We start from the raw sequence: 288,358 nt of genomic DNA, 5'->3' as shown, positions 1-288,358 counted from the left end.
TCTTTATATTTGCTATTATACTGCAACAAGCAATCCATCATTGATTGATAATGTTTGTCTTTCATTCTTGAAAAAGACCATGACTCCAGGGAGTGCATGCTAAGAATTAAATGAAAGGGGGAAGAATGTTTATGCGTGCAAAGTGGGGCTCTCCTCCAGAGCCAATTGGTTCTAGTTGCCAGACATGGATCAGCACTACTGGAGACAGGTCTGTGGGCAATGGCTTTTTAAAGCTGAGTCTTTTCCCATGTCACAGTTTGACTGAGGCAAAATCCATTGAGTGATTATGGCTAAGGTAAGAGAAATGAGGAAAAGAGGAAAGGAAAGACCTCTTTCAAAAAAATTGAATTAGTGGGGTAAGAATTTCAGTGTTTCTCAGTGATTCTCAGGTCAAAAAGAAAAGAAGTGAAAAGAACCTTTTTTGGCATAGTCCAAAAAAAAAAAATCTGTCTGGCAGTGTAAGACCCTCAAGGTGTTTATATGAAACAGAAATGGTTGCTGTTTTCCTTCACTCTGAATCAATCAGGGCCCAAAACAATGGTAGATTTAGCCTGATACCAAGTGTTGGCCAATCAAAGAGAACCAGAGGGATTTGAGGAAAGAAGAAAGGAAGGAAAAAAAAGAAAACAAGGAAGGAAGCTATGTATTCCAACTTGCCAGCAGAGGGACTGCTCCTAATATTCTCATTCTCATTCTCATTCTCAAAGAAGACCATGACACCAGGTAATGAAAGTGAATTGGATTTAAGATGCTATGGAAAATCACCAACCTCACTTTCTCTTCCAGGTCACACCCCATCCATCTAAAACCACAGAATCTGTTTCCATGGCCATCCTGGGAACTTTTCCAGTGATATAGTAGTAGCTTGAGCATTTATTTCATTGAAAAGGTGACCCATCTGGGTTGCATCCTGGGAATGAGGAAACTTCAGAGGAAGACTTTTATTCTCTAATAATCTTTGTTTTTCTTATGTGTTTTCCTGTATTAGAAAGCATTCTGATCTTCCTTGTGGGATTGGGATGGATTTGAAAAAAATTTTGGGAATGGTAGATATTTTTATTTTTTATATGTTTTCATTTATTTTGTTTAAAAGAGTCTCTGAATTACTTTAAAAATTAATATTTATCTTTAAAAATTCTTGATTTCTTTATTCTCCTTCTGCCTCTAACATTTAACTACCACATCAAAATGCAAGTTAAATTATATTGAACATATTTCCATATTACCTATGTTGGAAAGGAAAATAGAGAGAAAAAAGTGTAATTTATCCTGATCTCAGAGTTCAGTAGTATTTTTCTCTAGAAGTTCATAGCACTTTCCAACAAGAGTCATTTGGAATTGTCTTCAAGCCTTGTTTTGATTAGAGTAGCTAATTCTTCACAGTGGATTATCATTGCTATATTGCTGTTACTATGTGGAATTCACCTGGTTCTGTTCATTTTGCTTTGCTTACATTTATAGAATTCTTCTAAGATTTTTTTTGAAATTCTTCTTTTTCTCCTCCCTGAAACCACCTCTTTTTAGTTTTAAACCTACAATTTCATTGATATATCCAGTTCCAAGTATCAAAATTTATTACACTGTATTTTCTGGTTTTTAACATGTTATTTTCTTCAGCATTTTTTTGGGGGGAATCTCCTTGACTAAGCTGCTGACTTCTTTTTCATGTTTTTCCTGCATCTCTCTCATTTCTTTTCCCAGTTTTTCTTCTATCTCCCTTACTTGATTTTCAAAATCTTTTTTGAACTGTCATAGCCTGAACCCAAGACTTCCATATTTCTTGGAGTCTTTAGATGCAGAAGCTTGGATTTTCTCATCTTCAGATTGAGTATTTTGATCCTCCTTGGGATCATAGACAAAGTAATTGTCAATAGTTCAGTTCCTTTTTTTTCTGTTTACTCATTTCCCAAGTCTCTGCCTGGTTTTAGGGTGCTTCCTGAACTTTTGAGTTTTATTGAGACACCCCCACAAGGATCTCAGTGTTTGAGGCTCTGACTGCTCTCCTGGTCTGTGAATGACCACAAGTGCACCCTTATTCCATGGAGCTGGGGGGGGGATTCTCTGCTCTATGGGGGGGTCTAGACTGCAATCAGGATCTGAATGTGGTCAGAGCCCCAGAGTCCTGTTCCAGGGACAGAGGACAGACCTTGGAAGTCTCCCTCCACTCCCTTACCTTGGGTTGGCTGAGCACTCAGGGCACAGCTGCCTGGAGGCTCCTGCTGCAGGCTTGCTTCTGTTTCCTGGATCTGGGCTGTTGATGTACACTGAGTGCCATGGCCACACTGAAGGACTGGGCTCCCTGCTCGCTCTGGCAGAAGTCTCTCTGCTGATCTTCCAAGTTGTGCTTGGTGCTCCCTAGGATGCAGGTCAGGAAACTGCTTCTGCTGCTGGGAGCTGGACTCCAAGGTGCCCTGGGGCTATTCTTGGGAGGCTGTGCTGTTCTTCTAATCCAGTGAAATAAAACTTCCCACTATTTTCCAGGTTATCTTGGGCTGGAGAATTGCCTCACTCAATTTTTCTGTGGGTTCTATCTCTGGAAAATTTAGTTAGTCATAATTTTAAGGATTTTGAAATATTTTGGAGAGAGCACCTAAGAAAAGCTTTTCTCTTGCTGCCATCTTGGCTCTGCCCCCTCCAATGTATTTTCTGAAAAGATATCTAGAACAGAATCATTTGAGGCTAAGAGATATGTAGTGATTCATTTATGGGTTATACATGTCTCAATTTGTCTCCTTCAAAATATTTTTTCCTGGAATTGTCACAAGCAATTGAAAGCCACTTTTCCTCAAAATTGTTCCCATGTTTATTGATATTTTAAAAAATTTGTTCAATTTAACTTTCTTTTTTAACCAAAATATACAAAAGAAAATGCATTTTTATTCAAGAATTGAATTGCACAATCCAATTTTGTTCTTTGTGATTTTGGTTATAAATAATTTTATATAGACCAAAACCCACTTTTCATATAAACTAACACTTTGCTTTTTCTCAGTGGCAGCATCCTATTAAAAATAACAACAGAGATCAGATTCTTTCATTTTAAAAAACAGCTATATTGATTTTTTTAAAAAAAATATATGTTTTATTTTAAGATGTGGCCTGATCCAACTTTTCTGGAAAGCAATTTGGAATTATGCCCCAAAGGGAAATAAAAATGTGCATATTCTTTGATCTAGAAATACCACTATTGGGTCTATATCTTGAAGAGATCATGAAAAATGGCAAAAATTTCACATGTACAAAAATTCATAGCAGCTCTGTTTGTGGTGGTAGACAACTGGAAATCAAGAAGTCCATTAATTGGGGAATGGCTGAACAAATTATTGTATATGTATGTGATGGAACACTATTGTTCAATTAGAAATCAGGAGGGATAGAATTTCAGAGAATCCTGGAAAAACTTCATAAACTGATGCTGAGCGAGATGAGAAGAGCCAGAAGAGCATTGCACACTTTAACAACAACATGAAGTGATGATCAACTTTGATGGACATGATCACTCCATCAGTGCAATGATCAGGGACAACTTTAATGGATCCATGATAGAGAATACCAACTGTATCCAGAGAAGAAAAAATGGAGTTTAACAAAGACCAAAGATTAATATCTTCAATTTTTAAAAAGTTGTCTTATGTGTTACATAATTTTGCTATTTCTAATATTTTCTTTCTTCCTTATGGATATGTTTTTTTTCTCTCAACACACTCAATTTTCATCCATGCATATCATGGAAACAAATGTAAAGACTATCAGATTGCCTTCTATTGGGGGAGGGGGAGGGAAAGGAATGAGGGGGAAAAATTGTAAAATTTAAAACCTTAACAAATGATAGAAACTATTATTGTATATAATTGGAAAACAAAATATTTATGTAATAATCAAAAAATAAAAAATAAAGTAAATCTATCCAAATTTACCACAGAAGAAAATGAAATAATTTTTTTCCCCAGAGACATGCAAAAGCAAGTTTCAGCATTTACTTCTGAAAACTTGAGTCCCAAATTTTCTCCTTTCCTCCCAACCTACTACCTTCATCGAGAAAGCAAGTTACTTGGTATAAATGTATAGCCATGAAAATGTATAGCCATGAAAAACATTACTACAATAGTCATGTTGTAAAAATTGACATAATCCTCTCCCCTGGAAAGAAAGAGAAGCCTCAAGAAAAATAAAGTGAAGAGGAAATAAGTATACTTCGGTCTATGTTCAGATACCATCAGTTTTGTCTTTGGGATGAATAGCATTGTTTATCGTAAGTCCGTCAGAGAAATCCCTTCAACATTTTCCCCCCACAGTTGCTACTTCTATCTATATTTCCCTCAATCCTATTCCCCCTATTCTCTCTCTTTTCATCCTGTCTGTCCTCAAAAGTGTGTTGCATCTGACTCCCCCCCATCCTTCCTCTCTTCTGTCACCTGTACTCCACTGCCCCCTTCCCCTGCCTCCCCTTCCCCATTCCTTTACACTCCTATTTTCCTTTAGGGTAAGATAGATTTCTATACCCAGTTGAATACATATGTTATTCCCAATTTGAGTCATTTCTGATGAAGGTAATGCTCACACCCCTTCTCTTTCTCCACCTCCATTCCACTGCAAAGGTTTTTCCTTGCCTTTTTTATGTGAAATAAATAACTCCATTCTAAAACTCTCCCTTTTTTCCCCAGAATGTTCCTTTCTCCCCCCTTAATTTCATCTTTTTAATATCTGATGCTTTCAAATATACCTCCTGGGCCTTATCTATATATGCTCCTTCTAACTGTCCCAATAAATAAGAAGGTTCATATGAGTTATCAGTATTATTTTCCCATGAACAAATAATTCAACACCCATTATGTTACTCATGATTTACCCTCTCTATGTTTCATATGAATCCTGTACTTGAAGATAAAACTTTCTGTTCAGCTCTGAGTCATTTCATCAGGAAAGTTTGAAAGTCCCCTATTTCATTGAATGTCCATCTTTTCCCCTTAAAGAGTATGTTCAGTTTTGCTGCTTAGTTGATTCTTAGTTGTAATCCAAGTTCTTTTGCCTTCCAAAATATTATATTCCAAGTCCTATGAGTCCTTGATGTAGAAGCTGCTAAATCTTGTGTAATACTGACTATAGCTCCATGATATTTGAATTGTTTCTTTCTGGTTGCTTACAATATTTTCTCCTAGACTTGGGAGGTCTGAAATTAGGCTATAATATTTCTGGCAGTTTTCATTTTGGGATCTCTTTCAAGTGGTAATTGGTGGGTTTTTTTTTCAATTTATATTTTGTCCTCTGCTTCTAGGATATCAAGGCATGAAATATCAGGATATTTCATGGAGAAATTTTTGAAAAACAAAATCTAGGTTCCTTTTCTGCTCATGACCTTCAAGTAGTTCAATAACTTTTAAATTATCTTTCCCTCATTTTTTTCTTAGGTTAGTTGTTTTTCCAATGAGATATTTCTCATTTTTCTTCTAGTTTTTCATTCTTTTGGTTTTGTTTTATTATTTGATTTCTCACAAAGCCATCAGCTTACCTTAGCTTCATTCTACATTTTAAGGAATTATTTTCTTCAGAGAACTTTTGTATCTCCTTTTCCATTTGACCAATTCTGCTTTTTAAGGCATTCTTCTCCTCACTGGCTTTTTTGGGCTGTTTTATTCTATTTGACCCAAACTGGTTTTTAGGATGTAATTTTCAGTAGTTTTCGTATCTTCTTCACCAAGATGCTGACTTGGTTTTCATGATTTTCCGGCATCATTCTCATTTCTCCCCTTTCCATTGATCTGACAGATCATATCTTGTTCTTTTAATTGACCAATGTTATCGCCTGTCATGTCTAAACCTGTACCCATTTTGACCTTATTTTGGCATATGGTGAGGGATGAGGATCTATACCTAGCTTTTGCCAAACTATTTTCCAGTTTTTCCCAGTAGTTTTTGTCAAATAGTAAATTCTAATCCCAGAAACTGGAGTCTTTTGTGTTTGCCAAACAGTAGATTATTTTTGGCATTTACTACAGTGACTTTTGTACCTTCTCTGAGCCACTGTTCCATTACTCTATTTCTTAACCAGTACCAGATAGTTTTGATTTTTGTCACTTTATAATATAATTTTAGATCAGCTATAGTTAAGCATTTTTTCCATTAATTCTTTTGATATTCTTGACCATTTGGTGCTCCAGATGAATTTTGTTAGTATTATTTCTAGCTCTATAAACTAGTTTTCTAGTGGTTTGATTGGTATGGCACTGAATAAGTAATTTAATTTGAGTTGATTGTCATTTTTATTATATTAACTCGGCCTAACCATGAGCCATTGTCTTTTTTACAATTGTTTAGCTCTGACTTTGTGTGAAAAACATTTTGCAATTGTGTTCATTTAGTTTGGGTCATAGGATATCTTTAAGCAAAATCTAGATGGTCACTTGCAGAATTGTACTGGTAACTATTGAACAATCAGCTCTTTGGAAAAAAAATACATTAAGAGTATATTGATTTTCACTTTATTTTCCTTGCTTTTTTAATATTGTTAATATAGAAATGTGTACTTCGTGACTTTACAAGCTTAATGGGAATTGCATAGAGATGAAGGGAATGAGAGAATTTGGAATCCAAATTAAAAAGAAAGAATGTGAATAAATAATAAATAAAACAAAATAAAAGTAGTTCCAAACAAAGGAAACTACTAGTTCAAAGGCAAGAATACAATAGATGAAATGCTTTATATGTGAGCTTTAAAATAGTTGTTTTAAAGACATAGATTTTCACCTACTTCAATAGTCATTTAGCAATTATTAAGGACCTTCTATATGCCAGTTCACTGATGTTTGCAGTACAAAGCTTTTCTTCCTGAAAAAAAAACTTTTATATTTTTCTCAATAATTGCAGATATAAATGTGAATGATGAATAATAAATATCACTTTTATCATCAAATATCAAACTTGCTGAGTGGTGTTTCAAGATTTTCATAATAGGACCCCCTGATTTTTTCCAGTCTTCTTACACCTCATATCCTATCACATCCTCATTGCCCCCGGGATGCTGACCACTTTGCCAAAGAAAACATACTATCTTCCAAATATAGCTACTAACCCTTACTGTTCTCCATGTATGGAAACCTATCTTTCCCAGTCACTGCTTCTTCTTTTTTTTTTTTAGGTTTTTGCAAGGCAATGGGATCAAGTGACTTTCCCAAGGCCACACAGCTAGGTAATTATTAAGTGTCTGAGGACGGATTTGAACTCAGGTACTCCCGACTCCAGGGCCAGTGTTCTATCCACTGGGCAACCTAGCCATCCCCTGTCACTGCTTCTTGATATTATTTCCTTCCTTCAAGCCCCAGTTAAAATCTGACCTCTCAGGAAATCTTTTCTGATCTATTTTTATTCTAGTGCTGTGCCACTATTGATTATCTCAAATTTATATTCTATATAGTTTGTACATAGTTGTTTGCATGTTGTCTTCTCCAGTTGACTGTGAAATACTCCAGATAGATAGGAACTTGTCTTTTACTTTTCTTTGTACCCATAGTGTTTAGCACAGTGCCCACCTCATAGTTGATGCTTAATAAAAGTGTATTGACCACTAGGAAATCTATCATTTTAATTTTAAGAAGTGTTTTATAAATACTGTTTCAACCAGGTGTCATTATTATTCCCATTTTACAGATGAGGACACTGTGATCATAAGATTAAATTATGTGATTAGGGTCATACAGACTAGACTTAAACTCACAACCACCTCAATTCAGAATGAAAACTCTTGCTACTGAAGGAAATGTTTCATAATGAAGAAAAGACTTTAAAAATCCCATGGAAAAATTCACAGTTTTTTTGAGGTGCTATAGGGAGTCACTAGTGTTTATCGGGTTGTTTGGCTACAAGGTTGGAAAAATCTCTTCGGCAGCTATGTGAATGATGAGCTGGAGAGATTCACGATAATAAACCTAATTAAGTGGCAACTTCAATATAATTGACAGAAGTTGAGGTCCCAAAGATTTTTTTTTTCTGTATAGCAGAAAAGGGAGAAATGCAGTAGGTCCAATTGGTAAAAGTTGGCAGCTGATTGACTTTCTTTGGTGAGTCAAGTTGAGAAATCCAGGCTAACCCTTAGGTGTAAACTTAATAGATATTCTATAATGCTCTAACCCCATTGATGATTAAGACATCTGGGTGAATTTTTGGGCTTCCTCCTCTTCACCCCCCCCCCCAGTCACTCATGCTATCTATGTTGTGGTGGGAAGGGGTAGTAATAAGGGACCTATCCTATTTCCATGTCTTTCTCTATATCTAGCATATGAGAATGGCCAAGAACAAGTGGAGAATACCCCACTCTATGATTTGAGGAAAATTTTCAGTTTCCACAGCAAGTATGACTTAAAAGAAATCAAACTTATAAAAATATCTAGAACTCCAAGAAGCCATGGATTTAATGGAAAACATCAGCAACAAACTAATAAATTTGTCTCAAATGAAATTCTCTATTCTTTTAAAGTTTGGACATTTGCACTAAATTTTTTACTGTACTTATGGCAGAGACAAAAATAGTTGCCTTCCTTTAATTCTAGCAACAATGTTCTAATGAAGGAATCAGGATTAGATAAAACTGTTGGAGGCAAAATATAATTTTTTTAAGGCATTTTGAAGATCAAGTTTCTACTCAAATGAGTAGAATTAAAAGACAAAAACTCTCATTCCATGCCATCCATAATTCACAGGGTGTTGAAGAATTAACAAGGATGGATGGTACAAATTTAGCATGGACTTAGACTTTATGATCTTGTCAATGGTGCCATTTCATTCTTGGCATTTGAAAGAATAATTTGATAATTGAATCATTCACATGAAATATGTTTGAGGAGGGATAAAAAACACTTTTTGGAAAAACTATTCATGCAACAATTCTATACTTTTTATTGACACTTATGGTTTTCTAAGTTATGTCAGGAGTAGATCATTGAGGTATTTCTTCAATCCTATTCATTCTCTTCTTTGAAGGACTGGATGTAGTGTTCTCGCTGAAAGGTTATTTTTTTTCCTACTTCCACTAGTTTTCTGATCTTGAAAGTAAGGAGAGGGTCAACTTATTTTTTGTAAGGCAGTGGGATTAATTGACTTGTCCAAGGTCACAGAACTAGGTAATCATTATGTTTCTGAGGCCAATTTAAACTCAGGTCCTCCTAACTCCAGGGTCAGTACTCTATCCACTGTGCCACCTAGCTGCCCTGAGGGTCAACTTTTACATTTCAGAAGCATATGTTAGGGGTTCAAAAAGACAGATGCAAGTGGACTTATAGTAAAACAAGTCTGCTGAAGATATGGGTACCATTTAGGCTCACTCTATCCAAATTTATCATGTAATTCAGATCCAGCTGCAGTTACCTACTAATTACCTTTTTTTTTTAATTTTTTTTTTTAGATTTTGCAAGGCAATGGGGTTAAGTGGCTTGCCCAAGGCTACACAGCTAGGTAATTATTAAATGTCTGATTTGAACTCAGGTACTCCTGACTCCAGGGCCAGTGCTCTATCCACTGTGCCACCTAGCTGTCCCGTAATTATCTTTTCTTAATATTACCTGTATAATAGAACTCTCCATACCAACTCTGTAATATTATACTATCATAATACCCCACCATTTTTTTCAAGGACCTTTTATAAATCAATTTATCTTTGAATATGATGTACCCCTAGTCTTTCAGTCTTCATGAAAAGAAAACATGATTTTCACCAGTCCATTGTTGGATATGCAACTAGGAGTCTGGCAAGTGAAAAACCATAAAACAAACAAAACATTTTGCGAAAAAGAAATGGAGGGACATGTTTAATAGGAATAATTCAATACACAGGGCAACTCCTAAGTCAGTGTAAATACATAGCTCTATTAGGATCACTCCCATATAATTACAATGGAAATTTTAACAATAAAATTAAAACATGAAATTGAATCATTCCTGAAAATGTCAAATATAGTGACAATTTTTACCTATTCTAGTCTATACCTGTCTTTTCATCAAACTACTGGAGAGTAGAGGAAGAACCAAAAAAACCTTCTATTTCATTCATCAGAAAGCAAAGAGAAAAAATTGAAAGGGAAAAGAATGAACCCCAGTTACTCCATAATAACTTCATCTTCAATGATATCATCCATATTCTAAAGAAATCAGAAGTCATTTATCATGTTGCATTCCAAACTCTTCCAGTTCTTTACAACAAGAGATATATCTTCTCTCCTTTTCCATAAATGGAGTCAATTTTCAATAAAGTGTCATTTCTTCTCATCACAGGATGAGATTAAGACGTTTTGCTTTATAACTTAGCAAGAAGTTGTACCATCTATCTGCTCACCATGGAGTATTGAATAAAATATTTTCCTTGAGTTCCATTTTTTCTGGATGAAGTGAAAGAAAAGTGATAAGTATTACTTGATCTCTTAGCCCACTCCAAACAATTGAAAAATATATATGTGTTAGATTCTTTTTTATAATATGCCATGAAGAAGACTGAGCATGAAAATCCCCAACAAGGAGAATTTTTCCCCAAAATGAATTTCTTTGTTTCCCTTGATGTTCAGGTGACAGAGAGATCTGAAGAAGATTTATTAAATGATCAAACCTTTGAGAATGTTTCCAGTTTATCTTCAGAAATGTCATCACCATGGAGATTGCATCAGCTTCAGTATTCATATCATAAATCTGTACCCTCTGCATCCTCTGGTGCTCTGGTAGAAGGGCTGAAACAGAGACAGAAAAACCAAAAAATAACCCAACAAACAAACAACTAAGCAAAACAACAACAACAACAACAAAATTGATTTAACTTCACCTTCATCATGCACCTAATTCTGAGTACCCACTTCTCCCCATCCCTGACCTATGCTCAATTTCCTTTTGTGTCTTCTCCCATTAGATTATAAGCTCCTTAATTGGGAAGGTTTTTTTTTCTTATTTATAATGAGGTTAATTGATTACACTGTAAAATCTTTAAGGATGGGGTTTCTTTCTTTCTTCTTTCTTTGTTTCTTCCTTCCTTTCTTCTTTTCTTCTTGTTCTTATTCTCATTCTTCTTCTTCTTCTTCTTTTCTTCTTCTTCTTCTCCTCTCTTTCTCTTCTTTGCTCCCTCCCTCCTTCCTTCCTTCCTTCCTTCCTTCCTTCCTTCCTTCCTTCCTTCCTTCCTTCCTTCCTTTCCTTTTACTTTCTCATTCTTTCTTCTTCCTTTCTTTTTGTACCTTGAGATAGACTTTAACTCCAACTTTTAGAGTATAACTTTTAAGTAAATATTTTCTTTCTACCACCTAAATGAATATATAAAATCATAGATATATATATACATAAAGATAGATTCACTTACCCTAGGTCAGTACTCAATCTCTATTATTTATTCTGCTTTTAAATATCTAAGTTCATGCTTTCCAATCTGAAGTAATGTGTTTGATTTTCTAGTGTTTTTCTTTGGTTTATTTAAATTTTCCTTTCCCTAGTTCAGATGAGTTCAGTACCTAATCCTCACTTTTCCCTCATACTTCAAACATTTTCCCCTAGTTTAACAATACTAATTTGTAATCCACTTTCCATGTCGAGTTGATTTTATTCCAGTTCCTTTCTTATTATTTATACTTTCTTGTATTATCTGGAATCTATTCCTAACAATACAAATTTTTGGTGGAGGCAACAAGGCAAAGCACAGAATGTTCTGGAACCATTTGTTTTTTTGTCTTTTTTCCTTATTGCTTATTGCTATTGATATCATGGTGCCTTGGAATGAACAGATAAATCCCAGTTCTATTATTCATGATCCAGGACCTTTCACATACCTGGTCACTTGATCCTACCTTAGTGAGAGTTAGCAAGAAGCATGGAAAATACTAAAGCCCATCTTGTTCACTATACATTTCTTCTGATCCAATCCAGATAGTGTTCATTTCAAGACCCTTGAATGATTGCCTCCTGCCTCCAAGAGGTTGTCTTCACACTGATTTCCATCTGCCAACCATAAAAAATTCTTAAGCTTTTCTAATTCCTCCCCAAATTCCAGGAGATGAACTGAAAGCACCTTTTTTTAATCCATTAATTTCTCCTTTTGAGCCATGAAAAATAAGTATATATAGTTCTCTTTTTCACCTCTTCTTTCCACATAAATGCCATCCTTTTTCATTATCTTGCCAATTAAAACCTAGATTTATTAATGAGCAACTACTTTCCCCAGCAATATTAATTCACTTTTTCTATTATTTTTTGCTTTTTCAACAACTACACAGAAAACAAACAAAACTTCTACTTCTGAAATTTTTTAGTTTCTTGATGCTGCCTTGACATTCTTGTTGATACTCTAATAATATGCAGAATTTTTTATAAAGAAAATGACCCCACCATAGAAACAAATATATTTTCTATCTATATGGTCATTTCATAGTCTTCCATTTTTTTGACATAATTAAGCTTTCAATTTTTTAATTGGTTATCAGACTGAATATCCAGCTCACCTTTGAGCTCTTTTGAGTGAATGATTCTTTTTTTTACTTTGTATACAGATATCATTTTTGATATGAAGACTTAGTGTTGTAGGACATGTTATCTGGGGACAACAGACAATTGTCCTCTGCTCTTTGAGGCTAGTTTGATGCTCCAATGCTTTTCTATTCTCCCCTGGACTAACAAAATTATTTGTTATTCTTTCAAGGTTTGGAATCTATTATCTTACTTTTATTTATTTATTATTTGGGGAAATTAGGACATTATCTGTCCTTCTCCAGTCCTTCAATTCTTTTCCAATTTCTATATTCCTTTAATTGTCATTGACTGACCCAAAAGTCACAACTGAAAATTCTTTCAGTATCTTAGGAGGGGGAAATCCCTTCATAATAATAATTTTTGTGGATCGATTTATTAATTCTTATTTACTTGAAAATCATATCAGGCTCTTTTCCTTAGTGTCAAGAATAATTACTCAGATTTGTCTTACCTCCTCTGCAGTTTCACTTCAAATTCTTTCATCAATTTGACCAATTCAGTAATTATTCATCATTTATTTATTCCCTCTAGAATAAAGCTCATGCCTCATCCAATTAGTTTTTTTTTAGGTTGAGTTTCTAAGGGAGTAACTTATATTAAATAGTACTGTTGCTTGACTTCCTTTCAGTCTATTCTAATAACACTATATTTGCTCAAACCCAGCACTATGTTTCTAATTAACAGTGAACCAGTAGATACAATTAGCTTTTAGAAAAGGTATTTATTTAGATGATAGAGCAAGAATAGAAGGACCCAAGCAGTCTTTATATAAATACATTTGAATACATTCTTAAATAAATAAACAAATCAGCCATAGGTAGAGCGGACACAGACTTATGTAAAATATAAGTGGATGACACATGTGGCAAAGGCAACTCACAACTCCTCATACTACGAGGACTCCAAGTCTTTCTATCTTTGTAGAGTCCTCATGATGGTTTCTAAGGGATGCTTCTTCTCTGAAGTCTAACTTTTGATTCCCAAAGACCATATATCTTTGCTTCTTTCCTTGGTTGATTATCTCCTTTTGAAGTGTTTGTCTTTGCATTATCTGTCTTTGACTCATGGAGACTTCCTTTCTGTAGGTGGTATTAACTTGTTACCATCCCTTCTCCTCTAGATTAGATGTTATGTTTCCTACCATTGCTAGGCTTCAATCTCATAAACAATTTCCTTCCTTTTTTTAAATCATTTCTTCCACTCCTTCTCTCCAAGTCTTATTCTCCCAACAGTTTATGCTCTCTTATAATAATTTATGATTCAACATGCATTCTTTTATGTAAGAATCTCAAAATAATAAGTAGTTGGTTTAGTTTCTAATAAACACCCACAAGCAAAGATAAACATCTAAGCCTTATACAAACCATGTGCACTTGATTTGGGTAAAAAATATTGAATGTGGGGGGTGGTGATGGTGGTGAGATTACAGGGATAAGTTTCCAACTGAGACTTCTAGATTTTTATTGAATTAATATCAAAGAAATAATTTTTCTTTTTTAATTGTCATTTTTATTTCTCTATATTTCATGATTCATAAAAAATTGCTAAGTTATATTTAAATATTCAGCAGCATCTTTAAACAACTGGCAGTCCAGAATGCCTACTTCAGTCTCTTTACCTCTCTTATCTGCCCTTTGAGGATAAACTCAGGTTTTAGCTTTAGGCTTTGTGAAACAATCCTTATTCCCTCTGGCCCACAACAAGCTTTGGGCAAATGACTGAAAATTCTTCTGACAGAGGCCATGAGATTTGAAAATTTTAAAGTGGAAATTGTTCAAGAGAGCTACAGTGCATCCAGTTGTTGAGGTTAAAAATCATCCTTTCTTCTCTTTAGAGAAGGCTTTCTTCCATTTTTACTGTTTTTTTTTGATCTGATTCTTTTCAACTTGTCAACCTCTTTTATTTCTTCTATATGGGAAGAATTATTCTTGCCTTAAGAAGTAGATTTGGTTATTTCCTTTTGATGTTTGTGTGTGTGTGTGTGTGTGTGTGTGTGTGTGTGTGTGTGTGTGTGTGATAGGTTTCCCTTCTCAATCAGTATAGTGACTACCCAAAGTTCCAGACCCACTTTGATTTGTATGGAAGGCTTGACTTTTTCCATTTGTGTGCTAGGATGGTTCGCCTCTTCTTAAGTAATTCCTCCTAATGGCTTGGGGCTCAGGGGTCCACAAAGTTGCTACCAATCTTGGCATAAATACATGATTGACCTAGTCTATTCAAACTCAGAACTCTTGATTCTAAGCAATGATTATAGGAGTACACAGTCATACCAGACAACTGGTTGTTATTTGAGCTATGTTTAGATTATCTACATATATTATTCTCAGTGATACTAAAAAGTCTTGAAAAGAAGCATGGTATAGTAGATGGAAAACCAATATTTCAGTTTTAGATTTATCTACATTTAACACTAATTGTAGGACCAAGGTCAAGTCACTATGTGTCTCAGTGTCACAATAAACTAAATCTAGAAACTATGACTACAATATAGCTCATTTGGTTTAATTACATTTTTCTAATCAATAGTTAAGAGCTCTCAGGGTAGAGTGGAAGGGAGGGGGGGAAAGAAATTTACACAATAACTATTATATATTTAAAAAGAAGAGTAAGTTGTACATAATGGATTTGCAGTTTTAGGTACAATATGTTTATTATACTATGTTAAGGAAATGCTGGTTTTATTCTATAAATTAAAAATAAAATAAATCAATGGTGAAAAAATAAATTAGATCTGAGTTACACATTCTTGTAGGGAACTCCCAGTTGAGGAAATTCTCTCTCTGTCATTGAAGGTCAGGAACTTCTTTGAAATTTATAATCTTAAAGAGCGAATTAAAACATTGAGAGTGACTTGCCACCAATTATGCATTCAGTAAATATCTTTTATATAGTCTAGATTTATAGCTTCTAGTGCAAAGCTTTGTTCATTTTGCCACCTTGACTTTTAGCAACTTCATCTCACCTTGGTAATCCCCTCTACTCTGCAAAAATTCTACCCACACCTTGAACTGGAGATGTTGGCTTCTGTGCTCTTTTCCTCATTCCATCCTGTTCAAAATTCTTTTAAAAAATTTCTGCCACTCACTCTGACCCCTTGGTTAGAAAATAACGTCAATTTGTTTATCAGTTCATCAGTTTTATTCAATATTTATTTAGCTGCCTGCTCTGTGTTCTTTTATTGGTAATTCTTGACTGCTTTAGTCTGTTGTATGCATTTTAGAAGAAAGATCCCCTTGTATAAAGGTTTAGCCTTAAGTGGTATTTTTTATTCATTCATTTCACTTCCAAATATATTTTTTTGCATAAGACTGAATTCATATGGATTCTCATGCATATATAAGTTATCCCTATTCAAGAGAACATCAAAAATGCAAATAGCAGTGTCCATTTGAATCACATGATCCTTGGTATATCTTCCTATTCTAAAGATACTCTGATTCTTTCTAGATCAGGGATGAACCTGAGGGAGGATCAGGAAAACTATGGGAATCAAAGAAGTAAAAAATCTAAGTTTTTGAATCATTGTGCATACCAGTTTCATTCTCCATATTATTGTGTGATAAAATTTTGCAGGTTTAGATTTCTAAAAACAAATGAGAAGAAGCACTAACAAGTAGGGTAGCTCTGAATGGTATATGTCATATTTATTGTAGATTTCTTAAGGTGATGGAATACCATTGCACCATAGAAAATGATGATAAGGATAGTTACAGAAAAATCTGGGGCTGATTTATATGAACTGATTACAAAGTGAAGTGAGCAGAACCAGGAAAACAATCTATGCAGTGCAAACAACATTATAAAGATAATCATCTTTGAAAGATTTGGCAACTTGTGTCATTAGAATTACCATTCACAATTCCAAATTACATGATGAAAAATGCTATCCACCTCTAGACAGAGAACTAATGTACTCAGAGTGCACAAAGAAGTACATTTTTATTCTCTTCTTTTTCTTGCAATTTTTTTCTAGAATGTGAATAATGTGAAAATTTGTTTTGTATGGAGTCAGAAAGACTCATTTTCCTGAGTTCAAATTTGATCTTAGTCTTGCTGACTGGTCTTAGACACTTACTAGTTGTATGACCTTGGGCAGGTTACTTAACCCTGTATAAATTAACCCTGTTTATCTGTTTCCTCATCTGTACACTGAGCTGGAGAAGAAAATGGAAAAACATTCCAGTATCTTTACCAAGAAAACCCTCAAATGCAATGTTGAAGAGTTGGACAAGATTGAAATAACTAAACAATAATAACACAATCTCCATTTTATAGACAAGCAATGGAGAGTTTGACTAACTTATCAAGGGTTACACAGCAAGTTCTTGTGAAACTCAAACTCTGATATTTTAATTTAAGGCATCAGTGAACACTCCATGTCTTGCTTCAATATACCAATAAATAGCAATGATCATGTAGTCACTCTATCTAAATAGAAAGGTGTGCAAATACTCCCTTTATGCTTGGCTACCCTGTGTGGCTATTGTTCATGTTCTACCATCATTCTATTAAAAATTTTAAATCCATATTATAGAACCCAATATAGATCCAAAGAAAAGTTATGAGAATTCTCCTTCTCCTTCCACAAATCTCTAACCTCTGTTCTTTGTAGAAGTGAGGAATCATGATTGAAGGAAACTGAATGTAGCATCACATTTGGGGATATATAATTAAGTTTGGCAGAATTTGTTTCTGTCTTTCTTCCCATGGTGAACCTTTGTCATGATGAATTGCTTTCTGAGATGCTGTAGGAGAATACAGTAACAAATATAAAAATAACGATAGTATTGAAATTATATTTTAAAATTAAAATAAAGTTATCTATCCTATATAGCATAAGTATATAAAACAGATATAACACATGTATAGATATGTGAATATAATAAACACTCTTACCTATCAAGGTATATTATTGCACTTTGGATGCTGTTGAAAGAGCATTTTGGAATTTTAACTCTAACATTTTAATGACTCTTTCCTAGAAAATTTAACTTTCAAATCAGAATACCTAAAATGGAAATATTTTAACTATAACTGTAGTATCCCAGCAGGAGTAACTTGAGACAAGAACAAGACATTTTGAATTCCACTTGCAAGTAGATTCCAACCAATAATTCTGCACGGCCCCATACAGTATGGTGAAAACGAATGAATGAAAATAATTCTCCTTGGAAGCCATTGAGTTTAATTAGCTCTTTATATGCTCTATAATAATTGGCAGCATTCAAATTGTTGACAGCTTCCTTTTCTGGCTTTTTTCTTCCTTCCCTGCCTTTCTCCAGAGCTTCTTTCAAAAGAAGATCAAAGTCTCCATAGCTGAGTGAATGCTAATGGTGCATGCATTTGTTAGAAAGCTCAAACTCCCTTCAAATCAATTAAAGAGATTTTTTTCCACCAAAACCTGTTGGCTTATAAATGTATTTGATGCTATTAGTGGGACTATCTGTTTTTTTCCCCTTCTTTAAAAGGGGGGGAGAGTGAGGAAGAGGGAGAGGGAGAGGGAGAAGGAGAGGGAGAGGGAGAGGGAGAGAGGGAGAGAGGGAGAGAGAGAGAGAGAGAGAGAGAGAGAGAGAGAGAGAGAGAGAGAGAGAACAGGCACATTCTTTAATGTGGATGGAGTTACCATTGAATCATAGGTTACTTAACCTTGGTGACCCCCCACAAAATGGGGATTTAGAACCTCATCTTGGCCATGGAGTTAATGAGTCTCTTCCTCATGCATATGCACTCATTTTCACATTGTTAAGGATTGAGTTGGAGCCTGGGACTCCCACCACCCAAGATTGGGAAAAGGATGAAAGCTATTTGTTGGGGTGAATGTGGTCCTGGCAGGTGGGAGGTGTTTACCATTACAAATTGGAAAGGCAGAAAGGGAAATGTTCAGTAAAACAAAGATTTTGCCTATATTCTTCATGAAGAAAACATGTTCTATAAATGTATTTTTTTTAAAAACTGGGGAAAAGATTGGTTTGAGGATATTTTTAAAGCCATTTTAAAAACATGTTCACAGAAAAAAAACCTCATAAGTCTTCCAAGTGATGGGTTCATCCTCAAATAAGTTATCAATTAAAGAACTGCCTTTCTGAGACATTTATTGAATTTTTCTCTGCTGTCTCTACACATTAGCTGAATGTGTATTAGCATTTGGATTCCTGGGATTGTTTGGATTTAATATATATATATATATATATATATGTATATGCATATACTCACATTTTTATATCCACACACATACATATAATATTGTGCCCTATCATTTAATTTTCAAATTCACAAACATTTTTCCTAGGGTGGTACAGTGGATAGAGTACTGACCCTGGAATCAGGAGAAATTGGTTTCATATGAATTCTCAGACACTAGCTGTGTGACCCCGGTCAAGTCACTTGACAATGTTTGCCTCAATTTTCTCATCTGTAAAAGAAGTTGAAGAAGAAAATGGAAAACCACTTCAGTATTTGCCAAAAAAGGCCTATATGGTGTTATGGAGTGTCAGATAATAATTGAAATGATTCAGCAACAACAACACACTAGTTGTGATTAAACAAACTATTTGTCCAAAGCCAAAGATAATGCCCATACTTCTTTGTATACAGAGCAGCAGTTGTTGTTTTCATTGTATTGTTAAAGGTAAATCAACCATTTAGGGACCGGTGGAATAGATTTCATCACACTGGACTGATGATGGGAAAACGGCTAATTCTCAGTAAAAACTCAGAGATGAACTATCTGACCCCAGATATATGAATGGCTTGAGGATGGTCCTTCATCCTCAAAGAAGACCAAGACATCAGGCAGGTGATGCCATGACAAGTACATGAATTGGATTTGAGTGAGGGAGTCTTGGCTATGTCACCAGCCTTACTTTCTCCTCTAGAGTCATTTGAATTCAGTGACCAGATAGGAATCAGGACACCTGGAGATGGCCCTGGATGGGAGGCAATCAGGATTAAGTGACTTGCCCAAAGTCACACAGCTAGTAAGAGTCAGGTGTCTGAAGACTGGATTCCAACTCCTATCAACTTAACTTCATAATCAGTGCTCTATCCATATTGCCACCTAGCTGATGAAAGGCTTATATTGGTTGCACAAAGGTTTACACGTTGCTACAGTTTCCACAAGTTACTAAAAGTTCACAAAGGTTGATAGCAAAAACAGGGGAAAGAGGAAAGGGAAAGGGAACAGCCACAGATGTGATTGGGCTTACAATGATTACAATGATTCAGCTTGAAGTTGAAACCATATTAGTAGTTACAAGTCGGGAAAGAAGTGGTCAAATTAAAAAGGGGCAAGATTAGAAAAGTTAGGAGACAGGAGGAATGGGAGAAAGGAAGCTAAGATTAACATAGAGCTGGGGCTATATTGTTAAAGAGACAAAGATGTATGTGTGTGTGTGTGTGTGTGTGAGAGAGAGAGAGAGACAGACAGACAGAGGGAGACAGAGACAGAGACAGAAAAGTAGGGGGAACATATCTGGGAAAAGAATAATCAAAAAGGAAAAAGGGAAAAGAGAAGAAACTTAGAAGAAAGAAGGGAAATTGTAGGAAAATCCCTTCAAACACCTTTCTGGTGGGTGGTTCTTGAGGAATGATTTAGCACCTGGCTACTCCAGGTATTCCCCAATGTTTTTGCCATGCAGGCAGTCCCTGCATATGAGTGGCATTCTTCATACCACATACTAAGGTTTTCCTGCCTAGAGGACATGACCTTTAAGTCTATAGCAGCTTGGGAAATATAAAGAATGTCCTCCACAATACAGAAAAGCCTCAAAAGGTTCCAGTATTCTCTCTATGCCCTGCTTCAGGATGACAGAGTCCTGGTAAGAAAATGATGGCAGGCTAGAAAATACTACTGAAGCAAATAAGTTAAAAAGAAACATGGGTAAAAAAATGCATATGTAATAATCATATCAATCAGCTTTACATGACAAGATGGAAATAGCATGGACAGACTGAGGGTTATAGAAAAAGAAGACTGAAATTTAGGGGATTATAATATCAATTGGAGTCAATATATGAAATAATAACTCCCTGCCAGAGAGAGGGGGAGATGGGGGAAAGAAAAATAAAGCTTGTATCCATATACATGTAAGATATGTAATTATAGGATGTCCTCAAAGACTTAACATAATTTATGAATGTTTTTAAAACATCACATACACATGCACAAATCTATACATATATGAACACTATACACATTACATATAAGCATTTGTGCATACCTTTATTTTTATATAACTCAACTAATCAGGACTTCATTTGGGCTTTTTCTTTTTCTCCTACATCCTTGAAGAAGACCATGACCTCAGGGAGATGAAGCACATGAATTGGGTCTGCCCAAGGGAGGGAGGGCTGTGCTAAGTCACTAGCTTCACTTTCTCTTTAAGAGTTATCTGGTTACAGTGGCCAGATTTGAATCAGAATGACTGGAGCTGGCCCCATGGACTTCATTTATTCCACTAAAGAAGTCACTTAGCTGAGAATGCTTTAGCAACAGAGTTAGATGGGTCTAAACCACCCACACTAAGCCTTAGGAAACATCTTAGAGATGTGTGTCTGTACATGCGTATAAATATACATACATACATACATACATACATACATACATACATACATATGCATATATATAATATACTATAAAATATACAAAAGTTGTTAAAAGACAAGGAATTAATCATTGGTCAGTTACCATTTCTGGACTATTACATCACTGATCACCATGTCACCAATATACTTGCATGGCATGATGGGATCATTCTCTTTGAGAATGAAGTAGAAATGATGATCTATGAATAGCACAAGTTGTCCTTCTAGGGTAACTCCATCTGGGAATGCAGTTTTTCTTACTTTTCTTTCTTTGTTCCTTCTACTTTCTTTCTTCTTTCCTTCCTTTCTCTTTCTTCTCATTTCTTTTTCTTTCTTCCTTCCATTCTTTCTCTCTCTCTGCCTTTATCTTCCCTTCTTTTGCTCCTCCTGCTTCCTTCCTTGCTTCCTTCCATCCTTCCTTCTTTCTCTCCTTCCTTTCCTCCATCCTTCTCTTCTGTCTTTCCCTCTGTTCACATAGTGTATCCTATCCTTAGTTGTGATGCTCTGCCCAAAGCAATGTAAATTTTGATCTCTGAAATTCCAGCAGATATTCTAGGGGTTTAGTTGCTAGATTTTTTTCCCTTAAGGACTATGTCTTAAATCCAAATCACTCTGGCTTTCCTTGATTGATCAATATTAGGTCCCAGACCAAGCCTCATTTGATCTTTGTTTGGGCTCAGATGGCTCAGATGGAATGCAGTTACCATTTTTTTTCCTGTTTTGGTCAGAAATCCTGAGGGTGTTCACTCCCCCAAGTGTGTGTGTGTGTGTGTGTGTGTGTGGTTGTTTTTCTGTTTTTTGGACTAGGCAAAAGAGGCTATTCTTTGCCTCATTTCTTTTTTTTTGGAGTTTCATATTATTTAATTTATAAATATTGTACAAATTTTAATAGCTTCAATTGTATATACAGCCAAAATAAAGACTTGCATTAAAGCTGGTGCCAGGCTGTGATGTGGTACCCCTCCCCCTGGGCATCAGTGATGGTTTGTCATCTTTGCTTTATGCCCAGCTTGTCATCTTAATGATATCATCTATTGGATCAGGGTCTGAGTCCAGAAGCCAGGTCCATGGCCACCCCAGCCCCCCAACTGGGGGCTGATTTAGAGTAATTCTGATAAACCCCCTTTTCTGAAGTCCTGTGGAGACTTCCATCCACAAATGGGGAACAAGAGGGATGTACAGGGCCTAGTAGCGGAGTCTGCCCTGGGGCCACTCCAGGTGGGGGCAAGTCTCTGTGCTTGGACCATCCTCAGGCCCTCCTCAGAAGCCCTTCTCCAGGAGCCAGGCCTTGAGCTGATGGTCGAAGTAGGATCTTTTGGAGGCTGCCAGCCACAGGGTGTGGGGTAACTCTGGTGTTTGGGGGGGACTCTGGGATGCTGGTGGGAGGGATGAGGTATTCCATGAACACATACTCTTCTGTAGACTCCACGACTCCAGGGTAGGCAGGTGGCTCCTGGGTCTGACTCTGCCAGTGGAGCCTGCAGACCCTCAGGCTGGAGCAGAGCATGCACACCAAGGCTGCTGCCATCCTGCTGCCCCCTTTGCCTCATTTCTTATGTAGTCTTATTCATTGAATGGTTCTTGCCTATTTCAAACTGAGATGTGGGAAAGACTTTAGTTTAAAATGCCAAGTTCTCTGCCTGCATCCAAGACCAATGCCAGTTGCCCCGATCTTTATCTCACTACTGGACCTAGATGTCTCTGAAGGAGAGACTGAGATTGTGACTTTGCCCAATCCTTCTTCACTTAAATCCAGTTCACTTGAAAATCATGACATCTTCCTGATGTCAACAATTTACATCTTAAACCAACCTCATAGGATAATCTAACTCATCCAGAAAAGAAGTTTCTCTCTCTCCTGTGGATTTTCTTACTTTATAATACAAGCACTTTTTCTATACTCATCTGTTGGGAGCCAGGGTCTCTAAGCTGTTTGACACAGTCACAGCAAGAAGACTTAAGGCAGTCACACCACCTGATGGAACATTTCCTTCTTCAATATATATAGGAATTCCATGCATACCAATATTTATAGGTCTATTATTGAATGCAATATTTACTCACCCTAATAGTGGAATGACTATAAAGGATTTCAGAAAACTTGCTTGAATAAAACAGATTGTAAACTCTGTCCAAATTTAACAGGACTGCCTCTCCCTGAGGCATACAAAAGGCTTCAACATTATGAAATCTTTGGAAAACCCAACACTGGGAATTCCAAGGAGATGTCAGAATATATACAGGGAATACAGATACAAGATAGGCCAGATAGAATTCCAGGGAAATTAACAGTTTTGCCCCCCTTATTATACACAGGAATATATGAAAAAGATGGTGAGAAAACAGTACAGGTGACCAATATGTGAACTCTAGCAGCCTTCACTTCATGTTCTTCAGTAAGTTTCTCACTGGGGAACTGCCTTGTATAGAGCTTCTGATGCCCCCACAATTCCCACTAACTACATTGCTCCTTGGCAGAGTGGGTTCCTGCTAGAACTGCATCTTTGAGCCTGAGGGTGATGTTCCCTCCCTTACCTGACTTCCAAGAGATAGCAACTAACCCTCCCCTTCTTTGTCTTTCATCAAGCTATAAAAGACCTCCATCACTTTCTGGGATGCTGTGCTATCATTGGTGCTATCATCAACAGCATTTTCCCCCAACATCATTGATAAGGAGTCCATTTTTCCTTCCAAGATCAAGAATCCCTACAAGGCTAAGGTTCTCCCCAAGGTCAAGGATCCTCCAATGACAAGATTTTGTCCATTGCCTTCAGATGTATGTCTATTTGTACAACCACCAATGTAGAGTCTGCCTTGGCAATGCAGATTTTTGACACTTCCATCTTCATCCTCCCACCTTTAATTCAAGGTCCTCATCTAACTTCACTGTTCAGAAAAGAAGAGGTAGAGGAGATGGTGGGTGGGATTTGGTGAAGCTGAACCTAGTCAGTTCAATCTCTTCATAATTCCATGTATTTTTTAGGCCAATCTTGGACTCAATGAATTGAATCAGGGAATTTCAACATTTCTCTGCCATATGCTCCATTTGGAGATGGGAGACAATAATTACGTAGTTGACAATGTCACAGACAGGAAAATCCAGAGCCCCAGATAGCAAGAGAGGAGGTGGTCCTCCAAGATTCTGGCATTGTGCAGGTGTGAGACTTCTAGCTTTGAACTGGGATTGAGAAGAAACTGGTCATGAGGAAGTGGGGAAGAGGCTACCAAGATTATCTTGTGGTCCAGGAACCTGAGACTATCAGTCATGATGGTGCCTTCACAGAAGTGTTCCCTCTTCCCAGAGCTGGTTTGTATTTTAGGGCGACATCTCTACATGAGCCCTAGGAGCTGGAATCTCAAGATTTTCACTCCAAATGCTAGGCATATTGGGAGAAGTTTCCTGGCTCAGTTGACCCCAATATTGTTATTCCTCTTAGACTCTAGTCTCTTATTCCAACCCCTTTCAGAGAGAATTTAGTGTCGCTCAATCCACAACTCTCAGACTCATTTCAATTTTCCAATAGTGGTAAGAAGGACTCTCTATCATCATAATCCAACCTTTGCTAAATAGATAAGGCAGCTTACAGTACATGAAAAAACAGTGAGTCTCCAATTTAAGTCCCTCAACTAAAAAGGAATATAACCATACCTTAGTGTCAGGCTTCTCATTGTGCAATTTGGTTCACTGGATCATCCAATCAACATTGTAACAATATTCTCCTGATGCTCAAGCATTGTCATCTGATTTATTAATTTACCCTGAGAGTCCTGGGGCACTGTCATTCTTAGGACCATCAGGTATTTCCAGTCACTTTACAGCTGACTCCTCTTAAATGTGTTGCATTCCCAATTAGAATGCAAACTCTTTGATCAAGGACTACCTCACTTTTCTAATTATATCCTCCATCCTAATCATAGTGCTTTATATTTACTTAGTCTTTATTAAATGCTTTCTCATTCATCCTTCATTCATATAATTCAATAGCATACAACTTAATAACAGAGTTGTCATATATCATGCCTTGTGATGATGATCAAGGCCTAGGACAAAAGTGACCCTATGCCTTTTGGTCCCTTTATTCTGTTCCAGTGAAGGAATGTGAAGAAAACATACATTACTTGAAGATTTTGATTGAGCTTCATTACAGTTCTCCCAGTTATGTGTATGCGACCTAAGAAATATTAAGTGTACAAATCCCAGGATAGAGAAAATCCTATGTAGATAGTAAACACTTCATGAGCTAAGCAGAGTGCAATCTAAATTCACTCCAGTACATGATCACCCACTCATTCCTCTATATCACTGGAAGAAGCTAAGTTTCTTGGCTACCATCAAATCTTAAGATATATAGAACATAGTCACTAGGGTAGGGGGAGCAGATATGATTGCTTCAGAACATGTTGACTTCTAGCTGCATCTCCTTAAAAGAAACTTATTTTAGCCAACCAACCCCAAATATCCACAATTGTTTCAGACCATGGGTATCCTTGGAAGCCAATACCAAGACAAGTACTTTCCCTCTAAAAGTAATATTCTTCAGGAGGATGGGGAGTGGAGGAAGCATCAGAATGTTGATTAGAACTCTTTTACTTTCAAGGATATTAATTACCAAAAAAAATTGAAGTCTGGCTGAGGAGCAGATTTTTCCCTTTGAGAAATTCCTGTTGAAGCACTTGAGGAAAAAAATCATCTGCAGAAGATAGAACAGCATAAATAACAATGGCATCATGGGGACTTTGTATTATCCTCATGTATCGGCAAACCACATTTAACAGAACAAATATTTTTGCCTGGAGAGAGGTAGGCTCTCCAAACACAGATTAATCCTCTTAATGGATTTTCCTTACCTCAGTGAAAAATGCATTATGGGCTCTTAGGTCACACTCAACACACTGTTCAATTTTTATATGATGTGAGGTTGGCACCAAGATGGTTTTTCTTTCACACTGTGGGTAAAAAAACAATGAGCTGGGAGGTTTGGAGCCAGACTCTTTAATCACTTGCTCAAGACTCGGCTCTCCAATAGAGCTACATTCGTCTAGGCTGTCTTTTTTTTCTTTTCTTTCTTTTCCTTTCTTTTCCTTTTCTTTCTTTTCCCCTTTTTTTGTGGCAGTTACATACAATTTGCTATGGGGGAAAATCAAAATACTTCAGCTGTGTGCAAAATGTTTGTGTGATCAATAAGGCTTCCCTTGTCAGCCACTTCATTAATGGGACAAGTTCTCTGAGTGCTTGTTTCAACAATCTTTTCCTGGCAAAATGGGGGAAGGCTCTTGTCACCCCTTCTCCTTCCTCCCACCCAAACACCCAAGGCAGAAAGGAGAGCATTGTCTTCTGATTGACAGAGCCTATATGACTGGAAATTTTCTTACTTAGAAAGAAGGCTGTGGTTACATTACCTCTGTGGGCCCAGCTACCATATCCCAAGCTGGCCATTATCTGATCCCAGTTAATTATATGCACTGGCGTCTTTGTCCATCCTTGCCTTTGAGGATTCCTCTTCAATGGGCATGCCACATATCCAATGGACAGTTCTTTAGCTGTGAAAGACTTCAATCCCAAGGTCGATCCTTTCTTGTAACTCACTTTTCCCAGACTTACTTGCATGAAAACAGGAAAAGGTGCTCCTGTTCCCATGCCCCATGGAGGAGTGAGTAAAAACTCAAGTCAGCGAGACAAAGAACCCTGCTAACTATTTTCAGAGAACAAATGTAGTGAACTAGTAAGATATAATTCAGGTATAAGCATGGTGAGTAGATCTGCCTGAAGATTTAATATTTTTCAGTCTTTGGAATATGAAGTTGGGTTAAAGATGCTAAATTTAAATATGTATGTTTCTGCATGTATACACATGTACAAATATATTTATGTATAAATAGAAATCTATGTATATTTCTCTTGAAGAAAGGTAAACAAATAAACTTTAAATGACTCAGATCTATAAAAAAACTGAAATAATATCTTAGAAAGAATCTTTTCTATAACTGTACTCTAAGATGAGAATAGGATCTTGGATAGATGAGTCCTTTTCCTCATTTCCCTCCTGACTCAACATTGACTATGTCCAGTTTTTAGTCTACTCTAATCTATATGTTTCAAGGGTAATAATATGTTGCTACCTAGTAATTGATACCCTGGATGTACATGTTGATGCTGTAGTTGATACTGTCTCAATATTAAGTTGGTATAAAAAATTGTGGGTAATTGACCCCCTAACAAATGTCAGAGAATGCCTTTGGTAGGAACTTATATATCATCACTAGAGATAAAGAAGCCACAAACACCTCATGGTACTCAGCTACTGCTGTTGTAGTAAATATTTCATATTAAATATTTATTGAATTTATTATTATTTAATATTATTAAAGAGGTTACAACAAAAGATTGTTTCTATCAGGTTAAATTTATATCAAGAATACAGGACTACTTCAACATCCAGAAAGCAATAAACAAAATGTAGTGTGCTGTGGATAATCCCCTTATCTAGAAGCAGGAAGACTCATCTTCCTGAGCTCAATCTGCTCTCAGATATTTGATAACTGTGTGATCCTCGGCAAATAACTTGACCCCATCTGGCTCAATTTCTCCATCTGCAAAATTAACTGGAGAAAGAAATGGCAAACCACTGCAAGATCTTTGAAAGAAAACCCCAAATGGGATCATGAAGAGTCAGACATGAGTAAAATCAATTGAATAAAATGTTGTGCCATTTTAATAATAAAAACAATAAAAACAAAATCAATTAATCAATATAAAGTTTTTAGCAAAAATTCTTTAAAATCACTAGAAACTACTGGAATAAATGGATAATTTAAATATGAATTTAGCATACAAAGATCAAGAACTATTATTTTTATGGGTTTTTTCAGAAATGCAGTAAAATTGAGCAAAGCAAGATTGTTATTGCTATTTTTTATTGTAATTCTAGAAATGCCAGTATCTCAAAAACATGAGGAAAATAAATTGAGGGAATAAACATTGCTATATGTTTGTTTAGAGAATTTTGCAAGTTCAAATAATATTTTATGAGCCAATAACTTCAGACAAGTAGCAGGATACAAAATAAATTCTCAAATCCTTTCCATACATTGCTAAAATATTGCTATCAAAAAGAGTAAAGAAAATAACATTAAACTTTTTAATACTGTTATAATTTCACAAAGCAATTCACAAATATTACTTCATTTTTATCCTTACAATATCTTAAAACTTACAAGTCAACGAGGTAGTGTTTTCACCATATCACCATTTTGCAACAGACAGAAATTAAATGACTTGATCAGGCTTAAAGAACTCATATCTGAGGCCAGATTTAAACTCATATTCTCCTGACTTTAAGTCCAGTGCTCTCTCTACAGCAACATGAACAACAAGCAGAAGGAAGGATAGAAACCAGAAGGAAGAGATAGTAAGTGAAGCCCCATTAATAATTATATTATATATGAAAAATCTGGGAATTTTCTTACTAAGAAACATAGCATTTATATGAATGGAAATATCGTACATCCTTTACAGACATAAAGGAAGACACATAATAGAAAAATATTACTCAAGATTAATAGGTGTATGTAGTAACATGGTAATATTAGTTGAATTAATTTAAGCTTGTTATGTCATAACACCATCTAAAGATTTCTTAAAGATCCAGCCAAAAATTTACCAAAATTAATTGGAAATCAGAAAATGTTTTAGAATTTTAAAAGACATAAAGCAAAATGGAAGGAAAAGGATAATTGAAGGTAGTTCCAGTGTACACTATTCTATCAAGTAATAATCTTCTAAGCATTCTTGGTGAAAAGACCAAAGATGAATAAAAAGTTTAGCATTTAAACAGAAGACTCAAGTGAAGCATAAAAAAGGTAAATATGAAACAGTAACCATAAAGGACTTACTAAAGTTTGCATTCCTTTATGAAAAGATGATACATGTTATCTCCTAGGAATTTTTTCATTATTAGGGCAGTTAAAATGCATCTACATAGACAGAGGACATGAGAGTGAGTTGATTGTGTTGGGATGATCTCCAAAAAAAAAAAGAGAGTGAAGGAAAAAGTGGGAGAAGGAATAAGAGAGGTATAGAGTGGGGAAAATTTTGTCACAAAGATGGAGATTTGCAGGGAATGGTTTTTATATGGTTGGAGTGGTAAGCAATACCTAAATCTCCATCTCACCTAAATTGGTTCAAAGAGGGAAGAACACACACATACACACACACACACATACACATACACACATACATACATATTCATATTCAGTTCAATATAACAATCTATCGTATCCAATAGAGAAATAGGAAGGAAAAGAGAGATGTGGGGGGGGGGAATGATAAAAAAGGAGACAGATTAAGAGACACAGTGAATAGACTTAAGAATAGACAGGATAAAAAAAGAAAAGGATAAACAGAAGAAAAATAGGATATTGGGAGATATGTGGTAGTGGTTATAACTGTTGACAGGATGAGCTAACCCATAAAACAGAAGCAGATAGCATAATGGATTGGAAACCAGAATTCAATAACATGCTGTGTGCAAGAGTCACATTTAAAAGAGACACAGAGTTAAAATAAAGAGATGGAACAGATGGTTGAAGTAAAAATAAAAAAAGCATATATAGCAAAAATGATCTCTGACAAAGTAAAAGCAAAAATAGATTTTATTAAAAGGTAATCAGGAAAATCACTATTTATGAAAATGTATGGTAGAAAATGAAGTGTCAAAAATAAATTACATCAAATTGGTTTTGTTTTGTTTTGTTTTTGTTTTTGTTTTTGTTTTTAGGTTTTTGCAAGGCAAATGGGGTTACATGGCTTGTCCAAGGCCACACAGCTAGGTAATTATTAAGTGTCTGAGACCAGATTTGAATCCAGGTACTCCTGACTCCAGGGCTGGTGTTGTCTCCACTATGCCACCTAACTGCCCATCAGCAAATTGTTTTGATGAAGGTTTCATTTCCCAAAAAATACAGGAAACTGAATCAAATTTGCAAAAATAAGAGCCATTCCCCAATTGATACATGGCCAAAGGATATTAACAGGAAGTTTTCAAAAGAAGAAAACAAAACTATCTGCATCACTTTTTAAAACATGCTCTCATCCAGCATTTCTGGAGAGCAATTGTGGAATTAAACCCAAAGGGCAACCAAAATGTGCACACCCTTTGATCTAGCAATACCACTACTGGGTCTATACCCTGAAGAGATGATGAAAAAGGGTAAAAATATCACTTGTACAAAAATATGCATAGCAGCTCTGTATGTGGTGGCAAAGAATGAGAAATTAAGTGAATGTTCTTAAATTGGGGAATGGCTTAAAAAACTGTGGTATATGTATGTCATGGAACACTATTGTTCTATTAGAAACCAGGAGGGATGGGAATTCAGGGAAGCCTGTAAGGATTTGCATGAACTGATGCTGAGTGAGATGAGCAAAACCAGAAAAACACTGTACACCCTAACAGCAACATGGGGGCAATGATCAACCTTAATGGACTTGCTCATTCCATCAGTGCAATCATCAGGGACAATTTTGGGCTTTCTGATATGGAGAATATCATTTGTATCCAGAGAAAGAACTGTGGAGTTTGAACAAAGACCAAAGACTATTACCTTCAATTTAGGGAAAAAACCCATTATCTTATTATGTAATTTTGCTATCTCTTATACTTTATTTTTCTTCCTTAAGGATATGATTTCTCTCTCATCACCTTCAACTTAGATTAATGTATACCATAGAACCAATGTAAAGACTAACAGACTGCCTTCTGTAGGGGGTGGGGAGAGGGAAGCAAGAACAGGGGAAAAATTGTAAAACTCAAAATAAATAAAATCATTCTTTAAAAAATGATCTAAATTGCTATTGATTAGAGAAATGTAAATTAAATTAACACTTTGATGTGTACCCCTATCAGAAATTACAAATGTTGAAATGAATGAGGGAAAATGAACATATGAACAAACAGTTGAAGAAGTAGTAAACTGGCCCAACAGTTCTGGAGAGCAGTCTGGAACTTTGCTCAAAGAACTTGGAAACTGTGCATACCCTTTTATCCAGCAATATCAGTACTAGATCTCCACCCCCAAAAGAAATGAAAAGTAAAGGAAAAGAATTATGTGTTCAAAATATTTATAGCAATTCTTTTTTACTTGGTAAAAATAATTGGAATTTGAGGAAATTTGAAAAATTGATGTACGGCTGAACAAATTGTAGCATATGATGGTGATAAAATGCTATTATGGTGTAAGAAATAATAAAAGGTCAGTTTCAGAAAAATCTGGGAAAATTTATATGAACTGATGAATAGTGAAATGAGCAGACCCAGGAGATCATTGGACATAGTAAATAACAGCAATATTATAATGATAATCAACTGTGAAAGATTTTCTATTCTGATTCAGCAGTGAGCCAAGATAAATGTGTTTACTTTCATCCATCTGGACTGGTAGTTTGATATTTTTAATGCATTCCACCTTGATCTTGGAGGAGGCACTAGCAACCAGGAATTCATAAAAGAGAGGATTTATTCTATCATGGTTACAAAGTGAGCTAGAGGTTGAGCTGGAGGCAGAGAACCAAATATACTGGTCATGGATAAAACACTATGCTACAGAGTAGGGATCTAGATAGGAAAGCAGATACAGACTGCTCTCAAAGAGCTTGTTCTATTGGATGAGAATGTTTCAGCTTCTATTTATCTAGAAAGGCTCCATGGCTCTTAGAGAGATGCCAGTTGTAATGTATCATCTTGAATGTCTGCTGATAATGAAATCTCTCACTCTGATTTTGGTCTCATTCACAGGGACAAGAGATATGTTGGTAATAAATTTTCTTTCTGGATCTACAGGAGTTTCGGATTCTGAGTAGGAAGGAGCTACAGTAATTGCAAAGGCAATGTTCAGATGGCATTTCCATAAAAAAAATACTTTCTGGGTTTCAATGGGCTGAGCTAGAAGTATCACTGGCAAAGTGAAGAGCACTGCTCATGGTTGAGATTTCTGGGCTGTCTCCATTGGTTTCTGAAAGTGGTGATCAAAGTGGTGGCTGTGATCTGACTTGTCTCAGTCTCTCAGTCTCTCAGTCTCTCTCTCTGTCTCTTTCTCTGTCTCTCTGTCTCTCTCTGTCTCTCTGTCTCTGTCTCTCTCTCTGTCTCTCTCTCTCTCTCTCTCTCCAGAAAGACTCTTTCAAAACACGTTTTTCTTTAAGCCTTCCATGACACTCATTATCTCTCTCTTTCAATAGAACTTTGTGGTTCAATTTATCTTATTTCAACTAATATTCTCCCCTTTTTAGGTTTTTGCAAAGCAAATGGGGTTAAGTGGCTTGCCTAAGGCCACACAGCTAGGTAATGATTAAGTGTCTGAGGTCAGATTTGAACTCAGGTACTCCTGAGTCCAGGGCCAGTGCTCTATCCACTGTGCCACCTAGCTGCCCCCATCATATCTTTTTTAAAAAATGAGAAGTAAGATTACTTACTAGGCTTTGGATTTGTTGTTGATTTTAGCAGTTAGCAATTATTGTTGTCAAGTCTTTCAGATTTGTCACAAGTGTATTAACTATTTTCTTTCCACTACATAAATTCATTCTAATCCTCTCAGGTTTCTTTGAATTCATTCTTTTTGTTAATTTTCATGTCACATTAATATACCATTATGTTCACACAACTACAATTCATTAGGTCCTTCTCACCCACTTTATTTCCAGGTCTTTGCTACTAGAAATGATTTTTTTATGTCTTTTCCCACTTTCTTTTATCCCTTTGGGTTCTTTGCCCAGTAGTAATATTCCTAGGTCCAAGGATACACCAGTTTAGTGAGTTTTAGGAATAACTGAATTTCTATTCAGAAAATCTGAATGAATTCATTGCTCTATTAGCTGTGCCTTAAACTGCTTTTCTTCCCATAACCCCTTCACAAGTATAATTTTTCCTTTTTCCTTTTTTCATTGAATTGATTGGGGTGCAGTGAAATCTCAGAGATATTTAGATGGATAATGCATTTATGAAATGTCTAATATAAGCTTAACTGTGTACTAAGGTCTAGGAATATAAATACATGTAAGCAAAACAGGGGGGAAGACTTTTCATAAGGCTGGAGATGGCATATAAGAAGTAACATAAAGCAATGGGGTTCTGGAACTGATTCATATCACTCATGAGAGTCAAATGTCAAATTTACAGAAATTTTGTGAGCCAAATCTTAAACATAACAAATACACATTTCAATCAGCTCCTGCATCAATATTGTTATTTGATCCTTTCCAAGACCTTATGTCAATCAAACTAGAGTATATTTTTCAATATATTACTGTCTGTTTTACATATATCTTTAACAATAAATATTTGAAAGTGATTCAACTGTACTTTGTTCTTTTGGTATTAATATAATGTTGTTAAGAAAGTCTGGAGGTCTTATGAAGTTAGACAACTTTCTTAAAATCATCATTTGACATTTTTTAAAATTAGAGGTCATAAGGATCATTTGGATACAATATATGAAATAAGACAAGTAAATCATTTTAAAATTCTTAGAATTTTATTCTATTTATCAGCAATATTAAAAAATCAAGCTGTAGTTAAAGAACTTTAAATTGCTAAAATTGATGTCCTGAGACTGAGATGAGCTTTTCTATAATCAATGAGCTGCTACCACTCTATGGAATGTCTATCCTGCATCTTACATACAATTTTCCCCATCTGCTTCCTCTGACTTGGCAAAGGGATTAGTTTATATTATTATCTTTTTTTGGTCATAGCTTAATTTAGTGATAGATATTCTTGAAGAATTTTCATTACTTTCAGCTGCATTTCATTCTAGATCAACTAACTGGAGAAAAATTAATCAAATGCAACATAAGAACTTTGGAAAATTTAAAGATTGGGACTGGAACACATTAATATCAAGTTGAAGATCTGATTAAGTCTGATAAGTTTAAAGATATTACTTTTGATAAAAGATAAATGTAATCCCTTCTTAGAAATATGTTATTGGAAGATGTAATTCATCACTTGAACTTGTCATTTATTAGACAGGAACAATGATCAAAGCTTTTTAAAAATATTTTGATTTATTAGAATCAGTTGATCTTAGGAAGAACTAATTGCAACCTAGATGAGTGGTAAAAATGCATCATTTAATTGAAATTTTTAAAACGTGACATCAATTTGAACAGTTTTTAGGATTTTGTGGGTAATAATGTAGAATTAGTAGTCTAATCCCTGAAACTATATAAACTAAAAAGCTAAAAAGATATCACAACTAGTAAACAGTAGTGTTAAAACTGAAAGAAATTTCAGCTTAATATGATTTGTGCTGAGGAGAAATAGTCTAATATTAAATCACATATTAGGTGTAATGGCAATTGATTGAAAACAGAGAAGATTGGGATGCACCTTAATTAATCAAATCATAGTTTAATTGAAACCATAGATGACTCTGGATCAAGAGTTCAGTAAAAGTCAATGAAATACATATTTTACATACTATTTTCTAGAGATGAGTAATAACAATACGTAACCATGAATCCAGGATATATTGTTAATTAGGGAAGATCAATTTAGATGTAGATATTCTCTCTCAAAGACTATATAACCTTAAAAGCTATGGTGATATTTCGAGGAAGGAGTTAAAACTCTAAAGGTACTAGGGAACTAGACCACAACAAGTCAGTTAATGTATCTGAGAACTCGGGACTTCCAATGGACAGAATAACTGCAGTATATCTGAATTTGATTTCCTTTAACCAGCCTCTTTGGCTGGCACATGAGTAGATGAGTGAAAAGAGTGCTTGACCTTGAATCAGAAAAATCTGAGTTCAAATTTAGTATCAAACACCTATCATTTATGTAATCATGGGGAATCATTTAATCTCTATTCATGGGGAATCATTTAATCTCTATTTCACTCTGCTCAACAGCAAAATTGACATGATAATAATAATATTTATCTTGTAGAATGAGGATCAAATGGGATAAAAATCTATTCAACATATAGTGTCAGGAAACAATAAATAATTTTTAATTGCATTAAATTACAAAAATTAATTACATTAAAGGCACTTAATAAATGCTCATTTACTTCTTTCTGATCTCTTCTACCTCAGTTGTCTGTGAGTGACTGCTATTGAGAGTAGATAGGTGAAAAAGTATTGGAGAAGTGACAAAAGCCAGTTAATAACAAATACTTATTGAGTGCCGACCATGATCTAAGCCAAGAAACAAAATAATGCAAAATACCTTCTATTTTATTCGTAAGAAGACTTGTACCTGTTTTCTTCTCCAGAGTCATCTGGGTCCAGTGGCCTGCTACTATTAATCAGGATGACTGGAGATGACCCTGGATACAAGGCAAACAGGGTTAAGTGATTTGTCCAAGATCATACAGCTAATGTCACGTGTCTGAGGTTGGATTTGAATTCAGGTCCTCTTGACCTATTGAGATTATGGAAGAAGCTGTATATAAAGTTTCAGGAGATAATTGAGGTCACACATGTGTTTCTCAATTCTCACTACTTGATAGCCATCAAAGTACTGCCTGGAGGAACAGATAACAAAAGAACTAGCAAAAAAAATGGCTTAAGATTGCATCTAATGTCATCAAAAAATTTGAGACTTGTGCTTGATGTGTGCAAAGATACTAATTAGTCCATATTTGGTGAATACACACACACACACACACACACACACACACACACACACACAAACACACACCCCTTTTGTACTTACCTGGAAGGAAATTTCAATAACATATGCTCTCATAAAAGTGAATAAAGATTTGTTTAATTGTGCCATATGCTGTTATTTTTTTTGCTTATCCATGAAATACTTCAGCATGTTTTATTATTTCAGAGATCTACTGATGTTGTGTTGTTAATTTCTATTTTTCTCTTGTTATGCTTATTTGCCTCTGTTCCAAGGATATGTATGCATTTCTTTGATATATACATATATATATATATATTAGTGTATGTCCTACATGTAACTTAGATCAGTAGCTAATGAAACATTCTATTAGATGATGACTTACCTGGTACTACACGTACTGTATATTTGAATGTGAAATATATCTGATGCATATTGACTCTGAATGACTCTCAAGACACTGAAATATACAGGATTCTTAATTTAAATACTGGTGGGTTTTTGTTGTTTTTTGAACATACTATATATTTGAAGATATCAAGTATAGGTGATTTTTAAAAAGAGTTTTGCTGTTAGCATAGGAAAACAGTATAAACAGCCCTCCCAAGATTTCCCCATTTAGTAAATGTTATAAAAAGGAAATTCATTTTGTGTAACCCTTTTTTGACCTATCTTTGTTAAAACCTTCTGGCTCTCCTAATTACTGCTTCCTTTTCTGAATGTACACTAATCATCCCTTTAACATTATGTTTTTGATTTTTTCTGGTTTACTGATATATTTTTTAGATTTTTACTTGTTTTATAAAAAATTAAAATATATGTCAATCTCTATGTATTCCATTCTATTCTATGTGATTTTTCCAAAGGTCATTGTAAGTGACTCAGGTTTTACTAATACTTTCAGTTTTGTACATGCTGATTTAACCTATTGATTCCTCAAGGAATGTTAGGTTGTCTTTTATTATGTTGTTGCTATTTTTCTTTTCAATTATGTATCAACAATTTTCTGTTCTGTAGTTTCCAATCATAAAGTAACGCTTTATGTAAGAAGAAGTAGAATTAAAGTGAAGATTTATGTATTAGCATCTTTCCTTAATTGTTCATTATCATCACTCTATCCATCTCTCTGAGGGAGTCTTAGATCTAAACTGATTCTTTTTTCCATAATGTAGCTAAAAACGAGAGCTACGTTTTTATTTCACATAGCATATCCATTTCATCGTCATTTTATACTATATATTTCTTGCTTTCATCTTTGATACATAAAATTTTAAGATGGTTATTGAGTTTCCAATGTATACAAATTTGTGATTGTGACTGATTCTTCTCCACCAGAATCATTCATTTCTTCTATTGTGACTTCAGAATTTGATCTGAAGAATTTCCCCTTCTTTGTAGGTTGATTTTCTTAGTAGAATTTTGATCCAGGAGACCTAATCCTTTCCCTTAACTATTTGAAATTTATCACCTAAGATTTAGAGTGCACATCAGATGAGGCTTAATTGTATCTTTCTGTCTTCATCATTAGTTCCATAGGTTCAAGAATGGTAGATTTGGAGTTCCAAGAACTGCTTTTGAATTTGACTTCAGACTCTATCAGTGTGACTACATTAAATCAACAAACTTTTCATTGTTTTAGTTTCTCCTTTCATAAAATTGATTTTAATGCTAGTAACAGATTGGTTTTGGTGAAAGACTTTTGAAAGGATTATTGGATACCTTTATTGCTATTGTTTCAAAACCTTGCAACCTTGATCATGTCTTCTATTGTTTATGAAGGTAATTTCTCCTCAAAATTCCCATCATTTGTGGTTAAACAATTAATTCCTCATTGCTGTACATAATAACTTCCCCTCCATGCTTCCAATACCATTTGTGGGAAAAAATTGTCATCAAGTCAAATGTGCCCTCCTTGCTCTTGGCAGAGACACAGAAAACTACAACAGATGTCTGGTTAATTGAATCACCTTATCCTTTGCATTTCATGTTTCCATTCCAAGTTTGTCATATGCTTCTCAAAGTCTTCATCTCTTTCCTCCTGTGAATTGTTGGACATTAGCATGCCCCTACAAGAATATCACTTCTCATTCTTTTTTTAAAAATTGGTTTCCACCTCAAAGCTCTCCATCATATCTCCCTTTTTTGGCTCCTTAATTTCTTGCATATAATCTTCCTAATATGTTGTCCATATATCTTCTTTAATCTGTTCAGTTTCTTTTCTTTTTTTTAAATCAAGTTTCTCTTTACAGAACTGATTTCAGTCATGATATCAATCTCAATATAACCCAGTGATCAAATGAGGTCAAATTCACTTTCTTCTTTTAGGATCTATAGTTGACCCTTTTTTCTTTGTTTCACATGAGGATCTGAGTTTTATTAAATTCCTGTCTTCTTTCCTGTCTTTTTGTCTTTTATGACTATAAGATGATTTTATTGCTATTATTCCTTCTGTGCCACTGTTACTATATTGCATAAAAGATGGTCTTGTAGAACTGTGACTTTTCTTATTTTCCATTTCTTTTCCTAATGAAGGGAATTGGATTTTATTTGTTTTTATTCTAGACAAAAAGAATTAAAGTTGAAAAAATCTTTAAGTGCTATAACTTTCTATCAGATTGGTATCTCCTTGAAAACAGATACTCTCTTATTTTTCTGTTTCTATTCCTTATGCTTAGAATGTTTCTGTTTATATGATTAGCACTTAGTTTTTTATTTGTTCATTCATGTTATTTCTCCCCAAACCCAAATATAAGCTTCTTAAGGTCAAAAATGTTTATTTTGTTTAGCATTAGTCTTCTAGACACTTGCTAAATAAAAGTTGGTTCAATGATTTGTTGATTAAGGGTCATAAGAACCTGAGATATTAGGCATATTTTGTCTATCAGTCTCCTATATTCAGTTGATCTTTTAGAAGTGCAGAATCCTTAGACTTCATGTGAAGGTTATGAGCATGCTGATGCTTCTGATAATAGATCTTGAATACCTTTTATAGTGACACAACTATGGTTTTTATCTCTCTCTCTCTCTCTCTCTCTCTCTCTCTGTTTTTGCAAGGCAATGGGGTTAAATGATTTGCCAAAGATCACACAGCAAGTAACTATCAAGTGTCTGAGGACAGATTTGAACTCAGGTCATCCTCACTCCAAGCAGTGTTTTATCCACTGTGCCACCTAGCTGCCCCAATCTGTCTTCTCTTCAAAATTTTTTATTTTTGTTTAGAGCCCATGTTTACCTGTGTTAGCCATCATATCAGTTATGTTAGTAGTCTACATAGTGCCAAACCATACTATGTATGACTGATGTATCTCCTCAATTGGTCTCTTGAACTCAACTAATCACACCACTACATGATCAAACATGTTCAATGCCACAATAAGCCAGTATGGGCTATTTTATGATAACAACTGGTATATAGATGTGTATATATATATATATATATATATATATATATGTATGTATATATATAAATTATATTTTGAATTGTATTTTGAAATTATTATATTTTAAAAAAAGGAAAGGGAGGAAGGAAGGAAAGAAGAGGAAAGGAAGGAAGGAAGAGGAAAGGAAGGAAGGAAGGAAGGAAGGAAGGAAGGAAGGAAGGAAGGAAGGAAGGAAGGAAGGAAGGAAGAAAAGAAAGAGGACAGGAAGGAATGTTTCAGGTTGTATTCAGTTCTTTAGAGGCAAATAATTTGCTTCTTTCTGGGTCCTTTGGGATAATATTAGATCATTGTATTGTGAGAATACCTAAGTCATTCACAATTTATTATACACTATTGCTATTGTGTGCAATCTTCTCCTGATTCTGTTCACTTTACTTTGTATTAATTCATTTAAGTTTTTCTGAAATCATCCTGCTCATCATTTTTTTTTAGGTTTTTGCAAGGCAAATGGGGTTAAGTGGCTTGCCCAAGGCCACATAGCTAGGTAATTATTAAGTTTCTGAGACCAGATTTGAAGCCAGGTACTCCTGACCCCAAGGCCAGTGCTTTATCCACTATGCCACTTAGCTGTCTGCTCATCATTTCTTACAAAATGAAGATATTCCATCACAATCAGATATCCCAATTCAACAACCAGCTTTTATATTGAGCCAAAAGACTTTCCACAAATTGTCTTATTTAAATCCTTGTAAAAATCCTAAGAGGCAAATGTTATTATCATCATCTGCATTTAACAGATGAGGAAACTGAAACACTTTAAGTGATATTGTCAAGGTCACAAATTAGTAAATACCCAAGACTAGATTGGAAATCAAGTCTTCCTGACTCCAGGTCCAGTGATCTATTCACTGAATCACATAGTTGCTTATTCGAATATTGCCATTCTTTCTCTCCTCAAGACATCCTGACAGTATCATTGGAAATATCCTTTAACTATTACTGGCAGAAATGTTGGAAAAAAATGAACCACTTTCTGAGACCTATCAATCAACCATCAAATATTCATTGAAACCTCATGTGTCAAGCATTACAGTAAGTACCATGGGAATTATAAAAGAGGCAAAGGACAAGGACCATGAGTATTTTAAACATCTATTTGCAAGGATTTGTTTCTTTTTATTCAGAATATCCTGCAGTTCCTCCCTAAAGATACAAATTAAACTTAACATGATACAGAAATGTGTTTTGAATTAATTATACTAATGTGTACATGATTCTTCGAAAAGAACATATAGAGAAAGTAAAGGGAAGGAAGGCAAGGGGAGGGAAAGGAAGGGGAGAATATTAGTTGAAATAAGATAAATTGAAGCACAAAGTTCTTTGAATAGCTTATTAGTAAAGCATGGCTATATTAATAAATAGGATCTCAACTTTTTGAACAAAACTAAGACCTTGAACAAGGGGAACAACTTTCTTTTGTTTTGTTTTTTGGTTTGTTTGTTTTTTGCTTTTGGTAAGGCAATAGGATTAAGTGATTTGCCCAAGATCACACAACTAGATAGATAATTATTAAGTGTCTGAGACTAGATTTGAACTCAGGTCCTCCTGACTCCAGGGCTGGTGCTCTATCTACTGGACCACCTAGTTGCCCTGTGTCAACTCTCTTTTATAGTTTTCAGGAGAACCAGACAAAGAACAGGACTTCCTAGATGGGGATTAAGTTATGATAGGTGAAATAAGAGTGGTGCAGAGCTGAAAAATGTGGACCAATATTATTGGTGGGAAATTGAGAATGAAGGCTAACAATTTCCCTCCCTCAAAGAAATGTATATTTTTTGAGTTCAAGGTTAGAGTGCAAGGTTAGCAAACCAGACACCCTTGAAGGATAGCTTGGTTGTCTAAAGACATTACAAGAGTATGTTTGATGTCCAACTGCATCCCTCAAGGATTATAGATTGCCTTGAGAAGATAAAGAGTGATTAGCAGAACAGAATTGCTGAACTTATCTTATTACAGACCAACTGAATTTCTGAACTAAATTCAGAAACAAAAAACCCATCACTTAGAAATTCATAAGACAGAATCATTAACTGCAAATAGAACCAATATGAATATTTCAGGAGACAAGCAGAAGGAAAGGAAGGGAAGGAATTTTGACTTAGTCCATTAAGAGGAAAAGTCAGGGCAGAGAAAAGAGAAGAAAGAAAATAAAAGAGAAGAGAGGAAAGGAGGGAGGAGAGATGAAAGGAAGAGGAGAGGAGGGAAGGGAGGGGAGGGGAGGGAAGGGGAGGAGAGGAGGGGAGGGGAAGAATGCAGAGAGAGAAGAGGACTTTTCTTTTTTTGAGGTTATGGCAGACATCCACTGTCTTGACAAGTAGCCAACTGGATGCTTGTCTCCCATAGTCCTACAGTTCCAATTCCAAATCACTAAGCCTGGAATTCTAAACTTTAAATTTTTTTTTCTCACATTATCTAGTCAATCTTCCATCCAATAAACATTTACTCCAGGCCTATTGCATTCCAGACACTATATACTGATTACACAAGGTCAGAAATTAAGGAAAGTAAAAGCAAGATTTAAACCCTAAATCCAAAAAATACTGGTTGTGTGACCAAGGGAACCTAACCTCTCAGTGCCTCAGGTAATTTTCTAAAACTAGATTACACACAAGTTGCCAATTTTCATGGAAATCATAGGTCTGAATCTCCTAGTGCTCAAATGAAATAATCAATTAACCAATCAGTGAGTGTTTATGAAGTATCTAATTAATGTGGTAGGCAAAAGTTCTGAGGATTCAAAAAAAGGCAAAAAGAGTCCTTGCCTTCAAGGAACTTTTACACGCATGTGCATGAACACACATGTCTATATACATGTCTATATTGTTATATGTGCACGTGATGCACATGTATATGAATGTGTCTGTGCATAATAAAAGTTGCTGGGCATGTGCATTGCATGTTATATATGACATGATGCATTTTCCACACATGCACATATCCAGAGAGGCATATGCTCCCATGTATGGGCACACATATTTCTATATATACATATGCTTTCTATTCATGCACATAAACATATGTGAATATGTGTGTGAATTCATTTATAAATACATGTAAAATACATTGTTGTGATTGTTGTGATTATTCATCCTTTATTCTAGAAGAGGACCAATGGAATCAAGGTGAGTGATGTCTTGATTTTTAAGTGAATTGGATTTAAGTGAAACAGGACTGAACAAAGTCATCAGTTTTACTCTTTCTTCCAGGGTCATCAAAGTCCAGTGGGAGGACATAGGTCAGGATGACTGGAAATGACCCCAGATGTAGTGGGAGAACATAGGATTTTTTTTTTTTAGTTTTCAAGGCAATGGGGTCAAATGATTTGCCCAAGATCATATAACTAGGTAATTATTAAGTGTCTGAGCTGGATTTGAAATCAAGTCCTCTTGACTCCAAGACCAGTGCTAAATCCACTGTGCCACCCAGCTGCGACAGACCATAGACTTTTTAAGGTAAGATCTTTCCCAAGCCTCAGTTTGATTGAGTGATTTAAGGCTATGTAAGAAATAAGGCAAAAAGTGACCTAGTTTGCTTACTCAAAAAAGAAAGAAATGAATGAATGAATGAATGAAAAGAAATTAATCTGGGAATGGAAGACTTTTGGAGGTTTCTGGACAATCAATGAGAACTAGAATGATTTGGGTTTAAGACATGATCAAGTAGCTCCAATTTAATCCCAATGAATTTTATTTAATCCAGATTTTCCAGAGCTCTATTTCAAGAAATGATAAATGACTCTATATGGACCAGAAAAATTAATTGTCCTTTTTTTAAATGATAAAAAATATAAGTAGGAAGAGAAAAAATCTAATTCTCAAATCCCCAAATAGCTTGTGAGGTTTAAAAAAATCAAAACTTTCCAAAAAAAAATCAAAACTTTATATTCCTTTGGGCAGAGCACCCACATATATGGGTATGATTTCCCTTGTGGACTAAAGGAGGAAGGGAATTAATAAAAGAAAAAAAGGAAAGAAGTAAATAAGGAAGGAATGACAGAATATATGTTATATATCAAAGTATATATGTATGTGCACATATATGTTCATATTATTTCTTTATGATTAATGTTTGTCTCATTACTTCTCAAGTGGATAAAAGGATTTCTTTCATTTTATTTATTTTGTCCAAATTCATTGGATAAAATTATTGGCATGTAAGCATATTTTCTCTAGGCTCATTGAAATCTTATATCAGAAAAGTCCCACAGCAGACAGGTTGACAATAATTTTATGTTCCATATATTCTTCGTGTTCCCATATGGTTTGTATATATTCCTCTAGGTCTCACTATTCTGAAAGAAGTTCATTAAATATATATATATATATATATATATATATATATATGTTGAAAGTTATTTTTATAATTAAATTATTTTGTAAGTCAGAAGGCATCCACTGTCTTGGCAAGTAGCCAACTGGATGCTTGTCTCCCATAGTCCTACAGTTCCAATTCCAAATCACTAAGCCTGGAATTCTAAACTCTTAAAATTTTTTTCTCACATTGTCTAGTCAATCTTTCATCCAATAAACATTTATTCCAGGCCTATTGCATTCCAGACACTGTATTTTATAATTAACTTTTTTTGTAAGTCAGAAGATTTTGGGTTGGTCACATGACAAACAAGAAGGGAAACTAGAAATTCTCTCTTAAAAAAAGGAATTATCTAAAAGAGGTGAAACAATTGGAGATGTTTCTATAGGAAAAGAAGGCCCAAAACTCCAAAAGGTAAGAGATTTATGAATTAATTTTGGCAAAAGTCAAGTATTAAGATATTTTCTCAGTAAGTAGGGAACAAAAACCGACCTCTCAGCTTTTGCTTTGGGTCTGATTCTTTGCTTTCTCATCTGTTGTTATCTTTGGTTGCATTTCTCATGTGCTATTTATATAAACAATTGACCTAGATCTATATAAAACATATATAAACAATATAAACAATAGATATAGATCTACATTGATCAAGAAGATGGGACATGGAAAAGTAAATTCAGCATCATGGACCATCCAGAATAGCATAAATCAAGAAACTTGAATACTTTATTGTTATAAATAGTATGAGAACATTGCTCAGAATTTCACTAAATAAAAGAATCCACACAGTGCCTCCCACATATGTAATTTTTGTTTTATGAAAAATGAATTCATATTGTTTTTAATAAAGTGAAGGAGAAAACTACTTTTGTATTTTTTTAGTTAGAGTTCATAAAAAGGAACTAAAAAATGAAGAATGGTCCCCAAAAGTCACAGAAAGCAAAATCGAGAATCAATGATAAAACCAATCCTCAAAAGTGTGCACATATATCTATGAACACATATGCATATGTATTGCAAATATGCACATATTCACACATGCATACAGTTCTGTGTGTATGTATATGAAGTTGAAACCACAAATGAGAGGAACCAGTGTTTCCAAAATAAAAGTATCACTAAGTATCCATGAGATGTGATGAAAAGAAACTCATAATAGTATGACTTACAGGTCATATTATTGATTTAATAATAAGATGAATACCATAATAATAATAATAATAACAACAACAACAAAATTAAAGGAGGCAGTCCATATGCTAAGAAGACTGAGTCATGTAAGGAAGAAGGAAAATTTAATTATGGTATTATGATGATTTGGTAGGTAGGGTATAGAATAGAATGTCAAACACACTGTCTGCCAGGCTATTTTACATCCATTAATAACACTCTATTGCAGACGGAACCATATTTTTAAATGTTACTAAACAAGTTAAATAAAATGAATAAATATAAAAAATATAATTTTAATAAATGAGTTTCTAAGACAATCTGAAGCCAGTAGGAATCATTCTGTAAAGTTTATTGATTTTTACAGGTACAGTCATAGGTTACCTGAGCAGTATCAAGAAATAGATGGAAAGTCTGAGAAAGCAGAATATAAACCTGGAATTGAGGCATGATGTTGTTGTGATAAAGAACTGACATTACTTATGTAACTATATAGGGGAGTCCCTAATAAATTTAGATTGATTCTTTTAAAAGTATTGTACAGATGATGGAAGCAAGAAATAGAATATTAGGGTCAACATAAAATTATCACATGATGCTGTAAAATTATGTGCTAAAATTCAGAATGAGCTAAGACTGGAAAAGGAAGTAAAAGATACCCCAAACAGTTCTTGTTTATTTTGTTTTCCCTTTACCAAAATTGTGAGGGAAAAAAATGAGAAGCCAAGAAGGGAGAGGAATTTTCCTAAAGATGGGTAAGATGATGATAGCTGACAGTAGGGAAAAAGTAGTGATTTTCAAAAAAAATTTTTTTTCCTCTTCCAAAGAGGATGAACTTTGCACTATCAAAGACAGACAGAAATGACTGACAGAGAGTTGATAACCATGAAAAAGGAGACAAAAAGACAGGATATTGCTGCATTTGCATGAATTCAAATGGTCATACCCTGATGAAGCAGTACTGGCATAATATTGACAAAAATGATAGGTACAATTGTCAAATGTCCATTATCAGAATCACTGATATTTAAAATATCATTGAAAATGAGAGAAGTTCTGTGAGACTGAAGAAGGGCAAATGTCATTCTTCTTTTCAAAGATGGGAAGAAAATAGACTCTTTGAATTTATAGACCAGAGAACTTGACTTCACTCCTTGGGAAAAATTTGAGAATAGATCATTAGAAAGGTATGTGGTAAATACATAGGGAAGTGGTGATCTCCAAGAGCCAGTATGATTTTATCAAGATAGATAATGCCAGACTGAGCTTATTTGACAAGATTACTAAACAGAGGGATGCTGAAGATATTATTTGTATAGATTTTATCAAAGATTTCCATAAAATATCTCATACCAGAGCTGTATAAAAATGAAGAGATTTGGACTAGATAATAATACATTTATTCTAGATGAATTCATAATAGTTTGGATGACCAGACTTAAAGGGCAATTGTTAATGGTTCAATGTCAACATGACAAGAGATTTTTGGTAAAGTATCCTAGGGATATGCATTTGGCCCCAAAATACTTAAGCTTTTCTCAATGACTTAAATGCTTATTAAAATTGCAACAAGTTGGGAGGAATTGCCAACTCATAATAAAATTATAATCCTCTCCCCAAAAGACATTTGTACTGTAACGCATTGGGCTGCATCTAACAAGCTATAATTCAATTGGGATAGATATAAACTCTTGTACTTGGCAACCAAAAATTTCTTTTACAAGGTCAAGATAGAGACTATATGGTTAGATAATAACTTTTCTGAAAAGGACCTGGTGGTTTTAGAGTACTGCAAGATTAATGTGGGGCAGCTATTTGGCATGGAGGATAGAATACTGACCCTGGAGCCCAAAAGACATTTTATTGAGTTCAAATGTAGTCATATGACCTTGGGCAAGTCGCTTAACTCTGTCTCAATTTTCTCATCTATAAAATTAACTAGAGAAGAAAAATCATAAATCATTCCAGTATCATTACTAAGAAAACCCCAAATGGATTATGAAGATTTGGATATGACTGAAAAATGACTGAACAAAAAAAGATTAATGTAGTCAATAGTATGATCTAGAAACAAAAGGTAATATCCTCTGGGGTTGCCTTAAAAGGGGTAAAGCTCCCAAGAATAGAGAAGTGATAATTATGCTGAACTTTGACCTAGTTAAAATTAATCTGAGACATTTTGGGAAGTGCAGTTTGAGAATGCATTTATCAAAATGTTGAGCATACAGTGGAAGGCAACGAGGATACTCAAGATGAGTACATGTCTTAGACTGAAAGGGTAGTATCCATAGCAAAAAGGGAAACATGGAAAATTTTTACTGGTTAAGATGTATGGATAAAAGAAGAATCTATAGAATCTATGCTAATAGTACCTTTATTGAATGCCTTGCATGGCTGCTGTGAAGCTTAAATAAGTTGATAACATAAAAATTTATTTGAGAATCACAAAGTACTAAATAAAAGTTAATTTTCACTATAATGTAAACTATTCCCATAGTGGCTAGCATAGAATTATCAAATCTTGTTTTTGCCAAAAGTAATTTTATAGACCATCTAGCACAGTTTCTCATTTGGGTTAGTGTTTGACTTATAATAAACACTCAATAAATTCTTTCTGATTGATGTTTGTTGAGCAACTGGCTACAGCATCATTGATTGATCATCCAGAGTTTCACGAGTCTTTCTTAGTAGCCTATTCCCTCACTGGAAAAACTCTAATCTCATAGTTACAGCTCCCACATGGCCATTGTTAAATAAGAGCTCAATGATGTGAATGTCACATGAAATTGTGTACGATGTATTGCAGAGAGTACTAACCTTGGAGCAAGGATAACTCAGGTTCAAATCCTGCTTCAGACCAGCTATTTAACTCTTGGTAAGTCCAACCTTGCTGTGTTTCAGTTTCATCAAAAAATGAGGAAAATGGATTTGATGGCTTTAAGATCTCTTCTACCTCTAAACATATGAGAATAGAATCCCTTCTTCTAAAACTTTTTGGGGTGGTTGACTTTTGTTCATTCTTTTATTTGTTTTTACAGTTAAAGTGAATTTTCCCCTTCTTTGGAATAATTTTTTTCTGATTTTCAGTTTTTTCAATGGTATCTGACTTTGTGATTACCTTAGTATTTCCTTGGCAAAGCTACTGGAATGGTTTGCCATTGCCTTACCCAGGTCATTTTTTTTTTGTTGAGGAAACTGAGGTGAGCACGATTATGGGACTTGAACAAGGTCATACAAAGATGAAAGAAGATGAGTCTTCCTGACTCCAGTCATTCTGACTCCATACACTACCTAGTTACTCTTCTAATGTGATGCACAATTAGCTACTCAGAATGAAGCCACCAACCACAAACTATTAACAACCCCATTAGAGTATAACTTGGATATATAGTAGTAGAGAATGGATTTCTGCAAAATTGAAGAAGTGATCCCTAGGCAGACTACAATGGAATGAACAGCTGAGAGTAGTGAGGGTGATTTCAAAATTGAAAAATAGTTTTAAATTTAAGAAATGCCAAGAGCAGTCAGATGTTCCTTCTTCAAAGTGATGAGGCATAGAATAGCTCCATGAGGAACAAGTCTTCAGGCTGTGGTAGTGAGTCACAGCACCACAGATAATGAGAACAATTTTAGAAATGTCTGTCACCTTCTACAGATAATAGCATATAGCCCTAAATCAAAGAAGAAATCTGTCTCTCTATGTGTCTATACAATATCTTTTTCTGCCATTCTAATCTACCTATTATAAGTAACTTTTGTCAACCACCCTCTTAACTCCAGTGTCTGTTAATTATTTCCTATCTATCCTTTATAGAGTTTCAGTTCCCTGGCATGGCATTAGTATTCTGTCCAGGTTTCCTAAGCATATATCAATGAGTTCAGCTCTGTAGACCTTCTGTTTGGGTGGCAATCTAAAACCTCTCCTTTTCTGCTCTTTCCTTGGAGCCTCCCTAACACTAAGCTAACTTGGGCATTGTACCTATTAACCTCATCATGTATGTTTACATCCCTGTTAAGTACACTGCCATGGAAAGTTAACTTATCCACAACATTAAATAATTATCCATTTGCTGTGATTGATGGCATGGTGCTGATTTGGTGTCAATTGTCAGGCCAAAATTAGCATATACAACAGAAAATTAATACATACTTTGTAGCATCTCTGTCCCAGAGGCTGCATCGTGTACAAACATCTATGAACAAAAAGCCGTGCACCTACTCTCCCTCCACTTTAGTCTTGGCTTGCAGATGTTTCATGTAAATAATCTACTATCAATGTGTTAGCTGACCTTGATGCTATTTTCATACTGATTAAAGATGTCTGAAAACAATTGCTGAAAATATCATGCTACAAAGCATGGAAACAAGCACACAGTGCTATTTCACTCCATTGGTTACTTTGTGTTTGTATGTTTTCTCTCCCATAAGATTTTAAGATTCTTGAGGACAGAGATTTTTTTTGCCTCTTTTTTGCATCCTTGGAAATTAGCACAGTGCCTGTAAATAGTATGGGTTTAATAAGTATTGATTGTTTGATTGATTTTCAATTGCAAAAAGTAGTCTTCATGAAAGCCCAAGAATAAAAACTCTTAAAACACATCATAATTTTGTCTGAATTTCTGACCACTAGTTTTTAAAAGCAGCCACAGGTTCAGTCAATCCTTTCTTCTGGAGGCATTTTCATTTACTGTTCCAGGAAATTATTGGTGATTCATGATAATAAGCATATAAATATTAGAATTCTAATTTCCTGAGTTTCCCAGTTGCTAAAGTAGCTACTTTTTTTAAATTGGGGAACATATACACTCTTAACAAGATGGACTGGGAGTGATGGAAAATTGAATCACATGTCTTTTAGATGTATGAATTTGATAATAAAATTTGTTGGGTTTTGATATGTACTATTGAGATAAAGAACAATTAATGAACAAGGTTCCTTTGCCAGCTAAAGGTTCTGTAATTTGTTTTCTTGTTGAGATCTGGGTTGAGAGATTAATTATTTACTAGCTACTAGGGGCAATAGAGTCAGAAAGACCTGAGTTCAAATTCAGCCTCTGATCTTTACTAACCATTTGACTCTGAGCAAGTCATTTAATCGAATTTACCTCAGTTTTCTCATCTGTAAAATGAACTGGAGAAGAAAATAGCAAACTTCTACAGTACTTTTGCATTAAACTCTGAAATGGGGTCATGGAGTGTCAAGTGACTAAAAACATCTAAACAATAACAATATAGACTTCCAAAATGATTACCAATCAGAACTTATTTTTTGGATGGGCTTGTCTATTTTCTCCAATGACTCAGAGATGTACCCAAGTAATTAAGAGAGTAATTAAAAAAGTGAGAGTAATTAAAAGCAACATTGACAGCAGAAAATCATAGTCATAGTTTGAGTTATTTCCAGGCTTTCACTATGAACCTCTCAAGAGCTAAAGCATCTGAAGTGTGAGGAAAATGATAACTAAGAGACCATGTTATAGTGTGTATATAAGACTTAGAGTCAGGAAATTCCATTATAAAACCCTTTTCAAACACAATATTGTCTGTGTGACTCTGGGCAATCACTATCTTTCAGGGATCTGAGAGATAATAATAAAAGTGAACATTGTAATAGCTCTTTAAAATTTACAATGTTTGATGTGTATTTTATCTTATTTGATTCCATGACAATCCAGTGATGAAGATGTATTTTTATCCCCATTTTACAGATGAAGAAATAAAAAGAAGTTAAGTGACCTCTCCTCCCACCCAATAGGAATCTGAGGTAGGATTTGAACTCAAGTTTCTCTGCCTTCAGTCTAATGCTATATGCTGCCCTATTTAGTTACTTGCTGAAAATATCCTGCTAAGTTGCAAAGTAAGTAACATTCTGCACTAATAGACCCATGAAGGATTTGTGACCTGATCCCATGCTGAAGAAATCATGGATCCATAGAAATATCAAAACAAAGAAACAATAATGCCAAATTCATTGGAAGAAAATTGTGGTTGGTGAGAACGAAGCTCCAATGGGATTTAACATAGTTCTACCGGAGTAATCAGATACATATAAGCTGGAAAGATAAAAATGTCAAGAAAAGCATGAGTCACTTGGCTATCCTTTGTTTTTTCCTTCAGAGTTTTGAATGTCTCTTTTTTCATAGAAAATAGTCACAGAAGTCTCCTAAGACAAATAACACAGGACATAGTGAAATAAAACAGAAAATTGAAAATGCTGCAATCATAAAGCAAATAACCAGTCATTGAGCATTCATTAAGCACCTACTCTATACCAATGAAACAATCTCTACTCTCAAAGATATTAGATCCTCTGGACAGCGCTTGGCCTAGATCTAGCATTATATGATTTAGATACCACCACCACCATCATCATCATCCTTTTCCAATGAAAGGAAGAGGCAGTAGAAAGCATACAAACATTTACTGAATAAATACTTAAATAATAGATACCAAGTAACTAAATCCTTTTATGAAAGGGTACTAGCTGTTGGAAGCAGCAGGAATGATTTCCTGTAGCAGATGGCAAAATAGGCCCTTAGGAATCAAACAGAATGCTGGGACTGGCGTTAAGAAGTCTTCAGTTCATGTCCCACCTAAGACATTTATTAGTTGTGTGATCCTGGGTAAATCAGTTGACCTCTGTTGTCTCAATTTTCTTGATTGTTAAATGGCACCTATCTCCCAATTGTTAAATAATAGCACCTCCATTCCAAAATTATTACAAGAATTAACCTACCCAATTTTTTAAAGTTCCTGACCCCATTTTTAGCATATGGTAGTTATTATAGAAATACTAGCTATCATCATCATCATCATCATCATCATCATTATTAGTGTTTGCACTATGTCTTGACAGAGGAGAATGATTCTATGAGATGAGGGTAATGGTAGAGGGTTTGGTTGTTAATTATTATAAAACTAAGGATATAGAGTATTGCATTTGAGGGTTTTTTGTCTGGATCAGATGGAGTGGAGTGGAGTAATAACAAATGACTTTGATAGCATTTTGGGGAACCAGGTTATTAAATGTTTCAAAAGTTAAACTGAATAGATAAGACAATTTGTCAAAGGAAATTAATATATCATCCATTAGTTCCACATACCCCAAGTTTTTTTTGATCAGACTCAGATTGAGTTACTACCCCATGGTCAGCATGTAACATAGTTTATAGGGGCCTATGGCATAGTTTATAGGGGTTAACATAAGACCTCTAACTATCAGTCTCAATTTCCTTTTCTGTAAAATGTTGGACTTGGTGATTTCTTAAGACCTTTCTAGATTTGTTCCTATGGTCCTTTACAATACTTGCAATATGAAATGTGAAACTCTCCATGGAGAGGCTTCATATTCATAACAGATCAAGGTTCACCAGGACAAAGAGAAAAGGGCCACTGCAGTTGACCAAAGCAAAGGTTTTTCCAGTGTGGGGAAATCATATGATGAGTTGCTACTGAGGGAGTTAGAGCTTCTGTTTCTGGACAACTCTGACTTCCCAGCCTCAGATGCTTTTCATTTCATTTAAAGTCTCTATAAAGTGAGCTAAATTGAAAAAAGGATATGATTTTCTAGGTCAATAGTGATTTTAATCTCTTAATTACCTGGAATACACCCCTGAGACATAGGGGAAAATATTCAAACCCCAAAAAGAAAGTAAAGATTACTAATTGGTAACAATTTTGGAGCAAATATTTTGGTGAAGATGGAAAAATACCCCAAGGTTCCCATATCTTTCAAGGGCTTAAAGAGTGGTGAAGTGGAGAGAATCCATTTTCTCATCTAGAAATTCCATAGTTTGATCTAGGTACTCACTCTTTGCTCTAAATTTCAAAGTCAACATCCTTTGAGCTAGAGGTTAAGTAACTAAAGATTTATTAATTAATTCTTTCCAAGCTATTGACTGTGGAATGTTTCCTACATGAAATGCTCTCATCTCTGTGTAGTGGCTTACCTGACTCCTACCTTCCATGGAAAGTCTTTCCTGATTCTTCTTTATTCTCATATTTCCCCTTTGTTGATTATTCCAAAGTTATCCTCTGAGTAGCTTGTTTGTACATTGTTGTTTGAATTTGTCTTCACCATTAAGCTAGCATATTTGTTGTTCAGTCATTTTTAGCCATGAACAACTCTTTGTTTATCCATTTAATATTTTCTTGGCAAAGAGTGGCTTGCCATTTCCTTCTCTAGCTCATTTTACAAACGAGGAAACTGAGAGAACAGGTAAAGTGCCTTAATCAGGACCATACAATTGGTTAGTGTCTGAGGCTGGATTTGAGCTCAGGTTTTCCTGACTCCAGGCCCAGCACTCTATTCACTTCACTGCCCAGCTGGCCCATAGTAGGATCTTAATAAATGCTTGATTGATTTAACAATTGACTATATAAATGAATGATTGTATCTAAAAGTGGGAGTTCTTACTCTGAGAAATTCCATAAACCTGTAACTGTTTCCCTTAATATTTTGATATAATTCATTTTCTTTATGATTCTATATAATTTTTATATATATTTAGCAACACTTCTCTGAGAAAGGGTCCATTAGTGTCATTGTTAAATGGACCTGTAACATAAAATAAGCAAAGAACCCTTCATTTAAGAAATATATAAAAGAATTTTCGATTTCATTGAATGTGGGAATACCTCCTCCCAAATTTGTCTTTGGCTTAGTCGATAACTAATAGTGAGCTCTGAAAGGCAAAGACAGTCTAAGTGCCTTGCCCAAGGTCATACAGTTACTATATGTCTGAGACAGAATTGCCTCCCAGCCTTACTCACTCCAATCCAAGTCCTCTGTCCTTCAATTTAAGTTGCCTCTAATTGTAAAACATGCACATAAGAGATTTTCTTTTTCTTTTTTTAATTTTTCATTTAAGGTAATGGGGTTAAGTGACTTGCCCAACATCACACAGCTAGGTAATTATTAAGTGAGGTCAAATTTGAACTCAGGCCCTTCTGTCTTCAAGATAGGTTCTTTATCCACTGCACCACCTAGTTATCCCTTACATGAGAGATCCTCAACCCTTCTTACTGATAAATTTGTAGTCTCCAAATATCTTTCTCTTCCCCCTTCATTAGTTCTCACTTTTCCATAGCATCTTAAAGTCTTCCAAATTCAGAGGTTCTAACTGTCCTGGAAAAGGAAATGAGTTTGAGGCTGCTAAACAAATAATATTAAGATCCCAGTGAATCCCTCCAATTTCAGTGGCCTATCTAGACATTTGTCCTTATGGTCCCATTCAAAATGCTTGGGATAGAATTATTCAAATTTTTGGAAAGTCTGAAAATGATTAAAGGCCAAATGAATGAAGCTCCTTGTGAAACGAATCTATGAAGCATAGACAAATCCAGTGTTTCATAGATCCCATATGCGTAGTGACCAAAGAAAGTTCCCATTTAGTGCCTTCAAATGGGGTAACAGCATCAAACGTAGAAGGAAAATGAATATGCAAGGAAATATAATTTAATATAGCAAGGTGGATTCAATCCACAAACAAAGAAAATATGTGGCAGTTTCCAAAATTCACTATCTGTTGTAAATTCTAAAATTGTAAGGAACTTAAAAACAAAGGGTTATAATAACATAATAGGAAAATATAGATTAGACATGAAGTTTTATACTCTGAGATTTACCAAAAAAGCCTATAGATACTGAAGACCAGGAACTGAGGGTGATCCAGGCATATTTATCCAAAGACAAAAAATAGGGAAAAATCATTAACCATTCTTAGTGGTCTAAACACAGAAGTTGCACAATATTGCTCCCCAAGATGATTCCACAAAGTTAATCATCATTGTATCTCTTTCTGAATTCTTCTTTTGTCTCTTCATGGGAGGATAGTTTCTTTGTATCCTGAGCATTGTTCTCTTAGATTTGTGATTAATACAGGGGGAGACTTTTGGAGTCTTAATTTATAGCAATGAAAGCAAGGTGATCTGATATGAAGCCTAGTCTCAATCGTTTTCACAGTGTAGTTATGAGAAATTATTCTTGAAGTCTGGAAGGAAAAGGAGTTGGCTTAGATGGCTCACTCCAGAACCCTTTATTAATCTGCACTGTGTGTACTACTGGAAGCCTTTGCCCTGGAAGAGAAGAAGCATTTTTCAGACATGAGTGATTTCCTGTTAAAATGGTGGATCATGGTTCACTTCAGCTTCTTGATGACAGTTCTGCCATAGTTCTTTGCAGGCTTCTTTTCATTTTCCATTCACTTCAAGACTTCTCTCAGGGGCTCATCAGCTTGCCATAATGAGCACATGTCCCTGTCACATTACTCCCTTCTATTCCTTCCCATGCCCTTTCATTTTTTAATGTGTCTATGTTCTCCCCTCACTTAGATGGAAGGAAGGAGACTCATACATATGTCTACTGTAGTGGATTCTGCTGAGGTCTGCACTGCAGTAACCACACGCTTTGTCTGACTGGTAATTTCCCCCTTCTTGTTCCTGACCACAGGGTAAAACAACAACAAACAACAGCAACAACAACCACAAGATTCTGGCCAATGATGTGTTGGACAATGGGCACATGAAGGATGAGGTGGTTGATAAGTCTTCTGGGGAAGACGGGAACATCGCCCCAATCAGCATCTGCACCACATGGCCGTATGGCTTCAATTTGAAACCAGGAACTCAGTGACACTGCCAAAGAACTTAATACATTTGGGCTTAGAATCATACACAGATTAAGATCCCAATCATCTGCCAGAATGGAGCTATGTCTGCACTCTGTCCTTTGTTTTTTGTTATGGGATTGGGAATTTGGACAAATTGAATTTTAAAATAATAGGGCTGGGAAAGGGGCCTCCAGAGATCATCTGGTCTTGTCCTCTGCCTTTAAGCAACGAATGTGTAAAGCATTCAGGAAACATTGTTGACCTTTCTAAATATCTTTAGACATGGAGGCTCTACCATTTTCTTTAGCAAGCCTGTTCAGTGAAATCTCTAGTGTGTTTAGCATGAAGGCATATTCCCCGAGGAATGCTTCAAACCAGTTTTGTATTTAAAATGCATCATGTACAAGATTCCATGTGAGATGCAACCATGAGAAAGATAGGATCTCTGCCCTCAAGAAATTGACAGTCTATTGGGGAGATATAAGACATAACTACTATATAAGACATGTGGTCAGTGGCATCAGAAATTTTGAAGATAGTAATATATAAGAACATGCTTCAAGTAAAGAAGGGAGAAATCATTTTTGAATTTGAAGTCTTTGCATGCAAGGTTCATATGACTTAGAGTTGGAAAGACCTTAGAAGTCATATAGTTCCTGTCCCCCTTTTACAAATTGGATGCCTCAAGTCCAGAAAAGAAAATTTATGCTGCCCCAAATTAGATAGTTTAAAAGTGGTAACCTTAGATTCCAATCTAGATTTTTTTTTGGTTTTGTTTCCAAATTGCCCTTTGCACTTCACATGTCTGGTAGCTGATTTCACCTTGGAAAATGAATAGGATTTGCCCAGGAAGAGATGGGGAGAGTAGGGTGGGAGGAAAAATTAAGGGGAAGATTTCCTGGAAGAAAGAATAACATAAACCAAGTCATGGGGGATAGAGGGTGGGGAAATCAAACAATCAATCAGTAAAAATACATTTATTAAGCGCTATGTAAGGAGGTTGAGTATAATATTTTGGACTTCTATTGAGATGCTTAGAGGACATCCCATTTACAATACCCAAGAGAAAGTTGATAGTTTGGGATTAGAATTTAGGAGAAATAGATATTGATGTGAGAATCATTAACTGAGAGATAGAAATGGAACCCATGGAGACTGTTGATAAGTGATATGGTGGAGTGAAAAAAGAATAGAGAATGTAGGTCAGAATGTTGGAGTCCATCAAATAGTGTGTGAGCCATTCATGAAAATCCTTTTAAGGAGACCAAGAAGAAATAATCACAGATGTAGAAGGAAAATGAAAACATCATCATGTAAATTTAAAGAAGAGAAAATATTCAAGAGAAGGTCATCAACATTAATAAAAGTTGCAAAGATATCAAGAATGAAGGAAATTGATAAAAGAATATTCAATTTTCCAGTTAACAGAATCATAGAAACATTTAGGCTAGAAGTCAGTTTTCAGAGGTTTAGTAGAGAGAGGAGAATTGGATATACCAAATGTAGATAGCATTTTCAAAGCATTCAACTGAGATAAGAGAGGAAAGAGAAAATTGGACAGACAAATCAATTCATGATTTTTTTTTTAAATAGGGAAGAGATATAAACATGTTTGTCAGGAACTAGGAAGGAGTCAGTAGAGAAGGGGGAGAGAGAGAGAGACAGAGAGAGAGAGAGAGAGAGAGAGAGAGAGAGAGAGAGAGAGAGAGAGAGAGAGATTATGATAGGAACAATCTGCTTTAGGAGACTGAAGAAGATAAGAAGGATGAAGAAGGATTATCCTTTGTGACAAGCAAATGCTAAAGAATACTGAGTTAGTTAAATTTGAATAGTGTGGGATATTTTTAACCAAGAAGTTTAACTTAACTAGTATTTTACACCTGCCAAATCTCCTTTAAATACATAAAAAAATTCCCTGACCTGAAGGAATTTATAATCTATCAGGTAGATGAGTAGGTGGAACAACATGTAAGTCATAATAAAATATGGGGATTTCACTGTTTTAGGGAACTTCCAATTGAAAAAAATTCCTCTATTCATGCAGTTGAGCACCTGCCTTGGGACAAACACTTTTAGAAATTTATCTAGAGAGTTAAGATGTTAAGTGTCTTGCTCTGGGTCAGGATGTCTGAGAGACATAAATAGAATTTAACCTTTCCAGATTTCAGGGATGTCTCTTATATAAAATAAATAGAGTAAATATAGTTTACTTGTAATTTGAGGGTATGAAAAAGAATATTAATCATAGGGAAAATCATGGAAGATCTTTTAAAAGGGGGTGGGATGAACTTCAGCTTTGTTTTCTAGAAAGCTCAGAATACTTCCCGGTAAAAGTGAGGAGGGAAAGGAGGTGATGGAATGTCAATATGGAGTAGTATATGGTCCAATTTGGATGGGACATTGAGTGTGTGGAGGGATAATGCCAAGAAGTCTGCCATGATAGTTTGGAATTATAATATAAAAGTCTTTAAATCTTAGGATGAGAAATTTGTATTCTATTCATTTAAACCACCCCAACACACCTGAAAAATTGACTTGGGAAATCCATTTGATATTTGATTATAGATAGGATTTCCATTTGTGTTTGCATCATAGGATTATAAAGCAGCTAAGTGGTACAAAGGTTAAAGCATCAGGCCTGAAGTCAGCCTTAGACACTTATCTAGCTGTGTGACCCTGGGCAAGTCACTTAACCCTATTTGCCTCTGTTTCCTCATCCATAAAATGAACTGAAGAAGGAAAGGGCAAACTACTCTAGTGTCTTTGACAAGAAATCTCAAATAGGGTATCAATAGGACTGAAAACAGCTGAATAACATCAAATAACAATTATAGGTCTGAGATGAAATGACCATTAGAGATTAAGTCCAACCTCATCATTTTTTGTATGAAAAATGATTAGGCATCATATTCAGATACATTTTCTTTTCAAAAAATTGCCCAGATCTCTAAGAATCTCAGGGCATAGAAGAAATAGAAAGAATCTACTAGTTGCCTCCTCAGAGAAAATAAAAACTAAAAACTCCCAGGAACATCAGCCAAAATGTTAGCGCTTCCAGGTCTAAAATCATACAAACAGTAAGTTCTGCAAGCAGCCAAAAAGAAAGAATTCAAGTACTAAGGAGCCACAGTCAGGATCATATACTATTTAGAGTTCTCCCTCTGAAAAATGGAGAGCTTCAAATACAATATTCTGGAAGGTAAAGGCTATAGCCAAGAATAATTTGCCCATAAAAACTGAATATATTTTAAAATATATTTTATTTTCCCCTATAACATGTTAAAGTTTTTTTAAAATGTTTTTTAAGTTTCTTAAGTTCCAAATTCTATCTCTGCCTCCCCTCCCCTTTCTCTGAGATGCTAAACAAATCAGATATAGGAGAAACTGAATATTATCTTAAAGGGGAAAAATAGAACTTTAATAAAATGGAAGCCTTGTAAACAATTCTAATTTGTGATTTATCCATGATCACACAGATAGTATTTGGAAGATTTGGGTTTTGAAGTCAGTTCTCTTGACCCCCAGAATCGGTGTCTGTTTCAATTGCACTAAACCCCTATCTTCAATTTTATATTCTTCCTCCAAGCCTCCTTCCCATAACTCATTATGAGGTGGAGGTGATTATGGATTCTTAGAGGTTTAATGGCAAAGTACAAATTCTATAATATGAAAAAAAGTCTCATTTTCCTTCTACATAATGGCTCTTTCTCATCTTTATTATCAATGGTCAACATCTTAGCTACCTCAAGTAAGCAACCCTTCTTTTCTCTGATTCTCCTAGTTCTTCCTAAATTGCTAAAACAAACAAAAACCCCTCTTTTTATTATTGTTCACTTCCTTCAACAGTTTTAGTTTATTCTGAGTTTTTGCATTTCCAGCTTAAATTGGTTTCTTTGCCATTTCTAAGGATCATCCCCTAGTTATTCCTTCTGAAGCCAAACAGAACAATTCCAATTAGTTTTCCAAGTGAGTGCTCTTCAAATATTTGGAAAGTCATCATGTCATTCTTTCATGCTGTTCCCCCATGTCATGCTTCATCAATCCCAAGTTTTTTCTTCTCGTAACTAAACAGTCTCAGTTCCTTCAAGTGCTCTTTACATGCATAATTTTTGTGCTCCTTTACAGGCATTTGAATTACTTACCTCTTTGCCATTCCTTAACCATATTGTGGCATCCAGAATTGTGTTACATATTCATGATATGGTGTGAGCAACAGAGTGGGGCTATGTCCTCCATGTAGACTAGAGAATACCATTCTTCACTGTAATGATTTGTCATTATGTGAATTCAAAAGGAAAGTGTAAGAACAGAGGGTAAGGGAGAGTTTTTTTGATTAGTAAGAAATTGAAAGCAATGGAAATTCTGTCCTAAAGAATATTTTCCTTTCACTTAATTGCCCTTTTGCTCAAGGAATGGAAAGACACTGTTTTTGTTGGCTGTTATCCTCACCTGAAATGGTCAGGTAAAAGACCTTTAGCATTTTGGATCACTAAGGCACTGTCAGTTTTGCATATTATCAATTTTTTTCTGAATCACTAAAAGATTTTTCCCTTTCCACATTGTCATCTTCATTATCATAATAATTATAATTCTAAGTAATTGTTGAATAACAGCTGATCTAACATTGTGGTGTGAAAGCTAATTTGAAGTAAGAGAATCTTTTTCAAAATTTTGTTTCTTTGCCTTAGTTTCTCATTGGCCTTGGGTACTCAATCTCTCTTTCCTTATCTATTGAATGAGATGGTGGAATTCAGTGCTCTCTAAGATTGTTTCAGCTGTAAATTTATGAACTTATGATGGTACAATCAATGCAAGTAATTTGTCTTTGGGAAACCCAGTTCCAACAATTAAATATTTATATGGATCTTTTCTGTCAGTACAGTTTTTCGGTAAATTTTTGTTATTTTATATTATCATGCTTTATGAATTATTTTATATTATTTTAATAGCTGTATTATGCTTAATAATGTATATTTTTTTAAAATTTGCTTATAATAGGCAACCAGATCAATGAGATCATCCACATATTGATAAATCAGTTATAAGAGGAAGAAGGATTTAACAGTGAAAAACCTATTGTGTGAGTGGTAGCCTTAGGATTTTGGTTGGATGATTTAGGATTAAAAAACATTTCTATTCACTCTTCTCATATTCTGATTATTTAAGACAACTATATTTTATCAGAGTAAATTGTTGAGGGGAAGTTTTATTCCAAAGTTTTTCATAAGTCACCCCAAAGCCATGGCCAGTTTAACCTTTGCAAATGAAATTAAAACAAGGGCATTTTGGGATAATGCCAAGGACACTAGATATGGAGTCCAAGAGTTTAGATTTAAGCCACAGCTCTGTCCTTTAATACCTGCATAATTCAGAAAAAGTGATTTCCCCTCTCTGCATCAATTACCTCACCAATAAAACAGAGATTTTGGATTGAATGATCTCCAAAGTCCTATATTGCATGCTCTTCATATAATGTTATTCCATGTGCTCTGATGTTTCTGTTGCATAACCAACATAAGTGGAATAACATGAAATCGACTATCTCAGCTCATCTAATGTCCTAAATCTCATTGTTTTTCTTGCTCTCTTGAACTTCTCATGTGAATTTTCATCTAGGATTCTAGGACTTGGATGATCTAACAATTTCAGAATATCTCTGGTGAAACCTTCCAGCCATTGAGATGAAGCAGTATTTTTTTTGTTCCATGAAATAAAAAAGTTTTTTATTTTTTTTTCATGAACACAATCAGTGCTGATAGAATAAGAAAGAAAATAGTTGATTTGTTATAGGTGGGGATTTTTGCTTTTGTTTTTGCAAATTAAAACAACCTTCCAATTTCACCTCATTCTCAATAAACTGGCAAAGATGACAAAAGTTGAAAATAGACAATGCTGGGACAGCTGCAGTAAGATGGGCAAGATAATGTAGTATTGGTTCAGGTGTGAATTAGTTCAATTATTCTCAAAAACAATTTGATGCCCAAAATAGTAACCAAAATTTCTAAACACTTTGAATCTGAGATCCCACTTCTTAGGCATATATCCCAAGGGAGTCAATAATAGAAAGGAACATACACCAAAAAGTTCATAGCACCACTTTCTTTTTTGCAAAAACCTACGAATAAAGTGTTTGCCCATCAATTAGGAATGACAAAACAAGTTATGGTACATGAATGCAATAGAATAATATTTTATTGGAATTATGTCCCAAAGAAATTCAAAGAAAAATGGGGAAACCTATATGAAATGATTCAGAGTGAAATAAGTAGTATCAAGAAAATAATACTAACAATACTAACCAAAAAATACAAGGAAATTGTAAATTGTGTAATTCTAAAGACCAAGCTTAATGAAGCAGATTTGAAAATTGCTTATTTGAGGTTTGAAAATTACTTATAACAATTGCTGTCACATTTCTGGAGTTTAACGCCATATACTTTAAAGATGAATAGAGAGTCCTAGGATTGACAGTTCATTGTATAATAGCACAGAACTTCAATTAGAAGTCTGAAGCAAATTGCCTTTGTGAATAAAAATAGCACATATCTGAGACACTTTTTATTTTTTTAGGGGGGAAGATAATGAAACTTGTAATTTCAGGAGTCTAGAGAAATCATAGAATCTTAGATTTAGAGCGAATAGGGGACTTAGAAGTCATTGAGTCTAATCCATTTAATATACAAATGAGAAAACGGAGTTATATAGGAATTTAAGTGATTAAATTTAAAATGATAGGATTAGATTGCTAAGAAGTGTCCAAGGCAGTTCTGCCTCTGAATCCAAGTCTTTCTCTTTTTCCAAGTCTTGCTTTTTATTTTACCACACTACATGGCTATCATCATCTGGTGTGGAAACTCTTTCCCCCCAATGATTTACCTGCAGTTTACTTATAGAGTATGACAGAACATTGAGGAAGAAGTGACTTGCTCATAACATATCTGGTGAGACCTGATCCCATGTTTTCCTTATTCCAAGAAAGACCATTTCTCTACTCTGTGATGATGATGATGATGATGATGATGATGATTTTGATTATGGTGGTAATGATTATGTTGAAGAAGAATGTAATGATGATAGCTCAAATTTAAAGTCTTTTAAATGTTTCAAGGTATTTTACATATACAGAATGTTCCAAATGTCTTTGTGCCATTGAAGTTTTTGAGACCTCTGACTAGACTGACTATTGCAATATTTTGTACAACAAAATCTGATTCTTAAAACAACCTTTTGATGGGATATTATTATTATTAAAATATATTTTACAGATTAGGAAACTGAGGCAGAGTACAGCTAAGTGATTTGCCCAATGTCATATGACTAGCAAATGTGTGAAGTGGAATTTGAACACTCAGATCTTTTTTCCTTGAAGTCTATGTTTTTTAATGCCTTGCTGCTTCCTCAGCACCTGTTTCTATAGCTCCATTTAAAAATTTACAAGTTTGTTGTCTCAACCACACTGGGTAGTAGGTGGGGCATCAGTCACTGTCCCTATTGTTTGGATTTGGAGGTCACTTCTCTAAATCTATAATTTTAAGCTTGACTAATATTTCATAAGTAATCAGAGACTGGATTTTACTTAAGCAACAGTGTGCTGGTACATGTTTAATACTTGTCTTTTGGGGTGGAGGTGGGGCAGTATGAATGATAATTTTATCTCTTTTTACTGATGATATTTTAAGTTTAATCTCCCCTTTTTTTACATTACTTTCTTAAATGTAAAATCAACAAAATACTAAATCAAGTCTGATTTGTAACATTGCATTGTTTCTGCAGTATAAATATTCATATTGACAATTTAACAATTAATCATCCCATGTCTGTATAAGCTGCCTCCAGGATATTGCTGAAATCTTAGCCAGATCTCATCCAAGTAATATTTTCTAATAAACCATGTGGCATCTGATGGTGATAAAACCAATCATTTTTCCAGTGCTTTTAACAATCAGTGAAGATGGCTACCCTTATAGATATGATTCCATTTCTTTAAAAAATGCCCTCAAATACATATGTTTTCTGAGCTAAGCTTGGTTGCCTTCATTGACTGACTGAACTCCATTCTCCTGTGTCCATTCAAGCCTCCATATCACATGTTTTTTATTTGTTCTCTGTGCCTCTGACATGGCTGATGACAAATGGTTTTCTTAGTTGGAGGAGGGAATTGCCAAACTGGTCTGAGGGTGAACTAAAAAGAAAGTACTGACTTGGTCTTATTCCTAAAATCTGCCTAATTAACCAAGGGAATTGTGACTCTTGAGCCTCGAGCCAGAGCCTCTGGGAATATAAAGATCTCATTTTGGCAGCAGGTACCTCCTCCCTAGTCTTGGACACAATCTGGTTTATCATTTTGCTTTGGGGTCTGTTCTCAATCATGGATGTGAAATCCTGTAAAATCCTGGGATGCTATGGAGCTACTTAGGAAGAATGTCCCCCCCCCCCTTTCTTTCTGATTTGAGTTATACAAAGCCATCAACTTTATTTCCATATTTGGAGCATAAGCACATGATGCTCAAATTCATAAGGAAATATTGAAACATGTTGGCTCATTATAGGCGATGAAAAAAAAGTAAATTAAGTTTATGTCTTACAAATATTCAGACTCAAAGCCACATGAAAGGAAGACTGTTGACTTAGCATAAACCCAAACTATATATCATTTGGAGAGGAGAAGGGAGAACAAAATGAACTGATAATCTGCAAATTTTTAATTGACAAAATGCAAGCCCCAATGTGTTTTGTGTTAATTTCAAAAGATTTTGTTCACTAAAGCTTTTGCATATTAGGAAAAATTACTCTTGGCTGTGCTAAAATCAGCATTTGAGGATAATATTCCACTCAAACTTGCAGGACCTTGGCAGTTGCTTAATTACATCAAGTTCTGAAGATAATTTGTATACATCCTAGGATTACAAAGGCAATATCTTCGATATGGATGGGTAGGATTCTGGGCCATTAATCTCTTCTAACTGGTTCCATTATTTGGTCACAGCTTTGAAAAAGAAGCTTCCCATATGCCAATGAGTATGTTAGATTCTTTTGGATACTGTAGAAAGCTCAGGGAAGTTTAATAATTAAAAGGTATATAACACTAACTTTTGCAATATATTTTACAAATCCTCCTTACAACAGCTTCGTGAGATAGATTTTATATAACAGACACACAAACACACATTGCCTATTTTAAGGATGAGGAAACTGAGATAGATATGCAATAAATTATCCAACATCATTCAGGCAGTAAATTTCTATTTTCTATATTATTAATATAAGACAGTCTTAATTTGAATTTAGGTCTTCATAACTCCAGACCCAGGATTCACTCCATCGAGCCAACTAATTGACTAATTGACCAACAGATTGACTAATAAAATAAAAGGAAGAAGTGGATAGGAAAGTTTCTTATGGAACTCTTATCCTTAAGACTTAGCACTAGATGATACCATCACAATCACTCTGCCTCTGGTCATGCATGAGGAAGCTGGGGTTCAAAGAGATCACAGCATCAGATAATTGAGTTAGTGTGGGAAAGAAATTTAGAGACCCAACTATTCTACTCTAACTTCCTCCCTTTACAGATAAGAAAAAGGACCTGTAGAGAGATAAACCTCACAACTTGTCCCAGGTCACACTAATAATTGGAAGGGGCAGGATTCTCTTTCCACCGCACCATGCTGTGAAATCTATTGGAATATGGGAATAATAATGGAAGCAGGAATCGAACTCCAGCACTTTGACTAATAGACAAATGTTGTGTTCTCTGTAACATGTTTCCTCTCCCACATTCCAAAACCATTTCGGACTAATTCCTCAAAAAAGACCCCAAAAGGCCTTCTCTCCCCCCACCCCCCCATATAACTCATTGACCCTGGAAGTCATCACCATTTCTACATTTCCATTATGGTCCCAATTCTATCATACAATAAAATCACTCTACAAGGAAAACTCCAAGCAATTATTAAGTTGTTTTTGACATACATTAGAGCCCTCAGGTCTAATCCAATTCATATTTCCATTTTATGGAGAACTCCCATGGACATTGTGCTTTCATGTAGGTTTCTGGGTTTCCAATAGGAAAGTTATTTTTGTTCTTGCAATAGTCTTGACTGATATTTTCTAAAAACTTTGCATTGTTGTTCATTTAGGAACTGAGAGATCATATGATTACACTCAATTATTTTGGGGATAAGGAAACTGACGTGGGGGAGATTTATCTACATTCTTTTAGACTCAAACCCAGGTCTTCCAACTCAAATCATATTCTGTTAAGCAAAATGACATTTCCAGGAAGGCAACTTCTGCTAAAGAGCAAGAAATGAATATTCTAATACCCCAATAGACCTAGTAATTCACCAGAAGGGCCATTCCCTCCATTCCCTTGCAATCCATGTATGTCTTTGTTGTACACATCAACATATATTCACACAAAATGCACTTAATATCTAAAAAAATCAAAATACTTTTAAGAAAGTATTTTAAATAAATATTTAATTCTATTATTGGCATTTACAAGTAGAAAGCATACAGTATGTTACAATTATCAAATGTGAAAAATATGAATGTTACATAAGTAACAAATGTGAAAAAGTACTTTTCTTACTTTCCTGAAAGTAAGAAAACTATTCAGCATAGGAAAATATCAATATCAAAAACACAGCTTAAGTGTAAAAAAAAAGTTTTTTACACAGTACAAAGGATTTCCAAATGGACGGGGAAAAAAAACAGCTTTTTTTGTTGGATTTCTATTTTAATAAATTCTACAAACACAGGGTATTTGAAAATTTGAGTCCACTAGGAGGCTCCCTTTATATCAATTCTTAAAAAAAGGTCAAGAATGCAGCACTTTTTTTCTTTTTTACAATAAATAATCTTCGAAAAAATGATCATTTGAAAATGCTGTACTGTTGAGAACAGTGCTCCCCAGTCATGGAGATAGATGGCAGTACTCAGGGATGACTTCTACCCAAGTACTCTGGGTAAAAGTCATCTCAGGGAAAGGAGGGATGGAATAAGTACCCACAACAGTTAGCAACAGAACTTGGAAGTCTTGATACAATTTCCTCACCAAATCCTAAAGTGCTGACCAGAAAGAATGAGTTGCTTCTAGCACCACTTCCATGGAGAAGGTCCATGATCCTACACATGCAAACCATCCAATGTATTGCTCTTTAACTATGCAAACATGAGTTACAAAAACTGGACTTTTAAAGGGTGGTTAACACACTACTTATTCCTTCATTTAGGCATCGGAGAACTCTTTTCCATATTTCAAAGAGGAAACTAGATCCTCAGTGTTCTGACGATGCAAAAAAAAAATGAAGCTATTAAAATGGAACCAGCACAAACACTCCACTGTTGAAACACAAATTCATTACCAGAACAGGATTAATTTTAAAATCACACCCAAACAGTGGTCAAGAGGAATAAAACCTTCTTCAAATTCTGCATGCTGAATGTCTAATTCTAAAATGTAGTGCATGCAGAAGAAACCAATTCATCATTCAATTAAAAAAATTAAATCTGTTTCAGCAGCATAATGGTTATTTATTTATTTTTTGAGGTCTCCCTTAATCAGAAGTTAATTATGGCCTATTGTCAAGATATGGACCATCTTATATCTGTAAGCGCAGAATGGTTTGCTTGCATCTGGTATTGCCTTTTTGTCCTGCCAGTACATAAAGTCTACACATACTGCTCTGCTTCCCCATCTTTGGAGGCAGGCTTATTGGTCCGAGCATTGCCTTCTTCACTGGCTGTTGTCTTTTCTGGGAGAGATGCCAAGTCTTTAAAAACATCTACATAATGCCCAAAACCAGGGCCCCAGTTTAACAGATTGTCCCAGTTGAAATTGCCCGCCTGCTGCCCAAGTTTCAGGGGCAATGTGTTCTCAGCAACATTCACCGCTGCTGTTGTCTGTGTGCCCATGGACCCTCCCTCAGCCCGGCGGCCAGGATACCTTCGAGTCTTCAATCTAGCTCCGTAATTATCTTCATCATCTGCATCTGATTCATTGACTTGAGATAATTTGGGCATGCGGGATGTGTAGACCATGGGTTTTTCCCGGTCATATTCCATCTCAGAGCAAGTGAAAGACTCGTGAGAGTCACTATCAGATGAGGATTCTGGAGCCGGAATGCCATCAGCTGGGTTCCTTGTTCTGGATAGGGGTCTCCTACAATCCTCCTCTGAAGAAGACCTGCCATGGTCTGCACTGCAGATGCTTGGATTTCTAGGGCGAGGAGTGTTTAGTCTTTCAACCTCCTCAATTGAGAGTCCCACTGGAGGAGTAGATTCCAGAGGCATCTGTCCAATTGGCTGCTTCAGGCGGCTCCCTGGTCTAGAGCCATGGGTTGCCATGGTCTGGGGACTCTTGCTTCTCCTGCCCAGTCTGGTTGCATAGTTGAAAATACCAGGCTGGCACACATCACCATGCATCTCCAATGGACCTCCTTCCCTTATGGAAAGATGCAGTTCCCTGGCAGGACTATTCCTGTAGAATGTTGAAGATTTAGAAAAAGGAGCTGGGCTGTGACGAGAAAGAGGGTTGGGAGTGGGGCAAGCAGAGTGGCTCAAGGAACTGGTTCTTAGGCCCTGGCTATAGGAAGGCTGGTAAGTCAAACTGCTTGCACCCAAGGGCATGGGAGATTGTCTTGCAAAGCCCAGGGGGCTGTGTCTCTGTATGGAAAACTTGGGGGTATGGCTGCGGAATTGTTTGTAATGCTGAATGATGTCTGCATCTGAAGGGGCAATGCTGCTGGCATTGTCTATGTCATAATGTTCAATCTCCTGCTCAGGGGAAGCCAAGGGAGCACTGGGGATGGTTTCAGTGTTGGGAGGAAGATCTGTCTCATCATAGATCAGATAGGGGTTTTCCCTTTCGATGATATCAGGCTTAGGGTTTCCTTCTGGTTGCTTTCTGACTGTCATATCATCACCGTAAGGAGGGATGTTGTCTGGATCATCGAAAGCTACATTCTCACTTCCTTTTTTCTTCTTCTCCTTGATTTTCTTTTCTTCCTTGGGTGCTTTGGCCTTCTTGCCTCTGCATTGATTGCACAGAATCAGGCTTAACACCAACAGAACGAGAATTGTGGCACAACTGCCCACAATGGCAGGGACAGCCCACAGTGGCAGGGAGATCTCCTCTGGGACCTTGGTCAAGATACACACATGGCCTCCAGCACTGCCAGCCTTGCATGTGCTTCCCTCGGGACACTGGACACCAAGGCATGCCACCACTATCTCACAAGTCCTGCCGGTATGCGACTCTGGGCAGCTACAGGTGAATCCAGAGTATAAGACTGGTTCACAACTGCCTCCATTTTGGCAAGGTTGGGAGGCACAGTCTCCAGGAGGAACACACTTGTAGGCAAACCACTGGTTGATGCACAGTAGATCACCCCAACAGGGATTGCTGGCACAGATATTGGGGCCCCGGCAGCCCAGTTTCACGGATGGATCTGTCTTGGATATAGTCGCCAAGCTGTGCTTCCCAGCAAATGGAAGGCTCTCCCTGCCATAAATCACTGAAGCTATGCAACCATCGAAACCTGCCAAGAGGACAAGAAATTTGTCAGTTAATGAAAACTTCAAGCTAAAATCACCAAGGGACCTGAGGACTCAGAGCTAGAGATGCTTTCTGTTTCACTATCATGAAGAAGAGAAAATGGAGAGGTGCTGCAGTCTCTGCAAAATCACAAGTTCAGAGGGTGAAAAATCAAGGTTCTTTTGATCATGGCAGTACTGGATATATTGAAAACTCATAGAAGTTGACATAGAACATTGAGGATGGAATCATGGTTCCTAGATGTACCACACTGACAAATGCAATGTGGAAACTTGTGGGAGAGAAATGAAAAAATGGCAAAATGTGTGTTATCAAGCTATATTCTGTTGTTGTTGATCAAGGATCCAGTAGGGAGAATCCAACAACATTGATAAGAAGATCTACTTGTGACCTCTCACAGACAGAAGACTGTAGGGAAAGATTGTGGGTCCTCTTCAGAAAGGCAGTGCCTAAATCCCTGGAAGGGAATGGGATGGCAAAAGACTCTTGAGATGGTCATTATAAACTGAACTGCATCATAAGAGAATCCAGTATCAATGATATCTGATGTAACAGCAGAATAAATTCTAGTCAGATAATAATTTTTGAGTGATATTTCTTTTTCAGATTATTTTTTCCCTTTGCAATTTGTTTATGATTTTTTTATGCCTGGACTTTTCCTGTTCCCTTTCTCACCCCTTCCAATTTTGTAACTTCTCAAGCCAAAGCAAAGAAATAAAGAAATAAATTCATTTATGAATACAAGAGTGATGAGTGGGGGGAGTGGAGACATAACTGATTGATTAAACATAAAATTATTTTATCTTGAGTCTCCTTGGGCTCTTGGAATAAACTTAAATAACTCTCCCTTTCTCTATTTCTTTATGAAATCTCTGAATTCATAAAAATATCTCCCACGTTTCATCATTTAATTTAATTGACTTGGTGTGTTGAGTTGAGGAAATGATAAGATAACTAAGTAACAAAAGGACAAGGAAAAGAAACTTCTGGCTGAGTAATCCTACATAGGGTAAAACAAAACATTAAAAAAACAAAGTCCTTCTGAGTTGAGACAAATAAATACAATTTCAACTGTGCGTGAATTGTAACCTATCCAATCCAAGTCTGTCTGAATTTAGTCAAGAGGAAAGTTTAAGCTTCCAAATTAGGTAAGGGAACCTTGGTTAATGGGGTTAATAACATCAGTTTCCTACCAACTGTGCATTCTTAATAGTTTTTAAAGAAATAATTTTTTAAAAGTTTATAGTACCCTAATTCACCATATTGAACTTCACTATGGATCAAGACTTCCTGACCTGAGGTTTGTGAACTTGAAAAAAAGACTGGCATACATTTCATTATAATCGGTTTCCTTTAAATTCCTTTTCATTTTTTATGCATTTAAAATCATAATTTTGGAAAGGGGTTCATGGATTTCACCAAAATATGACCAAATGGGTCCATAGTAGGAAAATAAAAAGTTAAAGCCTACTGTCTTAGATTCTCTCTGTCCTCTTGTATAATAGTACGGAAAACTTCAAATGGATAGACTTTGTCATAAATGACAAAATCATCTGAATTTCCTGACAAAAGCACCTGAATCACTTAAAAGGTCATAACGAAGTCAACTGGATGTCTTGTTTTCAAATGACATCTCTTAAATAAGCATGATGACTTTTTCATTGTAAACAACTGATCTTCCATTTCTGTCACAAAGCATCCTCTAGGACAGGATGAGTTGAGGAAAGACTCTATTTACCTTCTATTACAATTTGGCTTTTCACAAACAGGATTCGTTTCATGAATCAGTCACTGGTTTAAATATTTTCTGGCAAAGTTCTAGAGGCACAGGGATCCTGCTATTAGAATTTTCTCTAGGAAAGAGGCCACAGCTGAGTAGAAGGGCCTCCAAAGATGTCTAAATATTTAAACTGGGTTGCCATTGATAAATGAAAAACATCTTTCTTTGTTATATGGTAAATATTAAAACATCACTTCAGGAAAATTTATACGTGTAATATTTTTAGAATGTTACAGAACATTGGACTTGGAAGGTCTTTAGAGATCATTTAGACCAGTGGTTCCCAGACTTTCTGAGGATGGAGGCTATTTTTTTGATGTTAAAAACTTTCTTGGAATCCATTTTTTCTGTGTACTATGTCTGCTTGCTGAGAAAATACATAATAACAAAAAGCTTCTATGCATTTAGTTTGGATTTTCACGGATCTTTTTCTCATATTATTCCTACTATTACTACCACTGCTTCTACTACTACTACTACTACTACTACTACTACTACTATAACTACTACTTCTAGCTAGCTAGCATTTATGTAGCACATTCTATGTGCTTGCCTTGTGCTAAAAGTTTTACACATATCATCTCATTTGATCTTCACAACAACCTGCAGTAGTAAGTGCTGTTTATAATTGAGAAAACTGAGGAAAACAGTTACTTAGTCAAAGTCACAGAATTGGCTAAGTGTCTAAAGTTGGATTCAAACTCACATTTTTCTGACTCCAGGTTCTAGCTAGGTGCCTTGCTTATAATAAAATCTACATATGTGAAATGAAAGATTGCAAAAAAATATGAGATAGGGAATTTACCTGTGATTTCATTGACATAGATAGCTTCTAAATTAGGAAACTACTTCTATTAATCTATGTCAGCATCTCATCTGCAATTTATAATTTTCAAGCACAATGGCATAAGGAGTGATGGAGAACTCCTTGGGAGTCCATGGGGAGATTTCCAAGGGTCTATGAATTTAGATGGGAAAAAATATTACTTCATTTTTACTGACCTTTGGTTGCTTTTGTAGTTCTATGGTTTATATTTTATGCACCTGAAAAAGGTTCTGAGAATGTAGATGCCCAGAGTCTTCACTAGACTACGAATGACTGACACACAGAAAATCCAAGACGTTCTATCTTAGAGAGATTTTTACAGAACTAAGAGGATAAGTGATCTGCCCAGCATCACCTGTCCTATCTATATTAGAAGTGGGACTTGAATCCAGGTCTTCCTAGATTCAGGGTCTATCTACCAGAGTACTCTAATAATGCATGCCTGTGATAGGTTTAGTATTATCTTTCCCTTAAACCCATCCCTCATCCTAACTCCCCTATTTCTGATGAGAGCATCATCATCCTTCTATAAACTAAGGATTTCAATCTCACAGTATCTTAAATTTTCATTCTCCATCATGTTCCCCAAACTGATCAGTGGCCAAGTTCTATTCACTCTACTCCCATGACATCTCTCATATATATCATCCCTTTCTCTTCACTCATGACGTCACCAAACTTTTTCTTGTTCACATTATCTCTCTGAATATTTCAATAGTCTTCTATAGAAGGGAGATTACTGGGCTAAAAGCTAGATCTGAGTTCCAATATTGACCACTGCCTTTATAGGTGTTTATGTGTGTTTGTGTGTCTCTCATCTCTCTTTCCAACTTTAAAGAATATAACTTCCTTAGGCAAATTGACCTTTTGCTATTTCCCATACATGATATTTTTCTCCTATCACCCTTCTTTTATACTGGCCATCCTATGTATCTGTAATGAATTCACTCCTCATTTCTCTCTCCCAGAGTCCCACTTATCCTGATTTCATTCAAGCACCATCTTATATTCTTAAATATGGAGCCCTTGCAGAACACCCTTATTCCCTAAAGAAGGATCGATATTTTTCCTCCTAAGCTATAACTCACATTCAGCTAATTTGTTTTAACTTGTACACATTTCATGTGAGGGAGGGAGATGGAGACAGAGAGTCAGACAGATAGACAGATGGAGACAGAGACAGCAATGGAGAAAGAAAATTAGAGAGAGAGAGAGAGAGAGGAGAGAGAGACTGACTGGCATCTAGAGGATTTGGACTAGAGTGAAAAACAAGTTAGTTTAAATCCAGATTTTAGTTATTTTATCCTGCTTTGGTTTCCTCAAATGTAAAATTGATAAAAAACTGTGCCTTCAGGGTTGGTATGTTCATCAAATGAGAAAATATTTATAAAGTTCTTTGTAAACCTTAAAGCTATATAAATTCTAGCTCTTATTATTGAACTGAATTAGTTTTTAAATGATCTGCTGCCTTATTTCTCAATTCCTGAACCTCTTACAATAGCTCTGAATGTTGTTCCCTCTGTTAGATTGGGAGGTTCTTGAGGACAGGATCTGTCTTTTGACTCTCTTTGTCCTCTCAGTGTTTGGAGTTTCTGGTTCATGGCAGATAAATAATGTATTGAATATTGACTGATGGAAGCCATAGCTGTTGGAAACTCTCAATTTGATCCAGTCTCTTCGTTTTATGAATGAAAATAAGACCAGTCCTAAAATGACATTAATCTTGGTAGCATAAACGAGTAGAATTTAACTGTCACTTCTAATCCAGACTCTTCACCATTTTTTTTTAGGTTTTTGCAAGGCAAACAGGGTCAAGTGGCTTGCCCAAGGCCCCACAGCTAGGTAATTATTAAGTGTCTGAGACTGGATTTGAACCCAGGTACTCCTGACTCCAGGGCCGGTGCTTTATCCACTACACCACTTAGCTGCCCTAACTTCACCATTTTACCCTAAAATTAGAAACATTATTATTTCTTTTTCTTATGATTCCTTTGATTTAAACATTCAAAGTGATACATAATCAGTTTCAGGTCTTCTTTGCTGTAAATGTTAGACTGCATAATGTAAGACAATACTCAAAATTTTGCAAAAATAATTAAGGATTATGCATTTTTATTGTGGTTCATATTAATATTCCTTTTTATAGAAAATAGAGTGTAAATTTTATTGGAAGTAATTTTCTCTTTTCTGCTTATTTGTCTGTTCCTGTTTATGCTAAATGTGTCTCTTTTAAAAGAAAATACATGATGACTTTTGTACATAATTGAGTCAGTATGCAGTATAATTTTGAAACACATTTTTTGTATTTAAGTATTTCTTTTGTGAGTGTTTAAGGATTAAGATAAGTATTTTAATGCTTTAATCTGGTATTATGACGAAGACAAAAACATATTTTGAGTGTGAGCATAAAAAGACATTGATCCTCTGCCCTAAAAATGGTTGTTGAGGTGAGAGGGGGTTTATTGGAAAAACTTCTGGCTTGGTAATCAGAAAACTACGATTTGAATCTTGCCACTTGGTAACTGTTACTTGTGTGACCTTGGGGATCACAATCTTTTTGGGTCTCAGTTTTTCTCACTTATAAATGGGTTAAATAGTAATCAAGGGGCCTTGGGGTCCTAAAACCATTTTTTAAGATCTTGGACCTCTTTCTTGGACAGAACCATAATGTAATGGTAAATAAATCTCAGTGACTTCATGCTGCCGACTTATTTCCAAAAGGAAGTCATTCAACTCCCTAATGAACCTTAATTTAGATAAATATGAGTGATAGGGGGGTTGAATAGTGCCTGAGGGGATATGAAGGTTTGCAATATACTGTCAGAGGACTTCTTTCATGATTCAACAAAACAAGTAAGCTCATATGAAAATTAACAGCATAACCTTGGGGCTACCTACAGGGGACTGTGGGCCTGGAGAGATTCTATAGATGACAGTGAATCAGAATGAAATGGTAGATTTTGTGTAGATGCATTTGTCTACTGTAATTTTATATATAACTTGCTGTAACTGTACAGTTCTTTTTTTTTTTTAGATTTTTCAAGGCAATGGGGTTAAGTGGCTTGCCCAAGGCCACACGGCTAGGTGTCTGAGTATCTGAGGTTGGATTTGAACCCAGGTACTCCTGACTCCAAGTCCTATGCTCTATTCACTGTGCCACCTAGCCACCCCTGTACAGTTCATTTCTGTTGTAAACATCATTAAAACCGTTTTCCAAGTGTTTTTTTTTAAAGAAAATTAAAGCATAGATTCAGAGTCATCATGGGTGCATAGAGCTGGGGCTGAAGGAACTTGAGAGAATGACTACCATGGTCCCTTTAATTTTACAGATAAGAAAAGTAAGACTGAGGAAGGGTTTTCATTCTTAATTACTCCTAGGGAAGAATTTGAATTCTGGATTTCAGAACTCTAACACATTAGTCATTACACTATGCTATTTTATAAAGACATTTTAGTGTCCAAGAAAAGCAGATTAAATAATGCCCTCAATTTAGCCAGGAGTGGGGTGGTGTTGGGATAAGTTGGGGAGATTATATTGGTTAAAATCATCAGGTATAGAAAGTTTCCTATTTTAGCTAAAGTTTTTTGCTAATTATATGTTAATTTATTTGTTTCTATGGACTGGAAGGTATGCACCCACTCAATTCTGGTCCTTTGGATCAAGCCTACTCTCTTTACTCAGTTACATCTCAGAATAGAAGCCAATATTTATTTGAAAAAAATGAATATTTATTTTATCTATTTAAAAAATTATTCACTACTTTTTAAAGAGGATGGATGATTTCTATTGCAGAGTGTGAGATGCCAAATCGCTTTTGCTATTTTTAAGTTTTCTTTTTCCTTTTGTTTCTTTCTGTCATAGAAAGAATCAATTCTGCTACAAAGGTATGACTACTCTGTTGTCAGTTCTTTTGATTTCACATAGATAATGCAAAACCTTCAAATACTAGTGCTTTATGCTTCAAATTATTTATGGACATTCTCAAAGAAACATGAGATAGGATTGACCCTTCACATGTTGAATTGATCCTTCACATATTAAATCCTCAAGCACATAAATTATAGATACATATTTATTTAAAATTAAATTGCTTATTTAAAATGTTTATTTAAAATTCATTCCAAATTAGGTAAGGAAACTTAAAGAAGGATCAGTATTCTTCCTCATAATGAAGTATTGGAATATTGAAGAACAATAGTAGATTAATAGACTCATCCAGCATAGAACAGTGGAATGAACTAAGAAGAGGAAGTTATTCTATCTATTAATGGTCAGCTTATTTACTCCTAATTCTTTACAGATGAATAATCTAAAGCCGTAGTCAAATGGTTTGCCCAATGTCTAGCAAGACCTGGGTTCAAATGCTTCCTTACACACTTAGTAGCTGTGTGATCCTGCGTAAGTCACTTGACTTCCTCTCTCAATTCCAGTTTCCTCCTCTGTCAAAAGAAAATAATAACTTTTATCTCATAGTATTGTTTATAATATATGTCTATATACCTCTAATCTGTTTAAGGTATTATTCTTTTTTTTATTTTGGCAAAAGTGGGGTTCACTCCTGCCAGGATCTCTGTTTTTATCAAGATGAATATTCACTTCACTGATGAAGATCACAGACTCTTTTCTTCAGCTGTCTTGACTTCATGAACTGTTGTATTCAAAGGCCAACCTTCTGGTAAGAAGGGCATGCCCTTCAAAAAAGATGCTCAGACTTGCTACCGGGTCCACACAAATTCTTTTCAGCTTGAGAGAACTTACATGAGAGCTATCAAAATAGTTTTTAAGAAGTGAGAGTAATGGTTTGTGTTGTTATATTTTCTGATTTTTAGAATTTTAAAAATGACACATTTATTATTAAAAAAAAGTCAACTGTAGGCTCTGATAAAATATTTGGTGCAGGGCTGATGGTCTCAGAGAAGATAAAGTTAATATTGTGTAGAAGTCCTGGTACTTTTTAAGAAGAGACACATCTTGCTATGGATTTTCCCTTCTAATTTATTTAATTATATCTGTTTTTTAAATTCAAATTTACCTAGTTATCAAATTACTACTATTTAAAGTATTCCTTTTGGGGGGAGGTTGGAACATAGATTTAGATTTTGAGGGGACCTTAGCTTCATTTAGCCTAACACCATTTTACATATCAGCAAACTGAGGGAGATGAAGCAATCTGTCTAAAGCCACATTGCTAGTAAAGGACAGTGTTCTCTGCATCTGAGTCCAGCATCATTTCTATTGTATCCCTTGTGCCATTAATTTGGTTAAATAGGTGCTCTTACCTGTATCCATGTTCCGAGGGGCTTGGTTGGGTGGAATGCCACCAAGAGAAATGGTAAGCACATCAATTCCACCAAAATCCTGTGTGGGGTGCAGGATATCCCGACTATATATTCTGTCTATAGACAAAATGGTGGAAGACCCATTTTTTCCCAACAGGAGGGAATGCCAGTGGCCATCAGCAACATAAAGCTCAGGGATATGTCTCTCAACTTTCCCAGAAACTCCAGCATCAGATGTAAAATGAATTTTTCCACTCCTTATCTGTAAAACATATTGGGCACTGGATGAGCTCTGTGTTTAAAAAACAGCATCTATCTTTAACAAATACCCAGAAATAAAGGAAAAAAACAATCATATAAGTCATTAAAGTATTCCACTTGTATTAAGTTTATAGCTCATGGAAGAACTGGAAGATGTTTTTAAAAAATTTTTTCCAATTGATATTTTATCTCATTTTTCCAATTTTATATCATGTTGAAAATCATTCACCTACAGGCATATGTGTATTTTGAAGTTACGTAATTTCCCTCCACCCTCCCTTCCCACCCACTTCCCCTCAGCGGTGAATAGTCTGGTGAATATTATATATGTGTTTCACATGTTAGCATATTAGTCATTTTCTGAATGAGGAATTAGAATTAAGCAAAAAGAAAGAAAACCATGAGAAAGGAAAGAGAAATTTTTAAGAAGTGAATGTAATGTTCATTCAGATTCCATAAGCTTTTTTTTTGGTTTTGTTTTGTTTTTCTTCCTTTGGATGGGAATAGCATCATCCATACACCATCTCCTAGGTTTGTCCTGGCTCTCCGAACTGCTGAGAGTAGCTGCAACCATTAAGGTTGATCAACTCACAATATTGTTGATAACACGGACAATAGAACTGGCAAATTTTGTCTTACTATGCCATGTACCTTCTTGTAATACAATCCTTGTTGTGAATAGCCAAGGTGGATCAAAGAATGTAGGAAAGGGAGTAATATTCATAAAGGTTGGAAAGATGGGTTCGAGTCAAGTTGTGAGGGATTTTAAAAAGCCAAACTGAAGAGTATAGAACTGATGATAGAGGTAATAAGGAATCCCTGGAGGTTATTGAGTAAGGGAGGGACATGGTCACTCTGCACCTAAAGGAAATTGCTTTGGTAGAATTGTGGAAAACGGCCTGAAAATACACAACAAAGATCCCCACAATGAAATATTCAACAAGTGACTGTTCAATCTTTACTTGAAAAATGAGATTCCAAGAGGCTATTATCCAATTTCATGTGCAGCCAGTAATGGGTGGTCCTAAGAGTCAAACTCCAGTATTTTGACCCCCAATCCTAGGCATCTTCCACTATAGCATGCTGTTTCTCTATTTGGGAATTTTAGGCTGACTAAAGCATGCGGTTTATTTATATACTTTGCTGAAATGTGGAAAATTCGATATGCAAATGGTGAATTTTTAATAACAAGTCTGGAAAAGCATTAAGGCGGTCTGAGTTTTCCAATTTCTTGGAGCACTCTATGGAGCTGGTCACACTTTGCCTTTTGGAGGCCTGGATTGCAGGATGGTCCTGCTCCAGTTTCGAGGGCCAGCTCAGGGCTCTGGGCAGGATACAGGAGGAAGGGCAGAGTTCCAAGAACGTAATTCCATCATAACTGCCAGACAGTGTTGATGTCTTGGCACAAAGGTAGAACTCGGGGAACAGCTACTCAAATGACAGGAATGGAAAGATATAGACATATATTTTGCCACTCAGACCTGTCATTATTTTTTTCATGCAACTGAATCATGTGTTAGAATTATAATGTAATTAATAGCTATTTCTTGGGAACAGTGTCCAATAAATCTATGGCATCATTAAAGAAAAAATAAAAACAAAAACTCTCCACTTCTACACTGCAGAGAGCAACAGATTTACATAATCTTCTTCTTTGCCAATAGCATTCAGTGTTCAAGGCCTCAAACAAAACAGCGGCTAAGATTGTATGGTCTGTCCTACTCCATTGCTAAATGAGCAGTCAGTGGAATAGATATGGTACTAGACTTAGAAATAGCATGAACCGGAATTAAATTCTAACTCAGACACTTTCTCTATTTCTTTATCTGCAAAATGTAGATGAAAATAATAGCTACTTCATTGAGTTGTGAGTATCCAATGAGGTAATATATGTAATAATAATAGATATATTTCTAGAGCATTTTTTAAGGTTTCTGCAAGGCAATGGGGTTAAGTGGCTTGCCCAAGGCCACACAGCTAGGTAATTATTAAGTGTCTGAGGCCAGATTTGAACTCAGGTCCTCCTGACTCCAGGGCCGGTGCTCTATCCACTGCTTGACCTAGCTGCCCCGCTCTAGAGCATTTTAAGTCCACATACATTACTTATGCTAAGGACATTGTGGGGGATGAACTCTTATTATCATTTCTATTTCATAACTGAGAAAATTTAGGATGAGAAAAACTAAGTGACTTTCTCAGGATCTCATAGCTAGTGTCTGGGCAACATTTGAATTCAGGTCTTTACTTTCACATTCAACAACAGAGACACAAAATACTTAAAAGAATTTTTGATCCCATATATTTCCTCCGGTGATGCAAGTAGCTAGCATTCATGTCCATCCACCTGATGTGACTTGTTTTTAATGTCCTTTCATAAGACTATGCACTGAATGTTCTGAGGTCTTACTTTGTTTTCTCTGGGTATTATAAGGATATCTGTGGATCGCTTTAGTTGTCTACCTCCTATTCATTATCCCCATCAAGAGACAAATACGATATAATTTTAACTGACCATTTTAATGACATCCTTTATTCCTGTTGTTTGCTTATTCCTTATTTTTTCCCATCTACCATCATTGTTGTATTGATGACAATTCTTCAAAGAAGAATAGAAATTCTTCATCTACTTTCTTTTTCCTATTTGTATAATCTGACTCTTTGGAGTGTCTAGTCATCTCTTTCAGAAGACTCCAATATTCTCAGGTTTGGTAAAACCAATCAGCACAATGTCAGGTCATGATATCCCATTTAAATAACTATGAAATTTTGATTTATTTTGTGTTACTTGGACTTGTGAAGTCATCATTTTACCTACTACTGTATATTGACAAATTTCACTAATTTATGTTCTTAGAGAATTTCCCAGGGAATTAAAAGGCTAAATAATTAATAATTATCCATTATTTTATTCTAGAATTGAGCCCTAGGGACAGAGATCATGAGTTAGAAGCAATGGAGTTAAATAATTTTAAAGGTGGCATAGAAATTATCTTTCACAATTCTGAATTTTTGAGATGAGGAAACTGAGGCTTAAAGAGATAAATTAACTTGTGTATGGTTAAATAGCTAGCTTGGGGCATAAGCAAGAAAAACCCCAAGTCTCCTGATTCCCAGTTTAGTTGTCTCCCCTTCTTCCAAAATAGGTAATTGTCACTAGTATTTTTTTGGCAAGGAATCAGGTAACAAGCATTATGAGGGTGATAAAATTTGTGGCCTTTTGGTTTTGTTTATAAATCATTTTAAATTATTTGCTGTTTGCTCTGCCTGGTAAAGAGATTTATAATCGTCCCCATTTTATATTTAACCTTTCCAAATCAATATAAAAAAGTCTGAGAAGAAACTTCTTTATTTCACTTCTAGAGGGAAAAACTTAGTGAAGTTAAGATTTTGCAGAATTTGGATGGAATTTTTGGAATTTTATTTAGGTCTACTCCTGTCATATAAACCAAATCACATCAGCAATATCACAACCCCTTCCACCCCCGACCCCACACCTTTGTTCATGAATCTTTCAGTGTCCTCACAATCATTTTTCTCAAAGGAGAAATAGAACCCAAAATAACTGGGCTCTTCCTCAGAATTTACAGGATCCATGACCTATAAAAGAGCCTAGGAATATGTTTTCTCTATAAAATTACATTATATGGAAACCAGGTTGGAGTAGCTGAGCAAGGAAGCTAATGGTCTTCTAGACGAAAAGTATTCCTTGTGGGTGACTTAAAAAAAAGTGGAAATTAAAGAAACATTGCAATTCATTGTCCAAAACAAGGCGTTGCCAAATTAGTTACTACCTCTAGCAATATAAGGAAAACAAATGAAATCGTTGCAAGCATTGAATTCTTCGTGAAAAGTAATTTCTATAGAGTATTCTTGTTAGAGATCTGGGTAACTTTTTAGAAAACTTGATTTAATCATAAATTTGAAAAAAATTAAAATGTAAGATCTAACTTTAACTCAATGATAACATGAGGTTTCATTCTAATGAACAAAAAGTGAAAACAAATAATAAATGTGCCTATTTTCCTTCAGCTGAGCAATAAACATATAGTTGAGCATGAAAGAAATATCCCTCCCCTTCATCTTCTTATCCTCCCCCCTCCCTATATCCCCAATTCATAGGTACTCATTCTGGGAAAGGGGGGTGGAGAATATAGCATGGAAAAAAGGGAATATAAACTTATTTTATAAAATAGACAAAGAGAAAACAAAGCACTTATGACAACCTAACAGAAGTCATTTTTCCTCATTTCAAATAACATTTAAAAACTTAGTCTTTCAGACCTTTATTACACTTTGTTACTGAAATGCATGTCTGGGGAATAGAGAAGACAGATGAATTGGACCAGTGCCCAACATTCATCTAAGCTTTAATGGCTTGTAAAAAAAAAGGGGGGGGGGAGAAATTATGAGTAAAATGATTTAAACCATGACATTGCAAATAGTCCCATCAAATAAAGTCCACATTGACTATTTAGTCTTACCTTCACAGTAGTGTAATTGCTGCTCTCCTGGATGTGAATTAAAATCCCATTTTCACTTCTAGTTCTAAATTTCACTTCGAGGCTGTTGACCCCAAAAGGCTCCATAATATCCCCTCGGATGCTCTGTTTTAACAAATAGTCCCACTTTCGACTCTGGCTCATATGGTAGTCCAGTCGTCCTTTGCCCTCCAGAGACAGTGCTGTGTCAGGTGTCATTGCTGAAGGTAGAAGAATGGAAAATGAGGTGAATTTTTCCTTTAGTTGAAAACTCCTAAGAAAGGTCTTGGAGTCCAAACCTTTCATCTTACAGTTAAGGAATCTGCCAAATTGACAGTTTTCGAAAAAGAACAAAACAATAATAGAACTTGATGTCGAATGGCAGTGGAACAAAAAATCTCCGAAAAAACCCCAAACAACTTTTTTTTCCACCTGTAGCTTTGTGTTGATACAAATTCTTGAATTAGTTTCTATGCTTTGTAATGAAAAACACTTTACAAGGGTCATCATTCATTGGTGAGACAGTCATTTAAATAATTCCAGAGATAAATCACTGGCATTTGAAGAGGTAACCACCTGTTGGGAATCAGTAGTGATTAAACTGACCTGCCCCATGATTTATGAACATTTTTGAATGCCCCAGCTTGACATGTGGTTTCATACTTAATGTAGTTTGGTAGCTCTTGATAGATTCCCATCTGTTTAAAGTATGCACAGAGAGATATCTGAGCAAATACTTTCATTCTCCCCACTACCTATATCAGCAGGGATCCTCCAGGTATGTACATTATGTAGTCTCAAAATATCTATATATTGTGAAATAAGGTATCCAAGGAAATAATAGACAATGTTCCTAACAATGATCAAGACATAAATTGGAAGATGAAAATCAGACTCTTGTATAATGGCTGCACTCAAAAAGTGCTTAGGCATGGAAGACTGATTGGGTTTTTTTGTTTTTGTTCTAGCTCATCTTCCCTTTCAAGATAGTTGCATGGTTGTTTTTTGGTATTGTCTGATTTTTTGTGACCCTGTTTGGGATTTTCTTGGCAAAGATATTGGTTTGCCATTTTCTTCTCCAGTTCATTTTATAAATGAGGATATTGATGTAAGTATGGTTAAGGGACTTGCCCAGGGTCACACAGCTAGTAAGTATCTAAGGCAAGATTTGAATTCTAAGCACTACATTCTATCAACTATGCCGTCTACAATATGTTCAATAAATGCCTTCTATTAGGATATTCTATCCTAAATAATTAAGCCTAATCACACCTGTCATAACTCAAGGCACTTGATGACTGTTATTTTATCAAGGGATTTCTCTTTGTTTTTTTGCATGACTTACCAACTTCCCCTCCTGGTGGAATAACTGTGCTGATTTAATCATCAGTGATTAGCGATTTATTATTCATTTATTTTATTTATTTTAGTTTTTGCAAGGCAGATGGGGTTAAGTGGCTTGCCCAAGGCCACACAGTTAGGTAATTATTAAGTGTCTGAGGCAGGATTTGAACCCGGGTACTCCTGACTCCAAGGCCGGTGCTTTATCCACTACACCACCTAGCCGCCCCGATTAGCGATTTAGATGTAACATTAGTCATCTGTGATAGCCCCATCCTCTCTCCCAACTCTAGTAAGTAGCGATGAATGAGGTTTGGGGGTTTGAGAATGCAAAGAAATTATCTTAAATTTAATTAAATGGCTTTGAAAGAATAATCATGATAATATCCTGGACCTGAAAAATAGGTCCACTGCCAAATTACTGAAAAGGCAATTTTTAAAACCATTATCACAATATTTATAAATTAGTAATACATGCCCTTCTGATGACATTATGAATTAAATGCTAATGTTCTCATTTATAGAATTTCCCACCAGACCTGAAATGTAAGCTAAGTACTCAATTTCCTTTTGGAACGCTCAGTTTGAGCAATCTTTCCACCAAAGTCCAGGACAACCTACTATAACTAGTGCCTGAGACTCTGGAAGGGTCCATGATTTGCTCAGGGTCAGAGTTATAGAAAGTGTCAGAGGCTGGATTTCCTCCTCATTTATTCCGGCTCCAGCTCCAGTACTCATTATCCATTATACTCTTCTCATCAGTTTATTCATGAGTCTTAAAAGCACTAATATTTTACTTGCCTAAAAAGATATATGGTTTAAAAACTAATTATTATCCTATAGGAAAAAAAGTCATTTATTGAATTTAACTCTCTAATTAAGTGTATAACCAAAAGTAGAGTCCTGATTATGTCTTAATCTGGTTTGTTATAATTAATCAAAAACTGGGGAAGATATGCAAAGACCTTGCCATACATACATTTCTCACAATATTTCCCGATTAATCCTTCTTTGCATTGGCACTGTTGCCATGACCAGTGGTCTGTGCATATGCCTCCATGTTGGCATGGGCTGTTGGCACAAGCTCCTTCCAGTCTAGGGCACCTAAAATAAAGCGAAAATAGAATCTCAGGACCAAGAGACCAGTCTTGTTTCACCATTTCAACAAAGAAATAAATTCACAGGCAAAATTTCTCCTCAGATTTTACTAAGTAGATTGGGAAGTCACACATATATTCTTCCTTAGAATAAATTCAAAGTGTATTTTAAAATAACATCAAGAAACACTGGAATTTCAAATTAATTCCCAGAAATTTTGTTAGTGCTGTTGATCAGTCATTTTATATGTATTTGATTCTTCATGATCCCATTTGGAGATCATGTCAGAGATACTAGAGTGGTTTGCCATTTGCTTCTCTAGATCATTTTACATTTGAGAAAACTGAGGCAGAGAAAATACAGGAACCAGTGAATGGAAATTGTGGTTTCATGATTACTGATCCTAGGTATATGTAAGAGGGTAATACTAAGTTGGATAATTGCAAAAGACACATTTGATGAAGGGAGTCTTGGACTCTTGTCACAATAGGCAGTTTTCATATGAAGAAAATGAAACAATCTACAGTCATATTAATAATACTCTAAGTCACTATGGATTAGAAAAACACAAATTAAAACAATTCTGAGGTACTACTTTACACCTATAGATCGCCTAATATGACAAAAAAAGGAAAATGATAAATGTTGGAGAAAATGTATGAAAAATTGTAACATTAATGCATTTTTGGTGAAGTTGTGAACTGATCTAACAATTCTGGATAGCATTCCCCTTGATCCAACAATATCATTACTAGATCTGTATCCAAGAGATCACAAAAAAGGTGGAAAGACCTATATTTATAAAAATATTTATAGTAACTCTTTTTGAGGTGGCAAAGAATTGGAAATTGAGGGGATGCTTTTAAATTGGAGAATGGCTGAAAAGGTTGTATGAATATAATGGAATGCTATTGTATTATAAGAAATGATGAGCAGATGCATGTCAGAAAAATGAAGTGGGAAGAACCATAGTAACAGCACTGTGCAATCATCAACTGTGATAGATTTAGTTCATCTCAGCAAAACAGTGATCTAAGACATGTTCAAAAGATTCAAGATAGAAAATATTATATTCATATTCAGAGAAAAATCTATGGAATTTGAATGCAGATCAACGCATAATATTTCCCCCTTTTTTCTTTCTCATAATTTTTCCTTTTTGTTTTGATTCTCCTTTCACTACATGACTAATGTGGAGATATTACAGACATATTGCTTATATCAGATTGCTTGTTGTCTTGGGTAAGGGAAAGAGAAAAGAGGGAGGGAGAAAAATTTGGAGCTCATAATCTAATAACAAAGGAATGCTGAAAACTATCTTTGCAAGTAATTGGGAAAAAATAAAATACTATTAAGTGGAGGGGGATGAAGTATGCCATTACTTACAATAAGTCAGAGATATCATTTATGACTATGGTTGAATATGTGTCCCCAACATACAAATACAATGTTTCTTTTTTGTGTATAATTGAATACAATCATAATTTCTGCAATTTATTTCTCTTTCTAGCAACTAGAAATATAGCTGGCATACCGATCAAGAATCCCATGAGCTGCCAGTGCTTGACTCGGTTCCAGGGGACGTCCATTAATGGCAAACTCCATTATGCAACCAACAAAATCATAGCTTTCCACTTGTCCTCTCCTTTGAAGCACTGGCTCCAGAGACCTGATGCCACCAACCGTAACTCTGTTTGGCTGCACATCAAGAGTCCTAAACAAGGGAAAGAAAATGCAATGGATTCTAAGTGCTCCCTCAGTCAATGGAGACAGAATAAGCAGCTTATGAAAAGAGCGTGTGTGAATTTTTTTTCTATATTGTTTCATTATATTTTATAGTCACTTTGGGTCTGAGTGTGCAACATCCTGACCAAAATGATTCATTAGAGTGTTACAGTTTGCCAATATTTTCTAATTGTGGTTGATGTTTAAATAATAATAATAATAATATAATTTTATGATTATAATAATAGCTAACATTGAAATAGCACTTTAGGGTTTGCAGAGCTCTTAACATATATTGATGTCATTTGGTCAGTCGGTTAGTAGGTCAATAAATACTTATTAAGCAACTTCTATGTTCTAGTCACTATAGAGAGGGATAAGGATACAAAAAAAAGACAAGAGATTGTCACTGCCCTCAAGGAACTCACATTCTGAAAGAGGAAGTAATAAGCAAACAAATACGTAGGGGTAGCAAGGTGACTCAGGAAGGAGCACTGATCCTATCCTAGAGTCAGGAGGACCTGAGTTCAAATCCAACCTCATATACTTGATAATTACTAGTTGTCTGACCTTTGGCATGTCACTTAACCCCATTGCCTTGGAAAAAACAAAAAAAAAACCCCAAACTCCAAAATCAAATGTGTACAATCAAGCTATTCACATACTGATTTGAGCACATCACTCAACCTCCAAAGGCCTGCAGGAATTCTCTGTGTTTAATAGAAATGATTTGCCCAGGGTCACAGAGTCAGTATGGGTCATAGCTAAGACTTGAACCCAGGTCATCCAGGCTCTGATGTCAGCTGTCTAGTCATTAGACTCCAATTGTCATCAGCAAACACAGTTTAATCAATTTTGATCTACAAGGGAGTCTCCAAGGCCATCTTTTACAACCTTCTCATTGTATAGATAAGGAAAGAAAAGTCCAGGGAAGACAAGTAGTGTTAGAAGCAGAATTTGCTCTCAATTATTCTAACACCAAAGTCTGTTCATTTACAGACATTTATAAAGCCTTGACAATGTGCCTGACTCTGGAAATACTAATAAAGGGGAAAAAAGATAATCTTCCAAAGATTCCCATTCCAATGGAGGAGGCAACAGGTAATTAAGTCTACTAGAACAAAATATAGCTTTTGACTGTAGCACACTGTCCACTGCTACAATGAAACCATAAAAAGCAATTGAAATCTTATCCATCCTTAGAGAAATCTCAAAATCTATATCCTTCATGGACCTTTTCCCATTCACCAATTCATTGATCTCACTCTTCTCTAACTTCCTTTTTTTGTTTCTCAATTTTTACATGCTTTCTTTTTCACTGATTACATTAAATATGTTCATAACATTTCTGCTCACAGGAATCATATCTTCCACTGCTACCATTTTCTATAATACTGCCTCTGGCCAAATATGAAGTAGGATGATAAATAAATGTCAAGTGGCTTTTGATGCTAATTGAGGCAACCATTTATATGAAAATTAGAGATTTTCTTCTAACAATATCAAAAACTAAGAAAAAGATAATAAAAATCACCCCACCAGTCATCTGAGACAGCCATTGTACTGACGGTGCAGTAGCCTGGTTCTTGGTCTTCAGAGCAGGAATCTACAGTTAGGGATGCTGCCTACAAAGAAAAGGTAGGAAGAAATTAATTCTCTGATGATTGTCAGGTCATGATGATAGTCAGAGAATCCAGAGATTTGATCACTGTAGAGATACCTGATGTAGATATAAGTGTCTGTATGTGATGTGGATATAACAAGTAGTCATAACTACCTCTCCGTGTTGTAAGTATAACTGGGTAGCTATAATTAGGTGTGACCAAACAAGAACATACTTTCATTCTAACATGACTCAACATAATTGTAAACCCAAAAGCACACAATCTCATTTCTTCTTTAGTGGTGTCTATGGAAATGGAGAGCAGTAGGTTTTTTTAAATTTATTTTTATTAAAGATATTATCTGAGTTTTACAATTTTCCTCCCAATCTTGCTTCCCTCCCCCCCCCCCCCCACGGAAAGCACTCAGTCAGTCTTTACTTTGTTTCCATGTTGTACATTGATCCAAATTGGGTGTGATGAGAGAGAAATCATATCCTTAAGGAAGAGAAGTCTAAGAGGTAACAAGATCAGATAATAAGTTGTCTGTTTTTTCCCTAAATTAAAGGGAATAGTCCTTGCACTTTGTTCAAACTCCACAGCTCCTTATCTGGATACAGATGGCACTCTCCTTTGCAGACAGCCCAAAATTGTTCCCAATTGTTGCACTGATAGAATGAGCAAGTCCTTCAAGGTTGAACATCACTCCCATGTTGCTGTTAGGGTGTACAGTATTTTTCTGGTTCTACTCATCTCACTCAGCATCAGTTCATGCAAATCCCTCCAGGCTTCCCTGAAATCCCATCCCTCCTGGTTTCTAATAGAACAATAGTGTTCCATGACATACATATACCACAGTTTGCTAAGCCATTCCCCAATTGAAGGACATTTATTGGATTTCCAATTCTTTGCCACCACGAACAGGGCTGCTATGAATATTTTTGTACAAGTAATGTTTTTACCCTTTTTCTTCATCTCTTCAGGGTATAGACCCAGTAGTGGTATGAGCAGTAGGTTTTTTAATCTGCTTTTCCATGAAAGTGGAATTATCCTCCCTTTAAAAATTCCTTGAAAGGGCAAAGGAATGTCACTGTAATATCTTATAAAACTTGTGAAACTTTCACTATATTAAGATAGAATAGATAAAAAAGGCATTTATTTGATCACTTTGAATATATGTTACTCATTTTTCCCTAAAAGAACTGAGTCATATTTAAAAAAAAAATCCATTCCCAATTGACAAATGGCCAAAGGATATGCAAAGGCAATTTACAGATCAAAGCAATCCATAGTCATATGAAAAATTGCTCTAAATCATTACTTATTAGAGAAATGCAAATTAAAGTTTCTCTGAGGTACCACCTCATACCTTTCAGACTGGCCAATATTACCAGAAAGAATAATGATCATTGTTGGAAGGGTCGTGGGAAATCTGGGACACTAATACATTGTTGGTGGAGCTGTGAACTCATCCAACCTTTCTGGAGAGAAATTTGGAACTATGCCCAAAGGGCCACAAAAATGTGCATACCCTTTGATCCAGCAATACCACTACTGGGTCTATACCCTGAAGAGATGATGAAAAAGGGTAAAAACACCACTTGTACACAAATATTCATAGCAGCCCTGTTCGTGGTGTCAAAGAATTGGAAATCAAGTAAATGTCCTTCAATTGGGGAATGGCTTAGCAAACTGTGATCTATGTATATTATGGAATACTATTGTTCTATAAGAAACCAGGAGGGATGGGAATTCAGGGAAGCCTGGAGGGATTTGCATGAACTGATGCTGAGTGAGATGAGCAGAACCAGAAAAACTTTGTGCACCCTAATAGCAATGGGGGTGATGCTCAACCATGATGGACTTGATCATTCCATCAGTGCAACAATCAGGGACAATTTTGAGCTGTCTGCAATGGAGAATACCATCTGTATCCATGGAGTTTGAATAAACTCCAAGAATTATTTCCTTCAGTTTAGGGGGAAAAAAACTGATATCTTATTGTCTGATCTTGTTATCTTTTATACTTTATGTTTCTTCCTTAAGGATGTAATTTCTCTCTCATCACACTCAATTTGGATCAATGTACAACATGGAAACAATGTAAAGACTGGCAAATTCCCTTCTGTGGGGGGGGGTAGGGGGGAAGGAAGTAAGATTAGGGGAAAAAGTATACACTCAAAATAAATAAAATCTTTAATTAAAAAAGGTAATTTTATATAGGGAGTTATAATATGAACTACTTATACATATTTCCTTAGTTTAAATCTATTCCATTATTTTTGTAAGTCACATTGACATTTGATTTACTCCAGTTGGATAAACCATTAGTATTTTCTATGTTCAATGAACAGTTAACTGCTTAGAATAGAAAGACATCAGTCCCTGATTTCAAGTTTTCATTCCATTAGTTGTAAAATGTATTTGTATGCTTAATATTTAGCACAGTAGGTCTTTTTTTATTTTTTTATCTTTTAGGTTTTTTTCAAGGCAAATGGGGTTAAGTGGCTTGCCCAAGGCCACACAGTTAGGTAATTATTAAATGTCTGAGACCCAGGTACTCCTGACTCCAAGGCCGGTGTTTTATCCACTATGCCACCTAGCCACCCCAGGTCTTTTATTTTTTAATGAATATTGTTTAACTTAAGTTGTTAAATACTTATTAAATAAATACTTGGCAAACTGAGCTGAATAGGTGGAAAAGTAAAGTTTGGGGGGAATTCAAACTTAGGGTCCAAACAGGTAAGTTATCAAAAGACTAAGAGATTCTCTTTCAGCAGTCTGATTATGTAGTACTTCTGACTTTTCAAACTTTTTTTATATCTATGGGCACCTTTTATTCTCTCAGACCTGTATAACAGGTCTTGAAATGACCTGTCTACTCAGGGTCATAGATCAAGTTGGTGGTGAAACTAGAATCTAGATCTTCTGGCTCTTACAGTTTAGCAAGAGAAGCACTGAAACTGGAGAAAAAGCATCTGTTTTCAAATCCCACCCTTACTATTGTGTGATTTGGGGTGAGCCATAATTCTCATTTTTTCCAGCTGTAATATAAGGAAGGCAGACACAATGACATCTAAAGTATCTTCCAACCCTAGAGCCTATGATCCATGTTTATTATTGTGTCTGTTGGCAATAATCCCTTTTTTCCCCAAGCTGTTTTAGGTGCTTCCCATCTACTTCAGATTTTTAACTCCTGCAGGGCAGGAACTGTGTTTTATCATTTTATGTTCCCTGGGTTTAACAAAATACTAGGCCCAAAGCCGATGCTTAATAAATATATATTGACTTTATTTAGAAACTGGAGAATTGCAAAAGTAGTGTCTCACAAGAAATAAACAGTTTTTCAGATTTCATAAATATCAAATCAATCAATGGTAGACATCCTAATTACTAGCTAAAAGGGATCTTTATGCTTTGAGTCTATGATTTTTTGCAAGACATATTAAAAAGTAAACTCCCATTGAGTCCATGTGATGTATCAGAAGGGTTTTTATCCATGTGTCTACTTTTCCAAAACATAATGTATTTGGTAACATTTGGAGTAAATAGCCATACTTTTATTTCCATGACAAATCACCAGGATCTCATCTATAAGTCCTTTTGATATACTGTACCCTAGTGATTTTCTAAATGGTACCTTAGTGTACTGAAAGACTTAATGTTCTTCCCAAACATGAGTGGCATTTTGTTCTCAATATCAGGATTAGGAGAGAATGATTCATTCTTCAAAATTTTTAAATTGACTCTACTCTTTGATTGATGAAGCACTTTTTTACAAATCTATTTTTGAAATATAAAGTTTAAATCACTTCTCTCTTTAGGAAATAGAGGTAATACCTCTTTTGGGAAAGATCATCATGTTTCCTAAGAACATCATCCTCTAGAGCCTAGAGAACACACTCATGGAGTTAGTTCATAAGGATACATGAAACCATACTTACCAAGAGAAACAAAAGATAAAGTATATCAAAGAAAAAAAAATTTTAAGTTAGATAGAAATAACGAAAGGAAGGAAGGGAGGGAGGAATGGGTGGAGGGAGGAAGGAATGAAGAAAGAAAACAAGAAAGAAAATGAAATATTTTAAAATTTACAGAAGAGAGGTAAATTTAGAAGGAAACAGAAAAGCAGAATGACTTTGGAATTAATGGACTGAATGTATCATATGCTTAAAAAAGCAAGCTATATAAATAAAAACAATACAGAGCTTCAGATATAATCCTTTCTGTCATTTTTTTGGTATAGTAAAGTGTTCATGTTTAATGGTTTTTGTTAAGTTTAGAAAACAAAAAAAGGATATTGTCAAAAGGATAGAAACACACATAGCTAGAAAACCTGGAAAATTACCCTTTTTGATTTTAGGTCTTTGAATAATCATATTTTTTCCCAAATTTAATTTTTTTGTAACATTTTAAAAGCACAATGCGTATACTCCCATCCAATGCAATGGATATTTGAGATCATGTTCTATTTGAATCAAAGTTCTTATAATTTCATTTTTACAGCCAAATATTTCTTCTTCTTAGGCTAGCATTTCTCTACAATTACTTCTTTGAGCTGAGATGTTTCTATTCTGTTACTGCAATATTTCAAACCTGAAAAGTTAATGACTTTACCATTTTCCAACTAAATCCCTCTATGTGGTAAGACATGACAGATGCAAAATCCAGTAGGGGCTTTATTTTCTATGTTTTTTGACAAAATGAAAAAAAAAATAGCATACACCAAAAATACTGAAGACTAGGAAGAATCTTTGCACATTTTGCACTGCCAAACTGCATTTGGCATTAGATGACAAAGAAAAGGGAAGGGTGGGCCCTTGTAAGAAGGTTTTTTTTGATTTTCTCTTCTCCTCCTTCCCTTCCTCCACAAACATACATATTTTGTAGAATCTTGGAAGCCGAGATTTGCAGAGGCCATATAGTTATCCAGTTTGTTCTTTCACCTAATGAATTGACCTCTTCTACAATATCTTTGACAAATTTGTCTACTTGAACATTTCCATCGACATGGAACTGTTGATTCAGAGGCAATCTATTCCATTTTTAAATAGACCTATTTTTTAGAAAGTAAACAGATCAGGAGGGCAGCTAGGTGGCACAGTAGATAGAGCACCAGCCCTGGAGTCAGGAGTACCTGAGTTCAAATGTGGCCTCAGACACTTAATAATTACCTAGATGTGTGGCCTTGGGTAAGCCACTTAACCCCATTGCCTTGCAAAAACTAAAGAAAAAACAAAAAAAGTAAACAGATCAGAGAATTGTAGATTTAGAGTTTGAAGGAATCTTAGAGACCAAATGCTTTCATTAAAATCACACTAAAAGATCTAAGGTATGATTTGAACCCCAGTCTTACTGATTCTAGGTCTAGTGCCTTGTCTGTTTAACTTACTCTTCTATTTTAGATGGAGCTAAAATCAACTGGCATATAATATTAATTCAATGTTTCTCATTCAGATTTGTGAAGGCATATAAAAAAAATGGATGTCTAGAGGAGAGTTTCTACAGTATCTGATGCTGTCTAGCATACCACCCCCCCCAGTTTATTCTCCATGCTAAAAATCTTCCATTTCTTCAATCATTCTTCATTTTGTGTGACTCTCCTACTATGTTGGTTATCCTTTATTTTATCTATGCCTTATTTAAAATTTGATCTCTTAAGTTAAATACAGTATTCTAGATGCAGTTGGATTACTTGAGCCTTTGGAAGGACTCTTGATCCCATTGATCTAAGCACTTGAATTCTATTTCTACTTGTTTTCATTGGCATGAACATATATATATGTAAGCCACTGCATCCCATTGTTGGTTCATGTTGTTTTGGGGATCAAGTGAAATGCTACTTCTTTTTCATTCCAAATGCTGTAAAGAAAAATGAAACATTCCCCATCCTGGATTTTCAATTCACTAACCTTACTCTTCTTTAGAGAAGTTTGCAGGGGGACTTTTCACACAATAAGTCTATGAGGTATTTCTTTTCAAAGAAGGCAATGAGAAGGGTTATCCAAGTCTGCCTCCCTTAAGAAATTCCCCAGAAAAGACTTATAAGGATTCCAGATAAATCAATGATCCATAAAAGGAAAGAAAAATACCAGTAATTTTCTTTATCTAGTCTAGAACCAGGGAAGGGAAGATAGAGAAAGAAGCATTTCTTCAACACTTACTGAACAAAAGTAACTAACTCAGATGCCTGGCTTTGAGGATCAGAAGTCAAGAACAAAGTTGGGAAGAGAATGGGCCTAGGTCAATCTTAGCCCCTCTAATCCATGAATCAATCGATTAAATAAACAACACACATTTATTACTCTGTTCCAACCACTATGCTAAACATTATAAAGTGGAGGCTCCAGGAGGAACTCAACAAATGGAGAAAGGGTGAGACAGCTTTTCAGCGGGATCTCCCATAGTGAATGGACTCTGAGGGTGGTAGATTGTTCCAGAGTAAAGAGGTCACATGTACTGAAGAAGGTTTCAGGATGAGCCAGTAGAGCAAGGAGAAAGTCAGGAGCATACTATGTGAGAAGATGTCTGTGGCCTCACTAGTCAAGGAATTTTGAACAAAACTGAAGACTGCAGTATTTGTAATAAAAGTATCCTAAAGCTAGCAAGGTAATGGTTATGGTTTATTGAAGCTATAGAAGGGAATAGAGCCTGGTCCTCAGCTGATCACTGCACAAGAAGATAGAGATGGAAAAGAGGTTCATGGGCCATCCTGAATCCAGTACAATCACTAATCTCATCAAGTTATAGCAAGGAGTAAAGTCAGCTCCCAACAGATGATCAAAGACAGTAGTTAACCTGGGCCGGGGCGGGGGGGAGATGGGGAGTGTGTTCTAAAATTTTTGAAACCAGCACTATTTCCAAAATTCTAGGACCCCAAGAGAGGATAAAGGAGATTGAGACCAAGCAGAGACTCAGGGTCACCTAAAGCCAGTATGATCTCTATTCAGGACAAGTCAGGATTTGAACTCAGGTCTTCTTGACTATAGGTCCAGTGTTCTAAAAATAGACAAGGCTAGACTTGAAAATTCATGTGAAAAAATTCAAGAGCTATTAGGGGATGATAAGTTTAGTGTGAGTTAATAATGATACAAGATAATTAAAAAAATAGAAGCAAATATAAACTTAATATGAATTAAGGAAGGCATAATGTCAGGAACTGGGGAGATGATCATGCTGCTGTTTTCCCCTAGTGGGACAACACATTGTACTCTACTTTAAGAAGAGTGTGGGAAAATTGGGGTACATCCAGAGGTCTGTGGCCAGAATGTTGACAAATGCTTCTGAGTACTATGTCATGGTAGAATTGTTGAAAACAGCTAGAGGTATTCAGTCCCAATTAAGGAAGACTTTGCTTTTAAGGATATATATTTGTCTTCAAAGATTTGATTGGTCATTCTTAGGAAATTGGGTTTGATTCTGCTTGCACCCAGAAAGTAGAATTAAAAACAGTGGGTAAAGGGACTGGAAAATTATGAAAAAAAAATCCTAACAGAGCGAACTGTCTATATGTGGAATAAACTGCTTATGGAGATAAAAAAGACTAGATGGCCATTTTGTCAGGGATAATATTAAAGGGACATCTGTTCAAGTATGGTTTAGAGTATATAGGCTTTGAGATTCCTTTTACATCTGATATCCTGTTACTCTTGCTAGCTTGAAGGGAAATATTTCTCATAAAGTCACAGACTATAATTTCCCCAAATTGGCAGTATAGTGAATGCACCCAATTTTACTTAATTTAAGGTCTAATTCAAGTTAAACTCTCAGGTCTCACAGAGCTGAGAGGAAATACCTTTCCTTCTTCATACACCACAGCCTTGACTGGAAAAGACCTTGATGTTGGGAAATATTGAAAACAAAACAAAAAGGGGACAGCAGAGAATGAGATGGATAGATTGGGTCATGAAAGTGGCAACCATGAGCTTGGACATACTTTGGGAAATAGTGAAAGATAGAAGGATATGATACACTGTGGTCATGGGGTCACGTGATTGAAAAACCTACGACTGCCTTACCATGCCTGCTCTCCGGGCGATCACAGTATGGAAATGTCCATCAGAAACTTTCTTCATTGTGGTCAGTTTGTATGTACCACTGCCAATGTTATAGGAGAACCTCAGTCGCTCTTCTGCTATTTCCAGGGCCAAGAACTCAGCTCGTTCTCCCGTCTGATTGTCATAGTTATAAAGCAGTAAAGCATGACTTTTGATGGTGGCAAACTTGACATATATATAATTATTGTTGGCGTCCAAGCTGGGAAATTCCATGTATGACAATTCTTCAAATCCATAGCTATTCAATTCACAGTGTTTTCCAAAGACTCCTAAAGTTGAGAAAATACAGATAGTTTGAACACAACTTGAATCTGGGGAAATTGTTTTGTTAAATAAGGCTTGATTCATATAGGTTCATTAGAGCTGATTGTTAAATGTTTAGTGTGAATAATCACATCTCAAAAATCAGCAAATTTTTCAAATCAGCGTTTGATTCATTATTTTGTTGATTGTATAAAGTAATGGGAGAAACAATAATGAAGATTAAATTTAAAAGTGTGTCATATCTACATTTATTTTTGATACAACATTTTTTTTCAAGAGAGCGGGTTGTTAAAAATTTACTAGAACATTCCAACATCCACATGGCTACATGAAGACCCATGATGGAAGAAATCAATCAATACACATTTGCTGAGACTCCTACAGTGTGTCAGATGAATAATTATATTGTAGCAGTCTCTATTTCAATGAGCTTTGAATCTAATGAGGAAGATAATATGGACCCTAATAAAGGGTAGAATGATAAAGGTATTGAAGAAATTTTATTTGATGGTCTCTTAGCATTTTTCTTAATTCGTAAGGCATTCAATTATTTCTACACTTCCTCACTTAGGCCACTGGGTGGCACAGTTTACAGAGGACTGGGCATGGAGTCAAAAAGAGTTGGAGTCAGATCCAATGACCCTGAGCAAGTCACATAACTTCTGAAAGCTCAGTTTCCTCATCTGTAATATAAGAATAATTATGGCTCCTGCTTCCTGGAATTATTTGAGGATAAAATGAGATATTTGTAGAGCACTTTGTCAAAAACAGTTTTATATATAGTCTTATAAAAAGTTTATTTTATTTTATTAATCATGTAACTATAATCATAAATAATTAATATTATATAAACATTAAGATTATGTAATGAATATTGCATACTTTATTGTGACATATATAATATTATTATTATTTTAATGTTCATATTTTGTTTGGTGTGGATTCCCTCTCCCATCCCCTTGATTGCAATCCCTCTACTCTAGAAATTAGATGCATGAGCTACTGCATTTGAATCCTTTGTTCCCATGGGACCAGTATTGTCTTTGGCATCTTTGAACTTACCCAATCTAGGAATGGCAGATTGATAGATACTCCAAGATGGGAAATCTGAGCTTACTAAGATTTGGGGGGAAAGGAGGGGCTCTTATGTTAGTTTTTGTAACCCAGAGATATCTCAAAAGCATGATAAGGCATTGTATCAGCACAATTAATAGCTGTCATATGGATTTCACAATCTTCAATTCACCAGTGATTTTATTTATTTCTATATAAGCCACTATCCTTGCATACATCTTATATCCTCTCACCAATACAAAGCTGTTCTCGAATATTAATAGTATTTGGAGTAGCATCCAGAACTGATCTGGAAAACAACAAAAAAGGAAAGCTATACTCACCAAATGGACAATGACAGTAGTAAGACTCAACTCCACTCTGACAGGAGCCCCCATTGAAGCAAGGATTGCATTCACAATAATTGATAGAAGATTCACACATTTTCCCTGAAAGATAGCAAAAAAAGGAAACAGATTTTTAAAAAAGTAAGAATGGAAATTTTTCTTATATATTTGTGTAATAATCACTTAGAACACATTTATTCCTTATTCCAAAGAAAACTTACTTTATACAAGATATCCTAAAAATCTTAATGCAGCTTTAAGCTATGTTTAAAATTGCCTTAATTATTGAATTTGCCCGTTATTAAGAAAGTCAAGGGCAATTATTTTGTGAGATACATTTTATTTACTATTTTAAAATGTGATCTATTAATTAATTAATTTATGCAATTCCTTGTTTAATTGAATGAGAAATAATTTTGTGTTCTTGGAAGAAATTGTTGACTAAAACTAAATAATTTTCAGAGCTGTGAAGTATGTCATTTTTTTAGACATAGGTTTAATACTTCCATCATGAGTTCTTTTGCTCTGGAAAAGTCTCCAATTCTTTCTTAATTCCATGTCTCTAAGATAGGTGCCTAAAGCATTTATGTCTTCCTTTGGCAGTCTGGTGAAGTCTATGGGTCCTATGCCAAAATAATATTTTTTCAATAATTGAAGGAAACAAAAAAATAACATATAAGAGAAGGTTAGAGAGAGAAAAAAATAATTAAAGGAAATACTAAATAGGACAGTTAGGTGGTTCACTGGATAGATCAACTGACCTTAGAATCAAGAGGACCTGAATTCAAATTCAGTTTCAGCTAGCTATGGAACACTGGGCAAATAATTTAAATCACAAAAGAAGAAAGAAAGAAAGAAAGAAAGAAAGAAAGAAAGAAAGAAAGAAAAAGAAAGAAAGAAAGAAAGAAAGAAAGAAAGAAAAAAGGAAGGAAGGAAGGAAGGAAGGAGGGAAGGAAGGAAGGAGGGAAGGACAGAAGGAAAGGAGGAAAGAAAGAAGAACAGAGGAAAGAAAGAAAGAGAAAGAAAGAAAGAAAGAAAGAAAAAGAAAGAAAGAAAGAAAGGAGAAAGGAAGGAAAGGAGGAAAGAAAGAAAAACAGAGGAAAGAAAGAAAGAAGAAAGGAGGAAAGAAAGAAAAGAGGAAAGAAAGAAAGGTGGAAAGAAAGGTGAAAAGGAATGTGAAAAGGAAGCAAGGAGGGGGGGGATAAGGGAGGGAGAGAGGAAGGAAAATAAATTTCAATTAGAAGTTAGTGAAACTTGAGACAACTCCCCCCCAATCCAAATTCATAGATGAAATCCTAGATTAAACTAGACACAGATCCTAGATTAGATTAGAACTTCTGTTCTTAGACATTAATTTCTGATTGTGGAGTACGTCCTTTCTAATCCATAATGGAAATCATAGATCCTCAATATTTGAGACAAAAACTGATGAAAATCAAGGGCATTTAAATGGTTCAAATGTATTGAATTCTGCTGTGATCTCATCTCCTGCTACATTTCACCTCTCGTCTGGGGAATGTGCTGTGTTCTTTGCCCTGCATTTGTTTTCTAGACACTGAGAATTTTACATTATCCATAATACATTTGAAGATCAGATTCACCTCTATCTGCCAAACTTTTCCCACTTAAATTCCAACAACCTTTCCAGAATCACATAAATTCAGTTCTCAACTTCAAGCAATTAGCAGGGATCCTGTGCTATTCAGTATATCCACTGTCACTACTTCCCTCAATTTCAATTTGTCATTTCATCAAAGGTGGAGCTTGATTTCACTTCAAACACAAGAAAACGCCTATAGTTGTCTTTGGTCAAATTCTTTGGCTTGACTAGTCCCTAGAGCAGTCAGTAAAAATATATCAAACCATACTAAAGACAAAGTAATCAGAAAGGGTCTATCTAACATGGCTGGAGACTTTTCTTGTATTTTCTTGGCATTGTGTGATATCAATGACTATCTCCGTCAGTTGTCTTTTCCTCTCCCTCTGTGATTAATACATCATTTGTTTCACAATTTAGGAGGGTCTGTCCCTGGCCTAACATAAATCCTTTTCTAATATTCTATTTTTAACAGTGGATCCATGAAGTTTTAGAATGATAGACTCATAGAATTTCAGAAGTGACCACTAACCCAGAATAGCATTCATTTTCTTGGAGGCTACAACTTTGTTTCATTTATGCTTTTATTTCTCCCTTTGCTAGAACATGGCATTGGGCATTGTAGGAATTTAAGAAATGCTTGTTGGGGTAATTAAGTGATTAATTAAACAGCATGTTAATTAGTCATTACAAGATTTGATTAGCAATAGCTGTTCTCTCCCTCAAAGATTTTACAACCAGCATGCCAATATAAGATCACATTAATTGAACATATGTGTTTTTATATAAAGCTAAAAAATTACACCCTCTACTCCAGAAATGACTTGGTCTTTTTTCTTTTCTGATCCTTCTATCTAAAGCTATCAGCCAAGTTCTGTGAATCTCTCACTCTATTTCTATTGCTGAAACCTGCTATCATGAGAGATATCATTTTAAGTGTGAGTAAATCACAACTTAGAACACTTCTCTAAATATAGGTCAAATTTGTCTTCCTTTCCTTCTTTCCTCCTTGCCTCCCTCCCTTCCTCCCTCCCTTCCTCCCTCCCTCCCTCCCTCCCTTCCTTCCTTCCTTCCTTCCTTCCTTCCTTCCTTCCTTCCTTCCTTCCTTCCTTCCTTCCTTCTTTCCTTCCTTTCTTTTAACTCTTGTTATTTTGGCTTGCAGGCCAAACAAGTTTGTCACCTGTTTATTTTGTTTGTTTGTTAGTTTTTTTAATAGAGTTTAAAATGGTTTTGGGAATTTGTTTTACATTTTTAAGTGATTCAAAGAAATTAAAAGATTATTAATGATGTATGAAATTCAAATTTCAGTTTCCATAAGTCAACCCTCTCATTCATTTATGTATTTTCCATGACTTTTTTTTTTAACACAGCAGTGACCTAGTTGAGTGGTTGCATCAGACACCAAATGGGAAACTCTCATCACTTTCCATTTAAAACCCAGCACACTACAAATTACAAGGATGAAGTTATAGCTCAACATTGTTTAAAGTACAAGATATATTGCCCTATGCTATCTCAACTTAAAAAAACTTACAATGCTTACTCATCATGTCAAAATAAGGAAATAAGAGATAAAACAAAAGCTTTATTATGATTTTTTTTCCTCAGAGCCAAGAAGGAAATTTTTGTGAAGAAAACACCCTCAACAGCTATTATCAAACATTCACTGCATGGGTTTGGAGATTAGTTTTTAATGGGATTACTCTTTTTTAAATGAATTCAGCCTAAAATTACAAGGCAAAAGAGCATTTATATGTGAAACTTCTGCTGTGATAAAGTTAAAGACAACTAATATTGTTTGAATGAAAAGGAATGTATGCTTTATTATATGCTCCCCATGTTGTCAGAAGTTAAAACAAGAAGCCAGATAACTATTCCAAAACAAATTCTCAAAGGATATATTTCCAAGCTCACACCACAATTTAAGCATCATTTTTTGAACACAGTGCATGTGCAAAAAAATGCATATTTCAGCATCTTTTTAACAGTGCAGTTTAGTAATTTCCATCTAACCTCAATTGGAAGTAATTAATCTTCAATATAATAACATGCTAAATGATATTTTTAAAAGAAATGAATCTAATAGACTTCTACACATGTCTTCCAAGCGATAAATATGCTCAATTAAAATCATATGCTCACAGCTTGTAGCAATCTCTCGCAAAGTTCATATAAAATGATTGAATAGAATTCATACCAAGGATGCAGGGTAGTTCAATATTAGCAAAACTAGAAGTAACTATCAATAACGAAAAACAAAAAAACCATGATGATATCAAGAGATACAGAAAAAGTTTTTTTTAAAAAATATAACATCCATTGTTAATTAAAAAAACCACTAGGATATATAGAAATAAATGGAATCTTTCCCAAAATGATAAGTAATATTTATCTAAATAGCAAGTGCTAACTAAAATGGGATAAACTAGAAGCCTTCCCAATACAAAGAGGATTGAAGCAAGTATGTATGTCCATTACCACCACTATTATTCAATATTACCTTAAAAATACTAGCTATAGCAATAAAACAAGGAAAAGAAATTGAGGGAATCAAAATAGGCATTGAGGAAACAAAACTATGACTCTCTGCAGATGATAGGATGTTCTTCTTAGAGAACCCTAGAGAATCAACTAAAAAACTAGCATTTTTTGAAAAACAACAATGAGCATTTTATAGAGGGCGGGAGAGAATTTAAAAGTCAATTTTTAAGTGAATTCAAATGTTTTAAATGAAATTTAGGAATACTTAATGAAATATAATATTTATATGCCCATGGATTCACATTGGTATTAGGCAGTATCTATTTTGATGAAAGGTTATTTTAGAAGAGAAAATTATGTGCAGATATGTGTATATGTGTGTGTATATCCACATATATAAATGTGTTTACCTGTATATATAGTCATGTATATAGTCATGTATATATGGTCATAGTGTATATACATATATATATATATATACATATATATATATATATATAAAGTTATGACAGTAACATTAAGAAATGAATATTGGTAATGAATTTTAATGATATAGAACACTAAATTTGAACTCCAATTGGGTGAAATACTTTCCCCCAAAATATTCCATTCTTCTTCTTATTACCTCTATATTATAAATTATATATATGGAATTAACATTTTTATTATAAATGGAAAATTTGTGGAAATTTTTTTCCTTTCTTGTTTTATAAGAACCTATATAATATCCTCAATTTTGCTTCTTTGTCCACAAAGCATAAGATAATTACTATCTTGCCCATCATAGGAAACATTTGCAGATCCCTGATATAGAATATAGAGGTTTTGTGCCGGATCCAAGTCAGGAAGACTTGGATCAAAGTCTTACCTCAGCCATAACTGTGACCCTAAACCACTTAAATCCTCAGTGACATCAGGTAATTTCTTTTTTACCAATTTACCAATAACAATGTTTATTATTTTACAGATGAAGCAACTGAAGAACAAAATTGTTAAGTGATTGAAATTAGCAATCTTGGGGGAAAGTAGGAGCTAGTAATACCTTCTTTTTTATTAGTCTTTAAGCTGATAACTCAACTTACCATCTTGTCTCAAATCTTTTATAAAAGGTATTAAACTGTATTTTAAGAATCATTATCATTAGATTATATTCCAGCTTAACTATTTTGTCTCCTGTCCTCAGCTCTTCATTAATACCATTTACTAGTAAAAAAGGAATTCTAGCAGTTCTGTCAAATCACAGAAGAGGATCTTTGATGAGTTATCTCTGGAATTTGGAGAAGGTGGAAAATTTGGCAGGGGAAAATTTTGTAGTGCCCAAGATTTTTGCCTAGGTCAAAAAATGAAGAAGAATCAGGAACAGTTGATTTTTTTTTAACATCAATAAATCATAGCATTATCCTTTGGAAAATAGGAAAGACATGAAATAAATTTTGCTCTCTGTTCATTCAATGAAAGTCAAATTATTTATACTCCTAGATAATATTGGGAAGAACACACCATTGCATTTTTTTGGATTTTTTTCTTTTTTTGGCAAGGCAACAGGGGTTAAATGATTTGCCAAAAGTCACACAGCTAGGTAATTAATAAGTGTCTGAGGCCAGATTTAAACTCAGTACCTCCTGACTCCAGGACCAGTTTCCATCCACTGTACCACCTAGTGGCCCCTGATATCAGGTAATTTCTAAAATTATATATTGCAGATGCACTGCTGTTATGTATCACTGGAAGGAGTTTTCATAAGAGGAAATCCCCATTCAAGAAATCACAGGCCAACCAATCAATAAACATTTATTAAGTATTTATCACATATCAGACACTGTGTCTGGGAATAGAACAAGGCATAAGACAGTTCCTTCCCTCAAATAGTTCAAAGGGTATTGGGACAGATCACAAATAGAGAATGAAATAAAGAAACAAGAAAGAATTACATATTAAGAATCTGAAACTAATATGAATGCTCTTAAATCAACAAAGTATTTTAACCTACTGATGATATGACCCCATAGCTATAAGTCCCATGAGTCCAGTCACTATCCCTTTAGCTTTTCTATCAACAAGACTGTCTGAGTCCCTTTTATTTTCATATAGTTTCAGTATATACTATAGTTCAAAGAGAAAAACTTATTTCAAAATTGACATGTTATTTTAAAAATGTTCAAGTGTTAAATAATACATTAGAAGATCATAGGGAAGTAAACCTGCCCTTTCCAAATGCTAGACTATTCAGTTATCAAAAATGAAATAGTAGAAAAGTCATTTTCCTCTATGGGGTATCTTTCCCATTAGAATGTAAGTTCCTTGAAGGCAGGCAATGACTTTCTTTTTGTTTACATTTGTTTCCCAGCACTGAGTGCTTTGCCTGATACACAAAAAACTTGATATTATTTTTTCATTGATTCCATTCATTCTCTCAATCAGGTCCTATATCTACTGGTTGTTTGAAGGGATGTCCAAAATACCTTGCTAACCAAAACAGTTTCTGAATACATGTGTCTTTTTTAGGATATTTTTTAACTGGGTTTAGACATGCCACCTGGGAGGGGGTAACTTGGCAGAGAGTCATAGAGATGATTAATCCATGATGACTACCCATGTTAACTAGCAAAGACCAGAATATGGGGGGGGGGTGACAATAATGAGAAACAGGCCTGAGAAATGATCATTGAGAGGAAGGAAAGTTTGTAAATCTTTGCAGGAGGTTAGGAGGTTCATTTGGGTAAGGGAAATGCCAAAAAGGCATGAGAACACACTAATGACTCCATTGGTTTTCTTCATATTGTTTCTTTCTGAAGGTCAGGGCTACTTAGGATTCTAGAAGTGGCAATCTTTGATTTTCTTTTTAAATTCCCCCCTCCCCCATAATATTTTCAATTTCCCATTAAGTAGGTAAAAGATATAATTCTTTTATCCAATGTTATATCTTCTCTCCCACATAAAATAACTATCAAAGTTCTTATCTTCTATATTTACATAGAACTTTCTAATTTTTGCAGACCTTTCTAATGTCTTTTGATCTTCATAGCAAGCATGAAAGAATATAAAATACAAAACCCCATATTTTATCATGTTGTCTTCTGCAAAGCAGAAACCTGAAAGAGTAGGTTTTTGCATTGTCCCCAATGTAACTATCTTTGAGGGGTAATGCAGTATAGCTGATAAAGAACTGAACCTAGAGTCAGATAGATCTCAATTCTAAAACCCAATCGTTATGTGACCCAGGACAAGTCACTCAAATTTCTCAGTATTTTAGTCAACTCTCTAAGACTGGGAATCTTAACTTGAGGTTCAGGAGCAGTGGATTTTTGAACATATATGTGAAAATAAAACTTTATATTGGCTAACTTCTAAATAAAATTTAGCCTTCCCTTCAATTATTTATTTGTTTGTTTATTTGTTTAGATTTTTGCAAGGCAAATGGGGTTAAGTGGCCTGCCCAAGGCCACACAGCTAGGCAATTATTAAGTGTGTGAGACCGCATTTGATCCCAGGTACTCCTGACTCCAGGGCCGGTGCTTTATCCACTATTCCACCTAGCTGCCCCCCTTCAATTATTAAATAAAATATTCTGAGAAAGATTCCACAAGCATTATCCAACTGTTTTTACAAAAGAATTTAACTCTATATTGTAGGGAATATTCATCTGAAGTTTACTCTACCAATGAAATCACAGGTAAAGACTTCTCATACTTAAATTATTGCTTGCATGGGTGAGTTAGGCCAACCTCAGTTAAAGCCAATTGTACAAGAAGACAGTTGTGGGCTTATTAAGGTGATCCTGGGCTCCACTAAATGGGGGAGGCCTCCAAGAGAAAAGGGTAGATGCTTTCTTTGACCTATTGGGAGTCTATATTGGGAATATTATGTTCAGTTCAGAGTACCACCATTACTATAAGGGCAGGGAAGGGTATTTATTCAACATGGGAAAAGATCCCTAAAACTAGTTAAAGTTAGAATCTGTTGGGAAAAAAGTAGGATGTTTAGATTAAAGAAGAAGGAAAAAATTCTTTGGGCCATGATAACTCTCTATGCCATACTTGGGGTCATGATAACTCCTTGATTAGAGATATCATTGATGAATCTGGAGAGGTCCACTGGCTAGCTAGCATGTATTTTATGAATGAGCAAACCTTAACAGGCCCTGAAGTTTGGTGACCTCAAATGGACTTCCACAGGGAAGCTGGAAGATGGAGAAGGAAGAAGTACAGTTCCTGAAGTCTCCACTGGCTACCTCCAGGTGATTTGGGGTTCATTTTCCTTGACAGGATGAGCAAGTGGGAAACAGAGTAATGGTGAATGGCCTCCATTCAAGGTGAAGATTATGAACAAAGAAAAAAAGAGGCAAAAGAACTAGAGTATGAATTAGATACTAGAGTATCATAATCTTAAAATGTAAAGAGAACTTCTAGAATATCAAGTCTACACCCTCCCTTCCTTTTACAGAAGAAAAAAATGAATCTTAGTAAGGAAAATGAGATTTACCCAGAGTCACATTAGTAAATGATGAGGAAAGATTGGAGATGAAGTTCTGAACCAATACCAGCAAGATGTGGATGGACCTGAAACCATCAGAAGACTAGACAATAGACTAGGCCAAAATACACCCAAATGGTTGCCAGGAATCCTGTCCATAGTCACTTTATTTCCCATTACCCTTTCCTGGAGCAGTACTCCAGGGACAACATGCTCCCTTTTATCTGTCTGATAATTTTACTTCCCATGATTCAGAGAATGTACGAGGAATAGGAGCAGGAGGGCAAGCCAAGTTGCTCACCCATCCAATCTTGCTGGAATCGTCACTGCTTACAACTAAAATGGGCATTCATTTTTAGTTTTTATTTGTGTGCTTTTGCTATTACAGTGAATCCTGTCTATCAATGTGGATAGGGAGGCCTTTAATCCAAAGGGAAATAAGATTTTACCCAATTTAGACAATGTTAGGGGAAAGCAATAAGAGAAATTGTCTGCATTTTGGATGAACTTGTACCTATCCACCCTTTAGACTGTCCCTAGGAACCTGGGATTGACTTAACAAAGAAAAGAACCTGCAAACAGACTGGGGGTGGGAGGGGCATCAGGATATATCCTGGCAGACTTTTGACACATTGCTCTGTACCTGAACTATAGGAAGTGCCTAATGAATAATATATTTAACTGTCAATCATCTGTCTGTCATCTATCTATCTAACCATCTGTTTATTTTCTATTCATTTGACTATCCCTCTATCTATAGATGGTTTTGACTATCTGTCTCTCTGTCAATCTCTCTCTCTCTCTCTCTCTCTCTCTCTCTCTCTCCATCCCCTCTGTTGATCTTTTATCCATTTGACTATCCCTCTATTTATAGATGAATCTGGCTATTTTTCTTATTTTTCTCTCAGTCTGTTTGTCTATCTGTCTGTCTGTCTATTCATCCATCTGTTTATCTTCTACACATTTGACTAGCCCTCTATCTATACATGGGTCCAACTATTTTTCTATCTGCCTATCTATCTATCTATCTATCTATCTATCTATCTATCTATCCAAATGTCCATCTTCTATCAATCTGTCTATCCATCTGTTTATAGATTGGTTCAGCTGTCTGTTTGTCTAGTGCTCTGCTTTGGGCTCCTAGACTTTCCAGATATAGGAAGACTTCTAAAACACATTTGTTTTACATATCTATATTCCCCCCTTTACCCCTTTACAAACAAATATCTTGTTTCTTTTCAAACTAAAGAATGAATCAGAGCTTTGCTTGTGTGGTACAAATATTCAGACTAAAGAGAGAAAAAGCAAAAGCAGAAATACTCTCAGCCAATTAGTTGTGTCTAAAAATGGAGGTGGTAGGTCAAGCTAAGGCTACATGACTATGTGTTGAGTGTGAGGAGAAGGGGCTTCTATTAGGAGGCAGTTGGACTAGATGCCCACTGAAAGATGGTTTTCACTGTTCAGATATTGTGATCTTATGGACCAAGGTCTAAACATCCTGGAGTTCTAGATTAATGGAATGTGAATTTTCACTGGGAAAAGATGTTTGTGCGAAACTTATAAGTCAAACACTGGTCAGTTGGGAAGGTTCATTTTCTAAGTGCAAATTGAATGCTATTTGTCCATTATACATGGCATGAGAAATAACCCTAACTGCTGATTTTGGAGGTCCAGTGATTTTTTTTAAATCTGACCAGAGGAAAGACAAGCCCAATTTCTCTGTACCCATACACAAAAATCATTAAAGACTCAGTTCAACTGCTTTCTTAGAAATGTCTCCATTTACTTTAATTGCACTGGTGAGTTTGGAGAAGTTTGAAAAAACAACACTCCTCAGGCAGTCTTTTTTTTCCCTTTCTTTCCCCCTATGAGATCTCGCAGCTTGTAGATTAAGAACACATGTATCCTGCTGCAGAGTTCGATGAGCGAGAATGCTGATTGGCCCAAGGAACCCATGTTTGTTTACATTTGGACCTGAAATTAAACATGGTGCCAAGTGACTCATTTTACAAACTTTCTTCCCCTTCAGAGTAATTCACCTTGTTTGAATTACCTCTCCTAGCCAGGGGGTGGATTACTTTTCATTTGAATACACAATATAAAGAGAGGTTAATGTCAACTTTACATGCTTGGGAGCCCCAAGATACCAAACATAATGTCCACCTAATGTAGTTGTTCTTTTTTTCTTTTTTTAATGTAGTCGTGTAGTTTAAAGGAGAGAGAGAAAGAGAGAGAGAGAGAGAGAGAGAGAGAGAGAGAGAGAGAGACTTAGAAAACCAGAATTCAAGTTCCAATTTTATTTTATTTATAGCTGTCACTTATCCTTGCAAAATCTCAATTTTTAAATCTATAAAAAGGGAATGAAAGTTTTAAAAAAGATACTGCCTACCCTAAAAGTATATAAGCTACCATGATTATAAGGTATAGAGGATAGAAAGTGTCTCATTAAATGAAAATAGCTCAAATTGATCATATCACAGAATGCCATATTTGAAAAGATCACTTTTTAGAATTTATGATGGTATTATTATTTTGGTTAATTAGTTAAATTCATAGAGAGGGTCTGAATTGCCCAGGGACTTATTTCTGAATTTTATGGAGAGTCTTATAGAATATGCAACATAATGGAAGGAATGTTGAACTACAGTCAAGAAAATTTGGGTTCAACTTATTAGTTGTACAACCATGAACATGACACCGAATTTTGAGTCTCAGTTTCCTCATCTGTAAAGTGAAGAGGTTTAATTAGATGGCTACTAATGTTCTTCCTAGTTCCAAATCTTCATTCTTATGCTCTACTGTCCAAAAGAGGTGAATACCATCTCCTTGTTTATGAAATTTTGACTCTGCATACTGTATAGCACCAGGCAAATACAAGTGTGTAAAAGATTCAGTCTTCAGTGAATTTGGAAGTATTCATGGATAAAATGATAATGACTACAGTTTGCAACAATGGAAATCTTGAAGGTTAAAAAATGCAAGAGAACAATCAAATGAGAGAGATACACTTTGAAGTGTTTGATACTCTCTCTCTCGAGAAAACATAGTCAGGGTTTCTGTATTGCAAATACCTCAGGGCTTTCATCATACAAAGAAACTGCAAAGGGGATGGAAGAATTTAAAGGGAGGGCAAAAAGAAATACTGTAAGTCATTAGGGATTTTGTATACAAAGTATTTTTTCACTAATTAAAAAGGTGATCATCATTTATATATTTATAAGCATAATATGCATATAAGATCTTTATAGTCAGTAAGTGTCACATGCCATATTTGAACTTAAGAAGTACCTGTAACTACAATGTAGAAGACTCTTGCTGGCTATGTGACCCTGATCAAGGAAGGAAGTAGCTTAAATGCTTTCTGCCTCAGTGTCCTCAATTGTGGATAACAATAACATCTACATCTCAGTTTTGTTGCTTCTTTATCAATAAATATTTATCATCTTTCTAGAAATATCTATTGATCTAACTTTATTGATATACAGATATGGGCATGTCTACATTTATACATACATCTACATATATATTATATATATATATATATTTTTTGTGATGCTAATGAGGCTACTTTGAGGTTAATTTGTCTTTATAAAACTATGTATGAGGAGGTTGTGAACTATCATGTGATGGCAAGTGACAAAGTCTTATCAAAATAATCAACTTCTTCATGATTTTTGTTCTCATGTAAGTCATGGTAATAACAACTGGAAAGTATTTTTTAAATGGCTACACAAATTAATGTAGTATAGGGTTAAAATTTTCTACTGATGAATAAAGATCAGTTATGAAAATTTTAAAAACCACAATAGCAATCACCCAAATTCTAATGCCAATGAATAGCCAAAAAATCTCAATGCTTTCTAGATTTAAAAAGATAAACTGGAAATTATACTGCCTCCTGGACTTTCTAATGACTAACAAATGGAACAGCACCAAATTTGCTTAAGGCTATCAAAATGACTTTAGACAGAGAGACAGTATGACTGTTTTGTGATTTGTGATAACATTGGAAAAGCATTGTCAGGATATTTTCTTGAGGCATCATGGAACAGTAGAAAATACACATGATTTAGAATTAGATGATATAGACCTAAATCCTAATTTTTCCAAATGACCTTGGAAAAATTATTCAATATCCCTGGGATTTAATTTCCTCAACTGTAAAATGAGAAGAGAGGCAGCTAAGTGGCACAGAGAAAAGAGTGCCAGGTCTGAAGTCAGGGAGATTCATCTTCATGAGTTCAAATCTGTTCTCAGACACTTACTAGCTCTGTGACCCTGACCAAATCACTTAACCCTATTTGTCTCAGTTTCCCTATTTGGAAAATGAGCTGCTGAAGGAAATGGGAAACCACTCCAGTACCTTTGCCAAGAAACCTCCAATTAGATGAGGAGTCAGACATAGTTGAATAACAACAGCAAAAAATGAGGATAGCTGAATTAAGTAGGCTCTGAGGTTCCTCCTGTGGCAAGATCTCAGATCTATGAACTAATTTATCTTAACTTGGTTATACTAGAGAAGAAGAAAATTAGACCTATTAACTGATAGCAGGGTCTTAATCAACAGACAACTGGATTACAACAGAGTACGTCCTTTCTGCTTTAATTTGTTCCTCTAGATTGTTTCTATTACATCAGGAAAACCACCTGTTTAAGAACTTCTATGAATTATTAATGCATTGATAAATAAACTGAAGCGTTAATTCTGTGTCATACACCTTGGGAAGAGAGAGTCAGTCAAAGAAGGAAACAATCTCTATTCTCAAAGTCATTACCTTCTAATGGTGATATAGATATTTACTCTAGTAATATGAATTTCAGCCCTTCCAGGCATTTCTGCCTATTCTGTATGATTCTCAGCCATGTTAGTTTGCTAATTGATCATAGAGAATCAATACAAAATTTGGCTTGTCACTGTTTATATCTCTTGACTTTCTTCAATGGAGCATTTTCATTTTCATCAATGAAATGCCTTGCAATTACAAAAATTAATATGCTCAATATTTTACTTCAAATCATCAAAATTTTGCTATAGAAAGATATGGAAAAAATAGAACTTTTTATAAGCATGAGTCACTTTACTATGTTAAGTCTTAAAACATGATGGTGAGGGGCGGCTAGGTGGCACAGTGGATAAAGCAACGGCCCTGGAGTCAGGAATACCTGGGTTCAAATCCGGTCTCAGACACTTAATAATTACCTAGCTGTGCAGCCTTGGGCAAGCCACTTAACCACATTGCCTAGCAAAAACCTAAAAAAAAACATGATGGTGACAGCGATAGAAGGCAAACACTAAAAAATTGAAATGGCAAACATCAATAGAAGTGACCATTTCAAAAGGAATCAAAATGATAGAGATGAAAATATTAGGGCACATTAAATATACCTTATGGACTTTTTCATAAAACAATGAGAATAGTGACATCCTGAAATGACTAGATTTCATTGATGGGTGCAACCCTTGTTGGAAAAGATCTTGGCATCTTCAACATCACCATCAACTGACGGTGTATAACCATTAGAGACCAGTATGCCCATAAAACATTGGAAGAGCAATGTCCCCCAACTCACTGGCCTTGCTCCAGCCCACATTACACAGTCATGAGGCAAAGGTGTAATCTGCACAGAGGAAAGGCCAGCCATTCCAACCTGCTGCCAATCAAAGAGAAAGTGAATTAACTTAGTCGAAGAAGGAAATCAATTCCTTAATTATCCATCCAATTTCTCTGAGCCAGATGTTGGTAGTTCAGGATCTTAAACTGAACTCTGAGAACAGCATATCACTCAAGTCACCAGTTCTGCTTTCCTCTCAGTCCTTGGAGTTATCATCCAGGGAATGAAACTTTGTGGAGATGTAATCTTGGACCTTTTCTCCACAGGTGCTACAGTCCCCACCTCCTCAGCAGCCACAGTGACCGAAGATCCAGAAAAGAAAGCTCTGATCCCCAAATTCCCTGACATTGTTCTATGGTTTGACATTAGAAAAGCCTATAATTTTTTATCAATGGAGGTGCTGATAAAGTGGATGCATAAGGATTTGGTTTGTCCCCTAAACACTTCTGATTTGTAATTATAATCTACTCTATGTGTTGTCCCTTCCTTAGTGCATGTGAGATCCTGGAAAGAAGGAACTATCTTGATTATCTAGTTGTATTCCCAGTGCTTCCCCAATAGAATGTTTTCTACATAATATACAGTAAGCAAATAGTAAGTGCTTAATAAATGTCCATTCATTCATTCCTGAGAATAGCCTTTATATCCTTAGTAAAACAGAGGAGACTGTACCATTGAAGCAACTAATTACAGGGTAGAAATTGGAAGGGAAAAAAGTGGAATCAGAGCGGGAGCAATGACCTGGGAGATTACTGAGTGCTGGAGAGATTGGAGGTCAAGGTAAGAACAATGAATAGACTTCAGAGGAGAGAATTCTAGAGAGAGATGAAATGACAGGAGGTCATTTAAAGGAGTCCTAAATCCCATGACCTGTTGTCTCTAGTACCAAGGAGACTCTGAGAGCTACAATCCTTCAGTGGATTAGTGATCTCATCAATGTGGGTCTTTTTTTCATGGCTGTCAATCAAAGCCCGTCTGTGCCTTTTCATTCTGGGCTCCTCTGTGCTGATGCCTTTCCCTAAGTCTCTTAACATTCTGTGGCCATAAGTGCATGATTGCAGTCTTATGTCTATTCTTTCATGCTTGGCTATACAAACACACCACCCCATTTTCCCATCATGCATCTCCTACATGTCTTTGTTATCACTGCTAATATCTTATATCATCTGCTAATACCACCAACCCACACAAACACAGAAAACTGAGGAATAATGGTCTTAAATTGAAAGCAAGCAACCTTCACCTTCCCCCTCACCCCTGTTCTTGGGGGGGGGGAGGATAAAACTAAGGCTCAATTTTCCTAAAGAATCACAAATTTCCTATAGATATTCATAGCAGCTAAACCACTGCATCTTGACTTCATATAGCATTTACTATTAGATGCTGAGAGAAGAAAGAACTCCTTCCTGCTTTTGTGAGCTTAGCTAAGCCACCTAACTCTTCTGAGCTAGTTTTACTAATCAGGAAGATATGACCCTTTCTAAATCCCAATTTCGGAGTCAATGAGTGGTAATGAGCCTGTGAATTGTAATTTATACATCTTATAATGGATTTCTTGATTATAAATGCATTTGTGTTAGTTCTTATCTCAGTGATCCAATTAGGTGACTCAGTGGATAGATCACAGGACTTGGAATGATGAAGACATGATTCAACACCTAACAAGTGAGTTAATATTTGTATTTATCTTAGCATGATATGTGGTTCATAATAAATATTACATAAAGGTAGCTATTTTTCATATAGAGATTTGCAAAGCACCATATCTACATTGTCTTATCTAATCTTCCCCACAACCCTGGGAAATAGGAATTATTATTTCTATTTTATAGATGAGGAATTGAGGCAGAAATAGTTATGTGACTTGTTCAGGGTCACAGAGCTAGTAAGTATCTGAGGTAGGATTTGATCTCAAGACTTCCTGATTCCAAATTCAACATTTACTCACTTAGCCAGCTCGCTGCCACAATATCTATTTTAATTTTTATTGTAATCCATTAGGACAACCCCTATGGATATAAAAAGGAAATTTATGCTGAAAACAATTATTTAGGAAAATTGAACTAGAATTTTTTTTGCTTGCTTTTCAAATTTAAAATATTGTTCCTATTTTAAAAAATCCGGTATATCATTTGTCAATAAAAGAAAGTCTTGAATTCTTTTACTAGGTCTCTCAGACATAATAAAAGGCATTGTGCTCTCTCTTCACACCATGATATTCACTAACCCAACCATTACATGCCATAAGATTGCATTGAACAACGCCCCAGGAAGACAGACTATATTTAACATTATTTGGCTTTGTAGGCTAATGACCTCAGGAGTTATGAGGCTGTAGAAACTGGGATTAGTCTAGCACCATTTTGGCCACCAAGTCTAATGTGTTGTGGTCTTGTGAAACAAAATCCTCAGATCATTCACTTAATTAGATCTGCTAGTCAATTAACAATAACTGTCAGTGACCTTAGGCTTTAAAGTGTGTGGATAGCATTGGCTCTGTCTTTTGAACTGAGGAAGCCCTTTGCAGGGAACATATGTTAACTAGGGGAGCTATTTGGAAGTAGAGAAAAACAACGAGGGGATCCCATTGCTTTCACATCCATCAATTTGTCTCATTGACATATGTTCCATCTCTGTGACAAGGAGCAGAGAAGCTAAGGGAATTTGAGATCTTAGTTCTCTAGGGATGCTAAAGAAATTGAAACAGCTTAAGATTCAATTGGATGAGCAGCACAGAAATAGCCTTGTAGAGATAAAAGCACACATTCATGTGACTAGTATGGGATGGAGTTATAAGTACTAAATGCTTTGAGAAGGAAACTGAGGCTCAAGAAAGTTGTGATTTGATGGTTAATAAGAGCTCTAATTGTATTCACTTGTAGTTTTCTTTAGGAATGTGTTATTGGAGGTCACCTCCTGTTTTTGCCTCCCTTCCATTTAGGAAGAGTACAAATATTCTCCAATGGTTTTCTATTAGCTATGAAGACACTTAATGGAATGCTAAGCTGGAACCCTGAAAATATAATTATGGAGTGATGCTACCTGTCTGATCTGTAGCTTCTTCTTAGTAGACAAGATGGTAGACATGGAGTCCGATAGATTTGTATTCAAATCTGATCTCAGACATTTATCAACTGTGTAAATCTCTTTTACTTTCTCTGTACTTCCCCTTACTTGTAAAATAAGAAAGGATTGGAATTAATGATCTCTAAAGTCCCTCCCAATTCTAAATTCTATGATCGATCAGCTTTGGATCATCCTATTTCCTGTACTAGAATGACGAGCGAATTCACTAGGGGCAATTTTTGTGATGACATGGGCAAGATTCACCCCAGTTTAAAAGGCACCCAGTGGTCTGGCATTGAAAGAAAATACAAGCCCATCAAAGAACTTAGATGTTAAAATGCATTGCAGATGCATGATAATTTCAAAAATTCCATAGGCACCTTTGAAATTTCTTTTTAATCTCTTCAAATGATTCCTTGTACCACTTGAGACAATATCAACGATTTCCTTTAGCACCTTTAATTCCTGTACAGTGAATTCAAATCTGACCTCAGTCCCTTATTGCCTGTGGGACCTTGGGCAAGTCACTTAACCTTTTTCTCCCTCAGTTTCACCACTTGTCAAAGGGATAGAGCAATGACTACTGCCATTTTTGTTGCTATGTGAAAATCAAGTGATGTGATACTCATGAAGTTATTTGAAAACCTAATTTAAAAATGCAAGTTTTTATTATTTTAAATATTATTATTATTGCAGTAAGGCAGAATATGAAATGTGATCTCTGATGAAAACCAAAACTGATCACCTTGGCACTTTCTTGATTCTGCCTGCATGTATTCACACAGGCTACATTCCTCTCTGTCTTCATCTCTGTCAATTAGTTTCTATCATGGTTTAAATCATAGGCCTGCCTATAGGAAGCATCCCTGACCTCCATTATAAAAAATGTTTGCTCTGTTTTCTTAATTATACTGTATGGATTTATCTATTTAAATACTGTATCTCTCTATTAGAATGTAAACTCTATGAGGTAGGAATTGGCTGTTTTATGTGTTCCTCTCCACCGTTCGATCTTTGACTTGGTACAATGACTATCACTGGTGAAACAAAATAAAAAATATATATTTGCCTTATACTCTCATCTAGATAGTATATCCTTTGTGGGAGTAGCCTTATTGTCCTTTGGGTAAATCTTAAGCAATTCTTAGTATAGTGACCTATGTGTAGCTAGGACAAAGTAGGAAAATGCTTATAGGGAAAAACTCAATATTCAGCAAAACTTCCCCACCTTTACCTCCATCCCCTCCAAGCATTCCCAACAAAATGAAGTGAGTTACTTAGGCAGATTACTATGTAAAGAATGTAGATATCTTTTTATGTCTGGAAAAAAAAAGAAATCCACATTCACTGTCAAATAATGCAAAAGTGATGAACGGCCAAACTGCCCCCTTCTCTGAAATTTCAGGACTTACTTTAGTATAGAGGAAAAATTCTTTATATGGTAATAATCTCCTGGCCCTACTCCTAATACCACACCTAAAACATATCCAGATGTTCAAAAGTGAATGGGAGAGGTTAAGTAAGACTGTGGAAAAACTCTGTTGGGGAAATCCAGTATAGAAATGGGACCTTTATACACTGTTCCTTTTATAAGACAAATCATAATTTTGGAAAACTTAACCCTATGGATGAGACATAAGTAAGTAAAGAATTTTGTGCCATCAAGCCTATGGTTACAATGTACTTTGTTATTATTGCTACCTATTCTGTTGTGGTTAATAACTGACACACAAAGTATATTAAAAAATTATATACCTTTTCTTATTTGGATTAACCACAATCCAGGGGAAAAGTTACTATTATGTTTACAAATGAGAAAATGACTTGGATAGATAAAGAGAATTGTTGAAGGACATAAAGGTGAAGATGATGAGGTCTGTCCTTCATTCTCGAAGAAGACCATAACATCAGGGAAGTGATGCCATGACAAGGACATGGATTGATTTGAGTGAAGGGGACTGTGCCCAGCCTCATTATCTCTTCCAGAGCCATCTGGGTACAGTGGTCAGATATGAATCATGATGACCGGAGATAGCCCTGGATGTGAGGTAATCAGGATTAAGTGAGTTGCCCCAGTCACACAGCTAGTAAATGGCAAGTAGTGTTCGAGACTGTTTCAAACTCCCTCCTGAGTCCAAGGCTACTGCTCTATCCACTGCACCACTTCTGGATCAGAAAGGTAGTAAAAGATAGAAATGGATTTGAACTCATTGCTTACCTCAACATCTTTGCATTTCTCATTAAAATGTTATGCTTTTATATTTTAAATTCTATTCAAGACCTGGAGAGGTCTATTTTGGTTGATATTTTGCTCTCACTCATGCATTTCTGAGTCATGAATTATATGAGGGTCATCTTTTCTCTCATTTAGTGGGTCCTTCTTTAGACCCATAGGATCACCTGCATTCTAGTGAATTCTGAAAAGTTGGAAATTATATTTTTCACAGTTATCAAGTTGCCTAAAAAGTATCATTTCTCTTTCAAAATAGACTACATCACAGCAGGTCAAAACTCAGTTTTGATATGTCAAAGTTGCCCACCAACCATATGAAACCAATCTTTCAGACAAAATATGAATCAACTCTATTTGGAATATTTGATTTTGGACAATTTCCATATCCTAAAAAAAATCCATATAGCACAATTTCTGATTTTGACACTGTCCTTAGAAGATGAGAAATGAGCTAGTAAACAGTGGTCTCATGGGAGTTCCTCTCAATCATTCATTCATTCAATAAATATTTATTGAGATCCTATCATGTATAAAGTCTTCTATAAAATGAATGGTATGTGTTGGGGAAAAAACACATTTAGGAATGAATCACTAGAAGTGCTCTAATGTCTACATCAAGTCTATTGTTTTTTGTAAATATAGTTTTTTGGGGTTTTGGTGGTTTTCCAGTATTGTCCAATTCTTTATGATTCTATTTGAGGTTTCCTTGTCAAAGATAATATAGTGCTTTCTCCATTTCCTTTTTCAGCTCATTCCAGACATGAAGAAACTGAAGAAAACAGGGTATAATGACTTGCCCAAGATCATACAGCTAGAAAGTATCTTTGTTGATTCTTCCTGAAACTTAGATTAGACCAACACCTCACACCCTTTACCAAGATACGATCCAAATGGATACAGGATTTAGACATAAAAAAACAATACTATAAGCAAATTAGAAGATCAAGGACTAGTTTACCTGTCAGATATATGGAAAGGGGAGCAGTTTATGACTAAGGAAGAGATGGAGAACATCACCAAAAACAAACTAGATGATTTTGACTATATTAAATTAAAAAGCTTTTGGACAAACAAAACTACTGTAACCAAGATCAAAAGAAATGTAGTAAATTGGGAAACAATCTTTTCTACTAATGATTCTGACAAAGGACTCATTTCTAAAATATACAGAGAACTGAGTCATATTTTTTTTTTAAAAAAGCCATTCCCCAATTGACAAATGGTCAAAGGATATGCAAAGGCAATTTACAGATGAGGAGATTAAAGCAATCCATAGCCATATGAAAAATCACTCTAAATCATGACTTATTAAAGAAGTGCAATTAAAGCTTCTCTGAGGTACCACCTCACACCTCTCACACTGGCCAATATGACCAGAAAGGATAATGATCATTGTTGGAAGGGTTGTGGGAAATCTGGGACACTATTACACTGTTGGTGGAGCTGTGCACACATCCAACCTTTCTGGAGAGAAATTTGGAACTATGCCCAAAGGGCCACAAAAATGTGCATACGCTTTGATCCAGCAATACCACTACTGGGTCTACACCTTGAAGAGATGATGAAAAAAGGGTAAAAACATCACTTGTACAAAAATATTCATAGCAGCCCTGTTTGTGTTGGCAAAGAATTGGAAATCAAGTAAATGTCCTTCAATTGGGGAATGGCTTAGCAAACTGTGGTATATGTATGTCATGGAACACTATTGTTCTATTAGAAACCAGGAGGGACAGGAATTCAGGGAAGCCTGGAGGGATTTGTATGAACTGATGCTGAGTGAGATGAGCAGAACCAGAAAAACACTGTCCACCCTAACAGCAACATGGGGGTGATGATCAACCTAGATGGACTCGCTCGTTCCATCAGTGCAACAATCAGGGACAATTTTGGGCTGTCTGCAATGGAGAATACCATCTGTATCCAGATAAAGAGCCGTGGAGTTTGAACAAAGTCCAAGGCCTATTTCCTTTAATTTAGGAAAAAAACAGATATCTTCTGGTCTGATCTTGTTATCTCTTATACTTTTTGTTTCTTCCTTATGGATGTGATTTCTCTCTCATCACACTCAATTTGGATCAATGTACAACATGGAAACAAAATAAAGACTGATAGATTGCTTTCTGGGGGGGGGAGTAAGATTGGGAGAAAAATTATAAAACTCAAAGTCTTTAATTAAAAAAAGTTGATTCTTCCTGTTTCCTATCCCTGGTATTCTATCCCCTGAGCCACCCAATTGCTATTATGATTTTAGTATTCAACAAATTAGTCTTCTAAAATAGTAAATTCTAGGTAAAATTCTACTGTTTAAATGTCTGAATTACTTCCTAACCTGAGTCACAGACTACGTGTTACTAACTGGTTATCAATAAGGAAGATTCATGTGATCTCGAATTGCATTGGATGGTTAAAGATGCAGGCTCCTTACTTTACACATGATAAAAAGAGATCCAAGGAAGTAGTGGGTAGGGAGAAGAAGTGAGGTTAAACCCCTATCCTGGAAATCCCATTTCAGAGACCTTTCCCTGTCCATGCTCTGTCTCAAAACCTTTCACTCTCTTCTAACTAGGGAAACTAACTCCTCCTATATTTCTGCAATAGATATTAAAGCTTGGCAGTGGCACAAAGAACTATTTAAAAAAAAGTTGGGAAATATTTATCTTACGTATATCCAGACTATAAAAAGGAGGGTGGGTGAAGCCATGGGAAAAAGTAGACAATTTATATTCTGAGGATATAGCTTTAAATTCCACCTCTTCACTTAATACCTATAAGAGCTTGGGCTAGTCACTTAATTTCTAGTCATCATAGTTCCCTCTCTGCCAAACAAAGATGCTGGAATGGATGCCTTTTAGCTCTAATTCTATTATTTTATGGATTTAACAAATTTGAAATTCATGGATAAAATGCTTCAGATTTCTACACTGGGAGTTCCCTCAGCCAACAAAGTTATAGGGTTAGACAAAAACAAACTACCACAATAGTTCTTTTGACAATATTGAAGGAACACTAGTTGACTGATATAATGTAGCTGAAGTTTGCTCTGTGCAAGGTAAATAAGAATAAATTTATCGACATTCAGGTTGTTCAGGGTCCAAGACTCACTAGGATCCAATAATTTAGCCCATTCTCACTGAAATCAAACCTATGCAGCATTAGTGGTTTTTCAACTTCATGGTATGAGGCATGCACACATGTATAAGTATGAATTATCTATGGGGCTATGGGGTTCAGGAAATTATTTCAAGATGTTGCATCTTATTCACTCTCTTCCTGAGTCAGGACTTCTCCAGCTGAGAATGACTTGAAAGAACAACTTCAATGGTCCTTCAGGAATTCCACTCAAAACAGCACAACAGACATATAAAGAAATTCATAACAATACATTCCTGAGTGTATGAATTAACAACTCTACACCATGTATGCATGTCCCACATCTCTGAATATTGATGGACCATGGCTCGAGAACCGGAAAGAATCAAAGAAGTCAGTCAGCCCCATCCTCTCATTTTACAGATGAGGAAACAGAGGCACAGCAAGATTACACAACTTTCCCAAGGTAACAAGTATCAATGGTCGAAAATCAAGTCCTTGGACTTCAAAATGAATGCTCTTTCTACTGTTTCTCCCTTTCTCCTGATTTTTTTAGCAATGCATCTTAGGATCAGTGCTAACTACAATACTCTTGATTCCATCAGAAAACAAATCTACTTTTTAAGACTACAATGAGTATGTCAAAGTGATTTCTATTCCAATTTCATTCCATTACATATTATTCAATTCAAAAATACATTAATTGCTATGTGATTTTTGGCACTGAAAGCTTAAATGTTGCATTGTTCAATCATTTCATTGTCCTATTCTTTGTGACTGCATCTTGAATTTTTTTCCTTTTTTTTGTTTACTTGTTTTTTGGAAGACAATTGGGGTAAAATGACTTGCCCAGGGACACACAGCTAGTAAGTGTTGAGTCCAGAACCAGTACTCTATCCACTGTAACATCTAGCTTCTCCCTCCCATTTGAGATATTCTTGGCATATATACTGGAATGGTTTGCTGTTTCCTTCTCCAACTTATATTATAGATGAAGAAACTGAAACAAACAGGATTAAGTGACTTACTCAAGGTCATACAACCAGTAAATAAGGTCAGATTCAAATTCATGCTTTCTGATTCCAGGTCTGGTACTATTCACTATTCCACTAATACACACACACACACACACACACACACACACACACACACATATTACATGCATCAAACATAATATGTTTAGGTGTATAGGTAGAATACTGAATACATATATACAATATACAGAAATTATATACCTCATATATAATATGTATAAGTATATAGGTAGAATAGTGAATAGTGCTAAGATGTATGCTTGTCTACTTTTTTCAATGGCTTCATCCACCCTCCTTTTTATAGTCTGGATTTATGTGAGATAACATACATACAGGAATAAATTATATATGAATTTGTATATTCTCTTTATTTCTGAAGAGAAACTGCCGAACTAGCTATAGTTAAGAGTATGAACAGAACTGATTCTCCGCGAAATTCTAAAACTAGAGACATTTTGGTTTGGCAAACTTTTTCTAAAGTTATATCCTGGCTCTGTGGAATGTACCTCTCCACCTTGGATTCCCAGTCCTCTAGGCCTGCCTTCTGAAAGCCCAATTGTCCTAAAGGCCCATCTAAAATATCACTGTCTCCAGGAAAACATACCATATTTCTCCTAGCTAGAAATCATTGCTCCCTCTGGCTCTTTTCTAGCTGTTTATTGATCCCTCTCCTATTTCCTTTCTCATAGAATGTTTCCTATTTTCCTATTTACATATATTCCTGCCTTGCCTACAAGGTTTTTCATAGTCAGCACACCAGATTATTCATTTGTATCTCCACCCCTCCTCATCTCTACCCCTTGAAATTCCTGGTTTCTTTCTCAGTTCATTTCAAGGACTACCTACATGAATCCTGTCATGATTCCCCTTCCTTGTGGGATTACCTGTCATTTATTTTCTATACTTTTTTTAAATAGAAAAATATGTACACTTTTGTGTCAATTCCTGAAAGGAAGGAAATGTGTGATTTTTTTGCCTGTTTTCTGTGAATAGAACCATAGAATATAACTTTTAATTTTTTAAAATTATATAAAACATAAAAAATGCTTCAAAATTTTAAAATATTATATAAATGTCAGCCATTATCATCATTGTGACTGATGTTCTAATAGCAAATAATGTGTGGTTAACAATATGACTGTTGAGTCTAATTGAAGCTGGTACCCCCAATCTCTCCTTTCTTCGCTTTTGTTTCTGCTTCTGAACAGGTTGTCACCATAGTTAATGTAGACCTGGCACAAGGATCCTTGGTACCTCCAAAGGATCAACAGGAAATGATATGGCTAAAAAGGGACAAGTGAAGAAGTTTCAATAGCATCTGCTTGCTATTGTCCTTCAAGGACACATGGACCCTGAGTCTTTCCTTTGGATCTGAAACTGTCTTCCTCTATAGATGAGGACTCTTCTATTAGCATGCCATCTCCTGAACAGGGACTGCCTTGTCCTCCTATTTTTTCCCTAGGATTTTGCAGCTAGTAAATAAAATTAATAATAATTTTGTTTTTTTCTTTCACAATTCACTCATTATTTCATTCTGTTTCTCACCTCCTTGGTGACACCTGAGTTATTCAATGATATCTCTGCTCTTTACCTGTATCCACCCCCCTATATCTGATTTCAGGAAAGGGTATTAAAAAACTCAATTCACACTAGGTGGCAAATCGATAAAGCTTTATGTGGTATTTTCCTAGAGGTACTAACATTTTACTAAGATCAATAATAAACCTTTAAGTGTAAAATTTCTAGAACTAGTGAACCAATATAGAAACCACAGGGGAAGAGAGGGCAGGGAAAAGGCATTCTACTAATACCACAAGATGGTTATTTCCTTCAGCTATTTGTAAAGCTCATCTGGGCCTTAATCAGTCTTAAATTTTGACCTTGTGTTTTTTCCTTCTCCATTTCAAAAGCACAATGTCTTCAGGAAACAATCTTCTATTTTCATTTAAAGTAAAATAGCCAAATGTTGTGTTATCATCATGATGAATCGACTACCAATGATAGAGGCCTCATCTGCCAGGTAAATCAAATTTTTATAAACAGCTCAAACGTTTCCACAGAACAACAGTTTATGATTATATTACTTTTGAGGTTTTCGATATCATTTAGGTATGTTGCTTCAAAACTGAAGCAAGGATCTTGTCTTCAATTTCTGATTGTCCATCTATCAGGGATATTTTTCTTTTTAAAAAATATGGCAGTATTCTCATGATATAGAGTCAGTAGACCAAATCTGTCTGCTATCTATTTTTGAATAGCCAGAGAGCTAAGAATATACCTTTCTCTATATATATATAGAGAGATAGCTATATAGATATATTGACAATTCAGATAGAATAAAAGTATTTTAAAATGGAAAAATTCATTCTTATCTCACTGGCTGTATAAGAAGTAGAAGAATGAAGAGGGCCATGGTTTAACACTTGTTTAAATATAATGGCCTAGAGTAATGTCATAGTATCAAAACATGAAAACCTTGAATTTTCTTCTTATGGGAAATTCATATGTAGTTCTATAGAACTCTAAAATCCCTGTGTAAGAATTTTATCCTCCAATGAAAATGAAAATCCAATGGTGATTTAAGAGACTCAGTTAATAATTGGGGCAGATAGGTGATGCAATGGATAGAGCACCAAATCTGGAATCAAGAGGACCTGATTCTGTCTCAGGCACTTACTAGATGTGTGATCCTGGCCAAGTTACTTAACCCTATTTGCCTCAGTTTCCTCATCTGTCAAATGAGCTGGAGAAGGAAATGACAATCCACTCCAATATCCTTACCAAGAAAACCCCAAAGGGAATTATGAAGAGTCAGTCATTACTAGAACAATTCAAAAACACCAACAAAGTTAATCAGTTGAACCTTAGACCCAGAAGGATCTTAGAAGTCATCTAGTTCAACTCCTGTATTTGAGAAATGATGGAACTGAGACTCAGAACCTTTAGTGACTTTTTTTTTATTTTTGCAAGGCAATGGGGTTAAGTGACTTGCCCAAGGCCACACACACAGCTAGGCAATTATTAAGTGTCTGAGACCGGATTTGAACTCAGGTCCTCCTCACTCCAGGGTCAGTGCTCTATCCACTGTGCCAGCTAGCTGTACCTTAAGTGACTTTTAACATAGTGAATGGGCATGAGAGGCACAATATGAACTCAGGATTATAGTAGTCATAGTCTAAAGACTACTTCCCACTGTTTTTCTATCATGACAAAGTTATTTTAAAATATAAATATGCTTAGTGAGCAGATCTAAATGAATAATGAATAAAATCTCAATTTTCAAATATGGCAATGCCATAATTCTCTTTCTTGTAATATCATTGAGCCAGTATTTCTTTGTACACAATACACCTACATACACATGCACATATAGGTGGTATGTTGAATTGGACTTACTGCTGAATTGTCAGTGAGTAAAGTACACTGTGAAACAAACATTTTATTAAGAAAGGTGAGTTGTAGTCATCATCATTATCGGGGCAAATATACTTAAGGCAGCTAATTGATCCAGTGGATTCAATGCTGAACTTGAAATCAGGAAGACTTGAAGCTGAGTCTTACTTCAAACACTAGCTAGCTATGTGACCTGATCAAGTCACATTAACACTCTCACCTTTTCTCATCTGTATTATTGGAGTCATAATTTTACCAAACTTATAGAATTTTTGTGAAGATCAACTAATAATAATACACATAAAGTACTTCTCAAATGTCAAAACACAATAATAATAATATTAAATGTTTTATTTTTATTAAATCTTGCCTTCCACTAATGGTCTTTCTACATTGGCAAGATATTTTTATCATAAGGTCCAGAGAGTTTGATAGCTTCTATATCAACACATAGAAAAGCATTAAAAACCTGCTAGACTCTGTGCATGCAAAGAGAATCTTCTCAGAATGCATTCTCTGTGTTCTCTCCACTGTAGACCTGTACCTGAGGGGGAACATGATGGTCTTTCTAGTAATTCACCCTATAACATTAGTATAAAGATTTCTGAATTCTCAGACCAATTCAGAAAAAGAAAATTTTCCCCTTACCTGTAAATCCAGCTTTGCAGACACAGTTGAAACTCCCAGGGAAATTCTGGCAAATGGCCCCATTCTTGCATGGGTTGGGTAGACATTCATTGATATCTCTCTCACAAGCACGTCCAGTGAATCCTTCTGGGCAACTGCAAGAGAAGCCTCCCACTAGGTTGTGGCAGGTGCCACCATTGTGGCAGGGGGAAGGTAGGCATTCATCAATGTCCGTCTCACACCAACTCCCAGTGTATCCTGGCAGACACTTACAAAAGAAAGGCTGGAGTGGTTCATTGGTCACAATGATGACTGGAAGACTTTCATGACTCTTCATGGTAGGACTGACTGCCAGCCTCCTTAGGCAACTCCCTCCATTCTGACAAGGGCCATGGACACATGGATCATGGTCAACAGATTCTACCCTGACTCCACTTTGCCGGAGAAGAATTTCCTTGATGCTTTCAAAGAAGGTGGCCACACCACTTGGATTCACATACTGGTTGGTATTTCTCTTCACAGCAGCCAATAGGAAGGTCCTATTGTTCTCCTCATAGGCACCATACAGTTGAACAGCAGTCCCAAGACCTGTCAACTGGGAACTAGCAATGCGTAGGAAATGGAGGTAGTGATTGGTCAGAAAATCTCTCACAGTTGGCACACTTAGACGTAGGAGGATGCTGTTATCCACAGTGGCATTGGTAAAACCAGCAAAGAAGACCCGGATATTACTGCTGACTGCACTGTGCAATCCATCATTGCTCAGGACTGTCAGGTCAAAGGTGCCATCTGTGGACCTGGCTTGGGAATTCAGGTCACAAGTACCACTGGGAATACTAAAGAGACTCGTCACTCCAGAAGTAAGGGAACAATGAAAACTATCCAACACATCTGGATCTTGAGGCTTCACACTGCCTAAAATCCCACCTGGAAATAAGTTATTGAAATAATGAACAAAGATCTCAACAGTTCTTGGTTCAGATGGATTGTCATTCTGGTCTATGACTTGGATATGGACAGTCCCCGTGGAAGACATCTGAGGAATGCCAGAGTCTCTGGTGATCACCGATAGATAGAAGTCACCAATTTGTTCTCTGTCAATCTCTCTGGTTGTAGTCAGAACTCCTGCAGTGCTAAGACTAAAATAGCTGGTGGCTGGTCCTGTGCTAAGCAAATAATATGTAAAGGGACCTTGATTTGGAGGGAGATCCGGGTCTGTGGACTGAAGGGTCATCACCAGGGTTCCTGCACGCTTGTTTTCCATAACCTCACCCTCCCTGATGGATAACGTGGGTCCATTGTCATTGATATCTTCTAGTGTTACTAATAAGGAGGCACTCCCTGTAGCTGAGGGTGTCCCTAGATCCACAGCTAAGACAGTCAGATTATAGACAGGAAGGGTTTCTCTATCGAGCTCTGTAGTCACAGTAATCTGACCTGTCTGGGGGTTAATGGAAAAGGCACCATTTTCATTCCCTGATCCAATAAAATAGGAAAATCTGCTCCAACTGGGCACAGAGTCTGAGTCGAAGGCACTTACAAAGGTCACATGTGTTCCTATCGGCACACCTTCACTGATCTGTACATTATAGATCTCCAAGCTAAAAACAGGTGGGTCATTGGCATCAAGGATGGTGATATTCACAGTTACTTCATCTACATCTGCACCACGGATACTCCCAGAATTTTTGGCCAGGACTTTCAAAGAAATTCTCTCTTCTTTTTCTCGATCCAGAATTCCAGAAACATAAATCTGTCCAGTCCTTGAATTAATTTGGAACCCTTTCTTTCTACTAGTACCAAAAATCAGGTAGTGGACTTCCCCATCAGCTCCCATATCACGATCACTAGCAAATACTTCTCCCACAATAGTCCCTTTGGATGCTGCCTCAGAGATTTCAAAATAATAGAGTTTTGAAACAAAGCGTGGCACATACTCATTGGTTCCTTCCAACTGGATGTTCACAGTAGCGAAACTGTATCGCTCTTCATCAGGGACATTGAAAGCCTTAACGGTAAGATGGTAGCTCTGCTTGGTTTCATAATCCAAGAAACCCTGAGTAGTGATGATTCCAGAATTGGGGTCAATGACAAAGAGGTCACTATCTGAAGACTGCAAAGAGTATGCGATCACAGCATTACTGCCAGAATCAGCATCTGTTGCATTGAGGCGAATAACTGTTGTCCCACTGGGGGCATTTTCCAATACGGTGGGAGAATACTCCTCTGGGATGAACACTGGAGAGTTGTCATTCACGTCAAGGACATGAATGATGACACTGCAATAACTGGTCCGTGCCATCCACCCTCCATCTGTGGCACTAACTGTCATTTCATGTTTCTGATGTAGCTCATAATCAAGGGCTTTGGCCAGGATCAATGCACCTGTTGAAGCATTAATTGCAAAAAGACCGTGTTCATTTCCTGAAGAAATATGGTAAGTGATTAGACCATTCATTGCTGCATCTCGATCCCGAGCAGATACAGTTCTGATGACGGAGCCAACACTTTGGCTTTCTGGGACTGTTGCACTCATATGGTTTTGGGAGAATTCTGGGCTGTGATAGTTTTCCTCAGTAACAACAACTTGAACTGTGGCTTGAGATGAAAGTGGAGGGTTTCCTTTGTCCCTGGCAGTGACTGTCATCAAAAAGTTTTGGTTTAAATCAGACATCAGAGAAGAGGCCACAGAAACCCACCCTGTACTACTGTCCAACTTGAATTTTTTCACAGGGCTTTCATTTGAAATGAAATATTCAACTTCAGAATTTACCCCAAAGTCTTTATCATCTACTGCAGTGACTTTGATGAGTTTGGTCCCAACTCTTACATTTTTGGTAACAGGAGTGAAATATTTACTATGAAGAAATCGAGGTGCATTATCATTACTATCCACAATATTGATAGTCACAGTTGTTTCACTTAGCAAAGAAGGACTTCCTCTGTCTGATGAAGTCACAATAAAACTATGTCTATTAATATTTATATTACTGGAACCAGTGACATTTTGATATTTTAAGGACTGCTTATTAAAAATTTCTCCTGTGGTGGCATTAATCCTGAAAAATTCAGATTGAGATTTAATGAAATAGAAAACTTGGCCATTGGACCCTTCGTCAGGGTCTGTTGCAGATACTTGAGCCACCTTGGCACCAATTTCAGTGAGCTCAGGACAATCCAGGTAGTAGGATGGCTTCTTGAAACGTGGGGCATTGTCATTGACATCTGTCACAAAGATAGCAACATCTGTACTGACTGTCCATCCAGAGTCATGTGCAGAAACCCTGATCCTGTAACGATCAGTATCTTCCCGGTTGAGAGGACGACTGATGATGATGTCTCCTGTGCTAGGGTTGATGGTAAAAGGAAGACTTGTATCCATTATAGAGTACCTGCTAACAGCATTCACACCAATGTCTTCATCTGAAGTTGTGACTCGAGTTACTGTATATCCAAGGGGGGCATTTTCAGGCACAGGGGCAGTAAAAATTTGAGAGAATCTTGGGGCATTATCATTTTCATCCAAGATATTAATGAAGACTGTAACAGTGGTGCTTTGAGCTGGAGTCCCTTTGTCTGAACACCTCACTGTGAGTACATACTGGGATACTTTTTCCCTATCTAAAGACCTGATACTTCTAATTTCTCCAGTGCTGTGATGGATACTGAAACTGCTTTCAGTATTACCATTGACTATACTGTACTCTAGCTGCCCATTGGGTCCACTGTCTTTATCTATTGCAGAGACAGTAAGGATTGTGCGAGGGGAAAGATTTTCTAATATTTCTGCCATAAATGGGTCCTTCTTGAACACTGGTGGATTATCATTGACATCTAGCACTGCTATAGCCAGTTTCTCATATGAAGAGAAAGGAGGAAAACCTGCATCCCTGGCTTCTATCCACACCACATATTTCTGCACAGATTCAAAATCCAGCTGTTGACTGATGGAGACTTGTCCAGTCAATTGGTCAATGTGAAATGCACCTCCAAGATTGCCACTCGCAATAAAATAGGACAAAGGTTCCCCTCTGAAGGAAGATCCAGTAATGGTGGTAACAAGAGTGCCAACTGGTTGACTTTCGGGAAACAGAAATGTTTGTTGTTTAGCACGAATTTTGGGGAAATCACCCTTACTCCCAAATCGGACAGTCACTGTTGTTGAATCCATTTTTGGAGATAAGCCACCATCTTTCACATGTACAAAAAATGTCATTTCTGATACTGTATTTAGGAGTTCTGCTGCCATAATTGCACCACGCAAGGGGTCGATGTGAAATTTTTCAGAGTTTCTGCCAGTAAGGGAATAATGGAGTTCAGAATTGGGCCCAGTGTCAGGATCAGTGACAGTGACAGAAAAGACAAATGAACCTACAAAAGAGAGACTAGAGTCATTATTGATGATATACAAATTGAACATTTTTAGGGCTAAATGTTATTGAGAGAGTAAAATATTGTATTGCCTCCTTGAATTTAACCCTGCCCTTTATAATGAGGAAGGGTAACTGATCTTTTCTCTGTCTAGTTATTATCCTGGGCTCCAGCAACTACAATATATCTTAATGTAGAGAAAATATATTAAGTCTGCCCATGTTCTCTCATTAGATGCTTTCAAAGTTATGTCCCTATTTTCTAAAAGGTCACTTTGGCTTTAATATGTATAAAACCTGATCCTATACAGGATGGTAGATGACTCTTTGAAAGATGGGGGGGCAGCAATGGGAGATCCTTGGGAATCAAAGCTTCTAGGTGACTATCTTAGACCACTTAGTAGTCCACAGAATAAGACCCAAATAAAAAAAAAATTGCTCTCTTGCAAAGGGATTTGGGTAATTTTGAAAGTCAATATGTTTTCATATATACAATCTTGCTGAATTAAAATAAACTACAATGTTGATGCAGTATCATCCATTTTCTAATTTGATTGGCCATATCATTGGATTACCTGAAGAAGTAGGTGATGGGATGTGAGTGACATAGGGATGATGTTGGAATCTTGGTGGGTTATCATTGACATCTGTTATAGTGACTGAAACACTGGTGGAACTAGAAAGGGGTTTGGGGAATCCACCATCGCTGGAGACTACTATCAATGTATAGTTTTCTTTTGTCTCTCTGTCCAACAATGCACTGGTGATGATCTGTCCTGTAGATGGATTGATTGTGAATTGGGAATTTCCACCAATGAGTCTATAGCTGAAGAACAAGGGGAGAAAAAAAAGCACATTTGTCTCATAATTTTTCAACAACAAAGACCCTGTGAAGTTCAGAAGATTTGGGTTAAAGTCCTGCCTCCAACAAATAACTGATCTTCAACAAGTCACTTTCCTGTTCAGGAACTTTCAGAGACAACAATTTTCAGCTGAGTTGCTGATCTGATCAATGGAGGGAATTTCTTTAATGAGTCTCCCCACCATCTCAATCCCTGTTGAAGAAATCATAGATAAGGATCAAACACTAATTTTAGCATAGTTCTTAAATGGATATAAGAAATGGAAACTAATAGATGGGTTATAAGTGGTTCAACACATAAGGAATTACATGTAAGTAAAGCAATGATTATTAGAAAAAATTCTAAACAGAGATGATACATTGAAAATCTTTATTCAATGAGAACTCTGATGTCATGAGTCAGGATTTCATCTGAGTCACATAGTGCTCTAAACTGGACAATGTTTCAAAGTGAGTTTATGACATATTTAATAAAATTAGACTAAATGTATATATTCATATATATACCCATATATCCATAAATTAATGATTACCCTAAATATATGATTTGAAATTGATTTCAAGCATATACTTCTTTTCTTTTCTTTTGGTTTTTGCAAGGCAATGGGGTTAAGTGACTTGCCCAAGGTCACACAGCTAGGTAATTATTAAGTGTCTGAGCCTGGACTTGAATTCAGGTACTTTTGACTCCAGCACTGGTACACTAGCTAGCACTAAAACATATTTCTTAAATGAAAATAAAATATTTTGGGGGTAATGAAAAAAAGAGCTGACTTCAAACCAGGAAGATCTGAGTTCTAGTGCCACTTCTGAGATCTTAGTTCACATATACTAACTTTGTAACGCTTCAGCAAAGATTATGATTTATACAAAAGGTGGAAACCTTATTGGTGAAGTGAATTTCTTTATCTATAGAAATCTCCATATCAGTGTAATCAAATGTCAGTTCCTATCTCTAACACCAGGTAGATAATTCTAGAGAAAATGCATTAGAGTCTCAGCTTTTAATGACAAAAAAGTCAGTCCAATATTGACTAACTAGGGAATGTAAGGTTTATACACATACACAGATGCATTACTTATTATTAGTTCAACATTTTTCAGCCTTCTATTGACTTCTTATCTTCATGAAAGCTCAACTATCTTCATAAATATTTTCATATTATGTAGATTACTTAATTAAAATTGTATCTAAAGTGGAAAATTTTCTCTAGAGGGGTGATTCTTCTTGCTCGCCATTTAGGAAAAAAAATCACTATTCTAAACAGACAGGTAAGTTCATAGAGCATAGCAAAAAAACCTTCAGAAAGAATAAAGGGGGGGAGCAGCTAGGTGGCACAATGGATAGAGCACTGGCCCTGGAGTCAGGAGGACCTGAATTCAAATCTGACCTCGGGCACTTAATAATTACCTAGCTGTGTGACCTTGGACAAGTCACTTAACCCCATTGCCTTAAAAAAATGAAATTATAAAAAATGAAAGAATAAAGGTAGAAACCACTGGTCTTTAAGATACAAGAAATAGCTGTAAGGACATCTTAAAATACACAGATGTCCAGGTATCATTCCCCTGAAATATTTTTTGTTTTCTTTCTAGTACATGCTTCATGACTTTTCACAGACTGTAAATTTTCTTGGTTGTTATTCACATATATTTTAGTCTGAATCCAAGAAGAGATGGTAAGACCAATCAATTATCAAGGATTTATAAAACAACTACTATGCATCAAGAATTGTGTTACTTGCTGGTTGCAGAAATGCATTTTCTACTCAAAACTTCAAAGAGGAATGCAAATTCTAGTCCTTCTAACAATTATTTTTGTTAGTGATTTGTCTATAAGATGGGCCATATATTACTTTTACCATAACTCATAAACCAAGAAGACAATAAACCACCCCCTTCACTCTGCACTGAATGTGGGAGTGCCCACACTGATGAGATAACAAATACAGAAGAGAATGAACATTTTGCCAGTGATGTGTTAGTCCCTTGATCCCTCTCCCCTTGTGGTGATCAAGGCTGTAGGAAAGCAGATATGACCCTGATGGGATTTTGACTCTGTGTACACTATCACAATACAGTGTGATATACATTTGAAAACTGTCCAATAACTGTCCAAGGAGAGAGAAAAAATGAAATATTGCAATGTAACTTTCATCACAGCCTCTAATGACAACAAGATCAAGGTCTAATCAGAGCTTATGAGCCATAAATAGCACAGCAGCCTGCTCTGTTTACAAATGAATCTGAGGGAAAGAAGAAATGAAGCCAAGCCAAAGCTAGTCAGGGTCATTTTGAGCTATTTTAAAATTAAAATAGTGATAAGCATGACACAGCCCAGAGCTGGTTTAGAGGTTTAATGACTCACTGGATAAATGAAGATGCACTCTTTCAAGGTCCATTAATCTCCCATAAAAACCCCTATTATCAAAAAAACATTATCAGCTAATTATTTTCAAGAAACCAAATATATTAACCACTCCACACACATTTTTATATGAAACTATTGTGGTAGATTAGAGGGCCCTCCAAAGGAAAGGTCCCAGCCCTCACTAGACCTGTAATAGCTGCATGGGAATGTCACATTCTATCCCCAGAAACCACATGCTGGTACCTGCCCTGCATTGATGGTGTGCCACTGATATTGGAGGAAAAGAAACCAATTAGAGAGCCAAGAGATGCTCGCACCTCCAGACCATCACCAATCATCCTTTTTCCTATTGGATCAGACCATGGGGAGGAATATTTCTGGAAATGGCAAGTGAAAAGGATGCCTTGCACAACCCTCCCCTAACATAATAAACATAATAGTACAAGTCATATCATCATGTTTATGATGATGTGGTCATCTTCAATTATGGTGGACTAAGGAACACGATTGGGAGAGTGTTCCCCGATTTTCCTTCTTTATTAGCTATTAAATTTCTGGAGGGCAAGCATTTCTAATGTCTTCTACATGCTACTAGCCATCTTTTTCCACTATTGCAAAACACTCAATAGTGCTATTTATTTTCAGTATGAGACTTTGAAACTTAAATGAATCTTTCCAAAGGTAGATTCAAGGAGTGAGTTGGTGAGATTTGAGAAACTTTATTATTATCCATTTAAATAAATGTTAAATATGGATGGATTCCAAGGCATTGCAGTTTCCAGAACCCCAGGCAATTTATTTTACCTTTAACATAGTTAGAAATAAGAACTGTAGCATCAGGTGTGGTAGCATATGTCTATAATCCCTGCCACTGGGAAGGTTGAAGCTATAGGATCTCCTGGGGGGGTGGGGGGGTGGAGATCTGAGCTACAGTGGACTAAGCCAATCAGGTGTCCACATTAAATTCTTATATGGTGAGTTCCTGTGAAAAGCAGGGTCAGCAAGTTACCTAAAAAAGAGCCAATTGGCCCAGGTTGGAAACAGAATAAGTCAAACTTTCCATGCCAAAGTGGAACCAGGTGTATGAGTGGCTCCTGGGCTTCCAGCCTGGAGGAAAAAGACCCAGAGAAAAGGAAAAAAAAAGAAGGGAAGAGAAGAGAAGGGAAGGATGAGGGTAGGGAAAGGGAAGGAAAGAAAGAAATAGTGAAGGAAAGGATAGAGAGAAGGGAAGAAAATAGGAAAGAGAAAGGAAATGAAGGGAAGGATTGAGTTATGGTGGATTTAAGAAAACTGTAATGCATTACAAATAAGAATTATGTGGAAGGCACTGAGTAAATTATATCATCAATGAAGCATGTTCAAAAATGATAGACTGGTTGTCACCAAAGGATAACATGATAGATAATATATGGACTACACTAATACACTTTTGATATCAAGAGAGAAAGCCCCCCCTCACCATATTGATTGAATTACCTATGACATAATTCTGGGTGGATATGGACAAGAGTCTCATGGATAGGCACATACAAATGACTGTAAAAATATTTCCATTAATGAGATTTCAGATCCACTGGAGTCTTAAATTGCAATTCTGTCATGCTATTTAGTATTTTCTCCAATACTTGTGAATTCCAAAATTTCATATCCTTTAGAGGACAAAAAAGTGGAAGAACTGAGAAAGACCTTTTGACTACGTCATGCTGGGTTGTTTTCTGTAGAACTGAATTAAGCAACATTAATAACTAATGTAAGGCCATCTTGAATTCCCTGAAGAATTCATCAACCCACAATGGGGTAATGCAGAAGCTGCCACTACCACTTACTGTCTTCATTATGTCTATTTAGGAAAAGGTTTCCTTCAATAATTAGAATTTATTTAATAAAACCAAACAAAGCAAAATACAGAAAGGAATAATATTTTTGGTAAACAAAATCAAGCTGCTATTATTTGATTGGCTTCAGGAGAAAGTCTATCCTTTCATTTTGGCTTTTTCAATTTTGTTGTATAACTCATCTCTGGGATGTTGCCATGGAGACTGGTGGGGTAGGAATGCTACTGGCATTACTCAGTCTTTCAAATTTTCAGGGCTTTTGACCTTGAGGGAATTCCTTTTGTTGAGAAGTTATGTAACTAAGATGGGGGGAAAAAATCAGACTTAGAAGCAGGGCAGAGAAGGAAGACTGTAAGCCCTCTGGTCCCCCCCCAGGATTTTCTTGCTAGCTCAGCAGGAGATGGGAGGGAATAGAAACTGACTTTCCAGCAGAAAAACAGAGAAAACAAATGGAACCAAGAACTCATGACCCGTTGACTCCTGAATGGAGGTAGAGATTGTTGGACCAGCAAGAGTGGGCTAGAGCGATGAGTAGACCATTTGATAGGGAGGGAGGGCTGGTAAGATCATTGGAATCTCCTCTACAGAACCTGTCTTCTTACATTCTTGGATAAAATCTCCACTTTACCTGTCTGCTCACTTTTAGCCCTGCTTCCTCTCTCATAGGTGGAAAGAAAGGGAAAGGAAAGAGATCAAACCCCTCTTGGCTGAATATACCATTTCACCCCATCTTATTTGAAAAGATTATTCATGTATTTAAACTGTTTGAAATTGCTATTTAAGTCCATTAGATATGACCAGTTATAAATATTTTAGTCCCAGTCTAAAACTGTGCAATTTAAAATTGCAAGATGGAAAGCTAATCCAGAAGTGAGAGGAGATTTTCCTCAGCTCACGATGAGGTGGGCATGAAGCTTGAGTAGGTGAATTCCTGCAATTTAATACACTCTAAGTCCATTTATACCCCCAGACAGCTTTATGAACCTGGAGAACTATTTAACAAGTAAAAAAAAGCTAGTAGCAGTAAGAGATGGAGGCTGATGTGTTTATTCAGGTAACTCTCTTGCAGACATCACCCCAGCCAATCTCCTGCCTGGCTTCAGTATGTCTCGATAAATTCAAATGTAAAATTTAAATCTTAAGTAATCCAGGAAGCTGAGAAACCACAAGTCCTGAACCACATCAGACCCTCCAACACAGAAAGGAGTCTGAGCACCCTGTTATAGCCCAGTACCTCCATGCCCAGGGATATTATTTCCATGCTTAACAAACTTGGACTATTCCAGTATAATCGACTCAAATTGCTCATCATCAGTTAATAAGTGAAAACTGATTACTTGCTTATACTATATTGGGGTGGACCATATGTTCTTAAATTATATAACATCATTGCATGAAATATGGCAAACATTTGTACTAGAGGATGGCTAATAACCTAAATAAGCTGTATTCGATTATTGAATCTGGAGTTAGAAAGACCAGGGTTCAAATCCTACCCATACCTTCCAAAAATAAGTCTTTGTCCCAGATTGAATGTAAACTACTTGAAGACAAGGACAATTTTATTTTTTGCCTTTTTATACTTCTCATCTAGAACAGTATCTTATGCATAGTAAATATTTCATAAATGATTAATTGATTCTATGTGCATGTGCATGTGCATGTGTAAATCACAACTATTTTGAGCATCAGTTTTAAAATCCTTAAAAGGGAGAGAATATCTGCAGTTCCATCTCATATCATTGTTGTGAGGTTACAATAAGGTAAGATATATATAAACTAGTTTGGAGCCTTTAGAGTGATTTATTGGAATAGTGGAATTTTGTGACTAATAGTTATAAGGGGAAAACTATGATAAAGGTATACCAGTCACTGCACATAAAAACTAGCTCATACAAATGAAATAAAGGATGCAAAAGTCTTTGCAAACATAACAGCACTATGTAAATATCATCTATTAATATTATTATTACTCATTATTATTAGACTCATCTCATTCATCTAATCTAGTTTGATTGAGATTAAATAAAAATTATCCAGGACTGGGTTTTCATACTGCTATTATTCTTTTATTCTCCAAACATTTACACAGAAGGATATTTGGGAGGATCAATGATTACTTTTTTTGTATTTGAATAAACATATTGAGATGGGAGTACATCTATCATTTCATTGAAAACATTTTTAGGACTCTTCTAGTATCAGACAGGATGATGGGATGATATTCATATCCTGCTCCTCACATGGTTTTAATTTCTTCTGTTAGGTCTTTCTATTTTGAAAGATTTACATTCAACATTGAGGATTTGGCATGGTAATGCCTATTAAAATAGTCCTCTAATTTTTTTTATGGATTATTTTGATGGCTGGGTCATTGTGAACATGAATTCAATCAGTAGTAATGGTTCTATTCAAGTACAGTTTATTACTAGGAATTTTTTAGGTTTGTATCTATAATATAGGGGTTTCTTATAAGTTTATGAAAGATATTTATATATGATTCTAGCCCTTAGACTATATTTTGTTATGTATTCAGTTAGTGCTAAATGTGTTTTTTAAGTCTATGGTAATATATTGCATAGTTTCCATCATTCCCTTGAATATCTGAATTGATCATTATAATTGAACTCCTTAAGAATAACCTTTTTGTGAGGATGATAATTATGATCTATGACTGGAGAAATGTCCCTTGGTCCAACCCTTTCTGTATTATGAGTCCTAACTGCTTCAGAAAGGCTGCAGCCTCATTTAATATGCTAATCATTGTTGCAATTATTGTCACAATTTTAGTTGACATTTAAAGCACTTTAATAAGAACATTGGAGAGTTTTTAAAAATATCTTACTTCTTCTTCCTCTGATGGTTTTGTGCGGGGTAACCTACATGCCTTGAATGTTCTCCTTTCTCACTGCAATCTCTTAGAATTCTTTATTTTCTTCAAGTCTCAGTTCCGATATCACCTCTTATGGACAACCTTTCCTGAACCCTAGATATGGTCCTTATATTTTTCCACATGCTATAAATAGGGTAACTGGGGGGGGGTACAGTGTATAGAACGCTGGACTTGGAGTTAGAAGACTCAGAGTTCAAATTCAGCTAAAGACACTTATGATCCAGAGAAGAATTAAGATTTGATGATACTGCTAAGTGGATTAGGAGAGGAAGGGCATGCTAGATGTCTTCAAATACTGAGAAGAACTTTAAGGTAAAAAAGATTAGACTTTTTCTGCCTTACCCAAAAAAGGCAGAATATGCAAAATGGCTGAAATTTGCTTCTGGTCAGGAGAGTCAGATTGAAATTTGAAGTCTGTCAGTAATAAATATTTATGAAGTGTTTACTAAGTGGCTGACATTATATTAAATGTTGGAGGCTACAAAGACATACACCTATCAATTATTTATGGAAGTGACAGGAGCCACTACAGGAGATAGCAGGTTTCCCTCACTGGAGGACTTCAAGCAAAGGCTGGATGGAGATTCATCAGATTCTTTTGAGAGGAATCTTGTTCAGGTATGAGCTAGTCTTTTTTTTTTAATTTTTTAGTTTTTTTGCAAGGCAAATGGGGTTAAATGGCTTGCCCAAGGCCACACAGTTAGCTAATTATTTTTTGTCTGAGGCCGCATTTGAACTCAGGTACTTCTGACTCCAGGGCCGGTGCTCTGTCCACTGCACCACCTAGCTGCCCTAGGTATGAGCTAGTCTTGATGACTTCTGAGATGCCTTCCAAATTAGACATACTATGATTCACCAAGAAACACTGATCAAGGTCCATGATGCTCTGTTTCAAAGATTCTGTGTGACCTGAACTTTTATTCTAATGAGGATAAGACCCTTATTTATACAGAAATAAAAAGAAATTGGTGCTAAATAACAGGAACCAGTTCAAACTTGAGAACTACTGTTAAATTTTCTGTGTAACTATTTATACTTATAAATCAGCAAACATTAAAAATCAAGTCTTACCTTATTGTTTTGTTGATTTTCTCAATTGAAAAAAGTGATGGAAAATGTTAATAAAAAAGGTTAAATTTAAAAGGAAGTTTTGTGCAGTTTTCTGCCAGAGAGTTGTTTGTTAAAAATATACCAGAACACCCCTAGCGATAGATGACCACAGAGACCATTAAATGACCAACGGAAAAGCATCCTACCTGATGACTGCATTTGTCGAGGCATCTGCATCTGATGCATTAACAAGTAGCACATCTGACCCAGTTGGGGCATCCTCTGAAACGGTGGCAAAGTATGTCTTATGGGCAAAGGTAGGGACATTATCATTGACATCATCAACTATGACATTCACGGTGCCAGTGCCAGTGAGGGCAGGAGACCCTGAAGGAAAAATCAAAACAAACCAATAAAGGCAAGTCTTAATTCTGAGACAGTATGATTGATAATTCTAAAGAGCTGATTTGAAAGGATGGGTAGTTCATATTGTCACATAAGAAATTGATTCTTTCCCATAGAGGACATTTCCTCTCCCATTTCAGCACTGTATTTCCACCACGTCTGGAATGCATTCAGCCTTTCTTTGCTCCTTTTAGAATCCCTAGTTCTGCTCAAGGCCCAGGTAAAATACCACTTCCCAGATATAGGCCTTCCTGATTCTTCCAGTTATTAGGGTTTCATTCCTGATCCCCCCCCAAATTTTATTTCAAATTATTTTGTATATTGCTTATATTTGCTTGACTTCACAAATTATTCCTCCCAAAAGAATGGTAAATTTTTCAAGGACTGGAACAATTTCATTTATTTCTTCTTTCTTCCTCAGTCCTAACATAGTGTTTGACATAGGTCATACATGAATTAAATGATTACTGAATTTCAATATTTCAAATGTTTCAGTATTTCTCTGAACATTAAAGTACAGATGAACCAAACTTTATAGGATGATCTGGAACTTAGGAGAATTAAGTTAAATAAAGTCAATAAACAGTTATTAACCATCTATAATAAGAGTAGAATCATCATTTATTAAACCTATGCTCCTTTTAACCAAAGCACAGTTTCCTCATATATGTATTCCAAATTTGATATGTCAGTTCATATGTTTAGATGCATTTATAGGTATGGTTATAGGTATTAGAATAGATATGAGAGGAAGTGTTGTAGAGAGAGAGCTGGCATCAGTATTAGGAAAGTATGGATTCAAATACCACAGATGCCATATATATCCATATCTATAGAGTTGTTATTCAGTTATTTTCAGTCATAACTGAATTTTGTGACTCTATTTGGGGTTTTCTTGGCAAGCAATACTGGAATGATTTGTCATATCCTTCTCTAGCTCATTTTACAGATGAGGAAACTGAGGCAAACAGGTCCAAGTGATTTGCCCAGGGTCACCCAGCTAATATTTATCTGAGGCCTGATATAAACCCACAAAAATAAGTCTTTCTGACTCCAGGCCCACAGTTCTATCTACTGCACCTCTATATGGATAACTGTGTGCATGGTGCTAGGATGTTCATGCGTGTCTGCAAAATTCCATATTTCCTAATGAAGAGTTTCCTTTACCTCTGAAGTCACAATTTGGCTGTTTACTGAGAGTAGGTGAAAAAAAGGGGAACAAATAAACAAGAAACAAAAATTTCCAATGTACTTTGAGCTAAGGACTGAAAGATATAACATGTTATAGTTTTTCTCTCTCTCTTTTTTCTCTGTCTCTGCTTCACTCTCTCTGTGTCTCTCCTCTCATTTCTCTCTTTGTGTGTATCTGTGTCAGTCTCTCTCATTCTCAATATAATCAGAAGACACCAAGTGTCAGTAAAAGGATCAGGTGCTTCAGTTGAGATCAACAATTACTATAATTTTAAGTTGAAATAAAAACTTTTATCCTGCTATCTCTTTTTTTCTTTTCTCATTTTTTTTAAAATAGCATAACACCAACTTAATACAGCTTGGCCCTTTGAAGTATTTTTATATTCTAATCCTTCATATGCAGAGGCACCACTAGACCCCACAGCTCATTGAGGAGCTTGGAGTGCTAAGACCTTTATTTTTATTTCTTGAGATCTATCCCCCACTGAAGTTTTAACTTCTGTAGGACTCAAACTTTCATCCAGAAATAAACAAGTCAATGCAGGAAAGGTAAGTGTAAAACATAGGTTAGGGATTCCAACAACAGATAGGGGTCAAAGGTGTAGAGACAGTTGGTCATGGTAAACATGAGGCTCTAATTAATCCCAAGTCAATTCTGGTGAATCCCAACATAATTGAGGGCAGTGTTCAGCTTGGGCGAACCTGATCATGATGGATGACATGGGTGGATGCCTGTTAGGGAAGGCTTATGTAGTTTCATCTGGGATTGATTTACAGGAACCAGATGCAATCAGAAAGAAGGGACAAAAGGCACTGGCATAACTATGTGCAGAGGAAAATTCAACTCACAAGGAGTAGAGGATGTCAAAAGATCAGCAAAGTTTTCCTGACAGCTGTTGAAATGTGAGTGATTGAGTTAACAAAAGAGGAAAGAAGGACAGGAGAGGAAGGGCATTCAAAATTGAGCTATTATAGCATGCATACTGTCCCATATACAATGCACTAAAACTTTTAGGACAGCCTTCATTATCTCCAAAGATCTTCACAACATCTTTTGAGATATCTGCTCTTATGCCCATTTTGCAGATAACAACTCACAACTAGTATTTATAAAATGCCCTAAGGTTTGCAAAATACTTTATGGTATTTCATTTGAGTCTCAGAACAACCCTGGGAGGCTGAGGTTATTATTATTATTATTCTCATTCTGCAATAGATAATTACCCAAGGTCACATAGCCAGTGTCTGAATCAGTATTCAAACTCAGGTCTTCTTGACTTCAAAACCTATCTTCTGTCTACTATGCTCTTAGCTGCCTATAAATAAAAGTACAGTGAGGATGAGAGGTTAAAGGAACTTACCTACCCAGACTCATATAGCTAGTGGATGTCTAATAGAAGACTCAACCCAGATTCTCCTGATTTTCTCTTCTTCTCTGTTCTATCTACTATTTGTGTTGTTTCCAGTGGAATTATGCTATAATTCAATGGTTATTTCTGTTGTATTTCTCGTATTCACTTCAAAGTCTTGTATGAGTGGATAATACTAAAGTCATTTTCCCAGTGAAGACTAAATTTCAGCATCATTTAAACATACTCTAAATATACAAATACAATTCTTTTTTTGCGAGACAATGAGGTTAAGTGACTTACCCAAGATCACACACCTAGGTAATTATTACATGTCTGGCCAAATTTGAACTCAGATCCTCCCAACTCCAGGGCCAGTGCTCTCTTAACTGAACAACTTAGCTACCCTGCAAATACAATTCAATTTAAACTGATATATTTGAAGGTACCAAATAATAGTTGATATAACCCAAGGAAATATTAATTAAAATAATATTGATTTGGGTCTGTGACAGGTATGAGATAGAATCTCTCTAGCAACATAAAGTCAAATCATAAACAGGAGCTGAAAGAAAAAGGACCGACCAGTTTGGAGAATGAAATGTCCATCCAAGATAAATATACCAATGGGAATAATCCAGGAATGCACATATGTTGACTGCCTGGTTAGAACAGCTAGAAGCAGGGGGATTGGCACTACATTCTGGATCTTGGGCATAACTTTTGAGTGATTTATCTTGTGTAATCACTAGACTTTATGCAAAGTTGTAAAATACTTTTATTTAATTTTCCAAAGGTGGACTATTGAATTTAATGCAACCATCCTCAAATCTACACAAAGGCAAATCCTCCAAAGGCAAAGATAGAATCATAAATTTAGATATGGAAGGATTCTTAAAGTCCATTGAGTTCAACCACCTCATTTTACCACAGAGGAAACTGAGACTCAAAAAACATAGGACTACTCTGGGGACCACTCTCCTCCATGCCATAAATTATTCTCTTCCAGCAATATTCATGTGCAACATGAGGACTCTCTGGTCTGTTGTCCTTTCTTAGGCTTTGGTCCTCTGAGACCCCATGCCACACAAGAAAATGTTAAGCAGTAATTACACAAATGTCTCTTCACATGAGTACCCAATAAATCAGTGCATGATGACTACCTGGCAAAGCTTTTAGTGAGGACCTTTGCAGAACCATCAGCACCTCCCACCCCCCATTAAACTGTAATTTCCTTTCTTTGTTCAAAGCCAAGGTTGACCCTAGTGTTTCAGACAGATGTGCAAAGTCCCTCATTAGAAATGCTAATGAGTGAAATTTCTCCCTCATCTACTGAACATGCTGTCATAGAGATGACCCTTGGTATATCAAGCTGACCCCAAATTTTCAGGAGAATAGTTTGACAACTCTTCTGTCAAGTATTAAAGGCAAAAAATAGGGAAGACTGAGTAACTGAGCAAACACAAATTAGATAGATAGATAGATAGATAGATAGATAGATAGATAGATAGATGATAGAAAGAAAGAAAGAAAGAAAGAAAGAAAAGAAAGAAAGAGAAAGAAAGAAAGAAAGAAAGAAAGAAAAGAAAGAGAAAGAAAGAAAGAAAGAAAGAAAGAAAGAAAGAAAGAAAGAAAGAAAGAAAGAAAGAAAGAAAGAAAGAAAGATGACTGGATTAGATGGAAGATAGATCAATGACTAGATACATATAAGATTAGATGGATGATAGATGATAGACATACATATGTTATATTTATACATATATACACAAATGGACATAAACATATATCTATCCATACATGCATTTATATACACAATGTGAATGTGTATGTGTGTGTGTGTGTGTGTGTGTGTGTGTGTGTGTGTGTGTGTGTCTGCATACACAAGCTATGTATGGTCCAAAGATCAGATATGGTCCACCACATTTTTTTGAATGGCCCATTAGAAAAGATTTCTTTTACATTTTAAAATACAGTTTCATCATATTTTAAATGTAAAATACTTTAAAAATGTCACCTGATTTGGTCTTCATAAGTAAATAGTTTGCCAATCCCTGCTTTAAATCTCTATTTCAAAGATCCAGGGCAAGTCCCAGCATGAGACTTAGTTTCCTCTACAAAATAGTGATGGCAATATATTTTACTGAACTGAACCCAGGGTCTTGGGGAAGGAAGGAAAGCATTGTTTATAACAAAGAATCAAATGTGAATTTCTATTGTTATTGGTATTACAATTATTGTCATTCATTTTATTCTTATTTTTTCTATGGAGCACAGATTTAAAGGATACTGGTGTAAGTTGCTTTTCTGATATGTGCTTGTGTGTGTGTGTGTGTGTGTGTGTGTATGTATCTTTGTGTTATAATTAATGTTCTAAAAACATTTACCCAGGCAGATAACATAACTGTTTTTTGTAATTGAATAAAAGTATTAGAATATGAGCACATTTTCTGTAAGATCACTGAAAGCATCTTTGGTACAACTCCCATAGCAAAGCTGAAGGGATAATTTGGACTTGATCTTGTACCCACATGATTTTGATTTATTCTGCTAGGTCTCTATATTTTAAAATCTTTTCATTCTGTATAATTTGGAGAATATAAGTAGTTAGTATGGCGACATCTATTAAAATATTTTTCTTAATTTTTTGTAAATCAGTCTTATAAGTGAGCAATTGTAGGCAATAGTTGTGTCTATGGTATTGGTTCACTTTTTGTACAATTTATTACTTGAATTCTATATTTTTAATCCAAGAATTTGTCATTTGTCAGCACATAAGAGATAGTAAGATTTTGACTTTTAATTCTAGTCTCCAGGTCATGTCTTTCCTGGTCCCTGGTAAGGACCAATGCAATAGCCTAAATTCATGCAACATTATCTTCACCATTTACTTTTGAAATTCACATTGATCACCAAGTTTCAAGTTCTTTGGAATTATTATTGTTTCTTCTGGCAAAAGATCTTTTACCTAAATTACTTCCTCAAATCCTCCATTTCCATTTAGAACAATTCCTGGAGCTTAGCCATTTGTTTGATGCTCCAACATCAACAGGCTAAACTACTGTGGGAAGATAGTTGGGAGTAAATAAACTATTTTCAAATGATTGTTAAAGTTTTTGCAGATTTTTCATCTGTTAAATCTTGCACTCTAAAACTATAGCTCAATCATTCTTCCTTCTCTGTGAAAGTGTTAATATTTCTATAACTGTTCTAATGGGACAGAGAATATCAGAATTTTTTTTTGGTTTGGCTGTTTCATTAAAATCTATCCAAATCATTTAACAACTATTTAAAAGACCAACAGGGTACAATGCAACTATTTCCTCCCCTAATTCAATGCAACCAGTGGACAGAAACTCAATACATTCAGTCTCTGTTTCTCTTTAGTGTAGCTTAAGGATTTTACAGTAGAGTCCAAATGACATTTTGATAACAATGGAGAAAGAATCTTCTTAAATTGCATTTTGCTTGAATCATATAACATGACAACATCTATTTATATATCAAATGAGTAATAGGATGCTTCAGTTCAACTCCTTTAAATTGGAAACCATATTTAGTTCTCTTGAGGAAGCACAACAGCTTTAAATTATTTCCTTGAAAAATGCCATAACTGACATGATAGTATATTTATTACCTATATCAGATTGTTTGCCATTTTAAGCATCAGGGAAAGGAAGGAAAGAGAAAAGTTTGGAACTCAAAATCTTTTGAAAAATCAATGTTGAAAACTGTTTTAAACTGTAATTAGAAAAAAATACTATTAAAAAAAGAAAAAAGGCATATTGCATACTTTGATAATATTGTGTGATAACATTGTTTAAACATAAAGCATTCCCCACTCCCAAAATGGGAAATCAAATATTGTAGGTTTTTCACTGTATTTGTCTATTTTATATATTTGTTAACACAAATATTCCATTGAGTGTGGAACAGAGTAAAATATTTTAAAATTAATAGAGAGAAGAATAAAGTGCCACAGTGCTCTCCAGTGACTTGCTAATACTTGCCAAGTTGATAGTTATTCTTTACACCCCTGAGACTTTCTGGCATCCCCTTTTTGAACCTTGGGAAATTTGTTTTTGGAAATGTTTATGGATTTTTAAAATAATCTATGAATGCTTCTTACAAATAAAGCACATAAAATGTAATTAGCCTATTTTTAAGAGATCACTGGAGTTGCTGTTTTTGTAATTATTCTATTAAGTGGGTGTCTCATAGTCCTATAGAAGTGACCCTGAATTCTTGACAGTTATAGCTTGCATTTTCTGCCAAGTTGGAAAGACTTCAAATGTTGGGGACTGGGAATCGATTCTATGACTCTTGTCCAAGGGTTATCTAGTTAAGTGCAGATGGGCTCACCCCAAGAAATTAATTGACTAAGATAATTGATTTTTTTCAGTTAATGAGACATATTGACTGCTAATTTAGAGTCACCTGTATTGTTGGATGGAATATCCATGAATGGATAAATATAAGTATGAATATGAAAGAAAAAATATAGTGGATAGAGTATTTTTCGTGTTAATTCACTGACATTAGGGAGACAATTGGAAAGCCTAATGGAGGGGCTTGTGATTGACAATATTTAAAAACAAAACCCACCAGCATTATTCCAAGGATATTGAAGAGAGCTGTAACCAACTTCTCATCATGGACCTGGTTTGCTAGCATGATTAGAAGTTGGGAGATTAAACCCAGAGGATCTATACAAAATGTACACACAAACCCACACACATAAAATAAAAGGATTTTGGAGTGGTCACTAGCAGGTGGAGGAAGAGAATGGAATGATAAAACCTTTACATAGTATGAGCTAGTTTGAAAGGGCATGAAAAGGTGAAAAGTAAATGCATTCCCTGGAGTAGGGAGCCATTGACAAGGGGAAAAGATGGAAATAAAGTGTGAAGAATGTCAAGATCCTTCTAGGTGGATCACAGAATGTGAGAAGAATGATTCAATAAGGCTTGACATGCACATTTGAACCACTTTGTAAAGAACTCTAAAAGCTAAAAGGAGGAATTTGTTTGATCCCAAATGCCATAGGGAGCCACTGTAGTTTCTTGAGCAGATCTGCATTTTAGGGAAAAAATCCTTTTACTATCTATGTAATGAATGGATTAGAGGGTGAAGATATTTAAGTCAGGGTGACCAGTTAGTAGCTAATACAATAGTACAGTTGACAGGTCTTGGGGGCTTGCTAAGTTGATTGAAAGGGACAGATGAAAATGATGTTAAAAGGTAAAAAAGGTAAGATTTGTCAACAGATGTTACTATGAGGTTAAAAGTCAAGTTGACAAGAAGGATGATGATAACTGCAACAAAAATAAAGAAGTTTAAAAGAGGGAATAGTTGAGGGAAGGGATAGAAAATATGTCCTGATTTGGCTATGTTGAGTTTGAGATGTTTCTGTATGTTCATGATGCCTAAAAATCAGTTGGTGATGTAAGAAGTCTAAGATATTATGACTGGATATACATCCCTTGACATGATCAGCATAATTAGAATAAATGATTACATGGGAACTGATGAGATCATCAAGTGAGATAGTACAGAATAAAAGAGAAGAGAGCAGAGAATAGAGTTCTGGGGAAAACCCAAATTTAGGAGACATGATTTAAATGAAAGCTGAGAAAAAGGGGGAGGGATTGTCAGACAGACAGAAAAAGAACCTGGATAGTTTTGGATAGCGCACTAGTCTTGGAGTCAGAAGGACCTGAATTCAACTCCAGCCTCAGCCACTTGTGATTCTGGGTAAGTCACATAACCCCATCTACCACCCACAATTAAAAACAAAACCAAAAGAGGAGAGAGTATCCAGGAAGAGAAAGTAACTTTCAGGAGGGTTGGAAAAGGTGATTGGATATGGAAATTAAGAGATTCACAAGTAACTTTGGAGAGAGCAGTCTCAATTGAAAACTGAAGTCAGGATAGAGATTGTAAAGTGTTTAGAAAAGAGAAAAGTCAAGGAGAAAAGGATGAGAAGGGGAGAATATAGGATGATAGATATTGAGAATGGTGGGATTTAAGAATTCCTTTGTTTTTTATAGTATAAAGCAGAAATAAATATATTTATAGAGAGCAGAGAAGCATCAAAAGCTCGAGGGAAACTGAAGATGAGAGAGAATTGAACTAGTAGTAGGGGCATCTGGGGAAGGAGAGGGTATAGGATCAAGGTTGCATGAAGAGAGGCTTGCCTTGGCAAGGAAATGGTCCACCTCTTCATGAGAGAAAGGAATGAATTATTTAGTGGAAAAAATGTGTTGGTGAAAATGAGTTGAGGAGGAGGGTGGAAAAGCAGGGTAAACAAAGCTACTCCCCTGGCCAGATCTCTCATGAAATATTTCCTGTTATCAACATACCTACTATAAATATGAAGGATGGACAGCTGTCTCATGCCTACCAACATTAATCTGCTAAAACTCTTATATACCTAGTTCCTTAATGTTTAGAGTATCTGAAGTTTCATTTACTTTAAAAGAAATCTTACTATAAATTAAAACTCTCCTTATTTTAGTCTCATTCCTAAAAAATCATTGCTTAAACATTTACTTATTGGAGAAAGGGGAGAAAAATGCAATGTTTATTCTTTTCTTATTCATGGGGAATGAGAGTGTGGTAAGTTGTGGTTCTGAAGCAGTGTTTTCATTCATATCTCCACTACTCTAGAGTAGCAATTTATCTATAATATGGAGCCTAAGAGAGAGTTGCCTGGGGCCAAGTAAGAGGTTAAATGAATTACATATGCTCATATGACTAGAATGTGTCAAAAAAGATGTGGTTCTTTAATATTCCAAGGTCAGTCTTCTTAGACACTATGCCAATTTCTTATTTGTCCACAGTCACATGTAAAATATGGGAAATGACTTTTTAAAAATTATAATTCCTTTAAAATCCATATCATATATAGAAAAGAACCATCCCAGACCCTGGAGGAAATGGCATCCACAAAAGATACAGGGGAAAAAACTCTGGGTTGGAAATTCAAAGACCTGGATTTTCATCTTGGCTCTGCCATCCAACTAGCTGTGGGAGCATTTGGCCAAGTCACTAATACCTGAGAGGTATTGCCTAGATGATTTTTCAAATCTCTTCCAGCTACAAAATTATATGATTCCAGAACATCTGCTTCCTTCTGCATTTGAGTTAGTTTGAAATTCTCATTTTAAAAATTCTCTTTTTATTCAATTACTTTTTAAAAAGTTCATTCATCCTTCCAATTCCTTCACACTTAGACACATACACGCATACTCACACATACATATACCACCACCACCACCACCACTACCACCACCACCATCACCAGTAACTAATGCTTGCCATATGGCCTTGTTTTATGAGTCTTACTCTTAAACATCTTAAAATTGTAGTGGTTGAACAGCAAAATTAACTTGCAAACAATGACTTTATAAGGTGTTATATGCTGTTTAAGTAAGAGTTTACCTCATGACTGGAAATTTTTATTATTTCTCAGGAAAAAAAACAACTAGGAAAATATTCCTATTTAACATTAAGTCTCACTTCATAAGTTCATAGATTTAGAGCTCAAAGGGAACTTGGAGACAATTGAGTCCAACTTGCCCTTAATTTTTCAGTCTTTTCAGTCATGTCTGACTCTTCCTGATCACATTTAGAGTTTTCTTGGCAAAAATACTGTAGTGGTTTGCCATTTCCCTCTCAAGCTCATTTTTACTGATGAAGAAATTGAAGCACACTCTGTGAAGTGTCTTGCCCAAGGTCACACAGGTAGGAAGTGTCTGAGGCTGGATTTGAAATCACAAGGCTATCTTTCTAACTCCGAGTCTCGTCTCTACTGCTCCACCTAGCTACTTATTTTACAGATGAGGAAGCAGAAGTCAGAGAAGTGAAATAATTGACTCTGGCATCTGAAGTAGGTATGTCAGAGGTTTGTCTGACATCAAGCTCAATGTCTACAATCAAGTTCAGTGTTGTCACAAGAGGGAATGCTCACAGGAAATTTAAATTTTAAATTTAAAAAAATTAAAAATTAATTAAAAATTAAAAAATTTTAAATTTAAAAACAAGCAACAATATTTCATGTAATTTTCCTGAATAATGCTAATCAATTTTGACAATATTAAATTAGATACCTCAATGCATTGGCTACTCCCTCCAATCTCTAAAATGTGATAAACAGAACTGAATGCAAGTCTTCTGTACCTTTTCATTTAAGGTTGAATTCTACCATACAAAAATAATAGAATATGAAAACTGGAGAATGGCACCGATGGACAGTGACCATTTGACTTTGAAACTCAAGATATCAATATTCCTCTCCCTAATTCAATTTTCTTGAAACATGTTTTTCCTTGGGATGACTGGGCAAAAGGACATATTCTCAAGAGAATTAATTCTCTTTTTGCTTCCCTAAGGAATGTGGCAATTATGAAGTCAATTAGAGTAAAGTAGGCAATAAAACGGAATAAGGATGAGATCAAGAGGCTACTTATTTGGAAATCTCATTTGTAGAGAGAAAGGAAAGAAAATCCAAAGGAAATCAGGGGAATGTGGCTGACCATTTTCCCCCTCAAGTACTCAAAATTAAATCAAGCTTATAAAATGTTTCAGAGGGTCACTGCCTCCTAGCATAATCCCACTGAGCAAATGCCATTAGACACTTGGGACTTCACCAGACCGCCAAAGGGATCACACACACACATACACACACATCACACACACACACACACACACACACACACATAAAACAAACCTGAACCATAATGACCTCCAATGGGACTAGGAGCTCTGTATTGAAGATAAAATGATTAGAAGTTGTCTAAGCACTAATTCCCTTAGAGGTAATGTACAAGGACAGGGCTTGGTGCTTGATAGAATTTTCAGCAAATTCTAGAGGTAGGAAGAAATATTGGACTTGGGGTCTTTTTATTGGATGCCAATTTCAAGAATCACTTTTCTCTCTTCTGATAATAAACATTCAGGAATCCACATTTTCCTCTGAGGATACTGTAGTTGCATTCCATGAATTTTATCATAAATTCTAATATTATCATTATCTTTCATGCAATTATTTATTATTTCTATGATGTGTTCTGTGACCAATTCCTTGAGGTGATTATAATTGTCTCTATTTTGGTTTGCATATTTTTCTCATATTTCCTTTTTTCTTTACTATTTAAATTGTATTCTATATCTAAGTGCTATATAGCAAATATATAAATATTAGGATATTTATTTCATTGATTGTTTTTGTTGTATTTAAATAATATGATTATTACTTCTGAGTCCATTTATTTGATTATGATTTCTTTTGGAACTAGCACATTATCTTTTTTGCATGTATGTAACATGGATTTTAAAAATATGCATGATTCTTAATATTCCCATTTGCAAAAGTCCTTGAGTCAGTCAAATCTAATGTTCTTAACAATATATTTGATATTTTCCTTCTCATTTATCTTTTTCTTTAGAGCTCTATGTTCTAATTCTTACATACCAACAATTTTGTCATTCCTGTAAAAATAAACACCAAGATAGATGTTCCTATCCTAAAGAATTTGGTATCTTTGCATGACCAAATCAGCCTTCCCCTCCTTATTATTGTGTGTACACACATAACAGACCTACAAATTCATAAGAATACATATCTGGAAGCAGGAAAGTCATCAGTGACTATCAAAGCCAACTCCTTCGTTTTTCAGCTGGAGAGGGAAACTAACAATATGACAAAGAGATGGAAAGCAAGAATTTTTGTTGATTTTTCTTATCATGAAATCCTTTAATATTTTGAACATTTTCCTAAGGGAAAATGTTTGCATTTCAACCATCCTAATAATTTTCTTTCTGGATTGCATGAAGGGAGAGTAGCATCCATGGGAAGACTTCATTTTTGTCATCTTCATACTTCTTTGAGCCATGACCACACTATCTCAAGAAAGTGAGACCAACTGCTCCAGGGCCAGCCAACAGAACCACAAATGAACTCCTGTTTCTCTCCATGGATTCCAATTATACAAGGAAACACTAATTAGTAAAAGATTGCAGTAATAAATTGAATATGGTTGATTTCATGTCTGAGTCGGCATTTTTGCTGTTCTTTATATGCAAGCATATATCACCAAAGAAAAAGTCCCACCTCCTTTCCTATAATCACAAAAGACTAAATAATTGAACACAAAACATTCCATGTCCTAATTAGTGGGTTATTGGAATTTCTGCTGCTTTGCATATTCAGTTTCATAGGTACCATGGGGGAAACAATTTCTGGCTTTTTTGTTTTGAGAACACTGCAATCAAAACTTATTAAATCTTTAAAGAAAGGTTACACTTGGTAGAAGACAAAGATTTCTTTCTTTTTAAAATAATAATAGCCAGTAGTTATAAAGCATTTAACGATTTGCAAAATGCTCTATAAATTTTATGGTTTTTGATTCTTACAACCCTGGAATATAGGTGCTATTAAAAACCACTATTTTACAGATGAGGAAAATGAGGTAGATAGGTAATAAGTAATTTGCCTACAGTCACATAGCTAATAAGTGTTAAAGGCAGGATTTGAAAAATAGATCTCCTTAATTTTAGGTTCAGCATTTCCTATTTATAATTTTTTTTGTATTTCATTCAGAGTCACCGAGTTTATTGAGTGGAGAAATAACATGGATAGACTTTTACTCTAGGAAGTTCACCATGATAGTCAAATGAGAGAGGAGCTAGCTTTAGGATAGACTTGAGGAAAAGAGACTATTCAGCAGGATGATGGTGATGTCAAAGGAGAGAAAAGGTGTCGTGAAAATAAAATCAATAGGATTTGGCAACCAATTGAATATGGGGACACAGATAGAATGAGGTAAATTCACAACTAGGTTGTGAATATAGATGACTAGAAGGATGATAATGACCTTCACCATACTGGGAATATGGGAGGACTTGGGAAAAGATGGTGAGTTTAGTTTTGGACATATTAAATTGAATATGTCTGTAACTCACAATATTTTCATGACTCACTTCACATTATTGCCTGGGCACTATTATTCACCTAATTTACTTATCATTATAGACTATTTTTATTTCCCCTCCTTTCTCAGCTTGTTTCAGTTGCCAAGTCTTATTCGCTCTACTCTCAAACTCCTCCTTTAATCTGTCCTGTAGTCTCCAGTCCCACCCACTACAACCACAATCCTTAGTTGGCGGAATCTACACCTAAAACTTAATGTGAAAATCTATTCACTTTGGTCATTCCTGCTTTCCAATCAATCAATCAAACTGATTAGTCAACACTTATTTAGCATTCATCTGCTAGGAACAAAGCTAAAAGCTGAGGATGTAAAGGAAAGTAAAAACAATCATTTCCCACAAGGAGCTCCCATTCTAAAGGAGAAAACAAAATGCAGTGATACAAAGATTGAAAGGGGAAGGCTCTAATAGCCCAGGTGAGTTGAAATAGTCTTCTGTAGAAGAAAACACTTAAATTGAGTGTACAGGGAAACCAGAAAGTCTAAGAGGAAGGAAAGTCCTCTGAGCATGGGGAATGGCCAATGCAAAAATACAAAGATGGAAGATCTAGTTCAATGGCTTGAAAACAACATCTAGACTGAAAAGAATAGATCAGTGTATATGGAGCAAAGAAAAATAGATGAAGGAAGAGGACAAATATGAGTTTTCAATATCAATCTAAGAATTTTATATTTGATCTTGCAGATAATAGGGAACCATTGGAGATTATTGAATAATGAGGCTTCCATGGTCAGAACCAAAATTTAGGAAAATCTGTTTGGCAGCCAATTGAAGACAATATTAGAGAGGGTAAAGACAAAGAAGGATGACCAACCAGGGAACTATTGCTAGAGTCTAGATGAAGGGGACTGAGGGACTGAACTATGGTGGTGTCTGGATGAGAGGAGGCAAGGGGACCACATCAAGATGTTGTGAAGGTGCTTCTTAAATTTCTGAAACTTCAGACCATCTAAGCACTCCCTTAGATTTTTCAACATGTTTCCCAGGATAGGGGCCTTTTTAAATAGGTGTTTCTAAATCAGGGAAAGACTATTTAATAGAATGTCAAAATTGTACTTTATTTGGAAAATAAGGGATATTAGTACTATATGTAAGAAAACTAAGTATCCCATTAACCATGTCATGATGACTGCCTTGCCCTCAGGGGTTGCTTCAATAAGAGGCATTATAACATAGATTACAAATTGTTAGACTTGGTATCAGAATGATCTGAGTTCAAATCCTACCCTGATCCTTTCTATGTGAATATGTAAATTAGCAGCAAATCATTTTATGAGACTCACCTCTGAAATGGGGATTATGATATTGGTGGTACTCGTCCCCATCTCCTGAGGGTATTGTGAAGCTCAAATAGGTTAATTAATATATGTAAAATGTTTTGCATAATTTAAAGTGCTATAGAAATGTCTGCTCTTAGTAAATGTTTGATGAATTGTAATGAGCTGAATTGAATTGCTAACAGATGCTAAACCATAGCTTTGGAAGTAATCTGAAAAGCAAGTGGTTGCCATATCACATTTCCTTCAATGATAGAATCTAGTTCACTATCTCATCCTTGCATGCAAAAGGGATGCAAGGGCTTTCTTTTTTTTTTTCTTTTCTTCCCCAGATATGGCTAAATGGCTAATGTGGAAATTTGTTTTATTTGACTAAGCATGTTTGGTTTGAGGGCATTTTTCCTTCCCCTCTCTCAAGTTTTCTTTTTTTTTAGAGTTAGGATTACATCTAGAAAAAAAGGAAAAAAGAAAGGTCTTTCATTTTTTAATGCAAAGAATGGAAGGAAAGCCCAAAATAGTCACAGACAAGAAGGCTAGATTTGAAAGTTTCAAGTTGACTATATTACTTAGGGCAAAATCCTTTTTTACTGTTTTATTATGAAGTTCTAGTCAATTATGGCCCATATAGGGAAATGTTCATTTGAATTGCTTTTTAAGAAGGGAAGGAAGGAAGGAAGGAAGGAAGGAAGGAAGGAAGGAAGGAAGGAAGGAAGGAAGGAAGGAAGGAAGGAAAGAAAACACTGACTCTGGAGTCCTAGAACCTGGGATTAGATCTTGCCTCTGATGTTTTCTGTGTGTTTTGTGACCTTGGTCAGCTAACAATCTTTCTGGGCCTTTAGTTCCTCATCTATAATATGAGCATGTTGGGTTAGTTGGTCTCTACTAAGATCCTTCCCAGTTTTTGAACTAGTTTCCTCTATGGGTGACTATGACTGCATCCTAGCACCTAGTTCTTGAAGGGTCAAAATTTCCAAATCTGCCCCTGAAAGGGAATAATAGCCACCTATTAAGAATCACAGTGAGCCCTCAGTGATATTAAGAACTAAGATCATAAGCCAGTTCTCCTAGACTTGACACAGGCTCCTCGAAGAGAAAAAAGTAGGTTTGGCTGCTAGTTGATGGAATATTCATTGTCAATCTTTGCGGTCTTTAAAAAAACTTTAAAAATGGAAATGCTGAATCACACCAACAAGAGCTGTTAAAGAAAATCCAAGTCCCCCAAGTATTTCTGCCCTCAGGGAAAGCAATACACCAGGTCCAAGTTTCTTGTGCCAAAGAATGCTGACAGAGCCAAGGGTCAGCTGAAACTTCTCCTCAACTTGTAAAAATTTATAAGTTTCTGGAATGTCATTTTTAGGTTTCCTAATATTAGCATTTCAAATTTAACTAGATTGAAAGGGAAATTAGTTTGTGTTACTTACTATATAAGGGGAAAGATGATAGAAAACTTTTAATATAGCAGACTTAAAATACCTGAGAAATACTCAGAATAATTGGTTTAACTGAAAGAACTGCAGGACCATCCATGTAATAGCAAGAGGTGACACTTTTTAAATGCTGAGCTTCATAATTATGTGTGTGTGTGTGTGTGTGTGTGTGTGTGTGTGTGTGTGTGTATGTGTGTGTGTGTGTGTGTGTGTGTGTGTATTTGTGATAGACGACTATGGCAGTCTAATGAAGCCTATAGACTCTTCTGAGTTGAAGTTAGATTTTAAGGTTTGCAAAGAACTTTAGAAGGACTTTCTCATTTGACATTTGACATTTTGATAACAACTCTTCAAAGACAGATGCTATTATTGTTTCTATTTTACAGGTGAGGAAACTGTGGTAGAAGCAAACTAAATCAAATAGAACCAAAATAGAAGTCATAGCCATTTAACATCATCCAACTATCCCCAGGGACTACATATTGACTTAGAAAACCATATAATAACATTTTCTATGTTTATTGTATTTTTATTTCCTTAAATATTTCACAAATATACTTAAATCTTATTTGGGCTGTATGCTGGAATTTATTAAGTACATGTGATCCACTGGCTATATGCCTGATGCTTCTGGGCTAAGCAATTTGTTCATCATGGTCACTATAGGTAGCATGACAGGGGTGAGATTTGAACTCAGTACTTCAGACTTCAGATTCAGAACTTAATCTACCTCCTGCCCTTTTGTGGATTCATGATTTATTTGCATGATCTAGTTAGAAGAATTCTGGGTTTAGAGATGGAAAATCCTCATTCTATTTATTATGTGATCTTGGGCTGTATGTGGTACAGTAGGTACTACACTAGACCTACAGTCAGGAAGACTTGTCTTCCTAAGTTTAAACAAATCAGACCTTACCCTGGGCAAGTCACTTAATCCTGTTTGTCTCAGTTTCTTTATCTGTAAAATGAACTGGAGAAGAAAATGGCAAACCACTCAAATATCTTTGTTAAGAAAACACTTAAAAAGGGGCATGAATTCTGAAATGACTCAACAACAGCAAAAATTTGTGTCTTCTTCAACTCTTTCTTAAGTCTAGACAATGATCAAACCAATATATCAAATCCAGATTTGTAGCTTTGCTAATTTTTGAGGTGTAAAAGAATGATGTAAAAGAAGAATCTAAAGATAAGTGTATATATGTCATATGTAAATATATATACATATTGAATTATGGGTAGTTAAGAAAATACAACTAGAAGAAGTCAATTATATTAATTAAAATTTTAAACTAAATATTGAAGACATAGGAATCATTCATAAAGAACTCTAGATTTATGATTGTAGATATTCATTATTTTCCATGTAAACAGTTGAGTGCCTTTTTGTTGAAAGTTCATAAAGTATTTTTAAATCTCTAAAGAATGTCCCTCCTAACTTTCTGATGGGCTTTTCTTGTTAAAAATGTGGCATGAGAATCACCTTGTACTCATTTCAAAGGAAAACAACACTTTAATTAATTTTGTTATAGATCATATAAAATAAGTGTTTTAAAACATTAAAAATAATGGCCTTGTTGAGGCCTAACTGATCCCTCTGGAGACAAATTGTAGTTATCAGAAACTATCTACATGAATGTCAGGGAAACATCAACACTTCAGTGCAGCATTCCCTGAAAGTTTGAGCTAGAACAGAAATACTTTTGAAGTTCCACAGAAATGGCTCTGGTTTAACAATTACTTCCCTCTTGATAATGATGCAAACTCTTATTACTACTTAAAGAACAATACTCTGATTATAGCAGCTTTTTTGTGGTGGTAAAATATTTGAAACTAGGGAATTTTTATCAATTGGCGAATGGCTGAACAAGTTGTGGTGTATGATTATATTGGAATACTATTGTACTATGAGAAATAATGAACAGGTTGGTTTTGGAAAAACCCAGGAAGACTTACATGAACAGATATAAAGCAAAGTGAGCAGAACCAGGAAAGCACTGTACACAGGAACTGCAATATTGTATGATAATTAACTGTGAATGACTTAGCTATTCTCAGCAATATCAAGATCCAAGACAATCCTGAAAAATTTTGATGACAAGTGCTATCTAACTCCAGAGGAGTGATGATAGATGAATACAGATCAAAGTATACTATTTTTAAAACTTTTTCTTGTTTTTTTGGTCTGTTTTCTTTTATAATATGACTAATATGGAACTATGTTTTGCATGACTGTACTGGTCTAAACTTTATAAAATTGCTTGGCTTGAAAATGATTTGTCAGGAAAGGGGATAAGAGAATTTAAATCTCAAATTTGTAAAAAAAAGGCTAAAATTATTTTAATGTATCTGGAAAAAATATAAAAGTTTTAAAAAAGAACTATACTCTGAGTTGTAAAATGATTTTATCAGGAAATCAACATTTTTTGTGGCATTGATCTCTTTTCTTTCTGGTGAAGGCTATGAACATTTTCTCAGAAGAATGACTTTAAATGCACAAAATAAAAATGAAACATTACAAAGAAAAACAAAAACATGTAAATACAGTTATCAAAATATGAAAAACATATTCATGGTTGCCAGGATAAGAATACTGTACTTCCATTTCTGCCATTTGGCAATCACAATAACAAATCAGGATAGAAACTTTCAGGACATCTTTTCCAACTGCCTTATTTAGAGGTAAAGAAACTAAGACCACAGCAGTAGCCAACAGATCTGGGATTTGAAAATGGTGTCTTCAGCCAAAGTCTCTATCCTCCAAACAGTTTCTGGTCAGAATATCATTTCCTCAAAATAGATACTGATCAAAAGAGTGCTGTATTTGTTAAAAGTATAATTAATTCAGTTTGATTATCACAAATTTAATAAAAATTGTAAAAGGAATAAATCTCCTATCTGTCTATTATATATGAATAAGCCAGGTAAATCTGGAAGTGCCCTCTGTTCTTATCCACTCACCTGTATCAGTTGCTGTTATCAACAAGATGCATTTCTCCTTTGTTTCTCTGTCAAGACTCTGTATCACTTTGAGTTCCCCACTTGCTGAGAGAACAAAGGCGTTATCTTCATTCCCCCCAATGAGCATGTATGTCAGTTTGCTGTTAGATCCTTGGTCATCATCTCTTGCTACAACCTAGAAGAGCAACAACATGTAAAACAGCTAATAGTGAAGGGAGAAGGAAGGGGGGGAAAGGAAGTAGAGAAGAAAGGAAGGTTATAATAGATAAGGCAGAGTCTGTCCTGAATGATAAAAGTAAAACAAATTATGTACCCAAGGGATTGTAAGAATCAAATGAGATCATGGAGGAAAAGAAAGCATTTTGTAAACTTTAAAGTGTTATCTAAATAACAAATAATAATAAGTACTAATTAAGTAAAATTAAGAGATAATATTATTATCATTATCACTATTATTATTCATTTGTTTATAGTTACCTGTCTAGTGTTGCTCTGAGCCCTCTACTACCCTTTGGCTGAACTCAGATTGTGTACATGAAGCAATATTCCATTTTGCATCTACCAGTACTTTTCAACTTCTGTCTCTCAGGATATTTCACTTTTTCTTAGCTCATCAATGTGATTCTGAAGCCAGCCTTTCATAACATCACCTCCTTAACATCTCCTCTCTCCTCTCACTGAAGGACTGGAGAACAGAAGACCTCTCAATACCTTCCTTTATTGAGAGCAGAAACTGGATTCTCAGAAGACTACATATTGCATCTGTTTCCTGGTTTGTTTGAAACTTCACAGAACTAGGTGCATCGCTTTATTCACTTCCAGGTAATCCCTGGTAGTTCCCTAACAACAGAATTCCCTGGAGGGAAAAAGAGTACATGCATACTCTTTAAAATTTAATCTAAATTATTAATTTTTAAGTCTATACAGTAAATAGTATAATATATTATACAGTAAATAGTATAATAAAGTCCTGATTTGTACATTTCCAGTTTCTGAATTGTAGATGTTTGTGCTGAAAATTTAATAATTAGTTGTTGGTGCTAGTTTTTTTTCCTAATAGAATATACACTTCTTGAAAGTAGTGATTCTTTCATTTCTGACTCTGTATACAAAGTGTTGACCATAGTTTGTTGTATAGAATAACTATTGTATCTGCTAAACTGGATTTTGTTTAGTTTAAATTGAATCTCTTATTTTGATCTGAAGTTCTTATCTGTCATTTTCAGCAACATGCAATTAGAGAAATAGTGTTGTGGATTATTATGTATATATTCTACATATATGTATGTCCACATAGATGTGCATATGCATGTATGTTTGTGTACATAAGCACACAAAATAGAGAGGGAAAAAAGAAAATAATGAGGAATTTTTAAGTAGAGATTTTAAAAGACTAATTTCTTTTATCTCACAAAAGGATTAAAGAACAGTCTCCTAAATGAGAAGAGCTTTCACTTGATTCATTTCCTAACTAGCCAATTCACCCATCCCTAGGCAACCTGGCAACTCCCCCATTCTCAGGAACTCAACATATCAATGCCAAACATATTTCAGACATTTGGTTAGTTTAGTTCACTTTAGCTCAGACCTCCTGAGCTTGAAAACCACCAGCTGCAGCCTCCTCAGTAATTGGGTTTAAAAGCTTTTGCTAAATATGCAGGCACAAATAGACATTGTAAGAAAAAAACATTACCTTAAGATTAAAAGAACAATAATTGCCTCATTTCACTGTACTGACCTGAAGAATTGTCTTTGGCAGGGTACCTAGATTCTCAGGGACATTGATTGAATATGGTGACAGCTCAAATACAGGAACAAAATCATTAATATCTAAGAGAATAATGTCCACTGTGGTGGTGTCCATCCTGGGGCTGCTGCCCCGATCTGCTGACTGAACAGTTAATGAGTATTTTGGTTTCTTCTCTCGATCCAAAGGTTTAGCTACAGAGAGGATCCCTGTCACAGAGTCAATTCTAAATTCCTGGTTTTCATTTCCACTGATGAGGGAATAGCGAACCTGTCCATTGGTTCCTTCATCTCCATCAGCAGCATAGACTTGCACTATGTCTGTCCCAGTCAATATGTTTTCATTAATTTCCACTTTATAAAGAGCCTGTGCGAAAACAGGGTTGTTGTCATTGATATCGAGGATGATGACCGCCACTTCTGTGGATGAAGAGAGAGGCGGTTGTCCTTTGTCGGTTGCTACTACAGTGAGAGTATAGTTGGAAACTTCTTCCCTATCTAGCTCCCCAGTGAGTCTCACTTCTCCATCAATGGTCCCAATACTGAACTTATTTCCCAAAGGATTCAGGAGTGTATATTCAATATAGCTATTGGGACCACTGTCTCGATCCGTTGCTTGAGCTTTGAATACAACAGTATCCGTGGGGGTGTTTTCTGGAACATAAGTCAGTTTGGGGGAAATAAAAGTTGGGGCATTATCATTAACATCCAATAGAATGATAGACACTTGAGCAGTGCTGGTGTAGCTAGAGGCTGAAGGAAGAGGCATATCATGAACCTGAATAACCAGGTTATAGAAGGATTGACTTTCCCGGTCCAAAGTCTGCTTGACTTTTAGAATACCATTGTTGTCAACAGTAAACTGGCCAAGGCTGTCCCCTGAGGTGATGCTGTAAGATAACTGGGAGTTAAACCCTGAAAAGAAAAAGAAAAAAGAAAAAAAGAATTACTTTCCTTCAATGATATTGACCTAGGTTATAATAAATGTTAGTAGTTGCATTCTTGCTAATTTCTAGACCAAGAATAATAAGATTTGATTAGTTGGGTATCTCCACTAAATACATACATAAATAAAAGTAGTTACAAGTTACATTATGCTCTCAAGAGATATGCCTAACAACTCCATATATCACTCTATTTACTCTGGTATTAAAAAACTACTAATAATTCCAGTCAATACATAGAGGAAAAAACCACTCCAGAGTAAAAATACAGTAACTCCAATCTCCTTTAGCTCTATGGCCAGGGAAAAATTATTCTAATACCTATGGTTCTAATTTCATAGACTTGTAATGAGGATCAAAAGGAGTTAATATATATAAAAAGTTTTATATAGATGTCAACTATCCTACAATTCCCTGATCAAACCCTAGCTATTAAGTGAATAACATTAATAGAAGGCATGTAACAACCTCAGTAATTTCAGTCTGATACATTTTTTAGAGATGGGTAATACAATTTTTTGATGTATGGCATTAGTCATGGATGCTTTTACATTTTTTGAGCACATTTAAGAAATGGTCTTTCAGAATGAATTATTCCATTTCAAATAATTTTACAAAGGAAAGGTAGAAGGCTCTGATCTGTTCTTCATTTACATAAGACTGCCCAGATGGGGAAACGTCATCTCTTAATGGAAGTTGATACCGTTAATTTAACTGAATCCTAGAGAGTTTCTTAAAGCAATGAGTTTAGTGACTTGCCCAGGGTCAGAGAGCCAGTGTCATAGGCAAGACTTGAATTCAGATCTCCCTGAAGCTGAAGGCAACTCTCTACCTACTATGCCCTGGCTGCCTCTCTTTATAAATGAAGACTAATTAACACTGATGGCGATACCAACCAGAGCATACCTCATCTAATTATGCCAAAAAAAGGAAGCAATTGGTCAGGTGGAGGGATGGTTAGGGAGGACCAAATGGAGCCCTGAACTTGAAAACAGAAAGACTTGAGCTCAGATACTGTCTCAAGCACATTTTACCTGAGTAACTGGGTCTAGAACTAAGTAAGAGACCTTAAAATGGATTACTCAAGAGAGTTTCCCAGTATTCCTAATGTTCCCAAACAAGCTGCATCACAAATGGATAACTTGGTGACATCTTTATTCACCTGTCCAAGCATGGCTACTACTTGTTGAATGATGTTATCTTAGATGTTTCAAAACTGTGAATCATCCAAGGGTCAATGGAGGCACATGATTATAGAAAGTCATGTGGAGGTAAGAGGGAGAGAGTTCCAAGAATGGAAAAACACATGAGATTATTCTTTTGATAATAAGGGTTTAGAAATGAGAGATAGCATAGCCCAATGGACACTGTACCCTAAAAACTTTCCTAAGTACTGAGGGGGAGTCTTCTCAGTCTTGAACATCTTATTACAATGATAGTCCTCTTCTGTCATTTATGAATCCTTTCAGAAGAAGCCCATGTTCCCTACCTAGATATGATTCTGACAATTTGACAAGATCTCCCTTCTTGTGTGACTTCTCCCAATCCCCCCCCCCATTTACAGCATCTTTTCATGTGACTTCTATCATCAGAATGGAAACTCCTTGAGGTCAGGGCCTCCTTTTTTGCTTGTATTTGAATTTCTGGCACTTAGCACACTTTCTGGGTACATAATCACTTAATAAATGCTTGTGTTCAGACTAGGAAATAAGGGAGATCTTGTTTTAAATTCCTCCATTGCTGAAAAGACCAAGAACCTGAGTCCCTTTTCTCATTTTATACATATTGCACTGACTCTATGGGGCCATTGAGGATCAAATGAAAAAAATAAATTATGAAAGCCATCTTGCAAATCTTTCAAATGCTATAAAAATGTCATCTATTATATTATGGAGGCAAGAGAAGGATTGGACAGGCACCCCTAAGAGAAATAGCAAAACACAAAGAAGCCCATAAAAACAAATCTAATTATATTTTCAAGCTGTTTGTGTTTTGTTGGATGGTCACAACTTGTCCTAAGAATTGATATGTGATGATTGGCTATGAAAGGATGGCCTCTATGACACACATATAAAGGAATTCATTTGGAACCCTCTGATTGATAGTATTATTTCTATTTCACCATTTTACTTCAAAAAGTGTAATAGATTTCTGTTGTGAAAACAAATAATAAAAATGGGAAAAAATTGTCAATATTATTTAAACCAATTGGGGTTGGATTCTAGAGTTAGGAAACCTGGGTTCAAACTCCACTTCTTCTTAAACTTAAATAATATTGGAAAAGTATCCTTTTCCCCCTGGCCCCTAGTCTATCTTTCTGTAAAATGAGTAAGTTGGACTCTTGAGGATGCCATCCAGACCTATATGCTCTTTTTTAAATGTCCAAGATCAAGCAAATGACAAATTGTTATTTATACCATATGTGAAAAAAATGAAGGCATGGTTCAGTCTACTATCATTTATAAAGTGCCCAGTATACACACGGTCCTGTGCTAAGTACTCAACATACAAAAAAAATTAAAATAGTGATAGCAACAACAAAAATCCATCAAGAACAAAACAATTCCTGACCTCAAGAATCTCATAGAAAAATGGGGGAGACAACATGCAAACAACAATGTAAAACCAAACTACAGACAGTATAAATTGGAGATAATTGGTACAGGAAAATTCTTATGATTTATTTATTTATTTTTAATTTTTTTGGAGACAATTGGAGTCAAATGACTTACCCAGGATCAAACTGTCAGTAACTGTCTGAGGCTAGATTTGAACTCAGGCCTCTTCTGATTTCAGATTTAGAACTATTAGAGAACTTAGAATGAATCTAGTCCAACTCCATACAAGTACCAAATTAAGGTTCAACAAAATTAAGAACTGCCCAGTCACATAGAAACAACTAGCAAAAAAAGACCTAAAACTGGGTCTTCTGATGACAAACTGAACTCTTTCCATGAGCTAGACCATACAGAAAGTGACTTAAATGGAATTTCTTGGTTAAGCAGCAAGTCTCCTTGTTGCAGAACATCACTGGCTTGGCCTCCTCTAAGATTGTTCCAGTTCTACCCTTATGATATTAGAGTTCCAAATTACTTAATCTCTGTGTCTCACTTTTCTCATCTGTAAAATGAAAGAATTGGACTCAGCTATTATGATCTTTTCTGTCTCAACTTCATGATCCTATCTATGAATTCAAGATAGTTGTCATTCTCTAGTGGAGACAAACTGTGAATCTATTTAAATTTTACAAGTCATGAACATGACATTACTAAGTGACTCTGGTTGTGAGACTAATATATGGCCTGTGTGGTATTGCATGAATCACCTTTCCTCTAGGATCTTAGTTTTCTTATTTGTAAAATGGGGTTATGGGGCTGAGATTAGATGAGATCCAAGGGATAAATCTAAATGCTAAGACCTCATAGCACTCATGTTAGGAATGTGGTCTCTGTCTCATAGGCCCCCCTAGATTCTTTTGAAGGAAAGTTTAGGAATTAACTGCTCTAAAACGTCTTCCCTGACATCAACTATCTCTGTCTGGAAAATATTTCAGATACAATTAAAAAAATGTTGATGTATAAGTTTTATGTCATCACATAGAGGGTTCAAACTATCTTGTTTTTGCATCCCCATGGCTTGACATAGAGACTTATCCATATGGGGTACTTACTATTTTTATTAGGACTTACATGTTGCTACATTGAATGGATATGATAGCATTTAGCAGATCAAAGAAGAGGGGCACTTTAGAACAAACCAAAGCAGCCATGCATGGAGTCAGAAATTGCTATTTTGCTTAACTTGGGGTTACATTAGGTTAAGAATACAAACACCAAAATAAATGGCAAGGGGGAAAGGAATTCCCTGTGCTTGAATCACAGTTGTTCAAGCAAGCAACTACAGAAGCTGCACTAATTAAGAAAGAGAGTCAGAAAGTCAACCAGTGGAGAATGTTTCATAAAATTCTCCATTTCCATATAAGGAAGAGTCAACAAAGGCATCAAATGAACCCCACTCATCCTGTGACTGTAATTGAATCTCTGCAATTATAGGGACAGGCAGCCATCTCTTTTTTTCTTTTTCCTTTTTCTTTCTTTCATTCTCTGTCTCCCTTCCTTTCATCCTTTTGTTCTTTCTTTTGTCCTTCCTTCCTTCCTTCCTTCCTTCCTTCCTTCCTTCCTTCCTTCCTTCCTTCCTTCCTTCCTTCCTTCCTGTCTGTTTCTGTCTTTCTCTTTGTCTCTATCTCTTTCTGTCTCTGTCTCTCTTTCTCTGTTTCTCCTTTTTTTAAGTTTTTTTTTGCAAGGCAGTGGGGTTAAGTGACTTGCCCAAGGTCACATAGCTAAGGTAATTATTATGTGTCTGAGACTGGATTTGAACTCAGGCCCTCCTGACTCCAGGGCCAGTGCTCTATCCACTGTGCCCCACCTTGCTGCCCCTCTTTCTCTGTTTATCAAAGAAAAAAGAATTATTTTCATTCCTGACAAGTTTGGTTAGTGATTCTGTACAAATGCTATACATCTAGAAAATATATGCTGACATTTTAAAACACAGAATTAGTTATGAACATTTGTGTTATCTTTCAAAATGTGTTGTTCACAACCATTTTTCTCAGCACAGAATACTAAACTCACAAATAGTATAAATGTATTATTGTGAAATTCTATACTTTGTCCATTCATGTTGGAATAAATATTTGATGAGCTTTTATATTCCATCTTATAGCCTCAGAGACAATTTGGTTTTGTACAGTGTCAGTGTACTGAAAATATTCCCATAATATTCCAATAACTTTTATATCACCCATTGATTGAATTTGTCACATTTTGGGAAGGGTTGTATATAAAATTATAAATAACTTGTTTTTTCTAATTTTATTATAATTCACTCTTTAGCAGCTTTTTAGACTTATGGTTTATAATTAATCTTTGTTGCAAATAGTATTGGTATTATTATTATCATCTATCTTTACATAGATAAGGGAAAGTTGAGAGAATGGAATAAGCATTTATTAAAAATCTACTAATTGTCATTCAATTGTGTGAAGCACATTAAAGTTTTAACAATGCTGGGAAAAAAGATGATCATAATCCCCATTTCACAGATCAAGAAACTGAGGCAGACAAAGAACAATCGACTTAACCTCTATCACATGGCTGATATATGACTGAGGTTATATTTGAACTGGATCTTTATGACTTCAAATCAAGTGCCCTATCTAGTGTCCAGGAACTTCAGAGTACTCTAGTCTAAGAGGTAGCTGGTCAAGAAATCTCTCTAAATCTCACTGCTTTGAACTGCGTCTTGCAACTCATTCAATTGTTTGATTTGGACTTGCCAATAAGAAAATGATTTTATCTGTATTATCTGGTGATCTTCATTGATTAAGAAATCCATAAAGTGCAGTCAATTTACTCCCATTATATCTCTGCTGGCTGCAAAAGATGTAGTATGCCTACTATACTTTGCAACTCAAAGAAGGGCCAGATATGCAAAGTATTCTACCATCACAACTCGACTCTTCCATATTCTGAAGTGTGTGTGTGTGTGTGTGTGTGTGTGTGTGTGTGTGTGTGTGTGTGTGTGTGTGTTGACTTCTGTGGTCCTCATATAGTCTAGAAAGCTACTGGTTTTAAGACCCTCTTGATTCAACAGTCCCATGCCCTTGGGTATCAATTCCACCACTGACATTTCCTCTGTGATCATAGGCAAATTATTGAATCTTCATGGGTTTCAGATTCTTCATCTAAAAAAATAGTACAACTTGTCAAATAGAGAACATGCTGACATATAACTGGGTAGTGATTTTCCAGTAAACAATTTAATCAAAATACTTTTTTTCTTATCATTATCTTTGAATAGTAGGAAGAACAGGAACTCTTTTAATAATGCAGGTCATTTGGCAGGAAACTATTTTGACAAAGTATTCAGTACTAAAACAATGAAACAAGGTTACTTGAAATATCAAACAGCCCAAGTTAAAGAAACAGAACATAAACGGTGGTCTACAGTAAGTTGCCCTACCTAGGTGAGGTTTTAGGAAATTCTAACATGTCAAACAAACCTTACATCCTCTACCAATTGCACTCCTAAATTTTAATATTTTAATTCTGAGATAAAATGTATCCCAGTTGAGTGTCTCCATCTATAAATCAATGAGTTTTCTCCAATTCAACCTGAATAAATCATAACTCCCCTCATCCTGATCCTAGTCCTGAAAGCAACCATTCAGAAACTTTAGATAAAATTTGCAAGATCTTCAAGCCAAGGATGAATTACCACTTATTGAGGATAACATCAAGGAAATCCTTGACCAGCACTGTTGGAATAAATGGCCCTGAGGGACCTTCTACCCTAAAGAACTCTTAATTAAGCCCTCACATTTTAAAATATTTCAAAAGCCAATAAAGATATCCTAGTGCATTTAGCTGATTAATTATTCAATATATTGATCTCTCAAATTTTACAATTGTTTTTCCTGGAAAACAGATTATAACTCAAAGCATTTAACAGACAGTTCAGCCTCAGATGGTTGTTTCTTTGATGCTTTGTCCAATCATTTTCTTTTTTCATTTCTGGCAGGCTGTCCTACAGATAATTCTTCTCTTTGAAAAGAGTGCGTCAACCTTCATTCTACTCCTGTTTCTTTTGTTTCTGGACTTTCTACCATATCCCATGTAGCTTCCCTTTCCCACTCTTCAAACTTTACCAAGAACTAAACATACACACACACACATACCCCTATGACAGACACTTTTTAACTATGTCATTTCCCCCAACTAAACCTCCGCAAGGGCAGATACTGCCCCCCCCCCAATATCTGCAGGGCTTAACATAGTTCCTATCACATAGAAAGCATTTAATAAATGTTTGTGTACTGTCCTACTCTCTGTTACTTTCAAACATACTCAATCATGGCTTATACTAAAAACATAACCAGGCAAACTACCAAAGACTTCTTCTTGACCCTACTTGGCTATTGACTCAAGTTAACATCTAATATCTCTCATTCATTTTACCAATAAAATTCTAAAAAGATTCACCTACATTTGTTATCTCCATTTCCTCATCACTCAACCCCTTGAAATTTAATTCTGTAAGAAAACTAATTTCTCGAACTTCTTGTGTGCTAAACCAAATGATTTTTTCCCCGTTCTTATCCCTTGAACTATTTCTGACATCATCAAACACTCTTACTTTCCTTGCTTCCAAGGCACTTATTTCTCCAAGTTCTCCATCTTCTTGTCTTTCTGCTCTTTTTTAGCTTCCTCTGTAGGATCAATATCTATCTCATAGACTCTCTTATCCACCAAGTACATGTATTCCTCCAGGAACTGTCTGAGGCTACTGGCTTTCTTCCTCTACTTCTTTTTTTCATTTAGTGATCTTATCTTCTCACAATGATACAATTATGTTGACATAAATGACTACCAAAGTTCTATACACAACCCATCTGTGTACCCAAACCAAAGTTTTGTATCTCTACATGCACTGTTAAACATTCTTGTCAGAATGTCCTAGTGGTCCTTCAGCCTCACCATGACCTAATAAGCTTATTACTGGCATCTCATACTCACAACCATTTCCATCTCTGTTGATTGAACCTTTCTCTATCTGTACACATAAGTTCATAATTTTACATGACATCATTCACACCCATGGCCTTCTTCACATACAGACATGATTTCTCACCTCTTAGAATAGGTAAGAGACTTGACCAGGATCATTAAGTTTATGTCACTTAAGCTTATGAACTTACATTTTCCTGACTCCAAATCATTCTTGTACATTATGTCACATAATGGAGTGATTTATATAACCATTAATAACCATATTTATTGAACCCTTCTCTATCTGTGCACATAGGTTCTTAAATTTAGATGACATCATTCATATCCATGGCCTTCTCCACACTCACATCAGTTCTCACCTCTTTAGAGTTGGTAAGAGGTTTGACCAGAATCCCAAAGCTTATGAACTTATGTTTTCCTGACTCCAATTCACTCTTCTCCATTATGTCACATGTGGAAGCGATTTATATAGCTATTAATAATATAAGATAAATATGATCTTATTTTATAAGAATAAAATTAATGTTATGAAAATTGTCATCATGAGTATGAGGGACATTTAATATGACAAGAATGGATCTGAGAAATGGGTAATAGAAGCCTATAGGGATTGCCTCACATCATTCTCTCTCCTTTTCTTTCTTTCTCAACCTTACTTCAGGATGTTAAATAGAAGTCTAACCATAACACTTCTCTGCTCAAAAACTTTTTGTGATTTCTTCTGTGGTTCTTCTTCTCTGTTCTTTTCTTCTGGAAAAATTTAAACTTCTCAGTTTCACATTTAAAGTCCTCCAACATCTAAATACAAATTACCTCTTTAGTTTTACTCTTTTCCACACTCCATATTCCAACAAAAATGGGCATATTTGCTCTTCCTGGAACTTGCCATTCCACTGCTCACCACCACACATGAACAAAGAAATACAAACCACTACCTCATATCTTGCTTTTAAAACTCATCTAATCTTTCCCACTTTAAGCTTTTCTAATTCTCTTTGACTTATCTCTTATATCTTCTCATCATTCTTCATCCTTTATTATACTTATTAGGACATAGAATATAGAATATATCCCTCCAGGTGCATGTATACTCCTAAGTAAAAGTCATCTTATTTTTTTGTCTTTGTGTATGTATTTAAGAATTTGAAAGTTTTTCAAAACGATTATCTTTTATATAATTTTGGTATCTCATACTTTATTTTTCTTCCTTAAGGATATAATTTCTTTTTCATCACAGTCAACTAAGACCAATATATAACATGGAAACAATGTAAAGACTGCCTTTTGTGGGGGATGGGGGAAAATTGTAGGGGAAAATTTGTAAAATTCAACATAAATAAAATCTTTCTTTTAAAAAAGAGAATTTGAGAGTTCTTTTTAATACATAATAACATATTAAGACCTGAGTTGCAATCCTCTCAGGTGTTCATTACTTGGATGACTTTGAACAGTCATGTAACCTCTCTCAGCCTCAGTTTCTTTATCTGTAAGATGTGTGTATGTGTGTGTGTGTGTGTGTGTGTGTGTGTGTGTGTGTGTGTATTTGGTGAGCCTCTAAGGTCCAGGATGATAAAGGAGATATTAGAGTCCATTTAGTCTAACCTCTGATTTTCCAGTGGAGAAAACTAAGATTTAAAAAAGCTTGATTTGCCTAAGGGGACATGTCAAAACAGGATTTGAGCCAAGTAAAGAATCATTCTACTTTGCCTCTCTGCCTCCCTCTTAGCAATCTTAAAACATTTAAAACAGTGTCAGATTCTTTGGTTTCCAATTGTTCTACACCCTTGTCTTTGCTTGCTTTCATTAATTATACTGGTTTCTAAATGATATTTCTAACTGACCCTGAGAGGAAACAGCAAAACACAAAAGAGCAAAGATAGATTACAATACTGATATTGCTTAAAGGTCATTCCAACCCCACGTGAGGCAGAGCAATCTAAGTTAGAGCTGATCCTGCATTCTTGAGACTGTCCTGGGGCTCCCTGAAATCTGTTTGCTTCCTTCTGAGGGCTGAATCTCCATTCATTCCTACTGAGGCAGGTGTGACTCCTTTGTGGGAGAAAATTAAGCCCCTTTCTTCTCGACCTGGAAAAAGTCTACATTACTGATCTGTGAAGTCAGATTTCAAAATAAAATTTGAAAAAGTCATCTGTAAAGACCCCAAAAGGGATGAGGTTGTTACAGGCTACACATTTTAGGGAAGGATCTACCAAGATCATCTCATCCAGTTCCTTTTATGTCACAAATGAGAAAACAAAGCATAGATAATTTTATAGATTAATGGACATAGGAGCAACCTCTAAAGTCAGAGAACCAGGGTTCAAATCCTGACCATGCTGCACTTTGAGAGATCCCTTACAGCCTGAGATCTGTGAGTCTATGTGAGTTATATAAAACAACCTAGTTGGTTAATAGCAGCATCAGAGTTTAGACCCAGATATCATCCAAAAAATGAGATGATTGGAATCAGTGGTCTCCCTTCCAGTTCTAAAGGTAGAATAGTATTGTTTTCTAATTCAAAATCCAGAGGTTTCATTATGATTCTAATATTCTGAACAATTCAAAAGTACACAAAATTCCTGTACAATATAAGCTTCTTGAGAGCAGGGTTATTTTTGTTTTTTTTCCTTTGTCCCAAATACCTCCATAGTGTCTGGCACATAGCATATATTAAATAAAGGCATGACAAATTGAATTAATTGGACTGTTAGCATTTGGGTTCCATACCTGAGAAATGATCAGGAAGGTGAACTGTATTAAAAAGTTCTGTTATACTCTTAAGGTCAATTGGCTTCCAATGAAATAATTAGGCATAAATTTGCAAGAATTTTCTATAAGGTTTTCTTTTTTAATATTTCCATTCTAAGAACTTTATTTATCTTTTGCATTTTATTAAAGAACTCCAATTCTTGGCATTTATAGCTATCAGAAATCTACACAAAAGGTCATAATTATAATTTTTACCTTGATGATTGGAACTCCAATAAGTATTTGTGACAAGATTATAGCAAAAGCCAGGAGAAATGCTTTTTTAATGAGGATGAACAAGAAGAAACTATTTCATGAGAACGAATAACAAGTCATAAGTAAAGCTTACTCACCATCATCAGCATCAGTGACATTAAATATAAGAATTGTGGATCCAAGAGGTAGATTCTCCATTAAGGATGTGCTATATGAAGTCAAACTGAAGACTGGTGGATTATCATTCACATCAAGAATATTAAAATAAATGCGGATGGTCATGAATTGTCCGCCACCATCTTCTGCACGGGCTGTGAGGATATAATACTTCCGTGTTTCATAGTCTAAGCTTCTAGTCAAATTAAAGACTCCAGTTACTGGATTCAGAAAAAATATCCCATCTTCATCATCTTCACTCACAGTGTATGTAATTTCTCCATTCACACCAGAATCATCATCTGTAGCTAAAATGGCAGCCACTAGAGAGCCTGAAAGATAATTTAAAAATGTCCCTAAATTAATTCTCTATGGATTATTATTTTTGAAAAGGTAAAATATAAATCTATAATTTCATCTGTGTGGAGAGCTCCATGAGGGTGGAAACCATTAACTCAGATCAGTCATCTGCCAAAATGTATATGCTTAGAGAGTTTCATGATTTACCTGTGACATTAGTTTCTTGCTATTCCCAAACAAGATACTATCTCTCAACTCTGGGGTTTTGTTTCCTTATTCCCTTTGAAATATTCTCTTTCCTCTTCTTTGCTTACTGCCTTACAGAAAGCCTGACCCAGGCCCAGTTAATTGTAGTGCTCTCCCTCCATTAATTATTCTCAATATAACTTCTGCATGTTTGTTTGCTATCTCCCTGACTAAATTGCCTTTTTAGTATCTGGCCTATATTCATCATTTAATAAATGTTTATTGATTGATCTGTGGACACAAATCTGGCATTCAATTCCACAAATGCACTTTTCAAAACTTATTAGGCACCTACTATATTTCAATTGATGTGCTAAGTACTGAGTTTTCAAAGAAAAGGCAAAATGGAAAAGTGCTTGTTCTCTAAAACTTAACACATTGATATGTACTAGAGGTTATATTTGAACTTAAGTCTTCTGGATTTCAAAGACAGCTGGTCCTCTCACTATCTTACCATAATGCCTATTGACAAAATTAAATTGCCAAAATATTGCAAGTGTTTTTTAAGAAGTCCTTACTTCATCTCCAGAAGGGATATGTGTGTTTGTGTGTGTGTGTGTGTGTGTGCCAAGTGTGTGAGTCTAATAGCTGACAGATATACAATCTGTAGATATTTAGTATATTAGTAGAGTGACATAGAGGACAGAGAACCTAGCTTGGGGTAAGGAAGACATGAGTCTGAAGTCAAATCTAGCCTCCAACACTTAATGGTTTTGTCACCCAGGGCAAAGTTATTTAATCTCTGCCTTTCTCATTTTCCTCAAGTATAATTACAGATTCAACTTTTGTGCTTTGTGTATTAGAAAATATGAGATATTTTATATAATAAGCAATTAAATGGTAATTCCAGATCCCACACAATCTTCTTTTGGACAGGGATAGTATTTCATATTTTTTTTCTTTTTATCCCTATTGTCTAAAATAGACCTTATACATTATAGAAATTTAAAAAATTCTTACTAAAATGTATCTTTAAGTATTTAAATATATTTTGAATTCTAAAAATGTGGTAATTCAATATTCAAAAAAGTGGTCATCACCATCATAATTTATGCAAAAATATACCTGAAAAGCCTATCAGAATTTTGAGGCAGGTAATTATATCCATAAAAGATTATTAAGCATCACAAGAGCCAGCAGTAAATATATGGCAAATAATCTGTAGCAAAATTAATTAATTAAAATCTGTTAGTAATAACCACTGGAGCAGTGATGACAAGGATCAAAAAGGATGGTTACAGAAAAATAAGATTCTGTCTATAACTTACCAGGTGTGGTATCTTCTGGAACATCAAAAGAGTACACAGGTCTGGAGAACTTGGGAATATGGTCATTCACATCACTGATGGTGATGTTTATCCTCATATCTGAAGACTGAAGGCCATCATCTGCTCGGACAAGCAAGGAGTACTTGGAACGGCGTTCTCTGTCCAAGCGCTTGGTAGCAATCAGTTCTCCTGACTCAGGATCAATATGGAAGCTGTCATCTGCACCACTAATGATTGCATAGGTGACAAGAGCATTAGCACCCTAGAAGAGATAGGGAAGACACCTAAATTATCCATGACAGAAGAAAAAATAAAAAGATTATTCTTATGACCAAGTCATCAAAGTAATATTTATTCTGTCAGACTTTGACTTAAATATTTTTTTAAATCTTGTTGTTCTTATTTTTCATCCTTTGTTTTTGAAGATGACTAATTTCACCATGGAGTGATATCTTGACTTGTACATGAATTGGACTTAAATGAGGCAGAGCTGGGCCAAGTCCTCACCCTTACTCTTTCTTCCAGAGCCATAGAAACCCAGTGATAGGACCAGAGCTGAAATGATTGGGCATTGCCTAGGATGCAGTAGATAATCTCAGCATCTTCAAAGTCTGACATGCTCTCCACACTCTCCATAGCACCTGCTTTACCCACCTTTGTAGCTGTGGGAAGAAATTATTTTCATCTGCCCATTCTGTTGGAGAAAATCTTCACTTCCCCTTAACTCACAAATGAGATTGAGTTTTATTGATTATTCTCTATCTCATTTAACTCATCAACAGACAAGTTGTAACTGCCATGCATATTATATCTTCTTGGAGTCACAGGTGGATGAAAGTATGTGGTGAAGGTGAACTCCAAAGGTAAATAAACAGTCCACAAAAGGACCCAGTAGAACTCACACCAGAGGTATTATTCTTCCTAGGCATCCCATAGAATCTTATCCTTTGGAAATAATGAATGACAATTCATTGTTTCATCTAGTTAATGAAAAATGTTGAAACCTCTAAACCATGTGTTAATATTTTTAGACATTCAATAAAACTGGCTATGATACACGGTGTGGCTACTACTCTCAACCTGGAGTCAAAAATTAACTTGCAGTTTTACTAAATATCTGCCATGAATCATTAAATGTGATAGATCATGGAGAAACAAATAAATACTTGAGTTGTTCTTGGACAACCAGGATCTCAGAGCTTGTATTTGGTGAGACAAATTCATCAAATAAATTCACAGATAAAAATAAAATATATATTATATATATATATATATTTATAAAAATATAAATAATAAAATAAAATAAAAAGGTTTGGTTTTGTCTTATTTGTGTGGGTTGGGAAAAAGTTCATGAGTTCAGCAAAAGAGAGAGGTTCAAAAGAAGAAAGAGTCCATGGCTGAACCCAGGAATACAACCAGTTGGCCCACATCAAGGAAGGTTGAAAAGGTCCACTTGGTAGGTAGGAAGAAAATCCAATCAAGGTAATGCCATGACAATTCAGAATATACTTAAGCAGAACATGGACCAAGAGGTCAAGAGGAATGAGAAAAGCCCATTGGTTTAGCAAGAGAAATATGATCAATGACTACCTGAGTGGTAATATGGAGTAAATATGAGCCAGATCACAAGAATTGAGAAATAGGAGGTAAGAAGAAGGCCATTTTTCCCCCTGACAGTTTGTCTTTGAAAGGGAGAAAAAGGGCATAATTGTCTACAGTAAAGGCTTTTTTTTTTAAATATGGAAGAGACTTTATATATGTTCATAGAAAGCATGAGAAGAATGAGAGACAAATAGGAGGAAATAATGAAAAATAAAGGAGCAAGTTCCAAGAAGGATGTGCAAGGGGACAAGGTAAAGTATTTAAGAGGTGAGGATTGTCAAAAAGAGAAGCTACCTTATTCTCTGAGAATTGAGCAAAGGTGAAAAACAAGAGAAATAGCAATTCATGAAGACATGGACTGTATATTTGGAAAGTACAAAGTGATTCATTAGGTGGCACAATGGATTATGTGTTGGATTAGGTCAGGAAGACTTGAATATGACGCCAGTTTCGGACAATATATTTAACTCTGTGACTTTGAAGAAATCATTCAACCTTGCTCATCTTCAATTTCCATTTTTATAAAATGGAAGTTATAGTACTCCACAAGACAACTTTGAGTATCCAAAGAGGTATTACAGAAAGAATGCTTTGAAAACCTAGAGCTATACAAATAATTATTATTAGAAGAAAGGGTGCATGGCAAAATGCCCTCAATTTTCTTACAGAGTATAAAGTGAAGCCTTCTCCCAAGGAAGCAGGAGGAAGGGATGGAGCAGTGGCTAGAGGGGAGGTTTGGAAGGTATAGGTTCAAATTATTGACTACAGACAAGTTGCCTAATCTCTTCTAGCCTAAAACAACTTCTTAAAAAAATATAATAAACAGGCTGTAGTTTACAGAGGCAGTTCCTAAAGCTGCAAAATCATAGGCCACTGATGGTTCATATTGCTCTGATTGAACTTTTATTATAGGAGAATGAAAATTCATGGATATAATAATCTATCTTTTTGCCAGATATTTGCCATTTGAGATAAACAGATATCTAGATAGAAAAATAAATAGACAAATATAAGAAATGGGTAGATATCTATATCTCTGTGAACACACACAAGCATGTATGCATACATGTTTGTATGTATTTGCTTTAATGGTTGGGGCCTGGAATAAGTCATTATGCAGGTATGTATATAAAGACATGCATGCATAATACATATATATTTGTATTGTATACAGGTCATATGCATGTATAGATACATTATAAAACATGTGTGTTAACACACATCCTTCAATTCCCTGAACCTGGCTTATAGCTTATAGCTAGATCATTGGGTATGTATGTATGTACATTTATTAATACATATTTATGAATATATATACCATATATATTTATTATATTTTTATACCATCTATACACTAATATACAAAACATACCTACATGTGAATGTCTGTAATTTCAAGGAGTTATAATGTATGAAGGGAAATAAGCCACACACATATGAAAAGATAATGAAAAATATGAATGTAAGTCTCAGTGTCAAATGAGTGGTACAGACAATTTGTTGTACACTAAGGGAAGAATTCAGGGAAAGCAAAGAATCTGAGCAGGATTTCGAAAGTTCGAGAGATAGTCTGTTGGCTTTGGAAGGTGAAAGAAACAAGCATGAACAAAGGCAAGAAGCAAAGCCAATTCAGCTTCCACGAGTGGAAAGGGAGCTTAATTCAGGGTAATAGTAGGGTACTGGAAAAGTAAGTAATAGATTTTTTTTTTTTGAGAACAACAATGGTCTAACAAAATGTCTCATCTGGGGCAGGTGCAGTGTCTTGTATAAAGTATGTATTTCCTCAATGTTAATTGAATGAATAAAATCACTATTACTCTGAGTCTGTTTCCTCATCTATAAAATGAAATGGTTGAACAAGATGATCTCAAAGGTTGCTTCCAAGTCCATCATGCAAAATTCTGGGAGATTTTATCCTGAATGGGGATATTTTATCCTGAATTTTATCCTGAATCATAGTAACGAAGAGATGCTGAAGCTAGGACTGCCAGATGGACAGAGGTATTTTAAGAAGATGAATCTGGCAGCAAGATGGAGGGCCGACAGCTTGGAGTGAAGGGAGGCTGAAAATAAGAGAGAAGAGGGGAGTTCAAAGGCTCCTTTTCTTGTTCTCATATCAGCTGATAAGGGATTAAACTCTATCCAGTACTGCTCACTGATTAAAAGGCCATTAGTGTCTTTTGAAAGCACAGTTTGGATAGAGTGGAAGGCAGATAACAGGGTTCTTACAGCTATTACATCAGCCACTACTGTTACTGATTTCGAGATCAAGGTTAAGTCCAAAGTAGTCCCATTTTCTAGTTTGTTCATTATCTTTATTCTCTTTAAGTAATCCTACCCAGGGTGATTTTAATAGGGTTTTAGAACTGATTGGTAGGTTTTGTTGACCTCCCTAAGTTAAAAATTGAAATCTGAAGGTTTAAAACATGTTTGTTTCAAGATTGCCTGGAGCAGACTATTAATGATCTGGATGTGTTGGGTTTCACAAATGTATTTGCAGTCAGTGGAAAGAGAGACAGAGAGAGACAGACAGAGACAGACAAAAAGAGACAGAAAGACACACAAGTGGAAGAAAGACAAATACAGAATAACAAACAAGCAGACAGATAGAGACAGAGAGACTGAGTTAATTAACAATTATATAAAAAGAAGATTAAATCAAGTAATCTTTGCATTCAAGTTGATTTGATTGGTTATTAGAGAGTGAGTTACACTGAACAGTCCAAGACTGCTCTGACCTCCATGGTTTCATCATTAGGCAGGATTGCTACCAGATCTTGCTCAGGGATTGATAATTACATAAATATTGTCTTTACTGCTGTGATAATCTACTGCCCTCAGGTTCTTGAAATTGGGACTTGTAGGCTGCTTAGGTCAAAGCTCCTTTCCCTGGCCACTCCTCCTTGATCCCTCATCCCTAGTCATGTTTGTCCTCATTCTTCTTCATATCCCTATTGCACTCCTCACAGTTCTTCTCTTATGTCCTTTGAAACCCAAGTTTTGCTGTTAATATGAAGCTGAGCTTCCTATTAGACTTGTGCTATTCATCCAAGGTATTTACACCATATATTCTCTGTATTAAGCATCAACTAGGGATGACATGTAGAAAACCAGTCTCAGATCTGGGAAGAATTGGGTTCAAGTCTCATCTCTGACACTGACTGATTGTGTGACCCTGTCTCTTCTCTGCTCTAGACACCTTCTTAAGACTGTAATTTCTGAAAGAGATGCTCACCTTCATTGGAAGAGGAAGTTTTACTCATCCGGAATTCACAGGGCAAATCTCTACCCCAAAATTTTATATTTATATCCTTGTTTATACTGCTACCCCTAAAACATGTAAACACTTGGCAACAGTAACTACTTTTTATTTTTGTCTTTGTATTGCTAGCACCTAGTCATGCTGGTTATATAGAAGGGTTTTTTTTTTAAATAACTTAAAGGATTGGCTTTAATTGAATTGGCTTTTATAAAAAATTGTTCCAAAACCTTTCCAATATTCAATAGGTTGACCTATGCAGCAGGATGAGGACCTTAAAGGACATTTGAAAATAGAGAGGAGAGAAAAAAGTAGAAAATTCTGCCACTCTGTCCTTCATCAGCTGTGTTTAGCCTCCCGTCCCATGTAGTCCTTGTGTACTCAGGTGTATCTGGGGCACTTTCCTCTAATTTTTTGGTTAAGCAAAAACATTTGATGAGAATTTTAGATTTCTGAACTGATTGCATTTTAAAAAATTATTTATTCCATTTAACAAGATTTTTTCATTTTTGCCTTAATGTTTCCCAGCTATCAAAGCACCAGCCTTAAGGATTGACAGGTATAACTGGTAAGCTCTTGCAAATTATATAAAAAGCAAAGAAAACACAACGAAAAATGATATCTACTAGATGCATTTTTTCAGCCTTGAAAAAAATCTTGCCAATCACCTGACCCCAAAATGAAGAAATTTCAAGATATTCAATAATGAAATCCTATGAGCCAAGGAGGTTGAGGGATATGGTGATAGACTTCTTCCTTCCCTCCCTCCCTCCCTCCTTTCTTCCTTCCTTCCTTCCTTCCTGCCTGCCTGCCTGCCTGCCTGTCTTCCTCTCTTTCACTTCATCTATCTTCTCTTTGTATTTTTCTCTTTCTCTCTTTCACTCTTTGTCTTTTCTTCCTTCCTTCCTTCCTTCCTTCCTTCCTTCCTTCCTTCCTTCCTTCCTTCCTTCCTTCCTTCCTTCTTTTTTTATTCCATTTTTCCATAGGGCAACTAATAAGGCAAACTAAGAAACATTTGGTGGATGGCTGACAAACTTCTGGGCAGGAGCAATGATTTAATTAGCTCTTATGAAAGGTCTCCTTATTTATTTAATATCCCCCAATATACAACATCAGCAATACCGCAAAGAACAAATATCACGTTTCCCCTTGCTGAGCATGGAAATAACGTTGCTAGAAAACATTCTGCTCTCCAGAGGAAACCCAGAGAGACAAAGGCATAGGGGAAGGAATTCTCAAAGTAAATAGCTATAAATTGCAAATGCATTTTACAGCTTTAAGTAACATTTTCAATAACAAGTCCAGCCCTAGGAAATACTGTGCAATCAGCCCATCCCATCCATTAGGGTCTGAATCATTGTGTTTATCCAGAGACTCAAAGAGTCACATGGTTCAGTAAAAGGGGAGGGGGAGAGAGTGAGATGGGGAGGGAATCTCTATCAAACACATGTTTCAAATGATATTTAAATGAAGCTCCATATTTACACTTTGCTAATCTAAAGCTATAATTCCTTTCCTGTAGGGTCCCTCTAGAATGACTTGATGTATTAGCTTCAAAGTCTTAGAAAATCAGCATCAATAGTAAAAGAAAAAAGAAACAAATAAAAAACAAAAACATCATTGACCTGTGGAATGTTGGTTAATGAGCAATAAACTATAGAGCAGCAGTTGTTCAGTCATTTTTCAGTCATGTCAGTCTCTACACGACCCCATTTGGGATTTTCTTGGCAAACATACTATAGTGGTTTGCCATTTCTTTTTCCAGTTCATTTTACAGATGAGGAAACCGAGGCAAAGAGGGTTAAGCAACTTGCTCTGGATCAAACAGCTAGTAAGTGTCTGAAAATAGATTTGAACTCAGGATAATAAGCTTTCTGTACTCCCAGCCCAGGATTTTATCCATTGACTCATGTAATTCAAATGTGGTTTGTAGACTGAAGGACTTTCTTGCTATTACTATTCCCATTTGGCAGGTGAAGAAACTGAGGCTGAGGGAGATCAAGTGATTTGTCCATGGTCAGAAAGCTAGCACGTGTCTAAAGCAGAAACTGAATTAAGTTCTTTCTGACTCCAAACTGAGCTTCCTGATGAAAGTATATTGTTAATTGTTGCTATTTTAGGGCATATTTTTTTCATTTCTATCTTTACATAGCTGATATAGCCTAGCAAACAGTTTGATTGCTATATTGAATTATTATTAATTTAATTTTTTTATTTACTTAAGGCAATGGAGTTAAATGACTTGTCCAGGGTCACACAGCTAGGCAATTATTAAGTGTCTGAGGCTGAATTTGAACTCAGGTACTCCTGGGTCCAGGGCCAGTGCTCTATCTACTGTGCCATCTAGCTGCCCTTGATTATTAATAATTATTAAGATCTCAGCCTTCCAACAAATACTGTCTCCTAGATAACGTCCTTTCCAGATTCCAATCAATGCTCCTAATGTTTCAGTATGTATGAGCATACCCCAGAGAATGCATGGAAATATTTATACAGAATAAAAGAGGAAAGCGATCATTCCCTAGCATTTATCAGGAGATCTAAGCATTGCAGAACAGTTTGCAATTTTCTGGCTCAAACCTCACAAGTCTGGGAAATGGGTGCCATTTTGAACCCCATTTTATAAAGTAGGAAATGAGGGATATGTAAAGCATGAACATTCAAATATTCTCTCCATACTGGCTATTAGAGATGTCAAGAGACTTGCCCAGGTTCACTCATCTAGTATCTGAGGCGAGATTCAAACTCAGATCTTCCTGAAAAAAAATGATTTTCAATAGTTTCTCCTTGAACCTCCATATGGTATCATTCTTAGGTCTTCAAAGGGATGGATTGAAAGAGAAATTGAAAAAAGGGTAAGACTTTTCTCCCTTGAGGCTTTTAATTTGATTAGTCAGGTTAGGTAAATAGATACTTCTATTCACAGAGTCAATAATGCAAGGGATCAGAAATATTCTTCTGCTCCCTTAGAACTCATTTCAAATGTACCTGTAATGAGGATTCTCCCTACCTAAGAACCTTTTGAAGCTTGTGGAGAAATTTTTGGTAGACACATTGCAATAGTGGGCATCATAGTATGATAGGTTGTGATCTGTACTCCTCATTCTGAAGACAATATTCAACTGAGTCTCAAAGAAGTGAAATGAAGCTTGTATTTGGGACAGCTAAGTTCCTTCATGGACTTCTTTTACTTCTAGTGTGATTTTAAAGAAAGCTTTCATGATGGACTGGGAATGAAGCTCCATCTCCAGACCCTGAAGGTTTCATCTAAAGTTAGTTGATTCCAATTTGCTTGTTTGGAGCTGTCCCATGAAGAAGGCTATTTCTCAGTTCAACTCTTCTGTCTTGGTAGTGAATCAAACCTCAGTAATCTCTCCTTGTTCTTTCATTTAAAACTGCATTTTGATTTTTCATGTCAGTAAGATTCTTGGACAAGCTAATATCCCTTTGTGTTAATCAAAGCACTCATTTCCTCCTGGTGGTTGCTCTTGAGATAACCTAGCTCCTCCTTCAGGTCTTCAACCTACCTGACCAGGTTATTAGCCTCCATTCTCAGGTGTAGTCTTCTCAATATCAGACTTGATTCAGAATAATCTGGAGAACAAACTTGGAGCTCCTGATGATGGCAGCAAGCAAGAATCTGATCTTAGAAGACTGTAATAATCTTGAAGAATGGCTATCATACTGGCTGAACCTAGAACATGAGCTCCAAGTTTCCCTCAACCTCTTCAAAGAACACTTTATCCAGAAAGGAAGTCAGCTAATCATTGTGAGGAATATGGGGGGTGCTTGGGTTTCACAAAAATGTGAAGGGAGAATTGTTAGTTTACATTAAAAAGACTGGAATCTGCCTGTATCATTGCCTAAGGGCAGGCACTTGAGATAAGACAAAAGATTTAGCCTCAACTTGATCAAAAACTAAGATTCTATCAGGTCTGTCCCACCTAGTTCTGAGGTAATTTAGGGTCTGTGTCCTCCTTTGCCCATGCTCAAGGAAGTAGCTGTTCTTGTTCATTAGTATAATGAGCAGGTTGGGGGAAACATAAGGGGAGGAATGTATCACTTAGATTTGTGACCCTAGCCAATGATTGGCATGAAGGGGCAGGAACAAAGCTTTTCAAAGTTCATCCAGGATTTGGGACCCCACTCCCTATAAGAGAGATATGCCATTTATTAAGATATCTTAATAAAAAGCTATTTCAATCACTCTGGACTAAGTAGTCATGAGTCATTTATAACATTAAATCTCTCATTGGTCATCTTCTCTTTGCTGGTGAGAAGCCTTTTGGAAGTCATATAGCCCACACTGAAGTTGCTGGGATTATTGTCCCATGTAGCTCTCACTTAACTCTAAACAGAGAAACCGGAATGGACAAACATCCCAGTCCCAGGAGATCCTATTGCTTCTGGATGTACGGAATTCAGTAAGACCTCTGGAGCCAACATTAAGATGGAAGAAGAATTTGATAGTACCTAGTCCTGAAATAACAGGGAACTAGGTAACACAGGGAAAAAGAATGACATATGGAGTCAGGAACACGAGTTCAAATCCAGCCTCAAACATTTATTTACTGTGCAACCTTGAATAAGTCACTTTACTTCTCTCTACTTCAGTTTTCTCAGCTGTAAAATGGGCATCATAATAGCGCCCTCTAACAGATTTGTTGTGAGGATCAAATGAACTAATACTTGAAAGATGCTTGGAAAAACTTATAATATTATGTAAATGCTAATTATTGTTATTAGCTGAGTCCAACCTTCTCATTTTGGAAATAAAGATCCTAAAATTCAGTAAAGAGAAGTAGCTTATGCAGGGCCATTTAGATGGGGGGGGGGAAGAGAAGTAACATTTATTGAGCAATGACTACGATAAGCACTGTACTAAAAGCTTACACATGGAGTAAATAGCAGAGCTGGGACTCCAGCCCAGGTTCTCTGACTCCAAATTCATTGTTCTTTTTATGACATCATTTTGCCATCCATTAGCATTTGTCAACTTAGGCCCTCATTATTAACTTTTATTAATGAAATGAAAACTAGGACATCATGAGATTGTAAGTTCCTTCAGAACAGGGATTGTTTTGTTGCATTTCTTTACATCCCCAATGTTTTGCAAAGTGTCTGGAACAGAGTAGACCCTTAAGGAATGCTTGTTGATTTGACTTGCATAGGGAAAATAAACATTTTATAAAGCTATAAAGCCTGAAGGTACAGTGAGATATAATGAAGGTTCTAATTCATAGCTCTCACATGCACCCAGGCCAAACAGATTCCCATAACATAAAGTTACTAGGCACAATTGTCTTTGTTTTTTTGAAAATACCAGTAAATGTGAAAACAAGTGGAACCAGGCTCACAGTGAACTATGTCATGGCCAGTGATCAAAGAGAAAAGAAATGACTTTATCTTTTTCCATCATAGACTTCTTCCATCTGGATTCAGGAATTAATGGTCTTTGGAAAAATACACCCATCTTTAACCTTAATGAACATGCCCATAAGTGGTTCAGACCATTAATTACATGGGAAGGCAAGAGTCAAGTTTAATGCTACCTCATCAGCATCCATAGCAGTCAACTGCATTATTCTGGATCCATCTCCAATATTCTCTTCTACTGTCAGGTCGAGTGTATCTGTTGGAAATACTGGTGGATTGTCGTTGATATCCTGGAGTGTTATTTCTACCTATAGGAGAATAAATAATGTAATATTTAATATTTATATGAATAGTATACCATGTATTTACAATTTGTAATAATATATTTTCAAACACTCATAACACATTAAATAACATGCATAGACTATGAATGGTCCTGATTTGACAAGAAGCATCCATAATTTGACCATCCAAAGAAGTAAAAACCTTCTAGATCACAAGCAACAGAAGCAACATTGGGTATGGTGCTAATATCGCCAAGGGATCTAATATAGAGGTTAAATAATGTTTCCTTAAAGGACCAACGATGTTAGTCTGGGAAAGTAAAAATTGTGAGAAAATAATGGTTATTTTCAAGTAATTAAAATTCTGGGATGTGGAAGAAGGACTGGGTTTCTTCTGAATAGCCTTCAGTGGCCAGACCTAAGAATAATGGATGGAAATCACAGAGGTAAATTTATTCTTGAAATAAGACTTACTTTCTAACAATGGAAGCTATTTGAAATTTGAATGAACTTTCCCAGGAGGAAATGTATTTCTAAACACTAAAGGTCTTTAAGAAAGGACAAATGGGTCCTTGTGAAGAATGTTGAGAGGATTCTTATTCAGATATGGGTCAATGGATAGACAAACATGTACTACATGTGTTGAATATTGGACTATGAATATAATCATGAGTACCTGATCTCAAAGAGTTCTAAAGGTCTTTTTTTTTTAAATTTCACATAAGTCATAGATATTTGGATAAGGCAATATATGAAAATTGAGCAGACTGAGAGGATTAGGTTAGATGATGCCTGAGAACATCTACTCTGAGACTGTGATACACTAATAAATGCATTCTGACACGTTGCTAGGAATTGATTTAAATGGTCTTTCCAAGTAAGTTCCACTTATCAGCTGTCATTAACATCCTTAGTTTTGACCACAGTGGTGAAACTCTGGGGCTGAAAACCATGCAGCCTTAAAATCTTTTTTTCAAAACAGTCACCCATTGGCAAAAAATTCTGAGGCAAAGAAAAAAATATCATATTTTTAATGGTTGAAAAATAAATCTACATTTCCCCCCCTTAAACAGCATACTTCAACTTTGGAAAACAAAATAAAACATTTTCCTTTCCTCTCTCCATTTTCACTTCCATCTCCAGTGCTTATTTTCAACTCAAGCTAAACAAACATTCCTTTCACATGTAGTGTTTATAGATTTTTACAAATATTAGCAGTTTTGTTTGAGCAATCCAAGCCAGGGTTATTTGCTTGGTGCCCTACCTAAGCAAAATTGTTTAACTCAGAAGATTGCAGAAGTCTGAGTAAATACTGGGAGCCATGTGCTTCCTCTTGGAACTGGGCCCTAAAAATTCAAACCAGAATGGGGAAAAGAAAGAACAAACTGAATTGCTGATAAGCAGCAAAGGCTATCCAAGAAAAAGAAAAAAGGAAAAAAAAACTAGGATGAGCCAAGTTGCTTTTCAACTCAGTTCATGAGACAAAGTTGTCTCATGATCTTGATCAACTTATTTCTCCTCTAGAGACCTCAGTTTCCCCTGGATGGATCTCATCATCTTCTTACACTCTCCAGGAGATATCATCAGATTCTATGAAATCAACTACATTCTCCATTGGAACTCCCAAATTTATATTTTGCAGTCGTCACCTCTTTTATGAGCATCTCTAATTGCTTTTTTGAAATCTCCACTTCAATTTCCCTTAGGCATCACAAAAATATCCAGGAAAGAAATCCTTATCTTTTCCCCTAATCTTGTAAATCATCTTAAGTTTCTAAACCATCATTCTTCTAGTCAATCAGATTCATATTGTCTCCCTCATACTGAATATTTTTAAATTTTTATTTATTTAAGGCAATGGGGTTAAGTGACTTGCCCAAGGTCACAGAGTTAATTATTAAGTGTCTGAGGCTGGATTTGAATTAAGGTCCTCCTGACTCCAGGGCTGGTGCTCTATCTACTGTGGCACCTAGTTGACCCCATCATATTGAATATTTAATTGTTACATTTCATCTCCTTAACCCCTCTTGCATCTGTCAACTTCCCATTACTGATGTTACAACCATTCTCCTCTAGTTTTTCATTGCCTAGAAAATTGTAATAGTTTTCTACCTGAATTTTCTGTATTAAATAAGATTTTATTTTACATAACATTACCCCCACCATTGATACAACTCTCTATTCCTTAATAATAGTTTCATGAGATTTTTTTTTTGTGGGGGAGGTAGTAAGGTAAGGAAGCAAAATTTATCACTTTGAGCTAGCCCTCTGATACTCAAAGTTTCTCAAAACTTACTTGGGTTGGTCCTCGGGAAGCAGAAACACAATTTATTCCAGATCTTTCATAGTTGGTAAGACCTACTCAATCAAGGCTGAACTCCCAAAGGTGGCTTTCTAGAACCCAAGATTCTGACACATTACATCAATTATCTGATCGATCAATCCACAGGAATTTATTAAATACTTACTATATGCTAGACATTGAGTATACAAAGACAACCAGTACTCTTAAGGACATAATATAAAATTTTCATAGTTATATTTTCTAAAAAATCACCAGATTTATTAGTTGTAAAGAATTCTCAGTATTCAAAATGTTCTTAGCATAACATACATTTCTCCAAGGAGGATAGAACTAGTATTGTGCCATTGTTAGGTTTGACCATTTCCAGGCTTGGCAAAGATCAAAGATAGTGTTCATTAGCTTAGGATCTGTTGTTCTCTGTTTGGGATGAGGCTTTCTGCCTTGTGGTTTCCCTCAATGATCAAATTTCAACTTCCCAAAAAGATATTTTGAGTCCTCCCACCCCCTCTTGCTAGACTCTTCCCTCTAAGATTACTTCCTATATATTCTGTATAAATTTTGTATGCACATAATTATTTCAATGTTGTCTCCTCCCATTAGGATGTGAGTTTCTTCATGACAGGAATCATATTTTTTGCCTTTTTCCTAGTAAGCATAGTAAATTTAAAAAAATTCCTGCTGATCAACTGACTTAATAACCCCAGATTACAAGTTCTCCTGTCCCTTTCTCTATATAAAAATCAGAACACACTTGAAGCTCCATGGTGGCCATAAAGGTGCTAATTCCCTAGTTTCTCACATCCATCAAGACATAGGAGGTCAAAGGGCAACCTCTGACCTAAGATCAGATTCATGCCCTGGGCCTATTATATTTCAAGTTATTTAGACTTATTGGATTCTGGTCCTGAATTGCTGAAGATCTGGTTACTCTTACCAAAGTTTCTGACTTCAGAATCTATAGTCTTTAGCAAGTTGTTTATGTTATCTAACTGCTTAATAATCTATATTCATGACTCACAGATCATCAACACTTCTGTTCTGATTTCCTTGCCCATTGCATTATCCCACTATATTCTCTTGGTCCTGACTATATCTTGGCTACTCTTCTATCACAAAAATAGCCAACATTGGGCATTTTGGATTTTGATTTCTGGTTCTAGGGCACATACAGATATTATTTGTTCACACATATAAATATATATATATATATATGTATACATGATGAAAATTTAAATAAGATTTAGACACAGGAAATATGATGCAAAAGAAGGACTGGTTCTATGTTTTCATTCATCTAGGGTCAAATGAATAAGACAACTACCTCTAGCAACAAAGATCTGAGCCTTCTCTCCAATGTTTAGTCTAGGAGACCTGTCTCAATCACTGCAAGTCAAGTGACTTGCCTGGGGTCACACAACAGTATGTGTCAGAGGGAAACCTCAAACTCAAGTGTCCAAGGCTCAAAGGCTACAGGACTATGACTGCTTCTCAATGAGACAACAGCATCCTTAGCTCCAAACTTGTTTTCTTTTAGAATAGATGCATAATGAATCATTGTGGTTTACTTTTAATCTCTGGAATGCTAAAGCAAGACTTTAAGCCCTATTAAAAAATTTAAACCTTATACACTGCCGACCACATGCACTAGTCTTTCCAAAAGCTAAAAGGATAAAAATGTAGAGCCATTCCCATTGCTATTAATCCTACTGTATGTGTTTGTATGCAGCGGCCAGGCACGAAGGTTTTCTGAGAGGAACTTGGGGACTAAGAACGTGATTGACCAACTGGCAAGAAGGCAGATTGCAGAATTCAAAGATGCTTTTCACTCTTTTACAAGGATAGAGATGATCCTAAAAGAACAATGTAATTGGAGACTATTAGAGTTTACTTGGGTAGAACCACATGTATACTGAATTAAAGGTTATGATTAATGGAGGATTTGACGGTAATGATAAAATTGATTTTCAAGAATTTTTGACAATCGACTCAAGGATGGTAATAGTTATAAGGTATGCAGTAGAACTTTGACAAGTGATGAAAAACCTTAGAGAGAAGTTAATAGATAAAGAGGTTGATCACAGAAAAGAAATGAGCAGAGAAACAGATCTATAATGTGATGTTGAAGTGAACTATAATGATAGCAAAGGGAAAATATAGTGTGAAATTTCACTATCAAAAGAATATCCACAAATGACAATTACTTCTTCATTCTTTCATTATTAGACATATCTAGAATATATACTCTAGATATATCTGCACATTTAAACTAAGCTAGAGGACATCAAGGGAAGGAATGCCTAGATTATTTCTTTCTTTCTTCCTCTTTTCCTTCTTTTTTTCCTCCTTCCTTTTTCTTTCTTTCTGAATTGTAATGCTATATTTTACTGCAGATAGTCAAAATATATACTTTAAATCATACTGTTTGCAAAACAAAATGCAAAAATTCTCATAATTTTTTAATATTGCTATCTCTATACCAGAAATTGTCTTCTATTGTCATTTCCTTTTGAAATTTTTAGTCAGCTTTTTAAAAAATTTCTAATGGCATCATTTTCCTCAAATACATTCTGAATTTTATGTTTGCATAAAAACCTCCTCTAAGAATCTAATTAAGTAAAGTGACCTTTTCACTAAATAAACTCCTATATATTCATATGTACATATACAATATTCATACACATATATATGATACATATGTTTATACTGTGTATATGCATACACACATGCTCATCTTTCACAAATTTGGTCTTGGAAAATATTTCTAATTATATGGCACTATTTGGAATTCAAAGGACAAGAAGTGTCAGTAATCCATTAAGAGATATCTTCCAAGGTATCATAAGTATTAAAGTTCAGGTTAAAATTTATAATGGAAAGACTATGACAGGGGACAGCTAGATGGTGCAGATGGATAGACCACCGACCTTAGAGTCAGGAGGACCTGAGTTCAAATCCGACCTCAAACACTTAATAATTACCTAGCTGTGTTGCCTTGGGCAAGTCACTTAACTCCATTGACTTGCAAAAAAAAGACCTAAAAAAAAAGACTATGATAGATTGATGGTGGTCAAGTTGGAACGTTCTGTGAGGCACCTCAATGAACATCACAGCAGGAGAGCAAAGATAAACTCCTGTAGAATGATGCATGAGGGGAGTGGTTAACCATGTCAGCTGGAGAGATCTATAGAGTCAGCACTGCAGATGCTAGTTGGGGAGACCTGCTTGCAGTCCCTTTTCTACCTCCTCCATTCCAGAGCAAGGAGCTGCTTTTGTTACCTGCTTATCCCATCTTCCCCTGTGATATTGTAATGAAGGAGCTATAAAGAAAGAAACAAACAAAATATTTTTATTCTTTCCCAGTGACTAGGCAAAACAGCTGATATTTGGAAGCTCCATTTCCAAATAATTCCTCATTTTCATTTTTATGCTACTTGAATTGTTTTAATGAAACTAGGTCACTACTGACCTTGCTTCTGTATGTCTAAGAATGTGTCAGATGGGATTAAGAAAAAGGAAATCTAGATCCATTGGGGAGTAATCTGGATTCTTCTTTTCCCAGTAAATCAGAGGTAGAGTGATCTAATTAGGGAGAGCCTTTATGAAATTTATAACCATATAATGAAGACTATTCAGACACTAGACATTCCATTGGAACTTGTTATGAGGAAAGGGGATTAGTTAAAAAGCTTATGAGTGTTTGGGGGAAATGAGGTAGAAAGGGAAAGAGTAAGAGGGAAATGAAAGCTTCTTTTGCCAATGGGATCTGATGCAACTGGAACTGGCTGCCACTTTTAACCTTAGGACAGTTTGGCACCAGTTGCTATTTCTTACCGCTGACTTTGACAGGGTGATGAGGGGGAGTTATGGCATGTCTCTGCTTTAGAGCAGTCATGGTTGACTGACTTGCTAACTCAAGTATTCCTCAAGCAATAATAATAATAATAATAATAATAATAATAGTAATATATATAATATATATTACATACATATATATTTTTGACATCCAAAAGTTTTGTCATCCTATTTATGATAATAACAACAGGTCATATTTTTCTAGCACAGAAACATTTATAAATTCCTTTCTCCTCAACTACCCCATCTATCTATCATCCTAGAACTAGTTCTCTTCTCCTGCAACAAACAGCATTATATTAGTTTATTTGTAGGAAGAATCAGTAGCATGTATTTAGATTCAGTACAATGTAGATCACATTTCTTTTTTATATGTCAAATACATACCACTGAAATCCAAACATGAAAGTGAAAGGGATTCCATAGTAATAACCTAGCATTGTCATTTATCACTTATGATTTAAATCATTCCAGTTCCTTACCTCAAATTACTTCATTTGCTATAAAAAAGTGTTATAATTTGTATTTTCCCTTATTTTGTATTCCCCTCCCCTCACTTTCAAAACCACTGGAAATTCTTCTGCCATGGATCTGGATTCACTGTTTCAGCATATCCAATATACTTCATGATGTATCATAACCAGAATCTATTATGGTTTGCAATGACTCATACTTCTGCTATGAAAGGTCTAGAATAAAGAACATTTACATCTTTAAAAATGCCTCATTGGTCAATACACATAATTGGATCTTGGATGTCAGTAGATATGTAAAGGATTTTGAATCTCACATATTCCTATGTAAGGAAGATGATGTCTTATTATCTTTCTATTGATATAAAAATGAGGGTAACCTCAAACTGGAAAAAAATAAAACATTTGGTCGGGGGGGAGGAAATTTTTATGAACCTCTGTACAAAAGTCTGGACAGGATTGGGTAAGAACTGCAATTATCTACCAAAAAAATAAATATTGCAACTTCTCTTTGAGGGTAGGAACTCTTTGGAATAGGCATGTGCATAAGTTAAATAGAGACCTAAGATTTCAATATGCAAAAATGTATGCAGTCCAATTCAAAAAGCACTTATTAAATGCCTATTGTATATCACATATTATACTAGGAAATGAGAGAACAGCCACAGATAAAGCAGTCTTTTCCCTGTAGGAGTTTATGCTCTATTTCCATTTTATCTAACATAAATATGTTTTTATCAACAAAACTTCAGACTTTATTAAGGGCCAGACACTATTCTGTCCTGGGGATGCAAAGAGAGGTAATAGACTATCTGATCTCAGAGGGCTTACATTCTAATATGTTAATAAGCATGTCATTGTCTATTGATATATACCTAGGAGTTTTTGCATTTGCTAAGACAGCAATCTGAAATTTAAATCATGTTCTATTAAAGACAATACCAACATTTTTAGGATCTAGATCCACTATTTTATAAATATTGGAAGAGTGTAATCCTTCTACAAATCACCAGAGAAGATTTTGACAGTTTCCTAGTCATTGAGATGTTAAGTGACTTAATCGGGGTTTTATGAAAAGTAATTTGGAATTTCTATGTATTCAGTGCAGGAAAGGGGAAACTGGTCTGGGTTGGATTTCAAATCAGAGAATCTGAGTTCCGATTCTGCCTCAAGGCAGGGTTTATGTGTATTTTTATAAAATTCACTAAATAATTGTATAGGCAGATTTATTATATAGAGATGATATATTGATTAATCTAAAATGTTGGGAGGTAAAGGTAAGATGTTTCTATTTCATCTTTGGGCTTAATTTCAAAAAAGCATAAATTTAGTCTGGTCAATTTAATAATAGATAGCATTTAAATACTTCAAGGTTTGCAAAGTACCTTACATTTGTTCTACCTTTTTTTTTTGCAAGGTAATGGAGTTAAGTGACTTGCCCAAGGTCACACAGCTAGGTAATTATTAAGTGTCTGAGTCAGAATTTGAACTCAGATCCTCCTGATTCTAGGGTCAGTGCTCTCTTTACTGCTCCACTTAATTGCCCCTACATATGTTGTTTCAGTTTAACAACACTATGAACTTAATACTATTTTTATATGTTCATTTTACAAAGGAGGAAACTGATGCTTAGAGATTCCAAGGGATGTGCCCAGAGTCACATAGCTTATAAAGTATCTGAGACAAGATTTGAACTCTGCTATAAACAGTACTGCACTACTTATTGGGGATACAAAGAAATAATAAAGCCTTTGCCTCCTCAAGTAGTTTACATTTTTCTGGATTAAAAATAAATTAAATGACAAATGTATTTTAACACAGATCACTCATTTAAGTTACATGCATGTAATAGCTATGACAAACTGACTAGGACTCTCAAATAAAGTGAATACTTCATCTTCCTGGCAGCCAGCAACATAAACTCATGGGACTGCAGTGTAGACCAGGAAACAACATATAAGCAACAGGCAAGTTTGGAAAGGAGCCAGTCATTTACAAGGACACTCAGACCTCTTGATAGTCGAATACTTGGGATAGCTATCTGAGTGTGTGGTGACATGAGGGATAGACTTCATGTGCTTACTATGTGGCTCAAAAGTTAGTACCAAATAAGGCCTTTTTTTCATTTTTGAGAGCAGAGACAATCATGTGCAGCCACATCAACTTTTTTCATGAATCAGCACTGTTTAGATATTGTGCAATTGACTATGCTAAAAAAAAGACAGAAAGTTTTCAATTGTAAACTAAGAACAACAATTAGTTAAAATATGCACAGCATGGGGAGATTTATGGAAGTTATGACACTGTACTTAAAAAACTCCTGCCCCTCCCCCCAGTTTTGTATACAAGCCAGCATTTGTCTAAATGTGGTAGACTTGATTTCACATGCATGTCAAAAAGATGCTATAGCATTTTTTTCAGGGTTTTGATGTTCCCTCTTATCTTTCTCATTTGTCCCCCCTCCCTCCTTTCTCTACCCTGTCCTATTCCATTCTCTGCCTCTGTCCCTCCCCCTTCCTTCCTCTGTTTTTGTGTCTGTCTGTATTTCTCTCTTCCATTCTTTGTCCTCTCTCCATCCCTCTCTTACCTTCTTTGCTTATTTCCTTCTTTCCTTTCTGTCTTCTGTTCTCCCTCCCTTCTTTTGTCTTTCTTTCCTTCTTTTCTCTCTTGTGCCCTTTCTCTTACCCCCTTTCTTCCTTGCTTTTTCTCTTTCTTTCCCTCTCTTTCCCTTTCTTCCTCCCTCCCTCCCTCCTCTTTCTTTCTTTCTGACTTTCTTTCTGACTTTCTTTCTGACTTTCTTTCTTTCTTTCTTTCTTTCTTTCTTTCTTTCTTTCTTAATTCCCTCCTTCCTTCCTTCTTTCCTCCTCCCTCCTTCATTCTTTCCTTTTTCCTTCCTTTCTTTTTCTTTCCTCTTTCTTTCCTTCTTCCCTTCCTTCTTTCTTTCTTTTCTCTTTCTTTCCTTCTTCCCTTCCTTCCTTCCTTTCTTCTTTCTTTCCTTCTTTCCTTCTTTCTCTCTCTTTCTTTCTTTCCCTCTTTCTCTTTCTCTCCTTCTTTCCTTCTCTCTCTTTTTCTCTTTCCCTCTTTCTCTCTCCTTTCCTTTTTCTTTCTTCCTTCCTTCCTTCCTTCCTTCCTTCCTTCCTTCCTTCCTTCCTTCCTTCCTTCCTTCCTTTTCTCTATCCATTCTTTCAGCAACAATGACTATAATTCATTTGAGCCAGATGAACCAATTGTATCAAAGGAAAGGAAGTTTTTTCTGATTTTCTTTTCACAGACTGGACACTCTGGTGAATCTGTGGGACCATGAGACAAGAGTCTTAAAGTTTAGGCAGATATGAATGAGTTGTGATCTGCATAGTTAAAGAAGGAATGTCTAAATCAGAGAGATCACAGATTCATTCATGTATTTGAGTATGAACAATTCTCTGAATGATGATGATGATGATGATAGTAATAATGATAAATGACAAAGCTTATTGATTCTATTTCTAGTAGAGTAATCCTTGCATTATATTCATCTCCAATGAATTAAATGACTCAGAAATTAGAAATTTCCCTATTTAGGAGAGAGTGATTCATTACAAATGATGAATAGTCAAACCAACCTGCCATCCACTCTTTCCATTATTATGTCAGCAATGAAAACAGAGCATTGACAGTGAGCTATTTATGTCCAAGAAAGCCAGACTGATTGAGTGGTGGGTTGTCTGCCTGTACAGATACGCTGGTCCACACTCAAAACACACACAAATTAATTCTTTGCTTACCAAGAAGGAGATTAATTATTTTCTGGTTATTATAATGATTTGGTGTCTGATAGAATAATTTGAACAAATGGAAAGAGGTAGAAATCTTAGTTTGTCAATAACCATGGGGATATAAACAGCAAATGTTAACAGAATCCTTGTTAGGCACATCAGAAGGTATATATCTTTCCGATGTAAGTCCTACTATATTTAAATATTTGTGGCTAGGGAGGCAAAAAAACCCTGTTTGTGAGAAAGAAAATAATTAGGGACCAAAATGTATGACCTATCCACCAAATAGAAGGAGTTTGGAAAAGAGATGAATTAAAAATTAAAGCAAGATTTCAGAAAATTCAACACACAATATCAAAATGAACAATTATCTGACTTCTTCAAGACATACACATACATACATATCTTCTTTTACACAGCACATGGGAGAAATGCTTAATCATTTTAGCAGAGAAAATACAGGAAAATACATAAAATTAGATACAGTTCTAGTCTTGAAATGTAACCAGCACTAATGGAAGTTGCAGACCTCCTCCACAAGTGGTAGCTGACCCTGCTGTTCCTATCATTATTTGTTTAAAAAAAAACCCTAAGCTGGAGGAAGCTAAAAACTTCTAATCATCCAAAGCAATGTGCTGACAACAGGTAATTGGAAGATTCTAAAGATGTAAATTTGTAAGACCAGGCAACATGGGCTTTGCCTCAGGGCACTGAAAGTCCAAAGTGTGTATCTCACTGCTTTCACCCTAAGCAGTAGCTACAGTCTTGCAGTTTCAAACAGAAAAAAATACAAGAGAAAAGAAGCCTCGTACTACATATCTATGTGAAGTTGGTACTGTAATTGTATGAGATAGAAGACCAAAGAGAATCAGGGTTCAAAAATGTGTTTGAAGACTTATCAGTGGTCTGACTGGACGAGGAATGATGTAAATGGGAAGGGTAAAGGTTAATAATTTTCTATAACCTAGAAATTTTATTTATCTATTAATTGTGCCATATGTTTGCAAACTGTGATAGACTACCCTGTGATAGATTGACAAAGAAATGAGATATATAAATGTGATGATGTCAGAGTGATAACTCAGATGGAAATACCCTGTACCTATGAGATATCCACTTGTCACCCCACTGGAGGGAAAAGGAACTATTGATCAGCAACCTCATCTTCTGCCATTGTATGTAAAGGAAAAGTGGTTGAAGAGCAGGAGTTTATCATTTCTGTACTGGAAAACAACACCATTTCTTCCTACTCTTCTCAAATACTGATTTGAGGGCAACAAACTTGTTTTATTTTGTTGTTTTCTTTCAGGGAGACCCATTGAACAAGTATAATTCGTTCTGGTTCAGGTCAAATATAGCAATATGTGTATGCTGCCATTCTATACTTGAAACTATGGGGGCTTCCATGTTTAATTGTAGGAGAATAAAGATAAAGGACATTTTGTTCTAAGTACTGAATGAAAAAAAAGGAAAAGTTAAGTGATAATGAATATTACTAAAAGAATGTTGAAGTATGAAAGTGTGAAATGAATAAGGACAAATATACAAATTCTGAACATAACAAGATAAAGATGCAGAATTCACCTGACAAATTTAATTAAAAGTGTTATTTTTAAAACTAATCTTAGAGTCATTCTCTAATTTGGCAGAATTATTCCATATGCCAGTCATTCAAGTTATTTTCTTATATCTTCATGCAATCATTAGATCCACCCACTACATGACCAATTAGAGAATTCTGTTGTTTTCATCTAGGACACTAATGACTATCATGTGATGAGAAGTATAGTCATCATCATTGGCAATTATGATGACCAAAGTAATGACAAACTCACTGTGAACATATTTTCATATACACATATTTTCATGTGAAATGTCTAGATGTTGAAATTACTGCTGAAATCCTTTGGAGTCTATTGCACTGAGAGACTCTAATGCCATCCAGATTTCAAATTTCATTCCATCCCATTGTTCTTTGATAAAAAAATAAAAAAAAGTAATTTGCAATATAGATCTCCTTGATATTCAAGTTCTCTTTCTTCTTCCTTCTTCCTCCTTCTTCTTTCTTCTTCTTTTTCTCTTCCTCCTCCTCCTCCTCCTCTTCTCCTTCTCCTTCTTCTTCCTTCTTCTTCCTCCTTTCTTCTTCCTTCTTCCTCTTCCTCTCCTTCCTTTTCCTCCTCCTCCTCCTTCCTCTCATATATTTCATCATTCAAGGACAACAAAGAATTAAAAGCAGCAAATCCTTCAATTCTACTTCAGTTAATGTGTGTGTGAAGAAATAAACTGAATGATTCCTTTCTTTAGAATACCTTTAGTTAATAAAGTCAGTAAACTGATTCATTTTTATCTAGATGCTTTATAGATATATCTCCAAATGATTTTCTTTAATTACACCAAAAGCAGTTTGTTAACCTATTAAAGCTATGACAGTTAAGAACTTGATGATTTTTTTAAAGCTCAAAGTAAAATGATAAACTCATCAGTCTATTGTCATTTGTCTCTGATAAGTCATGCACAAGAGTAACATTTATGCTCAATCTCCTCATTGCCCTGGGTACCAGAATCCCCAGTTATGGCACTAAAGAAAAACTAAAATTGGGTCCTTCTTATTCCACTTCAGTGTCTTTCAAACACAAGAACTCCTCATTAAGTCAGATTATAATTTTCTTCTTCTTCTTTTTTTTTAGTTTTTCCAAGGCAATGGGGTTAAGTGGCTTGCCCAAGGCCACACAGCTAGGTACTTATTAAGTGTCTGAGGCCGGATTTGAACTCAGGTACTCCTGACTCCAGGGCTGGTGCTCTATCCACTGTGCAACCTAGCCACCCCCAAGTCAGATTATAATTCGCCTGCCCTCTTTCCCATCTTCAGTAAAATATGTAGTGGAATTCTCCAAGGAAATGGAGGAAAAAATGAACATTGGCTCTGCTATTTGATTGCAATTTAGCCATCGATACACTGATATGTAAATTAAAATTAGAACTGCTTATGTACCTATTTTCTCATTTCATAGGGATAGTCACACTTCAAGGATTTATGATTGTCATTGTGAATTATCAATGTACAAATGTAGCTCAGATCCTTTATCCTAGAAAGTGAACTCTAATAGTTGTAGATAGACAGAGAGACAAATATAGTCACAGATGGATGGAGACAGTCAGATAGACAGACATATAGATATAGATATAGATATAGATATAGATATAGATGGATAGAGATGTAGATAAATGAATAAATAGATCGATAAATGAGGATGTTGACAAATATAAACAAATACATACAGAAATAGACATAGGCATAAATATATGTATGTATACATATAGTTATAGATGTAGATGTAAATGCAGATATAAAGAAAGGGAAAGACAGTCGTTGATTATCAATATAAAAATATAAAAATAAAGAGGCCAATAGAGGTATTAGAGGGGGTAATCATTTCACTACTTTTATTTAGACATATGATCTTCTCTCTATATCACACTCATAGTCTTTATAACAAGAGGTTGAGTGTCTCTACCACTGGCATAGCCTCTGAGAAACTATAGTCAAATCTTTGCCATGATGGAATATCAGAGTGATATTAGTGTGAGATAAAATATAGACTAAGGAATATAGATGCTGATGGGAAAATTAAAATGAGAAAAATAGGGAAGGTTTAATCTCTTTAAGAAATTACCCATGAAGACCTGGGTTCAAATTTTACCTCTGACACATACTGGTGATGTGGTTCTAGGCAAGTGTCTTAACTTCTCCTTGCTAGAAGGAAATCTTTGAGATTATCATTTGCAGAAGCGTTCTAGACCTGCATTGATGGAGGATCCTCATGTGAGTTTCTTAACCAATGAAATTATGAGTTCTCTATCCCTAAGAAACCAGATATAGAAATAAATATTTCATGTGGAAATCAATCTCTTATATAGCGATGTACATAATGTTGTGAGGTTATCATTTATGTCAATCCTTCATAAATTTAATGTTAGAAAGAATCTTAGAGGTCAATGAATCCAATTCCCTCTGTATATGGATTTGGAAACTGAAGTACAGGAAGATTAAATTCCTCACCAAAAGACACACAGGCAGAGCTGGGATTTAAAGGTCCTCTAACTCTAAATCTCCTTGCTTTCTCACCCTACAATGATGACATTCATTAGGTCATACTTTCTGTATGAAAATATAAATCTCTCAGTACTCTCTTCCCTACCTTTTTTTGCCATTAATTTTTACTCTTAAAAGGATCTTTAAAAAAAAGAATAGAGGGTTAGATTTCCATTGGTGCAGAAACTTCCTAGTTGAGAAAACTCTCTCTACTAATATTACTAAGCATTTTAAATTCACCTTATAGTCTTTTTTGTAAATTCCTGGTACTTTTAATAACTGTGAGCCCCAATTGTGAAACTGTTCATATAATGTGTGCTTCAGGCCTTCTTATTTCTGTGTCTTTTCCTGTGTGATTTTTAAATTATTTAACATTTTATTCCCCCCAATTGCATGTAAAATAATTTAAATATTCATTTCTTTCTTAATTTTGAGCTCCAAATGTTCTCCTTCCCTTCCTCCTCCCCTACATTGAGAAGACAAGGAATAGGTTAAACATGAATACACCATATCCCTAGAAATTTGAAAGGTCAAGTGTCAGTATATGTCAGAAGCTAGTCTTAAATCCAGATCTTTCTGACTCCAAGACCAGCTAGCACATTAAAATCATAATTATCAGACCACTGTGGGGAAAAGGGAGGAAGCAAACCATGATTTCTTTGTTATTAATTCTAAAAGCCTTAGCAAGAGTAGAAAATAATAAGATCTGAAGGGATAAAATCAAATTCCCAGAATGTTAGCTTATTTAGATATATTCATATATGAATGTGTGTATGTTTATATATACATATATGCTCATATTATATGCATATGTACATGTGTGTAAGCACACATACTTGCACACATTTAAGGAAGGGCAGAAAGGAATAAAGACAATCCAAATTATTAATAATGTTTGTGGTGGCAAAGAAATGGAAACAGAGGGGATGTCTATCAATTGGGGAATAGCTGGACAAATTGTAGTATATGTATGTCATAGAGGGATGGGAATTCAGGGAAGCCTGGAAGGATTTGCATGAACTGATGCTGAGCGAGATGAGCAGAACCAGAAAAAAAATTGTGCACCCTAACAGCAACGGGGGAGATGCTCAACTATGATGGACTTGATCATTCCATCAGTGCAACAATCAGGGACAGTTTTAGACTATCTGCGATGGAGAATACTATCTGTATCCAGAGAAAGAACTGAGGAGTTTGAACAAAGACCAAGGACTTTCTATCTACCATTAAATGTTTTTAAAAATTGTCTTATTATGTAATTCTGCTATATCTCCTACTATATGTTTTTCCTTAAGGATATGATTTCTCTCTCATCACATTCAACTTAGATCAATGCGTACTATGGGAATGACGTAAAGACTAACAAACTTCCTTCTGTGTGGGGGAGAGGGAAACAAGATTGGGGAAAACAAATCATAAATAAATAGATAGAAAAATATACTGTTGAAAGAGCTACTGTTTTGTAAAAGAAAAAGGGGCATGCCACAAATACCAATTTTTGTTGTGTATCAGGATTAACTGCAACATGACATGGTGTAGTTCTCAAAACGGAGTCTAGGGAAACCTAGGTCCTGCAGTGGGTAGAGCACTGGGCTTGGTGTCAGTTAAACTGGAATTCAAATTGTTCTATTAGAAACCAGGAGGGTTGGGAATTCAGGGAAGCCTGGAAGGATTAAAATAAACAAATAAATAAATAAACCCTTTCTAAATAAATAAATAAAGCCTTTCTAAAATTAAAAAAAAATATTCTAGAATGTCCTTGACCTACACTTTGTCAGACATCCTCAAGAATGATGACCATGATGAAGATGATGATAATAAATCACATTTATATGGTGCCTTCTATGCACCAAGCACTTTACAAATATATCGCATTCTTATTCTCAAAATAATCCAGGAAGATAGACACTACTATTGACTTTCAAAAAAGTTAAGTGACTTGCTCAAAGTCACACAGTGTCTACAATTGGATTTGAATTCATGTCTTCCTTACTCAAGGTCTAGTGTTCTAGCCACTATACCACCTATTAAATCTGGATTCAAATCTTGCGTGGGGATTATCAATATCAACTGTGTGGAAAATCTTTTTAATCTCTCATTGACCTTGACACTACTGGAACCTTATTCTGCTCCCTTATTTGGCAGAATTTAAATCCAGAGAATACCCTAAACTTTTAAATCAAAGGTCTAGAAGAGATGAAACAGTAAGTGGGGGCACTGAATGCCAGGGTTTAGAAAAAGATTCTCACTAAGCTTTCTTTTGAAAAGAGTTTGAGTTTGACTTGATTATGCTATGAATTAGGCCATTTGAGAGAAAAATCAGTAAGATTGTCGCTTTACTATCAATTACTAGGAGGGATGCTATAAGTGCAAGAGTGCCCCCTGCTGGATACATCTATGTAGTATTACCCCTAAACCTAGGAGTTGGATGACATGTCCTACAAGAAAAAAAATGCTTTCAAAATTCTGACCAAGTATAGTCCTAGTTTCTCCATTGACTTGTATACTATTTGACTATTCTAATATAATGTAACTGGGGGGTGAGGAGAAGTGATGCTAAGTGTTCCCATTATATCCATTTTAAGAACACAACCTTTTGAGATTCTATATTTTTGAGATGGGTTGAGCTGGAGTTGGGGGAAGACAAGGGAGGACTGCAGCTCAGTAGCTGAATCTCCTGTAGTGAATATATGGAAGGATATGAACAATAGTGAAACAATATGGACAACATATACATAAATTGTGTGATTTAAATCACTGAAGATATCCATCAAGATCAAAGATTTACCCATCCAGCCCCATTCCCACCCCCCCCGAGAATCAGTCCCACATTACCAACTGCCAATTGATTAGTTGAAACAAAATTCAACAGCTTCAAAATTGAAGTCTTAATCATTCTCCAAAAGTCTTTCTCTCTTTCAAGTTTCCCTATTTCTGGCATACCATCCTTCCCAGGGCCATAACCTTACATTCATATTCAGTAAGTTATCAAGCAGTTTCCCTCTAGAATCTCTCCAAAGTCCATTCACACAATTCTGCCTTGATTCAGGCCCAAATTTTCTCTCACCTAAATTATTGCAACTTCCTAATTGCTTTCCTTTCTTCAAGTCTCTCACATTCCAGATCAATTCCTGATCATCCTATGAACTATTGCTGAAGTGATTTTCCTTAAGCATAGATCTATTCCTCTACTCAATCAACGTCAGTGGCTCCCCATTGCCTTTAGTGTAAAGAATATACTTCTGTTTCAGCTGCTAAAACCCTACTTAACTTTGCACTGACCTATCTGACCTTTCAGACACAATGAACATTACTTTCCCCATACTCTCCAAACTTGGCAAACTGACCTTTCCTCTGTTGTTCATACAGGACCTTCAATTTCCCACCTCTTTGCTTTCATATTGAACATACCCCATGTCTAAATTTTTTTTGTTTTTTGTTTTTGTTTTTTTTTCCAAAGCAATGGGGTTAAGTGACTTGCTCAAGATCACACAGCTAGTAAGTATATCAAGTGTCTGAGGGCACATTTGAATTCAGGCCCTCCTGACTCTAGGACTGGTACTCTATCCACTATGTCATCTAGCTGGCCCTTGTACCCAGTGTCTGAAATGCATGTTGGGATTTGATCCCAAACATTCCTTAGTACATGTCTGACCCTCTACCCATTATAACCATAGAAAATGATAAATTTAGATCTGGAAGGGACCTTAGAAACCATGATACTCAAACCTTTCATTTTATATATAGAGAGAAAATAAAGCATTGAGACATTAAGTAACTTGCCCAAGATTACATGGCTAACAAGGATCTGTGGCAGGATTCAAACTCAGGTAGCCATGACTACAAGAACAGGAGTCTAATCATCAAGCCACCTAATCTTAGAAGTTCCAGGTCTTAGAACTTCTCCATACCTCTTTGATAGACCAGTTAACTTTTTTGTATTAGTTTCTATCTCTAAAATGATAAAGTTCAACTCTGATGGTCCCCAAAGTGAAGATGAAAAGAGTCACTTGATATGATGGACTCTATTTTGTGACTAGAGTCCATAACTTGCTATGAGGGACTCTATTTTCTAACTAGAGTCCATTTTTGAACTTAGTCATCTTAAATGAAAGAAAAAAGTTGATTTTCGTTTTTGCAGGGATGGGGAAGGAGTTAGAGATAGCCTTGTGATTCCCTAGTAAAGATGAACAAGTTGTTTTGCTTTGTAGATACAGACTTATGTATATCCTCAGATAAATGTAACTATTGATAATGAAAGAAACTCCAATTAAAAATAGATTATATAATAAGCCACTATCAAAAATAAGTTGTAATCTATTAATGCCCTTAACTAGAGTCATTAAAAACCCACCAGAGTGCTACTGGGTGGTCAACAGAACTGACGTTTGCCTTCCCTGCAGTTGCTGACGGATACTAAAGCATTCCATATTGGCTAGATAGAAGTGTTGATTGACAGAGAATTTCCAGATCACCAGCCCAGAGGATAGATGGATAGACATACAGTTTCCAGCTGGGCTATGAGGAAACCATGACTTGAGAGCCATTAGAAAACAAACTTACTAGGAATCCTAAGACATAGATTTGGGGGTGGAGGGTCATGCCTAAAGGAAATGGATTGGTTGTATTGTTTGTATGGAATAAATGTCATTTATATACATTATAGAAGCTTGAGTCTAGCCAGGGTCCTGTCTATGCTGATCAGCATATAGAACAGAACATTGATTTTGAGCTTGCATTGTGGATTCCATGGCCCTAGGTCCTTAGCCAACTTCCGTACATTCAAATAATTTATAAAGCATGAAGAGGTTCTTGCTTCCAAATAAGAAAAAGAATAAAACCCAGCACTGTGATTTTTTTTGATGATTTAGTATCACAAATTGTCACCTTAAAAATTCTCCAAAATGAATCTCATGTATATTTGCAAGGTCATTCAGGATTCCTTGAAAAATAGAACCAGAGAAAGATAACTTTTCCCAGTGACAACACTGATTATCAAAATCCAGTGAGCCATAAAACCAAGAGAAATAAGGAGTGAGTCATTGTCACAGAGGATATACAGCTCCAAGTTCATATGGACGAGTGATTGCCCTGTGGAGGGTGAAAGCCTCCAGATGCCCCTGCCTGTTGTTGCTTCTGTGATGATTATATCAAGGCCTGGAATATTGCTGAGCCTTCTAAATGAGATGCATCAATCATTCTCAAGCATTCAGTCTAATTGTCCACTTGGGGAAAGACCAAATGGAGAGAGAATGTTTATTGTCCAGACTCTGACACAAAGTTGGATGGAGAGTCCAAAGAACTGATCAATTAGGATATATATCCTGTATGGACAACACAGATGGACAATACAGTGGGCCAAGTTAGTAAGTGGGAGGGTTGGAATTCCAACCCAGATTTCTGTCTCTTGATCTAATGTTCTTTCTGCTAAAACATAAACTCAAGATTTCCCATCTATTTATTATATTATTAAAATAAAAAGTTTTGAGAGGTCAACTTTATCCTCCCAACAATCTTTCTTTCACTAAAAGTGGTATCTACCTTACTCAATCATATACTTTAAACCCAGGTCTTTAAAATAGCATTTTTCACTTCTACTACTACTACCACTACCACTACTTCTATGACTACCACAACTATTTCTTCTTCTTCTTCTTCTTCTTCTTCTTCTTCTTCTTCTTCTTCTTCTTCTTCTTCTTCTTCTACTACTACTACTACTACTACTACTACTACTACTACTACTACTACTACTACTATTACAACTACTACCACTACCAATCAACCTCCTCTTCCTCCACCTCCTACTGATAAGTATAAGTAGTAGTGACAATAATAATAACTAACATTTATTTAAAAAAAACCTTTATGTTTACAAAGTTTTACAGATTTCTCATTAAATTGGAATATTGCCATTTTATTTTGAAGCTCTCCTAATCCGTCACCATCAATATTCCCAAATACATCAAGATGGTGCCATCTGTTGATATGTAATGAAGTGTCTCCTAAAAACAATCAGCTCTCCATTAGATGTGCTATCACAGAGGAATAGTTGCATGGACAAAAGCTAAAGACCCTGAAAAGCAGAGGGAATTATCTGGGGACCAAGGCCAAAGAGAGAGCAGAAGGGTAGATTTGATTAGATATTCAGATTTCTCCTTTGTAGTGAGTTTGGTAGCTTCTGTCTATATTAATCAAACAATAAACATTTATTGAGCACCAAGAAAATGCCAGACAATTACAAAGTGCTGGAGCTGAACAGAATCAAACAACTTACTTTGTTCCATGCAATATGAAAAGTATTATGAATTTTTTTTAAAAAAGCCAAAATAAATACAGGATGGGGCTAGCTACTAATTAAAGAGAGTTAGAAATATTATCTGATCAGGGCACCTAGTAACTAAGAATTCAATATATTTTCAATAGGATTTAATAAAAAAATTATCATAGAGAAGAATATGAACTAGATCTTTTCAGTCAGTCATTTTTTCAGTTGTGATCCCTATTTGGGGGTTTCTTGTCAGAGATACTGCAATGGTTTTCCAATTCCTTCTTCATATCATTTTACAGATGAAAAAACAGACAAATTGGTTAAGTGACTTGACCAGGGTCACACAGTTTGTGTCTGAGGTTAGATTTGAACTCAAGAAGAGGGGTCTTCCTGACTCCCAGACCCATCTGCCATCTGGCTTCAAGTAAATGTGAGAGGCAAGAATTTTGCAGTAAACTACAGCACAGGGGCTAGGGGAACTAGTAGGTAAGTAGCATGTTAAACTTGAAATTCAGGATAAATCAATTCAAATCCTACCTCAGATACTTAGATACTTTTCTATCAATGACTTCCTTCACCATTCTAAGCCTCAGTTTCCTTATCTATATAACAAAGATCATAACAACACCTCCTGCATGAATTGTGTAAGATAAACTGATTCCATTTTTTTCCTTCTGTTTTGTCTCAGATTTATCATTTGTAGAGTGGAGATATTCCACTTTGTTGAGAGATCTCAGAAGATTGCTCTAAGAATTATTCTGGAAAGCATTTTGCAAATCTTAGAGAGCTGTGAAAATATGTTTGTTGCCACCATTGATGGGGTTATTGTTGGTGGTGTTGTGGTGACTCTGGTGGCGGGGTTGGTGACTGGGGTGGTGGTGGTGGTATTTACCAAGAAGAACATATATCTGTAAAAAATAAAGAATGTTCTCTAAGTGAGAGCATAAGATAAATTGGCCAAAGAATCAAATATCTTTCCTCTAAGTTATCAGAGTAAAGTAAGTGTTTCTTAAAAGAAGAGGTGATTCAAGGAAAAGAGAAAGAGGTGAACCTTTGTCTGTTTCAATAAGTTGGAGAGTAGATGAATATGATTTAGAGAAAGAAAGGAGAAAAATTAACATTCAAAAAGAAACAGAGCACTCATCACTTCCTATAAAATAGAGAACTGGACCATCTCAGAAGAAATCAGCTCCTGTAGCTCTGAAGGATGCTCCTGTGGCTCTACAGATGCCATTAGGTCAGAGGTCATTCATTAATGGCCAGAGGAAGAAGACATGAGCAGTGGTGATTGCCCACTCCTCACAGAGGGGCACTGATGAAGCTGACATAAACAATAAATGGGTCTTCTACCTTCCAGGGACTTACATCTGCTGCCTGAGCAAGGTCCTGCTGAGACTTGTCAAACTTGATGAACACTATCCACTCCCAGCAATTCATGGGATGAAAAATGGAGTCATCAGGAAGATCTAGGGTGAGTTGCTAAGGCCAGAGGTGGAGGTTGATTGAAGGGAGGGAAAGGAAGAGAACAGCAGGTTAAGAAGATACCATCTGAGAAGAGAATTTGGATTGCTAGACCATGGTTGGCTGTTGTCCAGAGATGGAGTTCACATTATAAGGGTCAGTATTTTTTGCTTTGCCAGGAGCCTTAAGAACCAGAAGGGAGGATTTTACAAAAGAAAAAGGAGAATGGAAGCCATCCACCAAGATCTGCCAAGCCACATAGAGCAGAGAAGAGCAGATTGGAGCATTATGTTTAAAAGATTAATAGAAGAGAGAATCAGAAAATCACAAGAGACAGTATCTCCTTGAATTACTGTGTCATTTAGGGTAATACAGTAGACTTTCACACTACGTTTGAGTGAGTGTGACTCATTCCACTCCTGGAAGAAATCTAAAATGCATTATTGAAAGGGTGACCTGTGGTCACCCAGAAAAGGAAATTCCGATTACTGGGACCCAACACAGACTCAGCACAAACTGTAGCAAGTCTAGGGGAGGGTCACTAGATGGGGAAGGACTCAAAACCATGACACATCAGGATCATTCAAAAGAATGAGAGATTTACATGCCTAAAATAAGATTCATCCCAAGCTGGGTGGGGAGGGTTCAATTCGATTCAGCAAACATATTAAATAATTACTATGTCCTAACCCATGACGCATCTCTCTTCAAATATGTAAAGGCTATGATGGAGAAGGCAGATTGGACATGTTTTGTTTGGCTTCTGAGGGCAGAATGAGAACAATGGGTGGAAGTTACAGAGAGGCAGGCCTTGGCTCACAGTAAGAAAACACTTCCTAGCCATCAGAGCTGTTCCAAAGTGAAAGGGACTGCTCCGACAAGCAGTGAATCCCTCATTCCCTAGAAGTCAAGAGAAGGTTGAATGGTAACATTTGTTTAGGGAAACTGTGGTCTGGTGGGGGGTTAAATGAGATGGTCTCCAAGATTCCTTTTATGGCTGATGGTCTATAATTCTACTCGGGGATTTGAGAAAGAGGGAGGGTGATGACATGCTTAGTAGTCACTATGGCTCTTCATTAATTGAAAACATTAAATGATTTCATCTTTAGAATTTAGTGTTATGAGAGTCCTTTTCTGACCTTCCTCTGATGTTAGCCACAATTTCAAATTATTTTGCATCTTTTGCAAGCATATTGGTGTCATTGCAGTTGATGGAGGCCTGGAGTCAGAAAGACTACTCTTCCTGAGTTCAAATCTGATCTCAGATAGTTACCCTGGGCAAGTCACTTGACCCTGTTTGCCTCAGTTTCCTCATCTGTACTGTAAAAGGAAAAGGCAGACCACTCTTCTATCTTTATCAAGAAAACCCCAAATGGCATCACTAAGTGTTGGAAATGATTGAAAAAGGCTCAAGAACCACAACATGCATTATACATTTATATGATATGGTCATAACAGAACAATGTCACTATAATTTAATTTGATATTACTAGAAATATCATGAAATAAATTATATTCTATCAAATGTGATATATGATATGCTTCACTGTGATAAATAAGATAATGCAACATCATATGAGATTCCTTACATTCCTACAGTATCCCCCAGGGACTATTTTCTTCCTCTTTGTATCTCCACAACCTAGTTTATTTATATAACACTTTAACATTCATAAAATATTTTATGAATATCACCCCATTAGATCTTTGAAGTAATTCTGGGAAGTAGGCACCATTTTTATTGTCATTTTACAGATGAGTAAACTGCAGTTGATAGAGGTTATAACTGGGGATCACATTTAGGCATTATAAAAGAACCAAGAATAAAGAAGTCTTTTCCAAAGTTAAAATGATTAATGATTCTCAGGACTTTGACCCAGAGGAATATCAGACTTCTCCCTGGTGCTGCTGAGCAGTCTCTCCATTGTGTTCAATATACTCTAGTGCCTTTGGGGCAGCCATATCCTAAGGACTGACTAGTCATACAAGAAGGGCAAAAGCAAGCTGTAGACTTTCCAGGAAAGAGGTGATTAAGGACTGTGACAAATAGCCACACATTGAAAAATCACAAGAGCAGAGAGACAGAGCTACAAAAGACCTTGCAGGCCATCAAGATCATTCCCCTCATTTACAAATGAAGAAACTGAGGCCCAGGGATTACTTGTGGTGACAAAGCTAAATAGTGTCTGATACACACACATTCACTCAAACTTTGCTCAGATGTATACTTATTATACACATGTCTTTACATACGTGCATGTGCATACTTAGTCATGTATCTATAAAGCCATTGCTTCTGAAATGTATGTGTCTTTGTATGATCTCAGTGTGTGTATATACCCACTTATCTAAGTGGATATGCATATATACAGACATATAGATAAGCATGTGTTGGGCATTATGTAAATATGAATATATATGTTAGTGTGTACAAACATGTGTATGTGTGTGTATCCACATATATCAAAACTTTGACTTCATTGGTGTTTGTAATTGGGGATTCTTGGTGTGGAAACTCCCTCTATTCATCTTCCATCACCAGATCATCTTAGAGATTTACTGGAAGACATTAAGAATCTATGACTTGTCTACAATCCCAATGTCAATCATTGGCAGAACTTAATTCCAGCTCCTTCCCACAGGCTCATTAGCTGTATAACCATCAGCAAATTACTTCACATTTCTGAACTTCTGTTTTCTTAACCATCAAAGAGTTGTTTGCAAGTCCTGTAGATCCTAATGTGATTTTTAGATATGAGCTGATGTTTATTGTCATCCTTATCTCCTAAGGTTCATGTCTATCATACCATACTGTCTTGTGGCTAACTAATGCCACCTCTCTTCAAAGTTGTTTCTAAAAAAAAGAAAGACTTCTTTGTGAAGGTAGCAGACCCAGGAGAACATGGTACACATTAACAGTCATATTGTATGATGATCAATTATGAATGATTTGGCTATTCTTGGCAATATAATGATTTAAGATAATGATTCAAAAGACTCATAAAAATGCTATACACATTCATATAAAATGTTCATAAAAATATGAATGGAGATTGAAGTATGTCATTTTTCATCTTTTAAAAAAATTATCTTTTGGTGTTTTGAGGGTTTTTTTGCTCTGTTTTCTTTTGTAACATAACTAATATGGAAATATGTTGTGCAAATTTGGACACGAATAACCTTTATCAAATTGCTTACTATCTTTGGGAGGTGAAGGAGAGGGAGAGGTAGATAATTTGAAACTCAAAATTGTGAAAAATGAGTGTTAAAAACTGTTTTTACATGTAATTAAGAAAAAATAGTATATTATCCAATTTTTTTTGGGGGGGGGGAGAAAAGACTTCTTTAAAGAACAAATGCCTATCATCATTATTATCACCAAGTCTTCCATTTTGCTGCCTTATTTGGATTTACAGAAATTGAGGAAATAATGTATTCCCCTCTTTCTACAAGAATTGGTAGCAAGTAATATTGTCATACAGAACCATGGGCTCTGGTGGGAGTAGTCCTGTGTTTAAATGTCTCATACTACACGAGATGAGTAACCAGGCAGGTCCCATTCACTCCTTTGGATCTCCATTTCTTCATCTCATTAAATGAGTGAGTTGGACTAACTAGAACAACTCTAAGGTCCCCTTAAGTCCTAAGTCTTAACTTCTCAGAAAATTCTATCAGAAATACTTAAAACATTGAAAATTAATATGATCAATCAGTTTTATTTTTGGAAGGAACCATTGAGTGGGTCATGAGTAATGGCCATCTCTAATTCCTTGGGCCTTGTTCCATGTTTCAAATCTGGATGCCACAGCTGGCCTGAAATGTGGATCTCTGTTGAAGAGATGACCAGTTATGGGACCCAGAGATTAACATTTAGTAGGAGTCTGTTTGGATACTTGTGCCTGGAAAGTCCATTAAAATTGAAAGACTCCCAGCAGATTTGGGGAAAGTAGTGATATATGAGGAAAGCAGTTCTCCCTCTTTGTGCTCTGTGGCAGAGATTTTGGTTTCTTCACCAAAACGTCACCTGCTTGGGGATGTGGCCCCAGAATCCCACATTGATTCTGTTACCTCACTTAACATGAATTCAAAGAATGCATTTCAATGGAACATCCTAAGGGTAATATTGGAATGGACTTTCTCAAAAATATATATACTTCAAAAGGGAAGGATCTGGGGAAGAGGGAGACTGATGAAGGAGATTTTGAGATTTTTTCTGTCTGTCTGAATATATGTGTGATTTAATGTGTTTTAACCCTAAAAATTACATTTGAATCCAATTCAATAGGCATTTATTAAATATCTATTATATATTCAGAGGATTACACATTTAGAAAGAATCCCTATCTTCAAGGACCATTTTTTCCTGATGTTTATATATACCAAGTTTTTCCCTTTATTTCAATACACACACACACACACACACACACACACACACACACACACACACAGAAACCCTTTTGGCTCATTTCTAGTGTGTGTAATTATATAATACATAAATATTTATGTGTATATATCAGCACAAAAATGAATCATTGATTTTTTTATGAAGAGAGCAATAACTACTGTTTCTATATCACTCTGAGTTTCTTATATTGACTAGATTGGAATCCTGGCACAGAAAATGTAGCTCCCACTCCAATTTCAACTGCAATTCAAATTATATCAGCTTTCAAAAATATGATTTTCCATTTCTGACATTGCAGTGAGACCTGTGATTTTAGTGGTATAGGGAATTTACAGGTGAAAGAACTCTCTACCAATGAAGGATGGAACCTTCTCTGCAATTGTAATAGAATTGAGGTGTGCCCATAATACTTCCAAATCTGCCCTTAACTAGATTAAAATGTAAATGGGAATTATTCAACAAACTTATTTAAAATATAATTCAAGAGCAGTTATGATGAGCAGTGGATAGAGTACTGGCTCTGGAGTCAGGAAGACTTGAGTTCAAATCCAATCTGAGATGCTTGATACTTACTATGTGACCTTGGTCAAATCATTTAACCTGATTTTTACACACACACACAAACACACACACACACACACACACACATGCACACAAATATCAGGGTGCTCTGTTATATTCACAGGATGAAGATCATAGTTCACTTTCAGCAGGGAAAAGTATAACTCAAAATATAATGCAATTTATAATAATGCTAATTTGAGATTTTTCTCAGTCAATAGGTGGCTGGTGTTTCTATTTCTAAGATGACACCATTGCCTTAGACCACAGAGAACTTATTTTTTAAAGAATTCCTGGAGTCAGAAGCAAGATTTGCACACGGATCTTTTTTTTTTGTTTTTGTTTATGTTGTGTTTTTTGGTTCCCAAACTGGCTCAAAATACCATGTTGCTTCTTTTAAGTAAAAATGCTTTGGATTGGTTTTCCAATGGTAGTGATGAGTATATTCTGAGTTGTCCATATCTTTTATTTCTATTATATGTTAATGTTGTTGTCATACTAGTGACATCAGGATGGAGATGTCTTGACTTCCAAGTGAATTGGATTTAAATAAGGCAAAGCTGGGCAAAGTCACCAGCCTCACTCTCTCCTCCAGTCATTGGAGTCCAGTGGTAAGACAAAAGTCAAGTCAGCCAGGGCCCCAGATACAGTGGAAGACCTAGACCTTTTTAAGCTAAGGTCTTTCCCAAGTCTCAGTTTATCTGATGTAAAACTCATTCAAGACTAGCCAATGTTAGTTAGACTTGTAGTCCTGTAGTGTCTGTTTTCAGAGATTTCTAGGGTTAAATCCTGTGAATATGGCTCTCATTAACTCTCCATGCTAAGTAAGTATAAAAGTATAACTAGGTCCATGAATACCATCAACGATGCCATGAAAACTGTTTTCTCCTTGTCCATTTCACATTTTATCCATAACTTCACCACTCTTTAATGAATTCAGACATAATGGTCATTTAACTAGTTAAGTTAATGTGAAAGCTAATTGAATGTCTGCTTACCCTAAATTGAACCCCTGTAGATATGTTCTATATAGAGTCTCCTGTAGAACATGAATATTTAATTACTTTCTACTTTCTGAAAGTTCACTTAAACTTTTTAACAAAGAGAGAGAATGTTTATGTGGAATCACACACAGACGAGGCCTTGTTGTACCACACACTGGCAGAGAGGATGCTCCAAATACAACAGAACATTCTCTTTGCTGTCTTACTCTTGAAGAATTTTTGAGATTGTACGGTGCCAAGTATAATATTTTCCTTTGTCACTGTGCCAAAATCAAACATCCCCATTGAAATCTAGGAGGGAAGCATTTATCAATAAAGTATAAGTGGACGAGTGCTCCAAAGAGGAATGTTTGGGGCAGTTCGAGTGATTGGAGCAAGCATGGAGAACATGATTACCTCAGAGGGTGCCGCTTCCAGAAATTCTCCTAAGAAAGCCTCAGCAGGAACATGGCAAGGGTCCAATGTTCCCTCAGGGAACGGGGGGTGGTGGTGGAAAAGGGATGAAAATGTTCTTATCTTAACATTTTAGAAGAAACATGTACAACCAAGCATCCTTTTATTTCCCCCTTACGAATTTATTTTTATTTTATTTTGCTCTTGATTGTTTATTTTTGCATCAGGTAAGACTCTTTTACAAGAAAGAGTTAAATTTTTTTCTTACAATAGAAAAAACAATATTGCAGAGCTAACCAGAGAAATATCACAGACTTCTTGGATACTCTCCCAAAATTCTACCAACCAAGCTCATTGGCTCAACTCCCAATCTGACTTTTTGTTTTTGATCCCTTCTCTCTCCTGCCACCTCTACCCTAAAAGGCATTAAAGGTTTCTGATTGGCCTTTCAAGTGATTCAGGTAAGACTCAACTGTGCTATAATAACACAGTCATAGAGGCAAAGGGAAGCTTCTACGTCCCATTACAAGGTCCAGACTATCAGAAATGGACTTCTCACCAGCACCAACTCAAGTTTTTTTGCTTCTATAAAACATTGTTCCTCTCTCCCAGATAAAGTGCCAAATTCTGTCTATAAATACTTAACACTTCATCTTGGCTCCAGAAAGAAGATGAAAAAAATTCTAAAGCAGGCAGAAATACTGAATTGACCATTTAGAGACTACTGTTAAAAAAAGGGACCAGAAAAATAGAGTCATGCTGGCATATTTAGAGAGTTCAACACCTTTACACAGGAAATTTCCTTTTCCTCATTTGTCCATGATGTCTACCTACCTGAGGCAAGATGGACTTTCTTTTTTTCCAAGTGGCAGACCATGGGTGAAATAATTGTTTAAACATGCAAACCTATACCTTGATATATTACAAACATTTGGGTTTTTGCTTGTTTTTTCTTAAGGGTTTTTTTTTTTTTTGCCTTGGCTATTGCCAAGGGTTAAGTGACTTGCCCAAGGTCATACAGTTAGGTAGTTATTAAGTATCTGAGACCAGATTTGAATTCAGGTCCTCTTGACTCCAGAGCTAGTGGTCTAATCACTGCTCCACTTAGCTGACCCTATTACAAACATTTGTTCAAGTTAGTGGGTAAAACTTATTACAATTGATTTCATGATGACCTAAAAAGCTCTCTTCACAAATAATTTGCAAAATTAGTTTATGGCCACTCAAATATGTTAACAAATATATATATATATGTATATATATGTATATATATACATATATATATTTGTAGTTGTATCTATATGTATCTTTATGCATATGATATATATGTACCACACATTAGGGCCTCATTTCTTTCTGTATACTCATATCTTGACCAGCAAATTTGATCATTTCTATATGTGGTCTTGTTTTCTAACACATGTCCATAGGTGTTCTTCCTCCAACAAGTATTTAAGATCCTTTAGGGTAAAGCATTCATCCTCTAATTAGTATCTTTATTGATTTCATTAACAAATTCTTCTAATTCATTCAGAAAAAGAATTTGAAATAGAAACTTGTGGATCTTATCTGTTTTGATACATTTAGGTGTTTTTTGTTTGTTTTTAATTTTTTTTATTTATTTAAAGCAATGGGATTAAGTGACTTGCCCAAGGCCACATGGCTAGGTAATTATTAAGTGTCTGAGGCTAGATTTGTACTCAGGTACTCCTGACTCCAGGGCCAGTGCTCTATCCACTGTGCCCCCTAACTGCCCCAATACATTTGAGTTTAATTAAATTTAAATTTAATTCAATTCCATTGAGCAAACATTTATTAAAGGCCTACTCTCCACCAGGCATTGGGCTAGGAATGAAAGAATATAAGAACAAAAAGAAAACTGTCTTTTTGGAGATTTTACTTTGGCATCCTTTCAGGAAATAAAGAGTGTAGTAGATAGAATTCTACCCTTGGGGCTAGAAAGGCCAGGTTTCAAATTCCATATTAGATACGTCCTAGGGTTCTGTGTGACCCTGGTAAAGTCACTGTCATCATCTAGAAAATGAGGGTTTAGATTCAAGGACCACATTGACCTCTTACAACTCAAAACCTATGGTCTAAGTTTATATTATTTTCTCAACTAAAACTAAATATTCAATGGTTGACTATGGATTTTTTTCCATAATTACAAAACCCAATCAGACCACACTGAAAAATGGTTGCCAGCTCAAACTGTGGTTGACCAGAGTTAAAGAGATGTTAGGTTAATAATAACACTGGGGGCAGCTAGTTGCTGCAGTAGATAGAGCACTAGCCCTGAAGTCAGGAGTACCTGAGTTCAAATCCAGCCTCAGATACTTCATAATTACCTAGTTATGTGGCCTTGGGCAAGCCACTTAACCCCATTTGCCTCACAAAAACTAATACTAATAATAATAGTAGTAGTAGTAATAATAACATTGTTACTTCATTAAAAAGAAATAAATAGATTTATTTCCTCTCTCAGTAGTTTTTACATACATGTACACATATTTATATGTAGAGATAAATGTGCATATAAATGTCTATAACCATATATGCATACACAAAAAACATTCTACAAGAATAAAAAAATGTAGTTGACGGAGAAGTAGGAAGTGATGAACCTATGGATTCTCTGGGGTGAAGAGTTTCTGGTAGAAAAAGTCTGAATTGAGTTCAACAACTCATCTTGAACCCAGAGCCATAGAGAGTAGCCAGGGGAAATGAAAGGTTTAGTTTAGCTTTGATTACACAGTTTTGCTAGGTCAAAGGCAGAACTAGACTCTATCTTTTTAACTTCAAGGATCACCCTCTATCCATAATATAAACCTACTTTCATCTACAAATAATCTCATTATTGAAAAGTTTTAACACAATAGTTCATTTTTGAAGAGGGGATAACATAGGCAAATGATATGAGAATAAATTATAAAATAACTGTTTTCAGTTTCATATAGTTAATAGAATGCTAGACATGAAAACAGAAAGACTTTAATAGAAAGACATAGGAGAAGTCATCTAACTCCCTGAGCCTCAATTTCCTCATCAGGGGAATAGAGGAAGGGGTTAAATGTATAAAACATACCATCTTGCCCCAAAAAGTAGGCATCATGGACAAATGAGGAAAAGGATACTTCCTGTGTGTGTGTGTGTATATATATATATATATATATATATATATATGGTATATAAAAATGGGTTGTTATGAGGATCAAATGATGATAATGGGGAGGCAGGGGAGAAAATTGGGAGTAAATGACTTGCATAGGGTCATACAGTTAGAAAGTGATTGAATCTGAATTTGACCTCAGGTTCTCTTCAGGGTCAGTTATTCTATTCACTATACTGCCTGTAGTAGCATAGCTATCTGTACAATGCAATATTGTAAACTTAAATGGGCCATATAAATCTGAACTGTTGTTGCTGTTGTTATTATTATTATTATATGATTCAATAGACTTATCTAAAAGGAAACAGCTAGCAATATTAATGAATAATTCATAATCTGAGAAATTCTTCAAGCCTTCTAAAAATAAAAAAAGAAATAAGATTTAAAATCTTCCTCATCTGAAAGTTGAAAAATCATTAAATCATGGCAAATTCTTTATTCTATAATTTCAATCTAATTTTAGTTTATTCTCCTTACTCATTCTCCCTGCATCCAACCAAAAAAGAAGAAAAAGGCACTCATCCAACAGAGCGTGAACTAGTTTGTGGATACATGCTGTGGACACCCCTGCTGATGGATCAGCTTTCTCGGATTAAGGAGGTCAAACAATGCAGGCAAAAGCTTTTTATGTCATTTTACATAGTTGGATAATTCCTTTAATATGCTCCTTTCCTTCAGCTGAAATGAGGGGACCAAAGAGCTTAGACCAGACTTTGACACAATAACCAAAGTATATTTATATATGCATGCAAGTTTTGCCTAGCATGATAGATAGCTAGATAGCTGTTTGATAGACATAAATATGTCCATATATCTGTATGTATGTACAACGTGTTACATATGTACATGTATTGTGAATTTAACTTAAGAAACTCCTACTCCTAGGGTGAAAATCAATGTTTTGTGTTTTTTCCTTCGATGTCTGTTCTCGTTCTGTAACATTTGGCACTGTTGTTCACATTTCTCTTTGATACTCTTCTCTTCAGGAGATCACTCCGTTCTGGTTTTCCTCCTACCCCTCTGACTGTTCCTTCTCTTTCCCCTTTGTTGGATCCTCTTCTAGATCATACCTCAAATCATAGATGACTCTCAGAGTTCCCTCCTGGGTTCTCTCCTTTTCTCTCTCTAGATTACTTGTGTGCTGATCTCATCTACTCTTGGGGATATCATCACTGTCTCTATACATCTCAAATCTATCTTTTTCAGCCCCAACCCCTCTGGCGATGTCTAAACCTGAAATGCTCTCTCTCCTCTGCTCTAACCTTAGACTTTCCCAACTTCCTTTAATTCTGCACTGAAATCCCATCTTTTACAGGCAGCCTTTCACAACTTCTTAATTCTAGATCTTTCCCTCTAGCTGATATAAAAATCATTTTGTATATGTTTGTTTGCATGTTGCCTTCCTTGTTTGACTCCTTGAGTTCAGGAACTACCTTTTTATTTTTATTTTTTGTATCCCCTATGCTTAGAATAGTAACTGGCACATAGTAGGTTCTTATTAATATGAAGAGTTTCTTGGAACACCAAGAAATTAAACCACTCTGATTATCCCAGTTAGTAATGTATTAGAGAAACAGCAACATGGTGCCGTGAATAAAGAACTGGGATTTGTCTTCATAAGCTCACATACTCTCTGTGTGACCTTTGGTAAGTCAGTTACCCCTATTTGCCATGGTTTTCTCATCTGGAGAAGGAAATGACAGACCACCCTAGTTCCTTTACCAAGAAAGCCCCAAAATAGGGCATAGAGAGGCAGACAGAATTGAAAAGACAAAACAAAACTATATGAGAAGACAATACTCAAACACTGGTCTTCATGGCTCTAAGACAAACCTTCTATCTAGTAGAAACAATGGAAATAAAGATGGAAAATAGTCTTGATAACTGAAGATATCCGGATTCAAATTCTCCCTATGCTCCTTACTAGCTGTAAGACCACGGTTGAATCACATCATTGCTTCAATTTCCTCAACCGTAAAATGTTGACCATAAAACCTTAATCAAGTGCTTTACTGAATTATTGGGAGGCTGAAGGTTTATTGGATTATTGGGAGATACTGAAGATAAAGTGCTATTGTATTATTTTACCATTCTTATTCACGTCTTTTCATCTTTTTCTGTGGGGTTTATATATAAATGATTGTGACATCTTGCTTTCTCAATGAGGGGAGAGGTAGGATTGGAAGAAGAGAGATAATTTGGAATTCAAAGTTTAAAAAATGAATGTTAAAAAACTTTTTATATAAACTTGGGAAAAACAAAAAAGCATAATTTAAATAAATGATTGAGATAGTTTGCCATCTTACACTTGTTATTTATATTTAATGTTCTCTAGCCTGTTGCACAGAAGGATGACACCACAGTTTTGTTGTTGAGTGAGAGCATTATGAGTGAGAGCTCATGCTCTGTAGGTTTACTGAAAGCATCTTTGGTACAACTCTGGTAGCCACAGGGATGATGGACAGCTCATCCTGTTCCCTAGTGATGCTGATCTCCTACATATAATGCTGCTGCTCCGGTTACTATTTACTTGAATCTAATATTGACTAACCAGTTTCATAATTTTTTTCATTTCTGTTTACTTTAAAAAGTATCATATGATGACTTGCTTTCCTTGGACCACTCACTAGTCAGTCCCCAGAGAATGAGGGTCCTTCTATAAATCCATTTAAATGCAATCCTATAGAGCCAAGGCAGCTAAAAGGTTCAGTGGGTAGAATGATAGACCTGGGGTAAGGAAAGCTCTACTTCTGAGTTCAAATCTGGATTTAGATGCTTATTACCTTGGTGACAAGAGGCAAGTCATTAAATTCTGTCTGCCTCAGTTTCCTCATCTGAAAAATGAGCCAGGGTACAGAATGGCAAACTACTCCAGTTTCTTCACTAGGAAAATCCCAAATGGGATCATAAAGAGTCAGCACTACTGAAATAGAACAACAAAAAAACAAACAAACTATAGAACTGGGAATAAAGCTTCTGCCCTTGCAGTTTTTCCAGAAGAAAAGCTTCATGCCTTCCTAGATTCATTTTGAACTGAGGCAGGCTAAGGAGAATTTTCTAGCAGTTAAATGCCATGGGTCTGATACTCTGAACATTCTTTTGAGAAAATCATAATGACAAGTTATTGAAACCTCCAATGATTTAGCTCCCTTCTCTGGGAATTCTTCATTTAGTGGAGAACAGTTAATATACCCTCAGAACTTGTTAACTTTGCAGAGGCCTCCTCTTTGGCTAAGCACGTTGGGAAGAGGGTGGTTTCATTCCTCAGATATCAAGACTGAAAATCATGGGAGGATTTTCATCCAATTAACTCCATTGGAAAAACAAACAGTGTATTCAAGTTAAGAACATATCATATGGACTATAGTTTGGTATCTTTAGTATGGGGGAGGAGATGTGGAAATCATGCAATTCTGGTTGTCTTATTGCTGTTCTTTCTTTTTTTAAGGGATTCATAGATTTGCAATTGAAGGGGACCTTAGGGAACATTGAGTTTAAGTAACTCTTGTTAGAAAGGAGAAAACTGTGTCATAGTGATGTTATGAGACTTGCCCACAGTCACAGTTAACAAATATAGACTTTGAAATGGCCTTTCCTGGCTCTCAAATCACTGCTCCTCTATCCACTGTGACAAGCTGTGTCCCTTTAACAATTGACTCAGGTAAAATATCTGGAATGAGTCACTTCCAGATGCTTCCTGTTGGTGCTCTCTTGTCAAGCTAGTTCAGTGCCCAGATCCCTTGAATTTTAAAAGACTTGGGTCCTTTGATTGTTTTTTGTTTTTGTCTTGATCCCGTGTCTACCCAATTTTGGCCTCTGGTCAAATTTTCTCCTCTAAAAAGCTTCCTTAACCACTATTTTGTATTCCCAAGACCAAAATTCCTTTTCTCTCTAAACAATAGCATCAACTAACATCTATGTAGCATTTGAAAATCTGCAAAGCATCTCATTTGAGCATTGTAACAACCCTATGAGTTGAGTGCAACAGATCTTATAAGCCCTGTTTTACAAGTAAGGATCTGAGGGTTGAATGAATTGCCCACAGTCACAAAGTTAGTCAATACCGGGGGGGGGGGGGGGGGGAAGATTTGATTTCAGGTCTACTTCATCCAAACTCAACACTCTCCTTAAACAATAATCCTAGTTTTCTCCCTTCCTCCCAAATACCCATTGTCTCCTATTTTTGCTTTTAAATATCAGATAATGCTGCATTCTTTTCTCCTTTCATCAAAATTACTTTTTTTAAAATCAGTTTTCTCTTTTTCCCATTCTACCACTAGGCTGGAATTTTGGTCCCCCATATTTCTCTCTCAAAGATCAAAGAGAACCTACTATCAAACATTTTTTTAAAAAAGTATGAAGAACATTTGCATAGAGCAGTAGCTCATCTGCATTTAATTATAATTCAGCTGCCCATTTCCAGCTGGGCTGGTAACCTATTAGAATCTGGAGGAGTGAGGGTTGCATTTAAAGCCCTTCACGGTCTACTTCCTGTCTCCTCTTCCAGGTTTATCACTGTAACCCCTTCCCTGTACTCTTCATCCTGAACAAACTTGATTATCTACTCTTTCTTATTTATTTTTATTCCCATCTCCCATCTCTTTGTCTTTGTACTAAGACTGAATATATTACCTTCTCACCTCGGCCTCTTGGAGTTACCTCTATTTTTCCCTACCCCTCAAATCATTTAGTGCAGTCTTTCTGCCTGGGTCATACCCAGATGGCCCACACATATATCTTCCTACCATCAGAATGCAACAACCTTGAGGACAAACATGAGTTTTGTCTTTGCATCCCTAGCACCTGACACGCCTTCTGGTACAAGATGATAAGATATTGGACTTAGTGTCATTGAGATAGACAGCCCCTACTTGAGCAAAGTCTATTGACCATCTTAGAGCAAGGGCTCCCAGTTCTAGAGAGATCTAGAGAGCATCAAGAAACTAAGTTGGTCACATATCAAGTCTGATTCAGATCAAAGGCTGGAGTCTGACTTTCAGGCAAGATCTCTATATCAATGCCATATTGCCTCTCTTGGGTACAATTAAGGTCCCTGAAAATATTTATTGAATTGATTCTAATTCCCACTTAATAATTCCAGAACACAAAGAGATTTCCGAGGAGATCTTGCCCATCATACTTCCCTTTGCTTATCTTATTAAGGATACCACTGACTAAAGTGAAAAAGCATATATAAATGGAGATGATATTTTAAATAGATTGTAATAGATTAAGATTTCAGTGATCATAAATAAGTTGTGTTCACCCTCTATACATTAAAATGATTATCTCATTACTATAAAGATAAGTGTCTAGAGACAGAAAACAAGTGAATATTTTTGTTGGTTTGTATTTTACACAGCTCAAATTTATTTGATCCTTCATTTTCTTCCAGAAGAATTATGGTTCACTCACTTCTGGTGGTTTCTCTGTCCCTTTGATCTAGAAATTTATGGTCTGGACAATAGCCTTGTACCATCATTGCTATGGGGAATCTGCCAACCAGCTACAGTTTAGAAGCAAAGACCAAAGGTGGCTTCAAGGATGACAAAGACACAAGCTCCCATTTTAACTCAGATTTAGAGACCCTTGCAAGATTACTGTGAAAACCTGTCACAAGCATAATTATCACACCTAGTTTGCAGATAAGGAAGCAGATAATCCAATTAATGAGGCTATAGTAGTAATCCCAGCTAGAAGTAATGAAGGTAGTATGATGTGGGTGACAGTAGGGAAATAGGATTCACAGAATTTAACAACTGAATTAATATGAGGAATGGAGGGAGTGGGAAGTCACTAAAATTTTGGGACCAAGTGATGGAACAGATTCCCTGAATTAAACAGTTTGCAGGGGCAGCAGGTTCCTGCTGCATATCCTTTGTCTTCCTCCTACTCAGAAAAAATGTCCAAAATGTAGGGGTTTTTTCAGGTTCCTGGTTAATTACTCATTGCCTTTGGGGATAGACTCATCCTTAAATGAAGGAACCAGCATCCCACGTCTGGCAATGGCATCAGCCAGCCATACCATTCTCCCTAGGGAGAAACTATGGAGAAATACCACATGGAAAAAACACTCTGCCTGAAGAGCAGACACCACTGCCAGTACTATCTTTATGAATCTGCCTGTGAATCAAAGGTCATGGAGTGGTATTTAAAATTGCCACTTGGCAGGATGCCATTGGATAGAGCTGAGGTGACATTGTGAATAGAGAAAATAGAGTAAATGAATTAGAATGCCTCAGACATCGAGTAGTGGTGTGACTCTAATTACTTAGTATCTCTCAACCTCAATTTTTCCAACATCGATTTTCCAAGGCTATCTTGATGATCAATTGAGCAATATTTCTAAAGCAGTTGACCAAATTTAAAACATGGAAATTCTAGATGTTATTATTATTATTCTTGTTGTTGTTGTGAATGAATGAAAATAGCATAAGGCACCAAATGTATCATTTAAAGTAGAGTCTTCCATAATCATGGCAGCATTTGTGTATAAGGAGAATGTATTATTCTCTGCTACCCACTCAATTTCTATAAATGAAACCATGTCATTTTTGTTGATGATAAATGCTCCAGATCTCCACAAAAACCAGAAACTCTCCAGGGAGAAAAAGAGTGTGGATGGGGGATCATCATGAAATGAGCACGGTCACTTGGGGACAGTCCAAAGACACAGAAGCAGCATCCTGGCCAACCTCCCTGCAAATTTTTCTTCTGACAAACATGCCAACAACATACAATCTGGTCACATGGACCATGACATTTCAAATGTAAAAATATTATCTTCGCTTTGACAACTCAGCTACTCTGTTGAGTCATTTTAAAATGCTGTTCAACTCTTTGTGAGTCCATGTGAGATTTTCTTGGCAAAGATTTTGGAGTGGTTTGCCATTTCTTTCTACAACTCATTTTACAAATAAGGAAACTAAGACAAACAGGGTGAAATGATTTGCCCATGGTCACACAGCTAATAAAGTGTCTGAGACTGGATTTGATCTCAGGAAGATGAGTCTTTCTGACTCTAGTCCTGGCACTCTATCTACTATGCCACCTTAGAAAATAGCCTAGACACTTAAGAGGTCAGACAGGAGAGAATGTATCCAAGGTGATACTTGAATCCTTGTTTTCCTGACCTGATATGGAGGTCAACTCCCTAACCATTAAGCAACACTGCCTCTCACCAAAATATGATCAGTATAATACATACTGCAAGACTGACATTATGCACCTTGTGTAAGAGTTTCAGGATAAATCATTGTTATTGTTCAGCCATTTCAGTTGTTTGACACTGTGATTCCAATTAGTTTTCTTGGCAAAAATGCTAGAGTGGTCTGACTTTACCTTTTTCAGTTCATTATACATTGGAGGAACTGAAGCCAACAGGGTTAAGTGACTTGCCCAGGGTCACATAGCTAATAAATATCTGAGACCAAATTTGAACTTACAATGAGTCTTCCTGACTCAAAGACCAGTGTTCTATACACTGTACCACCCAGTTACCCCAAAGCACTGAGTTGATAACAATATTTTCTTAGCTGTATCCTCACTCGTTTATCTTATCTGGTATTTTTTAAAGATAATTGTTGTGATTGGCAGTAATGAGTGAGTGTGAACTTATAAGGCTACAGAAAATGGTATATGTTAAAAAAAAAAACAGGAATGTTGCACATACCATCTGCTGATTCAGCAAAGTGAAAGGATTTTTTTTTAACCAATGTTTTCCAGTGGAAATTCATATCTTTAGTTTCTTTAGAGCCCATGACACTTCCAGTCCGGGAACACAAACCCTTTTAGATCATGGCTTTAGAAATGGAAAAGACTTAGACATCTAGTTCACTCCCTTCTTCTGAAGAGGAGGAAAATTAGACATTCATTGAGCTACCCAAGTTCTCTCCTGGTCGGTAACTGGGAAGGAACTCAGAATGGTTGTGGAGACTGGGAGTCATTCTGTAAATGCAGCAGATATTTCTTTACCAGAGTCAAACAGGTAGTAAATGATCTGAGACCAGATTTGAACTCAGAAAGATGAGCTTTCCTGATTCCAGATCTTGCCCTCTATCCACTGCATGACCTAGCTCTCCATTCAAATTAATAGGGGAAGGATTACGAATGGATTTTTGTAAGAGGCAGATCTTGAGATGTACTTGGAAGCTAAGGATAATGCACATAAACTTAAAGTTGGGACAAGAACCCTGTTTGAGGTCAGGAGAGACATGGGTTTGTTTCCTGGTTCCTGGGGTTAGTTGTCCTTCACTGTCAAATGTGTCACTTCACCACAGCATGCCTCAGTTTCTTTTTCTAGAAATGGGGATTAGAAGCAATGAACCATATTCAAGGTTATTATGAACAGAGCACTCTGTAAAGGACCAAGTCCTACAGAAATGGGAGATCCTATTTGCCACGGGAGCAAAACTTTTGCAACTTGGCTGAAATCAAAAGCCAGAAAGGCTTAATTCTCACCAAAATCTTATTTCCTTTGAGTTTCCCCTAAATACATTCTCATAATAGTAACCTTGCCTACCAATCTACCTTGAAAAAAACTTTAGCATTTTATATATTTAAAGAATAAATGACATCACAAGAAACTAATGTTGGAGGATGAAAGGGAATCATCTCATAGCTAGAGCCACGTGAGCCAGGTCACTGTTGTTTTCATGAATGTTGGAGGGAAGGTGGACCCTAAGCTTGGCCGATTTCTTTCATGGAGTTTATTTAACAAGCACTGTCTAGGGACTTTCCAAAAGTCTTAGCAACCATGGAAAGCAGCATCCATAGTGAATAGCGACTCCCCTTGGAGGCAGTCGGTGCCCTTTGCAAAACTGAATTGCAAACAGATCTGTGAGATAAAAGCAATGTTTAACAGGTCGAGTTTTCTTTGTCTAACTCAAACCCCAGCTGCAAAGTAGGAGAAAAAGGGCTGAGCCTTCTTTAGGCAAAGTGTTCAAATCTGTAGAAGGAGGAATTCTCTATGAGCATCCCTCCATGTCTGTGTGGGAAACCCTAAAATTATGGAGGATTTACATAGAAAGTGAATTCACATAGAAAAGAAGTTAAAAAACTTGATTTGAACCCAAGTTCAGACCTGCTTCGATTAAAACCCATTGAGGCAGTTAGCAAAATCACATGTATAGCTATGTGATGCTAAGCAAATCACTTAATCTCAACCTCTCTGGGCTTTAGTTGCTTTTTCTATAAAATGAGGGGATTTGACTCAATGACCTCTTATGTCCCTTTCAGTTCTCTATTTTTGATCCTGGGTACTGTATATTACAGAGTAATCTTTCATTGCATTCATTCATCCTTTCAGATCATACTACCACAGATTTAGAAGGACTTTTGCCAAATCTTTGTCATTGGCAACAGGGAGTTCCTTGTTCTATTGCCAAGTTGCCAAACTGTCTGGATAATGCAAAATCTGTATCTGCACGGAACCAAGAGTTGTCTGGCTATATTCTCTATTAACTTCTCATTTCTCTATCCCAAATTGAATTCTAGGAACATGTAAACACACACAGACACACAAATCCTAGGGACTAAAGGGAAACAGATACCAGAGTTTAGACAGTCCCATTGTCCCTTATTTAACAGCTAAGGAAACTGAGGATTGTAAAGAATGAGTCTCCCATGATAACTCAGGAAGAGTAATAGTATCTGGGTTGGATTCCAGATTTTCTGACTCAAAATCCAGGACTCTTTCAACTAGGTCATGAAATAAGCCACACATACCCACTTTTTCAAGGTAAAATCTTAACTATTATTATACCTTCCTCAGAAGCATTTTTGTTCTAAACCAGATCTGTGCCAAATGGATTTGCTTTGGATTTCGGTTGGGTCTCCTATCAAGGGTAAAATAAAGAAGCCCAGATTTCCTGGGAATACAACAAAGTTAAATTTCATTCCCATAGCAAATCTTCTAAAGGAAATGATAGCACAGGGATTGATAGTATGTGAATTCTCAAGTGAGGAAAATCTCTTCTTATTTAATAATTGAAAAAGTAGGGGGAGAGACAACTAATCAAAACCAGCATTTCCTATTCAAGCACCATGATTCAAGGATCAGAATCTCCCACTCAATTCTCAATGCAGTTCAGGTAGGCAGCAAGGTGGCCCCACAATACATAGAATGCCAGACCTAGAGTCAGGAAGATTCATCTACTGAATCAAATCTGGCCTCAGACACTTATGAACTGCATGATCCTGGGCAAGTCACTTAACCCTGTTTGCCCTGGTTTCCTGGAGAAGGAAATAGCAAACTATTTCAGTATCTTTGCCAAGAAAATCACAAATGAAGTCACCAAGAGTTGGACATGAATGAAAAACAACAAAAATGCAGATCAGCACCTTCTCTCCAGTGTGCAATCTTAGAGAATTGTCTTCAGACTGAAAAGTCAAGTGACTTGCCCAAAGTCATAGCTTTAGTCTGAACCATAAACAGCATTTGAACCCAGGACTTTTTGATTGTGGGGCCAGCTCTCAATGCATTACACAACTGTCTTTCTTAAGGTCTTAGAAGAGTCCTTAACATTCCTAAGTTAAGCCTCTTCTTATATAGATGAGAAACCTAAAACAAAGGAGGGAAATGACTTTCATAAGGTCATACACTAGTATTTGAGGCATGATTTGAACCTAAGTCTTCCTGGCTACAAGTCCATTAATCTATACAGCATGTTGCCTCTGGATAATTTTCATATTCTCACTATTCTTGTAAAAAATTCATCTTGACTTGCCCAAAAGAGTAAAACTCAATGGTCAGACGATCATTTTCATGTGAAAGAATCTTCATTTCTCAAGAACAAGAATCGAAGAAGCCCAATTGGGGAAAAAAAAAAAACCTAGTAGGAGCTTTGCTACTGTTATTCATTTCCACAAAGGTAGGACCACCATGAGGGATCCCTGTGAACATGGAGCCTGGGGCTCTTCTGCCCTTTGAAATCATGCAAATCAAAAACTCTGTGAGAGTCTACTTGCTTTGCTCCTCACTGCAGGGTCTGTCTGACAATCCACTAACTTGAATCCTTTTGGTACAATGAACACAGAAAATGAAATGCACTCTGAGTAGAAGGCCTGCTACTCTCAGGACATTAGGATGTCAATCAAAGGATTCAGAGAAAAGACCTTGAACTCTACCACATCTTTAATAAGAGCCATCAAGGTAAAGTTTGTGATTCAGAAGGCCAACCTTGAACCAGTTTTCAGTTCCCAATTGTGATATTTGGAAAGAAAACACATTCTCTGACCCACTGGACCACTGTAGCTATTAACAATAATACCCATTGTGTAATCAATAGGCATTGCTAATAATCATTCTTTGATATTTCAAAGTTTGCAAAGAATTTGTATGGTCCATTGGTTCAAGTTCTGGTCATGGAACTAGGAAGATGAGTTTAAATTCTATCTCTGATTCTTAATAGATCAAAGTCCTCACTCAAATCACATTGTCTGTGTATCTCAGTTTCCTCTTATGTAAAATGGGAAGTATCTTTCCTTAGAGATCTTTTATGAGACTCATAATGTGTTAAGTTACATACAGACCTCAAAGCCTTATATAGATATCAGTCTTTAATTCTTCTCATTGGGGATTTGATGTTGTTCAAATGGAAAAGGTCCTGGGACAAGTTGTTATGCTATTGTATGTGCTGTTCATATAGAACACCAAAGAATATAATTAATAACATTGGGGAGGGGTAATAGGTAGTTTTTTTGCTTATTTTTTGTTTTGTTTGTTTTGCAATTGAATAAAATTGTTGGGATGGAAAGGAATTTTCTCTATTATTATTTAAAGCATATTTTGGACAACTCCAGTAGCAGGATGATGGGAATTATATATACTTTTATATCAGAATTATATCAGAAATCAGTTCTGATTTCTTCCACTAGACTGGCACTATGACATCTTTTTGTTTCTTGTGGTTTGAGGGCCAAGCATATATAAGATTACATAAATCAGAAAGGGTTTTAGGATTTTCCAAATGTTGTATGTAACATTTTGTTGGCCATAATACTTCAGGTCTAGTGCCATCTACTTGTCAAATTAGAGGATATGCAGGGATCTGAATTTGCAAGAGAAGTATGTGTCATCTATTGTTTACAAAGGATAGAGAGTTGCTGGTATGTAATTCTGGTCTCTAGGTTCTGTCTGATCAATTATGGGCTAAGTGGCAAATTTTGACAACCCAAAATGATATACTGCAGTGTCTGCTGCTTGCTTGAAAAATCTACATTAACCAATAAGCAGGGGTTCTTTCAAATAATTTTTCTGTAATTTCTGGTGGGGAAGACTTATTTTTAATCACTATCATAAACCCTCTATTTCTGTAAATAATTCATCTAAGTCATTTGTTTTATCTGGATGGATGCATACTTCCTTGGCACTTCATTATTATCATTATTAACATTATCATTGTTGCTACTGTTATCTTGTTCTCATCTATTCTAATGGGACTCAGACATATGCTGAGACATTTCTATCTTTCCCAGTTGTTTTTTTTTTACAACCTGCAGGGATGTGTCTTATAGATTCTCCCATTTTCTTCGTAATCAACAGATTATCCAATTCAGGCTCCTTAAGGAGGATCTTTTAAAAAGTATAGCAGTGACCTGCTCCCCAATTGCCACCATAAAATCTATCATTTCCAATAACATATCCAAATGCCTCTGCTATTTGCTTGATTCTCATTTGTTGAGATATTCTTGGCTGAGCTCATACAGTTATCACCCATAGAGGGTCTTTCATTCCATTTTTGGAATTTGGCCATTTCGTAGGCCAACTGTTTTCAGTTGTATTCATCAAATTCAATGTCAGTCTTTACTCTTCCCCAGTATAGAGACATCATATTATTCCAAAAACATCTCTAAGAGTTTATCTTCTCTCATTTCGATGAGTTTGCTCAGATCATGGTAGTTCATAGCAGGGAACCATAGTACTGAGGGGAGGTGAGCATGGTGGAACTCTTGTGGTTGAGAATTTTGAGCATCTGTGTGCTAAGCTGATTGCATGTCTGCACTGCAATAAGCATAAATATGGTGAGCCTGGGAAAAGGAAAAGGTGGCCACCAGGTTGCCTAAGGAGGAGTGGACAAGCTGGATTAAAAACATTATAGCTCATAACTCCCATAATGATCAAATTAGAACTGACTCTTGAATAGTCTTCACATTCCAAAGGTTGGATAAATTAGGGAGATCTATTTTTTTTTAAAAAATGCTAATGTTCTATAGCTACCCAAATGATGATGGATCCTGTATGAAATTTTTATCATCATCATCATTATTTTGGTTATTATTAGTGTAATAGTACATTTGAGCCTATTTTCATCATCACACAAATGAAAATTCCTGATTTAATTCACTGAATCAAGTCAGATTATTAAAGAAATACTAAGCCTTTAAAGAGAGAAAATTTTCAAACTTTGGCATCGTAGATGTGAAGACTACAAATCATCCAGTTTTTCTCATCCATCTCATCTATGCTTTTCCATAAATCTTTCATGGTGGATCTACTTAATCTACTGATATTCCTCTGCTTTATGTGATAAGCAGAACTATTTATCTATTATGTCTCACTCTCACTTAAAGTATTTCTTCAATATTTATTTTTCTCAATTCACTGATTTTTCCTTAATATTTATAAGCACTGTATTTCAGGTAGGGGTGACTCCATGGATACAATGGACTGGATGTAAGGAAGAAGTGAGTTCAAATTCAGCCTCAGAAACTTAAAAGCTGTGTGACCTGGGGCAGTTCACTTAATCCTGCTTGCCTCAGTTTCCTCATCTATCAAGTAACTTGAAGAAAACATCAAACCACTTCAGTATCTTTGCCAAAAAACATCAAGGGGGTCACAAAAAGTCAGAAACAACTGAAAAACAACTGAACAACAAAAAAGAGACATACGCATCAAACTCTTAAGTTTCATCCTCCATACTCTCAGAAATAATGACTATAAAGATTACAGAGAAGTTTGAGGATGATTATGTGAAATGATATGATGTGAAGTGAGAAGAACCAGAAAAACAATATTCAGAGTCAATGTAATTTAAATGGAAAGAACAACAAAACAAAAAAGAAAACTAATTCCATGTAATGATAATGAAACTTGACCCTACAAAAATTATTCCCTGGCTTCTTTGAATAAGGGGAGGTCTATGGGCATAGAAAACTAAATATCATGTCAGAATAGGTTAACAGATTATTTATTGTGCTGAACTATTTTGTTCTCTCTCTTTCTGTCTCTGTGTGTATTTCTATATGACAGTCTCAGTGTGTCTCTCTGTGTGTGTATCTCCCTCAGTCTCTGTACTCTAATTTTCTGTGTCTCTGTGACTTGTTTGTCTATTGTCTGTATGTCTCTTCCTTTCTGTCTCTGTCTCTCTCTGTATGTTTCTGCCTCTCTCTCTCTCTATCTCTCTGTTACTTTCTGTATGTCAGTCTCTATGTATGTGTGTGTCTCTGTCTCTGTCACTCTCTGACTCTGTATCTCTATGTCTGTCTTTTCCTCTCTCTCTCTCTCTCTCTCTCTCTCTCTCTCTCTCTCTGTTATAAAGGATAACACTCTGGGGAGAGAAATAGAAGGACATATTTCAAAATGAAAGTAATATCAATGCTTACAATCTCATCAAAATTTCAGAAAAATCAGATGATTTTTCCACTGAAAAGGTTTCTACTTATCTTGCCTAATAAAACTATTATAGCCCAGTGAGCCCAGGGAAATTTCAGTAAATATACATCCACCTGTGTATAGACTAAAAGTCACTAATCATAAATAGTATGTAAGCAATTTACTGGAGTTAAGGAGGTGAGACAAAAGAAGATGACTGAACCAATTGAACCAAAATACAATATTCTAACCATCATTTCCATACATTTAGCATCTGTGACTTCCTTGTGTAGCCCCAAGCCCCTCTCCTACCAAAGCCCATGACCCTTGCACAACCCAGCAGATGGTCCATAAGAGATGTGATCTCTGGAAATCTCATCACCCTTCTGCCAAACTCGAGTAACTCTAATGACAAATAATCAATAAAATTCACATCCGTGAACTAATATTTCCCTCTAGGCAGAGGATTCAAGCAAAACAGAGTAAAGAGGGACAAAAGAATCTGTCCTGATTTTATCTACAAAATTATGGTTAGGCTGACATGACTTTACCCTAATGATTCCAATTTCGTGGAAGACTCAGAGGAGGAAAAAATAAAGATGTGGTTATAGAAATAACTTTGGCTGGGTGAAGAGTCCAACTGGAATATTTAGGCTAAAAAGTTTTAGGGATTCTAAATCTCATGTGACTAACCCATACTCAAGATCAGCTCTACATAAAAGATTAAACACAGGATATGCTTTCTTCTGTCTTACTGAGCCTTCCCTAAACCTATGACTCAGAGCTTCATGAAGTATAGAAGTAACTGTGTTCTTGAAAATTATATCCATAGAAGACAAGCCCAGTGATAGATTCAAGATCAATGGGTTTCAGGTAGTGACTCAGGGGCAAACTGAAGGACCAGCTTTTCTATATTCAGAGATGCTCACAACCAAGAAGTTGATGACACGATTACGAATGGGCTTTTGGGCTTGGCCATTCAAAAAACTGTTTAGAAAGGTGTAGAGATAGTGCTCTGGGTTAGCATTATATGTTTGGACACTGATGAAATCATTAGACTTTGAAGTGGTGATCAATGAATTATTGAAAATTATCAATTTAAGTCTAAAATTGTAGCCAGGGATGAAATACCACTTAAGTTTACAACTGCAAACATAATTGTCTAATTATTAATTTATTTTAATTGTTCTATATAAAAATAGGATGAAAAATAGAGGAAGAAAAAAGTTAGATTTTTTTATCTGGGCAAGACAATGTTTACCTTAGTTTCCATAACTATGCTCAACTGTAATGACTCCTTCAAGTTGAAATGTCAACTGGAATTTATCACTTTGGCAGCTAAGTGATACTGCAGATAGAGCAATGGACATAATGTCTATAAGACCTGAATTCAAATCCTTTCTCAGACACTTGCCAACTGTATGATCCTTGGTCTGCTTTCCTTTCCTCATTTGTGAAATATGAATAATAATAATATCTACTCTCCAAAGATGTGTATGAGAGTCACTCCCTCTCATCTCTGGCATGGGAGACTTAGCAGAGCAAAGTGTCCAGGAGCAGGGACCACTTCTTAAGGGTGGTCTACAAACCTCTGTGTGTTTGTGTGGACAAGAAGTGAGTTGTTTGTGTGTGTGTGTGTGTGTGTGTGTGTGTGTGTGTGGTATGTATGTATGTGTGCTCATGTGCATCCCCATAAAGAACTTGGCAGACTTTGAAGTTTCCTATGAAGGATAGCTATTATCATGACTCCCTAATGCTACCCAGTTGGAGTCAACTGGGTCTTGGCAATGACCTGTAAGTAAAGAATAAGATCTGTTGCCCAGATATGGACTTGAATTTTTTTGTTGAGGAAAGGGGACTGGGGAAAGGAGGATTATATTCTGGTGCTTTCCAAAAAACTAAGATAACACATGAGATTATACATAAGTCTGAGCCAAATTCCATACCAGTGCTGGGAGGATTTCTCAGAACATCATATTGCTTCTTTGACAATCAAGGTCCAATGTTTGGGGAAGTTAATCTGAACTATCAATGAGAGCATTTACATTTTACAACAGTTGAAATGGGGAAGCAACATAGCTGGCATTTTCTAGTAATAGGACATTTTCAAAACTTTATCCCAAGTAGACCAATATGAAAATTAATTAGGTAATTCAACAAAGATCAGATCCATCTTAACATAAATATAAGCCAGTTAGATATTTTTTAGATATACATGAAAGACAAGCCTCATAAATTTCACTTTTTCACTTAAACTCAACATATAATAATTTAAAATTGAACTTTTATGGTGGAAAAAACTTGAATAATATCATCATTCCAGAGAGCTTGAATAATGTCAGTGTTTTGAGGCAGAATATATTGGATTACTAATGTTGAGGTTTGATTTTTTAAAATTTGGTACAGACTTCTGATTCTGTCAAAATAAGAAACTATCAATATAGGAACTCGTTATTTTTTTGAAGGAAGATCAGCAGCTGGATTTTAATATATTATCCTAAGACCTCCAAATCACTGAGATGGCCTGTTCATAGTTAAGTAGAATATGTAAGAGGCAAGATTTGAATACAGATCTCCTTGATTTCAAAGCTAGCACTGCTCTTATGAATTTCTACATTTTTATATAAATAAATGAAAAAAGAAGATTGTCATCAAACTGGATCCTGGAAAGCAAAATGACAAAACTTTCTTTGATGATTATTTCTAGTTTATCTAGTTTAAGTACATAGTTGCTTGCATATGGTTTCTCCTCATTGGATTAACAGTTCCTTGAGAGAAGGACTAAGGACTAACATTATTTTGTTCATTTTAAAAAAGCCAGTACTTAACTCAGCATCTGGTGGGAAAGAAGAAAGGAAATGACATTTATTAAAGGCCTAATATGTGCCCAACACAGTTCATAGTAGGCACTAAATACATGCTTGTTGATTTGATTTAACCTCAAGGAATAGGTCAAATTAAACCAAGTAGTGGGGAGTGGTTTCCTATTATGAGTAAACATTTGGTAAGGTAAGAACAAACTAGGCAGCATTTGTAGGTCAACACTCTAATCTGGGAATATTCCCTGGTCTTGACCCCGCCAGGGGCAAGTCTATGAGGATCATGATGTTAGAGCAGGAAGGTTGCTCCAATTTTTACAATTCCTAAATTAGAATTCCTGAGGCCAGGAAGGTTAAGAGATTGCCTAAGGTCACTCAGAAAGTAAGTACCTGAAGTTGGATTTGAACCCAGGTTATCTGACCTCAGAAAACAATATTCATTCCAGAGCATCTTCTGGAACAAATGTCTAAACTGAGCTCCAACTCCAGTCCTTTAGCATGTTATTCTTTACCTAGATATCTTATTTAAGCCACAAAATATTCCAACTCCTCTCACAGTATAGGTCTCCTGGTTCTAATAAAAATCTCTGAAATCACTAGTTTCTACTTCTGTGCTTACTATAGTCACTCCCTCTCATCTCTGCCACGGGAGACTTAGCAGAGCAAAGTGTCCAGGAGCAGGGACCACTTCTTAAGGGTGGTCTACAAACCTCTGTGTGTTTGTGTGGACAAGAAGTGAGTTGTGTGTGTTTGTGTGTGTGTGTGTGTGTGTGTGTGTGTGTGTGTGTGTGGTATGTATGCATGTGTGTTCATGTGCATCCCCATAAAGCATATACAAATGAAACCAACCATGCATATTCTTTATCATGCCAGAACATGGGAAACCTTAGAACCAAGGTCAAGGCAAAGGAGTTATCCAATATCTTTTTATAATAACAGCACTTCCCTACCCTGAAGATAGTCATACTCATTCACAACTGTCATTTGTTAAACTCTTTTTTTTTGTTCTTTTTTTTTTTGTTAAGAAAGCCTCCCTGGACCAAAGAATGATAGATCCAAGATGAGAAGAAAACTAAGACTAAATTTAGATTTGAAAGGCTCCCATAAGGTCCTTGAATCCAGTCTCCTCATTTCAGAGATGAAGATGTAAGAGGTTATGTGACTTACTCAGAGTCACAGTTAGTAATTGTCCACTGTAATATTTGAACCTAAGGCTTCCTGATTTCACATTTATTGTTCTTTTACTACACCAGCAATCCACATTTTGTCCAACTCCTTACATTTTATAGATGAAGAAACTGAACCCCAGAGGGGATAAATTAAAGATGAATCCAGAAATGAATGTGAGTGGAGAAAGAGGGAGATGGATTAACAAAAAAAGCTCTCAAATTCCAGCACAATGTATGGCCCACAGTAGACATTTAGAAAAAACCTTAACTTATTGAATGGTCAAGTGCTTCTTTGGAAACAAAAAGAAAAAAGCAAAATAAAAGTCAAAGTAAGTGTCTTTGTTAAGTCAGACATTCCAAATGTATATTCAAGCTCCTCAATAATATACAGAACTCAGTATTTAAATACAATTTAATCGTGAAGTTTTTCCCAAGGTCATCTCAATTGAAAAAAAATTATAAAGAATAACCCCCGGATCCCAAATAGAGGCCAATTAAATAAAATCACCGTATAATCTAGAAGCTGCAAACTCAAGGATGTTTCTGGCCCAACAAATCACATGTAGTCCAGGGATCTCATTCCAGCCCACTGAGAACTGACTGAGATGACCTGCCAAATAGTGTCAGCTCCAGTAACAAGGATTCTCCTCCCAAAACCTCACTCCCCATCTCAGGCCCTCACATCCAATAAAAGTCAGGATTCCAAGAGCCCATCATTCCAATGGTCAGAGTGGGATGTATGATGAACCACCACAGATCAAGGGTCAGACATTCTTCTTCCAAAATCGTGGTCTACATAACCAAGAATGATGAATAGACACCACAGTCATCTTTGTGCTTGGTCTCTGTCCCCAGTTAGATGAAATGGCCCACTGGGGAGTTTGAGGACAGAGAACTTTCAAGGAAATCAGCAGGAGCTCTGTAAACTCATTGGGTTTTCCAATGGATGACAGCCAGGACCCATTTCTGCAAACTTGTAAGTATCCAAGCCTTCCTGGAGGCCAGCACTGTGGACAAAGGTGCTTCTCTAAAGCCTGTTATAGATAGGAACATTTGAACTGAATGAGAAACACAGTAAACAAAAGCAAAAATTACCAGCTCGAAACATTGCCTATACAACACACACTTCCTTCCTCGCCTTTCATAAGACACAAAGACCAAACTGGATTCATTCTGTTTGTACAAGAAACTCAGTCATTGAGCTAGAGAGGAAAAAAGAAATATATATTCAACATAAGTAACAGGATTTTTGAAAGGTCATCTAAGTAAATGAGGCCAAAGCTCTGCCCTTGGAAAAGAGAGGTTCAAATACAAAGAACCCAAATGAGTTCCTCTCCTGTTTCCTTGCCATCTTTCAATTGATGCTTCATGGAAGGAATTGGAGCATGGGGGTTAGGGGGAAGCTTCCAACTTGGAGATCAAAATGAAAAAAAGGATTAAAATTGTCATAACTACCTATATAAGTACCTAATTTGTTTTTACATATTTTTTAAAAAGTACAAATTCTTAGAATTATTTATTAATCTCCTTTGCATTGCTGAGAAGAAAGGGTAGAGTAGAAAGAGGAAAAAATAACAACAAAGGAGATGGAGTTGGGAATTATTCATCATTTTATGAAATGCACATTATTCCAGACGTATCCTCAACTTGATGATGAAAGAAATGCTTTGGATCCACAGCTTCTTAGTTGAAACGCTGTCTAGTAATTGCCATTTATTTTTTTATTTTGTTTTTGAAGGCAATGGAGTTAAGTGACTTGCCTAAGGTCACACAGCTAAGTAATTAAGTGTCTGAGGCCAAATTTGAACTCAGGTTCTCCTTTTCAATCAGTCCTTTTTCATCACATTGGATTTTTCATGACTCCATTTGGAGTTTTCTTGGCAAAGATATTAGAATTTCTTCTCCAAGCCATTTTACAGATGAAAAAACTGAGGCATTTAGGGTAAAGTGCCCAGGGTTGCACAGCTTAGAAGTATCTGAAACCAGATTTGAATTTAAGAAGATAAATCTTTCTGATTCCAGGTCTGGCACTGTGCCATCTAACTATTAGTTAGTCACTCAATCTTCAGTTTCAACATAATGAGAAATAATCACTCTGGATTATTGCCTGGATTATTGCAAGGATCAGAATGGATATGAAGCATTTTGCAAACATGAAAAATACTAATCAACTTGTAGAGGATCACAGGATCACAAATTAAAGTTGTAAGGAACCTTAGAGCTCAATCATAGCAACTTTCTCCTTTTACAGGTCAGGAAACTGAGTCTAAGAGGTTAAATGACTTCTGAAGAGTTGCACAGCTGATAAATATCTAAGGGATTTAACATACCAGCTTTTGCTTATCTACAAATTTGGGGTTCTATTGAACATCCTGTGTTTTTCCAATGACAAATCCAACATTCAAAATATGCATGTCCAATTAGAACAGTCACTTACATAGTGCTTTTAAGTACACAAAATACTCTAAATTCAAAATCTCATTTGGACCTCATGAAAATCTACTGTGGTCATTCTATTTTATGAATGAGGACTTAACATTTCAAGAGGTTGTTCCTTGCTGTTGGCTATGCAGCTAGTAAATATTTGATGTGGGATTTGAATCCCATTGTACATCACTGCCTCTCTAAACAATCAATAGAGTGTCAGTCTTGCCCATCTTAAGGACATAGGCACAGGTTTAGGGAACTCTGCCTTAGAAGCCAGAGCATGTCAAATCATCCATGAAGGGAAAGGGACAAAAAAAGGGAAATTAAACACCTACCAACTGATTCAACCTCAAATAGAAACAGTTGTAAAAGGAGGATTAGAGAACTTGCTCTTTTGTATTTTCAATAGATGCCATTCTACTTCAAACCTGAGGAAAACATTTTTACAAAAATAGATGGTGATGTGAAAAGATGTCAGGTTACCAGATTATAGCTTTCTGGTTATGAAAGTTTCATTTTTGGTAAAATTCAGAAATTTACAAAAGGAGAAAATCTGACTGTATATTGGTCTGTAATAAATTTTTTAATTATTTAATCTATTGGTGTAACCTTCTTCTACAGAAATCCTGAAACACATCCAGTTGAAGGGTTTTCTCACCACCCAGGACTTTGGACTCTTTTCAGTTATTTCAATGGGAAGAATGGCCATGAATCTGCCATTCCAGCCTTTCCTTTAGACAACTACACTTCTTTTGAAAACATCTAGCTCTTATATACTTGCCAGAATTAAAACCAAAACAGAAAGGATATACAGATAGAAGGAAACAAAGAGACATGCAGACAGATTTAGTTATAATATACATAGACAACAGGACAGATAGAGAGGGAGATACAAACAGATATGGATGCAAATATGAATAGATATATAGCTAGGTACATAGATAAAGAGATAATTAAGTAGAGATTGATTAAAAGACTGAATAACTACAAAGAAAAATATCTGATGTTTGTTCATTTTTTCACTTATTAGTTACTTACTGTATACAGAGCACCATGCTAGATAGAAATAGGAGGAAATACAAAGATAAAATAAGAGACTCCCCTTCAAGAGGTCAAGATATGATAGGGATACCCCCCCCAAAAAAAAGCAATTCTAACACCAACTTTGATCACATGATGACTACACAGGAGACTTTCTAAACCAAATGCTTCTAAGTTCACAGTACCTGATCCTGAAAGATTTATTAATTTGTTTCCCCTTGTGAATGAAAATAATTAAGGAAAATCCACAAATTGCTTAAACTATGACTTCAGAAACAGATCCCACAAGAATCTCACACTATAAGAATAAAATCATTTCATTTGTGAAAACCAAACATGAATTTGAAGTGTTTCTGGAAGCCCCTTAGAGACAGATGAAGTAGCCTTTCTCCCGGCTCTCCCTCCCTTGGGCCACTGGTAGTGTGTTTTTGTCCTCACTTTATTTTCTTTCAATGAGGGTAAATACTTTCACACACGAGGCACTTAATTATACCTTAAATATTTCTCCTACCACAGTTTTTGCCCTCATTCAGTGTAAAGGGGACCACTTTCATGAAGCCCCAAAGAGGACCAGCCAGTCGGCTCTGGGACACAAGGCCCACTGTTTCCATTCCATTCAGAGCTTTGTTTTAAATTTCCCCTTGTTTTTTCTCAACAAACCATAGCACGATGCTGCTGCCGGCTCCCCTCCCCAAACCACAGCTGTCAATACTGGGGTGTTTAGTCACTGAATATGCGAGCAGGCCAAAGTCAGTCTTCCCATGAAATCAAGTCAATGGCCAGCCTCTGCAGTGCCTTGTGAACTAAAGAAGGGCGGTAATTTTTCATTCCCTCCATTCTCACGTGTTGTCAATGTTCACTCAGGGCAGAATCCAATACAAAACACGTTAATTCCTCCAATGTGAGTTCACCATGAATGATTTAATTATCGCCGATTAGACATACTCTCCCTCTAAGACCTTCGAAAATAATAAATAATTCAGGGAATCCTAAAAAGTTTGTCACTCAAAAGTATGTGATCTGTCTTAGTAGTTAATCAGGTGGAAGGGGAGAGGGCCTGTTTGTTCTCTTCCCTGGTTCCTCTGGAAGACGACAGAAGAGTTAAAGGCTTCCGCCATCTTTGTGGAGATACCCCTGCCCTGAGTTAGCTCTTCCATTTCTCAACTCCCCGTACTGCCTGCCCAGAGTCCCTGAAAGATGAAAATCTGGCAGTCGCTTGCTAGGTTTTCTCCAAAATCCCAAAGAAGTCAAGTCCCTAGAATCACACACTGACTCTTCCAAAGATTTGCATTTAAAAGATTGCTTCTAGGCCTCAATGCCCAGGCTTTCTGGTGACCATAGAAACATCCCAAACTGTTAGAAACCTTAGAAAATTCAGTCCACTGGACTTCAAACGACTTGATTAAAGTGTCACTAATCAGTGCCCAAAGACATAGGGTCTCAGTGCTCACAGTATCAGTGAATAACCCTCCAATGGCCAATGACTTCGAAGGAGCATGAGTATAAAAAGGAAAAAAGAATGGGAAAAAAAAAGAATCCTTGTCCACAGGGAGTGAAATAAGAGAAGTTCTCTTGCCCTCTCTAAAAGATTAATCTTATACAGATAACAAGGGCCCCACTGAACTATGACTGAAATACAATACGGTGTGGCTGGTTCACTGGGGAAAACAGCCATCCATAGCTTCACTGATCAATCCAGCATATGCCAGACCACTAAGAACAGACATCTGTATAGCAGTTTCAGGTTTGGACAATGTCTTATTTACAACTTGCAAAAATCCTAATAGGCAGATTACCAATATTATCTGTCATCTCCATTTTGTTGATTGGACAACTGAGGCTTAAGAAAGTTAAGGTGATTTGCCCATACTCAAATGACCAGTTAATGACTGCAAAGTTTTTGTATACCACACCATTTTGTCTCTAAGAGAAATAACAGGAACTCAAGTGATCATTTGTTCAGGGCAAATGCTTTTTTAAAGTGCAACATGAATTTGCAGAAAAAAAACAGTGAGTTCATAATCCAGTGATGTGGGTTCAAATTCTAAGTCAAAGATTAATTATCTAAATGATTTGGATGGGGAAGGATCATTTTTCATTTTTAGCACAAAATTAATGATCTTAAGTAAGTATGATTTCAAAAGTAAAGTCCCTTAGGATGTCATCAGCTATGGGCTTAAGCTACAAGTTTCTGGAATAAAAACCCTGACATGCCCACCTGTAGCAACAGACGGGGGAAAGTGTCAAATGACCCCTGTTCTATTCCCATCTGGCTACTTGCCTTAACCAGAGGCAAGAAATCCTATCCAAACAGCATGAGTATTGCAGAAATGACTTCTCCCTTCAAGTCTCTGTGCAACTAGGATATAGTAGTAAATTACATATATGTATATATAATTTATCTCTAAAATCTCATATGAACCAGATAACTAAATGATTTTTTTTTGAAATTAGGCCTTAGAGTTAGGAAAACCTGAGTTCAAGTCCCTTACTCCTATTATGTATGTCATTTACTTTCTGCATAATTCACTTTACATTCTGAGGATTCTAGGCAATTCTCCAGAACTACACCTTTCAAAGAAGGTGCTGACCTGCAGGGACAGAGGGAGTTTTCTCCTTATTCCCTACCCTTAGGCCTACTTCAGGCATTGCCATCCCCATTTTATAGATGAGAAAACTGAAACACAGGGATGAAGTGACTTGCTCAGTGTCCACAGCTGGTAAAAGTCAGAGGTAGAGTTCAGATCCCGGTTTTCCTGAACTAAGGAAAATCAATTAATCAATATACATTTATTAAGCACTTATTATATGATGGATATTGTGCTACAGTGAAGAGACAAAAGTTCTTCAAGGAGCTTATAGTCTAATAAGGCAAATGATATGCAAACAAATACAAAGATTCCTAGAGGGACAGATAGACAGACTGACAGACCGATAAGGTAGATAGATAAATAGATAGATAGATAGATGGATGGATGGATAGATGGACAGATAGACAGGTAAGTAGATAGATAGGTGGAGAGATGGATGAATAGATGGATAGATGGATAAATAGATGGGGGATGAATGGGTGGATAGGTTCATGGATGGATAGATAGATGACGAATGAATAGATATGTAGGTAGGTAGATAGATGAATGCATCAATGAACATAGATGGATAGATGAATGGATAGTTATATCATATAGGATAGGGTAGACAGACAAACAGGATAGACAGTCAGATGATGTGGATAGATATATGAAAAATAGGAAATAAACAATAGAGAGAAACCATTCCAATTAAGCAGGGTTAAGAAAACCTTCCTTTAAAAGGTGGGATTTTAGCTGAGGTTCAAGGCAGCTGGGGAGGGCATGGCAATAGTCACAGCAGAGGAAGGAGACCTTCTAGGCATGACAGAATGGCCAGAAAGAATGGAGGGAGCCAGGATCATCTTGTTTGTGAAACAGTCAGGATTCCAATGTTGCTGGAATAGAATGTTCATTGGGCAGTAAGGTTTGCAGGTGGGCTAGGTTAAGGAGAACACCACCATTAGTCCATGCTGCCTCTGTCAAGGGTGAGGAGACCCTTCTGAAATGACTCTTTGGGAACTCAGTGACTGTAAATATGGCACTCTGCTGGCTTCTCTGATTTCTGAGACAAGGGTGGGCAGAGGGGAGAGATGGAAATGGTGTGTAAATCCTTATGACAGAAAAGAAAATCAGTTCATTTTTTAATTCCTTGTTTGACCAATAGCCAAAAGCCTTCATTTCCTTTCCCATTTGTTTGCTCTTATTTGATCTTGGCATTTATTTATACGTTGCACTTTTATGTTTTGTTCTATTTTGTGCTTCTTCCAAAATTTGGAGAAGGGTTGTGAGCACACTGCACAAAGGAAATACAAAGCCATCCACAAGTAGCAAAATAGGAAAAAAAGAAAGAAAGGAAGGAAGAAATCCTTTTCTGCCTTTCCCAAATCCCAAGCGTGCCCCACACTGCTTGCCTACAAGAAATATCACAATGCTTGTAACAAAGAGAACCAATGAAATCTTGCCTGGAGAAAAGCCCTTTGGTTCTTAAGAGACTCTACCTCTCCAGTGGGAAATTCACAAAGGATGGAGAGCCCCCCTTTTTGCATCAGCCTCTAGCTACTCTGGCAATCCCCAGCTCATGTTGGCAGAAGAAAAAAAAATCTGCTTAACAATGATTTCTTACTGAGTCACTGAAAAAATTACTATGTGTAACTGTGTAAATATACTTTAGAGATGGGGGGTGATGCTAAAATTGTTTAAAGTGCATTCTTCATAACTGGTGATCAAGATGAAAACATACTGGCCATAGGGCTGAAGACTGGAGAAAGACAAAGGATAAATGCAGACACCTGTGAGCAACAGAAATTAAATCTCAGCCTTGTGCTAATCTTCATTAGACAGCTCCTAAGATGGATAGATAAATCCAAATTCCTCTAACAAAAAATTTAAATCTTTTTATCAGTTCAAATTTTCATTTCTTGCCAGCAAATACCAACATCCATCACTAACCCCAGGATTTAATCCAAAATTCTATTCCTATATACCATATTCTACTTATTCTTGCCACCATTTACTGTTCATCCTGGCCTATTCCTTCCCCACCAACCGACCCAAACAAAAATGTTGACTCTAGATTCAAAAGATGTTGGTTAAAGTTTTGCCCTTGAGAGTTGCTTGATTCACTTGGGGAAAATGACTTAACCTCCCTTAGTTTTTGTTTATCTAATTTTAAAAGTGTCTGTGTGTGTGTGTGTGTGTGTGTGTGTGTGTGTGTGTGTCTGTCTGTGTGTCTGTGTGTGTCTGTCTGTCTATGTGTGTCTGTGTGTGTGTGTGTGTGTGTGTGTGTGTGTGTGTGTCTGTCTGTCTGTGTGTGTGTCTGTGTGTATGTGTGTCTGTGTGTGGGGGGGAGGTGGGCTGAGTAGCTTCTGGGGTCCCTTCCAATTCTAAATTTATGATTGAATAATCCTAAACCACTTAACCTCCCTGGGTCTCCTTTTCCCCAAGTAGATCTAAGGGGGGAACAGAGTCCTTTATGACTATGTGTCCCTAAAAACACTAGTCTAGACCTATGATTCTATCACCCAATGGGCTAGTATTTCAGTTTATTAAGCCTAAGCATTTAAGTAGCTTAATTAACACATAGGTTTAACTGTCTCCTATCCACACAAAAAATGGAAGGATATAAAAAGAGGGGGCAAGAAAAAAGGAAGAAAGGAAGGAAGAAAAAGGAAGGAAGAAGGAGGGAAGGAAGGAAGGAAGGAAGGAGGAAGGAAGGGAGGAAGAGAGGAAGTCAGTCAATTTAAGTTTGAATAACATTTTAACTACCCTTACAAACCTCCATTTCAAAGACTATATCATGTTGTCCCTCTACCCTCATGAAAGATATGACAAAACAAATTTTTCTGTTGACTTGTTCTCTATTTTTTCCCTGGCAAGCCGTGGAAGACAGTCAAAAGAGCCAAAGGTGATATTAGAAAAGGAAAATGCTGGCCTCTGATTTGACAGTCAATTTCTTTCTGAAGGGTATGATATAAGGATATCAAAGAGTGAGGCCGAAATGTGAACAAAACCAGATGAGGTTTTAAATTAAAGTCTTTCAATTTTAATCCAACAGAAATTATCTGTGACCTTGAAAGTTAACCGAGCCTAAGGCCTTCGGCCTAGTTCAGAATAAACTGAAGTTTAGTTCAAGTTGTAGGGTGAACTGCCATCATATGCCTGTCTTAGGGGGCAGAGGATGTCTGAAAAACATTTATAACTGGGAATCACAAAAGATAAATCAGCAATGAGTACAAAGTGGCCTTGGCATTGTTTCCTTTCTGAGATTCCTAATGTGAAGGTTTTTGAAACATTTCTCTTTATGTGATCTCAGAAGGCTAGAAATTGAACCCAGCTCTTGAATCAAAGTAGCATCACAAATGGCAATAGTCTAGGTGCAGGCCACTGAGGTGGAAGTTACCATTAATAAGTGCACATGGAAAACGAGCCCTGGCAGACGTCTCATCCCAGACAGAACCAGACTTCTTCTTAATTCTTGAAGTCACTCTTTTTCTCCTTTTAGTTACTCAACAAACTTAATAAATGCTTTTATTTCAAAAATGATTTTAAGATATCTGCAATATAATTACATAGAATTGGAGAATAATGAATTAAACTACAACCAATACTACTACTACAAAGTTTGTGTATTGATTACTGTAGGTAAAAGGGGACTTCTGATTATTCACAAAAAGATGAATAAGTTATTATCTAAGAAAGGAGGGACTAGGTATGCAGTCAAGAGGACCAGAGTTCAAATCCGGCCTCAGACTCTTACTAGTTGTATGGTCCTGGGTAAGTGACTTAACCCTATTTGTCTCAGTTTTCTCATTTGTAAAATGAGCTGGATAAGGACATGGCAAACTACTCCAGTGAGAGAAAATCACAAATGGGGTCACAAAGAATTGCACTCCACTGAAAGACATAATTGATGACAATATATTGTATATAAGTATCAGAGGAAGGACTTCTGAGAGTGGGAAATAAAAAAATGGCACAAATATTGTGATCTTGGCTGACCAGAATGATGGTAGTTCCCTCAATAGGAAAAAGGAAATTCAGAACAAGGGAGGGCTTGAGAGGAGGGGAGTGCTGATGAGCTCCATTTGTGTTTTCTTGATCTTGAGGTGCCTTTGACACATCCACTTAGAGATATCAAGAGGGAAGTTAGATTTGGGGCACTAGAACCTAGGAGACACAGTGGAGTTGAATATCAAGATCTGGGAAAGTACAAAAATAGAAGGAAAAAACAAACAGAACCTTCATCCATGGAAGATATATTCTTCAAGTGGGTTACTCCATGCACTCAGAGAAATAAAGGCAGGATAATTAGGGAAAGGAGAGGATGTGTCTATGGTCATCAGGAAAATGTGCTTTTCCAAAATGATGAGAGGACCTGTGATGTCATTGTTACAAGAGTTCCCAGGTATCAATAGTTTAGCACCTTCTCACTCCAGTACACAATTCAGAGGGATGTCTTGTGTCAAACAAGAAGTTTTCTTAGAAACAAATGTACTAGAGGCAGTTCACATAGGCTCTTGAGAACCCCTTGTCAAATTTTCAGTGGAAGTATTAACACCTGAGAAATCATCTAACATCACAGACAAGGGCTTGATTTATTTTTGTTTGTTTGATTTTTTATAGATTTAAAAGAGTGATAGAGAAAATATATTTTTTTGCAAGAAAATGGGGTTAAGTGGCTTGCCCAAGGCCACACAGCTAGATAATTATTAAATGTCTGAGGCCATATTTGAACTCAGGTACTCCTGACTCCAAGGCTGGCGCTCTATCCACTGTGCCACCTAGTTGCCCCGAGAAAATATTAATAAGGCAAATTAAGTTATAAAGTGTATCCAACATACATCCCTACTTCGCCCCCAAAATCTGATTGTTAAAAATTTATGTAAACACATCCAATGCTTGAATTGATTTATACCTGATTGGAACGTGAATCTTCCTAGCTTCAAGGGCATCTCTCTGCCTCACTGCCCCTTCTTACCAAAATGAACAATTAAAAAAAACACTTTTCTTCCATATTTTCTTTAGCTACAGTCAATTATAGTTCTCACCATGTATTCCTTTTTTTTCTCATCTTCTTAAGCTGTCCACTGTTTTGATCCTATGCTAAAATGAGAAAATTTTGGTTTACAGATGAATGCCTCAAATTAAAAGTCTCAAAATTCTCCTTCTTCCCCCTGGAATGACAACTTAAGTAAATAGGGACTTGGGGGTAGTTTTTTGGTGGGAGGAAGAAATATAGATGAAGCATCTGAAGAAAAGATTTATAATACAGATTAAAATTTATTGCCTGAAACAAGAAATTGAATCACGAATAGAGATAATTTGACCACCACTCAGTAATTCTGAGGACATTTTGAAAATCAAATGGAGCCAGACAAAACCTAGCAGCCTGTAACATAAATAGGACTCAGAAAACAAAAAGGCCAAGCCCAGAATCCTGCATTGGCCTTTGAAAGACTCAAACTCACAAAGTCAGATAAAAAAGGGGAAGGAAAAATGCGATTACTTCTTCTAATCTAAGCTCCACCATGGTCATGCTTTCAAAATAATTTCTAAAGTTGAGTTGTTTTTTTCCCCGCATTTTTCTTTATCTTGATTTTTACACTTTCTGAATCACTGCAAAAAATTAAAGCTGCAGAAAAAGCATAAAAATAGAATCTGTAGCACACATTTCCCACTTGCCTGAGAAACTGTGTCAACGGGAAATCTAAGTACATTTCGAGTAACTAGTAATCTTTGGCTTGAAAGATTTCTGTAACTGGGCTCTGTCTACACACAAACTAGATGTTTTGTTTAATGAGTGTCCAAATGTTGGGAGCCTGGTGGTGGTGGTAAGTGGTGCAGGATGATTAAATTCAACTGAACAACTAGCTATTTGAAAGAATAAGGAAAAAATGTTTTAATTGAACAAGAGTGAGTAATTTGGTTGACTGACCATTTGAAGATTGGGGGGGGTAAGATAACCACTTTTCTCCACTCGTCTCCCTTCTCCTCCTCCTCCTCTTCCTCCTCCTCCTCCTCCTTCAGCATTTGGCAAAAACTATAGAATTATCTCAAGATCAAATCCACAGAATCTCAGTCCCAATGGAGACCACCCAGTCCAATTCAAAGAATCATGAGTTCATACATATTTATAAAATCACATTGATAAACTCTAGAACTAGAAGTCTTACTCCCATCTTGTTACAGATAAGGCAACTGAGTCCCAGGGAGGTTAAGTGATTTGCCTAAGATCACAAGTATCAGAGATAGAGTTTGAACTCAGGATTTCTAAATCTTAAATCAATCCTCTTTACTTGAAAAATGATAAAAAAAAAATTGACCAGTTTATTTGTCCAACAGTAAATGTGGTCATATGATTGTATATGGGGCACAGTAGATAAACCTCAAGTCAGGAAGACTTGAGTTCAGAAACTTATTAGCTGTGTGATCCTGGACAAGTCATCTAATCCTTGTTTACCTCAGTTCTCTTAATTATAAATCATAATAGAACCCACTTCCCAATTGTCCTGAGGATCAACTGAAATAATGATTGTAAAACACTAATCACATTAACTGGCACATAGTAGGTGCTATATAAGCTATCATTATTATTATTATTAATCTCAAAGTTTATAAAACAATAGTAATTTCTAAAGGTTTATAGAACAGTTATTATTTCTTAAGGTTTATGAACCAAGTATTACCTGCCTTGGTGGACAAAGTTCCCATATCAATGAAATCATGGATCCATGGAATCATGATTTAAATGATAACTCACCAAGGCCAGTATTTTCCAAAGATATTGTTGCAGAAAAAGTTGCTGCTCAAAAAGAGCAATCTTTGTTGCAGATGCCTATTTCCATAAATTTCCCAAAGAATAAACATTAATTGTTATATGTAAGGATGATGATGATGATGATGATGATGATGATGATTATAATGTTTCATCTGAAGTTTTAGAGTTTCCTTAGACTCAGAGAATCTATTGTGGTTAGGATTAGGATTTAAGGCCACCTCTAGTTAGTATCAAAAGCACTATTTAATCCTAGGTCTCCTTGGTTGAAGAACATCACCTGCCAAACCTCTCTTTGACTTATGAACATAGAAACATCTCCTCTAATTTGAGATTAAATACCTTATTTTGGTAATCACATTAATAACAGACTCATAATTTTACTTGCATTTTGTCTACATCAAGAAATGATTCCAAGTCTCCTGTTGTTTGTTTTTCATTTCCTTTGTTTTGTTTTTGAAACTCTCTACCTGGCCCATGTCAGAAGTTCACAGATTCCATGAAGATTTTGATTTGTGATGTTTCTATCCTGGACCAGTGTGCTTCTCCTGAGACCCTGCTTTCAGTGATTTCCCTACTGGTACCAGACTTAATGGAGACATCTGATTGGTTTTAGCCCAGGCAATCTCAGGTTTCCCAGGAGCAGGGCTAAAGCCCCATCATCATGCTGGGTCAAAGGTGAAGTTTTAAAATACCAGCAAGACAGAGCCAAATATTTTCATTTCAATTTGCATCATTTGAATGTTACTTCCAGGTAATTTTAAAAGATGAATTTAAGCTACTTGTGATTTCAGAATAAATTCCCCTTTCCCCCCCAAAATAAATCTCCATTAAATTACATAATTATCTAGATTAGATTTAATTGCAAGGACAAATGGATGTATTATTGTTGTTGTTCAGTCATGTCTTTTTCTTCACAACCCTATTTGGAGTTTTTCTTGGCAAAAATACTAGAGTGGTTTGCCATCACCTTCTCTAGTTCTTAAGACAGATGAGAAAACTCAGGCAAGTAAGGTTGAGTAACATGCCCAAAATCCAATAGGTAATAAGTGTCTGATGTTACATTTGAACTCAGGTCTTCCTGACTCCAGGCCTGCCACTTTATCCACTATGCCACCTAGTTGCTCCCATTGATTTACATTAAATTATATAATCATCAATTATGTAATTGACTGTAAGGATGATAAGATTTAGGCCTAATTTAAAAACCTCATTTTACAGATGGAGAAACTGGAGCATAGAGCAAGGAAATGGTCTTGCCTAGCCTCATAAACTTAAATGTAGGAGAAGACAGAAGCAAATTCTGTTACTTTATAGAGTAACCTTTCATTTTTCCATGTCAGTTCCCACACTTCCTGGAGATGTTTTTTGGGGAGAAGGAATAATTTTTCATTAAAAGCCATCCAAATGAAGCACCATTATAAATGCTATCTCATTTGAGTCTCATAACAAAATTGTAAAGTAGGTGCATATATTTTTTCCCAGTTTACAATGAGGAAACTGAGGTAGAGAGTTAAGAGATTTGTGTAGGGTCACATGGCTACTAAGTGTCTGAGGTTGGATTTGAACTCATCTTCCTGATTCAGGCCCAGAGAACTCTCTCTCCACTGTACCATCTACCTGCCCTTTTGGGGAACCATTTCTTATATTAACTACCTGTCCTCCATTAACATTTAATGAAATTTAATCATCTGAATTTGAAACAAAAGACTAACATTTCCTTAAATGGAAAATGAATAAATTTCTAGGAGACATCTGATATCCAGATGACACGGCAGATCAATGTTTCTAGGCATGTAAGCAATTATTGAACCAAAATGTATTCTGAGATATTTGTCTGTCTCCTTTGTATGTTTAACTCCAAAGATGTCCCTGCACCTCTGTATGTCTGAACAGTCTACAAAGGGGAAAGAGCACATGGAAATCTGGTCCATCCTTAACCCTTCTTATATGATGAGAAAGACACAGAGTCTCTCCATAAATCAATGTCTTTGCAAGATACAAAAGAAATCTAATTCAGTGTGTGTTTAATTCAAAATCCTTTATTCGAAATGTCAGACACCTTAATATTATGCAAAAGTATTCCAGATGGCTAGGCATTTGGGACAATTATGGTAAATCTCACAACCTGAGTTTCTGCTTTGCTCTTATCCAGGAACATCAAGTGAACCACAGAGGGGATATTGATTCCTTCTGAGTGAAGGGACATACAAATTATATATACACATATGTGCATATACATACATATTTTTCAGTTTCATCACAGCTTCCATATAAAGTTTCATCTGAATCAAGGAATTGCATAGGTTTATATATGTGCATGCATATATTTGCATAATGAAACTACATGTGTATGTATGTTTGGATGTGTATGTCTCTCTCTCTCTCTCTCTCTCTCTCTCTCTCTCTCTCTCTCTCATATGACTACATAACCAACAGGAGAGTTTCCATCTCAAAATGAATTTTGAACCAATTTTTAAATCTTCATATATTAACTAATAACACACTAAGCTTGTCTCATTACCTCTCCTGTCATCACCCCACATTTCTCTCTGACTTAATCTGACCCCCCAATACCAGTTCCTATCTGAGGGTTTTTCTTTCTGAATGAGTGAAAATTCACCATATCTAACTGAAGAATACATATAATCAGGCAAAGTAAATTCCCACATTAGCCAAGTCCCATGGGTTTACTTACTCTTCATAAGACTTTATATCTCCAAACTTCTAAACAAAGGCTAAACTGAATTTAAGCATGACCCCTATAGATCCCAAGTCTTTTTGGTCAATAGTATCAGTTGGACATAGGACACAGACATATCAATTGTTATATGAACCAGTGTAAACTTCTTCCTAAAAACACAACCTGTGATGGATTTTTCTCTAGATACTTAGCTCCAAGAAGGGTAAGTTGAAGGCTTCTGAAATTACTATCCATTATACTAGTAATAAATTCAGTTATTATGGAAATTAAAAAATGTACTCATGATAAGTCCATGTTCCTTCCTGTCAAGGAAAAGTTTGTGTGATAGTTAAAAATGTGTCAAATACAATCATTAAAGCTTCTTGCATTAGATTGGGAGTTCCTTGAGGAAAGAGAATATTTTTGCTTTTCTTTATATCCCCAGAACTTAGCAGAATGACTGGCACATATTAGGTACTTGATATTATCTTTAAAACAATACACTAGGGGCGGCTAGGTGGCGTAGTGGATAAAGCACTGGTCTTGGAGTCAGGAGTACCTGGGTTCAAATCCAGTCTCAGACACTTAATAATTACCTAGCTGTGTGGCCTTGGGCAAGCCACTTAGCCCAGTTTGCCTTACAAAAACCTAAAAAAAACCCCAATACATTAGGGGGTGGCTAGGTGGTGCAGTGAATAGAGCACCAGCCCTGGAGTCAGGAGTACCCGAGTTCAAATCGGGCCTCAGACATTTAATAATTACCTAGCTGTGTGGCCTTGGGCAAGCCACTTACCCCATTTGCCTTGCAAAATCCTAAAAAAAAATCTTCAAGGAAAAAAAAGTTACACACACACCATGAATATTTACTACATATTTTGATCATTTGTTGATTTCTTGGCAATAATGGCGACTGCATCCAAATGACAATAAGATGTATACATGCTTAGGTGACCCTTAGGGTGGACCTTATTTCCTGACTGCCTTATCTGTGACACAGTCACCAAACAGCTTTCTGAGAAAAACAATATTTCTTTCTAGGTTGTTGCCTAGTGGTAAATGATTTCCAAGGCATCTTTTCAGAAGTATCACCTCCAAAATATTCTTCAGCGTAAAGGACTAAAGAACCATGCCCTGTTGGTCAGAAATCTTGATTGTGAGTTGTTCAGATGGTACGGATTCAAGGTCAATTTTAGGTTATCTATTGAGTAGTCCTGCCAATATGAGTTTACCTGACAGGAGAAGTTAACAGCAAGTGATGGGTTACTGCTACATCTTTGTTGATTCATTTTTTAACTTTGTTTTCTGCAAGGCAAGTGACTTGCCCAAGGTAACACAACTAAGTATTAAGTGTCCAAGACCAGATTTGAAATCAGCTTTGACTCCAGTACCAGTGCTCTATCCGCTTTGCCACCTAGTTGTCCCTTTGTTTTGTTTTTAAGGTATGTGAGAATGCAAACTTGTAAATCTTGTGTTTTAAGCATTTCTTTTAGGGGCAGCTGCGGCAGTGGAGTCAGGAGGAACTGAGTTCAAATGTAGACTCACACCATTAATAATGACTTAATTGTGTGATCTTAGGCAAGTCACAACTCCATTGCCTTGCAAAAAAACCCTCAAAAACATTTCTTTCCTAGTGGAAAAAATAAATAGCAGACTTAGACCTGGTATCTACTTTTTATAATGAATAGCTTTTTCTAGAGGATAGTCAACTAAATCCCTTGGAGGAATTTGCCCTCCTTTCCCTCATAATCTAAATATGAATTATACCTATATGTGCTTTGTAGAGTGTTTATCTGAAACTCCACAGGAGGTCTAGGGAAGAGTTTGAGGACTTGCCCTCCCATATAGAAGGGTAAAATTCTCCCAGTACAGAGACTACTCTGTGAGTTCTGAGCAGGAACCCAAAGTGGAGAGGGTTTCTACTTATTTTGTATTTTTTTATATCTATGTATACAATGCACTCAACAGTAAAATGTTGTTATTCAGTTATGTCTGATTCCATGATCCCATTTGGAGTTTTCTTGGCAAAGATATTGAAGTGTCTTGGCATTTCCTTCTCCATATCATTTTAGAGATGAGAAAACTTAGGCAAACAGGGTAAAATGATTTTCTTAGATTCACAAAGGTAGCATGTATCTGAGACCAGATTTGAACTCAGGTTTTCTTAAATCTAGGCCTGGTGCTCTATCTACTGACCAACAGTAAAATAGGAACTTCTTAAAGTCAAAAACTGTTTCAGTACACAGTAGGTGCTTAATATATACTTGCTGTCTCTAACTAAATGAGAGTAGTAGGGACAATTTAAGGTTAGAGGGAGAAGGAAGAAAGTGAACCATGTTTTCCTGTAAGCAAAAAAGATTTTCTGCCACAAGTCCACTGAGCTATGGTGGATTATAAGGTCTTAATAAAAGGATGTATAACACAGCAACATAAATGAGACAGCTCCTCATTCATATTAATTTGTATTATTTATCTCTGTGTTATCCTTTGGATCTCTACTAGATTATAGATTCCTAGACATGAGAAACCATGTTGTATCTAGCCTCACAGCTCTCCAGACACCTACAAATACATTGTACATATTATCAGTCATCATAGCTTTATATTGTGCTTGAAGGTTTGCAAATCAATTTACAAACACAATTTCATTTGATCCTCACAACAACTTTGTGAGGACCCTCACCGTTTCATGAGTAAGGAAACTGAGGCAGATAGTGGCTAAGTGAATTGCCCAGACAAATATAGCTGGCAAGTATCTGAGGATGAATTCAGGTATTCTTGACTGCAGACCCAACACTCCATCCACTGTAACCAATAGTCTCCTGTATAGATTTAGAACCTTCTATTGACAAATATCTTAAAAAAACACCACAACAGTATATGACCATTCCTATTATATACACCTGGGAAGTGAACACTGTTTGATAGACTTGCTTAATAGATAGCTCACGTTCACCTTGAATCTGTACCATCTGAGCAACTCAAGAGTCTTTACTAAAGGTTGATTGAGTGTTAAATGAGCTTCCCTAAGGGAAAAGGGGGCAGAGGAATGGGAAAAATCCCAGATCTCATACTACAGTAACTCCCTCTCCAGCCCCAAGCCCCTTTGTCTCCTTCTGACCCCAGTAATTTCCTTCATGTGTTAGGGATGTGAGAACAGAGGCTTTTGTTCCACATTTAGAGGCAAGAGGCTTAACATACAAATGTTGTCTAAAAAGAAACACACTGAAATGTAATTCATGAAAAAGGGCAATCTCTGAACTAATTAACAAAACAAGTTCAAAACAAAACAAAACATTTGAACTGGAGTGGTTGGCAGGTGAAAAAAGAATTAATGAATTTTAGTTCCTAGATGAACCCACTTCCATTTATGGATGAAAAAACCCAAAGGTAAAGTGACTTGACCAAGGTTACCCTGTGAGGGACTGAAACTTTAGTCTGTTCAAAAGAAAGGTTGTTAAATCAAAGGGAACAAGGGCAATCATGATTAAAAACCTATTAATTTTATCTTCTTTTACTCAATTATTTACAACTCTAGCCCCAGGACAATAAAATTCCTCTCTGTCCTGCTGACATCTCTTTTTCTTTAATGTGCAGATTTGTTTCCCTCATATTCAACAAAGAATAGCAAGATATGACAGCTACTGCTTTCCAACAAGCAATGCATTAATTAGATTTTCCAGTGGTTCAGAGAATACGTGCATGTTCATCGTTCCCCAACCAAATAATTAAAATCTGGTCATACTGCAATTTGACATCTGAGCAAAGCTGCCCTTTTCCAGTGATATATTTCTGTCCTCTCTTTCATCTTTTCATTTCTTTCCTAAGCATGAGAAGATAGAAAACCTCTAAAGGCTGAATTGATCTAATGTCAGATGTTTAACACATTGGAGAGATTATCTGACAAGAGTAAACTGCCTGTCTGCTCCATTCCACTACCACCAGCCCCTGGAAGAAAATAAGGTCTTACTTAATTTTCTTTTGAAAACTACATAGGGGCACTGGCATTGGCAATAGTGCATTATCAGGAGAGTCCAAGTTCATCCTGCCTCAGACACTCATTAGCTGGGAAATCTTGGTTAACTCACTGAAGTGAGTTAATTAGTTAAGTGGTACAGCACAAATATCTCTTTCTATTGAAATATCTCTTTCTATTGATGTAATAAAGCATAAAACTCCTCAGATGGATCTGTGATCTTTCCCACTTTAGTTCATGTCTCCCATAAATTTGTCACATGGCATCCACCCAAAGTTCTCCTGACATTTCTTTCTTGGGTACATAACAGAGCACAGTTCCACCAGTCTCTCTCACTTTCTGTCTCTCTCTCTTTTTTATATATACATATATGTATACATATATATATGTAGTTTAGATATATATTATATACATACACTTGTATTTATATTTATTAGTATATATATATAGCTATACATATCCATTTATATGTATAGATATATCACTATATAAAATGAACATACACAATGAAAGAAAAAAAGCGAAATTAAAATGGATGTTATTACAATGACTTCTCCCAATCTTTCTTCTTTAAAAATGCTAACATTTAATGGTTACACATAGTATTTCTAGAGCTTAATGGCCTTCTTGAAGACTATTAAATGTAAAATGAAGTCTCTTTCATGAAAAATTGATATTGTTTCTTATTGATTGTCTATTAATTAGGTAGTCCACTCAAGTTATTTAATTGCAAGCAATAGAATGTCTTCAAAGTTTGATACCCATAGCTATTTGATGTCTTCAAATTTGATAATATTTATCTAGCATTGAGTTGTTTTTAAAAACAATAGCCTTGTCAGTAGCTTTAATTAAATTACACTAGGGTATTTTACAAACCACATCAATTTCTCTGTCTTCCTATGCTAAGTTTTTCTTTTCTGGCTAATTTTGCCCTTCATCAACTGATTAGACATGTTTAAATGCTGAGCCCACATGATACTAAGAACTGAAAGCTCAGATTACTAAATAGGGGGCAGGGGACAATGTTTTCTGTCCATCCTCAATAATGCCCTTGTGCCCTAGAAAACAACCTTTCAAAGCTCAGTACTGTTCCGAATCAACAGAAAATCTCCTGCAACTATTCCCAAAACAGTAGCTGTTGATGTGCCCAGGGGCTGTTGTTTATTTTTCTATGATCATAGCCTTCTGGACCACCCAAGAAGTGGGCAACCCAAAGAAAACTGACTCATTCTTCAACAAGGAGGTCTGGTGGACAGCATTACTTAAAATCCAAACATTTTAATAGATGTTTGATGCTGCTGCTGTTGATTAATAGGGTGAATAGGGATGGAATGCATGTGTGCAAAAAGAATGCTCTCCTTTCTAGGATCCTCAACTCCTTGACCCAGATCCCCAGGGCTTTTAGAAATAAAGAAACTACCCTGTTTGCTCAAAGGAACAAAACAGCCAAGACAAGATATTTCTCTTTGTAACTAACTCTTAAACTTCTAGTATTTCTCTGTACTAGAAACCTGTTACATATATATTTGCTGCCCTTCTCTTAACACAAAAGAAAAATTTTTAAATCTGCTCACTAAATGCTTGGCATTCATATGATACTTTTAATTTTTTTTAAATTCAACTATTAAAAATAAACAAACAGATTAAGAATAAAATAGAATTCTGCTAAAAAACTAAAATTTATTTAAAATTATGTACATTTTAAAACAAAATCTTTGATATAAGATGTGAAAATAGATAAAAGGGGAATCCAATGATTTCTTTCATATTTCAGACTCACTTCATTTAAATAGAAATTATTTAATCTTGGAAGTGGGTTTAAATCCTTTCTGTATTACATAATATACCCTTTGGCAAGTCATTAAAAAATCAAAATGAAATAATGTACATTTTTTAAAAAGTTAAGTGTAATTAAGAAGTCAGAAAATTGGAGGGAAATTGGAGGAAAATTGGGGGAGCTTCATTATTTAAGACCTGAAAAGAAGAAAATTTAAAATTGTACTTTCAGAGTAATTAATAAGATGGTGGGGCATAGGGAGAGAATAATGTGCTTGGCTTCCTCAGACCCGGTTTTTATGTTGTACTATCTATATGAATTTGGACGTGCTCTTAACCTCTGAGCCTCAATTTTTAATTCAATTAAATGGGAATAATACTATTTCTACAATCTGCATTTGGGTTAGTCACTTAACTTTTGTCTGTTTTTGGTTCCTTATTATGAGGACAATGATAGCAGTGATGTCCCATGGTTATTGGGAAGACCAAATAAGATAAAATTTTCATATCACATTGCAAATATCAAAGTACTATATATATATGTATATATATATTTTAGATACTAATAGTATTATTATGATGATTTCAAGTATAGAGGACAGCTAGTACAAAATCATGGAAATAGAAGATGAGATATTGCATGCAAGGACAACAAGAACACCAGGTTGGCTAGAATCCAGAGAGTGATTCGGCTTTGTGTCTATTGGAGGGACCACGAAAACTGTCATACATCACCCATCTGGGGTCTACTCATGGCTGTATGTGATCAGAGTCCTGCCTTTGTCTCCAGCGAAAATTTACTTTGAAGAAGCCCTAAGAACACCTGCATTCCTTTAATAGCTGAACTTAGCATCTGGTTAGCAAGCATCTTTAGTTAAAATCAGAATTTTTCAAAGGGAAGGTTTCAGCCTAATAGCTTCTCAGTATCTCAGTGGTCTCTGTCAATAAGGGACCAATATTACTGTGCATCTTCTTGATGCACTTTAAAAAAGTCTTGAACAGAACTGCTTGCCATGGAGAGTTTTGTGCTGAAATGATTAGGTATAGCTCTGGCTCCAGTTCCCTCATCTGTTTGTATTTTTGTTTATTCTATTGTTTTTGCAAGGCAATGGGGTTAAATGACTTGCCCAAGGCCACACAGCTAGGTAATTATTGTGTCTGAGGCTAGATTTGAATTCAGGTCCTCCTGACTCCAGGGCCAGTGCTCTATCCACTGAGCCACCTAGCTGCCCCTTTCTCATCTATTTATGGAACATATTGAACTAAATTAACTCAAAGGTCTCTTTATAGTAAATCTATGATACAATATGAACTGGATTTTTACTCTGTTCTTATGCTCTTATATTCTTAAAAATTGGTTTAAAAAGTAATAAGTTAAAAAAATAAAATGCTTCTTAAAAACAAAAAAAGAACGACCTTCTTGGAGTGCTAAGTCTCTCCTTTTCTAGGCAGCAGAGATTCTTCATACAAATATAAACACAATGACTGAACAAAAGTGCTGAGAATAATAAACAATAATAGACACCTTTATCAGACTCAGCCATCTGGGTTGAGTTTGACCCAAGTTTTTTGGCAAGCTAACTACAGTCCCTCCTCTCTGATACAGGCTTGCCCCAGCAAAGAAAATTTGCACTCCTACTTCCTTAGTTTTCCAGCAATTCAGAGGTCAAGGGGCATTCTAAATCTGTCATTGCTTAGACCTGAAATAATAAGGCATCATCGCTTATGTTTAATTAATTATGACCTTGGTAGGATAAATTCATCTTTCCCCCTCATGCTGTATTTCCAAGCCATAAAATGTGATGGGATAGTAAAATCACAGGCTGTTTCTTCTCATTTGGACATCTGAATGAATGGATATTTTAGCCTTCTAAAGAGACAAATTAATGGAGTGTCTTTAAAATATAATCTTCAGCTAACTGATTTGTGGCAATTAAAACACTACCCAATAGCTACCAGGGAGGAAGACAGGGAAGCGACAGCTGAACCAGGATAAGCACCTACAAAATGACCTTTCAGAGTGATAAATTAATTTCCTAGCAACTTGTCATTGCATGGATCTGCCCTTTTTATTTTCTCCCTAAGGAAATTTGATTTAAAATCCAAAAGTAAAAGTAAACAATTAACAATAAATTATATGTTTACAATATGCACATCTCTCTTATATGATATGTATCTTGGGTATATATATATATATATATACACACATATATATATATGTCTATGTATATGAGATATAATATAAAATGTATTATAGCCATATTCAGTGAATGCCAGGCTAGAGATGATTGAATTTTCAATTCTCTGTCCTACACTGGCTGTGCGACCCTTGAAAAATAACTTCTCTCTGTTCTAGATATCTATCAAAGACTATAAGGTGCATAAAATTAGTAAAAGGAGTTTCCTTGTTGAGAACTTCCTTATGGCAATTGAATCATAAATTCAACCCCTATTCCTTCTAATAATATTTGGGGAACTATTCAAATGGATTTTTCAAAATTTATAGTTGTCATGAATTAGAAGTTGAGATGACTGGAAGCATGATGATTAAAAACTGAAGACTTCAAATCTTTAAGAGGGTAAAATGATGCTAAATAAAGGATCTGCTCTCAATCTCCTTTTTTTTCTTTTCCTTTTTTCTTTCCCCTTTTCTTTCCTGGTTCCAAAGTTGTCCTCCCAATTTCTCTTCACCCATTAAAAATTCCCCCCCATCCATTAAACCTAAGCTTTTAAAACCTAAAACTGAAGCCCAAGGAGCAAGTTCTCCACAAAACGTTTCCTGATCCACTTGGTCTCTAACAATCTTCCTTCTCTAATTTCACATAGCACATTATTTTACAACCAACATGCTTATTGGATAGAGACTATTACAATTAATTGTGCTTGTGTTTTTGCTTTCTATTAGACTGGAATGAGACCACCCTCCTTGAGACCAGAGACCATGCCAAAGCTACAATTTGTACCCCCAGCGCCCAGTAGAGTATTCTGAGTTTAGGAGTTGCTAAATAAGTGCAGTGCTGAATATGGGACTCAGTTCTGTTAGCAATGGAGGACATCCAAATGACCACCTTTTCCCTGTGACTTTAAAGTAACTCATCTTATTAATCAAAGAACATTGATGCATCTGCCATGCTTAAGTTAACTGGAGAGTGAGCTTATTGGTTTTTGAGTCATTTCAGACATGCCCCCTTGTGGAGTTTTCTTGACAGAGATATTAGAGCGGTTTGTTAATTTTTACAGATGAGGAAACTGAGACAAATAGGGCTTTCACAGGGTCACACAGTTAGTATATGTCTGAGGTCAGATTTGAACTCAGATCTTCCTAAACTGAAGGATAGGTCAATAACTGTTCTCATGGATAGGGGAAAAAACATCTTAACAGTATGTGTTATACAACAATGGGACAGACTGTCTTAAAAGGTGATGAATTTCTTATCACTGAAAGTATTCAAACAAAAGCTGCATAATCTATTGGCAAAGATTCTTTTCAGTAATGTTGTCATTAGGCAGTCTCTCAAACTAATGAGGGGGCCCACCAATTGAGGAATGGCAGAATAAATTATATTATGTGAATGTAATGGAATATTATTGTACCATAAAAAAATTATGAAAGAGACAAAAGACTTGTATGCAGTGATGTAGAATGAAGTGAACAGTAGATGCAAAATGAAGGAAGCAATGCCAGAAGAATAATTCATACTAGGACTATATCATTGTCAAAAAATGAAAGAAATGACTAACCTGGACTCTAGAGGATCCGTGATTAAATGTTCAATCACTGTCTATCAGAGAAGCAAGGGACTTGGTATGACTCCTATGCTTCCAAACATTAACTAATGTGGATCTATGCTTATTTGTCACTTTTTTAAGAAGTAGGAAGATATGAGAAGAGGATTAGTAGTTGAGGCTTTAAAAAAGGAAGAAATAAAGACAAGCTGTCATTTAAAACAGAGGAAAAAATGAGATTCATTAACAGACAAAAAGGACACAACTTTGATAACAAAAGACCACTTTGAAACTGTGTTGAATTTATTATATATATGTATATATATATATATATATATATATATATTTAATGAAAGCTGTATGATATAGATGTTTGTACTTCAGATTTTTTTTTAAAGTCTCTAAGGTCCCCTCCTAGTCTGAGGTTCTCTTCTTTTTTCTCTTTTGTCAGCCTGCTATTTTATTGGTCTAAGGAACTTTCAATATGGAAACTCTAATTCCCTACATTGATAAGGGTCAGTTACTCATCCATAAATTATAGTCCTAAACAGTACCTGTGACTAGTCCATAGACAAATTCTCTTTCCACCATACCATAATGACGCCCTGAATCTGTAATATATATCTTTGGTAATTTTAAAACTAACTGAGGACTAAACCCTTCTCTTGAAGATTATTTCCTGAAGAACAAATGAAGATATGCCTTTTCTCCTTTCTAATGATAATAGCAGAGGCAGCCAAGTGGCACAATGGATAGAATGCCAGGCCTGGTGTCAGGAAAATTCATTTTTTTTTTTTTTAGTTCAAATCTGGCCTCAGACACTTACTAACTGTGCTACTCTGGACAAGTCACATAACACTGCTTAGCTCAATTTTTTCATTTGAACAATGAACTGGAGAAGGAAATGGTGAACCACCCCAGAATCTCTGCCAAGAAAACCCTCAACAGGTCACAAAGAATCAGACATGATTGAAAAAATGACTGAACAAAGACAAAAATATCTAAAACATTTCCTTGTTTTCTTTTTTCTTTTTTCTTTTCTATTCTTTTCAAATCTCACAAGACAGTAATTGCTTCAACTTTCCCTACAAAGTACAGATCTCTTAAGACCCTGGACTGAGACAATTAACATACAACAACATATTCTCCCCACATCTGAGAATTTTCCCTTTATGTGTGAAGATAAAATACTCACAAAAGCCCCTATGGTCATATTTATCCTGTGCGGTTCTGTCTTTCTGTTGATAACATATTAATATATTCATAATGAAAACCCCTGTAGTAATGTTTGTCCTGCATAATATTATAGTCCTGTTTATAATATATTCATACTAAAAATAATAGCCACATATTCAACTTTTTTAAAAAGCTCTTCAACAGGGAGTGAAGAAAGTCTTTTCCAAAATAAAGACTTTTTCATAATAGCAAAATGTGTGATGTTAACCCTATAAATAAGGTACAAATTAAATAATACCCAAGTAGTTCTCAGAAAGCTGAACAGTGAGAAAAGGGGTGCTATATTCCATTGGTATGATATTCCATACCTTCTGATGCTTTCTAACCTCCATTTGCAGGAGATCTGCTCATTTTTCAATTAAGGTAACCTTTCTGAAATACTTGTGGGGAGACACAGAAAGGGGAGGAGTTCAGAATTAAAATGCTAATGCCCTGGAAGATCTCTAAATAGCACATGGAAATGGGGGAAGGAGGTTTTCCACCTTCATACATGTGAGGGGAAGGGGTTACATACATAGATTTGGCACCTGATTTAGTTTCAGATACAGCTGCCATTTTGGTTTGTGGGAGGAGGAGATGATGGGATGGACTATAATAAACTATTTTTAAATAAAACTTTTTTCGAGTGACTTTAACCTTATTTAAAATGACTTTCATGTGTAGAAGCTTTTAGGTAAGAGATTCTCAAGAAATAAAGCATATGTTATTCCAGACTCTGGTTTTGCTCACAAATAAAGAATGTTAGATAATATAAGACAATGTGTGTTTGGTGGTGAAGGTATGGGAAGATATTAAAGCCACAGCATAGAAAAAATAACAATTTCACAATATGTTTTGAAATCAATATATAACAGAGTGAAAATACTCTTAAATTAGTATCATATCATTAGGACCAAAGTTCATATCCCAGTTCCACATCTAACTACCTCTGCGACCTTGGGCAAGCTTTTGTACATTTGACTCAGTTTCCTCTCTTGTTAAAAGAGAAGTGAGACCTCAGATCACCTCTGAAGCCCTTTCCAGATAAAGATATTTGATACTTCAGATGAATCATCCTAATGAGGAATATCTAAGAATTGATGTTCCTCGACAAAATGTTGAACCACATATTGAACCACAGAATGATGTACGCATCCATAAAATACTGATTTCTTCAGCACTTTAGAAATCACAGAGCACTTGACTTCAATTAACCCATTTGAGCTTCACAACAATGCTATGAAGCATTTATAACAGATCTTATTGTCCTTGTTTTACAGATGAGGAAACTGATTGGAAACATTAAGTGGCTTGTCTGAATTGGCACAGCTAAGTGGTAGACATGGATTTGAACAGAGAATTGCTTCCTATCTTAAGTCTAAGAAGTTATTATTAACTTCTATATTCTATATACAGTTAGAAAAAAATAAACAGGAAGACAGACATAGATGAGTACATAGGTAGGTAGATGGATGGATGGATGGATATATGGAAACTACTGTGCATTAATTTTAAAAAGTCAAGAGCAATTTACTGATTAGTATGCACATTTGAATCATATATTATACAAATATATGAATATTGAATTATACAGAAACATTAAGAACAGGGAAAAGCTCCTGGTTCTATTTAAATCAATGAAAATAATTACATCTTAATAGCTAAAAGTTAGTTGATTTACCCAGTGCTTTATGATCTTAATCATAACTGATGTACAACAATGCTAGGAGGTCAGTATTAGAGATCTTAGCCCTGATAAAGAAACTGAAAAAATCAGAGAGTCCATGACCTGTCCATAGTCCCCTAGTCTGTGAGTATCAGAAATGGGATTCAAACCCAACAGATCCCAAGCAAAAATTAGGGTCTCTTATCTCTCACATTTTTGTCCCACCAAAAAAGTCCCTTCTAATTCCTAGAGAAACATTAGGTCAAAGTAAATTCACAAATTGGACGTTTTGAATGTGTTTGGATTTATAGTATTTATTATACAAGAATGAGCCAGAAGATTTCTAATGTCTTCTTGTTGTATTAAAAAAAAGCTCTTCTCCCTCAAAAGCTGAGACATGAGAACAAAGTTCTCAAATGATAATCTGATTGTCTGGTGCTCTTATGAGGTCACCCATCTCTAAGAAACTCCAAAGTAGCTGATCATGATTCTTTCCTTCTCAAAATTCTGTCCTCTTACGCATTCTTGGGCAGAGTCCTTCAGGCAATGAGAAAGAGGCAGCTTGGCAGTTTTCAAAAATACATAGAATGAAGGACTTGAAATCTGGAGGCATGACCCATAGAAAATTAACTCTTCTTTTGAACAAAGTTCAAGGACTATTCCCTTTAATTTAGAAAAAAATAACAGATATCTTATTGTCTGTTCTTGTTGTCTCTTATGCTTTTTGTTTCTTCCTTAAGGATATGATTTCTCTCTCATCACATTCAATTTGGATCAATGTACAACATGGAAACAAAGTAAAGACTGACAGATTGCTTTCTGTGGGGGGTGAGGCGGGAGGGAAGTAAGATTGGGGAAAAATTGTAAAACTCAAATAAAATTTTTAATAAAAAATTTAACTTCTTTAGCATAGGTTTTTCATCTGTAAAATGGGTATAATTATAGCACTTGCCTCAGAGTTGTTATGAGGATCTAATGAGATTAGCAAAGTGCTACATAAATATGTTTATTATTATTATAGTAATAATAGTACTAATGCCTCATATTGTTATTTTTAATACAACAAATAAGTTACGTGATCTTTGGCAAGTTCACTTCCCCTCTCAAAGGTTCAGTTTCTCCATCTGTTCAACAAGAGTTGATCTCTGAAATGTCTTTAGCTCTAACAGTGTATGAATGGTTCTCAGTTCCTCTGAATTTGCCCATCTGGTTTGTAGCACAGGTTTCAGAGGCATTATTTTCAGGAGCTCATTATTGAAGCCACATTCCAGGTTCCCTATATGAGCTGTTCCACTAACGAAAGCCCATAACTTCTGTTATATTCCCTTAACTACTTCCTCTTCCGGAGACTACTGACACCCAGAAGTTATTGCTCCCTCCTGGTATTTTGTAGTTCACTTCACATCACATCACATTTCAGGGTTATTGCCCATAATGTGATTTAAGAAATAAAATAATTATCTGATAATTTTTCCAACACTTTGTTCATACTATTGTCCATTCAAACATTTACAAGATCCCTGCTCTATGCAGGAATCTACAGTAAATGAACTTTCATGGATGAGAATGCTGAAAAGCCTTTCAAATAAAGATTATGCCATTCATTACTCTTATACCCCATCCCCCATGTTGTCTGGCACATAATAGACACTTAAAAATGCATGTTGATTATTTTCTTCCTTCTAATCTCTTTTTGCTTTTCCTTTTCATTATCTTTCCTTCCTTCCCTTTCCCTTTTCTTTATCTCTCTTTATCTTTTTTTTTCTTTCTAATTTTTACACCTTTCTTCAGTCAGGTTCTCTGAGGACATATAATGACATTGTTGGTAAATTATTCTCTTCAAGAATTGCCAGTGGACAAGAAGAAATTAGGTGACTTGACCAAGATCAACAAGCAATACATTTCAAAGGTAAATTTTGATTTCAGTGCTTCCTGGCTCCAAGGCTAACCCTTTATCCACATACTATACTCACTCTTTCTGATTTCACTGATGGGGATAAAAATGAATTCACTGAGACCAATGTCTTTGACTAGGAAGTACAGCATTTTTAAAATGTATTGCCATTTAAAACAATCATGAAGAGTGGCAGTGATGCCCTGATGGATAACTCCTCTGAGAGTTACTCTCCTGATCCTTTCCCTTCTTCTCCCTCACCTCAAAAAAAAAAAAACCTAGGGAAAATAAGAAATAAGGCAAAGAATTTTTAACTTATCACACACTGTGCTCCCTGAGATCAAATACCAGGGTGAGATAACCATCCCATAAGTTTCAACTTTGCATAAAAATATATAAAGTAAACACTGAGAAGTGTATAATGACCCTGGAGGGAAATCATCCCCATCTATCACTAGCTCTAAGATTACAACAGATTCTGTTTCAAGGGAAGGCTCCTGGCCAATCAAAACAGGCAGCTACTGTCATATTATTCCAGAAAAGTCCTCCCTTGACTAATTAGTTCATTTCACCAAATTCAGAGGAAATCAATGCGTTTGTCATGGGACCCAGAAGGAAGAGAATTGTTTGACTTTGGCATACGGAGCTGATCCAGGCTCTCAGTACCAAAACATGAAGGATCCTTGGGATTTAAGTACTTATCTGAAGTGATGAAATTACTGAATCAAAGAACTAGGCACCAAGTCTAATCCAAACACAACGGAGAGGGTCTAAATTCGAAATCATCGCTGGTCAATCAACACTGGAGGCATTGAAGGTAGGTTGGTTATTGTATCAGGGGATAAAGGGTTGAATTCTACTTTTGATACCTTTTACCTCTGTGTCCTTGAGTAAATCACTTCCTTTCTCTGAATGCTAGTTTCCTTGCCCTTTATGTGTAAGCATTGAAGTGAGTGACCTCATGATTCCTTCCAGATCTAAATTTATGACCCAACGAATGGTCTGAATTTCTAGGGAACCCTAAAAGGGGAGCTCTTAACACTGAAATAATACTTTTCTCTACTCTACTGGTTGGTCAGTTGTTTCAATCATGACTGACTCTTTGTGACCTCACCTGGGGTTTTCCTGGCAAACACAATGAAGTGATTTGCCATTTCCTTCTCCAGCTCATTTTACAGATGAGGAAACTGAGGCAAAATGAGTAAAGTGACTTGCCCAGGGTCATGCAGCTGGCAAGCATCTGAGCCCAGATTTGAGCTCATGAAGATGGTCATCCTACCTCTAAGCCTGGTGATTTAGTCATGTCATCACCTAGATACCTCCCATGCATATACGGTAGTACCAAATTTGTAGTCCTACTTTGTAAATCAATCAGTCACTGTCTAAAGTCCTAGGGTTAGAAGAAGGTGCAAAAGACAGCCCCTGCCTGCCCTCAAGGAGCTTATAATCAAAGGGAAAAGCAATCTAATGTAGAATATGACATCTTAGTGATGTGATGTTCTCCAATGGAATGTCACGCTGATCCCAGCCTTATTTTAAAAGTTATCACTCCAAATGACTTCTTTGGGATATTCATCTCAATCACTCATTGGTGGCTTCTACTCAGTGGTCTATTCCTTAAAATGGAATGAGTACTCAAGTTAAAAATTAAGAGTTTAGCCTACATTTCAGGTTTGCAAAGTGTTTTATATGCATTATCTCATTTGACTTCTATGACAAACTTGTTAGAAAAGTATTCTGATCTTTTAAGGATTTGTAATTTTGTTGGGTGAGGTACTCTCAGTGTGAACATTCCCTCCAGGTAGGTAATACAAATATCAGGGACAAGGATACAGGACTGGATATTTCACTGCTATAGGGAACAAAGTGGAAACTTTCTACCAAGGAAGGGGAGCTATTTCTCTGCAAATTATACTTTTACAGACTTTTCGGGAGGATAAATAACCCCACCCATTGTCACACAGGGTCTTTTTGGGTTCAAGGTTAACTGTCCATCCACTACTTTTTTCCACTATTGCCTTTCTTGGCCAAAGATTATCACCATTTTATCCATAGGAAGGCTCAGACTTTTCTATCTTTTCCAAAGCTATGTAACTAATAAGCAGAGAGAGAATAGGAAGGCTGAGACTTTTCTATCTTTTCCAAAGCTACATAATTAATAAGAAGCAGAGAGCGGATTCAATCTGAGGGCTTGGAGCTCTTATTCCAACATTTTTTCTATTATATAACATGAAGAAATTTTATAACAATTTAATATTGAAAGTGAAGGGGGGGAAGAATGAGATACAACAAGATTTCCTATTCTAAAATGCATTTAAAAGCATTTTCCCTGCCATATCTTGATTATTCACCAAAAAGTTTTCTTTTCTATACATTCTATAAATCCTCTCTTCTTCTACTTTCCATTTGGTCCCAGAATAGATTGAATTCAGAAATAGTTCAAAGTTGGGCATCGAAGGGTGTGTTTGAGAGAATCAGAAAATAAATGCAACTATATGTCTGCATGTTTGAGTTCACCTGTGTCTCTCAGGACACATTCTAAAGGAAAATATAAGGGAGCAGTGTGGTTCAGTGGAATGAAGCCTGGCATGGGAAGTCAAAAGACCAAGTTCAAATTACACTACTGGCACTTGCCAGCTACATGAACTTGGGGAATTTCTTAACCACCTGGTCCTCAGCACCCTCCTCTGTAATGTGGGGATGTTAAGCTAGATTGTCTCTAGCTAGAGTTTTGTGACCCTAGAACTTGGTACAGGATGGTCTGCCTTTTAATTTTCATCAGCATGATAGCTAAAAAAAGTAACTATCCTAATACAGAATCAAAGTCAGAACAACTCTTCATGTCTAGGATTCTTCTTTTTTTTAGGTTTGTTTTTTTTTTCAAGGCAATGGGGTTAAGTGACTTGCCCAAAGCCACACGACTAGGTAATTATTAAATGTCTAAGGCTGCATTTGAACTCAGGTACTCCTGACTCCAGGGCCAGTGCTCTATCCACTACACCACCTGGCCACCCCTATGTTTAGGACTCTTTTGTTTTTTTAGTTTTTGCTAGGCAATGGGGTTAAGTGGCTTGCCCAAGGCCACATAGGTAATTATTAAGTGTCTGAGGCTGGATTTGAACTCAGGTACTCCTGACTCCAGGGCCAGTGCTCTATCCACTGCACCACCTAGCTGCCCCCTGTTTAGGACTCTTTAAGAAAACCATTCTTCAATGTTCCATTCTAATTCTTTGTAAATCTTCATTTCCACTTTTAGAGTGAAGAGTCTGGCCCAATAGTATGAATGCTTGACTATGCCTGTCTATCTGTCTTGGATTCATAAACACAGAGAGGAAAAAGATTACAGCTATGGAGTTCTCAGCAACTCAGACAATCAAGACTTGGTTCCAGTGATGATAAGAAAATGCTTTTATCACCTGACCTTGGGAAAGTCACTTAGCCTGAATGGACCTCAATTTCCCCATCTGTAAAATGAGGTGGTGAAAATAGTTAACCTTTCTAGCTTCAAATCTATGATCCTATAACCTTTGGATGCAGTGAAGAATGACCCCTTACTTATGTTTAATAAAAAGCCTAAAATGATAGATTGACATATATGGTATGTTTAAAAATACCCAGATCCAATTACCTTTCTTTGCCTCAGCTATCTGGGTCAAGAGCCCCCTAGACCCCAGCTGCTCAAACTTTTATTCAGTGGATAGAGCCCCAGGTCAGAAGTTAGGAAGAGCAGAGTTCATATCTAATCTCAGATACTTAGTAGATAAGTGACTATAGGCAAGTTACTTAACCTCTGTTTGTCCCAGTTTCCCCTCTGTAAAATGGGCATAGTAATAGCAACTACCTTGTAGCATTGGTTTGAAGATTAAATGAGATAATATTTGTAAAGCCCTCAGTACCAGGCATGCTACATATTAACCACTACATCAGTGACAGCTCTTATTTTCCTGTTACATAGAAATATTGAGAGAACATTGTCTGATACAATAAGATGCTCATTCTTTGTTAAGTTCTATCTTCCTCTCTTCTCTCTAGCCATGCCCTAGAATGGATACTTGTCCTGCAGCTGCCCAGATGTTGGCAGATCTTGACCCTCTTGGTAAAGAAGGTACCTCTCTGTTTCATTCCCAGAAAATTCCACTGAGTTTCAGACATTTTTCTTCAAGCTTCTGTACATCTTTCAAGTTTTGACTCTTCCACATTGTACCCTTACCTCAACCCATTTCTCAGAGTCCAGTTCATATATTTTAATCATATCTACTAGCTATTTAGCCCCAACTTTCAGTGAACATGGGTTTCTTCATCTCTTGTCCTGTGCTCTAACAACTAATTTTCTTATGATTATATGACCTGGATCCATAATGCTCATAGTTCTAGGGATCCATATTGATTCCATGAACTTTTGCCAAAGCCAGAAGCAGCCTCTGTGTCTACCTCTGATTGTAAAGTTTAATGTGAGGTTGGACTGTTTTAGGCAAATTGGGTCAGATTTTAGATGACTGTGGTCTACAGTGCAGAACTGTTGCTGCCTTCTCAGCTAAACCACCAGCCTATGCCTAATAAAGTAAAGGAAGTAAGTCTATTGGGTGGATGGGGATGATGAAGTGTCTCCCAAATGCTGAACTCAGAAGACTAGCCAAATGGTACATGAACAGGAGCAAAGTTGCTCGTACTGGGGAGTTCTCTAATCCTAAAGAAATTGTCCATTGCCCCTGGTTTGAAACTAAAAAGAGAAGAATTGGAAAGGAAAAGGAAAATGTGAAAATTTTCACTTTGTAGAAGTAGTCTAATGTCACTCCCCTGGAGCAAAAAGGGATTAAGTTTGAGATGTGATGTTTCTGCAACTAGAGAAGAAGCCTTTGTAGAAGCTTAACCAGGATGGGAGGAAAGGGAATTAAGGAAGGAGAATTGGAATGAGGGGATGGAAGAGAAAGAGTGGAGGAAAGAAAAGAAGGGGAAGAACAGAGGAGAGCTAGGAGGAGATCAGGAGGGAAAAGAGAAAAGGAGGGAGGAAGAAAGAGAAGAGAATGGAGGAGGGGAAAGTAGGGAGAGGGGAAGAAAACAATAACAGGGAGATAGGATGAAGAAGGGAAAGAAGGGAAGGGGAGGATGAGGGAGAGGAAAGGGAGAAAGGAAGGATAAGAGAATGGAGAAGAGGAGGGGAGAGTAGGGGGAGGGAAAGAGCAAGAGAGGAGAGGGGAAATGCAAAGGGGAGAGGAAAGAGAAGAATACATGAGGAAGTGAAGTGGAGGGAGAGGGATGAGAAAATGAACAGGAGGAACAAGGAAGGGGTAAAAAGATACGGGGAAAGGAAGGTGGAAAAAATGGAGAAGGAATGGGAGGAAATGAAGGGACAGAGAAGGGAAGGGCAGGGTAAGAGTATAGAATGGGTGGACCCCATGACTTTATGCAGTCTTCTGCTTCCAATGACAAAGTATGTAGAAGGAGAAAGAATGTAGCTGAAATGAGCTCACTGGCTTGCCATGGAATGTGATGTGCCTGGGTTCTTGTTTAGGACTCTGTTGCCTCATAGTCCCTTGAAGGCTACTTTATCAAAAGCATAGGAGCAAAGATTGCAAATGAGGAAGACTTTTTTAATCCAGATCTTGACAACTGGCGATAATTTATAACTTATTCCTTAAGAATCACAGTAAATTAATTATGTTTGTGCTGACAAAAAAAGAGAGGATTTTACTGTATATACTCAGAAGATGCGACCAATAATAATATGAAATTCTAGCTCCCAGCAACTGCTTTCAATATTCTGGGGGCAGAAACACATTTGCTTTTGATTTTAGGAGTGGTTTCTGCTCAGTAACTTAAACTTGGTTTACAATTTCAGCACTTTGGTTCACAGAAGTTATTTTAACCCTTACAATTTTTAAGAGAACTGAATAAGATCACTCTATTAAATCCAATCAATTCTCAAAATGCAAATGAACAGCATTGAAAGCTCCTCCAAACTCTATGTGATACCTTTAACCTTCAGGTGAACAAGTCTCTAACCCCAACCATTAAGAAAACGTCTGTGCCATTGTCTTTTTTTTTTCAAATATTTGACCAGTGTGAGTCATTAGGTGGTAATGAGACATTTTTCAGAATGAATATATATATGTATATATATATATATATATATATATATATTACAATAAAAAACTCATCTTTTAACGATAGTCATGCCATTCCAATTGCCCTACAATGTGCTCATGCTCTCTAATGTTTGGCTTACCCAGTGGCAAAAAGGCACCTTATAAGTGGTTTCACACATTTTAGCAAATCCATTTTCAGTTTGGGATGGATGGCCTAATTTCTTACATAGTAAAAATAATTCTGTTTACAAACTAGTCCAAAGTTTTCCATCCTGAGAAACCAGCCAAGTGGGGCAAAAAGGTCTTAAGTAAAAAGAAATCATCATTCCAGCCAACAACACATTAAACTGAGCAGTTCTCTAACTTAGCCTTGCATCCTTAAGAAACAAAAGACAAGAACTGGTGACTTAGAAACCAAATAAGAGAAGACATAGTCTGAGAAGGAAACTTGGCCTGGAGACTAGCTTCCAAAGTTAAACCAGGAGGCTGGAAAAAACCTTGCTCTCACAATCCTTGAGTATGCAGCAATGTCAGAGTACCACAGATAGATCTGGCTCACTCAGCTAAAACTACAGGCAGGGCGAAGTCCTTGAGAGGAGGAAAGTTAAAAAAAATGAAGACTTAAAAATGAAAAGGCTACCCACAAAACAATGCAAGCATGGGCCCCAGGATCATTAGCTCAGGGGTCTCTGGTCCTCTGCCAAGAATCACAAACCACACTGATAGTAGACGTTTTTGGCTGGTTGACAGAACCTTCCACTGAAGAATTGGGGGAAAGAATACTTCCAAAATAGCAAACGAGGAAAAAAAAGTTTCAGCTTGAGTCTGGTTTAGACTTTTCTGCATTTTGCTATTTAAGATAATGGTACGTGCATAATTGTTTTTACAAAATACAATAAAAAGTGACCTCTTAGTCACAATAGCCACTTCACAAATCTCACAACACACACACACACACACACACACACACAATTCTTGTTAAGAGTATTTTCTAGATGACCTATATCACCTTCAATTAAAAACACACAAATTCTAATTATAAAAATACCAATGAGGAGAGATCATTTGGAAGATAGTGGACTAAATCATTTCTAGTGGACATCAAACATATTATGGTTGTGGCCAAAAATAATGAAACAATACTTCTTAGCTGCCATCACATGGAACAATATAGACACAATACTGATGTGTTTCAAGAGGCAAACATATTATTTTTGTTCATTGATGAAACATTCCACATCACATTCCATGTTCTTCCATGAGAAAGAATAAGATGACTAAGATTCTCAGGACAGTGAAAACATATGAAGGTATCTCTGGAAACATCTCAACCAACTATAGTTCTATTGGTAACACAACTGTAGAATCCTAATCTTGCCTGCCCAAGTGGACTGCCATGTTACATAATGACATTTCCCTCAATAAAACTGCATCAGCTGATGGACAGTAAGCCGTAAGAGCCTTCCCTGTTTCAAAAGGGAAGTTTTCTGACTGACAATGAATACACCAGTCAAAAATGTGGACTTTATTCATTTGTACCAGGAGTTCTTAACCTGGGGACTCTCTGTGAAATGTGCATGTCTGTACATGGATATATTTACATGCATGTGTATGCCTATTTAAAAGTTTCACATACACATGTGTGCATATTCATGGGTATGTATCTATACACACGTGTAATGTTTATATATAATTAATGTGTTTAAATGCATTGTTGTTGTTGATTGTCCTTTGTTCTTGAAGTAAATAAACCATGATGACAGGGGGTGATGCTATGTCATGAAGGTGAATTGGATTTAAGTAAGGGGATGTTTGCTCAGTTACCACCCTCCAGATAACTGCAGATGGCTCTCAATGTGATGCTATCAGGGTTAAGTGACTTGTCCAGGATCTAAACCCTAGTAAGTGTCAAATGTCTGAGGTCAGATTTGAATTCAGGTCCTCCTGATTCCAAGGTTGGTGGCTCTATCCACTGGACCACCCAGCTGTCCCTACATACATATGCATTTAAACACATTAATCTGAGAAGGCATCCAGGAGTTTCAAAACACCACTTTTGGGGAAAAGATCATGGTCTCATGTTCCAAATGCTGAACATAAATTAGTGCTCTGACTTGATGTGAATAATATTAAGTCCTCAAGAGCTTTTTCCATTTCTTTCAGTGCACCATTGTCAAGTTCGAAAGAACCTTGGCTTACAACCTAGGATATTTAGGTCATAGAAAAATTCAAGATTTTAGAATCTGTATTTTTCATTGACCCTTTGCCTCTATGTTTACACCCTTCTGAAATTGCCAATCAATTGGTAGAAATTTGGTATTCTAAGAATAATTTAAATATAGTTTGATACTTAAGTTAGGAAAAGAAGTGAAATAAATAAGAAAGTTTTCTTTGACAGGATTGTTTCTCTTTAAGAATCTCAAACTTTCCATTCCAAAGAAGCTTTGAGATCATCTGGTCCAAGTCTTTACCTGAACAGAACAACACACCATGCCCCCCGCCCCCCACAAATTCTCCACCAAGTCCTAGCTGAAGATCTCAGTTTGACCAAGATTAAAACTTGTCAAGCAACTACTACTCAGAAAACAGTAAAAACCAATCACAAAGCATGCATGCTTTGGTACATGTCTGCTGGGCTCTCTAGAAACTCCAAGGAAGTATAATTAAGGCATGTGGTTATAGGAAAAAAAAGACATAAGCAAGTGATAGATGTAGAGAACCAACATATGAACAGAAATATTACCTCAGCTCTCTGGGTTCTAGGGAAGACAGTTGATTTTTCAATGGCATAAACATCCACCATGTAGAGGTGTGCTCCCTGCTCTCGATCCAGTATAGCGGCAGTCTGGATAATGCCTGTGTGGCGTCCAATTGTAAAGAGACGTCCGGCAGCTTTGTCCTGACACCGCACTGCAACTATATAATACTCCACTGGAGCTTCAGCTCCTCTAGGACTGGCTGCTTCAATGGAGATGACATTGGTACCAATGGGCTCCCCTTCCTTTAAAATAGTTATATATTTGGGTTGAGTGAAAACAGGCCCATCAAGTCCCTGAAGAATGATTGTCATTTCAGTGGTTGACTTCCTTCTCTCAGGCCCAAGGTCTGTGGCTGAAATAATGAGGCTGTAAATCAGTTGAGAAGGCACCAGGGCCGAGGACACCCTTAGGTCTCCACTATACCGATCCACCATAAAAGTCTCTGTGTCTCCATTGATTATCTCATACTCCACTTCTCCATTGGCCCCTTCATCTGGGTCAGCAGCAATGATTGTTGTAAGGATGGAGCCAATCACCACTGAAGGGTCTGCAGCTAGAGCATTTTGGGATATAAACATGGGGACATTGTCATTGAGATCTGTGACCAAAATTGTCACATTTTTCAAAGCAAATCGCCGAGTTTCTATGGGCACGGCCTGATCACTGGCTTTTACAGTTAATTCAAAGAGATTAGCAAATTCCCGATCAATTTCAGCATTGGTATATATGGTCCCTTTGACTTCATCGATGCCAAAATGGTTCCCTCTTGGCATCTGCTGAATGATGGCATAGGTTAATTGCCCATTGATATCAGCATCAGGATCATGAGCAGTGACAGAAAGAACAGAACTGCCGATAGGAAGGTTCTCAGTGATAGATTTAAAAATGTCTCCAGGAGGGAAGGTAGGAGGATTGTCATTGAAATCCCGAACGTGGATGACCACTGACATTGTAGATGATCGAGGGGGTCTCCCATGATCTTTTGCTGTGATGTTCAACTTGTACAAAGGCTGTGTTTCAAAATCCAGCTTTTTGGCAAGAAAAATACCCCCCGTATTTGGACTGATGCTGAAGGTGCCATGGTTGTTAGTCCCAGTGATGCTATAATGAATATCAGCGTTGTCCCCTGAGTCTGAGTCTGTGGCTGTAACAGAGGTTACCAGCTCACCAATCCTCATGTTTTCCAGAACATCCACAAACAGGATAGACTTGGGAAAAGAAGGTGTGTTGTCATTCTCATCCAAAATATCAATGCTTAAGGTGCAAGTTGAATTGAGGGAGACTGTGCCAGAATCCACTGCTTGGATTAGAAGGGAGTAAGAAGCTGTGGCTTCATGATCCAATTGGCCAGCCAGTGTCACTTGGCCGGTGGCACCATCTATTTCAAACATCTTCTCCTCATTTCCCTTGACCACAGAATAGTGAATCAGTCCATTACTGCCTTCATCTACATCAGAGGCAGATACACGTAAAACCTGGGTCAGGTTAGCAGCCAGTTCTGATATGGTGGCTTGGTAAAAGTCTTTTAAAAATTTTGGAGCATTATCATTGATATCCTTCATGTATACCTGTACTGTTGCCTGATCCTTGAGAGGTTTGGGGAGGCCCTGATCAGATGCTATCACCGTGAAGCTAAACACAGCAGCTCCTCTCTGCCTCATGAGGGACTCCCTGTCAAACTGGTGAGTACTGGTGATTTCCCCATTGATGGCATTCAATTCAAAATCGGGCTGCATAGTCTCAAATGAATACCTCACCTCCCCATTTGGCCCAAAGTCTTTATCAATTGCATTGATCATCCCCACAAAGGAGCCACCTCTCTGCTCCTCTTCAAAGTAAAATACATAGTTAGTGCTATTGAAGAGTGGCCTGTTATCATTGACATCTTCCAGAATAACAGTCACATTCACAGTAGCACTAAGAGGTTCCACAGCTCGGTCAGAGGCGACCACCAGTAAGACATACCTATCTTGGAGCTCTCTGTCCAGTTCACTTTTGATATACAACTGTCCATCGGGGAAAATCCCAAATGCATTTCCTGTATTTCCCTCTGCAATGCTGTAGGCAATTTCACCATTGGCTCCTGAGTCCTGGTCAGAAGCTTGGACCTTGAAGAACAGGGAGTTCACAGGTTGTGCCTCAGAAAGGGTCACCTCATAAGAGAGCTGGTCAAACACTGGAGGATTGTCATTGACATCATGGACAGAGATGGTTAAAATGAAGCTAGAGGACAGCTGGGGGACCCCCCTATCCGAGGCCAGGATCTCTACCTGGTAGGAACCAGCGTGCACATCCAAAGGTCGGAGCAAACTGATGTTGCCATTCCTTTCATCGATGGCGAACAGGTTCTTGGGATTTTGTTTCAGGCTGTAGAGTACCATGCCATTGACCCCTTCATCAGGGTCCAAGGCTTTGGCCTGAAATATGCTATGCCCCGCCTGCCAGTTCTCAACCACATTGACCCATTCCACCGCTTGAAGAAAATGGGGGGCATTGTCATTTAAGTCTTTGACTGTGATGTTCACCGTGGTCTCTCCTGTCACCATACCCCCACTGGCTACCACTTTCAGCTGATAAAATGATTGCTCCTCCCGGTCAATGATGCTGGCTGTGGTCAGGTGCCCCGTGACCTGGTGGATAGCAAAGACCCCTTTCTGGTCTCCAGTGGTAATCACATAGGTGATGTTGGTGTTCAGATCCATGGTGGATGCAGAAACACTGCCCACCTGGTAGCCCAAGGCCACGTTCTCAAAGACCACAAAGCTATAGGTGCCCTGACTAAAGACAGGGGGATTGTCTTGAGTGTCCAACACAGTGATGGTCACAATGGCCTGGTTGGGGGACTGCAGGTGCCCCCCATCTGTAGCCACAACCTGTAGCTGATAAGCTGTCTTCTCCTCCCTGTCCAAGGCCATCCTTGTGGAAATCACCCCAGTGTGGCTATGGATCTGGAAGCGAGATGTATCTCCAGCTGATATGCTATACTTCACGGTCCCGTTGGGGCCTGAGTCTGGGTCACTGGCAGACACAGTGGTGATATAGCTGCCAGCTGGCTCGTTTTCCTGGATGTGAGCAAAGTATTGGACTGGATAAAACACAGGACTGTTATCATTCACGTCCGAGAGACTCACATTGACCCGGGTCACAGAAGACTGGGGAGGAGAGCCGAGATCGACTGCCAGGACCAGCAGGGAGTAGAAAGCTTGCTCTTCTCGATCTAAAGAGGAAATGGTGCTCAGCCTGCCAGACACGGGATCCAGGCGGAAGGACCTCTGCTCGGTCTCAGTCTCCTGGAAGGAGAATCGGACAGTCCCGTTGTCCCCCAGGTCCCCATCCGAGGCCTCTAGGACCAGCAGGTCCGTCCCCGCGGGGGCATTCTCAGCCACAGTCACCTCGTAGCCGGCTTCCCGGCTGAACACGGGTTTTTCGTCATTCACGTCCAGGACAGTCACTATCAACTGAGCGTAGGATACCTTGGGGTGGACCCCCTGGTCCCTGGCGCTAATGTTCAAGACCACCTGGGAAGCCCGCTCCCTGTCCAGGCCCCCAGCGGCGGCAGTGGTCACCAGCCCGCTGTGTTCACTGATGTGGAACCAGTCCAGTTCGTTGCCGGAAACGATGCTGTAGCGCAGGTTGGCATTGAGCCCCGAGTCGCCGTCGGTGGCAGACACCCCGCTCACGTAGCTGCCGGGGGGCGCCTCTTCGCTCAGGTTCACCCGATAGACCAGCCGGGAGAAGACGGGAGGGTGGTCGTTGATGTCGTTCACGAAGATCACCAGGCTGGCCACCGAGGAGCGGGCCACGGTCCCGGGGGGCGCCCCGTGGTTGTCCGACACGGAGACGGTCAGGTTGTAGGACGGGATGCGCTCTCGGTCCAGGGCGCTGGCCACCTTGATGAGGCTCAGGTTGGGCACCTTGCTCCGCTGCACCTCGAAGTGGCGCTGCTCGTTGCCCCCCAGGATCTGCACCGAGATGTTGCCGTTGGCCGCGGGGGAGTCGGCGTCGGTGACGGTCAGCAGGGCCACCACAGTGCCCACCTGCGCGTTCTCATCCACCGAGGCGAAGCGCGACGTGGCCGGGAAGTAGCGGAACTTGACCACGGGGTCGTTGTCGTTCACGTCCAGCAGCTGGATGAGCGCCTCGGCCCGGCCCGTGAGCGCCGGCACGCCCCGGTCGTGGGCCTGCAGGGTCAGCGAGTACTGGCGCCGGGCCTCGTAGTCCAGCGGCTCGCGCACCGTGAGCAGCCCGCTGTCGGGGTCCAGGTGGAAGGGGCCCCCGTCCTCCTGCAGCCGGTAGCGGATCTCGGCGTTGGCGCCCTCGTCGGCATCGGTCGCGGCCACCCGCAGCACGCTGGAGCCCACGGCCGCGTCCTCGGCCACCCCCGCGCGGTAGCGGGAGCTGCCGAACACGGGCGGGTTGTCGTTGACGTCCTGGACCGTGACGTTGACGCGCAGGTAGCCCCGGCGCCTGGGCTCGCCCTTGTCCTCCGCCTCCACCAGCAGCCGGTAGCGCGCCGTGGCCTCGCGGTCCAGGCCGCCCTGGGACACCAGGTGCAGGAAGGCGCCCTCGCCGCTCGGGTTGAGCGTGACGTCCAGGCGGAAGCGGCCCGCCTCGTTGCCGCCCACGATCCGATAGGAGCGGTGATCCACCCCGTTGGAGCCGCTGTCCGCGTCGGTGGCCGTGTCCAGGATGACCCGGCGCCCGCTGCCGCTGTCCTCCTTGAAGGTCACCGCCACCGAGGGCTCGGGGAAGACGGGCGCGTTGTCGTTGAGGTCCCGTACCAGCACCCGGACCTCGGTGGGGTAGGTGGGCGCGCTGGACAGGACCACCAGGTTGACCACGTCGCTGGGCAGGCTCTCGCGGTCGATGACGGCCGTGGTGCGCAGGGCCCCCGTGCTGGAGTTGATGCTGAACAAGGCGTGGCTCTCGCTCAGCCGGTAGGTGAAGCCGGGCCGCGTCTGGATGGTGCCCACCAGGCTGCCGGGGGGCTGCTCCTCCAGCACCTGGAAAACCTGGCGCTGCTCCGTCGCCGCGCTGCCCGCCGCCCGGCCTGGCGGCGCCCACAGCAACCCCAGCAGCAGCGGGGCCAGCAGCCAGGGGGAGACCCCCCGGGGGCCCCGAGCCCGGGGAGCGCGCAGGGGCATGGCGGGGTCCGAGGGGCGGCCGACCGGCAGGACACAGAGGCCCTCACCCCGCGACGAGCACTAGAGACAGCGCCGAGGCCAGCCACCGGCTCGGAGCCGAGCCCGCAGAGGGGTCTCAAGGCGCTGCGAACCCGGTCCTGGCCCGGCCCATCTGCAGAAAGCTCCCGGGGTCCGGAGAGCCAGTCCCGGGCATGTTGCGGCTGAAGAGAAGGGGGACCGGAGGGGCAGCCGGGGTGGGGGGGGGGAGTTCCTCCTGCCCCCGGAGGAGGTCCCGTCGGCCCCTTTCCCCCCTAGTCCAGTCTAGCGTCCCCCGGCCGAGCCGGGACCCGGGGAGGGGGGGAGGTCTGTACTCACAGGCTGGGAGTCCGCCCTCTCCAGAGCTTCAAGTTTCAGACTTCCACGGGAGAGGAGAGGGCGGCGGAGGAAAGCCGCGGACAGCAGACGCGGAGCAGGTCCCGGGCTGCCGGCCCAGGAGGCGCGGCGTTCTAGGCTTCCTCTGCCCGGTTCCGAGCTGCGGGCGTCCGGCTCGCCTGGCTCCCCCACGACGCCGCCGCCGCCTCTCTTGGGGCTCTGCGGTCCGGAGCCAGCGACATGCTTTCACCGGGGCTGGGGCGTCTGTGCGCCCATGGCCGGTCCGTCCGGGGAGAGAGCAAGTCTCTCTTTCCTCCCGAGCTGGGCGGAGTCGGGCCGGGGCCGGGGCTGGGGCTGACTCCCCCCGGGCCCTTCCCTCACCATGCCCGGGGAGGGCCTCCTGGCTCGGCCCCGGGCTTCCTCCGGGGGTCACTTAGGTGCGCTTTGGGTTCTGCGGGCTCTGAGGGCCGGCTCCGGCTCGGCTAGGCACCAGCTCGGCGGCGGGCGCTCCCACCTCTTTCTGGGGGGGGTCTCTCTGCACCCCTGGGGCTGCCCCCCTCTCCCCGCCTCTCGCACGTCCCCAGGCACACGCGCGCACTCGCCCGCTGGCGATGCATGCACCCCAAGGTCGGGCAACACCGAACCTGACAGCCAGGGCCGCGGGCAAGGGCCAGGGAGAGCGGAGGGAGAGCGGCACAAACTTTGCAAGCTCGCCCCTCATTGATCGCGGCTCCTCACTTCTCCGAGCTGCTCTAGCTTCGGGCCAGCTCCCCGGCCCGCCCCGGCCCCGGCCCATTGGAGCCAGCCTAACCTCAGCCCCGCCTCACATTCCTGCCTCCGGCTGCCGATTGGACGGCCCGCACGCTCATCCAGGCAGCTGTAGGGAGGGGTGGGAGCCACAGGAGGCGGAGGGGAGACGGAGGGGGTGATTTCTTTTCTTTCTGCCTGATTTTTTTTTTTGTCAACTCTTGGCAAGCGTTGGAGCAACAAAAAGGGCCTGCCGGCGAGGGGTGGGGGGGCGGCAGTTTTGCAGAGAAATAACTTTGGTGGTTGGGACAAGGGGGGACCGTTTGGATGCTCCAATGATAATAATTCAGGGGGAGAAAGAAAGGAAGACGAGGGGGGCTGGGGGGGAGGGAAGGAGGGGGGGATTAAGCCAAGCTCATCTGGGAACTGGGCCTGCAAATAGGCATTAACTATTTCCTGCCCACTCCCTGCCCGGGGCAGGGAAGTTGCTGTCCAGCATCCCTAGCAGAGTGAGACTCTAGGTGTATGTCACCTGCCAGGTCACCCGGGGCCGCCCAGCGCTGTCCAGAGTGCTGCTTACCTCCACCTCCACCAGCAGGCTGGGGGCTCCGACTCTCAGTGGCTGAGGCTTTCTAACTGTCAGATTGGAAATAAAGGACACAGCCCCCGGGCCCGGGCTCTGAAAGGTGGGGTTTTGCCTTCGCCCGATGGGAGGAACCCCAGGGGTGGGGAGGCAAGGCTGGCTATTTCAAACAAGTATAACAATGAAAACCCTTTGGAGGGAGATTTTCCTGTTACTGACCAACTTGGAGTAATGATTTGGCTTCCGTCCTGACCGCTCACAATGGAAGCAATCTCAGCGTGCTTTGCTTTGTTGGGGGGAGGGAGGGGGGGAGAGATCGAGAGAGAGAGAGAGAGAGAGAGAGAGAGAGAGAGAGAGAGAGAGAGAGAGAGAGAGAGAGACTACTGAGTTAGAGGAGAGACAGAGAGGAAAAGAGAAAAACATACAAAGAGAGGAAACAGACTGAAAGAGAGAATCAGAGTTAGAGATAAAAAGAGAGTTCTAGAAAGCTTAGTGCAGTGTGTTGTCCAGGGAAGACCCAATGGACAGTATTCGAGCCTCCGAGATAAGGGACTACTCTATTGTCCCATTCAGAATAGCTAAGAAATGTGTCAAAATCACGTGGTTTGGAATCAGATTAGTTTTTCTTCTCCTTTAAGGGAAAAATATATTTTAAAATACGGATTAGGCCAACCCTTTCTACCACATTAACTCCTCTGGATAGCCTCGATTCAGCCATGGGTACACAGTGCCCTCTGGTGTCCCTTATGAGCGTTGCGACAAATAATCTCTCAGATCGCCTCAAAATGATGAGGTTCTACTTGCATGGTATTTTCCCTTGCTTCCTCTGGACTGAAGAAGAAAGGAGATCACAAGAAATTCATCTCCAGGGGCTTCTCGTGGATTTTTTTTTTAACAGAGAAAGGAGTAGGTGAATCTACCTTAATACAATGCAATACAAGGATTTTTTAAGCACTTACCAGTATTTTCAAGGCATAGGACGAAACTTTATAGATAAAAAAACAAAAACAACACCTTAACCCCCACCCCCTCAAAAGTTATTTAAGGTAACACTATGTAAACAGATAAGAATAAGTAAGATAATGTAGATAAATGCCAGATAAAAAAGTAGGGGGAAAGACTCATTCTTCCACTAATTTCTTTATGGTTCATTCTGTGTTCAGTACATTCTGCTGGGGTGTAGATGAAGGAGGAAAGAATGGTACGATGAAGAACACCCTTTCCTGGAAAAAGACTAGAAAGAATGCCAGATCAGAATTCAGGAGAATTCGATTCATTCTTCTGTAAACTCAATGCTGGAATTATGCTGATTCATAATCCTATTCTGACTTCTTTCCTTCCCTCTCCTCCTCCATAGCTATGGAAAAAATTATTGAATTAAAATCAGAGGATCTGAATTCAAATATTGGATCTGCTATTTAAAAGTATAAGCTTTTATTATATGGCACTTTAGGTTTGCAAAGAGCTGTGATGGGATCCACATGATGATGTTGTACCTTCACTCTCCAAGACCACGATGACGTCTGGGAAGTGATGCCCCATAATAAGCAAGTAAATTGGATTTGAGTGAAAGGATGATAAGCTAAATCATCAGCCTCATTTTTTTCTCTGGAGCCATCTGGGTTTAGTAGCCAGATATGAATTAAAGATTAGAGATGACCCTGGAAGTAAAGTAATTAGGGTTAAGTGACTTTTGCAAGGCCACACAGGAAGGTTGCTGTTTTGCCTACAGTTAATCAGGTTTATTTATCTCAAACTTTAACTCTATACTGCCTAGCTACCAATTATTTTTTATCTTTGTGATTTTTCATAACCTAGAGCCTAACATCTATTTATACAATGTGTGTTTTGGTTCCACATCTAAATCTATGTTCTTTTGATTCCAGTAGTAGAAATAATAGAAGGAAACCTCAGAGATAAATGAGGAGAGAGAGAGAGAGAGAGAGAGAGAGAGAGAGAGAGAGAGAGAGAGAGAGAGAGAGAGAAGAGAGAGAGAGAACTTAGATTGAGAGTCAGGGGTCCTGAGTTTGAAGACTTTTTTTGAGGGGAGAGGGAGCAATTGTGATAAAGAGATTTGTCCAGGGTCAAGCTCTGTCTAAGGCTACATTTGAATTCAAATCATTCTGATTTCAGGACCAGGGCACTATCCACTGGGTCATTGAGCTACCCCAATTTTGAAATTTAATAGCAGTATAAACCTGACATTTTAATTTCCCCGTGGTTAAGTTTCCTCATTCATAAAATGGAGATTTTTAGGAAAAAAAGTCTACTCCAGAAGATAACTTTAGAAAAATATACTTTTCTGAATGTGTTGCAATTCTAAAAATAATCTAGCACCCTCTCCAAATTATCCTTCCTAACTTGAATTTGATTCCAGTGTGTAAGAGTGTCTGTTGCTCTCAGCTCACCATTGATACTCCTTCCTCAAACTATAGCTCATATACTGTCAAAAGTGTGATTCCTACTAAAAGCCTGCCAATAAATATAAATAATTTAACAAATTTATTTAGTAAGATGGACCAATAAGAAAAAAATTATCAGAAAACATTTTCCTATAAATCAGGACACCAGACAGTTTCCCACAAATGTAGTGTTTGTGGGAAGAGGGACACAGTACACTGGTAGTGAGAGATAAATGAAGGGGGTTATATTTGGTCAATCCAACTCATAACTTGAATATTTCAAGTCTTCAGTTGCCTTCTCCTCTTAATGTATGTAGTTCTCTCCAAGTTCTCCCTGGAGAGACTCAATATCATTTTTCTCTGATTGTATAGCTCCTATCTTTCAAATTCATAAGTGGTTCTACTGCCAGAGGTCCTACTCTTGAAGCACATTCCTGCCTAGAGTGACTCTCTATATACCTGTGCCTGTGTTGAGTGGAAAAATAAACTCAGAGGCAAATATACTGAGGAGAGAACACTTTCTCAACCATGCTTCAAACTCTTTCAATTCGACTTTCCAACTGCTAGATGGGGAGCTTCCTTCTGAGAAATGGCAAATAAAGGAAATGGTAGGAAAGAAAATCCTCCTCTCCTCCAGGTATTGCTAATTTAAAAGCAGAAGTTTTTACTAAATCCACCCCCCCACCCCAAACTGGGAGTGAAAAGAGGGAAGTCACTTTCCTTTTCCTGGGGACAGCTATTGTATTTTTTTCCTAATCAGTTCTAAAAAGAACACCATGCCTCAAAAGGGAGGAGGAGGAGTGAATTACTTTCATTTTTTCATTTGTTTTTTTTAGGTTTTTGCAAGGCAAGTGGGGTTAAGTGGCTTGACCAAGGCCACACAGCTAGGTAATTATTAAGTGTCTGAGGTCAAATTTGAACTCAGGTACTCTTGACTCCAAGGCCGGTGCTCTATCCACTGTGCTACCTAGCCACCCCAGTGAATTACTTTCAAAGGTAAAACCAACTCAACTAAGTTTAGTTTAGTTGCTCAGAAATTTCTAGAAAATGGAGAACATATTTCCAGGCAGGTCCTCTGGTTCAGGAAATGATTGACAGCTTAGTCTGCCTTATTTCCCCATGCCTCAGGATTGCTAGTTTTAATAGTAGCTTTGTGTCAATGATTTCCAGATCTTTATATCTAGTCCTAGTCTCTTCCCTGAGCCCCAGTTGCATACCTCCAATTGCCTCTCGAATATTCCAAAATATTCCAATAAACATGACCAAGAGACATGTCAAACTAAAGTGTTCCAAAACCAAGCTTATCTTCTTTCTAAAATCCATCTCCCTTCCAAACTTCCCTTTGTCTGTCAGACACTTTTTTCAGGAATTGTTACTATTGAACATATGTATATACATATATTTCTCTATATCTATATCTATCTATCTATCTATCTATCTATCTATCTATCTATGATCATTTGTCACACGCTACCTCTAATCCACACTACATCTCCTATGTGTCACCTCCTCTCCACTCACATGGCCACTAACCTAGTTCAGATCATCTCCTCTCACCTGAACTTCTAGAATAGCCCCAAATTATTCTCCCTATGTCATCTCCCCAGTCCATCTTGTATGTAGACTGATGCTCAAATGGTTGCCATAAAGTTCAGGGTTAACCAGGTTGTTAATAAACTCCATTGGCTCCCTATGATCAAATATAAGTTTCTCTGCTTAATTTTGGATATCTTTCACAACTTGCTGCCAGACCAACTTTCTTAATTTAATATATTATACACCAGTAATGACAAACTCATGGGGCCATTAATTTATATGTAATTATCCCTGTGAGTCACATTTTGATTTAGTTCTAAAATGTATTATTACCAATTACATTTTTTAATTGCTAACAAAATTATCAACAAATACAACCATTGTTCAACATCCAATTACATTCTAATCTGGTTCAGATTGCATTAGGGATTGTTGTTCGATGTATGTGACCCAAGGTGTTTGATACATCTACATACATTATTATGATTCTTCTGGGGGCACTGTGATTCATTGAAATTGACCTTCTGATTATGTCTCACACATGGCATTCTGACTCTTTTCTCCACAATTCTGTTCAGACTGTTTCTGTTTGCACCACTTGAACTTTACCCCTTATGATCCTTTACTTTTTTCAAAATTCTGCCTGAGCAACACCATCTACATCAATTATCTGCTGATTCCTCAGGTTTTTAGTAATTTCTTCCTCTCTAAAAGTTATCTGGTCTATACTTATTTACATATATTACCTATCATCTCCTATAATAGAACATATGTGCCTTGAGGGCAGGAATTATTTCATTTTTCTACATGTATCTAGCACCTGATATATTACCTGAATTAATCACTTAAATTCTTGCTGTTTCACTGATTGATCAGCATAAGTTAGGCCTATTCAAATCAGTTCCATTATGATAAGTTTGCTGGCTCATTGAAGCAGGACTCTAAGGAAAATGTTTCATTAACACAGCACAAGGAACTGGAATAAGGACCGCACCTGTGATTTCATTTAAATGTTGAACCCTCAGGAGACAGAACACCCTCTAACAATGCAGGTCAGCAACTTCCCTGCAACTTATTGTTTTGGAGAGCTGCCTAGAAGAAACTTTGTGGTCTCAGGACCTCTTTATGCCTGAAATGTTTTGAGAGTTCCACAAAGCACTTCTGTTTCTGAGGGTTATATCCAAGCATATGCTGGAGCCAGTTCATGAGAACTCATTGTTAAGTTTTCAGTATGAGCACTGACACCTCAGAAATTTGCAAAATTGAAAATCAGGGCTTGGTTCATTGTTTTATTCATTATTGAGACTTAAGAAAACAATGGAGAAAATGTTTATAATTAAAGTTAAAGCATGTCATGTCTTCCCCCCATCCCCCAAAATAAACATTTATTGGCACAATCTGATTATGGGTATTGTTATTTCCTCTCTTGAAAATTTAAAAACCTTAATATTATTAAGAAATTTGGTTTCATCTTATAGTCTTCCCTAAAAGATCTAAGGGAACATGCGAGGAACCTTGACGTCCTCAGAGGATTCTTTGAGAATTACTAGTATGTGCCAGAAGCAAGACTTGAAATTGTTTTCTGACTCCAAGACCAAACTCTCTATCCATTGGGTCAAATCATCTCTCAGGTGAAGGAAAATTTGTTCTTTTCTATCACATCAACCATGTAGCAGTATCTTCTCTCTAGAAAAGATACAATTTCCACCTTAGTAGACAGGACAAAAGACCATATCTTATCACTTCCAGGAGCATTTTACAAAATGATAAGCATTGATTTACATCATGTGTAGCATGATAAACATTGATAAATCTCTGGTGGAATTTCAGACAACAATGAGCAGATGGGGCAGAATGAAAGGAGAGGATAGTGCTTTCTCAGCACTCCTGAAGCCAACTATAATCATTTATGCCCATATTTATTAATCCCCACAGTGATAGATGAAGAGCAATTTCTTGCCAGGAGATATTTGAGAAGGGAGAAAGTCATTGAAAAAGGAAATACAAGAATCCCAATGACATAACATTCCTATTTTTTTCAATTTTTCAGTAAGTTAGTCCAGTTTCCAAATCTTATTCCAAATCTTCCAAATAAGGCCCTAACCAGAGGACTTAGACCTTGTTATTTTGAGCTATCTTCAAGGGGCCCTACATTACTTACCTTTGTGCACAGACTCACCCCTTTCTCTAAACCCTAAGAACCTTCCAAAGCTCTTCTGTCATTTATCATTAACCTGACTTACCTCCCATCATTCATCTTCACTGAAACTATTATCAGGCTATTAAGTCCACTAAAAGTAATATTGAAATTAAGATAATTAAGATAAAATCAAAATTATCTATCATGATATCACCTGGGTCCTTGCTGCTGCCTCTCAGTCACTTTTTTCTGTTGCCATTGATTCCTTCCCTCAGTACAAACATGGCACAGTGAATAAAGAACTGAATTTTATGGAGTCAAGATCTGGATTAAAATTTTGCCCCCATCACCAACTGGCTGGTTCACCCTAGGCATGTCAATTGACCTATTCATATACTTCTGACAGTTCTCAGAGGAGGTATCCACATCCTTTGGTAATGAAAGTTTCTTCATCTGGAAATTCCATGAAATTAAAGATTCAAATGATATTCCTTATCTCACTCCTGATTATGGCTGTTTGATGAAGATATGAAAAATAAAAATAAAAACAGCAGCAACAGTAGCTATCATTCATATAGAGCATTGTATGGTTTCCAACAGTTTTACATATATTATCTAAATTGATTTTCATAATAATCCTGAAAGGTGGGTGTTATTATTACTATTTTACAAATGAGAAAACTGAGATAAAAAGGAATTGAATGACTTACCTATGGACACCCATCTAGTAAGTACCTGAGAGAAGATTTGGAATGATTCTAAGAAATGTATTCTCATAGAATTGTAATGTAGTCTCAGTTGTATCATCTTGCCCTTTTTAGCATTTCTGTAAATGAGCATGGTACACGAGGGTTCATAGTTTTAAAGAACTATCAGTTGAATGATAAATACAAAGACAAAATGAGGGGCCTGAGGATTCTATGGGAGTATGCAATGATCTCCAAGGAGAAAGATCTGTCACATCAAGGATTTAGTTACTTTGGGACAGCCAAAGATGAGTACATTCACATGATCTTTCTTGTATTCATGACTGTGTTATATTATGTTGTTCATCCATTTTTCTCCTGCAAGCATTCAATTTCCAAAGATTTAAGAAAACCACCAGTGTGTGTGTAAATAAACGTAGAACAACATGATGGAAACCAGCATCTTCTTTTTTAACATTGCACTTAACGGTAGGAATAAAATGAGTAGTTTACTCAAAAATGCTTCATTATCCAGTCCTTGGGGAATGGGAGCAAAGCCACTGGAATGGAAATTGCTATTGCCAAATGGAAGACTAGGCTCTGGCATAATGGGGCAAGTGCCACAAATGAGCGGGAGTAGAATGTGATTTAGAGGAACTGGCAGAGACAGGCAGCGTTCGTGACAGCCCGGCCATTTTGTTGACATATGTGGTCTTCCTCAAAACTCACTTGTATAATCATGGCATGCCAAACTATAGTCTGTCATTATTACTGAGGTGTATTAATCATTCAAAATTTAAAGTACCCAATTACTCAAAATTGAAGGAACCCAAAGATTGGTGTAAGAACAGCATTTATATGTCTTCAGTCAAAAATTTTAAAATGTATTTAATGTGTTTCTACAACTTGATAAAATTGCATTCAATCGACTGACCAATTAGGGAAAAAGAAAAAACTATTGCATGTCATCTAAGGATTATGGAAAGGGGCCAGGCATGTTGATGGATTATTTGAGCCTAAGAGTTCTGAGCTGCAGTATTATAAAACCTTTCAACTATCCATTCTAAGTCCAACATCAATCTGGGGAGACCCTGGGAGCTTAGAGACACCAGAATGCCTAAGGAAAGGCAAACATGCCCAGGTCAGAAAAGCATAACTTTAATCTTCCAGATAAAATTGCTGTTGTTGTTGTTGTTGTAAATATTATTAGATATCAAATAGCATTGAAATCAGACCCATGGTTGACCACCATGCTTCCAGGCTAGTAGAGTCAGGGTGATCCAATGCCAAACAAACAAACAAATGAAGGGAGGGAGGAACAAAGAAACAAACAAATGAATGAATAAATTAATGAATTGTTGCTGTTTGTTCTTTGTTTTCCAGTAGAACTAATGACATCACCATGTGATGTATAGACTAGCAAGTGAGTTGGATTTAAAAGAGACAGAGTTGCACAGAATTATCAAAATCCAGTGGTGAAACAAGTCGTGAATAAATGAATAATAAATACATGAATAGAGCAGTATGGAAAGGATTTCCTTAGAAGACAACAGGTTCTTTGTTAGAGATCTTCAAATAAAGACTAATGATCACTTGTTGGGTATGTTGTAGAAAGAATTCCTTTTCAGATATAAATTGAACTGGATGGTCATTAGGGTCCTTTCACTAACTGAAAGTTTTTTTCATTAATCTTGTGGAGAAGAAAACCTTCAGAAAGATATGGAAAATAAACTTGAAAAGAGCATAATTTCTATCTTCAAACATTCAAGAGGTTAGCAGATTGAAAAAGGTTACATTTATTTTGCTTTGCCAAAAGTGGAAGTTTTGAATGTTGTTTCTCAATTTTATTTTTAACAATATTTTGGAGGGGTCTTATTCTGTTAAGATTTTCTTTATGAATTTTTATTTTATGTCATTTGCTGTATGCGTGTTTGGTGTTTACATTGACTTTTCATCTATGATTTATTAAGAGCATGGTATCTTTTCTTTCAATATAGTGAATGCTTGTTTATTTTTGCTTTGCCTAATAGTAATATAACAACTTCTGATTTATGGAACTGTCTGATATATAATAAATCTTCTTCTAGTCTCTCATTGTCATTATGTATGTTTGCTTTTTTAATGTTTTTTGAATACAGTTGATTGTTTGATTTTGTTTTCATATCCATTCATACCCATTTCCTATCCTTCTTATCTTGTATTATATTGCTTAATCCATTAACATTTAAATTTATGATTAATATGATTTCCCTCTAATACTATTTTGTGATTTTTATCTTCCTCTTTTACATTAATATATTGCTTCTACTATTAGTTTTTCTCACTTTAGGTTGATGTGTCTATTCCCAAAGGTTCTTTTTTCTTCCCTTGACTTCTCTGAGCTTGAGCTCTCCCAATTTCTTTAAATTTATCTATATTGTTCATTCTCTTTCCTCACATTTACCTACCAAACTAGTTTCTCTCTCTCTCTCTCCCTCTCTCTCTCTCTCTCTCTCTCTCTCTCTCTCTCTCTCTCTCTCTCTCTCTCTCTCTCTCTCTCTCTGTGTTTCTCTCTTTTGACCTTTATTTATCTTGGCCCAGGCAATCAATTCTTTTCTTTCTCTATGCTCTTTTATAAGCAGTTTTCCTTTGATTCAAAAATTAATTTGTAGACTGCATTTTTTTC

The 288,358-nt window shown here is 36.5% G+C and overlaps 1 protein-coding gene across 1 annotated transcript; it reads right to left on the bottom strand.

Annotated features, from left to right (window-relative positions):
- Nucleotides 1-66,737: 66,737 nt before the first annotated feature.
- Nucleotides 66,738-277,248, bottom strand: FAT4 (FAT atypical cadherin 4). Its single transcript, XM_074231539.1, has 17 exons — nucleotides 272,089-277,248; nucleotides 183,086-183,217; nucleotides 172,673-172,934; nucleotides 170,840-171,190; nucleotides 159,219-160,141; nucleotides 157,481-157,655; nucleotides 138,091-138,271; nucleotides 129,449-129,699; nucleotides 124,525-128,874; nucleotides 96,894-96,998; nucleotides 95,194-95,501; nucleotides 87,114-87,199; nucleotides 85,384-85,563; nucleotides 83,731-83,855; nucleotides 81,414-81,631; nucleotides 76,672-76,933; nucleotides 66,738-68,768 (listed from the first exon to the last, which is right to left on the bottom strand). Exons 1-17 carry the CDS (start codon nucleotides 277,246-277,248, stop codon nucleotides 66,901-66,903), a joined length of 14,937 nt encoding a protein of 4,978 aa, XP_074087640.1. The 3' UTR covers nucleotides 66,738-66,900.
- Between the last annotated feature and the right edge of the window lie 11,110 nt (nucleotides 277,249-288,358).

The sequence above is a fragment of the Macrotis lagotis genome, chromosome 3 (assembly GCF_037893015.1).
Source record: "Macrotis lagotis isolate mMagLag1 chromosome 3, bilby.v1.9.chrom.fasta, whole genome shotgun sequence".
Classification (NCBI taxonomy): Eukaryota; Metazoa; Chordata; class Mammalia; order Peramelemorphia; family Peramelidae; genus Macrotis; species Macrotis lagotis.
This window is presented reverse-complemented; position numbering and strand designations above follow the sequence as displayed.

Excerpts from the sequence above, each read along its gene's own strand:
- FAT4 (XM_074231539.1), bottom strand. The coding sequence starts at position 277,248 with ATGCCCCTGCGCGCTCCCCGGGCTCGGGGCCCCCGGGGGGTCTCCCCC. Across the intron at positions 183,218-272,088 it reads CTAGAACCCAGAGAGCTGAG|GTAGAAATAACACTCCAGGA; the intron begins GTAATATTTCTG and ends ATTCTCCTATAG. Across the intron at positions 160,142-170,839 it reads TGTCACTGATGCTGATGATG|GGTTTAACTCCCAGTTATCT; the intron begins GTGAGTAAGCTT and ends TTTTCTTTTCAG.